The sequence below is a fragment of the Lissotriton helveticus genome, chromosome 10, assembly GCF_964261635.1.
Source record: "Lissotriton helveticus chromosome 10, aLisHel1.1, whole genome shotgun sequence".
Classification (NCBI taxonomy): Eukaryota; Metazoa; Chordata; class Amphibia; order Caudata; family Salamandridae; genus Lissotriton; species Lissotriton helveticus.
This window is the reverse complement of record NC_136071.1, coordinates 595,955,308-596,243,665: the sequence shown is the minus strand read 5'-3', so window position 1 is coordinate 596,243,665 and position 288,358 is coordinate 595,955,308. Positions and strand designations below refer to the sequence as shown.

At 46.2% G+C, this 288,358-nt stretch overlaps 1 pseudogene across 1 annotated transcript; it reads right to left on the bottom strand.

Annotated features, from left to right (window-relative positions):
- Window positions 1-92,815: 92,815 nt before the first annotated feature.
- On the bottom strand, window positions 92,816-279,988 carry LOC144784065 (uncharacterized; annotated as a pseudogene). Its single transcript, XR_013601615.1, has 4 exons — window positions 279,863-279,988; window positions 259,470-259,675; window positions 128,606-128,732; window positions 92,816-99,435 (listed from the first exon to the last, which is right to left on the bottom strand). The product of XR_013601615.1 is annotated as an uncharacterized LOC144784065 (transcript).
- Between the last annotated feature and the right edge of the window lie 8,370 nt (window positions 279,989-288,358).

Below are 288,358 nucleotides of genomic sequence, written 5' to 3'. Positions count from 1 at the left end.
AGGGTAGAGCATGGAGGGGGTTCTAACCGGACACTGGCTTGGCGTTTCCATTTCTAGTTTCTGTTTAGCTTTCTCTCTTTCTTTTATCTCTTTTTCTAGTTTCTGAGCAGCTAGGTGGGCTGCTTTTCGCAGCTCTTTTTCCAACCTACTCTCAGTTTTCTTTTTACGTTGTTCAGTTTCTTTTCGCCACATGCCGAAGCTGTCAAGCATAGTAGGTGTTGTCTTGTTTTTACCCAGGGCAGTTTCTAGCGTTTTTATTTTATCATCATCGAAGGATCCTATCAGGGGCCATTGACTTTCTTGACCCTTTTTTGTATATTTATGCCATAGTTTACTATAGGCTATAGCGGTCAATCCATGCTTCATGAACATGTCCTTATTAGGGGTGCCTTCCAGTGGGGCTGGATGGTCCATCTCTAATAGGCGGTCCGGGCTAAACAGGCTACTAATCAGTGGGGAGAAGACAGACATGACGGCTCGTAACGAGGGACTAAAAAGTCAGCACTGCCTATCTTATCACTAGGTGCAAAGACTGGACAGAATATTTCTATTCTACGTTGTTTGCAGGCAGTGAATACCTCATGGATCAAAATAACAAAAGACCAATAAATAACAATGGGGAGAATGAGTAGGTCCGCAAAGATCTGCGTTACCTACCCTTTTCACTATCTGCAAAAAGGGTGGTCTCTTCCCTGTTTGCAGACAGGGAATCTCCAGGAAACAAAAGTTTTGCGAACAACAGTTCAGTTTCAAGTGATTATTGAGTGGGGGAGAAAAAATAAGCACGGCTGCTGCCCTACCTATCCTCCACTGCTTGCAAAGAGAGAGCCCGTTGTTTCTCCGTTTGCAGACAGTGAATCTCCAAATAAATAAAAAGAGCAATACTAGTATTTTTAAACAAACAAGCAATCAAGCAATTATTTCGCGACTTGTCGTGGTTACACGACCTTACCCGGACCGCATGGACAGTTTCCTGTCTTCCGAATCCAGCGCCCGATCGTCCTCTCTTCTCCGTTATCCTCGCGGCACTCCTGATGGTTCCCAGTCAGGACCGTAGATCACTCGAGAGAGGTCTGTTCGGAACCAGTGAAGTTCGGATGATCGGCTGTCAGACGAGGGTCTATCGGACAGACGCGTTCCCGATCGTTGCAGTCGTTCACTTTGTCGTCAGGACCTCTCCCACTGGATCCATGGGTCGCTGATGGGCCCCACGCTTGGGACGCCAATTGTAGATAATAATTGGGGGGCACTACCAACCAGAATATAAGATCCTTAAGTATTTGCCCGGCGGTGTCGCCTCTTGAACCCACAAAGAAGTTAAACTATTGAAGAGGCAGGCGCTGGAGACTGGAAGGCAGGAAACAAGGATTTTATTCTCTCCGGAGGAGAACACAACGAAACGGACAGAAGGTATCGTTCTGAGGTGCTCTAACTGCATCCCTGAGGCCTGGCCTCTTATACACAAGTTTATCTTTTTATTGCATGTAACACATTCTCGTCGATACTTTGATGTACGGAAAGACATCCTCCGAATCCCCCCTTCCCAGCCCGTTCCCACGCAAGGTTACAGTGGGAGTCCCCGCCCCGTTCACAACAGGTGATGATCATCGCGCAGCTGGATATTCCGCCGATTCACGGAGTGTGTGGGGTTTGATCGGATCTCGTAGGGCGGGGGGCTTTGATCAACCCGGGGATCCCTTGCTGGGGGGAAACTTTCTATTGCACGGGGAGGGGCAAGGAACAGTATCGGCAGAGCTGGGTGTCGGCCTGGGAACGAGGAAGACAAACGGGCACACGGGGAAAAGGGGTTTGCATCAAAGGGCCGGGGATCATAAATGGGAAGAAGGGAGGTGTCGCGCTGGGAACAGGACGAGGGCCTGGCGCAGAGCAGCGCTGAAGAGGGGTTTTATGATTCGCGGCAGGTGCAGGCAGGGGGGTTGTCAGTATGCGGGGGATGCCGGCGAAGCTAGGAGTGGGAGAGAGGCGCGCTGGCTCTCGGCGGGAGCAGGGAAGCCATGGTGTTCAAAATGGCGGCCGTTTTACGCGCACAAAAAGGTTAAGGAGAGCAAGAGGGCGCCGATAATGTTGACGGTCTCAGTCCAACTTTCAACAACGGGCTCGTGATATTCCCTGTATTGTGTTTCTGACTCTACATTTTCCCTTTGGAGTACCCTGGTCCTGTCCTTGTGTGTGTGGGGTTTTTTGGTAGCCTGTGTTTGTTTGTTTTGTCTTGTTCCGTTTTGTTTATATGTTTTATGTGCAGTTCCAAATCCTTGGGCAGTATTGAGTCATTTTATCCCGGCTGGGATTTAGGAGTGGCTGGGGCTCTGGCGCTTCTATCTTTGAGATCGGTGGTCCGGCGGGATCACCCGGTGACATTTGGTGTGCTCGAGTGCTCTGACGCAGCCCCGCACTTCCGCGTCTTTTGCAGGCTCTCCGCATCGTTGTGCGGAGGCGGAGTGCCGGTTTGGGCGCTTTCGCGTTCGAAACGACGCGCAACGAAGATTGAGTTGCTCTGAGCTTCAGCCCCTGTGTTTGTTTGTTTTGGACCCTCGTTTGGCCATAAGAAAGGAAGACTCTCGTTGACTTGGCTATTGGAGGTTTTTTTAGTCGTTTTCACGACTTTTTCCTCCTCTTCCCCCCCCCTTGGCCTCCGTTGGTTTCAGTTTCCTGAAGTAATCCCCTGCTGCTTCGCCCTATCTTCCCCTGGTTCCCCCCCCCCCCATTATCTGCCTGCTGGACTCAGCATCTACTCCTGGACGGAGCACTCCACCCGGCGATCATTACAGCTTCTGTGGGTAAGGAGGAGTGTTACGGGGAGGTGTGTGTGGGGGGGATGAGAAGAGAAAGAGGGCTTGTATATTGGGGATATTGACATTGTGTTGTTTTTCTTGTGTGGCAGACGGCGATTTGGCCAGTCCCCTGTAATACAGCACGTGGAGTTACATGGTCCTGGCAGAAGGACTCTTTCCCTTGGAGAAGAAGACCTGGGATCCCTTGTTTGTCCTTCCCTTATTCCCGCCCCCTGTCCCTAACCAGTTCGTTGGTTCATGGTATTATTTACGGTGTGAGCCACGGAGTGGTGGGTTCAGGGGAACGGGGTTGTCTTCGCTCCTGCAGTGTATGGGCATAGGTGGGCAGGAGCCAACAGAATAACGAGCCCACGTAATAATTGCACTGCCTGAGCGACGATGGATGAGGATGTGGGTGCTACGGCGGGTACATCCCCCACTTTACAGGACGTCATGGGCGCTTTGACTGCACTTCAAAGCCAGATCCATGATTTACGACAGGAAAATGTGGCCATGAAGCAGGAGGTTGGGGCACTACTTAGTAGAGAAAGGGTGCAGCTTAGGACACCTCAGACCCCGGTAATACAACCAGCCACATTTCAATACACAGGTGGGCCAGGGCAGGGAGCTAGTGGGGGGGTACCAGTATCAGTTACTGTGAACACTCCTGTACCTGTACCATTGGCGCCACCAGAGAGGTTTGCAGGGGATAGCGCCAAATTTGGCACTTTTATGAACCAATGCCAACTGCACTTCATGTGCAAACCAACTGCTTTTCCCAATGATTCGGCCAAAGTGGCGTTTACAATATCATACCTGGCTGGCACAGCGGCACAGTGGGCTATACCCCTAGTGGATAGGGATGATCCGGTGTTGACTAACTATCCGGCATTTAAAGAACTGATGCGCGGGTTGTTCGCGAAACATGCCTTTATGCAGGCAAGTGACGCAGAACTTCTGAAACTAAGACAAGGACGCCAGGACCTCCTGACATATATTTCCACCTTTAATCGGTTGGTGTCGGAGACACACTGGCCCGAGGATAAGAGAACATCTTTGTTCTATTAGGGATTATCCGAAGATCTTAAGGACATAGTCTCACAGGTAGTGGACCCCCCACTTGATTGCGCAGCTTTTATCGATCTAGTGGTTAAGTTGAACCATCGCTTGGCGGAGAGACGGGGGGAGAAGAGTCGTTACCAGGTGTCTCGGGGAGGGTTTGTGAAGCCTGATCATAAGCCCCTGGGAGCTGGTGAGACAAAGGGTCTCTCTGAACCAATGGAGATAGGTGGAGTACTGTCCCAGAGAGAGGTTGAGACTGGGTGTATGCATCCTATTGCTTTTTTCTCCAAGACCCTGCTGCCTGCGGAGCGTAATTACACTGTGGCAGAAAGGGAGCTGTTGGCGGTTAAGTTGTCCTTTGAGGAATGGAGGCATTATCTGTGGGGGGCGAGGCACACCGTTACCATTTATACGGACCATAAAAATCTGGAGTTTTTCCGTTCAGCGCGAGCCTTGACACCACGCCAAATGCGGTGGGTTCTTTTTTTTAATGAGTTCGATTTCATTATTACATATCGGCCAGCAGCGCAGCAGGTTAAGTCTGATGCCTTATCTCGTATCCATGTAGACTCCAGTGAACAGGGTAAGGAGAAGGAGAGCAGGCCTATGATATCTGAAGACAGGATTGTCGGGGTGGTGGATGGAGAGGCGTTCACTGCGTCGGTAAAGAACCAGTTGCGGCGGATGGATCTTACGCCTTGGGTGTCTTTGCCCCAGGCATCGTTCCGGGATGACTTATTGTATTATGAGGATCGGTTGTTTGTACCCCCTTCATTGAGAGATCAGGTCATGGAATGGTGCCATTCATCTGCCCTGGTGGCGCATCCTGGGATCCCAAAGACGAAGGAGATGTGTGCTAGGTGGTTTTGGTGGGAATCGTTGGCTAAGGATGTTCAGGGGTATGTCACGGCTTGTCCGGTATGTGCTATCAGTAAGCCCTCACATAGTAAACCATCGGGTCTGCTGAAACCTCTGGAAGTCCCTCCTTCACCTTGGCACACCATCAGCATGGATTTTGTGACTGAGCTTCCTTCTGTTTCTGGGTTCACTGCTATTTTGGTTGTGGTAGACTTGTTTACCAAGATGGCCCATTTTATTCCTCTTCCGAAGATTCCTACCGCCAGAGAGATGGCTTTGGTTTTTATGTCTTCAATAGTGCGAATACATGGGTTGCCTTCTGCAGTGGTGACAGATAGGGGGGCTCAGTTCGTTTCCCATTTTTGGAGGGAATTGTGTTCAGTGTTGCGGGTGGACGTCAGATTGTCATTTGCATATCATCCACAGTCTGACGGCCAGACCGAGCGCACAAACCAGACTATGGAACAGTACCTTAGGTGTCTGACGTCATCACTGGCATGTGATTGGGTTATGGCTCTTCCCATCGCCGAGTTTGCATATAACAACAGTCAGCACTCGGCCTTGGGCATGACACCCTTCTTCTGTTCATTAGGTTACCACCCCAGGGCATTGGCTATTCAACCCACTGGGCATGTGCCAGCCATAGATGATGTGTGTGGTCGTTTGGGCAAGATATGGGATATTGCCCGGGAGCAGTTGTTGGCAGCTAAGGCTGCTATGAAGTTGCATGCGGACAAACATCGTGTCCCTGCGCCTGTTTATCAAGTTGGAGACCAGGTATGGTTGGCTACGAAAAATCTGAGGCTTGGGGGCTCTCGTAAATTACAACCCAGATATGCGGGACCGTTCCCAATAGTACAGATCATAAACCCTGTGGCCATGAAATTAGAACTGCCCAGTGACTATAGGGTTCATCCCGTATTTCATACGTCCCTACTAAAGCCTTATGTACCTTCCTCACAGGTCCTGCCGCCTCCTCCCCCTATTCTTGTGGATGGACAGAAGGAGTATGAGGTCCGGGCTATTCTGGATTCAGAAAGACGCAAGGGACGTCTGTTCTATCTGATAGATTGGAAAGGGTATGCCCCTGAGGACCGGACTTGGGAGCCGGCTGGGGGAGTACACTCCCCTCGTCTTGTTCGTATGTTCCATCGTCAACATCCATCTAAACCCTGCCCTGTGGGGAGGATCGTTGGGAGGGGGTACTGTTAGGAACTTGCCTTGGCCCTTCACAGTCCTCTTTCTCTTGCCATGTATAACGAAGCCCATGTGACGCTAGGTGGGGTTAAAAGGCTGATTTCCCCTGTCTCTGGTGCTCGTTATCTAGCATTGTGGTTCCTGTTCCTAGCTGAGAATTGTAGTACGTTTGGGGAATACTGATTTAAATCACGGGCTCGTGATATTCCCTGTATTGTGTTTCTGACTCTACATTTTCCCTTTGGATTTCCCTGGTCCTGTCCTTGTGTGTGTGGGGTTTTTTGGTAGCCTGTGTTTGTTTGTTTTGTCTTGTTCCGTTTTGTTTATATGTTTTATGTGCAGTTCCAAATCCTTGGGCAGTATTGAGTCATTTTATCCCGGCTGGGATTTAGGAGTGGCTGGGGCTCTGGCGCTTCTATCTTTGAGATCGGTGGTCCGGCGGGATCACCCGGTGACATTTGGTGTGCTCGAGTGCTCTGACGCAGCCCCGCACTTCCGCGTCTTTTGCAGGCTCTCCGCATCGTTGTGCGGAGGCGGAGTGCCGGTTTGGGCGCTTTCGCGTTCGAAACGACGCGCAACGAAGATTGAGTTGCTCTGAGCTTCAGCCCCTGTGTTTGTTTGTTTTGGACCCTCGTTTGGCCATAAGAAAGGAAGACTCTCGTTGACTTGGCTATTGGAGGTTTTTTTAGTCGTTTTCACGACTTTTTCCTCCTCTTCCCCCCCTTGGCCTCCGTTGGTTTCAGTTTCCTGAAGTAATCCCCTGCTGCTTCGCCCTATCTTCCCCTGGTTCCCCCCCCCCCCCCATTATCTGCCTGCTGGACTCAGCATCTACTCCTGGACGGAGCACTCCACCCGGCGATCATTACAGCTTCTGTGGGTAAGGAGGAGTGTTACGGGGAGGTGTGTGTGGGGGGCATGAGAAGAGAAAGAGGGCTTGTATATTGGGGATATTGACATTGTGTTGTTTTTCTTGTGTGGCAGACGGCGATTTGGCCAGTCCCCTGTAATACAGCACGTGGAGTTACATGGTCCTGGCAGAAGGACTCTTTCCCTTGGAGAAGAAGACCTGGGATCCCTTGTTTGTCCTTCCCTTATTCCCGCCCCCTGTCCCTAACCAGTTCGTTGGTTCATGGTATTATTTACGGTGTGAGCCACGGAGTGGTGGGTTCAGGGGAACGGGGTTGTCTTCGCTCCTGCAGTGTATGGGCATAGGTGGGCAGGAGCCAACACATAGACACTCTCTCACAGACACTCTCCCACAGATACTCTCACAGACACCCTCACAGACACTCAAAGACTCTCTCTCACAGACACTCTCACAGACTCTCTCACAGATACCTTCACAGACTCTCACAGACACTCTCTCACAGACACTCTCTCAGACTCTCTCACAGACACTCTCTCAAAAACTCTCACATACACTCTCTCACTGACTCTCTCACAGACACTCTCTCACACAGACACTCTCTCACACAGACTCTCACAGACACTCTCTCACAGACTCCCACAGACACTCTCTCACAGACACTCTCTCACAGACACTCACTCACATACTCTAACAGACACTCTCTCACAGACTCTCACAGGCACTCGTTCGTTCGTTCAAATAACTTTATTTCGGTTTCTCAGAAGAAATCATAAAAGTATACAGTTATTTAAAAATATACCAACAATAATCACAATACATTTCCAAATAATCCAGGAAAAGGCAACATCATAATACATTATTGCACATTTCTATAAAAACCTAAATAAAAATAAAATCAATAACGATTTCTCTGAAGAAAAAAGGAAGAAAAAGAAAAAATGGAACATCATAAAACATTATTACACAATTCCGATTTACACAAGATAGATCAATAACGGTTTCTGATTACAAGAGCCGATCTAATGAAACTTAATACAGCATTACAGATCTTGTCCGTTGACAATGATAACAAATATTCATAACCTTCTTTGTAGAATGGCGTTCCAAGGGATAATAATAGTGGTTTCATGAAGGAATTTCTTGGTTCTTTGTACAAAGTACAGAATAAAATTAGATGTAAGGTGTTTTGTGACACTTTATTATTACAGGGACAACAAGGTAATGTCACCTTCCAACCCCCCTGGTTCGGGAAAGCAAAAAGGAAGTGTAAGGTTTCAAGACGAAACCTAGTGAGATAGAAGCGTCCTTGCATTTTCAAAATATATGTTAGATAAAATGGGCGCACTAATTTTCCCTGTACACGTAGTACCTGTTCATTACCACTCAAGGATCCCAATTTTTGGCTATATGCTTTTTTAATGACAGTCTTAGAGTCCTTTTTCAAAGTATCAGGGTTTTTAAACATAATATCTAACCCGATCTTACAAAAGGTGTCTCTGACATATCGAAGCCAAGGGATTTCCCTGAGGTGCTCAAGTTTGAGACAATCTGTGAGAATTTCTTTCGTCAATTTCAAATCATCAGATTGCCAAACTTTAGACCATAGTACTAAGGGTGCAATATGAATAGTATCACAAACAAACTCAATTCCAGCCTCACTATGACAAAAAGAGTTTGACGTACCCGAGGGAACGCATAATAGGCGTTTTAAAAACTTGTTCTCCGCAATCTGTATTTTGTCACAGTTCTGTGACCCCCAAACACCAGCACCATATGTTATAACGGACACACATTTAGCTTGGTATAAAGATATCATTTCAGCAATGCGTCGTTGTCCTAGTTTACTGGCAAAACAAAAGAGAGCCTCATTTAGCTGTGAAACCTTTTGTACTCGGTTTAACAACAACGGTTCCCATTTCAATTTTTTGTTAAAAAGGTTGCCCAGATAATTGAAGTTATCAACTTTCTCTATGCTAAACTCCCTCACCTTGAAGTTGCGGATTTTAACATTCTTCTTTTGACCACACATCATGGCAAAGGATTTGCTAAAGTTGACCCCAAGATCTAATTTACCCATAAATGAATCAAAGGCATTCAGACAAGTCTGCATGCTATTGGGGGTAAGGGTCATTAGCACAGTATCATCAGCATATGACAACATTGGGATCTTTTTACCATTAATCTTAGGAAAGTCGGCACCAGTTTCAATCAAAAAGCTTTCTAAACCGTTCGTATATACCAGGAATAAAAAGGGAGCTAGTATACATCCCTGACGGACTCCTTCAGTGGAAAAAATATGCCTCGTTTTTTCACCTCCAGGACCATATCTAACCCTGACTGTTGTAGCAGCATGCATCCTACGGAGCAGAGTTACCAAAGGCTCCTCAAAGCCCATAGCCTCCATCATAACCCACAGTTTCTCCCTGCATACAGTGTCGAAAGCACTGGACAAGTCCATGAATGCCAGACAAATAGGACTTCTCTTGGCACCCATGTACTTGCCCATAATCAGTGCTAAATTCAGGCACTGTTCAGTAGTACCCTTCCCTCTTCTAAACCCATACTGCGACTCTACAATGATCCCCGATGATTCTGCCCAAGTTTCCAAGCGTGCCAATATCACTCTACCCATTAATTTGCAGGAGGCATCTATTAGAGATATTGGCCTATAACATCCTGGCTTCAGCTTATCTCCTTTTTTAAAAATAGGCACCACAACAGCCTCAGTCCATGAGGACGGTACCCGCCCTAACACTACCGCCCTAAAGACATTCAGAAGCAATGGGCACCAAACCTTAGGGTTATATTTAAACAAATCTAAAGGGATAGCATCCGGCCCAGGGGCTTTTAACGCCGCCCCCTTAGTAAGAGCTGACTCTAGTTCTGTAATTGTTAATGAATCACTAAGTGTTTTTGCTGATTCAGTATTGGGGTCATCATAGTCACCATCTCCTAAGGTAACGGTTTGAGCTATTTCTTTGGGGTTAAATATTTTACTGTAATGTTCTACCCAGGAGTTTTCAGGAATGTGTGTCCTGATTGTATTGTCTTCCCCTGTTTTTAAAAAAAAGGTCTATTAATTATTTCCCAGAATAGCCTGTTATCTTTTAGTACTACAGCTTTATCTAGGTCATCCCATGCCCTTGTCCTTAAATCTTTTTTCCTTTTTTTGATAGCATCAGTGTATTTCTTTCGGGCCAGTCTAACCATATCCTTGTCACGTGGGACTTGGTGAAGGGCCTTTGTTAAGTAAGTTTGGGCAGAGGAACACTCGGCATCAAACCATTTAGGGCCTTGGTGTCGGTTACTACCCCCTGTCTTAACAAGACATAAGGCAACATTTCTCAGAAGTGTCTCAAAACTTTTTATTGTGTAAGTTGGGTCAACTATAGGTGTCAGGCAAGCTTCTATGTGATCTATATTATCCTTAAAGATGTCCGTCTCTAACTGCTTTACATTTACCTTATCCCACCTTACGGTAACCCCTTATTTTGGTTATATACTATTTGCTGTTCTTGGCACGTTTTATCCACAAAAGCCAATTCAAAACTCAGAATTAGGGGATTATGGTCACTAACAGGGTTCGCCTCAATTTTAAAGTCTTTTACAAAACGGGAGAACTCCCTGGAGACCATAGCAAAGTCAATTGTAGTCATTCTACCACCTGTGCCTTGAAAGGTAGGGATACTGGCTAAACCCGAGAAATTGGACATATCCAAGATACACAGATCATTATTCAAAATAATACTATTGAGAGCTGCTCCTTGATTAGAATGTTTAAAATGGGCCATCGGTTGGTCTTCTAAGTCCAACAGGCCACACACTCTGGACCCACTAAACTTACATAACTCGCAATTGTAATCACCTAACCATATGATTGCCAAAGGAAAAACACTATTCGTCAATTTTACTATTTCCTTTTGCAAATTATCAATAACTCCAGTGTCATTGGGGTCAAAAATATTATAGTACCAATTAATTAGGAGCACATCTAATGAGAAATGGTCCTTAATCATAATTAGTTGGTACCAAGGTGATTCCAACACTCTATTCACACGCATTGATTTGTGCCTTACAGATATCGCTGTCAATAACCCACCCTTTGCTCTCCCTGATTGTGATGGTATTGCAGGGACAGTAAACGTTTGGAACCCATCCAGGCTCTGATCTTCAGTGCACCATGTCTCCTGTAGGCAGACTATGTCAAAAGAATCAACATAATTCAACCACACTGGATCATCCAGTCTACGAGAATAGCCGGCTATGTTCCAAGATATTAAACGAAAGTCTCTAAACTCCACAGGCCTCTCTACCTTTTCCTGTCCTGTTACAATTATACAATGTGCTTGCTCACCCCCCGCAAGCTCATTTTGTTGAACATCATCTCCTCCATCTATTTCCTGATCCTTATTTTGATCTTTATGTGTCTCCTTAGATATACTTGCACCCTCCACACTACCCCCATCCAGCTGAGATTTACATTTCACGTGTTCCAGGGTGATAGAGGTGGATTTGTCATCACAAACAGATATTAATGGTGGTGAAAATGGATACAGTCAATCATTGAGACTCATAGGCGTCAGTGGATGGAACATATTTGATAGAGGAATATTCCAAAATTCCTTTGGGTTTATGGGGAGATAGTTATTTGGCCCAGGGTATGCCTCTCGGTAGCCCACACGTGGAAAATAGTCAGTATTTCTATTAGGGATCGGTTGTTTCCTTAAATGTTTCAATTGGGAGGAAATATCCCACCCAGGACAAGGCCTAGCTTCTTTCTGGGGGGGTAACATATTTTGTGGATAAAAATATGTTAAATTCCGAGTTGACACTCGCCCATTGCTAGTATTCACAAACCAATCACTTATATAGGATACTACCCTGTGATCCCGGAAGTTAACTATAACCAGGTCACCTTCTATGTCCTTAGGGCGAATACCCACCCAGTGGCATCTTCTAACTGACACTATGTCACCATTCAAATGTGGCGGTAGTGGTCTATTCGTACTTAACCAGTGAATCACTTTATTTTTTAAACTGGTATTTGATTCAGTTACACCATCAGAAACAGAAGTGACACCTGTTAGGACAATAACAAAATTAAAAGAGTCTGGTGGTAGATCTACAATATTTTTATGACTAGGCTTACTTCTAATAGGGTATTTGGTTTGGATGACAGGGATCCTATTTGGGACCGTCTTTGTCAGCACTAGAGGTGCTTTTGCTTTATTTACCGTATTTGGAACTGTCCCAGTGATTGGCCCTACTGGAGCACTACGTTCTTTGTTAATTCATTCAGTGACACTTTTTTTGGGGGAATTATTCTGACTTAATCGAGTATTTTCAGGCTTCCCAACTTGGTTTAGAATTTTATTTGTGTTCTCAGTTGTTTTCAGTGGGATAGTAACATCTGGTAAAAGGCGATCCAATTTTGCATCTATCCTCTTGAGCCTTTCAACCAGGGGAAGAACAAAAGCCCTTAAGAGACTTTCAATAGCCTCCAACATTTCCTCTCTAGATGTATTTTTATTTTTGGTGTCTACATCCCCTTGTTTTAAAACTACCTCATCTATACCTTTGTCCCCAGCCTGTTGTGATAGAGTTTCTTTAGATATTGTGGCGTGTTGAGGCAACCATGGGTTTAAAGACCCATTATTGCCTTTCCCTCCCCTCCTCCTTTTTTTCCTAGCTGGTGAGGATACCACACTTTTGGGATTTTGGTTGTTACTTGGTCCGTTTTTTTTGGTGGTTAACTTAGAGGCACACAATGTAACAATCTCAGTTTGTATCTTTAAAGGTGGAGGTAAAATAGTACTAATAATATGAGAATCTAACTCCTGAGGAAGGGGTGTATTAAGATCAATGAGGTTATCGGATGTTACTGGGGACAGATCAATAATACCATCCGCAGCTTCATCCAAGACCCCTGGGGATGTCGGAGTTTCTTGAAAAATTAAGGGTATGCTATCAGTATTAAATAGCTCCGCATCCAACTCCATTTGTTCAGCAATACTAACAGATGATTTCAATACACTCGGAGGGGGAGCTTGTTTCTTTAAGGACTCAATTGAAAGACGACGTTCCGCCCTCCTTTCTGCTAAGACTAACTCTCGATCAATTTCTTTGGTAGCCTTAGCAAAAAATTTATCCAGGGGACCGAGAATTGATGTATTTACACGATCAGGAAGGGAATTAGGACCAGAGCTAGACATTGCTAAAAAGATTAAAAGGGTATCACCTAGATAGATAACAACAATTGTTAATCAAATATAAGAAATACCCAATAAATATAAAAAACAAAACTAAAACTTCACAGTTTCCCCTGAAAACAATTAGTAATATACAGGATTAACAAAGAAATGACCCATGTAATAGCTTTATCAGTTTGGTCCACTGGATGCCACACCTTATAATGAACTTGTCAGAGGGGGGGCCCAGCCCAGCCTCTGCCGGCCCCTGACGGCCACAGACGGCCCGCCCTTCTCCCGGGCTTCTCCCGGCGCTCCCGCGCGCTACCGCGCAGCGGGAGTGGCTATATCTATATATGGGTCTATACGGGAAGGGGAGGAGCAGACAGGGAGAGCGGCCCAGGTGTTCAAGATTGGGGCTGGCAGGCGCTCCTGGGAACGGTAGTCCCTACACAGCGCCTGCTCTCGCTCGCAGCCCCGCCTGTCACTCGCCTGTAGTGGTGCAGAGTTTGAGTTCCTGAAGATCCGGTAAAATGCCCCAGACGCAGCGGGACCCGCGGAGCGGGTTCCGCAAGAGGTAGGAAGGTTTTAAAAGTGATGAGGAAGGCTCTGTCCAAAGCGCTGCAGGAGTTTCCAACAATAGCGTCCCAAATGCAGGCTCAAAAGCACGAGTCTTAAACACAGGGGAAGGGGAGGAGCAGACAGGGAGAGCGGCCCAGGTGTTCAAGATTGGGGCTGGCAGGCGCTCCTGGGAACGGTAGTCCCTACACAGCGCCTGCTCTCGCTCGCAGCCCCGCCTGTCACTCGCCTGTAGTGGTGCAGAGTCTGAGTTCCTGAAGATCCGGTAAAATGCCCCAGACGCAGCGGGACCCGCGGAGCGGGTTCCGCAAGAGGTAGGAAGGTTTTAAAAGTGATGAGGAAGGCTCTGTCCAAAGCGCTGCAGGAGTTTCCAACAATAGCGTCCCAAATGCAGGCTCAAAAGCACGAGTCTTAAACACAGGGGAAGGGGAGGAGCAGACAGGGAGAGCGGCCCAGGTGTTCAAGATTGGGGCTGGCAGGCGCTCCTGGGAACGGTAGTCCCTACACAGCGCCTGCTCTCGCTCGCAGCCCCGCCTGTCACTCGCCTGTAGTGGTGCAGAGTTTGAGTTCCTGAAGATCCGGTAAAATGCCCCAGACGCAGCGGGACCTGCGGAGCGGGTTCCGCAAGAGGTAGGAAGGTTTTAAAAGTGATGAGGAAGGCTCTGTCCAAAGCACTGCAGGAGTTTCCAACAATAGCGTCCCACAGGCACTCTCTCACAGACTCTCACAGACACTCTCTAACAGACTCTCACAGACACTCTCACAGACTCTCACAGACACGTTCTCACAGACATTCTCACAGACACTCTCTCACAAACTCTCACAGACACTCTCTCACAGACTCACAGACACTCACATACTCCCACAGACATTCTCTCACAGACTCTCACAGACACTCTCTCACATACTCCCACAGACACTCTCTCACAGACTCTCACAGACACTCTCCCACAGACTCTCACAGACACTCTCTCACAGACTCTCATAGACACTCTCTCACGGACAAATTCTCTCACTCCCTCTCACAGACTCCCTCTCACAGACTTACTCTCACAGACTCACTCTCACAGACTCACTCTCACTGACTCACTCTTCCACTCTCTCTCACTGAGTGACTCACGGTCACTGACTGACTCACTCTCTCTCACTGTCTGACTCTCACTGACTGACTCTCTCTCACTGACTCACTCTCTGTCACTGACTCTGTCTCCCACAGACCCACTCTCTCTCACTGACTGACTCTCTCTCACTGACAGACTTTCTCATGGACTCTCTCACTGACTCTCTCTCACTGACTGTGCCTCTCTCACTGACTGTGCCTCTCTCACTGACTGACACTCTCTCACTGACTGACTCTCTCTCACTGGCTGACTCTCTCTCACTGACTGACACTGTCTCTCACTGACTGACACTGTCTCTCACTGACTGACACTCTCTCTCACTGACTGACTGACACTCGCTAAAACACTGACTCTTGCTAAAAGCCTGACCCTTGCTAAAAGACTGACTGTCGCTTAAAGATTGACTCTCGCTTAAAGACTGCCTCACTCTCATTGACTGGCTATCTCACTGACTCACTCTCTTTCACTCACTGACTGACTCACTCTCTCTCTCATTCACTCTCACTGACTGACTCTCAGTCTCACTGACTGATTCTCTCATTCTCTCACTGACTCTCACTCTATCACTGACTGACTAACTCACTCACTCTCACTGACTGACTGACTGACCTTCACCCTCCTGTTATTTATGCCCACCATAACAAAAAAAGTACAATAAGCAACCATTGTGACAGGCAGATACAAGTTGCCAGCATTGAAAGGACAAAAAAACTCAAGACATTATTTTTAATACTTTTTTAATGTGGTCGTTTAGTTGTACATAATGCTTTTTGGGACATATCTTAGGTAACAAAAATGCTTCTGACACTTCTTTATTATAACTTTTCAGCATGCTGCAAACTTCTGTACAGCACAGCTTAAAGACATAGGTAAAGTCAATATCTCTGGCTAAACACTTACAAGTTCCCGAAGGCGAGACCTATTGGCTATGCCAATGCTTGTTTTTTTTTGTTTTGTGGGAAGAAATTGAAGTGAGATCTTGCCTATTTAAATCTGGCACAGTGCTGCAGAATCTGTGGGATCTGGGGAGGTTTCCAGAGTGTGTCAGTTCAGTGCTGTTTGCAGATTGTGCTGGGGTCACTGGGTTTGGTGAGTGTTGAGGGGATTTTGCAATGTCTTGTGGGCAGTGGACGGTGCATTGTGTTTTGAGTAATGGGGTTGTATTGCTAATTTGTGTAGTTCTTTAAGTGACCGTAACATGATCTCAAAGGACTAACAACGGAAGGAGTTGGCAAGAGAGACTGAAAAGAGGGACTAGGAGAGAGGAAAGGAGGAGAAACTCTAAAGGGAATAAGAAAGGAGGCTTGTAGATGGAGTGATCTTTCCTCAAGACAGAAGAAACAATGCTTCATTGAGAGCTAGCCTGAGGCGTCTGACCAACAAGCAGGGAGGGAAGGAAAAGGAGCAATAATGAGGAGCAGGAGAGGGCAGGTGTATGTGTTAGGTGATCTATGTAGAGCTAAGCGCACTCTTCAAGAGGTACCAGGTCAGGTAGTGATTGCACTGAAAGCCTGAGGCTGTCTATCTGCTCAAGAGAGTCAATAGTGAGACCTCTTGTGATCCTGCCTAGGTCTTATATGTTGTTGCATGCCCACCGCTGAAGAGAGATACTTGGGGGGTGGAGAACTGGGCTGTTAGGAGGACACAGACCATCAGAGTTAGAAGAGTCAGGTTACAGGAGGCTCACAGGGAGAAGGTAAGGTTCACAGGAGGACGGTGCTTGAAAAAACTAATTCTAAGTGTAGGCCTTAGTGTACCTTCTACCGCTCAGAAGAACCACTGATCTTTCTCTGAAAATCATATTTTTCCTACTCAGCCCATTACTCCTGTTTGACACCAGTTTATGTATTTGCCATTTTTTCTGCAAGAAATGTGTTATATCACTGCATTCCCTCAAGAAGCCTTATTTCAGTATATCACAACTTAGCATACGAATCCTACTGACATATGCTTACACTGCCATCAGTGGGAACATTTGTAAACATTCCACAGACTTAATGTGTTACTCATGCACTGCTGGCATATATTTTCACAAAATGTGTTACTTTTTCATATTCTGTTCCCTGTAATGTTCATGGTTATGTTGCAGGTTTGCACAGATGGTCTTTGCTGTGACAGCATCATAGACACTTACACTTCGTGTTTGTTTTTGGCGCTTCGTGTTGGTATACAGACAACATCTTTTCAAATGCGTGTTGTATTTCAGACTATGAGAGTGCATGTGCATGTTAAAATCAAGAACATTCAGTATGAGCTGGATCTTTGGGTTATTATGCATTAAAAAGGATTGAGATAAATCATCCTATGTGCTAAAAGTGCCTGGACTTGAGGCATGATGCTGATGACCACATGGGAGCTGTCCTGCTGATTAACATCTTATCTTACAAATATTGCAATGATATTGTCTGCTGGTAAATACAATATGATCAGAACAATCGCTAAACAGTACCTTATTGTGTCAAGACTAATTCAGCATGGCCCATTTTGGTTTTGAGTATTTCATTTGACTGTGTTTAACCCAAAATTATTCATCCTGACAAATCTACTACCCTAATGTGCACTAAAATTCGACATTTAACAGTGTTGAATTGCTCTGTCCAATGGATAACTTGGACATGTTATGTTTATTTAATTTATAATGCGCATGAATCCCCCGAAGGGTTATCTCGGCACAACAACTCTCATAGACACAGGAACAAACTGATAAGGCCACAAATAAAGATGTTTTAAGACATTTTCTAAAGTTGTAATAGTCTGTGCATTGATGCATATGGAGCGGAAGCTTGTTCCAGAAAGGGGGGGGTGGGGAGGTAGGAAAAGGATCTGCCTCCTGAACATGATTTAGTGATACGAGCTTCTGTGATCAAGGCTTTGTCACTGGACTTCAAGGTTCTGCATGGACGGTAGTGGACACATTTAGAGAAAAGATAACTCAAAGCTTTGCCATGTAAGGCCTTATGAGTCTGACAGTAAACCTTAAAGACAAATCTTTTGCGAATCGTCAGCCAATGAAGCATGCGCAGAAGAGGGGCAGAGATGTGCTGCTGTGTTCTGGACGACCTGCAATTTGTTTAAGACATTCTCATTTTAGAAGCAAAAAGATCATTGTAGTAATCTAAGCAGCTGATGACCAGTGCTTGGACTAACGTTTTTTGCCCGAACTTTCCGTAGCAGCCGCAACATATGAAAACAAGTACCAATAGTGGTAGCAACCTGGTCTCTCATCGAGAGTACTTGCTCAAGGCGAATTCCTTGATTTTTACAATCGATTTGGGAGTTGGAGTTAGGCCCAGTTTAGAGGGCCACCAATCAGGTGTCGAAATCTGTTGGCCCTCGCCAAACAGCATGACCTCCGTTTTGTTGCCGTTCAACTGGAGACAGTTTTCAGTCATCCAGGACACAATACCTATTTAGAAACAAGCTTTAGCATTATTCAGATCTGGAACAAGGGTGATGATTAGCTGCATGTCATCAGTATATGACAGTTGGTGAAAGCCAAACATTTTAGCAAGGTTGGCGAGGGGGCCCACACTAATGTTAAAAAGTGTGGGGCTCAAACAGGAGCCCGGTGGCACCCCATTATCAAGTCTCAAAGTGTTTTTTTATTTTTTATTTGTTTTATTCCTCATATTGCGATTGTATGGATAAGGAGGCTAGGGAGTCTGGTGGTTCCACATTCTATGCCTTCACTGCCCCGTTGTTTGGGGAGTATCCCTTTGTAGGTTATCGCCTACCAGATTCTCTCCATGTCCTCTATCGGGGTCAATAATTTCGGTGGTCAGGGGAGGAGCTAGCCCTTCCGGGCTACTCAGCAAAAAAAATATTTCTTGCCTGAAATTATTGTCATCGCTTTAATCATTGGAAAGATCCGGTAACCCAAAAGGTATTAGGTGGGTATCTGGAAATGTTGTTCCCAGATTTCCCAGGAGTTAACTCTCCTAGTGCTTGTCCCTTTCCTATCAAGTTTGTTATGTTTTACTACAGAGTTTAACCAATTTATGTGCGTGGGTGCTGATGGTTTAACCCAATTTATACAGATCTCTCTCCTCGCCAGTAGTGTCAATACAAATAGAAGGTTTTCTTGCTTTTTGGTCAACATGCCCATCCCTGCCTCATTACTGTTATATATCCCAAAAATAATAAGAGGTGTACTTACAGTGATCTGGACTCCCAATACCTTTGTCAGAGTCTTACCGATTTCATACCAGTACGGACCAAGTACAGGGCAGTTATGGAACATGTGGATGTCATCCGCCTTCTCCTCTCCACATTTAGGGCAGGCCTTAATATTTGTTCCTTTGAATTTTGATAGTTTTTTTGGAGTCCAGTATGCCCTGTGAATAGTGAACATATGATTCCTTTTCAAGGCGGCCGGTTTTATACATGACCAACATTTTCCCGAGGATCTTTGCCATATAGTTTGTAGGTCTAGATCTGGATCAGGCATATCTTTCCTCCATGTGACTTCTGGTATTAAAAAGTCTTCCTCGCCAGCCCAGAGGAACGCCCAATACCATTTTGCTATTTCCTTCTTTATTGATGATATTTTGGTCATTTCATTTTCAAGGGTCTCATTGCCCTTTTTTCCTTCTGGTAACGATTTCGCCCAGCTGGTTAACTGATAGTATTTGAATTTTGATAGTTTGGCTTCTGTAGTTGTACATAACTGTTCCCACGTGATTATAGCGTTATCTACCATTAGTTGTTCCCATCTTTCTATTCCAGCTGTTTTTAGTGGTGTTGCCAATGAGTCTTTCAGGCATTCTGGTGTCCCTGGGGAGTCCCATATTGGGGCCTTGGAGCTGTAATAGGGTATATTTACAGTGTTTCTGATCTGAAACCAAAGCTTTACTGCATTATATAAGATCTTTAATTTTATTTTTTTGAAGTATTTTGGGTGCCCAAACTTGAAAAGAAAGTGATCTGTTCTGTCTGTCATAATCTGAAAGTATTTTGGGTAACAATGATATTTCTTTAATAATGGTCTGAAATTCTTGAATTGAAATGATCTGTAGTATTCGTAGATGTCAGGACTAGCTATTCCACCTTGCTCTTTCCTCCTCCTTAGTTTGCTCCATGCTATTCTCGTGCTTTTTGCTGCCCATATAAAGCTAGCTATTTCTCCCTGGATCTTCTTCAGAGTCTCTTTTTTGAACTCCAAAGGGATTGTGTTAAAGAAGTATGTGAACTTTGGAACGATAGTCATTTTTATTGCGTTAGATCTTCCCAAAAAGGTAAGTGGTAGGCCCGTCCATACTCTGAGCAATCTTCTCATGTCTTTAGCTACTCTGCTCAGGTTTAGTTGTGAGATTTTTTCAATTTCTTTAACCAAGATGATTCCTAGATATGTTATTTTATCTTTGTTATATGGAGTATTGGAATTCGTGTTCCAGCTCATCGCCTCTGTTTTTTCCTGGTTTGTTAGATAACCTGAAACCCTTCCAAAGCTGTTTATAGTTTCTTCTATTGCTTGGTTGGCTTTTCCAGCATTATCTGTGAAGATCATCAGATCGTCTGCATATAATGCAACTTTTTTCACCCAGTTTTGATGCTTGAAAGGCGTTATTAAGGGGTGATTTCTGATAGAGCAGGCCAGTGGTTCTATATACAGGTTGAAAAGTAGCGGCGACAACGGGCAGTCTTGCCTTGTGCCTCTATGTATTTTAATGTCGTTAGTTAGGCTCCCATTGACTATAATTTTTGCTCTTGGGGTGTTGTATATCTCCCTTACCATGTGACCGAAGCTTTCCCCTAGTTTATTTTTCTTGATGGTTTCGTTTAGAAAGGCCCAATTGACTCTATCAAAGACTTTAGCAGCATCATACGTTATTATAGTTAAGGGTGATTTTTCACATTCAGCTATGTCTGTTGCTGCAAATAGCTCATGAGTGATCTCGTGAATTTGTTGTCCTTTTATAAAGCCCTTCTGGTCCGGATTGATTAGTTTTGGCATAACCTTCGCTAGTCTTTTAGATATGACTTGCATAAATATTTTGTAGTCAGTGTTTAGTAGCGATATGGGTCTATATGATTAAGTCTCAAAGTGTTACATAAGTTAGATATTGATTTGACCTTCCAACAGCTTTCCTAATGGCGGTATGAGAGAAATGGGTCTGTAATTAGTAAGATCCATAGGTGACAAATTGTTTTTTCTTTTTAAATTGGAGTGACTACTGCTGTTTTTCAGGTAGAAGGGAATTTTCCAGAAGAAATAGACAGATTGAATAGTGCGCAAATAGCTGGGAAAAGCTGAAAGGACAAAGAGGTGACAATACAACATGGGCAGATATCTGAGGGAGACCCAGATTTAGCCATAGCAAGTGCCTTCCGAATAGAGTCAAACAAAAGGGGCTTGAATCTGATCAAGGTAGGACCATTGGTAGAAAATGAAGAGCAACGACTGAGTGTACCACTATCTTGCTCAATTTTGTTAGGAAGTTCTGGTAAATTTAATTGATCTTTCCCTCAAAGTGGTTCACCAAAGCATCACAGAGAGCTTGCAATGGTACTATATTGTGAGTGCAGGCGCAAGGGTTAAGAACAGAGTTAAGAACTTTGAAAAGCTCTTTAGAGGAATTTCCTGCCTGATTAATTTGATAGGAAATATAGGTCTTGTGGATTTTTTTTCATATTACAGTGGTACTTCCTTAAGGATTGTTTGTAGGCTTCTTAATCGTCGGGAGTGGTGGAATGATGCCATTGTCTTTCAAGCTTTTTACACAGAGCTTTTTCAGTACGCAGTTCAGGTGAGTACCAGGGTGTGTGTGTACCATGATTAAAGTTAGAGCAAGGTTTTATAGGATCAATCTTATTAAAAGCTGCATTGGCCACTGAGTGACATGGGGTCTGAAGATGTCTCCGCCCACCACCCATTCAAAATCTTAGGATCCTCCCCCCAAAGTTTGGGTTTAGATGTGCCGTTGGTCAGAGGCTCAGGTATTCTAAGTGATGGAGTGCCTGTTGAGTGCTGGACGGAGAGGACCAAGAGGTCCGTAGACAGTGACCGTTCCCTGCAGTCATTGTTGGCTCTCGCCTTGCAGAAGGGTATGCACCACAATACCAGTCCATAACCTAAGAGGGTCTTTGTTATTTATTCATGGCCAGTGGTAGGAAGTTGCTGCTTTCAGCCTACTAGACGGCTATGTAATACAGAGTGCTCATGAAATTGTGGTGTAGCAGAAAGCGAATATGGTGAAGTAACAGGTGGCATCACTTAGAAGAGGGAATAAGGGGTTGTGGATGTATAGCTATGGATTCTGGAGACAGTCTGCCTTGCAATGTGGCAAGTGATGGAGCGAGATTCAGAAATGTTTTTCATTTCAACTCGTGAAGTCACACTTCCATTAATAAAAATAATAAGTTTAACAATTGTGCTATGTGTGTATTAATTCAACCTAGTTTTAAGTTGTATCTACACAAGAACACGCGGGAAACTAACATGTGTGCTCATAATTGTGCATTATGTTGCATTTCCTTGTTTGTGAAAATAATAAATTAATCGTGTCTATTGTCATGTCAAAAATTAACTGCAGCTGTTTAGAATAAATAGCATGTGCTTATTTTGCTTCCCTGTCTATGTGGTGTCACTCTATTCTCTATAGGTGCATAAAGAACTCTGCTGGATAAAAAGAAGAATGGTAGATATAAAATGCTGCTTTATTTGTGCATTATAGCTGGGTAACTTAGACTAATGGGTTAATCATTAGAAATGGAGGGTGGCAACAGAACAAACTATATTACTCGCATTAATTATTCTTTTGTGTTTGTTTATATGATAGTTCATGAAAAAGGCTTTGGGCCTAGTGAATTTCCGTGCTTGCAAAAATCTGCTTGGAGCCAGAGTGAGTCCATGTTGGCAGCATTTTCCTCCTGTCCTGATGTAAATTTGTTGTGCTGAGCTGACAGTCTCTTGGTCGAGCAAGGCCAAGGCCAGGAACCGGCAAAAAGGTTTGAAACAACCACGTATCCGAGGAAGCCAAAAACTTTCCTTGTAGCAATTGTTGCGAACTGGAGGAAGCTGCGTTGTTCGAAAACTATAGACAATGGTCTCTAAGAAAGTGACGGAACTGTGATTCTAAAATGTGGTGACACGTCGCCTGTCACTTTTGGACCAATGGGACTCCGATTTCAGCAGAGAAAAATACATTTCTTTAGATTAGCTTAGCGTAGAAAGGTATAAAAACTCTTGCCTCGTGGAAGAGTTACGCTTCTCTTTGCGGACTTTTGATGAGGGTGTCGTGCGGATGAACTTTTCTTGGAATACGTAAGAACCCTCAAAACTTTATTCCTTAATTCTTTCTTATAGTTAGCATTAGTTAGGGACTTAGGTTTTGAAAAATGCCAAACTGATAATTTTCATTTGCAATAATATTTTTATTCATAATAAAACTGTCATAACCATTTGCAATGATTCAAATAAAAATGCTTTAATAAAATTTCTAATACATTTTCCAAATGAGTAGCTAATAAAAATCTTACTTTGGAAAACAAGCTGGTCTTGTTATTTCATGAGTTTAGGTTACTTATAGGTAGATCTTATCGCCACAGTGGCTTAATTAACTTGTAGGGTTGTAAAGTGTGATGAATTCATTTACCATGGTTGTATATAAATGTATATAATTTTGTGAATAGGTTAATTAGGTCACATGATCCAGTTGGTTATAATATGTCATGTTAGATTTATGGGCCTTATGAGTGTTTATTGATTGATGGTGTATATAGTGGAGTTGGGTAGCGTAGCTTATGACATATTTTCTATAGCCCGCTGGATCAATTTCCTGGTAGCAGAGGATGGTTACTATGGTAACCGACATGTTACATGGTAGTTGCATAGGATCGATTATTAACATATGTTGAGTTCGTTAAATTGCGTTATGTGTAGTCGAAAGGTTTTTTCCTGCAGTGTGAAAAATCCTAGTTGTACCGGTACAGAGTATTGTGGCCAGCGTGAAGTCACAAGTCACACAGTGCATTTGATCTGTTTCAGTATAGTGGTATCGTCGTGTATCACAAGTGTTGTCGTCGTGCAGCACGTGTTAGGGATATAGGTGTGTCAGATAGAATGTATGCATAGTGAGGATTGTCTATGAAATCGAAGCTTTGAGTATAGGGACAATGCACCCGTTCTAAAACTCTCTGTGGGAAAGTAATAGAATTAATTCGAGCTTAAGTGAAGGGTAAGGTAACGCCGCTTATTTTACTGACGATTCATGTTATCAGTGGTGGGTTAGAGTCCCGCCAGGGTTTCATGTGTGTGTATAGTTAGGGATACTTTCCGTTTGAATGTGCGTAAATGGTTCTGTAATTCTGTTCGAGTCAAACTTTGAATTGCTACTTTATGTGCATTCAGAGGGAAGCGCGTTCGTTATTACATGTGTGAAGGGTAGAGTAAAAGTTTACTTTATCGGCAAATGTATATTCTGTGAGAATAGCGTCGTCTATTCCACGCAAAGAATTTCTCGTGTGTTTGTAAAAAACTATCGTCTTATTTAGAGAAACAGACAAATGATTTGTTCTTTTTGTTGTTGATTAATCGAATTTCATTGAGAAAAGCGTCTTTAAAATGGCGCTGTGAAAAGTTTTTGTGAAGGAGGGGTGAGCACTAAGAGTGAGACGCGAGAAACCGCAGCGGCTGTGTACGTCACTCGGTCCGCGCAGGGATTGGGTACTATACGTCACAAGCTGTACTCTGATTGGCTCACGTGACTTTGTCGAGCTAAACGCTGATTGGCTTTTGTGAGAAGCTCTGTTTGCACTGGTCGAGCAAGGTGGTGACGTAGCTCGAACCTGATTGGCTTGTTGGTGTGTTTCACGCACGGATTGGCTGTCGTTACGGAACAACCAGGAAACATTTACGATCATTTCTGATTAAGCGGATTTGATTTAAGAATGACTTATTATTATAAACATGTTGAGAAAAAGACTTCGATACTTCAAAAATTTAAAATTTTCATTTCACCCGACAAGAAAATTCAAACGCGAGGTGGTAAATTACTTCATAAGTATAAGACACCTGCAGCGTATATGGAAGGTGAATATGGTTACCATACTGTTCTGTGGTTTGATGTTTGGAAACATTACACAAAGGACGACGGCGTATTGGCTTGGCCGGATGATGGTTCATTTAACGTAAAAGTTTTAAGAAATTTGAGAGAGAAAATGTCAGCTCTTGTACCACGGCCTAGACCAACGCAATTTGAAGCATTAGTTGAATGGGAGGATGAGATGTTTCAACTTCAGAAAGAAGCAAATGGGATAAAAAGACCTCCAAAAACACCGAGTTACAGACGAGAAACGCATGAAGATAGAATGCGTATGTGGAGACAGGGAGATATGTACGATGGTTTCTATTTAATTAGGGAAATGGTTTTAGGGTCTCCAGGTGAAAAGAGAACTGAAAAGAAAAATAATGTTGTTGTAGAAAATGAAACAGAGGATCCAGTCTTAGAAGAAATTTATACGACAAATAATAAAAATGCCCCTTTGAGACAGCCTCGTTCATGGTCCACTCCAACGGTTTCTGCCAGAACCACTCCTAGTGCACCCCCAATAAATGATTCCCCAAAATTGCACCCAAATAATTCTGAATCTTTTGGAACTCCAGAACAGTTTGAGACAAGAACTAATTCTAGTGCTTTTATTGAAAACAGAAGTTTTCCAATGGAGAGGGAAGCCCCTAGAAACTTAATGAGAACTGACAGAAATGAGGAAGTTGCAAATACTTCAGAATACTTGCGATCAAAAGAGGAATTAATTAGACAGATAACCAGAAGCATGGAAGCAGTAACAGTTCCAGTAACGATTGGTCCTGTTCAGCCTGTCTTTGATCAAAAGGAAATTAAACAGTCAGGTTTAACGATTCCATTAAATGCAGAAATTCAAAAAGTAGCTGACAAATTTTATTCAGATTTATCTGAAATTAATTGTGAAAAATCAAGGATGCCTGACTTGACTTTTAATAAAAGTTCTTTTAACCAGACACCAATGGGTGCAGAGTCAGATGCTGAGACTCCTGAGAAAAGAGAATCGAATCCAAAACTTGATGTTGCAAAAATAAAAGCAGATTTGGAAGAATTAATAATTGGCACAATTGGTCCTGACAGTTTAAAATTTTATCGAGATGATGAACTCCTGTTCATCAGTAAAAGCATTCAATGGAAGACAAAGAATAAATACGATCAATTGGAGGAACTGGCAGCAGAATTAGAAATTGATTTGAGCAGACAGAAAAATCTGGGAAAGCATTACAGATTAGACTTTACAGAGAAGGACATTGGGAACTTCAATACGGGAGGGAGAATTACACACATAAAAGAATTGATTGTTTACATCAGGAAATTGGGTGACTTGAGTAAATGGAGAGTGAAATGGACCAAAAAGAAGGAAGATGAGAGGTTGGATAGGTTGGATAATCTGTCTAAACAGTTTCCGATGAGAGAAATTGCAGGTGGAGGGTATGTACATGTTCCCTGGACAAGACAGGACATTCTGCTCTTTACTAATGATTTTCCTCGGCTGAGAGAAAAGCCCGTGGAATGGTACAGGACAGGTAGACAGGTTTATTAAGGTTTCAAAAGTTCTGTGGATTGATCTGGATGGCTTTTTCGACATTGTCGTCCCATCAGATCTCTGGACAGAATGCAAAATTGCTGTGAGTTGGCCAAAAGCTGAACCAGATCGAGTTAAAGAGACAGGTGCTCCAGCACCCGAGGTCATGGAATATTATGAAAAAGTGATTTACTGGTTAAAACAAAAAATTGCCCCAAAGGAGGTTGATTGGGTTAAAATAGACAGTACAAATCAGGAACCGAAAGAATCAGTTCATTCATTTTATGAAAGATTATTGTTGGTTTTCAAACAATACAGTGGCTATGAAAAATTAGATGAAAAAGACATGAGCCACTTTATTTACAGATTTGTTTATTGTCTTAGACCAGAAATTGGAGAAATGATCAGGAATAACATTGTCGGATGGCAATCAAACTCAGTTGATGATATTTTGAGGAAGGCAAAATACTGCAGTGATGAGTTGGAGGCTAAACAGAAAAAGTTAAAGGAAAAGGCGATGTGGGCACAGGTGAAAGTGGCTGAGCAACAGATTGCAAGCCTTGACAATCAAAATGGAAATTTTGTGCAGAATCAGAATCAGGGTCAGGGAAAGTTTAAAAATAATTTCAATTATTCTAACAAGCCAATGTTTAATCCGAAAATTGAAGAATTAAAACAAAAGATGCCTTGTTTTAATTGCGGCGAAATTGGTCATTGGAGGAATGAGTGTAAGAATTCACCCAGAAATTTTAAAAATGCATCATTAAACCCACAGATGCAGAATGATGTTGATCTGCAGCAACAGCTACAGCTACAACGTCAGTTAAACGATCTGAGTCTTCAGCGACAGCTACAACAGCAGTTGACCCAGCAGCAAAATCAGATTCCACTGCCCCCTTTCCCTAGTTGTGGGGGAAGTCAAAAATACAATCCAGATATTGGATTCAGCGGATGTGATCAGGTAATAAGAAATCAAAGACAAAATTTGCAAAGTGCATCAGGACAATTTTTGTTAACAGGAAACCAAGGAAGCGATTCTGATGACTGTTTCTGACGGTGCCCGAGAGAGGGGGAAGAGTGTGTGATTGGAGCCACTCTTGAGGTTGACCAGTCTGGTCCATTTGTAAATGGAAAGGTGAACGATGTAGAAATCACTTTTCTTGTGGACACTGGTGCTACCCGTTCTACTGTTAGATCAGTGGAAATTGAAAACCTACCTCTCTCTGGGGATACCATCCAAGTAGTCGGAGTTAGCAATCAACAAATGAAGACTGATCTTACTGAGCCTATGAATGTAGAAATAGGCAATTTCAAAGACAAACACAGATTTGTAGTTTGTAATAGCAGGTAAAAATATATGAGAGGTACCCCTTAAACTAGAATCAAGGGAAGTAGGGTTAACCAACCAGTAGACAAAAAGTATTCCCTTGAATAGAGTGTACAATAAAACAATTTAAAACTCAAAGCAAATAGCACAATACATAAAAACAAAAATCAATTTTGCAAAAAATGTTTTACAATTTATTGAATTTACACAATGTATTTAAAATAACAAGTGGACAATAGCACCACTTTACACAAATAAAACCAGTTAAAAAAGTGAGAAAAATAATCAAAGTACATGGGGTTCAAGATTGACCAGCAAAATTGAAACAAGTAGAGGGGACAGACAACAGTGAGACATCCAATTGTGCAATACTGGGTGTATATTCAAGCTCTATCTAACCCCCATGTGTTATGCACAGTCTGTTAATGTGTCAACACAGGTGTCCGAGTTGAAGAATTATACTTTGAAATGCGTCGACGCGTTTCGGTGGTACATGTGATTTTGGGCCACCTTTGTCAAGACACTACGTTCTGTCTGTCGAGTTACTGGGGTCAGTGAGATCACCCTAGGGGATGAATGTACAAGCAATTAAAATATATACAAGTATGGTGTTCAAGTTAATTCAATTATTCAAAATATTCTACATGTTATGGCGGTTGCAATACAATAACATTTGCGTTTGATCATTTATATAATTCATGACCCTTCTCTTACTTAGGCGACAAAACTTATGATATCAATGTAGTGGAAAGCAGTTATATTACTGGGAGGCATATAAACATTTTTTCTTCTCTATATTCAATCAGTTAGTAACAGTTAGAGTAACATTTGCATTTAATTAGAAAATCCTATGTAGCTCTTGCTAACTCTCTTAAACATGTAAAGGAGCTGGTACAATCAATAAAACCAAGTGCATAAGCATTGCATATCGAGCAAGATCCATGTTCTGTTTGAGAACAAATTTCCTGGTCTCTTTCGCCATGTCCTCTTTGGTAATTTACAACAGCTAGTAATCCTCTTGAACAAATGACAATCCCATCTGTTACATACTACACATGTCGTCTCTGACTGTCTAGTGGGACTGACAATCATCCTACCTTAGTTATCAGAACTTGGTATAGTTTTTTGGAAATTCGGAGTTTGAAACAATCAACATTCCATGCATATCCCTTCTTGAAAAATTCTCTATAATTGCCGGATACAAATCCCTATCATATTTCCCAAGGGCTTACTAAAACATAAGGTAGCGGGACCAAAATGTTCTAATTCGAGTTGCATGTTAATTCGCCCAATGGATCTAAATGTTTAGATTTAGCAAGATAGAGGAAGAACAGAGTGAATTTTCTTTCTCAAATAGAGCTAATTTTTATCTATTTACCTTAAAACTATCCGTTGGATATGATCAAATGAGGGTCTATTGTGACGTTGTATTTTTCTCAAATATATAAGGTTAGCTTCGTTTTTCGTTTTTCTCTCCTAATTATGAGCAGTCCGTTTCAATAGTTTGTTGGGTGTCCTGGCAAATACAGTTGTCAAAGGTGATTAGCGGTAGGACTCGACCTCTAAATGTTTTTTGCTAAATTATAAAGCATTATTTCATACCTGAAAGATAGGCGTGCTGTGTCTCAAACACTATTCCTTGTCTAATGACGTATTTTCTCTTTAAAAGCTTTTTATGGAACCAGGGGCGCTTTCGTCATGTCCTCCCGGTGGAAACAGTCGTTTCACTAGGGGCCAGAGTAAAATAAACAGTGGCTTTTAGTGATTGAAATTTTTTTAGAAAACCGGATTTCTTTAGGATACCTATAGCGAGAAGAACGCTTACCTATTTTGCCGTGGAGAACTGCCTGCTTCTCTGGTTCTGTTCTATTTACTAGTGGCTGTTCAGGGGTCAGTTTAAATAGTGTTTCCTACCTTTTAATTGGTTCAATATTGGGCCAATCAGTAGCTCGTATTTTAGGCCCCGGAATTTGCATATGCCGGCTCGAAGTGCCCTGATCTCATTGGACATTGTCTAAGACCCGTGATTGGTCTATCCCTTTATATTTATTTATTATTTATTTATTTATTGTGAAGTTTTGTATAGCGCGAACAAGACCCGTGGGTATCAGAGCGCTTTACATCAGAATAGTTAACCAACATCAGTGTTGACATTACAAGAAACAAACGGATATGAGATATATAATAAAATGCATATGAATAAAGACAATATATGTGCAAACAAAAACACCTGTGCAAATTGCATCAATATGTGGGAAGGCTAAGCTTATATCATATGCCCATATTCCCCGCCAAGGTGAGGTAGTCGATGGTACGCGTTAGGCATAGCAAAGTGTTAACTTTCTTAAGGAGACTTTTTTTTTGAAGGAGTCTATTTCTTAATAGACTTTGCCGCTGTTTTATGGCTGTTTGTTTAAACAATTTAAAGAAAGGGAGATGTTTTACTCCAACTCTATATATGTTGTGATTATTGGGCAGATCTACAGAAGATAAAAACTATTATCGTGCAAGCCACAAGTTATGTTAAAAAAGAAAAATTGTTTTCGCTTTGTTTAGGAACCGGAAATTATACCTTTGTACTTTAGACGAGGTTGGTAAATAGAAAGGATTTCTTTGGAAGCTGAAATGGGGAAATCATACAAGAAACTTTAAAAACGGAAACTATATTTATCAAAGGATAAACATTTTGGTTCTGCTTTATTGTTTTAGACTGGTGCTCGCATGAACAGATAAGTTATATTAATGCTATATGCATTGGGTCCGGTCTTCTCTGATATTCAGCATTTTTGTATTTACAGGGGAGGTTGTGTGTGGTATTGGCTTGAATCAAAAAAGATTTTTGTTAATGCTATATGCATTGGGTCCAGTCTTCTCTGGTGTTCAGGCCATTGCGTATAGTGTCTAAGAAGCAAAAATACCACTGTTCTCTGGTTTTCCTAAGTTTGTTAATGTCACCGCCCCGTCTAGTGGTCCTAATCTTTTCAATGATATACCACCGTATATCGTCACAAGTGTGGTTCTTTTCTTTAAAATGATCTGTCAGCGGTGCATTGATCTTACTTGTCCTGATAGCAGACTTGTGCTCCAGTACTCTTAATCTGAGCTCTCTGCTTGTTTCCCCCACATAACCAAGGTTACAAGGGCAAACCAACAAGTAAATAATGTTTTGACTTCTACAGTTGTTAAAAGGTTTAGAGTAGGGCGTTTTTCCTTTGTATTCGAAGCTGGAGCCTGTAATACAGTGCGGGCAAATAGAGCACGTTCCACATTTGTGGCTGCCCATTGCTCTCGATCCAGTTAAGGTAGATTGTGTTTCCGCTAGTGGTTTGTAGGTATGCACTAAGCTGTTACGAAGGGTTTTATTTCTCCGGAAGGAGAACAGAGGTTTGTCTAATTTGTTGTCATTGTCGTAATTTATTATACACCAGTTTCTATACACTATGTTTTTAATTTGATTACTCAAGTGTGAGAATTGAGTAACAAAAACTATCCTGTCTAACTTATTTCCATTTTTTGTTTTATTTTGGTCTAATAGGCTATCACGGTTATAGAACCTTGCCCTCTTAAGGGAGTTTTTAATCAATTTATGTGGGTACCCTCTCTCTTTGAGTTTTTTCTTCATATTTTCTGAATGTTTATAGAAATCTGACAAATTAGAACAATTCTGCCTTAATCTTAAGAACTCCCCAAAAGGCACATTATCTTTTTGTGCCTTTGGGTGGTTACTTGAATAATGTAGAAGAGAATTCTTATCAGTTGGTTTATTAAAGAGCTCTACTTTAAGGCTACCTTCTTCTTCCTTGATCTTAATGTCGAGGAATTCGACACTCGTGTTACTATGTGTTCCTGTAAACTTCAGGTTGGGGTCTCCAAGATTAATCCATTCCAGGAATTCAGATAGTTCCTCGCTGGCACCGCTCCAGACAAAGATGATATCGTCTATGTAGCGGTGCCAGCAGGAGACATTTTCAAAAAAAGGAGCTGCCTCTTTGAAAATATGTTTTAATTCAAAATTACCAACATACAGGCATGCCAGACTTGGGGCACAAGTGGCCCCCATACTGGTTCCCTTGATCTGTAGATAGAGGTCATCCTTAAACAGGAAAACATTCCTTTTAAGAATTAGATAGATGCAAGACATGATGAAATCGTCTTCACCTCCACGGAGGTCTTCACTTTTTAGTATAGATGATATCACTTCCAAGGTATTATTTTGGGGAATATTGGTGTAGAGAGCTTCAATATCCAGGGTGACCAGAAACTGGGTCACCCTATTGAACTCTCTACCCTCAAAGACCGATATTGCGTGGGAGGTGTCTTTAAGGTATGACCTTTGTTTTTTCACAATCGGCTGTAGAAAGAAGTCTACATACCGACTAAGGGGCTCCAGAATCGATCCTATTCCACTAATTATGGGTCTCATAGGTGGATCATAGAGGTTTTTGTGAATTTTGGGGAGACCGTACATGGCAGGGGTGATTGGATTTTGATTAAGTAGAAATTTATATTCATTTTCACATATGGCTCCCCTGTCTTTCCCTTCTCTCAAGAGGTGGGCTACTTCACTTTTTAGTTTACTTAATTCTTGGAATCTGGATTTTTCGTAATGTTCTGTAATACTCAAGAGGTCTCTCATTTTATTATCATATTTCACAGTATCAAACACCACTATGCCCCCACCCTTATCGGCGGGTTTAATTGTCAACTCCGTGTTGTTCTGCAAGTTGTTTAACGCTTCTCTCTGTGGCTTTGAAAAGTTGTTGTTGTATGTAGTTTTTTTGCAGAGTAAGTTTTTGACTTCTACTTCCACTACCTTTTCAAGTATTTCAATATTTTTGTCTACTTGCTGGATACTGGGACAGAAAGTTGACCTAGGTTTGAGTCCTGTAACACTTGGAGGTGGGTTATACTCACGATTCTCAAAGAAGCGGTTTAGTCTGATTTTCCTAAAGAATGTTTTAAGGTCACTCTCAATATGAAACATGGAGGGTGCCTGAGTGGGGGCAAAGCTGAACCCTTTTTGTAATACCGTTTGTTCTGTATCACTAAGGGTCATAGATTTTTTTTTTTTGTGTAAGACCTTTATTAACAATGATCATTTATACACAGCCGTGAGCCTACAACCCGGGGGCCGGCTCGCAAAGTATGAGCAGTTAGTACACAAATGACAACAATAACAATATCATTCTAATCAGAACAGTTGAGACCGGTCCCTGTCCAACCTCCGTAGGTCTCGCGGCTAGCACCCTGGCATGAGTCTTACATTTTGTGATTTTATAGATAGGAACAGTGAAAGAACGTAACTTAAAGACCTGACATTAAGACCATCGACATTGGAATCTGCGACCGATGTAACTGATTCGGCTCTCCCCGCAGGACGATTATACAGATGTGCTCAGTCTGCACATGAACCATTATCACCCCTTACAATACAGTTGTATAGCTACTCTTCTGTGTCATCCTCTAGTGAGTTGATATAATCTGTCAAAAAGCACCAATAATTCTTGGGCCTAGATTTTGCAGGGAGGTTTTCCTCGTATGTCATCAGCTTATCTCTACAGACGGACATGTCATGGAGCCATGTGGTTTTCTTGGGTACTTTTCGACTATGCCAGCACTGTGCAACCTGTCTTTTAGCCAGTAATAAGGATATAACACAGAACTTACGTTTTAGCGCACGAAATTGTGGGACAATACCAAGAAGGCACGTTTGTATTGTGCATTCCACCTGCTCCTCTAGCATGATAGTGAGCGTGGCAGTGACGTCCACCCAGTACTCTGATATCTTGGCGCAGTACCAAGCTAAATGTGTAAAGTCTGCACCTTCTCTGTTACATCTTTTGCATCTATCCTCATCTGGAAGTCCGAATTTAAGCAGTTTTGTAGGGGTGTAGTATGCCTGATGAATGAATTTGTAGTGTATAATTCTCAGGTTCCCATTAGGTGTGAGTATTTGTGTCAATGCACAGGTCCGTTGCCAGTCCTCGTCCGATAATGGATTCTCTAGCTCCAAGTCCCACCTCGTCTTGGCCTTCACAGTGGATTGTGCAATCTCGGACTGTGCTGCTGCGTACAGTCTCGAGACCAAGTGTGATAAGTCCTGTGTAGTAATGATTAGCTGTAGTGGCGCTAAACAATCTGGTTCCGCAGGGAATGATGGATAGTGTTCTTTTAGTGCGCGCATCAATCTATAATACGTGAAATGGAACATGGGAGTTTTGTTCTGAATATAGGTCAGGTGTTCGATGTCCAAGAACGTACTCTCCTGAAACAGATCCCCCATCTTATCTATGCCAGCTCTCCGCAGGAGAGACATGCCTACCTTTTCGCTAGTGACTGATAGCGCTTTATGGTAATGTAAGGGCATTGCTGGTGCATATAACGGGAGCTTGTGGGCCAATTGTCCGAGTTTACGCCAGGCTCTCACTGTGGTATCTATGGTGTTAATGTCTTTCGCATGCAGTGGTGGCCTATCATGTGATATGATCGCTGGCAAGGGGATAGGATCCGCGTCCCCCTCTTCTATGGCTGTGTGAGTGAGATATGGTAACTCATGATACCAATAAGCCACATACTGCGCTTGAGCACAGAGGTAATATAGGAGGAAATCCGGTACTCCAAAACCACCATATGCATAAGGGAGTGTTAATGTCTAGAGATCTACACGGGCTTGCTTGCCAGCCCAGATTAGTTTCAGTACCAGCGACTTTATACGGCGGAATATTTCCCCTGAGGGTGTGATGGGAATGTTGTTAAAGAGGTACAATAGTTTGGGTAAGATATTCATTTTCACTATTGCTATCCGATCCGCCAATGACAGCGGCAAGTGGATCCAGCGCTGTACTTTGTCCTCCAGCTTGGATATCACAACCCCATAGTTAGATCAGTCCTGAGTGACCCCCAAATCTAATGTATTCTCTGAGCAGACTGTTCAGATGAATGTCGGGATCGCGTACATATAGCAGCATATCATCTGCGTACAGAGATATGTGCAGTGGTCTGGCCGCGAACCGTAGGGCGGATTGTTTGTAATTTTGCCGCACTATGCAGGCCAGGGGTTCTAGCGCTAACGCGAAAAGTAAGGGAGAAAGAGGGCATCCTTGTCTGGTGCCACGTTCCACTTTAAAGGGTGCAGAGATGTACCCATTGATACGGACTCTGGCGCATGGTTGGGTGTAAAGCAGGGAAACCCATTGGACAAAACGTTTGGGAAAGCCCATCCTGTTTAAAATAGCAATCATATAACTCCATTCAATGGAGTCAAACGCCTTGGCGGCGTCAAGCATGACCGCCACGGCTTTAACGGAGGGCTGGAGGTAGTGGGACAGAGCAAATAAGGACCTCGTATTGTGGGAAGTTGATCTAGTGGGGATAAATCCAGTCTGATCTGGAAGGACCAGGTGTGTCATCAGAGGGGATAAGCGAACCGCAAGTAATTTCGCAAGTATTTTTGAGTCCACGTTAATGAGCGATAGGGGCCTGTAGGAGTCACACTCGTCCGGGTCCTTGGATGGTTTTAAGAGGGCAATGATTAAAGCTTCACGGAGTGTAGGCGGAAGTATGGATTTCTCGAAAGATGTGCCAAACATGTCCACCATGTAGGGCGCGAGAATGACGGCAAAGTGTTTGTAGAATTCATTAGTGTACCCGTCGGGACCCGGTGCCTTGCCGTTAGGGAGCGATTTAATTACTGCAGTCACCTCTTCCACTGTAATGGGCATCGCTAAATGTTCCCTCTGTTCGTCCGATAGCCATCCTATTGCTATATCTTGCATGTAATGGAAAATCTCATCTGTCGACGCCGTGGGTTGTGATTTGTAAAGTGTGCTGAATGAGTCCACAAAGTTATGTAGGATGTCTGCAGATTGTGTCTGTATCTGACCGTCTGGTGATTTAACTTGAAGTATGGCCGAGCGACTCCTCCCTTCGCATATCTTCCTCGCTAGCGTCCCCCCTGGTCTACCCCCTTCCCCAAAGGTCTTAGCAATGTGTTTGCGATCTAGATACTTGATTTCATCAGCCACAAAATCTTGATGTTCAGTGTGTAGGTCGCGCAGTTCTGCTAACAGTGAGACATCCTGCGTGTTTTCAAAAGCTAGTTCTATGTCCCTTATGCGTGCCTCGCAGCGCTTAATCTGACGTCTGATGTCTTTCAAAACCCCTATAGTTGTGCTGATGCATACACCCCTTGTCGTGGCCTTGAAGGCTTCCCATAATAGGCCTGGATCCTCAATGACTGGTGAATTGATTTGGAAATATTCCCTGATCGCCTTCGTTAATGTATCAGCGTAGACAGAATCGGCTAGAGCTTGTGAGTTGAACCTCCACTGAAATGGGGGTGGCGTGTAGTGTGGTAGAATGAGCTGTAGCAAGACAGGGTTGTGGTCTGATAATGTGCGTGGCAATACCTGTACCCTCTTGGCCCACAAAGCAATATCATTCGTGCCTAACCAGTAGTCCAGGCGAGACCAGCTGTTATGAATCGCTGAGATGTGAGTGGCCCCTGGCTCGTTAGCATATCGATTTCTCCAAATATCGGTTAATGACAAATCTTCCAACATATGTCCTAACATTGTCCGTGCTTGCCTATGCTGTTCCGACGAGTTGGGGGAGCGATCCAGCCCATCCAACAGGGTTATGTTCCAATCCCCTCCACATATTATATGCGTGTTTGTGAGTGATTGCAAGTGTCCCCATACCTCTCGGAAAAACTCTGGTGTATCTGTATTCGGACCATAGACATTAAGAAGTGTTACGCGTTGGCCACGTAATGTGCCCGATACTATCACATATCTGCCATTGGGGTCTTGTACAATGTGATGTGATGTGAAATTTACTCCTTTACGGACCAGTATGAGTACACCCCTAGAATAAGAGGAATAGGAGGCTCTATAAGACGATTCTGCCCACCGTGAACCCAGCTGTGGGTGCGTGTTGGGTGCGAGATGAGTTTCCTGCAGTAGTGCAATATCTATACCCCATCTGTTTAGACAAGCAAAAATCTGCCTGATTTTCTTTGGTTGGGCGAAGCCCCTAATGTTCCAAGTGAGGAAGCTTAAGTGTGTTCTACCTGTATGTCCAGTGTCCTGAGTCATCTAATAGGCCTTAGTGAGCAACCCATAAGCAAACAGCAATCAGAGGTGAGTTCTGAACCCATTGCATCATGAGCACATACATCAGAGTCGACAGTCCCCCGCCAGAGAGAATACAGCGTCATGCCCAGTTTCAATGTTCGTGGTCTTTCTGTACAACCAAAACCCCCAAACCCACCCTTCCCACCCACTCCAGCAACCCAAACATGCCGAAGCCATAGTCCCTGTGAATTCAAATCCCTCAAACCTGAATCAAACAAACCATTACTCATACTATTGAACTTGAGTTGGGTATTACCCTTGTGGAGGTCCGCTCGGAGCACAACTCTACACCCGGTGTATCGGGTGTGGGCAACACTTTCAACCTCTGTCACAAATGCAGATTTACGTGACTGTGTATCCGCCACCCCCCCTCCCGCCAGCAATAGCAGCGGCACAGAGCGACGCTCAGTTCAACAGCGGTCATCCGGACAGTCACATATACCACAGTATGTTTCAAACAGAAAATTTGTGTTGTTCTGCAGCATCAACAGAAAACAGTGCATCCCCCCCATATATCCCAGCGCACTTTCAATATAAAGTAACATACATTCACGGGTGTACAAGCGCGCATCAATTGTTCTTGCGGTAATACAGCATAGTATTGTAGCCCTCTACAGTCAAGCATCTGCGCTGTCCATAGCCCATGTCTAAGGCGCAACTAGGGTGCGCCAGTAACCAGAGTGAGTACGGGCCTCTGAGGATACCGCCAGGTCGTACTGGTCAAGGAGGAGTCTGCCGATGGTGAACAGAGTGGTGCGCCCGGCAGTAGTGATGTTGGCCTGTAGTAACAGGATAATGTGTGTCAGAACGCGTGGCATGATCTACTTTTAATCACACCAAGGCCACATATCTACAATCTCTTTGAAGGTTAAGGGGAGTGATCCGGGCCGCCGCCCTGGGCTCACAATGTTCGCCGTGGTAAGTATATCGTCACACCCACAGACCCACAAGCAACCATAGTCTAGTGTTAGCAGTGATCCCCAGAACCATACAAATCCAGTTCGCAACCAGGAAAAGTCTTACCGCCAGATCTGGTGGGTCCCACCGGTATCGTTAGTCCGAGTCCTGGTGCTGTCTCTCCTGCTCATTGGACCTGTTGTCTCGTAGAACTTTTTTAACGAATTCCTGAGCCGCCTTGGGTGAGGGTAACACAATCGCCTTATCTTTCCATGTAACGCGGAGTCTGGCTGGATACAGCATGGAGTAGCTGATGTTGAGATCCCTTAGTTTGGCCTTGACGGACGTGAATTCTTTTCTAGCCTGCTGAACCGCAACAGTATGGTCCGGATAAAATTCCAGGGAGTTACCTTGGTGAGTGATTTTTCCTTTTTCACGTGCCAGCCGGAGGATGGTGTCTCTGTCGCGATAATTGAGTATCCTCGCCACTATCGGTCTCGGCGTCGCTCCAGGTGGCGGTCGAGGCGCCAACGATCTGTGCGCCCGCTCCACAATAAATACTGGCGATAACGCTTCTGCTCCAAAGAGATCTTTGCATAGGTTTTCGACGTATAGCTCCATACGCCCGGTGTTGGTCGTCTCTGGTAAACCTGTAATGCGCACATTATTGCGCCTCGAGCGCGCTTCCAATTCCTCCTCCTTCGCCTTAATGACCTCCAGGATGCGTTCCATACCAGTACATTTGGCGGTCGAAGTGCGCACTTCGTCTTCAACGGCTGATATGCGTGTTTCGGCTTCGTCCAGGCGCTCACCGTGCTTCTCTTGTCTGGCAGCCATACCATCCATTCTACATGTTAGGTTATCTAATTTGCCGTTAATGTCTTGTAAATTCGCCTGGATGGCCAGCAATATTTTTTCCATGTTGCTGTTTGGTGTTGAATCGGTTGCGCCACCGGTGTCCGCCATGTCTTCTGAGTGTTTGTTGGTTTTCTTGTTTTCGAATGATATCTTTGGCTGTTGTTTGTCCGGCTTACCCATTGCCACTGCTTGAGGGGTAGCTGCTTTTGAAGCGGGGCCCGACGCCCTCGTCGTTCTCGCTGCTGCCGCCGTGGTGTCCTCTAGGGAGAAGATGCCACTGATGGTTTTGTGCACGCACAAATGTCAGGCGTGTCCGGTTGGTAAGGGCAGGCGTGTCCGCAATATCACGGTGTCCCTGCGTATTGCCTGGAGGAGCACTGTATATCCCAAGTTGTCCCACCAGTAAAGGAGAGGCAAGAGTCAACCCCGTGTATCTGTTGGGGGGGAGGGGGGGGGGGTGTCCGCCGCTCCAGGCAGCCAAATCTGCGCAATATTTCTAATAAAGATTGTTCTCCGTCCTCCTCACCTTCCACATAGGGCCAATGGTCACAAGCTCGACGGCTGCTAGTGGTGTTTCGCCGTTCTACGCTGCACTTTCGCGCCTCCCGCGCGTTGGTGTACTGCAGTGGCAAATTGCGCTGTGGCGGGCAGTTCAGATCAACCGCCGCGATTCAGAGCCTCCTCAGCGCAGCATTGGGGGCGGGCAGGGTGGCACGGTGCTATCTGGGTGCGTGTTTAAAATTGCTCAGCGTTCGAGCGTGCAAGCATCAGCGCTGTCTGTGTGGGCGCCGCCATTTTGCTAATTGTGCGGTCAGGATCAGTCAGCCAATTCAGATTATCTCCTGAGCTTCGGCGTGTGTGTAAAGGCCGTCCGCAGTGCCGCTGATCGCGACCCACCCACCTCTGTTCCTTATTGCAGCCTCAAGCCGTCCGTTGTTCACTCGGCCGCCGTGACTTCAAGCCGGGCAGCGAGTCGGCAGTCCACAATCTTGCCGGTCATGCCGAGCCCGTCCACAGGACACTGCAAATTACTCCCGTTTCCCCGGGGGGTAGTCAGACCAGCCTTCGTCCGCGGATGCACGGCGCCTTCCCATGTGCAAGGATCGGTGTGGTAGGCGAAACGGCGGGGTTAGAAGCGGGGGCAGTCCATTTTGTTGGTGGTCGCCCGGCGGACTGTGGATCACACAGCCATTCCGCTGTGCGCCCCCTAGCGCCTCCCTCACTAAGGGTCATAGATGACAAGTTGATTATAAGGAAACTCCCTACCTCCAATATTGGGTACTTCTTGTGGCTATGTACTTCCTGGAGCTGTTTTGAGGTTGTTGCTTCCTCCCATAATCTGGCGGTTGTATCCCCTGGAAGGTCTGTATCCTCGGGTTGGGCGCCTGTCTAAAAAAGGCTCTCTTTCATAATTGGAGCCAGCTCTATTATCCTGGGGTCTATCCTGTTCATCTTCGCCACTTAAGCCTGAGGATTCAGAGAAGGTTATTCGTTTGTTGTTGTGTCTAGAGTAAACTGATTTCTGCGGGTTAGGTTTTTCCCATCGGGGTTCATTCTTATTTGAAAAATAGTCTTTGTGGGTGTAAGGGTATACACCTTCTATGGTGTATTTTTCAACATCCTTTTTGAACTTCCTCAGCTTTTTGTTAAATAAATAATCTCTATATCCCTCTGCATCTAGATTTATTTCCTCAAGTTTCTTTTTTGCATCCTCAAGGGCAGGGGACTGTTTGAGTTCTGTCTCGAGTTTGTCTATTTCTTGTTTTTCTAGCTCTATCAGTTCCTGGGCTGTTTCAATAATTAAAATAAGCCAATCCCGACTACATCGGTTGGCTATCAGCGTCCAGGTTTCCACAAACTTGGGACAGTCAACAAGCAGTCCAGGTTCATTATGGACCTGTAACCCTATCGGTATAACCCCTTCTTTTAGATAGTTTATCAGAAATTCAGCATGGAGCTCCGTTCTAATAAGTTTCTTTTTTAAATTTAAAGTTTTAATCAATTGCTCATGGCTCATGTTATGGAGTCCTTTGGAGCCCCCAATTTTGGGGTCAAGGTTCATCAGCCTTGTATATTTGTCATCTGAGAACCCAAATGTTTTTAATTTATCCATGATTGGTCTCGTGTAAATCAAAACTTTAAGTGCCCTTTGCAAGAGGGTCACAGGAAGAGAAAGCTCCTCTCCAACCAAAGGGTTGTACAATACAGGTAAAAATATATGAGAGGTACCCCTTAAACTAGAATCAAGGGAAGTAGGGTTAACCAACCAGTAGACAAAAAGTATTCCCTTGAATAGAGTGTACTATTTAAACTGACCCCTGAACAGCCACTAGTAAATAGAACAGAACCAGAGAAGCAGGCAGTTCTCCACGGCAAAATAGGTAAGCGTTCTTCTCGCTATAGGTATCCTAAAGAAATCCGCTTTTCTAAAAAATTTTCAATCACTAAAAGCCACTGTTTATTTTCATTTCATTTCAATCTTTATTCGGTTTAAAAAAACCTTGTAAGATACAAACATACAATCATAATACATCATGTTACAATATAATACATAATGAAGCAATAGCAGCGGGTAAAATGTCAACACATTTCCTTTGCATAAAATACCTAAAATTCAGTTCATTTTTCAAGCCATCCACTTAATTGACTAGATCGTGATTGGCCCCTCTAGTATACAGAACACTAAATATTCAAATTTGATAAAAAAAATAAATTAACTGTTTTGTTAAAAAGAAGAATACACATCAGGACAGTAAGCAAACAACATTTAGCAGCTGACCAATAACGTAAAAACATGGTAAAGTAGCCTATTTCATTAGGTTTTTAGGTTTTTAGGTTTTTCATCCTCCTAATCAAGGCTACACATAGGAGAAAACGACTTAGGCTGAACACAATCGTTTGTGCAGTGTCACCCTTAAAAATTCTAAGTCCAACCTTAATTTGTCTGAAGCCTAGCCTTTTACAGATTGGCTTGAGCCATTTTTTCCTGGCTCTTCGGTAAGCTGGGCATATAAATAAAACATGGGACTCATCCTCTTTCAACCTCATCTCGCATAGCTCACATATATCAGAGCCAGCGGCCCCGGCCAACCCCTTATTACAGGTCCAGCTGGTTGTCCTTTCTTTTAGTTGTAAGATACCATACCGGAATTTTAAATATAGGCTTTTGGCCAGTGGGGGGTAAATTTCATCCATAAGGGGCTCTAAATACATAGTCATTTTAATTTCGAAAAATTTCGAAGTTAGGGTCCCTGTTCTGGGGTTTAATAACACTGAGTCTCTGATGTAATCCCAGTACCTTTGCTTCAAAATCTTTTTTGAACTATTTGTGAGGGATTCAGGATCAAACCAAAAGTCACTTAGCCCTAATTTTTCAAACCATTTCTTGACATACTCTAACCATGGCAAATGCATACTATTCCTTATGGCTAATATCTCTTTCAATGCTTCTCTATAATCTGTCAGCTCCTCAACGGACCATAAAAGGATCCAATAAAGGAGCGGACGAAGAGAAGCGTAGTCATCTGTACGTCTAAAGTTAAGGTCCCATAATACTGGTGTCAGTGGTGTTGACCCTGGTATCCCTAAAAGTTGCCTAATAAAGGAATTTTCCCTCACTCGAAAAGTATCCTTTGAGGCATAAGCCCAAAGGTCCGCACCATAAAGTGAGGATGATTGTACTTTATATTTGAATAATTCAATAGCTGGTGAGACTGCTTTAAAATGGCTATTCTTATGCCTCTTTAAAATCGGACACTGATTTTGGGTCAGCCTTAGTTTTGAGTTCTCCAATTGCGTCTTCCATGTGACGTGACTGTCTAAAATAATGCCCAGGTATTTAAAATTGGGGACTTCTTCAATAGGTTCATTATTTATCTTAAAGACCTTATTAAAACCTTTATGAGGGTTGATTGTCATAACTTTTGTTTTAGAGGAATTAATTTCTAATCCCTTGTCATGACAATACAAACTAAAAGTATTTAAAAGGTTTTGGAGTCCCCTAGGTGTCTGAGAAATTAAAATCGTGTCGTCTGCAAACAACAGTGCCGGAACGGCTTGCCCGCTCAATTTGGGAGAGTCATGCTCGCAGCCCAAAAGAGTTTCGGGAATGTCATTAACGTACAAGGAGAATAAGGTAGGTGCCATTACACACCCCTGCCTTACCCCTTTTGCTATTTTTATTTTCTCGCTAACTTCACCATTAGGTCCCTATCTGACTCGTGCATAATTATTCTCGTGAAGTCTAATTAAAATTTGAAGGATATTTGCAGGGACGCCCATCTTACTTAGTGTCTTCCATAGGGCTTCCCTTGGAACCATGTCAAAAGCTGCCTTCAAATCTACAAATGCCACGTATATATGGGAACTTCTTATAATCGTGTATTTCCAGACTAAACATAAAAATCTAAAAACCTGGTCTATAGTGCTTATCTTTGATCTAAAACCTGCCTGGTATTTTGTGTAAATAAAGTGTTCTTCAATCCAAGAGGTGAGCCGACCAAGAACTTGTCGGGCAAATTTTTTTTGCAACACGTCAATTAGGCTGATAGGCCGATAGTGTGAAGGATTTGACCTGTCCCCCTTTTTGAACAGTGTTACAATCTCCGCCCCCTTCCAGGTTTCTGGAACAGGAGCTCCACAAACAATTTCATTGGATAATAAATTGATGTAGGGAGCCCAAATATAATTTTCGTGTTTCCAAAGATCACCTGGTATTTTATCAGGGCCTGGGGCTTTCCCTGTCTTAACTGCCTTGATTGCTAAAATTGTTTCTGTCAAAGAAAAGACAAGAGGTGTGTCATGGGCTACAAAGGGAGCCTGTAAACTATCCCAGCTTTCAGTCTCACTTTGACTTTCACAAGAATAAAGCAAGGTAAAATGCTCGACCCATGTTTTCTCCTCTAGAAATTTATCTTTGCATTCCGTAGCCCCCCTGGTACCTCTAGCAATGAGGCTCCAGAAGGAAGTCTGGTCTCTGCACTTGCATGCATCCAGCAGATCTGACCAAACCCTTTCATCCCACTCTTTTTTGGCCATTTGCAAGGTTCTTTTATACTGAGCTCTCTTAGTTCTCACAATATTCGCTGAATCCCCCCTAACCGCTGTGATTAGATCTGTTTTAGCTTTCCGGCATTTCTGGTTATACCAAGTAATCCCGGCTTGTTTACTTTTCCGGGCGTTTTGTGATCTCTTTACAGCCCTGCTCAAGATCTCACCAAGTTGGTTAATTAGATGTTCATGGGATTTTACCAAAAGCGGACTTTGGATGGCAATACTGTTCCCTAAGAGGGCAGACATGTGCCTCACAAATACATTGTAGATTTGACTAATAATTTTTGTATTGTCTAATACCACTGGCCACTTCAGGGATCTACGGTTGTTTGCCACTAGAGGGTCCTGTGGCAAGGATACTGTGCTACTAACTGTTAAAAGTTAGGCTGCAAACGTCAACATTATCGGCGCCATCTTGCTCTTCTTGAACCCATTTGTGCACGTAAGCGGCAGCCATTTTGAGCACCATGGCCTCCCTGCCCCTCGCTGATAGCCAGCGCGTCTCTCTCTCTCTCTCAACCCCGCACGCTGACGACCCCCCCCGCTCTCACATGCCTTGGGTCGTAAACCCCTCTTCAGCGCAGCTCTGCCCCGGAATCCCATCCTGTTCCCAGCGCGACACCTCCCTTCATTCCTTTCATGGCCCCAGGCCCTTCGATACAAACCCCCTTTTCCTGTGTGCCCATTTGTCTTCCTCGTTCCCAGGCCGCCACCTGGCCCTGCGGATACTGTTTATTGCCCCCCCCGTACAGTAGGAAGCTTCCCCCATTAAAGGCTTCCTCGATCCCAGGCCGCCACCTGGCCCTGCGGATACTGTTTATTGCCCCCCCCCGTACAGTAGGAAGCTTCCCCCATTAAAGGACCCTCGAATTGATCAAAGCCCCCTCCCTATGAGATCCGATCAACCCCACACATCCCGTGAATCGGCGGAATGTCCAGCTGCGCGATAATCATCACCTGTTGTGACCGGGGTGGGGACTTCAACTGTAAATGTGTGTGGGAACGGGCCTGAAGGGGAGATTCCGAGGATGTCCTTTCATACTTCAAAGCATTGCAAGAATGTGTTACCTGCAATAAAGATCATAAACCTGTGTATAAGAGGCCAGGCCTCAGAGATGCGGTTAGAGCACCTCGTGACGATACTTGCTGTCCGAACTGATGTGTTCTCCTCCGGAGAGAATAAACCCTTGTTTCCTGCCTTCCAGTCTCCAGCGCCTGCCTCTTCATTGATTAATATTTTGTGGGTTAAAGAGGCGATACTGCCGGGCAATACTTAAGGGTCTTTGTTTATTGGTTGTCCCTGACCCTTTTTTACAATTGGCGTCCCATACGTGGGGCCCATCAGTGACTCGTGGATCCAGTGGGAGAGGTCCTGACGACAGAGTGAACGACTGCAACGATCGGGAAGTGCACCTGTCCGATAGACCCTCGTCTGACAGCCGATCATCCGAACTTCACTGGTTCCGAACAGACCTCTCTCGAGTGATCTACGGTCCTGACTGGGAACCATCAGGAGTGCCGCGAGGATTACGAAGAAAAGAGGACGATCGGGCGCTGGATTCGGAAGACAAGAAACTGTCCATGCGGTCCGGGTAAGGTCGTGTAAACACGACGAATTGCGAAATGATTGTTTGATTGTTTGGAAAATACTAGTATTACTCTTTTTCGATTTGTTTGGAGATTCGCTGTCTGCAAACGGAGAAACAACAGGCTCTCTCTTTGCAAGCAGTGAAGGATAGGTAACGCAGCCGTCGTGCCTATCTTTCTCCCCCACTGATTAATTATTTGAACCTGGACTACTGTTCACGGATTGTTTTCTGGAGATTCTCTGTCTGCAAACAGGAAAGAGCAGGACCCCCCCCCTTTACAGATAGTGAAAGGGTAGGTAACGCAGACCTTTGCGGGCCTACTTATTCTCCCCACTGAATTGTTTGATTGACCGAACGTTGACTATTCGATATTGGTTCATGAGGTATTCACTGCCTGCAAACAACGTAGAATAGAAATATTCTGTCTAGTCTTTGCACGCAGTGATAAGATAGGCAGTGCTGACTTTTGTCCCCGTTGTGATCCGTCATGCCTGTCTTCTCCCCACTGATTGGTAGCCTGTTTAGCCCGGACCGCTTATTAGAGATGAACCATCCGGCTCCACTGGAAGGCACCCCTAATAAGGACATGTTCATGAAGCATGGATTGATCGCTATAGCCTATAACAAGCTGTGGCATAAATACACGAAAAAGGATCGAGAAAGTCAGTGGCCACTGGTAGGATCCTTTGATGATGACAAAATAAACGCGCTAGAAACAGCCCTTGGTAAAAACAAGACAACGCCCACTATGCTTGATAGTTTCGGCATGTGGCGCAAAGAAACTGAACAACGTAAAAAGAAAACTGAGAGTAGGTTGGGAAAAGAGCTGCGAAAAGCAGCCCACCTAGCTGCTCAGAAACTAGAAGGAGAGATAAAGGAAAGAGAGAAAGCCAAACAGAAACTAGAAATGGAAACATCAAGCCAGTGTCCGGTTAGAACGTCCTCCACGCTCTACCCTGATTTACCCTCGAAACAACGAGCCAACGATGATCTGCTGTTAGGTCCTCCGATCATCTACATGCCCCCTCCATATGCCCCTTCCCAACCCTTAGCACAGCACCCACCACCCCAGGCACAAACGAGGGTAGCGCCACAGCTTCGGCCCCCATGGCCTCTGTGCCGGCCGAACTCCTTGTATTAAATACTACACAAACGACAACGTTAGGCGACCCAGAGACCCGAAGGGTTGGTTCTGCAAGAACAAGCAGACTAAGCAAAGATGAGCGAGCAGGGATCGACAATATAGCAAGGACACTGGTAGAAAGGAAGGAAGATGAAGAGTACATCACGGATATGTTTAACTCGTATACAGGGAGTCACAGACGACATTTTACCGTACGACTGTGTTACCATGTCTTGAACGCATACGAGGACCGATATCGAGACAAAGGTCCCGAGAGCCTAACGACTCTGTACCGGAAGGTCGATATCGGGGATGAGGGCGAGTGTGATGTGACGGACCTCCTTACGCGTACGCTTGAGGTTTTCCGCCACCTCACGGAACGAGAATCGGGAGCTAAACCCACGACATCCGTAGCGACCGAACCACAAACTGAGCAATCTAACACCATGATGCCGATACGAGAGGCTGCCCCTTACTGGGTTCCTCCACGAGGTGAAGGGACTAACGATGATGCAAACCACAAAGATGCAAAAGGAAGGGTAGTGTACAACTGGGTCTACCAGCCATGGGACCGGCAAGAGATTCTGACATTCCGGAAATCTCTGCCTGACCTACGAAAAAACCCCACTGCCTTCTATACTGAATTGGGTACAGCCCTAGGTTCAACGATTATGACCCTGACTGACATCGACTTGTTTTTCGGGTTATGTCTACCAGCTGATGTGTGGAAGCAAATCCGGAAAGTCGACCACCTTGAGCTGTTTGGACATACCTGGTCACAACTCGATGGCATTGATAAACAACGAGGACCTGGACAAAAGCATTTGAAACCCATTCTAGACCTTCCAGATAAAATCGTACAGAAATTAAAAACCCTGATTCCAGAAAAGAAAGTGGACTGGTCGATAGTAACGGCCTGTCGCCAGAAACCCCAGGAGGATGTATCGGACTACTTCTCCCGGTTTGAAACGATGTTCTCCGATTACAGCGGCCAGGACATGACCACTGCAACCGGACACCATCTGTTTGTCCAGAATTATGTTAAGGGTCTGTCACCGGAGGTCTCCCAGAAACTGCAGGCTAGCGAGAGTAGTTGGGCAGCCTCCAAACCTACGGCTATCCTCCAGATGGCCCAATATTATGAACATCAGAAAAATGAAAACGATAGAGCGACAGAGAAAAAGAAGAAGGACTTGAAAGAGAGGGTGATGATTGCCCAACTGCAAGGGGTGACTATAGGACGAGACCAATACCGGGGAAACTATCAGACGAACGTCCCTAAGACTGCACTTCCCAAGGACCGCACTTTGACTCCCCACATTGGACGTACAGACATTAGAGAGGACCAGTGTGCTTTCTGTAAAGGAACTGGCTATTGGAAATCCCAGTGCCCAGTTCTTCTGGAAATAATCAGAAGCAAAGACCCCAAGGACATAGCAAGTGGACCGAGAAATAAGGGACAACAGCGAGGGCCCCCAAATGACGCGACTAACGACAGATCAGGCAGACCCAATACATTTGATCGACCCAGACAGAACCAATGCCAGCAATCTGACTACGATGACGCCCACAACTTTGCATAGGACCGCCAAGGGCAAGGGAGGGATCCAGTCGAGCTCTATGTTGACCAACAAGGCCCTTACGTCACTGCTAAGGTCTTGGGTACAAAGTCTCCATTTCTGGTAGACACTGGCGCAACACGTAGTGCGTTATCTTAACGACTGATTCCAAGGGCACCCTTGTCTGGCTCACTTATAACATCGACAGGTTTCGATGGAACGCCCTCCACTAACCCTTTGTCCGCCCCGATCCTCTTCGACTTAGAAAACAACACCACTGACACCACGTTTTTGCTTTCCTCCAATAGCCCTGACGCCTTTATGGGACTTGACTTATTGAAACACTTCCGAGCGACAATCAGATGTTCTCAAGACGGAGTCCGAGTTTTCCTTTACGACAACCCCGTTCTGCTTAGACATTGCCCTCCCCGACGCATGTTTTCCATCACCGACGCTGACACATCCCTGCTTGACACTCTGCCTCCGTATCTGTGGGCCAAGACGGATTCGGACGTAGGGCGCATGTTGATTGACCCAGTGCACATTACTGTCCGACCAGACGCAACACTCCCAAAACTTCCACAATATCGGATATCGCCCGAGGGCGAGAAGGCATTGGTAAAGATTATTCAGTCGCTGATAGACGCAGGAGTGGTAGAGGAAGTGGTTAGCAACGTTTGCAACAGCCCTATCTTGCCCATCATCAAGAAACAGGGAGAGGGAGATGAGAAAGCATACCGTTTTATCATTGACCTTCGAGAGATCAACAAAGTGGTGGTACCCCAGTACCCCGTGGTCTCAGACATCACCACCATCCTGACTTTGATTCCTTCTACTGCCACCACCTTCACTGTCATTGACCTCAAAAACGCATTCTTTTCCATCCCCATCCACCCAGACAGCCGATATCTCTTCGGCTTCACCCTAAAAGCCCGCTCGTATAGGTTCTGCCGAGCACCCCAGGGCTACACAGAAAGCCCTAGCATCTACAGCCAGGCCCTCAAGAGACAACTGGATCAAGTCCAGTTACCCGATGGAGTGGTGTTAGTGCAATATGTCGATGACATCCTTTTGGCAGCCGACACCACTCCATTAGCAGTTACAGCCACCATTCAACTCCTGCACTTCCTTGCGGAAAATGGCCACAAGGTCTCCAAGAAGAAGTTGCAATTCTGCCAACCCCAGGTCACTTACCTAGGCCACCTTTTGTCCAAAGAAGGTAGGAAACTCACTCCCGACCGGATCCAAACCATTCTCGAAACTCCTGTCCCTAAGACCCAGAAACAGGTTCGCTCCCTACTAGGCCTCACCTCCTTCTGCCGACAGTGGTTACCAAACTTTAGCCTCGTTGTGAAACCGCTGCTTTCTCTGCTAGCTAAAGACGTCCCCTTCCCACTCCCTTGGACCCCTGAGTGTCAAACCTCCTTCACGGAACTACGAGATGCCCTTTGTTCGGCCCCTGTCCTAGGTACCCCCGATTACACAAAGCCCTTCTCCCTTTACACTCACGAAAGGGAGGGGTGCGCTTTATCTGTCCTGACCCAGTCCATTGGCCCAAAGCAACGACCGTGCGCTTACTTCTCTGCCACTCTTGACCCTGTAGCCAGAGCCTTGCCTGCCTGCCTTCAAGCTGTAGCTGCTGCTGCAATCTCTATCCGACAGAGTGAGGGGATCGTGCTCTCGAATTCCCTCACGGTACTGGTACCCCATGCAGTTGACACCCTCCTGAACCAAACCAAGACGCAACACCTGACGAGTGCACGACTGACTGGATATGAACTGACTTTGCTTGCACCCCATATCACCCTGAAAAGATGCACCACACTGAACCCGGCAACTCTGTTACCCTTACCAGAGAACGATCCCAATGTGCACCCTGTACATGACTGCGTGACTCTTACGGACGAACAGACTAGAAGTAGGGTTGACCTCAGAGACACGGCTTTTCCTGACCCTGACGGAGAGCTGTGGGTGGACGGTTCATGCATCAAACTCCCCGATGGCACCACTTCCGCTGCCTATGCAGTCACCACGGCTCGAACTGTAGTCGAGACAGCCCGCATCACGCAACGATCTGCCCAGGCAGCGGAACTGATTGCCCTGACACGAGCCTGCATTCTGGCAGCAGGAACCACAGCGAACATTTACACCGACAGCCAGTATGCCTTCGGGGTGGTTCACCATTTTGGGCTCCTTTGGAGGGAAAGGGGATTCCTGACCTCACACGGCACCCCCATTTTGCACGGGGATCTAGTCTCCGCCTTGATCGAAGCTGTCCTTCTCCCCAAAAAGCTTGCAGATGTCAAATGCCAGGCACACAAAAAGGTGACAGACATTATTGGGCAGGGAAATGCACTAGCCGACATCACTGCCCGAACGACAGCTGAAAATAGGACGACAACACATATGTACGTGACCAGGTCACAAGCAGAAAAATGGACTGACGCTAGGGACACTATTAGAGACATTCAAATGGCTAGCACACAGCACGAACTGACTGAATGGACACGGGTGGGATTAAAGGATGACGAAGGCTGCTGGCGGACAAGAGACACAAACAAATGGTTGCTACCTGACTCGTACCTGGTTCCCATACTGACTATGGCACACTCCCCTGCCCACATAGGATCAGCCCCCATGATTGAACTTGTCTCCAGAGTTTGGCACAATGATAAAATCACAGACTCCGCCAAACGTCTGGTCCAACAATGCTTGATATGCCTGCAACACAACCCCGGCAAAGGAACTGTAGTACCCCGGGGAGGATTTGGGTTCCCAAATCACCCGGTCGAAGTCCTGCAGATGGACTACATCCAGCTAGACAGATGCCAAGGCCTGAAATATGTACTTGTTGTGGTATGCGCATTTAGCAAATGGGTGGAAGCATACCCAACCCGTGACAACACTGCTATGGCCACTGCAAAAGTACTGTTAAAGGAGTTTTTCCCCCGTTACGGCCTTTGTCGTATTTTATGGAGCGATAATGGCCCCCACTTCATAGCCGAAGTCATCCAGCTCATCTTAAAGGGGTTGGGCATCAAGCAGAAGTTCCACGCAGTCTTCCACCCCCAGTCTGCTGGACTTGTTGAGCGACACAATGCCACACTAAAGCTGAAACTGGCCAAGATAGTGGCTACCACGGGTCTGAAATGGCCAGACGCCCTCCCACTGGCATTGCTATCGATGCGTTCCACCCCCACCAAACATCACTTAACACCTTATGAAGTTGTTTTCGGCCGACCCATGAGTGTCTGGTCTGCACCGAAACCAACTTCCATTCATGACGTCCCGGACGTCCTAATGTCTGATTATTTGTATAAATTGACTGAAACTCTGTCTGTCATTCATCAGCAGGTGCAGCAGGCCATCCCCGATGCTTCCAGGGGTCCGGGTCACGCCATCCAACCTGGAGATTTCGTGCTGATCCGAAACTTTCAGCGGTCGAAGAGTTTGGAACCCCGGTGGACGGGCCCCTGGCAAGTGTTAATCACCACCCGGACGGCTCTTCGTGTGGAGGGGAAACGGCACTGGCTGCACGCACACCACTGTAAGAAGGTCTCCTCGACCCTGGCCACGACAGAAAACATCGACAACCAAGAAGAGCTCCTGAACAAGGACCGACCGTCACTAACCTGCTATCCTGATACCGAAGCACTTGAACTTTCAAAATTCTCTGATCCCACTGTGCCATCCAGAGAAGGGTATTTCCTGCGTCGAAAGGAGGGAGCTTCGGCTAAGTAGACCACGGACTAAGTTAAATCTCAGAACGGTGACCTAAACACCACCAAGGGTCACCCGGAGAGAAGCTAAACGAAATCTGTGGTTCTGCCCGCTACCGAGCACCTTGAAGATGATGGAAGCGCCAGATAAGAAGATGATGATGGAAGCAACAGGAAATACCCACTACAGAAACCCAAGAACAGACAGACTCCACAGCTCAAAGACAATTGCACTCTTCATCACAATCCTTTTCTGCTTTCTCCTCATGACCACACTCTGGATTATGGAAGAAAATGCACCTGCTCACGAAACATTCCTGACCACTGCTCAGCCTACCACCATGAAGGAACATTATCTGATTTCGCTCTCTCCTCAACTCAGAGAGAGACGAAAGGAGTTTTGGAATAACTCTTTCGTACAGCTACTTCACCAGCACAATCTCGCCACCAATGCCACCAACTGTTGGATCTGTGGGTTGCTACCCCACGCCACTGGACACTCGATACCATTCATCCCTTCACCCTTCTCAGTTCATGCCTCCTGCCTTGCTTGGCTGATCCTCCTGCAAGAAAGCTATAAGGACAATGCCACCTCCAGCAAAACCGTAACGCATTTCTTCCACGGGGTCTGGCGAAACAAAACAAAGACACACTTCTGCCCGCAGACCTCCAACGACTCAATCCACATGGACATCCCTGCTAAAGAACGAATTGAAATGCAGGTGTTCAACAATCCAACCAGACCCACCTTCTCCTACCTGCGGAAGCGAACGGCTGCCACCCTGACTGTGGCCCTGTCAGTCATCAACATCACAGGCCACATGTGCATAGAAGGACTTGGGACACAGCTGGTGGGCCGCAGTGCTTGCCGTTTTACCAGAACTTTGGACTCCACGGATCCACCTTCCTTTGTGTCGTCCCCAAACATGTATTTCGTCTGCGGCACAAAGGCCTACACCTGGCTCCCCAAAGGCTGGGGGGGCACTTGTTTCATCTCCTTCATCCTTCCTCCGACTTATGGGGCCCCAGCGAATCATCATAGACAAAAATGAGCCAAGGACATTGAACAAGCCGACTCAACAGGAGCGCAGTTCCTCGATGCCATGAAGGGACTTGTTCCCCTCTGGGGCCCGATGGCAAACAGCCGTGCCATCCGACATCTGACTCAGGCAGTTGAGACAACAATGAACATCACAGCTGGTATCTTTGCTAACAACACCGCCGAGCTTCAAGCGGTCCGCTTGGTGGCCCTCCAGAACCGCCTTGTCCTAGATGTGGTTCTTGCGGACCGTGGTGGAGCATGCCGCATTATTGGGTCCAGCTGCTGTACATACATACCGGACAACTCACCCTCAGTGTACAAAGCTATCGAACACCTTCACAGACTCTCTTCAGAAGTCCACCAGGATCAGGAAGAATGGTCGCTTGGTGGTTGGTTCTGGAACACCGTTAAGAACTGGGGCTGGAGACTGTTCACCATTATCCTGATTCCTGTAGTTGTGATATGCGGTCTATGCTTAGGAATTCAATGTCTGCCACCTCTGTGTTCATTATGTACAAATTGTATTTGCCCTAAGACTGTGGACTTTGGGAACGAACGCATGGGAGCATTATATGATGCCGAGGTTAGGAATTTGATGAAGATTGACATTAAGTAGGCAAGTTGGCTAGATATGTTGAAAAGGGAGGACTGTTAAAAGTTAGGCTGCAAACGTCAACATTATCGGCGCCATCTTGCTCTTCTTGAACCCATTCGTGCACGTAAGCGGCAGCCATTTTGAGCACCATGGCCTCCCTGCCCCTCGCTGATAGCCAGCGCGTCTCTCTCTCTCTCTCAACCCCGCACGCTGACGACCCCCCCCGCTCTCACATGCCTTGGGTCGTAAACCCCTCTTCAGCGCAGCTCTGCCCCGGAATCCCATCCTGTTCCCAGCGCGACACCTCCCTTCATTCCTTTCATGGCCCCAGGCCCTTCGATACAAACCCCCTTTTCCTGTGTGCCCGTTTGTCTTCCTCGTTCCCAGGCCGCCACCTGGCCCTGCGGATACTGTTTATTGCCCCCCCCCGTACAGTAGGAAGCTTCCCCCATTAAAGGCTTCCTCGTTCCCAGGCCGCCACCTGGCCCTGCGGATACTGTTTATTGCCCCCCCCGTACAGTAGGAAGCTTCCCCCATTAAAGGACCCTCGAATTGATCAAAGCCCCCTCCCTATGAGATCCGATCAACCCCACACATCCCGTGAATCGGCGGAATGTCCAGCTGCGCGATAATCATCACCTGTTGTGACCGGGGTGGGGACTTCAACTGTAAATGTGTGTGGGAACGGGCCTGAAGGGGAGATTCCGAGGATGTCCTTTCATACTTCAAAGCATTGCAAGAATGTGTTACCTGCAATAAAGATCATAAACCTGTGTATAAGAGGCCAGGCCTCAGAGATGCGGTTAGAGCACCTCGTGACGATACTTGCTGTCCGAACTGATGTGTTCTCCTCCGGAGAGAATAAACCCTTGTTTCCTGCCTTCCAGTCTCCAGCGCCTGCCTCTTCATTGATTAATATTTTGTGGGTTAAAGAGGCGATACTGCCGGGCAATACTTAAGGGTCTTTGTTTATTGGTTGTCCCTGACCCTTTTTTACACTAACACTTTTATCAAGGGTTATGAAAATCTGGGTCTGGACAGATAGAATCAGGGGATAATGATCACTCTCTGTACGGTCATCCACCATTAAATCGATGGTCATAGGCCATAGATTTAAAGAAACCAACAAATAATCTAGATGGCTGTGGGTCACCCCTCTAGTAAATGTTGGTTTACTGGGGGAGTCTGATGGCAACCGCCCATTGCAGGCACGTAGGCCTGATTCTAGAGTTAAGTTCAATAGTTGTAAGGCACTCACTGTACAGGGTGCTTTGTAATTTGTATCAACTAAAGGAATATTGTTGGCACCGTCCTCATCCTTATAGATGTCTTCTAAACCTATGATAGGTTCAAAACCTCTGTTGAAGTCACCTCCTATAATTATTTTTGTATTTTGATCAAACCCTGTCACAATATTACTCAAGTGGGTTACAACTGATGATTCTGTACATGATCGATGTGGTCTACTATAGATATTGATCACGTAAATGCTGCAGCCCATAGTGTTTTTTAACTCAAGTAGTAACAGGTCGGGGTTATTTGTATCAATTTGCTTAAAGGACAGGCCTCTTGTAATTTTTACCCAAATTGTTAGGCCGCCAGAAGGTCTTCCCCCATTTGTATTTACTGCGGGGATGAAGAAGGATCTGTAGTTAACCTTAAAAAAGTTCTCAAGCCCCCAGGTTTCCTGAAACATAATTAAATCCCCACTAGCCAGGTAATCATGCCAGGCCGGATCTGAAAGATTTTTTTTCAGACCTGCAATATTCCAACAAATGATTTTTGTTAATTCCGAAACCCCTGGTTCCTTTGTTACCAGCTGCGGAGTCATTGGTCCATTTACATCTAGATGTGGTGTTCGCACCATTGTGTCTACGGAATGCATTAACTGTTGAGGGTTTTCGGCAAGTGCAATCTGTTTTGGTGCAACTACAGAGGGCAGACCAGAATGTATATGATTTGCACCACATGACTTTGTCAAAGCCCCTCCATCAAGTCAATCGCAATCGGATAAACCAGCTAGGGCGTCAAACCTATTTGAGGTACTAACTCCCCAATTGTAAGATGGAGCCCCAAAACCCCAACCATTTGTAGGTACATTCCATCTAGGTGTAGGTGTGATAGGAAACGGTGGATTCAGGTAAGTACCCGGCCATCCTCCATTAGAATTACCATTACCTATAGGTGCTGGGGTATTAGGGTGCAATAAACGCTGCTGCATACCTGGCCATCCTCCATTGTAACCAACAGTACCTAAAATCCCACAGTTATTTGGTGGTATACCAAGCCCTCGTCTACCCATTAGATTCAAATTTTGTCCTGGGGTAATATGACGAGGAATATTGTGTTGGTTGACTTGCCATGGGCCAGTCCTATCTTTGGAGACATGGTTTGTATCACACATTGTAGGTCCCCCACCCCATCCATTTTCTCTCGCTATCCAAGCTGGCTTCAGGGGCTTATGGTTATTGGCTTTTTGCGAATCATTATAAAAGAATTCCAATGTGAGGGGGATTATGGAACTACTTCTTCTTTGTGGTGGTAGTATGTTGGATAGAATATCAGGAAGAGCAGATGGAGTTGCGAAGGTTAGTATCACACAATCGCCCTTCCATTTCTTTTGTTTATTCCCTATCCATCCAACCCTCCTTGCCATTTTAATTTCGTCAGCCAGCCGTTGTTCCCCCCCCTGGGCTATCCGCAGGTTATTTGACAGCCAATATAATGCCTTGCTTGTTAGCGACGAGGCTGACTCAATTTGACCCGGTGATAGGATGGGTGTATTAGCTAACACTAACACTAGTGGTGATGCTTCAACTACAAATTGTGTAGAGTTATCTTCTATCGCCGGGGGCACTGTGTCATGTGATGGATCAACTAATTGAACGAAAGGGGCTTCTAATGGCAAGTCATGAACGATATGGCTGGTTTGTGGGCATTCTGAAAGAGTTGGCCCTGGTGGCGTAATATCTGATGTTGACCCAGATTCATTATCTTCCTTTGAGCGATCATGGCCGTTATTGACATTACTTAAAACTTTTCCTATGGCATCTGTTAATACATTTGAGTACCTCCCAATTTCTTTATCTCTGCAGAAAGTTTATCAATCTTGCTAATAAGTGGTTTGATAATTGTCTGAATTTTAATTTCTAACAGCTCCGCTATTCGTGACATTAAGTCCTCGTCCAATATTTCCCTCGAATTGTTCTCCTCATTGTTCTGGTGGGTACTTTTTGGATTTTGCAGTGGTATAGCCTTGCTTTTTCCTGAGCGTGGCCCTCCACGTTTGTTTTGTAATCTGCGACAGGCTCTGACTGCCCTTGCAGACTGCTTTGCAGGTACTTCATCCACCACTTCCTCTTGTTCATCATTGTCTACAACCTCGATGACAACCTGTGCATCTAACTCGTTGTCCGCATGTTGTTCAATATCCGTCACATTCGTTGTACTGATGTCAATATTAACATTTGTTGAGGGAGCTGTTTCAAGAACATCACTATTAAAATCTAATAGCAAGGACTCGTTTGATTGTGAGGAAGTAGGTGGGCTCAAAGAATGGAGAACAGGTGACTGGGACAAACCCAATTATTGTCTGCGCTTGCTGTTTATCTGAATAACCACTTGGACAAGATAGTTTTCCATAGTGTTCTTAGGTGTTTCAGATACCAAACGATGATTTTTTTTAGGCATTATTATGCAAGATATGTGATAGTCTTACACCCACAACCCAATAAAATAACAAGGTATTAGTTTCAATATTTTAAAACAAAAGTCTTACGTCAATGCCTTGTGCAGGTCTCCAATGGACTTGTTTCCTGGTTCGTAGAGATGTTTTATCTGCTGTCCGCTTTGCAGAAATAGCCCCTTCCTTATCCGAGCTCCAGAGTGAATCGATGTCAGCTATATGGCCGGTTTGCCGACCCCCGTCTAAATAGCTAGGATTTTGGAGCCGGTCAACAAAAAGGCTTTTACACCCCCACTGACTATGGAGTAACAGGAACTACTCCCTAGAGCACAAGGGTAGATTTTAGAGGGATGGCCTAGCCTGGCCTCCTCGTGCCGCTGAGGGCCGTAGAGGGCCCGCCCTTTGCCCGGGCTTCGCCCCGGGCGTCCCGCGACGCGGGTATCTGCTCTGCTTTATCCGCCCTTTGCGCTCTCCGTGCGCGTCACCCAACGCGCCGCCGCGAGGCCTGCCGGGTGTTGTGGTTCCCGGAGCGGCGGCGCGGTTTTACTGGCAGAATGACTCTCGGCGGTGGCGGCTTCTCCCAGGACAGGCGCGGCGTGTCAGGTAAGTATCAGCGGTCTCCCCCGCTTTGCCGGTATCTGCTCTGCTTTATCCGCCCTTCGCGCTCTCCGTGCGCGTCACCCAACGCGCCGCCGCGAGGCCTGCCGGGTGTTGTGGTTCCCGGAGCGGCGGCACGGTTTTACTGGCAGAATGACTCTCGGCGGTGGCGGCTTCTCCCAGGACAGGCGCGGCGTGTCAGGTAAGTATCAGCGGTCTCCCCCGCTTTGCCGGTATCTGCTCTGCTTTATCCGCCCTTCGCGCTCTCCGTGTGCGTCACCCAACGCGCCGCCGCGAGGCCTGCCGGGTGTTGTGGTTCCCGGAGCGGCGGCGCGGTTTTACTGGCAGAATGACTCTCGGCGGTGGCGGCTTCTCCCAGGACAGGCGCGGTGTGTCAGGTAAGTATCAGCGGTCTCCCCCGCTTTGCCGGTATCTGCTCTGCTTTATCCGCCCTTCGCGCTCTCCGTGCGCGTCACCCAACGCGCCGCCGCGAGGCCTGCCGGGTGTTGTGGTTCCCGGAGCGGCGGCGCGGTTTTACTGGCAGAATGACTCTCGGCGGTGGCGGCTTCTCCCAGGACAGGCGCGGCGTGTCAGGTAAGTATCAGCGGTCTCCCCCGCTTTGCCGGTATCTGCTCTGCTTTATCCGCCCTTCGCACTCTCCGTGCGCGTCACCCAACGCGCCGCCGCGAGGCCTGCCGGGTGTTGTGGTTCACGGAGCGGCGGAGCGGTTTTACTGGCAGAATGACTCTCGGCGGTGGCGGCTTCTCCCAGGACAGGCGCGGCGTGTCAGGTAAGTATCAGCGGTCTCCCAGCGGTATTTTACTCTGGCCCCTAGTGAAAAAACTGTTTCCACCGGGAGGACATGACGAAAGCGCCCCTGGTTCCATAAAAAGCTTTTAAAGAGAAAATACGTCATTAGACAAGGAATAGTGTTTGAGACACAGCACGCCTATCTTTCAGGTATGAAATAATGCTTTATAATTTAGCAAAAAACATTTACAGGTCGAGTCCTACCGCTAATCACCTTTGACAATTGTATTTGCCAGGACACCCAACAAATTATTGAAACGGACTGCTCATAATTAGGAGAGAAAAACGAAAAACGAAGCTAACCTTATATATTTGAGAAAAATACAACGTCACAATAGACCCTCATTTGATCATATCCAACGGATAGTTTTAAGGTAAATAGATAAAAATTAGCTCTATTTGAGAAAGAAAATTCACTCTGTTCTTCCTTTATCTTGCTAAATCTAAACATTTAGATCCATTGGGCGAATTAACATGCAACTCGAATTAGAACATTATGGTCCCGCTACCTTATGTTTTAGTAAGCCCTTGGGAAATATGATAGGGATTTGTATCCGGCAATTATAGAGAATTTTTCAAGAAGGGATATGCATGGAATGTTGATTGTTTCAAACTCCGAATTTCCAAAAAACAATACCAAGTTCTGATAACTAAGGTAGGATGATTGTCAGTCCCACTAGACAGTCAGAGACATGTGTAGTATGTAACAGATGGGATTGTCATTTGTTCAAGAGTATTACTAGCTGTTGTAAATTACCAAAGAGGACATGGCGAAAGAGACCAGGAAATTTGTTCTCAAACAGAACATGGATCTTGCTCGATATGCAATGCTTATGCACTTGGTTTTATTGATTGTACCAGCTCCTTTACATGTTTAAGAGAGTTAGCAAGAGCTACATAGGATTTTCTAATTAAATGCAAATGTTACTCTAACTGTTACTAACTGATTGAATATAGAGAAGAAAAAATGTTTATATGCCTCCCAGTAATATAACTGCTTTCCACTACATTGATATCATAAGTTTTGTCGCCTAAGTAAGAGAAGGGTCATGAATTATATAAATGATCAAACGCAAATGTTATTGTATTGCAACCGCCATAACATGTAGAATATTTTGAATAATTGAATTAACTTGAACACCATACTTGTATATATTTTAATTGCTTGTACATTCATCCCCTAGGGTGATCTCACTGACCCCAGAAACTCGACAGACAGAACGTAGTGTCTTGACAAAGGTGGCCCAAAATCACATGTACCACCGAAACGCGTCGACGCATTTCAAAGTATAATTCTTCAACTCGGACACCTGTGTTGACACATTAACAGACTGTGCATAACACCTGGGGGTTAGATAGAGCTTGAATATACACCCAGTATTGCACAATTGGATGTCTCACTGTTGTCTGTCCCCTCTACTTGTTTCAATTTTGCTGGTCAATCTTGAACCCCATGTACTTTGATTATTTTTCTCACTTTTTTAACTGGTTTTATTTGTGTAAAGTGGTGCTATTGTCCACTTGTTATTTTAAATACATTGTGTAAATTCAATAAATTGTAAAACATTTTTTGCAAAATTGATTTTTGTTTTTATGTATTGTGCTATTTGCTTTGAGTTTTAAATTGTTTTATTGTACACTCTATTCAAGGGAATACTTTTTGTCTACTGGTTTGTAATAGCAGTCCAGTGAATTTACTTGGGAGAGATATATTGTGTAAAATGAATTGCAGAATATATTGCTCACCTGGTGGAATTGAATTACAAACCATGGAGGAAGATGGGTTGTACAGATTGACTATGCTAATGATTGAGGCAGAAGAAGAAAAATTGTTTCCAACTTTTGATAAAGAAAATTTACCAGAGGAATTAAAGGAGACAGTCAAATCTGAGATTTGGGATTTGACTGGAAACGAGATGGGTCTGATGAAACATGTCGATCCAGTCAAAATCACAGTTAAGCAGGGAATAGAATTTCCAAACATTCCTCAATACAAAATGAAGGCAGAAACGATTGAGGGTGTTATTCCTGTAATTGAAAAATTCATCAAGCAAGGTGTCTTAAAAGAATTTATGAGCAGTCCTTGTAACTCACCGATTATGGGGATCAAAAAGCCAAACGGAACATATAGGATTGGTCAGGATTTGAGAAAGATTAACCAAATTGTTGTTCCTTGTTGCCCAGTTGTTCCAAACCCAGCTGTGATTCTTTACCAGATTCCGCATGATGCAGAATGGTACACTGTCATTGATCTTTGCAATACGTTCTTTACTGTTCCATTGCATCCAGAGAGCCAAGAAATCTTTGCTTTTCGGTTCCAGAGTAGGACCCTCACATGGTGCAGAATTCCTCAAGGGTATACAGAGAGTCCTTCTATCTTTAATGAGTTGTTGAAAAGATCTTTGGAGGATTTGAATCTACCTGGCAGATCGACATTAGTGCAGTACATTGACGATCTGTTGATTGCAGCAAAAACCAGAGATAATTGTGTGACAGACACAATTACACTTTTGAATCATTTGGCAAACGAGGGACATAAAGTGTCTCCTGGAAAGCTGCAGTTTTGTAAACAAGAAGTAAAATACCTTGGTCATAGAATTGCAAAAGGAATGAGACAGGTGACAATTTAGAGAATCAAAATGATTCAGGGAATGCAACCTCCAAAAACACAGAGACAGGTCAGAATGTTTCTGGGAATGGTTGGTTAATGTCGTCAATGGATTAGTGGATTTTCGGTAATTGCGAAGCCACTGCAGAGACTGACAAAGTCAGAAGTGAGAGATCCAATTGTTCTTACTGATATTGAGTTGGAAGCTTTTGAAAAACTGAAAAGAAGCTTATGTGAAGCTCCAGCTCTGGGCATGCCAGATTACGAAAAGGGTTTTGCGCTGTACTGCAGTGAAAGGGAAGGATGTGCTTTGTCTGTGTTAATTCAGAGACATGGTAACATGAGAAAGCCTATTGCTTAATTTTCAGAGGTTCTTGACCCAGTTGCGAAGGCCTTACCAGGTTGCTTAAAAGCAGTTGCAGCAACAAGTGTTAGCCTGGAGCAGAGTGAGGGAATAATAATGGGATTTCCTGTAAAAGTCTATGTTCCTCACTCAGTTGAAATTCTCCTTACAAGGAGTAAAACGCAGCACCTGACAAACAACAGGTTGACAAAATATGAAAAAATTATTCTGGGATCAGATAATGTATCAATAGCAAGGTGTGTGAATTTAAATCCTTCCACACTGTTGCCTGATACTGAGAATATTGATGAAAATGACGTGGAGCATGAGTGCTTGGATGTCTTGGAATTCTGTACCAAGCCAAGGCAGGACATTAAAGATGTACCATTGCCTGAATCAGATCAAGTCTTCTTTGTGGATGGTTCTTGTTTAAGATCAGAAGGAGATGTTTTGAGAGCAGCATACTCGGTCTGCACAGTAGCAGATGTTGAAGAAGCTTCATGTCTTGAAGGAATTCGTTCAGCACAAGTGGCTGAATTAATTGCTTTAATTCGTGCTTGTGAAATAGCAAAAGATTTGAGAGTTACCATAATTACAGATAGCCAGTATGGGTATGGAGTTGTGCATGATTATGGACAACTCTGGTCTCAGAGAGGCTATATGACGTCAGCAGGTTCACCAATCAAAAATGCAGAATTTATAAGGAGATTAATTGATGGCATACTGTTGCCAAAAGAAATTGCTGTAGTGAAATGTGCAGCACATCGAAAAGGTGAGGATTTTATCACCAGAGGCAATGCTTATGCAGATGAAATTGCTAAGTTTTGCGCAAGAAATGATTATGCACTCAATCGGGGGAAAAACAAAGAATATGGTTCAAGTTCATTGATGCTAACATCTGTTGTTGAGACATGGGAGGAAATTAGGGACTTGCAAAATGAAGCTGACGATGAAGAAAAAGACACATGGTTGAAAGCAGAATGTAGGCCACGAGATGAGGATGGAGTTTGGACTTACAAAGATGGCAGAGTAGTTTTACCAAATTGCATGATTGCTGACATGGCCAGAATGTGTCCTGGTCATATTGGAAGAGATTCTATGATTAGGCTTTTCAAAGAGACCTGGTTCAATACCAAGTTTAGAACGATTGCAGAGTCTCTTTGCCAAAGGTGTTTGACTTGCCAACAAATGAACCCAAACAGGAAATCAGTTGTGGGAACAGGAGTCATTGGTCGGGAGGGTGGTCCTTTTACCAGATTACAGATGGATTTCATTGAGATGCCTATACACAACTGGATGAAATATGTTTTGGTGATTGTATGTTTGTTTTCAAGATGGGTAGAAGCTTTTCCCACACGTCATTGTGATTCAATTACAGTGGCAAAGTTGCTTCTGCGAGAAATAATACCAAGGTACGGTTTCCCAGTCACTATTGAGAGTGATGGAGGGGGACATTTTGATAACAAACTGATTAAATTGATCTGTGAAGCATTACACATTGAGCAGAAGATACATTGTGCATACAGACCAGAGGCATCTGGAGTAGTTGAGCAGATTAATGGAACTATCAAAAATAGAATTGGAAAAATGTGTCTTGATACAGGCATAAAGTGGACAGATGCTCTTCCACTTGTTCTGATGACTTTAAGAAGTACACCAGATAAAAAGACAGGTCTGAGTCCTCACGAAATCCTTATGGGCAGAGTCATGAGACAAGCTTTTGTACCAGTAGGAAAACTGTTAAGCATTAATGAGTGCGATTTTGGAATATTGTAAACGGCTGTCTGACGTAGTGACTTCTGTGTCTAATCAGGTGGGAACTGAAGTACAATCAAAGGACAAAGTGCAGACACATGATCTGAGACCTGGGGACTGGGTCAGAACAAAAGTTCATCGAAGAAGAAACTGCTTGGTCCCGAGGTGGCAGAAACCAAGGCAGGTAATTCTTGTAACAACGAATGCAGTGAAGTGTAGAGGATTGAAAAGGTGGATACATCCAAGTCATACTATTCCAATACCTACACCTGAAAATTCTGATGAAGAAAGTGATACGACAGATGATTCAGATTCTGAGGAAGAAGTAGAAAGAAATCCAGATACTGAAGATCGACAGAGAGGTCGACATCTGGAAAAACCATCTGTGAATGGAGATTTGATTGGAAAAGACTTAAAGATAATTGAAATAGATTCTGAAGATGAAGATAATCTGCTAGACAAAGAATCAGCTGAAGAAGCAGACAAGGAAACAGGTGAAGTAAAAGAACCTGATCAAGATACAAGAAAAGAAAAAGAAATAACAGAAGAGTTTGATCAAGTTCATAAGGAAGACCAGGAGAGTATCGAAAGGCAGAAAATAAGCTCTGAAAGCAAGAACAAGAAATCCGGATCTGGGAAGTTAAAGATGATTGAAGAATTGGAGGAAGACGAATTGCCGAGTACCAGTGATGGGAGAAAGAGTGCTGTTCCTAACGGAGTGAGACTGCCGATTAGAAAAGATCCTGGGATAACAATTGAAATTTCTGACAGTGACTCTGGAGAGAGTGATGAAGAGTGTCAGAGGGAAAAAGTAAAGAAAAGATCGTGGAAAACAGAATCTAATGTGACTGAGCCAAAAAGAAAAATCCTGAGAAAAGGAGAGACCTGGCCATCTGAAAACAGAGGGTTAAGGGTTAGGTTAGTGAAGAGATCGAAGGAGCAGGTGAATGAAATAATGAGTCAGGAGGATCCTGAAAGGAAAGCGGAAAAAGGAAAGAAAATAGAAGTAATTTCTAGAAAGACAAAGAGAGTTTTGAGACCGAATCAAAAATACAAGACTCCTGAATGGGCTTATATTATAATTCCACCTGTAATTTAGATAAACAGTAGCAGTCAGGAAGAAATTGAGGACAATAGTGACAACGATTGAAGTACTACCCTGTTAGAATTTAGGATTAAGTTTAGGTCTCTGTTCTTGGCGTAAGGCTGAAGAAATTGTGTTAGGTGACACAAGGTCGAAGAAATTGTATTTAGTTGGAGAATAATTTGTGACGCAAGGCCGAAGAAAAATTGTTAGAGTTTAAAAAAAATAATAATAATTTAAAAGGGGGGTGTTAGGTTTTAGAAATTTTTAAAATTTTGTTTTCTCTTTTTTGTAAATAAGGCTTAAAAAAAAAAAAAAAGATGCCTTTTGCAATGACGCGTGGTACTTCAAAATGTTCAATTTTCAAGAAATGCTGTAAGATGACTCTGGTATGTGTGCTCATATTAATTCTGCTCTGGTTAGTTTTAGCTGTTATCTTTCCTTTCGGGATCGATAAGGAGAGGTAACAAGGTCAATATGACAAGCAAAGCTTCAGTTAGTCAAGACAAACATAGTGCAATACACAAAGCTAACAAGGTTATTGATCACAGACCAGATGTTCATCAGGACAGGTCTGTTGGTGATTTTTCAAGCAATACATTTTCAAGGCTTTTGGGAGAGTATGTTAAGGTCATGGGTGTCAAAGATTGCTACATCTGCGTAAAGTTGCCTGCTTCTGTTTCTGAGGGAGTGACATACAATATGCTTCCTCTTACTTATGGCATAACCTGCAGTGTGATAGCTAGCTTATTTTTATCAAACTGGTCGTTTGGAGTATTATTATTCCAACTATGATGAAATTTTTGCTAACCTGAAAATAGAGAATGCTTTAAATAAGCATAAAAAAGCTAAACAGATGAGGGAATTCTTTTTAGTCACTAATGAACTCACCTATGAGTACGCTTATAGAAATAACCTAACTTGCAAATTGAGAGCTGAGGAAAAGACTTTCCTGAATCTTGTTGAGGAGAGAAGGGCGATTTATAAAAGAAATGAGATGGTCAAACAGGCCAAATCGAAGTTTTGGCAGAAGGAGGATGCTAAGCTTAATGGCAAATCTTTTGACAATGTTGCAATTCACATAGACAAACCAATTAGTGGCAAGCTTTGCATTAGGAGAGACAATACTCTTTTTGATAATTATTTTGTAGGAGCTAGCAATTGTGAGGATACTTACCAAATCATGGGGGGTTGGGGATTCAAAGGTGGCAAAGATCCAATTTTTCCTGGGATCTATATTGTCTGCGGAGATAAAGCTTATTATAATCTTCCGGACCATTGGTATGGGACATGTTTTGTTGGTCTTGTTTTTCCAAAGATTTTTCATGTTGACAGAAATGCAGAAGGTTCTTTTGAAATCAGTAGTCATGCAAACAGGTTTAAAAGAGAAAGTTTCTCAGAAATTTTGGGAGTCATTTTTGAGGCAGTGATACCTTTAGTAGGTATAACCCTGAATGCAGGAAGAATCAGAAAATTGTCCACAATTGTTGACAGATTGTCCACTGACACAGCGGGTGGTTTTCAGTTAGTGGATGTGGAGGTCATTGTGGTCAGATCGAAGGTGATGCAAAATCGCCTTGCTTTAGACATACTCCTAGCAAAAGAGGGAGGAGTCTGTGGCATTTTACATGTACAGCATTGCTGTACCTACATTCCAGATGAGAGTAAGAATATTGAAATGTACATTAGAAACATCACAGAGATGCACTCAGAAATAGTCCCCTTAGAAGAGAATGATTTTTCAGAACGTCTTTCAAAAAGATTCCAAGCTATCAAAACCTGGTTTCAAGAAATTGGTGGTTCTGTTCTTGGCAAGATTCTAACACCTTTGTTTGTGATAATTTTTGTGATAGTTTTGACAAAGATCAGTTGCATGTTACACAAGAGAAAGAAGCACATGAGGGAAAAGAAAAGAATTTACAAAATCAAAAAGGAACAAGAGAGAGAAATCGAGCTTGAGGAGTTACGCAGAGCTCAATATGACAGTTGCAAGGATTTTGCTGAAACAAATCTTTAGATAATACTAACAGAGTGAAATTGAACCATTTTCGTTTAAGATAAAATTTTCCAAATTTTTGGGTGTGGTGCGGTGATTGGTTAATCACCGGATGAGGGAGTTGATGGAGCGAGATTCAGAAATGTTTTTCATTTCAACTCGTGAAGTCACACTTCCATAAATAAAAATAATAAGTTTAACAATTGTGCTATGTGTGTATTAATTCAACCTAGTTTTAAGTTGTATCTACACAAGAACACGCGGGAAACTAACATGTGTGCTCATAATTGTGCATTATGTTGCATTTCCTTGTTTGTGAAAATAATAAATTAATCGTGTCTATTGTCATGTCAAAAATTAACTGCAGCTGTTTAGAATAAATAGCATGTGCTTATTTTGCTTCCCTGTCTATGTGGTGTCACTCTATTCTCTATAGGTGCATAAAGAACTCTGCTGGATAAAATGAAGAATGGTAGATATAAAATGCTGCTTTATTTGTGCATTATAGCTAGGTAACTTAGACTAATGGGTTAATCATTAGAAATGGAGGGTGGCAACAGAACAAACTATATTACTCGCATTAATTATTCTTTTGTGTTTGTTTATATGATAGTTAATGAAAAAGGCTTTGGGCCTAGTGAATTTCCGTGCTTGCAAAAATCTGCTTGGAGCCAGAGTGAGTCCATGTTGGCAGCGTTTTCCTCCTGTCCTGATGTAAATTTGTCGTGCTGAGCTGACAGTCTCTTGGTCGAGCAAGGCCAAGGCCAGGAACCGGCAAAAAGGTTTGAAACAACCACGTATCCGAGGAAGCCAAAAACTTTCCTTGTAGCAATTGTTGCGAACTGGAGGAAGCTGCGTTGTTCGAAAACTATAGACAATGGTCTCTAAGAACGTGACGGAACTGTGATTCTAAAATGTGGTGACACGTCGCCTGTCATTTTTGGACCAATGGGACTCCAATTTCAGCAGAGAAAAATACATTTCTTTAGATTAGCTTAGCGTAGAAAGGTATAAAAACTCTTGCCTCGTGGAAGAGTTACGCTTCTCTTTGCGGACTTTTGATGAGGGTGTCGTGCGGATGAACTTTTCTTGGAATACGTAAGAACCCTCAAAACTTTATTCCTTAATTCTTTCTTATAGTTAGCATTAGTTAGGGACTTAGGTTTTGAAAAATGCCAAACTGATAATTTTCATTTGCAATAATATTTTTATTCATAATAAAACTGTCATAACCATTTGCAATGATTCAAATAAAAATGCTTTAATAACATTTCTAATACATTTTCCAAATGAGTAGCTAATAAAAATCTTACTTTGGAAAACAAGCTGGTCTTGTTATTGTATGAGTTTAGGTTACTTATAGCTAGATCTTATCGCCACAGTGGCTTAATTAACTTGTAGGGTTGTAAAGTGTGATGAATTCATTTACCATGGTTGTATATAAATGTATATAATTTTGTGAATAGGTTAATTAGGTCACATGATACAGTTGGTTATAATATGTCATGTTAGATTTATGGGCCTTATTAGTGTTTATTGATTGATGGTGTATATAGTGGAGTTGGGTAGCGTAGCTTATGACATATTTTCTATAGCCCGCTGGATCACAAGCACCTTAGGCCAAGTGGGTCCTGCAATTCAATGGCCTTTTGAGTTATTTTTGCAGTTTTGCTGAAGAGATTCCTATCAGGCCTAACTGGTATTTTCTGGAAAGAATAAAGGTACACTTGCAAGTATTTGATCAAAGTAGGAGCTCTGATTGGCAGGCAGCAGCCAGTCAGCAAGAGCCTACATAGACAGCAGTGAGGGTGCAAGGGAACTCATCACTCTGTTAAGATAAAATAGCAAAGTTGCGCTAAATCTAATCGTTTAACCTGCAGCAGCCATCTTTTATTGGGTTTCACTAACGCATTAGCTGGAAGCCCCTGCCTCAAAGTGAGAAAAGGGTTGTACATAAAACCTGAGATATGAACATTCAACATTGCTGTGCGTATAGAATCAGAATTACTTTACTTCCAAGAAATATATTCTTATAGAAATATTTACACACATTTCACGTTCATAAAAAAAGAGCAAAGATAAAAAAGACAATTTTCGTAAGCTAAAACAACAATTCTTGGTTGTATCCTTCCGCCACCACTACTTGTAGATTATACAATTTCAACTATATAAACAATTACATTTTATATGTATAGAATATGCTTAGAGTATGCCTTTCTCATGTTCTCATGCTAACCTATACCTGCCTCCAAGAATATCAAAGCTTACACCCAGGTGACTGTTCTAAAGGTTTCTTTTTTTTTTTTTTTTAAACATTTTTATTATAATCTTTTCACAGCATTTTTACCCCCCCAAATTATTACAGTCAGCTTTACAGCACAAAATGCATGTTTTTACATATCCCAGTACATTATGAAACAGATACAGATACAATTACATTCTTGCACCAGACCCTACAGGTAAAATAAGATAAAAAGAAAAGAGAAAAGAAAGGAAAAGGAAGAAAACAAAACCCAAGGATTGTCCTTTCCTACATACAGCTGTCTACCCAACCCCTTCCCTGTTTTGCCCAGATTTCCAACTCGTAATAGGTTTCCACATCTCCCCTCCCAATTTTTTTGCCCTTCCTCTCATATATTGCTTTCTCCAAATTATATGAGGCTAACAATCTTGCTATCCAAGTTTGGAATGTTGGAGGTGCCTTGTCTAGCCAGGCCCGTGCAATGCTAATTCGATATACAGCTGCCACTATAAACAGAAACTCTAGGGGGCCTTCTTCATACTCCGTCTCCACCCCCAACAATAACAATTCATTACTTAATTTAATCTTAATTTCCAGTGAATTCTCCAGAAAGTCTTCTATAGCCTTTTTCAAGGTATACAATTGTGGGCAATGTGCGAACATGTGTACTATATCAGCTTCAGTTGAATTACATCTGGGGCAAGTTATACCTTCCACCCCACCCCATTGCGCTATTCTTGCCGGCGTATAATAAAGGCAGAATAATGTTTTATAATGCTGTGACTGCAGTGTCGCCGAACATAAAACTGATCTTCCTAAGTCTAGGGACTTCTGAAATCCATCAGAGGAGGTCCCCACTTTTTCAATCCATTTTTTTGAAAATTTCTCTCTGTCATCTATTTTATATACATACAGTTCTGCATATAACTGACGTATCGTGCACTGTTTACTTTGTTCTATATAATCCAAAAGCCTGCAGTGTTTGAATCCTAACTGACCTCCCTTTTTATCCCTCAGGTAACTCCTCACCTGTAAATACTTAAAGAAGGTATTAGTGGGTATTTCAAATCTACTTTGTAATTTTTCAAATTGTATTATCCCCCCTTCGATATCAAGGTCTCCTATTTTCCTAATGCCCCTATCATTCCAAATTCTCATGGTTCTGTCCCTGAAGATATCCCCCGGGAGAGTTTCATTAACTGATAGTCTAGTGTATCTGGTAAGTCTACCAACTCCCAGCTTTTTTCCTACCCCTTTCCAAATCATATATGCAGCTTTTAGGGTCTTAAACCTTGTATGCTTAAAAAGTCTGTAATCTGTTGTATTCAGAAGCCCATCGACCGCACCCTCCCCCAGTACAGTTCTATACACATTTATGAAGTCATTCCCACCGCCTATTAATCCCCTGTTCTAAAGGTTTCTGATGTTTGAAATAAATGTGTGCACTGCTTTACCTGTTCTGCTTTTAAAAATCGAATCATGTGAAATATTGAGATGTTGCAAATGTCACTTTTTGCTAACTTTGCCCGTGTGATTTAAACATCACCCAGGCCTACTGGTGATCCTACATGCTTCTTACCCGTGGAAGAGGCATGCCAGCTTGCCACTAGGGTGAAATGTTTCTCTGTAAACAGGAGTGTGGCAGGAAAGGCAAACTCTTACTTAAATTAATATTCTGGCACTTGTCGTCCTGCATTTGACAGGCATTTTTTGTGAGTTCTATGCCTGCAAGCGAGGATTGCAACGCCTGCACTGGCGATGTTTGTACAGAGTGTGGCACACACAGTATTAGCAGTTGTGCATCATTTGGCGACCTTGAACATTTTCATTGATCCCAGTTGGGGTGTGGCCTCTGTTAGTATTTGATTGAGGAGCGCACCCTGCAGGGCAGTCTAGGATCTCCGATAAACATCTGGCACCCAGCCCCAGGCCCCATTTGGGTTGCATGTTATGAATGCGCTCTTTGTAAATCTTTGCCCAGATGCTCCTCCTGGGCTGGCTGGCTGTACTTTACTTCAAAGCCAAATGAACTTCTGATTTCTGTCAGGAGGCTCGCACAGTGGGCCTCTGTCTCGCACCACAGGCCTTGCACTTATATTTTTTTCGCGCTGTCGGAAGACAGAGCTTTATTCTGAGCGCAGCTCGTCATCTCAGCAGAGTGTCATTGTGTCTAGGCCTCCTCTGCCTGTTTGACCCGTTTCAGATTCTTGTACATATGTTATTACTCCCTATTATTTTCAGGTCAGATTTCATTACTTCCTTTTTATTTTCGGGTCAGATTCCAGGACTACCTTTTATTTTCACATCAGATTCAATTACTTCCTTTTATGTTCACATCAGATTCTATTGCTCCCTTTTATTTTCGGGTCAGATTCCAGGACTACCTTTTTTCAGGTCAGATTCCAGAACTACTTTTTATTTTCACATCAGATTTAATTACTCCCTATTATTTTCAGGTCAGATTTCATTACTCCCTTTTTTTCAGGTCAGATTCCAGAACTACTTTTTATTTTCACAACAGATTTTATTACTCCCTATTATTTTCAGGTCAGATTACATTACTCCCTTTTATTTTCAGGTCAGATTCCAGAACTGCCTTTTATTTTCACATCAGATTCAATGACTCCCTTTTATTTCAGGTTAGATTCTAGTACTCCCTTTTATTTTCAAATCAGATTCCTTTACTCCCTTTTCTTTGTATGGTAACCGTCTACCTTTTAATTCTAGAGAGGAATACAAAGCTCTCTTTTTATTCTCAGGTCAAATGCCTAGCAATTCCATAATTCGCACATCAAATATTCAGCCTCCCTTTTAATTACAGAACCTGGCTTTATTTTCAGACCACGTGCCTGGTGTAACAAAGAATCTGCCAACAAAAACAGCAATTTCCCACCCACACCCTGTTCACCATAAGTGTCAGACATGCCATTACCAGTGACTCCGCTTGCTCTGCAAAGGCCCAGAGATGTACTTGCCAGACATGTTGGTCTGGGATTGGTCTAGACATGTTAGTCCAGGGTTCGTCTAGACTTGTTGGTCTAAGGCAGGTCCAGACTTGTTGGTCTAGGATTGGTCTAGGCATGTTCATCTAGGGTTGATCAAGACTTGTTGGTCTAGGATTTGTCTAGACGTGGGGAACATCCATTACAACGCGGGTTTTACACCGCAGTGCCATTACAACGAGGGTTTTACATCGCAAGTCGTTACCACGACTTGCGCTGGAGGGCGCTCTAGACTAAGGAATAGTAGATTTACTATTCCAACACCTTCCCTACTGTACGTAGGCTGGTGTTGGAATAGTAAATCTTACTATTCCTAAGTCGAGCACCCTACAGCGCAAGTCGTGGTAACGACTTGCGTTGTAAAACCCTCGTTGTAATGGTACTGCGGTGTAAAACCCGCGTTGTACCGTCATACATCCCTAGACATTTTCATCTAGGGTTGGTCTAGACGTATTGGTCTAGGGTTGGTCTAGACATGTTGGTCTAGGGTCTGTGACACGTCAGCCTGGGGGAGCTGCACATACCTGACCAGGGGGGACGAGGGGAGTCCTTACCTGCTGCCGCCACCGCCAGGAGTCCATTCACCGCAGAAACAGCGCCGCCGCCCCGGGACTGCAACTCCCGGCTGCCTCAGCGGCGGAGCTGCATTCCCACGCATACCAAGCGCCAGGAGGCGCCTACAAACAGCGCTCTGCTTCACTTCGCGGGACGCCGGGCGAAGCCCGGGCAAAGGGTGGGCCCTCTGTGGCCCTCAGAGGCCAGAGGAGGACGGGGCGGGCCACCCCACTTGGTCCCATCATAAGAGGTACAGAGACATTATACATTATTATGTTCAATTGCCCAGTGTCGTAATCGGGCCTTTCGTAGTCCACCCACGATGTCTATTTGGGAAGAGCTTAATGCCATGTGCGGCACAAACTATGTCCCTGATATATTAACCCCCCCAGAGTGGGGAAAGACACTGATCTCATAAACTGTACCAACCAAGCTGTACCCTTATCCCCTGATTTAATTCTGTTTGAAGCTAACACACTATCCCGGGAGTCACCAAACAAAATGAACAACGAGGAGACTCCATTAAATGTCGATCTAATGTGTTGTAGCTCCTCATCCTTCTCTGCCAATCCAATTGTTTTAACGCCATATAATGCAGGGACTACATTAAACAATTCTGTTCCCCCCCTTCAATCGACCCTACTGGCCCAAATTGAACGATTGTTGAATGCAGCTATGTTACCCCTGGTCACTAAAATGAAGGAGTTGGGAGACAGGCTGACCAGTGTTGAACAAATAGTAAAAAGGATTTACCCACCGACTGTAAATTCTGCTGTTTCCCCACCCTCCACGCTCTCTACAAACCCTGTCAAGCCTACTTCCATTGAACACAGGAAAGCACGAACAATTGATTCTCCCCTGAGCATACCCTTCCCAATGGGCCGTAATAACACTCCTAAGCCTACTCGTGCCCCTTTTAGAGCCTCTAGATATCCCCAAGTAAGAAGGCATCGAATAAATTTACCCCCTGAAGCTGCCCCCTACGTGTCTGTTCTTTCCGGGGTGCCTGAACTTGGGCAGGGAAATCACGAAACAAGTGAGAATCTGCTAAATAAGACCATCTTTTGGCTTAACAACAACAGACCGCTGCCGCCCGCCTTAGATGGCGGAATTTTGAGCGTCAGGAGGGTGAGGTGGCTAGGCAGATTGCCTAAAGATATTTCGGGAGATCTGATATTAATCAGATTTAAACACAGGAACATTGTCCCCTATGTAAGACTTTCTCAACCAAAACCTGGAGATGGCCCTATTTCTACTTGGGACTTGTTTGATTTTTACCCGGGCCCCAGAGTACCGAACAATAACACTTGGTGAAAGGGGACTCTGTCTACCACGTGTGATTACTCTGCACCAGATTAGTTAGTTTTTAAACAACTGATGAGTCTTATACACAGGCATGTAAAATGGAAAAGCCCAATATGTTCTTAATAATTGTATTTAAATTATGCAAACATGTATTGCGATTTTATAGTTGATTAATTCTATTGTCTTTTTAATATCGACTATGTATACTTTTATGGTTTCTGCATGAAATCGAAATAAAGTTTTTGAAAAAAAAAAATGACACGTCAGCCTGTCTGGTAGAGCTAACTCCATGAAATACTGCCTTGGCAATTATGACTTTCATGAAAAGGTCCATCATTGTTTTGTTTGCAGTTTCATGAAAAGGTAAGCATAGTGCCATTTACGATACCATTATGTAGGCACAGGATGTGTAGTTTGCCCCATTTTTGGGGAAATCCCCACTGCCCACAATTATACCATAATACCATAATTTCTGCCAGCATTGATGGGCATTGGCACATTTTCCTCTGAAAAACTTTGAAGGTTGCTTCTCCCCAGGCAGATACAGCTACTTCGCAGCAGAACTCCATCCACTCCTTTGGACAATTCTATACACAGGGAAATCCTCAATCACCACTGTGCTGAAGGTTGTCAGTTTGGTCTGGGTCATCAGTAGATACCAAGTCTACTTTTTAGGCTCCCAGCTGCTGATTCTCAAAACTGGGCCAGAAGACAAGCCATCGTGCCTAAATCCTCCAGACCCAACGTCAGATAAGGCCTTATCGCTTAGTTTTTTTTATCCTGTTTAGGTTTGTTTATTGTACAGTTAATAAAAAGTCACAATGTGAATACTTACATTTGTAGAAAAGCCTTATTTACAATTAAAATATAGGAAAAGAGGGTGGTCACACTCTATAAGATCATAAAGGTCTCGATTTCATTTTGGTAAAGACAATAAAAATTGAGGGGACAAAGTACTCCGAGTGGGCTAGCATAGCGGTGGCTTGGCAGATGCTTTAGGTAAACCATGTGGCTGTTTCGTGATTCTTCTAGCCACTGTATCAAAGAATTTTGTTAGTCTGCAATTTAACTGAGTCTTTTTAGGATTAAAACACAGCATCACAGCCTGCCTACAACTAGTTATGCCCTTTTGGTTCCATAAGACCCGAAGTAGGGAGCGCCTTATGTCCACGAGATTTGTACAAATACAAATGATGTGTATTAGGTCCTCTTTTCCTGATCTGCAGAGTCGGCAACGATTTTCAGAGCATTCCTTTTTCCAAGGTGCCAAGTGGGGTAGTATTGGTATGATGCCGAGGCGCAGGTTTAAAAACTTGTTTTTTGTCATCTGTGTGAGGCCCATTTTTAGGTATTCTTGCGGCTTCAGAGCGTTGTAGTCTGTCAGCACTGCCCATCCGTGAGCCCTCTTGGCCAGGGTTTCTTTGTCCTCTATAGATGATATCATCTTGGTTACTTTCGTTACCACTTTTTTGAAGCTTTTGATATCAGTCCGTGACTCCCAGAGCCCCAAGGTCTCCAATGATTCTTTTAGGCACTTCCTTGCGGGTGAGTTCTCCCGGGTAGAGAGTTCAGTCCAGAGTTGGGCGTTTAGAGATCCTTGGTCAGTGTCTCTGATTTGTCGCCAGCTTTTTATATATGCGCCTCTTCTCTTCATTGTTTGTTTCTGTAGGCCGAATTCGAGGTGGATTTGAGCAGGCGAGGTGTAAGTGGGTAGATGGAAAATTGCCCTGTATGCTCGACTGATGGCGTTGTCTAGTGTTGTGGCGTCGTTTCCTTGCATGGATTCGCTGCCGTATGTGAGCATGGGCTGCAAGCGCGCTCTAATCACCTGCAGAAGGGGGTCAAGTGACCGGTCAGGGAGAGCTTTCTTCAAGGGCTTTATTGTTAGATAGAATGTCGTGCCCTTCCGATGGATGGCCTCTAGTTGATGTTTAAATGAGCATCTACTGTCTAAAAATACGCCTAGGTATTTATAAGTGGCTACCTGGTCTAACCTCTGTCCGTCCAGAAACCATACGAGTTTCTTTGTTTTGTTGTAGTTCATTGACATGACTTTTGTTTTATTTAAGTTGATCTTTAGTGCGTTGTTTATGGAAAATGTATTGGTGGTGTCCAGAAGATGTTGGTGTCCGATAGGGGACCGACTGATAAGGACCAGGTTGTCAGCGTATAAGAGGTTTGAGAGTGAGATATCGCCCAGCCACGGAGCATGAGATTTGGTTTTCTCCAGTTCTCCGGGGAGATCTGCGAGAAAGAGGTTGAACAGCATAGGGGCTAGGACGCAGCCTTGCTTCAAGCCTTTGGTGGTATTGATTTGCCTTGAGAGGTGCGTTCCAGAGCCCAGTTTGATCTTGACCCAGGTGTTGGGGTGTAGCATTATCAGCTGCTGTAGGAGTAGCCTGGGAATCCCCCATTTTTCCAGCTTCCGCCAAAGTTTGCTCCAGTCTACATGGTCGAACGCGGCGCTGTAATCTATGAAGCAAAGAAATAATGAGCTCTTGGTAGATTTTGCCGCATCTGTCAGAAGAGTTAGCGCCATGATGTTAGTCATTGTGCCCTGGCCTCTGCAGACTCCGGTTTGGTTAACTGGGATGATGTGCTTTAAGGTTGCCCAGGATGTTAGTTCCTCCAGGATAAGGCCCGTGTAGTACTTTGCCTCTGTGTCGATTAGGACTATAAGTCGATAGCTACTTGGATTGCTCCTTTCACTCTGTTTGTAAATCGGGCTTATTATAGAGCCTCTCCAAGTTATTGGACTTATTGCTGTTTCCCTAATTTCTTGGAAGACTGGCACCAGTGTGTTGCTCCAAAAGTCGGTGTCTTGCTTGTATGTTATTGGCGGGATCCCATTGGGGCCGGGGGCACCCTCGAGTTTGCCTTTTGAGATTTGTGACCTGATCCTAGTCACTATTGATGCATGTGTTTTTTCCTCTCTGTTTGCAATTGGTGTGAGTCTTGTAGTTGCTTCCTCGTCCAGATTTGCGATGTTGCGCTGGGGTAATTTTATGATGTAGTTGTTATTAGCTTCGTTTTTATGTTTGCCAGATTTGTTGGAGCTAGGATGCGGTCCAATTATCTGGGTTCCGCATCCGGGCGAGTACCCCACTGGTTTTTCGGCATTAAAGTGAGTTGATAAGTAGTGTGCCCATTCGAGTTCAGATATTTTAGAGTTGATGCCTTTGTGACCTGGCCGTTGGAGGCTGTGGATTGATTTTCAGAATCTGGAGCTGTTCTTCTGTTTCGAGTCGTATACAATTTTTACCCAGAGTTCGTCGTTCAGGTGTGTCAGGGAAGCTCTCAAGGAACCGGTGCTTAGTTTGTAAAAATTAAAGCAGGATCCAAAGGTTTTCTTAGGTGCTCACTGCTTCCAAATGCCAGGGATGCTGTGTGCCAAGGCTGTCTAGTCTTGATTCCACCTTGTGCCTTGTTCTTCCTCCCCCAAGATTTCCTTTCTCTTCATCTCAACTTTTCCTCGCCCTTGCTTCCTCCCTGTATCACTGTTTTCCCATCTTTCTGTACACGCTACTTTCTCCCTTTCCTACCTTTCTCTCTCTTGCTCTGGGTTAAAGTCGGAAGATGAAAAAAGAGTCCCAGTCCCCAGAATGGAGCACCCATGCAAACCCCCTTCAACCACCAACACAAATTAAGCACTGCATGCAACATTTATTGTGCACAGGTGTTTGTGGTGCCTGACACTGTCATTTATCAGCAAGTACTGGGCATAAGCATGGGGGCGGCATGTGCCCCTAATGTAGCGAACGCATACATGGGTGCTTTCGAAGAAAAGTATATCTATAATGAGATTGCCCCATTTTTTGAAAATGTCACTCATTACAATCGATATATTGATGACATTTTCTTTATTTGGCGAGGCCCTCAAGAACTACTGGATGAATTTATTCTGTGGATAAATCTTGTGACCCCCATCTGAAATTTAGCGCAAATACCAGCTCATCTAAGATTGAGTTTCTAGATGTTTGGATTCTAGTGAATAACAGCCACATTGAAGTGTCTCTTTATACCAAACCTTCAGCCCGGAATACGTTGCTCCTTTACGACAGTTACCACCCACGGAGCCAGAGAAACAGTATTCCATTCAGCCAATTCCTCAGGCTCTGTCGTAACTGTACTGATATGAGCAATTTTGAGTACCATGCTGGACAGATGAAAATCAAGTTTCTAGACAGGGGATACCCCAGGAGGTTGATTAGTGACTCTTATAAAAGAGCCAAATATTTTGACAGGGAAACTCTCTTGAAACCCAAAGAGAAAAAGGATGATAACAAACTCGTCATGGTCTCTACTCATTACAACTTCAATGAAAAATTGAGATTTATCATCAACTCTCAATGGCATCTCCTTAATATGGAGAAGTCTATGGATAAATTGGATAAGCCCATTTTTGCGTTTCGACGCAATAAGAATTTGAGAAACATGCTAGTGAGGGCATCCCCTGTTGACACCCCAGGTCTTGTCCAAAGGAGCATTACTGGAGCGAATCCTATTACTGGTAGCCATAGGTGTGGCGGCTGCCATGCCTGTGAACAGGTCATCTGCACCCCTGAATTGAAATGGGGTAAAAGGAACATCCAGTTGAGAGAAATGACAAACTGCAGGACAAGCAATGTGGTGTATCTCCTGACTTTCCCATGCTCTAAGGGCTACGTGGGTGAAACCGGGAGGGAATTCCGTACTCGGTTTTCCGGACATAAATCCGGCATTAGGAACTCACGTCTGGGAGCACCACTGGTTGCTCACTGGAAAGCCCTGAGACACTCGGTTGAGGATCTTAAATGGCTTATCCTTGAACGGATCCATTGTCCTAAAGATGGAAATATCGATGCCCTTAGGAGCAAAAGAGAAGTTTATTGGATTTTCTTTCTTGAGACGGCTGTTTCAGGATTAAATGAACATATTCCCTGGGAAAACGCAATTCATTGACTTTAACTCTTTGTTTCTGTATTTTTTACTTCATTCTAGTTTATGGTCATTATTATATATAGCTTGTTTCAGAGATGATTTAATTATGCTATTAAAACTTTTTTTCTTTTTTATTATTATTTATTTTCCGTTTTCTTAAATCTTCCATTAGTCCGTTTTTTATGTTTACTGTCGTTACATATTTCGAGTCTTCTATTTTTCTATTTTGAACTATCCCTTTTTCCCCCTTCCCTGGTGGAACCTGTCGTATTTTGTTGCAACCTTGGAGCCCTGTCTGATTATATACATCTACATCGAGTGCTCCGAGTATATCTCGTCGTTATGTAGTCACTTTCTAATATGGCCGCCAGTTCTCTCTTTTAGTCGGTACCGCCGTCAGCGGTCTAGTGTTGCGAGTGTCCCTTCACGTCGTCCTGATTTAATTTGCCCAGGTGCCGTTAATTGTAGAATTTACCGACGGTATTTAGGCCATCCGGTCGAACCTCGGGTTGACCTATTCCTGTTGGCGTAGGAGACTGACCCGTGTAACATGGAGATCGAGATCCTTTGAACTTTATGGGAGGTAAGCACATTTCGGCGTTGTCGACTCTGTGTCTACTTTGGAACGTAGCCTTGGCTGCTTTCTAAGTCGTGCATCCTGTTCTTACCTCGTAGGACTATGTCACCGGTTCATTTGCTTGTGACCCCGGCGGCCTTATCTATCTTTTTTTTTTTTTTTTTTTGCAAAAACGGTTTTTATTGGCAATCAGGTGGAAATGATACATTACAGGATAAAGCAATTCAGGCATCAGGGAACGATGCGATAAAGCGGCACAGCACCAACAAGACGCCTTTTAAAATGAACAATCCCCAACTGACCCCCCCCTCCCCCTCAGTTCCCCCCCCGTAGTCAGTGTGCCGTACTCTTCCCTTCCAGTCGATGATGTGTTATCAGCACTCGTCCGTAATAGGGACCACAATGGAGGGTAAGAGGCCCCCCTCAACGGAGAGTCCCGACCCCCAGAACAGCCAGCAGTAAGTGTAAGTAGTGTGTGCACCCTGGAGAGTGTGAGGAATCCCAGGTTCGGTGCCCTCACCCCGGGGTCCCCCCCTCATCCTCGCTCTGGTCGCCATCCGGCAATTGGAGCGCCACCACCAGGGCCTCCCACGCCCTGGCCACCTCCAGCGCTTTGTCATTGTCAAGACTCCTAGCCTGTCGCAGCCGCAATGTACTCTCCGCTTTCGCCCAGCGCTCTAGTGTGGTCTTCCAGCGCAGGTAGCTGGGGCCTTGAGTTGACTTCCAATGCATGGAGATTTCCCGCTTAGCCAATATTAAACCCAGGTCGCAAAACTTGCTGGTAACTCGGTTGCGAGGGGTGTGAGGGAACCACAATAAAAGGCATGTGCCCATGTCAAGAGCGATCTGCCGGTCCGTGACAGCATTCAGGCAAGACATTACCGCCTCCCAATAACCCGCTAGCTTGGCACAAGTCCAGAACATGTGGGCGAAGTCCGCATCCGCGGTTCCGCACCTGGGGCAAAGCGAGGAAGCCCCCTCGAAATATTGCGAGATCTTCGTCGGTGTTAGGTACGCTCGGTGTAGAGTGAAAAACTGGACCATTTGGAATCTGGCATTCCTTGTGCCCTTCCATGCTCTGCGCAGTAACTGTGGCCACACCGTGTCAGGAATAGAACGCCCGATGTCCCCTTCCCATTTGGCTCGTAGCCCGTCCAAGGGTCGCAAGGCCGCAGATGTCAGCCGTCGGTAAAGGCACGTGACGGCCTTATAGGTGCCAGCGGCCGTCACCACATACTGGCAGCACTCCGAAGTCGGGGGTTCAGTGAGCCCACTCCTCCAATATCGACGAATACCAGCCACCAATGCAGCATGCAGCAGGTACCCACCCCTCGGCAGACCGTAGGAGTCCTGCAGCTCCTGAAACGGGAGCAGCGAGCCGTCCCTGTAGAGGTCGCCGACCATATGCAGGCCAAGGTCCTCCCAGATTGCTAGGGCGGACCAGTCGCCACCATGAGGGAAGGCAGTGCACATCCCGAGCGGGATGTCTGGGGCGTAAGGGCGAACAGCACCGGAGCGCTTGTGCGCCCGAAGCCAGCAGCTGCGGATCGTCCGTTCCTCCAAAGTAAGCAGAGCTAGGTCCAGTTTCTGTCCCAAAACTATAAAGGAGATGATATGTCTCGGGAACAATTTGCCTGGCACTTCCTCCGGGCCACGGAACTCCAAAGCCACTGCCTGGGTCAGCCACTGCAGCTGCGCTGCCAGATAGTACCACTCGAAGTCCGGGGCTGCAAGGCCCCCGTCCGCCCTGGGGCGCATCAGCGTGGTCAGCGCAACCCGTCTCCTGCCCGAGCCCCAAATGAACCCCGTCATCAGGGAACGGAGTCTGCTGAAAACCGACACGGGTATCCAGATCGGCAGAGTGCGGAACAGATACAGCAATCGGGGAAGCGCTACCATCTTCAGCAGAGCGACTCGACCCGCAACCGAGAGCGGCAGCGTCTGCCAGAAGCCCATGCAACCCCGTAGGTTCCGAATTGCCCTGTTGATGTTACCGTCTAGGAGGGCCCAGGCGAGTGATAGACGAGCGTGCCCAGATAGGGGAGACAATGGTGCTCCCACTGCAAGGCACCCTCCAGCCGGGTGTCATCGGCCCTCGGAGTCAACGGGAAGAGGCAAGACTTCCCCCAGTTGACTCGCAACCCCGAGAGGTGACCAAAGTCCGACAGGAGCTGTTCGGCCCCGCGTAGAGAATCGCCCGCGTCTGCCAAGAACAACAGACAATCGTCCGCATAGAGAGAGATGTAGTGGGCGTCGCCTCTCAGCGGAAGCCCTGCATACGCCCGTCCCAGCCGGGCATGCGCTGCCAGCGGTTCTATGGCCAGTGCAAATAACAGGGGTGACAGAGAGCACCCCTGTCGGGTTCCCCTACCCACCACATACGAGGCAGAAATGGTGGACCCCGTTTTGACCCGGGCCGTGGCCGCAGCATAGAGCAAGGCAGTCCACTTCACAAAGCGTTCACCCAGCCCAAATGTCTCCAGGACATGGAGCAGGTATGGCCATTCGACGCTGTCGAACGCTTTCTCGATGTCAATTGAGAGGACTGCGGCATTCGGAAAGCTGGCGGCCTCACCCCCCATGATCCTGAGCAGCCGGCGCACACAGGTGGCAGTGGTGCGCTGAGGAATAAAGCCCGCCTGGTCGCTATGCACCAGGTAGCGCATGTGGGTGAGGAGCCGCGTCGCGAGAACCCGGCTCAGGATCTTATAATCCGTGGTGAGCATGGAGAGCGGGCGGTACGCCGATCGGCAGCTCGCATCACCCCCTCTCTTCAGTAAGGGTATCACCAAGGCCTCGCGAGTAGACGCCGGCAAGCGCCCCAAGTTCCAGGCCTCTTGGTAAACCGCCTGCAGCCGTGGAACCAGCACATCCGCATAGGCCGCATAAAATTCTATCGGGAGCCCATCCGTACCCGGAGTCTTTCGGCGAGCCATGTGTTTGATGGCCACCCTGATCTCACCCTCGGTAATATCTCCGCCCAGCTGTTTCACGTGCTCCGGGTCGAGCCTGGGTAACTGCGCCGACACCAGGAACTCCTCCAGCTCTGCCGGGAGACCCGGCATCCTGCTCACGTCAAGGTGTTCATAATACTGAAGGAATTGGTCGTTAATGTCCAATTGCGTGTAGACCATGCGCCCCTCCGGGGTGGCAAGCGCCACCACAGGGGAGCCACGGGCCCCAGGGCTGGCCAACCACGCCAGCAACGAACCCACTTTGTCAAGCTCAGCGTGAGCTCGGACCAGGAACTCCTTATAATCAAAGCAGCGCAGCTTTTCCAATGCTGCCGCCACCACCTCTCGAGCCTCCGAAACCGCGCCACCAGCCTCGGGGTCCGTGTGGCTGCGCCGTTCCTCCGCGCGCAATCGGTCCTCACTGCGCTCTACATCCTGTAACAGGGTTTTGCGGACACCTGCGGTGGCCGAGATGCAGACGCCCCTAACCACCGCCTTAAAGGCGTCCCACTCTACAGCTCTGCTGGAGGCTGTGTCCACATTGGTGTCAAAATACCCCTCCACCCCACTACGCACACTTGCCTTAAATGCCGGGTCCTCCAGCGTCAGTGGGTTTAACCGCCATGTTGGAATAGTTTGGCGTCGTCGCATCCACTGTACCGACACCAGGCAAGGATTGTGGTCAGACACCGTTCTAGTCAAATACTCACTATGGCGGACCAGGCTCTGGATATCCAGTGAGCACAGAATGCTGTCTAGGCGAACATGCAGATCGTGCGGGGGGGGAGTAAAAGGAGTAATCCCTTTCCGACGGGTGGTGGGTCCGCCATGCATCGATTAGGCCCCAACTACCCTGCCAATCTCTCCTACCCTGCGCCAACTTGTGAGCCGCTGCCTGCGCTAGCGGCGGGTGAGAACGATCCAGACCCACGTCCAACACAGAATTAAAATCCCCCCCAAGCAGGACCGTGCCAGCCAGGACAGTCGCCAGCTTCCCAGACAGTCGCGCAAAGAAGGCAAGCTGGTCCACGTTCGGGGCGTAGACACTGCAGAGTGTCACGTCCCTCCCATCCAGGCGGCCCTGTACAGCAACAAACCTCCCCTCAGGGTCAATTATCGTCACCAAAGGCTGAAAGGGAACCCCCGCCCGGACCCATATCAAAGCCCCCCGTGCAAATGCCGAGTAAGTGGTATAAAACATATGCCCCCGCCACCTGCGCTGCAGGGCCCGCCCCTCAGTTTGATCAATGTGAGTTTCCTGCAGGAAGGCGATCTGCACCCCCCTGCGGACAAGATGTGCATGGACCCTGTGGCGTTTCAACATGGAATTCAGACCCCTCACGTTCCAGGTCACACACTTCAGATCAAGGAGGGTCCCCATTCCTCAGAACAAGCACAACCCCAACGAAGGCAACTTTCGCACGCACACTGGCTACTCCCCATGAAATGAACCCCAACACACCCCAACAGCCCCATGTCCCACCCCTCCCCAGAATAGGTCCCCAACAGCGGAAACCCATCCAAATAAGTAGCACCCAACAGCAACAATCCCTGGTAACTACCAGAGTCCCACAATAGGTGTGGGAAAAATGAGGGGGTGGCCTGTTGCCTCTCTCACCAGACCGCCAGCAGTTCACTCCCCCGAGTCAGTGAGGCCTCCCCTACGCGCCCCATGCCCCCCGCATCCCCTCCACAAGTAAAGCTATCAGCACTACAGATGGTGGCCGCCCAACACCAGTCCCAGGTCCAACAGGCCAATGTCGCCAACCCAGGGCACGAACACAGCAGGTCATACGATACCAGTTCAGGAGAGCAGTAGCTTCACTCGTCCATCAAACCATCTGCAGTCCCAGGCGTGGCATGCGGAGGTGCGGGGTCCCCAGTCACCGAGTCCTCCGAGGTCCCCCCGTCGGTGCCACCTCGAGACCCCGACTCCACAGCCGTCGCGGAGTCCAACGCCTGGGAGATGTCGGAGACCGCCCGGAGGGCATCCCTGCGCTCCTGCTCAGTCTGTGAGACCGTGGGTGTCCGAACCTTCGGCGGACGTTTCTTGCGTCTCCTGCCCCGTCTAGGCCTCGGTGGTGCCCTCCTCTGTTCCCCAGGCGCGTGAAGTGCATCCGCGCCGGTCCTGTAGAGCTCCAGCCAGTCCCAGACATCATCGGGGTTGTCGTAGAAGGAAGATTTGCCATCGAGCATGATCCGTAGGCGGGCTGGGAACAGGAGAGAGTAGCGGACGCCCTCCTCTCGAAGCGCCTTCTTGACCGCCAAAAAAGTAGATCGCTGCCGCTGGACCTCCAAGGAGTAGTCAGGATATATGGAGACCTGGGCGTTGTCCACTTTATAGGGCCCCAGAGCTCGCGCCCTTTGCAGAATGAGGTCCCGATCTCTGTAGTGCAGCAACCGCGCCACCACCGGGCGGGGAGGCCGGCCCTCGGCCGGAGGGCGAGCCGGCACACGGTGAGCACGCTCTAGAGTGTAGAACGGCGACAGCCCCTCCGGGACAACCACATCCCGTAGCCAGGCCTCCAGATAGCCCAGCATGTCGGCCCCCTCAATTTTCTCCGGCAGGCCCACCACGCGAATGTTGTTGCGGCGGTTGCGCCCTTCTGCGTCCTCCGTCCTCTGTTCCAGCAGGTGCACCCTCTGCTGCAGCTCCCCCAGCAAGGCGCCAGCCGCTTTCGACGAAGGTTCCAGCGCTTCAATCCGGGTTTCGGTCTCTTTGACCCGATCTGCTAATTTGCCGTGGTCTGCACGTAGTAGGCCCAGGCTCGTGGACACCTGCCCGATATCACGATGCAGGGCCTCCCTGGTATCGGCGATTGCCTTCAGGATCTGCTCCAGCTGACTTTGCGGCAGACCCGCCGCCGGGACAGCGTCCGGAATGGGGCCCCCATCAACCACAGGCCCCCCAGCAGCCTCAGGGGGGGGCTTCAAGGGGCGTTTCCCCATGGGGGCAGCCGCGTCTCTCCCCCGCAGCAACAGGGTCAGCGTCTTACCCCGTGTACAGCTCGTCAGGCCGCAATCCTCGGGGCCACTTGTCGTGCGGTACTCCCTCTGGGTTCGCCGTTCCCCAAAACCAGCCACTTTCCGACGATGCCTGGGACCCTCTCGATATAATGCAGTCCGCCGGCCCCCAAGGGCCCCCCTGGCCACAGCACTCCCTCAGACCCAACTGCGACGTGCAGTTCCGCCGGCCCAAAATGGCGGCAGGGGCGGCCGTGCAGGGACCCAAGTGCGCGAGGGTCAGGGATCGGCGTGCCCGGGCCCCAAGAGATAGGGCCCCCCGGGCGTCCTCAGGTGCAGGTCACCAGTCAGTCAGTCGGTGGTGGCAGGGTCCCTCAATAGAGGATGGCCAGGGGTCGCGCACGAGCACCCCCCCCCAGGTCGGCAGCCTCAAAGTCCGGATGCGCCCCAATCCCGGGGTCCTCGGCCCGCAGCACCCCACTCCTCCGGGTCGCACTGGGCCGGTCCACACTCCAAGCCTGCGCTCCACAGGCGGTGCACAGCGGGGGCCCCAAATTCAAGCTGGGAGGGGGGCAGCGCCGGCCGCCGTGTCCCCGGCGGGCCGCGCAGGGAGAGGTCCGAGCCCAAACGCGAGCCCCACGTTCGGGCAGCAGCAGGGCCCCCCCGGGCCGGGTGCCTCACCAGGTCTTCTCGCATGCAGGCGCCCCCGACGGGTCCCCGCAGGCACCCCACAAGGAAGCGGTCCAGATTCCGCTGCTGCGGTGAACTTCGCACCCAGGTCTCCAGGTCACTCGGCAGTCGGTGGCCGGCCAGGTATCGCCGCAGGTCGGCCGCCGGAGCACCTGAGGCCGGGGATGCGGCCGATCTTCAAGGCCGCAATATGGCCGGCGCCGCCCACCAATCCGTCGGTGCGGCGCGGGCTGTGCGCAGCCGGGGGCTCGCCTCCGCCGCCTCCGGGCAGGCCCCCAGGAGTGATGGGGGAGACGCGGGTAGTCTCAGGGCGCCAGGGCCACCAGGATCAGCTACTGCAGGATTAATGGAGGAAGGCCGCTGCGGAGCTCAGCGCTCACACGTCTTCCTCCATCGGCCACCAAGCCACGCCCCGCCTTATCTATCATGGTGGACTGGAGTGTTTAGTCTCCGAAGTTAATGCAATACGCGCCTGTTGCCATATCTAAGGTAAATTATGCACGAGGTCAGCGTTGTCTATTGCGGGACTAAGGTCCCTTTTTTTGTTCCAATCCTGTTTTTACACTCCAGCATATATCTGGGCATTCCTTGACATACCGTATCGGTTGTAACGCTGAGGCGGCCCCCCCCCCCCCTGGAAATTTGTTGGTCTTTATTATTATTATCACCGTTACTATCCGTGTACCCATAATATTTTTGGTATATATCTCTAGGCAAACATATATATTTTTGTCTTCTCTATTCAGATTGTACTATGTTTACTCGACTACTTGGAGTTTTGCACATTTATCCTAACGTTACCTGGACTAGAAACTTTGGGCCCTGGCACTCTTTTTGAACACTCGTCCCTTTGAGTATTCAGGTGAGTCCCCTTTGATTTTAGGCACGTATAGTCCACGGATACGTAAGCACCCTCTGCATATTGCTCTAGTATACTGAAATCGGACATGGAGTAGTATTGTTAGTGTTATGTGCCATCCTACAAAACCTATATTCAGACGGCCCCCCTTGTCTTTTTATGTAATGATGTACAGATCTTCCTGAAACTTCTGTTCTGATTCGATATTGACCATTTAACCTCGTGAGGCTGTTCGTCCACTATTCTTTCGTTCCAGCCTCCTTGGGAGTCTAATCTCTGGTATGTTAATTTGTAAATATTCATCAGTTGCTTTTCCATCTACTAGTCAGTTGTCCTTTTTTGTTGTAAAAAAACCTTTTTTGCTGATCCTGTGATACCTAATTGTCAGATACTACTTGATTAATGGATCACTTGTGGTTCTTGATTTCGATGTTTACATTGTTGTACATACAATTCTGTATTGTATTAATTTTTTCTTTTTTTCACAGTATGTATGTTTGAGGACTGTATGGATTATAGCTTGATTATACTCTGTTTTACTCCATAACATGACCAGTGTTTTCTTCCTTTAACTAGGGTACCTTATTAGTTGTGCATTCTTTATTTATTATATTTTTTTGCCCACAGATATGCTTTCGCTTGCCCAGAACCTATGAACAGGATCTAATTTTATTGACCTGGATTTCTGGAAGACCGTGCCTTTCCTATGTATTTGGATGAATTGCGCCCTGATGAAGGAACTCCTCCCTGCGGCACAGTTCCGAAACGCGCGTCGGCGCTTTTTCTGTCTGATTGATGAGAGTAGCGAGTTGGTTGAGTCAATATGGATGCATCGGTTTGTGAGTGAGTCGGTGATTGGTAGAATGAGTGAGTGATGTATGTGCCTTTTTTTTATTGATCTTCCTGTTCTTGGGCTGATGTTACATGAATTATATGAAGTCTTCATTTAATGAATTATAGATTTTGCACTATGCATATTTTGATATATATTTTGTTATGAATACAAATGACAATAAAATAATTTAACTACATTTAGCTGTTCTCTGGGCAATTGCTATTATTGGAACTGCTCTGGTCCTCTACATTATTGGGAACTGCCCTTTCATGTTGTTATATACATGCCTGACACTGTAACATCATGTGCTGGACAGGTGATTTCATACCTGCGAACCCTCAGGTGGATAGAGTTGACCTGCCTTTAAAAAGGTTTCACATTCATCACACTCTCCAGTGTCATTCAGTTTTTAGGTCACATTCCTGTATCTCGCTTTCAGTATCACAGGAAAGCTCCAGTGTCATTCAGTTTTCAGGTCACATTCTGGTATCTAACTTTTAGTATCCCAGGAAAGCTCCAGTGTCATTCAGTTTTCAGGTCATATTCCTGTATCTCACTTTTAGAATCACAGGAAAGCTCCAGTGTCATTCAGTTTTCAGGTCACATTACTGTATTTAATGTTTAGTATCCCAGGAAAACTCCAGTACCAGTTCGTTTTCAGGTTACATTCCTGTATCTCACTTTTATTATCCCAGGAAAGCTGCTACTCTGTAATAGTTCTTGTAGTCTGAGAAGCTAGGGTTCAACATGCACTTCTCAGTGTTCACGCATGCCCCCTAGATAACAGGGCTGACTCATTTGGGTGGGGGCATGAATTAATGGTGCCCCAAGCAATAGCTGTTGCTACCTTCCAGGCAGCAGCACAGGTACCAGTATTTAAAAGGAGGACCGGTACAACTGCCAGAGTGGTGGCGGGGGATATCCCGCACCCCATACCCACTGAAGTCACCCCCGTTATACATGCCGCTCTTTTGCCATTCAAACTCTAAAGGAAGACCCTGTCTACTTCTCGATGGATAGTGCAAAATACTTTTTTGTTGCTATCTAGCTATTTCCACATTATATAAATATCCTTCAGGCTCAATAGAATCATGTATCAATGGAGGAGCAAATAATTTTGCAGGATTTACTAAATTATGCGGCGAGAAAAAGCAACTTAAACAGCGTAATGCGCCACATTAAGTGCTATTAAGATTTGACGATTTTGTCTTTTTAGCACACGTTTCACCCCAGTATCAGTTTATTATCAGTATGCAGCAATCAGCCACTAAAAGATGACCAGTTAGCTTCTGCATGATGATCCTGACACTACATCAGAACCTTTGATGGTACTTTTGTTTAGTAACTTTTCATCCGTTTGAGATATAAATAATTTTCGTGAAACCTACAAATGAGTCAGTAGATGGTTGATTGTGCGGCAAGTACAGTAAATCTATAATTGTTTCAAAAACGCTGTAGCCGCAGACTCTCATAACAGTTTCCCTAACATACACATAGAAATTCCATCTCATCAGACACTCACCCTCTCCCTTTCTCCCTATAAGCATTCATTATATTTCTTTGGCCTCTGTTCTTTATGTTCAGCTTTCTGTGACCCCCTGCCTACGCTATACATATGTCCCCACGTACATAGTATGCACTAGTTTTACAGCTCTCCACTTGTCACTGCCTGAGAAAAATGGGATATCCTGAAGTCAGAATTCCAGCTTCTTGTGGTTATCATGGTACTTTTGTTTCTCAGTCTGAAGTGGTCCTCAAATGGGCTGTATTAATGATTTGTGGGAAGGGTATGCCCAGACGTGGGTCCCGTGCTCACTACGCCACTGGAGTCAAGCTATCCTGGCTGATGACGGCTGATAGCCAGAAACCGGTCCTAGGATGCTTGATTCCGGTCCAGGGAAGACATGGCTTGGCAGTTCGGGCTGGACTGTTCCCATGAGGCACAGGGTCAAGACTGATTTGCATATGGCCATGTCTGAACTGGGGTGGCGTGGTGAGCAAAATATTGATGGATTAAACCCAGATCTGTGACTGGGGGTAAATGTTTTGCCAATGTGCAACATTCCGTTCATCATATTGTTTGTTTTAATGATTTGTTGCTCATTATGAAGATTATAAGTTAGAGCCTTTTTTCGGCTGCATTTTGAAAATGGAAAATGCCCTGAATTGACAATCAGCACATTTATAAAAATCAAAGGATGTCTCAATCTACTAAGGGAATCTGACTCAGAATTGCTAGAGGCAACTTGCAGAGGTGTACAGCGAATCCTGTTCGTAAGTCCTTCAGTAGCGACAGAGTGGACAGAGGAAGTTGGCTGCATAGATCCGGATGTCATAGCTATTCTTCCTCTGAATATTAATCTCACACCAGCCAACTACAAACAGGTTTGTAATGAGACACTTTATTCCTATTGTAATGTGACATTAGGTTTTTGGAAAAGATGATCTTCCAAGCAGGCTGGAGAGCTAATGTTCTCCAGATACCTGGATATAAATGAAGACAACTGGAGATTTATGGAAAGGCAGCTGCTGCTTTAACAGGGCTACAATGGGGATGCAACCTAAGAATCTGCATAATGTACCACCTCTTAGTCTTGTTGAGTTCACGAGTTGCAACATAGTTGCGACTTTGTGGTGATCGTGAAGTGCTCAAAGTACATAAAAAGATCACAAAAATGTAAACTCTCACTTAGATAATCAGCATGGTCTTTGAGAAATAGACTTTTAATGATTCTTTAAGGCGACAAAACAGTGTCTCTGGTTCACAGGAAATAATAAAATCATTGCAACAGTTTAGCCTCCGCATTGGTGTTAAGCACCCTTCTTCAGGACCGCAAGCACTAGTTGAATTTGTTAGGTTGTCGCCAATGCAAGTTGGGTGGAAGCAGTACAGTTTTGGCCGAAGTGCTGGGAGTCAACTAAAGACAGCCACAGATATTATATTCCATGTGACACCTGTGGCTAAGAACCTTCTGTGTACTCCGTTGAGAAAGGTGCAACGAAGGCATGACTCTGCTGACTGCGGTTGCAGGACTTCCCCCACCCCCTTTTAACTAGTTGATGGGAGCCATTCCTGTTACTGTACTACTGCGTCCCATTGGTTCTGACATATAATTTACTTATTTGCGATGTGGTATATTATTATCATTTATAGAGCACCTTCTATAGCATATTACATTCTAAACCAGGATACCTTTTTAGGGCTCGGCTATAACGCGCTGAAAGCGCGTTCTCGCCGAGAACTATTGTCGGCGTCTCAGCAGTCTGAGACGCCGAAGGGGGACAAGACCTGGCCGCGCGCAGCGTTTTTCCATAGGATAACGTTGTGCGCGCGGCCAGGTCTTGTCTCCACGGCATGCATGGCAGGCCGGATCGCGTCGCGCGCCTCTGTGGAATGCAGGGGGAGTCTGCATACCAGCGCGCGGCGCTGATCAACAGGCAGGGTCAGGTTTTTCACTAGCAGTATCTAGCCAGGTCTCCTTCCCCTGTGCTGCCTGCAAAGTGCACTTGTACAGAATTTCTATTTGATACATTTGTGGTGTTGCCCTTCAGTTGTGTGCCAAGCTGATGTACTGTGGTATTGATGGAAAATGTCGTCATTGTGTTGCCAAATGCCAAGGAAGACTGTGTCATGATGTACTGTAAATAGAAAGTAACTTGATTTTTCTTCGTTATTTTGCATGCGAGGCTGTCATGATTACATTGCCTAATGTCCGCTCAAGAATACACATTTGCACATTGCAGTGTTTGCATCTTACTGTCTGCAGTTGATCATTGTGTTTGACCAAGGTCTGTACAATTCAAAGTCTATTCCTTCATTATTGTGTTTTACAGAGTATACATTCATTTTGACTCATACAAAGGCGTTTCAAAAATTAGTTCACTGCATATTTATAGTTTGATTTTTGAAGAGCTTTTGTTATGAGAGGTTGTAGAAGTGTTCAGGATTTTGGTTATTTTACTTGTGATCGCTGCATATATTTTTAACAGTTGGATGTTTGTAAAAATGCATATTCTGCCCTTTTAGATTAATCTGTTCCTACTAGGTAAGTTTTGCACACTTTGGCCTTTGTTACATCTAGCCAGGAGTAATCCCACTTATTTATGTGAGAGTTCTGTTAATTCGGGGGGAGCGGACATAATAGGAAATACACATTTTTGAGCAACGTGTGGGAATCCTTGATGCCCCATTCCTGCATGTTTTAAACGCTGTGAGCATATGTGCGCGTGCACCACGTCCGACTCACACATAATTATTAGCATGCAGATGCTATAATGTCTGGAGTTAGATCTTTAGCTGGTAAGGAGCTAGAGAATACTTTTTTTTGCGTATCTATACTATATGTGCTGCATTTAGTTCATATGCATTAAAGTGCTTTTTTTTTTTACAGTAAAGAACGAATGACAATCCAGTCAAATAGGCACTGCTTTGTTTTTCAGTTGCCTAAGTGTGTACGCCTCATCACTTCCTTCATTACACACACGGACACGCACACACGGACACCACCACTCCCATGCACACACGGACACCACCACTGCCATGCACACACAGACACCACCACTGCCATGCACACACAGACACCACCACTGCCATGCACACACGGACACCACCACTGCCATGCACACACGGACACCACCACTGCCATGCACACACGGACACCACCACTGCCATGCACACACGGACACCACCACTGCCGTGCACGCACGGACACCACCACAGCCGTGCACACACGGACACCACCACTGCCGTGCACACACGGACACCACCACTGCCGTGCACACCCGGACACCACCACTGCCGTGCACACACGGACACCACCACTGCCATGCACACACGGACAACACCACTGCCATGCACACAAGGACACCACCACTGCCATGCACACACGGACACCACCGCTGCCATGCACACACGGACACCACCACTGCCATGCACACACGAACACCACCACTGCCATGCACACACAGACACCACCACTGCCATGCACACACGGACACCACCACTGCCATGCACACACGGACACCACCACAGCCATGCACACACGGACACCACCACAGCCATGCACACACGGACACCACCACTGCCATGCACACACGGACACCACCACTGCCGTGCACACACGGACACCAGCACTGCCGTGCACACACGGACAACAGCACTGCCGTGCACACACGGACACCACCACTGCCGTGCACACATGGACACCACCACTGCCGTGCACACACGGACACCACCACTGCCATGCACACACAGACACCACCACTGCCATGCACACACGGACACCACCACTGCCATGCACACACGGACACCACCACTGCCATACACACACGGACACCACCACTCCCATGTACACACGGACACCACCACTCCCATGCACACACGGACACCACCCGTGCTTAATTTGTAAAAAAAAAGTGCCAGGGCTTTCATTTGTAAAAAATTAAGTGAAAGGGCACTCGTCAGGAGGCTACTGTAGTTTGCCATACACATTAGGCGACTTTGAGCTATTGGCATTGTAAATGACAATGACTTTTATTTATCTTTTGGTTTTTAAAACATAAATAAAAGACCTTGTCATTTACAATGTCAAGACCTTAAACTCGCGTTCATTTACAATGCTAATAGCTCTAACTTTTGCAATGCCGAGACCGTTGCATTGTAAATGCTTTTTCATACGGTTTTGGGATTCCCATCCATCGGTTGTGTATTTGGTTGTGTATGGTTAGTAGAGATTTGTTCAGTGTCCAGCTTAGTATTTGTTCATGTGTTGTGAGACCCGTGACAAGCCTTTGGCATGTGTGGTATTTTATTCTGTAACATGATCAAAATAAACAGCTGCTCTTCTGGGATATTACAACTTCACAGAAAATATTTTTGTTGTCTAGTACATAATGACAATATATTAAAAATAGATACAAAGCATACCTTATGTAAACTTATGTTTATTTCAAATATAAACATGTATAAATAATACCAATTCACACATTTAGTTGTCAAGAAACGTGCAGGTATTTTTTTTTAATCAAAAGTCTTCAAAAGAGTGGAAAATAAGTGTGAGAAAAATCATCACCTGGCAACAGAAAAGTTTAAAATTTCAAATGTTTTCGTTGATTTACAAAGAGTAATCAGATTGTAGCAGTTTTACCTCACAATATTAGAGTTGTGCAAGGACAATGTGTTCGAGAAGTGCATAAATTAATCAGTGATCTTTTCGGCTCTATCCGGCCGCACATATATGTTATCTTGAACTGTTTCTAAATATTGCAGGTAAAGAAGAAGGCAATCTGGCCACCGGATGAAGTCCATCTTATGATGCACTGAAAAGGCAACGCAGGGGAAATTTCCTATCGGGACAGAATTTCTTTGTAAGTTCACGAGTATGCTGATGAAGGGCTTAGAAGTGCATTTGGACAATACTCCTGGTCACCATTCTAACAGGTTCAGAAGAAGGCTCTTTGGAGGTTATTTAAGGTCTTGTGAATGTTTCATTCCTATTTAGATTGTATTCATAGGCATACAATGTAAATAGGGGACATCAGTCAAGTTTTGGTGCATGTGTTGCATCTGTCAATCTCTAAATACCTCATTTATTCTAGGGCATAGCTTGGACTGACTTGGAGTTCTCCGGTGCAAGCTTATATCTGGTGTTCCCGCCCTTGTTTCCACCAGTGGATCCCTCCTGCTAAAAAAAGACAGTCTGGAGGGAGAGAAATGAGAGTCAGGCAAAAGGGGATTCTGATTACAAAATACACCTATAAAGAATCTACATTTAGTCTAGCGCCCAAAGCGGTAAATGCTAGTACTTGCTTTTTTCAGTGATATCTGAACTCTAAGTTTAAGGGCCTTATTTCTTTGGTTGTCTCATAAATGGCACACAAATGATTTTCATGTCATCTATGTATATTTATGTGCCCTAAAGGTAGCATAAATTACCTCACTTGAGGATACAGACCATGCTAATGCTACCTGGAAACACTGGTGCGTTTCTAGGGAAGACAGGCTTTGTCACTCTACAAAGTGCCGCAGAGTGAAGTGGGGAAGCTGAGGTAGACAGGATTCTGGAAAAGAACGAGGCATCAACAGGTCGTCTTCAATGAAATATGGATACTAGATTTATTAAATCCCAGTGCAATTATTCTGGAATATAGTTATTTTTTGGGGGTTAAAGAAGGAAAGCTGGTTCTAGAATGTTGTCCCTCCACCTTTTATCCTGCAACTAATTTGATGCCTAAAGAACTGATTACATTCGAAAATGTGATAATAACTGAGATTGAACAGATGTTCAGTGAGAAGAAGTTTATTAAATACAATTTCACGAAAGATGAGTTTGAAACTCTCAGAAACCTTGCTAGCAGAGATGAAATAGTAATCAAACCGGCCGATAAGGGCGGAAGCATCGTCGTACAGGATAAAGTTGATTATGATCAGGAAGTTGTTAGGCAATTGCAAAACAATCTTCATTATAAGAGTCTACAAGGAGATCCCACAGATAAAATAAGATCTAGTATTTTATGCCTGACTAAACAAGGCCTAGATGGTGGGTGGCTTAGTCAAAAAGAATTTGACTATTTAAACAAAAAAGACTATTCGATTCTAGTGTTTTATACGCTTCCAAAAGTGCATAAGGACAATAAAAAAAACCCAGGTAGACCTATCGTTGCGGGTTGCCAATCAATTCTGCAACCATTAGCAGAATATGTGGATTGTTTTATAAAATCAGCAGTGGTATTGACAAAATCCTATACCAGAGACAGCACTAGTGTAATCAATTGTTTGGAAGGCAAACAATTTAACAATCAAATCAATGTCCTTGTAACCATGGACATTGAAAGCTTACACACTAGTATTCCCCAAGAAGAGGCTTTGAATGTAATCAAAAGTGTATTAGAAAATAGACCATCTCCACACCAAGTCCCGACTAATTTCATCGCCGATTGCGCCAGAATTGCATTAAATGAGAATTATTTTATTTTTAACAACAAATACTATGGCCAAATAAAAAGCGTGGTAATTGGGGCAATTTTTGCCCCCGATATAGCGAATTTGTTTGTAGCGGCATTTGAGGATCGAGTCATTTATACCAACAATCCCTTTGAAAACTACATAAAGGAATACCTACGTTACATCGACGATGTATGTCTAATTTGGGAGGGTCTAATTGCACAACTCCAAGAATTCCATGGGTGGCTTAATGTTCAGGACCCTAACTTAAAATTCACCATGGAGTATGATATGGAGAGTATAAATTTCCTGGACTTGAAAATATGGAATGACGAGGGCAAACTCTCAATTAGTCTTTTCACGAAACCACAAGTCACCACCTGTGTAATTTACGTGACAATCTCCCTTTTGGTCAGTTCTTACATCTCAGACGCAACTGTACCAAAAGGGATGATTATTTTGAAGAAGCGAAAATATTGCAAACAAAGCTATCAATGAGAGGTTATCCCTATAGAATGGTGAAACGCTCTATGAAAAGGGCCTGGTATTATGATAGACAGGCTCTATTGGAACCAAAACTAAAACATGATATTGATGCTGATTCAGTCACATGTGTCACTACATTTGGATCTGAATCAAATGCAATTAAAAAGATAATAACAAAGAACTGGCATCTCAAAAAGCTGAACCGCAACTTCCAATACCTCGGTTCGCTTTTAAAAGGTCACGTAATTTGAGGGACCATCTTGTAAATGCATACTAAGAACCCACAGTTAGCACAATCCAAAACTTATGGGGACTGACACCCGTGGTGGGACACTTTCCATGTGGCTCATGTGTAGCAAGCCATACAACTTCAGTGGTAAAGATGTGTTGTATAAATGGAAAAAACTGGGTAATGCGACAACATACAAATTGTTTGACGGGAAATGTGATCTATTGTTTAGAATGCCCGTGTGCCCTATATTATATAGGAAAAACGACACAAGAAGGCAAAAAGAGAATTATGCAACACCAGTCCTGGATAAGATGTAAAGTGGACACCGCCCCCTTGGTAGAACATTATATCAAGAAACAGCATTCTCCTAGTGAAATGAAATGGTTTGTGTTGGAAACTGTAAAACAATCAAAAAGGAGATATGATATGGATCGCCTGCTTACTCAAAAAGAAATAGATGGATTTGGTCGGCTAACACAGTGAAGAAAGGGTTAAACTGTTTTGTGGAATGGCAAGAGCTAGCAACCCTTCGTTGATGCACTAGCTAAACGGTATATAGTTTGGATCAGGAATAATGTTTTTATAATGAACATAATTGATCTAGCTTTTTGGTAGGTGGTTGGATCTTGTGACTGTTTCATTGTGGATACACATGTATCTGATGTCATTGCCTGTATATATACAGCCACTTCCGTTATTATAATCGTTAAATGAGTAAATCTAGTGCTGCAGTGTCCATCTCAACATGGCCGACAGTGTATGATGACAGTGTATGATATAGATGCGGTCATGTGATTTGGCCGCTATATCTGTGACTCAAATATAGTGGATAAGATGTTGTACTCTAATAGAGCCTGACACATATTGAATATCTTATGGTATTATTTATATACACAGCCTTTTACCGTTTTGCAATATTGAAGTCTAGTGCTTCAGTGTTCTTTTAATATGGCTGACAATACAAGATATAAATGCGGTCACGTGATTTGGCCGTAACCATATCGGAGATTAAATACATTACAGATGTGGTAATTGACTCCGACAGAGCATATTGCCAGATTTTGTGGCTTTTGCAAAGAATATTTGGAAGTGAAGGATTTGCATGGTGAGCAACAAAGCGAGCTATAAGGACGTAGCACTGTTTCAGTGACCGTTCTAATATGGCCGCTATTTTAAACCATGGTTATGATCACGTGTTTTCTTCCAGGTCACGTGATCATACCCCGGGTAATCTGAAATAGCAGGAAGACGCCATTAATGGCTCGACGTTCCTAAACGAGAGAGGGCGGACGAGGTGAATTACTTTTTCACTCAAGTAAGGGAATTTCGTGTTGACACACTAAGGAGAGGTCGTTTTTTGACTTGGTTTGCATCGTTAATCTATAGTTTTGTCATATCTTTGTTTCAGATACTGCTAGGGCAACTTTGTGGCTTTCATAACTGCTCTACAATTGTGAGTACATACTCGTGTTTTTTGACATTGTCTTATTACCTGGATATGGCTTTGATGTAGCCGTACGCTTATAGGTTTGTTTGTCTGATTTTTTATTTAGAACATCATTAGAGGCAGAAGGTAAGACCGCTTGATGAGGCTTGGTCTTTGTCTGTTTTTGTATGTCACAAATACACGTATTAAACAGCTAATGGCAGTGGTTTGTTTTATAGGACCAGAGAATTTGTGCCAATAATTGTTGTGAGTGTTGCAATACTATGATTGTTTTAACAAGTGGGTGCATGACACAAAGGGGCATGACCACTGAGTGTATATATGTTGGCCTTATGCGCATTGGTTTATTGGAGTGTATTGTTTTTTAGCACTAGTGGTGAGGTGTTGGATTAATTGTATATATAAACAAGCACTGGCTATGGTAGTATCACCTAGTTGGGTGTGAGCAGACGATTCATGTCATGTTCTCAAGAGATTTTATGTACATAATTGATTATATCTATGTTGTTTTGTAATAGATTCATGGAGCAACGCATGTCCTGATGATGGACTCGATGAATGGCTTTATGTGAGACCGAGAAGTCGACGATACTGACGCTTTTTTGTATATATTATCATCACTGAATGGATTTCAAATATGTATATAGTTGTTAAATAATGTATATATGGTTGATTTGTAAATACTGTCTATATAGCTGAAAAAGTGTCAAAACGTGCTGGACATGTAAAAAAAACTGAGTAGCAGTACTAATTTACGTTGCCGTACATGGATGGATATATGGAACAATACCTATACAAATGAAAAAGTATATGTCTTGAAAAATTGATATAAAAAAAGAAATTATTTTTGATAAAATTGACTCTTGAGTACTGTGATTTCATGTTCACTAGTGTGACAAATTTCAAATTATAAATAGTGTAAAATTATTCCTTTAGGAACAATTGTTTGTTTGTTATTGGTTCTAGAATAAAACAAAAAGGTTTGAAGCAAATAAGATGTGTCTCTATAAGTGAGTGAATTGTATATTGTAGGTGTACAACAGAAACACATACGAATGTCACAAACATCACCATGAGGCCCAAATTCACATACCGAAGAAATGCCTGGTGTTCAGAAAATGCAGAGGCACATTTGTACACGGGGATTTGTCCAATCAGAGTTTAAAGAGTGAATTGTATGTTATAAGCAAGCAAGTAATGGAATGGAGCCAATGTGGTGTCTTGGAGACTAGAGATTCAATCAGAAGAACTGTTTACTCCTTGTGGCCCGAACTAGCTCGCCGGAGTCAACTGAATGGAAGAGAAGTCGCTACTGGGAGAGTCTTGGCCACTCAGAGAAGGAAGTGGTCTTCAGACATGATCAAAGTCACTTTGGATTTGAGTCAATGGAGGGCCAGTTTGTTCACCCGGATTGACTAAATTATGCTGTAAGAAAAAGCAAATGATGAGGCATAATGCAGTCCATTCAGTAGCATTCTCATTTGACTATTTTGTCTTTTTACCACACATTAATACTTAGTGACTGAATACAGCAATTAACAACTGAAATGTGACCAATTGACCTTTATAAGGAGTCTGCCATTAGGTGGCACCTTGTGTTGCTCTTTATTTTAGTAACTTTTGATCTGTTTGAGCTAGAAACTGTTTTTATAGAAATCTTCAAATTATGCAGCAGATGATGGATCATGTTATGTGTCAAGGGCGGTAAATAGATAATAATGGAGAAACTGCCTAGGCGTAGAAACTCATAATACCAATGACCATGCTTATGATCAGTTTGACGAAGGAGAGATGTCATAGTCCAAGAGTCCACAGGTGTGTCATTTTATACTTCAGAACAAAAATATATATCTTAATAGAAGTTGATGACCCAACAAAGTCAATCCGGATATCAAATATGGTCAAGAGGAGATGGAGAGCCGCCACCACATCATAATCAGTTAAAAAGAAGAAATGCTTGAAGTCTGTTGCTTTTAATCACCATCCCCGCTGCTTTCCGGTAGGTCTGGTATCCAGGGCCCCTTGGCCTCAGTGGGTCTCCCCATCTCCTCCAGAGTGGACACCCTTTCATATAACTCCACCAGCAGGTCGGTGTGGCCATTTAGGATCTGCGTGAGATTGGACACGCGATGGAGTATCCTTGCCGTACAAAGACCGTTGTTTGAAGGATGAAATGGTGTGGCAGTGGCTGACCTGCATGAGGCAGGTTTGCCACGACTTCTGTCCAAATCTCCGTCCTTAAGCCCGTTGTCGCCTTTCAGGCTGTTGACAGCAGTTCTGACAGGAGTTTGCGCTCCACCGGACTTAGCGACGTAAGGATCCTGCGGCCTGTTCACCTCCAGGTTTCCCACTTTGGAAACAAGTCCAGATATCGCTCCCTCAACTTGCGTGAATCTGGAGGACATGTCACTCTTCATGCTGGACATGCCTGTAGCAACCTCTGGAACAAAGAATCAGAGTGACAGGTCAGATCAGAGACCAGGAGTGGAGGGAAACTAAGAAGGGAGAAAAAAGGGGCGACACAGAAGGTATGGAAACTGGGAAAAAATATCAATACACAAAATAATGCTAATGATTGTATTAAGCTAGCACCTCAAGGTCAAAACTGAAACAGAGACAAACGGTCTCATTGGCTCCAAATGCCTAAAGTCAAAACAAAGAAGCAGAGCTACGAGGCCAAACAAATGGCAATAACATAACACAAACTAGAAATAAAAACTAGCGAAGGCATAACTTCATGGCACACAGACTCCAGCACTGCACTACGCACAGGGTCACACACAGCATAAAAAAAAATTTAAAAAAACCAGAAGGAAGTGTGAGGAGTGAATAAAGAAGCTGTGTAGATAGCAAGGTAGGCGGTTGGTCCAAACTGCAACTCTTTAAAAACATAAATTGCACTCCAAACCCTTGGAAATCCTAGTTTAGTTGATAGGATGGCTCTGTTATGTAAGCACTTGTAGCTGACCTCTGCTGTAACCCGTGGACCGTGAGTTGGAATCCCAGCATTACACATCTGTTTAATATCAGGATATACTGAAAGGTTTCCGTTACAAACTAATATAATCTAGGGGGTTGCGAAATTAATCTTTAAGGAACATCGGGAAACTCTCCGATCACAAAGATAAGAGTTGTGCCTCACTTGACCTCATTCCCTGAAGTGTTGCAGTCAGAACACAAAACTGAATACAACTGCTTCCTTTTCTGTCACTCACAGCCACCCTTGTCTCTGATTGACATCTGGGAAACACAACAGCTGCTGTTACTTCCCACTTTTTGCTACCAGAAGTCCTGCTTCAATGCTTCTGGCATCCAAGAATGGGAAATATGAGGCCTCAAGGTGCCTCCAGGGAACAATAAGTGGGGGCTGCCAAGTCGTGCGCTTCCTGCCCCGAGTGGGAACATTTCTGCTGCTGCAAAGGGGCGTCCATTTTGCCCCCTTTTCCAAAACTTCACAAACCTCGAAAAGCTCCAAAAAATATTTGGCAAGCTTGCAAAAAGCTTAGTGTTTCAACTTCTCACACACCACATTTTAAACTTCGCCCACTCTGTAAAAGAAGTACTATTTTAACCACAATGCCTATTCCGAAATTGTAAATCCTACCTATATAATCCATATGTCTTTACAGTTGTTTCTCATTGACACACAACAGTTTGCAATGATTCACCGAACTACAGCTAACTTAAAGGAGAAAACAGAGACCTGGTGATTTCTGGCACCACACCAAGGGGAAAATGACGGGAAAGCCCTCAGATGTTCTATGTAAATATCAACCATCTCCTGGCCCCGGTAATCGGTCCTTAGCTTGTGTTAGGTTTTTGTGTTATCTGTCTGTACATTATAAACCATAGGGTTGAACCCATAAAGTCTGAGGGACCTGGGTGATACTTTATATAGACAGAGGGGTCCCAGACTGCAACAATAATCAGAACAATAGAACAAATAGATAAAGAAAGAATTGAAAAGTCAAAACAATCAATTAAAGTGCAGTGTTTTTATTCACAGTGCACTGTTATAACCTTCTCATGGTTAGATAGCATATATCATACAAATTTTCAAACTGATATTTGTGCCCATAAGGAAGAGGGGGGGGAAAGAAGTGTGGGATAAGGTTGAGGTAAAAGTAAAAGTGACTCAATATTCAATTGAAACCATACATTGATAATCATGTATATTCTGTACAAGATGGTCCCCATTTGGCGGGGCCTCAAGACAACACGCAAAAGTCTAATACATTTTACATATAATCAAGCTCCTGAAGTGCTGCATAAATCACGCTGATATTCGGAGTTGACAGGGTAGATAACAGTCTACGTTTCGACCCTTGAATGTGTAGGATAGTTAGTCCTTACAATGCGGGTCTTCATTAGGACAGGTAAGGGAAGGGCAAAACCTCCTAGGGTAAAAAGAAAATAAGGACCAAGTAAGGGCTAATTTACAGGGAGAGACTCAACAATATATATCGAGCCAGCGGAAAAAACGCAGGTGGATTCGCATTAAAATACTGAGGACTATATACACAGAGGCACACTGTGCACTCTCAACACATAGATCAGGTTTACCTACCACACGGGTTGGTGCAAGGTAAGCCACTGTGGTTCGTCAACGATCTATGGAAATTAAAGGACCTAGTGAGCGATAGCCGTAATTGCATTTTTTACGAGCATCTGAGTAATTGCCTATTATTGTGATCCAAGACAATACAAAAGGCTGGATTTATAAGAGCCCCTTAATGCCATGAGATATTATTAAAGAGATTATTGGAGAAAATAAGTGGATCTTATCAGCGTGGGCTATAACTGTATCCAAATCGTGGGAGAATGACATTTAGGAAGGTTACCTGTAGTGTGCGGCAACGGCTGGAATAATTCAACAGCACGTCTGTTTGTAGAAAAAATCGGCAGCGCGATTCTGGGGGAGAGAGATGAAAAATGTAGATTAGTGGATCTACGCGCCACATTCATGATAGAATCCGCTCACATGGGCACTCTGAGGATCCGCGGTAGCGCTCACCTTAATAATCCGATGCTACAAGCACCGAGTCACTCGTTCGCTTCCCTTCACTGGAATCAGGAAGTCAGGCGGGAAGGGGGCGTGGCCTCCTTAAGGCCTACAGTGATGAAAACCGAGGACAGACTGGTCTCGCTATGCTGCTAGGCAACCATTAGCGTCCCAAAGAGGAAAAAAATCATAAACGAAGCTCCGTATTAGCAAGTTAAATTAAAGGACCGAAGAAATTCTCCCTGGGGGTTGGAACCTATATTGGTACATTAAGCCAAAAAGGGGATATGTCAATAGGTATAAATTACAATAGGTCAGTTGACACGTTTTGATGCTCGCTAGCAGTAAAAGGAAATAAAAGAGTTGTTAAACAGTCTTTACAGAGATTCTCATTCACGTGAACCTATCCACAGGATGGTTAAAACGTATTATGGATTAAATTTTGATAAGACACAGCCACGTTAATAATCTGCATGAAACAACCAAAGCGCGGTCACACGCCACATTGATTATATGCGCGAACCTGCCAACAAGGCGGTTGGGCGCATGTGATAGGTATCATAGTGACTGAAAGATGACGGAGAGTAACAGATTAGGTTTAGAGGAAAGTTCTATTATACAGGATAAATTTCAAAGATTGGCCCGTTGGGCGAAACTGCTTTCAGATTCATTGAGGCCATTGCGGACCGAGTCAAAAAAGTCAATCCATTTTAGTTCCCTTGTATTGAGGATGGGGGCTATGTTGCCACCCCTAGGGCCCAATGTGACATGTTCAAGTACGGTCCATTTTAGATTTTCTGGTAGGTGATTTTCTTTAGTGCAGTGCTCCACCAAAGGTGCTCCCAGAACCTTACAGCGGATACGACTACAATGTTGAAGAAAGCGCATTTTGGCTCGTTGTTGTGTCTGCCCCACATAGATTAGGTCACACGGACAAATAATGCAGTACACCACATTCTGGGTGTTACAATTGGTGTGCGATTTCAGAGTTACACGTAGCTGTTTGTAGGTCAATTCCTTGGTTTGTATGGTTGAAGGACATGCCTTACAGCTACCACATCTGTAATGCCCTACGATTGGTGCAAGATTCCACATGGAGGTGATGGTTTGTTCCTGGTTGTTTTCAAGAAATGAGCACACCACATGATCCCGTATGTTTTTAGCCTTCTTGAACGAGTGCAGCGGGGGATTCTTGAGGGCCAGGTCATCTGAGATCAGGTGCCAATGTTTGTTAATCACTTTTTTAATTGCATTACTGTGAGTGGAGAAAGTCGTTACACAGATCAGGCGCTTGTCATCGTTCGGTGTACGTTCACTGGGTTGTAACAAAACCTCTCTGGGATTGAACCATGCTCTTTTTCTGGCTTTCTTAAGCAGGCGTTTGGGGTAGCCGCGTTCTAACAATCGTTCCATCAAGATCCCAGACTGTGTCATGTAATCATCCTTTTTGCTACAGTTGCGATGAATCCGCAGAAATTGTCCAAAGGGCAAATTATCCCTCAGGCCTCGGGGGTGGTGGCTAGAGTATTGCAGTAGCGAATTTCTCTCTGTCGGCTTCCTGAACAGAGTTGTATGGAGTGTCCCTTCTTCTGCAATAACTGAGATATCCAAAAAATTAATGATTTTTTTGTCAAAATGGATAGTGAATTGAATATCCTGTGATCTCATGTTAAGCCAAACGAAAAAGTCTGTGATTTCTGTTTCCGTCCCTGACCAGATTAGGAGTATATCATCGATATACCTCATCCACATGAGTATGTTGGATCTGAAAGGATTGATGTCGTTTAATACAAATGTTTCTTCATACGTCGACATGAAAATTATGGCCAGATCCGGGGCAAAGGCTGCCCCCATTGCCACGCCTTTAGTCTGGACATAGAAATGTTTTTGAAACAGGAAAAAATTCCGCATCATGGCGATTTTCAATAATAGGATAATGAATGTTGTGGGGACACGAACAGGTGCTTCCCGTTTGTTCAATGCCATTGTTGTCACCACAAGTGCTTCATCTTGGGGTATGCTGGTGTATAGCGAAACAATGTCGCATGTGGCCAATAGTTCATTCCTTGGGTCAAAGGGGCGTCCATCTATCAAGTTAATCGTATGCGTGGTATCACGTAAGTAGGTAGAGGAGCCCTCGGCCAATGGTTTTAGGAAAAAATCTATGTATCTACATAAAGGTTCTAATATTGAGCCACAACCGGAGACGATCGGTCTACCCGGGGGCTTCTGTTGGTCTTTATGTATTTTGAGTAAAGTATAAATTGTAGGGATCCTAGGGTTTTTTTGGTTGAGATATTGGAATTCTTGTTCCGAGAGAAAACCTTGTTCCCGGCCCTCTTGTGTAACTCTAAGGATCTCGCCTGCAATGTCTCTCGATGGATCGCCCGGCAGCCTCTTGTAGCTCACTCCGTCTTCTAGTTGTCTCATGATCTCTTCAGTGTAGTCATCCACGTTCTGGATCACAATCGCGCCTCCCTTATCGGCAGGTTTCACTACCACTGCCTTATTGTCTTATTGTCTCTCAGTGATGTCAGCGCAAGTTTCTCTGCTATGCTGATGTTATGCTTTATGAACTTCTTTTCTTCTAGGGTCTTTTTGACATCACGTAGTACAAGGCTTTCATATGCCAGGATGGCATGGATTGACTTTTTTGACTCGGTCCGCAATGGCCTCAATGAATCTGAAAGCAGTTTCGCCCAACGGGCCAATCTTTGAAATTTATCCTGTATAATAGAACTTTCCTCTAAACCTAATCTGTTACTCTCTGTCATCTTTCAGTCACTATGATACCTATCACATGCGCCCAACCGCCTTGTTGGCAGGTTCGCGCATATAATCAATGTGGCGTGTGACCGCGCTTTGGTTGTTTCATGCAGATTATTAACGTGGCTGTGTTTTATCAAAATTTAATCCATAATACGTTTTAACCATCCTGTGGATAGGTTCACGTGAATGAGAATCTCTGTAAAGACTGTTTAACAACTCTTTTATTTCCTTTTACTGCTAGCGAGCATCAAAACGTGTCAACTGACCTATTGTGATTTATACCTATTGACATAAACCCTTTTTGGCTTAATGTACCAATATAGGTTCCAACCCCCAGGGAGAATTTCTTCGGTCCTTTAATTTAACTTGCTAATACGGAGCTTCGTTTATGATTTTTTTCCTCTTTGGGACGCTAATGGTTGCCTAGCAGCATAGCGAGACCAGTCTGTCCTCGGTTTTCATCACTGTAGGCCTTAAGGAGGCCACGCCCCCTTCCCGCCTGACTTCCTGATTCCAGTGAATGGAGGCGAACGAGTGACTCGGTGCTTGTAGCATCGGATTATTAAGGTGAGCGCTACCGCGGATCCTCAGAGTGCCCTTGTGAGCGGATTCTATCATGAATGTGGCGCGTAGATCCACTAATCTACGTTTTTCATCTCTCTCCCCCAGAATCGCGCTGCCGATTTTTTCTACAAACAGACGTGCTGTTGAATTATTCCAGCCGTTGCCGCACACTACAGGTAACCTTCCTAAATGTCATTCTCCCACGATTTGGATACAGTTATAGCCCACGCTGATAAGATCCACTTATTTTCTCCAATAATCTCTTTAATAATATCTCATGGCATTAAGGGGCTCTTATAAATCCAGCCTTTTGTATTGTCTTGGATCACAATAATAGGCAATTACTCAGATGCTCGTAAAAAATGCAATTACGGCTATCGCTCACTAGGTCCTTTAATTTCCATAGATCGTCGACGAACCACAGTGGCTTACCTTGCACCAACCCGTGTGGTAGGTAAAACTGATCTATGTGTTGAGAGTGCACAGTGTGCCTCTGTGTATATAGTCCTCAGTATTTTAATGCGAATCCACCTGCGGTTTTTCCGCTGGCTCGATATATATTGTTGAGTCTCTCCCTGTAAATTAGCCCTTACTTGGTCCTTATTTTCTTTTTACCCTAGGAGGTTTTGCCCTTCCCTTACCTGTCCTGATGAAGACCCGCATTGTAAGGACTAACTATCCTACACATTCAAGGGTCGAAACGTAGACTGTTATCTACCCTGTCAACTCCGAATATCAGCGTGATTTATGCAGCACTTCAGGAGCTTGATTATATGTAAAATGTATTAGACTTTTGCGTGTTGTCTTGAGGCCCCGCCAAATGGGGACCATCTTGTACAGAATATACATGATTATCAATGTATGGTTTCAATTGAATATTGAGTCACTTTTACTTTTACCTCAACCTTATCCCACACTTCTTTCCCCCCCCTCTTCCTTATGGGCACAAATATCAGTTTGAAAATTTGTATGATATATGCTATCTAACCATGAGAAGGTTATAACAGTGTACTGTGAATAAAAACACTGCACTTTAATTGATTGTTTTGACTTTTCAATTCTTTCTTTATCTATTTGTTCTATTGTTCTGATTATCTGTCTGTACGTCAGGGACCTCAACGGTAATGCTTAGCCTGTGCATACCACCAACCAGTGGTGCCACCTTCCCACCACACATCTCTCCTCTGATGCGAGCACCGAAACGTACATAATCCGTACACACGGTAAAATAATTTGCACATAGAGGCACATATACAGCTGGAGAATGCGGCCCACTGATATCCTTGTACACAATGACCAACCCTGTCACAGATCCCCATGCATAGATTCCAAATGTACAGCATCCCTGCACACAGACCTCAGACATACATACAAACATCTATGCACGCAAGCCATCAGATATGCCATAACCCATGCACGAATATCAATAGATATATAGATACCCATGCATACAAACCAAAGCATACAGTATCTCTCTCTCTCTCACACACGCACACACACACCCACACACCTTCTCTCTCTGTCTCTCTCTCTCTCTCTCCCATACAACATACATACACTAACGTAGCACTGAAAATGGCAACGCTCTACAGACATGGTGACAGACCACTTAATCTTTAGACCCTAGGTGGAAGAGATCAACAGGGTTATTCTTGAAGACATCTCTTTTACTTAGTGAGAGGATACTTGACTCTTCCTACCAAATATTTGCCCCTTTGGTATGAGCTCTTAAAGGTCATTAAAGAGTGGACTCTACAAGCCATCTGCACCCGTTGCCCATTAAGTATACTTTAATTATCAATGCAATTCAGTACATCACTCTGGGACTCACACACATTACATTTTGGATTGCAAGATCACCACTTCCACACCAAACAACATGTATCACAACTGATCTTTTCTTTTATACATCAATGTTGCCAAAAGAAGAAGTCCGGTTGGATGCAATGAAGAAACTACTACAACTCCCAGAATGGACTGATGCCTTCAGTGAAAACTAGAAGCATACTCTTCATCGTACCGGATGAGATTCTGAGGTATTACAATCTTTGTAGCAAACTGTAGGGTACATGCACTGACTGTGCCAAATTAATTCTTTTACACTAAATATACATTTGCCATTGTCACTGGTGAGAATTTCACTTACTTTCATTTACCTCCTTTGAAACTTGTTTTTGAGTATCAATGTTTAAGAAAATTTGAAACATACAGGGCATTTTAGTCTTTGAACAATTTTCATTTCTTTTTTTACTTGTAGTGTCTCGTGTAATAAACCACTCTAATGCATGTAGTGAGGTACAACTATTGCTTCAACCATTTCAGCGAGGGCCGAATTTAATTCCACCAATGTTTCCAATGGAAACAGCAGAAGCCATGCTAGCAAGGTGCATAGGATAACCTCCACTCCTGAAGCATGTCACTTGTGTTCCACTCCCACGCAGCCAATCACAAAACAGCCAGTTACATACAGTGTTACCGAGTGCCCCATACCCACAACTCCAGAAGGCTTCAGTGTTGCAACTCATGCACCAAACCAGATGCCCATCTATGTTGGAATCCTCAGAATGAGGTTAACAGGTCACTAAACCCCAAAGGTGACGCAAAGCCAAACTAATGGTGGAATGCATGTCACAGAATGCGTTTAAGACAATATAACATAAAAACGTAATCATTAAACAACTAATGCCTCCTTTGCTTTGCAGACATGTCTAGCCTCTTATTGCACTTTACTTTTTATTGGTCAAGGCTTAACAAAGTCCTTGACTAAACCCATACCCATGTACTCAACCTCTGTCCACTAGTCTTTGAACTCTGTTTTGAAATTACTTTCCTGCAGGCTTGTCCTAACCCACCTCACAATATGAGGACCTATGTGATGCACTCAATCCTTGTATTTGAGCGAGATTTCAAAATAAGAAACTGAACTGAATGAATAAACGTAGCTCACTCAGAAAGGGCCTCTTGGCCTTGGTGCTTGATTATTTGCCTTCAGTCAATAATTCAATTGATTTCCTTCGCTTCGTTAAGATAATATGATGCAAAATTATCAATCACTTCTTTGTCCTCTCTTATGTCTGCATTGCTGCAAGACTATAATTCCTGGCATCAGTAGTGACATTCTCTCTAAATTAACTTGAACGTTTGTCAAAGTGTTAGTTGTTGCCATTTCCACACAAACTTCCAAATTTTGAAGTCAGGATGAAACCCTGCTCCTAGAGGTCTCAAACACTCAGTGCTGTCTGATTGGTTTTAGCATCATAGCTGCACAACCAACATCTATTTACAAAGTATTAAGAAAGCCAATAGGTTGGACGTTTGTATGGCGTGGCATTTTCTTTGCAAATGCTTGTTTGCGTAGGGGGAGCACCAACAAATGTTTTTCTGTAGAATTCATAAGCCTTCTGCATGACTCGGTGACTAAAAGAGCTCCTCATGAATTCTATCTTAGGCAGAAAAAATCACCCAAACAGCCAATAGAAGTATAACGAGACTGAAAAATTCCTGTGGGTTGATTTAAGATGTTATTGACAATACCTTACGCCAATCGCTCAATGATCCAGTGCCAAGGAAGACAACAGCTGAGGGAGAAAGGGTGGTGAGCTGCAAGACCTCACAAGACAGCAAAATGTGCTGTAGCCACCAAACACAAAAGTGGCAATTCTTACCTCCTGTGCCCCTTTATAGGTCAAAGCTTACCAGACCATATACCTGTCTGGTTCGCTAAAGATATCTTGGGGAAATTCAGAAACCTGACCAAGGAATGTATTTTGCCCTTTGCTTACCATTGGCTTAGGGGTTAGTAGCTCACATGTTCTGGTTTTCTACTTGCTTGCTTTATTTCCTTTAGGCCAGTGATACTCAAAGTACGGCCCAGGGGCCACCTGCAGCCCTCAGGACCTTTGCATGCGGCCCTCTGGGCAGCAGCAGCACTGGGCTGCCTTTTACTCCACTCAGCATTAACATGAAACAAAAAGTTGAAGATACAGCAAACACTTATTTAAAGGTTAATTGCAGTTAGGGAAAGGAAATAACTAGGCCCTTAACTTTAGGAACACCTTCATTTTTAAAGACAGCCACTAGATATTCATTCTTTGCTTCCCCTACACCCGTTTTACACCCTCCGTTGGCATCAGTGCAGACCTGGGTCATACCATAGACAAAACTTTGTGGCCCCCGGAAAAATGTTTGTGAGTACCCATGCTTTGGGCTGTTCAGCTTGAGTTCCTCCCTCCCGTTGCCCAACTCTTGTTTACTGTATTCTTCCACAAACTGCCTTTCTGTAAACTGGCCTTTTAATCTTGTTCTTATCTTGTCACATTTGCTGTGCATTCATAAACAGAGTTCAAATGTCAATATCTCTCGTCCAGAGAGCTTGGGGTTTACTTTTCCTTCTCTGATTTCAGAGTGAGAGAATTCATGTGACAATCCTGCTGAGTATCCACGTAAGAGGAGAGGGTGTAGGATGATATTTTTTTCCTAGCAGACAAAAAAACTGTGCTGATGTTTTTGAATATATCAGAGTTAGTACAAATTAAGCAAAACAAATTGTAATTCTGTAGTGTGCTGGAAATAAGAATTTGAGTACCATCAACACACATCAATAAACTTGATGATAACATTTACACACATTATCATTTGTGTGCAGTAAAACCATATTTCAGTGCAAATGTAATGGTCATTTAATCTGAAAATGTGTTGTCTGCAATGCCAGTTTGCTACCACACCATGCATACAACACACTACACCACTCCAATCTATGCCCTTCAACTCTATGCATGCCATTCCATTCTAGGACACTCCACTCTAAGACACGTCATTCCACTTTATGCCCCTTCACTCTATGGCACTCTATGACATGCCACACTACTAGACTCCACGCCAATCCAATTATTGCTGCTCACACACAACACAACACACCACTCCACTCTATACCCCTCCACTCCACACCACTTACCCCACTCCACCCAACTCAAATCTACCCCACTCCACTCCAATCCATCCCACTCACTCCACTCTACTGCACCCCAATCATAATGGCTAAAACACATTGCCAAAGCCAATAGCTCTCACTTAGGCAAAACCTATTAGTTTTGCCAATGCTTGTTAATGAGGGAGTCTGTTTAGAAAGAGTATACTGGGGAGAGGGGTGAAAGTAGAAGGAATGGTTACTTAAAAGCAATCCGCAACTGGCTGTAGGGGATAGAACATTTCAAACACTTCACCACACCTAGAGGCTATGTACAAGCCCCTATCGCCACCACAACGTCACTTTTGTCGACGCTGTGGTGGCGATAGGGGCTTTGCCTTATTTACGAGGCAGCGTTAAACCACTTAACGCTGCCTTGTAAATCAGGCCCCCTTTCACGCTATGCTTAGCGTGAAAGGGGTGGGCAGTGGGTGTTGCGGTGTGCTTTCCACCTCAACACCCATGGATTTTGACACTGCCCCCTATGTACAAGGGCAGCGTACATAGGAGTCTTAAGTTGGCGAAAAAAGGGGAAATGCATTATTTCTCCTCGTTTTTGCTTTTTCCATGTGTGCAAAGAAAAACCAAAGGTGATGATGGACGGCGCTTTGACAATACAAACACTCACCCCCAGTCAACTGATCTGGGTTTAATCCATCATCGTTCTTTAGCTCACTCCGCCACCCCGGTTCAGACATGGCCATATGCAAATCAGTCTGACCCTGTGCCTCATGGGAACAGTCCAGCCCGAACTGCCAAGCCATGTCTTCCCTGGACCGGAATCAAGCTTCCCAGGACCGGTTTCTGGCATTACAGCCGTCTTCAGCCGGGCTTGCTTGACTCCAGTGGCAAAGTGAGCAAGGGACTCACGTCTGAGCATACCCTGCCAACTTAGGGCGAACAAAGAAAAACCAAAGGTGATGATGGACGGCGCTTTGACAATACAAACACTCACCCCCAGGCAACTGATCTGGGCTTAATCCATCATCGTTCTTTAGCTCACTCCGCCACCCCAGTTCAGACATGGCCATATGCAAATCAGTCTGACCCTGTGCCTCATGGGAACAGTCCAGCCCGAACTGCCAAGCCATGTCTTCCCTGGACCGGAATCAAGCTTCCCAGGACCGGTTTCTGGCATTACAGCCGTCTTCAGCCGGGCTTGCTTGACTCCAGTGGCAAAGTGAGCAAGGGACTCACGTCTGAGCATACCCTGCCAACTTAGGGCGAACAAAGAAAAACCAAAGGTGATGATGGACGGCGCTTTGGCAATACAAACACTCACCCCCAGGCAACTGATCTGGGTTTAATCCAACTGTGTTTTTTGCAATTTTCACCCCGAGTGGGCTGGGTATGCTCAGACGTGAGTCCCAGGCTCTCCACACCACTGGAGTCAAGCTATCCAGGCTGATAGCCAGAAACCGGTCCTTGGATGCTTGATTCAGATCTGGGAAAGACATGGCTTGGTAGTTCGGACTGGACTGTTCCCATGAGGCACAGGGTCAGAGCTGATTTGCATATAGCCAGTGTCTAACCCAGGGTGGTGTGGAGTGCAAAAAACCAATGGATTTAGGCCCAGATCCTTGTACTGGGGTGAATGTATGACATTGTTCTACATTCTGTCCATCAACTGTGTTTTTTGCAATTTTCACCCCGAGTGGGCTGGGTATGCTCAGACGTGAGTCCCAGGCTCTCCACACCACTGGAGTCAAGCTATCCAGGCTGATGAAGGCTGATAGCCAGAAACCGGTCCTTGGATGCTTGATTCCGGTCTGGGAAAGACATGGCTTGGTAGTTCGGACTGGACTGTTCCCATGAGGCACAGGGTCAGAGCTGATTTGCATATAGCCAGTGTCTAACCCAGGGTGGTGTGGAATGCAAAAAAACGATGGATTTAGGCCCAGATCCTTGTACTGGGGTGAATGTATGACATTGTTCTACATTCTGTCCATCAACTGTGTTTTTTGCAATTTTCCATGTGTGCAGCACACATGGAAAAAGAAAAACGCCATGGATTGTTTATGTACAGGAAGGTCCCCCTTCCTGTACATAAACAATCTTTTTAAACAATGCCATTTTGTGACTTTCATGTGAGCTGCATTAAGCATTTCAGGATTGTTTATGTGCAGGAAGGCACATCTTCCTACACATAAACAATCCTGACCCTGAATGCAGACACCCTTGCACTATGGTACAAGGGTGCCTGAATTGGTGCTACACTGCTAAGTGTAGCTCCATCGCAGGGGGAAACGGAAGGCTGCACCATTTCGTTGTAAATATGGTGCAGCCTTGTGTTTCAGAGGTGGCGGAGTGACAGCTAACGCCTCACTCCACCACTTATATTGTACATATCCCCCCATAGTATTTTATTGTATTGAAAACAAGAATAAAAGAATGTAGAAGTCTTGTTTTCGTTTTAGAATATCTGGCGACATAGAAACACATTCCCAGAGGTGAAAAGCCTGTAATCCACACTTCCAACGTTTTCAAATCGGAATATCTATACTACTATTATAAAGCAAGAACTTTGAACCTTTGAGGCGGGTAAACTCGGGAACCACAGCGCCAATCCACACACCCGATATATCATTGTAATCATCAGGGTGTGCAGATGGACATAGGCTATATAAACTATAAAAATATGCGTTATTTAAAAAATGTACCTTAAAAAAAAAAGTAGTCCCTTCGAAGTAACGCCAGCCGCGACCTGCTTGCTGACGTCAGGAGCGCGGGGAGGAGCGGCGTCCAGGAGCGGCGGACATGGCGTGGGGGAGGAGCGGTGAGGACCGGCGGACAGGTGGTGAGGCCCGGCGGACAGGCGGGAGGAGCGGTGACGAGCGCGGAGGAGCGGCGGAGCAGTGAACTGAGGAGCGCGGGGGAGGAGCGGCGGCTCAGGTAAGGCTCCGGGGGACCCACGGACAATGTCGGGGCAGGCGGGGGTCGGGGCAGGCAGGGGATGGGCCGGCGGGGGCCCAGGCTGTTGGACAATGTCGGGGCGGGCGGGGTCCCGGGCTGCTGGACAATGTCGGGGCGGGCGGGGGTCGGGGAAGCCTGATTGCTTCCGGACAAGGTCGGGACGGGCTGCTAGTTGTGTGATATTCCCGTAAGTTACATTTTGAATTTACGCACAATTAAATGTTTACTCAGCTATACTCTTTGGTGGTTGTCCTCACACAGAAATTTGTACTGGAAGGTATACGTCCAGAAAAAATGTCACGCAAGAGCCTATAGTCTCTCCTTTGTGTCGTGATGCAAAACTTAGCATTGGATCAAGATTCCCCATCATTGGCATCCAACCCTTTGTGAATATGGCGTTCAGAGACATCTTAAGGATTTTAGTGGCCCTGGGCCAAACATATTTTGGGGGCGCCTGTTCGGAACAGCTTTTATGATCCATTTTCAGCTCTTTCAATCCCACTTTGGCCAGGTCACTGACAGTGGACAGGCACACTGGTCCATATTCTTAATGTCTTTACACCTCATATTTAGGGGTAATGAGGTGTGTTTTGAGTATTGGAACACAGCAGCAGTTCACTTATATTATTGCAATGATCTCTGTGAGATATGAATATGTGAGGTCCTGTTTTGATCTGAAAGAATGAAACAAACGCAACATTTCTCTGCAAAATGCCTGTTTCAGATACCGTTTTCTTTTCATTTATTTTGAATATGAGTGATGTGTGAGAGTCTATTACAATCTGTGTAAGAATTATTCAGGGTCACCAGACCAAGACTCTCTGTAGAACCAAGCTGGTTCTATCAGGGGGTTCCTTGAAAGGCTGGGACCCTGGGACAGATCCCACTTTGGCCATTAAAATGTCTCTGATGGCGTTGCACAATTTTTACTGTTCGCTCAATGCAGTGCTTCAGAATTTCACTCAAAACTGAGCTGCCTGACTTGTAAATCCGAGCCTACCTGTCCAGACACCAGTGGATCAGGACTGAACTAACAAGCTATAACTGGACTCAGTTGTTGGAGACTGAGAGCCGGGTAGGGGAGACGCTTGTAGCAAGGGTTGGACTGGGACAGAAAGTTGGTCCAGGCATCAAAATAAAAGGGGTCCACATTAGCAGATCAGATAGCTCAAAAAGTGGCCCACATTCTGAAAATAGGGGCAGTTTTGACTTTGTAACGGAAGCTGCACAGGTGTTTTACAAGGTAAGGGAGACTGAATGCTTTTGTGCTTGTTGCAACAAATGTTTGTGATGATATCAGGGAAATCAACTGTAAAACATTTCTCTTCAGATCACAAAACAGAGCCCACAAAAAAACCAACCCACAAATAACCTGTCAGACTAGCCCTTCTGGCACTGTCAGGTTGCCCTATAGGCAAGTCCCACCCTGCTTGTAGCTAAAGAGAAAGGGCTGGGGAGATAATTGTTGGTATTCAGAATCTAAATAAAAATAAAGGGGGGGTGACGACGCCTCACCTGCTAAGCCTGGGGAGACCTCACAGGAATACACAAGTTTTAATCCTACAAATGTGTGTGTTCCTGCGAGGTCCTAATGGTGGTCTATGGGTGAAACAGGAACTGGTCGAGCTTCCCTGTTATTACAAGTCACACTGTCTATCCAAATTTACTTAGGATTGTGAATAAATGACTGTTTGTAGACGGGCCTTCCTAGTGCTTGTGAGCGGCGGAAGTCTGCAGGTGAGCATTAAAAAGGTATGTGCCTTTGCCTGTCTGTCTGGGCACAGTAGGAGCTGCCTTCCACTTCTGAGAAGTCTGTGGTGTTAGGAGACAGGCAGCCTTTACTTTAGCTGTGGTTTTGAAGATGTCTGTCTGTAAACCTCACCAGCAACAGATCCAACAGAAGCCTACATTATTATTTTTATTTTGAGTTTTATATAGTGCTAGGTAGACCCAAAGGTATCAGAGCGCTTTACATTTTATGTGACAACGTCCTTTGAAATAATATTTTGCTATAAAAAGTTGTAGTCTCACACACATGGCAGAGACGCTGACTTCTGAACTGTGGTGCAGTGCCCTGTGGCAGGAGAGTTCTAAAGTCGCCCAACTAAAATCTCTTGATAAACCAGCCCATGCATGTTGTCTCCGATACGTCTCTATGAAGGGACCAGAAAACAGATTCTATTGCAAGAACGCCCGGCCAGAGAGGCAGCGAGGGAAGAATTTTCATTGTTCCCCCAGGGCCTGCGTTTTTAAAAATCTTTTTGAAATTCCTGCAGCGAAATGTATTTATAGATTTTAAAGCAAAGCTGCCCCATTTCTTAATAACAAGGCAGCTAACATGGCTCCCAGATGCTAGATCTGCTGTATTTTCTCTGTTCCTGTCGAACATTTTTTTTAAAAAGTTCCTCATCACTTTGAAGTTCCTCTCTTCAGTTAGTTGACCGAGGCCCACAAAAAGTTTCGATATGCCTGACTGCGAGACCGGAAGCTCTGTCGCGCATACTTTTTAAGCAGAAAAATGAAGGCTGTTTCTGACTTTAAACAGTTGCAACCACAGACAGGGGTGTAGCTTGGTCAGTGACATTGGGTTGAGCTTCAGATTTTCCGACAATCAGACTGGCATATAATGTTTTCATACATTATAGGACAAGCAAGGCACATGAGAGGGGCCTAAGGGGTGATAAAAAGGGAGAGGAAATCGGATTGGTAGGATTACGAAGAGAGAAAATATATTTTGTAAAATAACCAATATTTTGAGGGCTTTCAAATCAGAGAGGGAACAAGTTTGTGTGCATTTTTGTCTGTGTTTATGTAAATATCCCTGGTGAAATTCGACTGATATCACAATACCCGACTGAAAGCACCTGTACCCAACTATTTATCAGAAAATACAATTATTAGGGGAATGCTACACCCCAAACACTCCTCCTGAAGCTACGCTCCGGATATATGACGTTACAACGCGGACTTTTACCACGCAGACCATTACCACGCATTTTTTACAACGCAGGACCCTTTACCACGCATACCATTACAACGCTGGTATTTACAACGCAGGTACTATTACAACGCATACCATTACAACGTAAGTATAGGTAAGTAAATAATATGGTAAAATAATTATTAATAATATTTTTTTTAATTAATAAATTATTATTTTAATATTTAATATTTTAATTATTTATATTAATATTTAATTATTAATTTTTAAATATATATGTTAAAAATACCCCTGTACCCCAAAACCCAAACCCAGCCCTAAAACCTAAAAATACCCCTGAACCCCAAAACCCAAACCCAGCCCTGAACCCTAAAAATACCCCTGTACCCCAAAAACTGAAAACTGACCCTGAACCCTAAAAATACCCCTGCACCCCAAAAACTGAAAACTGACCCTGAACCCTAAAAATACCCCTGTACCCCAAAAACTGAAAACTGACCCTGAACCCTAAAAATACCCCTGTACCCCAAGAACTGAAAACTGACCCTGAACCCTAAAAATACCCCTGTACCCCAAAAACTGAAAACTGACCCTGAACCCTAAAAATACCCCTGTACCCAAAAACTGAAAACTGACCCTGAACCCTAAAAATACCCCTTTACCCAAAAACTGAAAACTGACCCTGAACCCTAAAAATACCCCTTTACCCAAAAACTGAAAACTGACCCTGAACCCTAAAAATACCCATTTACCCAAAACCCAAACCTAAAATATTTTAAATAAAATTATATACTTACCAATACTTACGTTGTAATGGTATGCGTTGTAAAAGTACCTGCGTTGTAAATACCAGCGTTGTAATGGTATGCGTGGTAAAGGGTCCTGCGTTGTAAAAGTTGCGTGGTAAAGGTAGGTCGTGGTAAAAGTTGCGTGGTAAAGGTTGTATACCCACTGAACCATACTCGTTGGGTCCAGCCTCGCTCCATGCTGAAGCAGGGAAAGGGCATGTCCTGCCTTCATCCAGAAGGACCACTACCCATGCTACAACAGAGAGGGCTGGACAGTGAAACTCATGGATCCACTACTGCGTCGACCAGTATCTCTAGCTCGCAAGCACAGACTCACCCTAGCTCGGGCCTTGAAACCAAAATGTTATCCCTTACCCATTAAATAAAAATGCAAGCAAAAAAACAAGAACTTGAAACAGACTTCGAAAGACACCACATATCTTGTGTATGAAAAGCAAAGAGGAGAAGGTAAGGGAGCAGAGAAAGTGGCTTACAGAATTCACTAAGGGGTGACTGGTGGAAAGGTGGAGGCCCCTCCCTTTGGATGTGGATTATTTCTTTCATAAAAGTTATCATATTGAGTCGTTCACTCTGCTTCTTATTTGAGTGTTAAGTTGTACACTTTGCTGCTTTTTTAGTAACTTAAAATGTGTGTTTCTTCTGTGGTGAAACAGGGTTTGAGTTCTCGATAATCCTCAGGATCTTGTTATGTGTATGGGGTGTATGGCTGGGATTTCCTACTTTGGATCATGCCAATTTGACAATCACATGTGTGATTCTCTCAAATTCTAGAATTGCCTGTAGACATTCTCAAATGACTTTGATAATTCGCTCAGTAGTTGAGCGCGGGCGTCCGACACTGATCTTTCAGAGATGCCAGACACTAGTGGGATTTCAGAATGTCCTGCCACTTTCTAAGATTTGAAAAGGAATCTTCGTATGGGTCATCAAGGAATCTTGGGTACCAACAACTCGGTCTATTAGTACCTTGTCTACTTTGTCTAGATCTGCTGGTGTCTGGAGAAGCATATCGATCCAATATGGTTATCCCAGAGGTGCAAGATTTTCTAGTTCGTCTCTTCCTTGAGGGCTGGGTTTGTCACAGCCTTAAATATCAGCTATATCTACATTCCAATCTCTAACTGTGGGTAAACACTTCATAGTCAGTCGGCTATCAGGCAAAAATAGACAATTCCATAGGATGCCAGAGTCACAAATGCCTTTACTGCCCAATGTACCTAAAATATAGGTCTCTGAAACAACTCTCTGCTTAGTTGACTATGTTATTATGCCTTTTTCTTTTCACAAGGTTTCAGATATGACATTTTGCATTATGAGGAAATATAATACGAAAACCCAATTACCTCTCCTATCTTTATTCATAATCAGGAGACAACAAGTCGACTCATAGTTCTTTAACTTTATCAGGTGACAGGGTTTATCATCTTCTTTATGACATATAGAATCCGGCTTATGGTAGTCATGTTGGTGATGCATAGTTGATATAAACTTTGCCCAACTAAACTGCTCTAAGTATGGAGTTGCAACTCCAGCAATATACATACTGCCCTTTTGTAAACAAACACCACCGATTCACCTCAAGTGATCCCTGGAAAACATATACTGCATGTAGTGACCTCCCTGCTCTGGATTTTATGTCCAACTATCCAATACCGAAAAGCACAAATTCTACACCTTATGCCTCATGTAGACCTTCCGCAACAACTCTGTACCTGTAACAATATTTGGTGGAGACAGAAGGAGGTAGAAGGGCGATAGAAAGTAGGAGTATCAATATCTGTTAGAGACAGGAAGAGGAGTCTGAAGAGTATGGGGATAGGCACCTTGTACAGATGTAGAGGGGCAGAGAGTTGGAACCATAGAGCAAGGGGTAGATACATTTTAGAAGCAGAGGAAGAAAGAAAGGTGGAGCCACAAAGCTTGGGATAGGCACTGGGGAGATAAGGAGAGGGTGAGCCTTAGCCTATGAGATCGGTCCGTAGCAGAGAGATGGAGAGGGTGAGGCTTAACCTATGAGACCGGTCCGTAGCAGAGAGATGGAGAGGGTGAGGCTTAACCTATGAGACCGGTCCGTAGCAGAGAGATGGAGAGGGTGAGCTTTAGCCTATGAGACCGGTCCGCAGTAGAGAAACAGAGAGGATGAGCCTTAGCCTTTGAGACAGGTCCATATTAGAGAGACAGAGAGGGTGAGCCTTAGCCTATGAGATAGGTCCATAGTAGAGAGACGGAGAGAGTGAGCCTTAGCCTTTGAGATAGGTCCATAGTAGAGAGACGGAGAAGGTGAGCCTTAGCCCATGAGATAGGTCCATAGTAGAGAGACGGAGAGGGTGAGCCTTTGCCTATGAGATAGGTCCATAGTAGAGAGACGGAGAGGGTGAGCCTTAGCCTATGAGATAGGTCCATAGTAGAGAGACGGAGAGGGTGAGCCTTAGTTTATGAGATAGGTCAGTGGTAGAGACACAGAGAGGGTGAGCCTTAGCCTTCGAGATTGGCTCATCGTTGAAACTGAAAGGGAGCTTTATAAGGACAGCAATAGAGTACGGGGTGAGATATCTGGTAGAAACAGAAGGACACCAAGAGGGCAAGCGATAGAATATGTGGGTAGAGAATTGGTAAAAAACAAAGGAAGTCTTAGAGGACAGCAATAACATCTATGGGAACACATACATGGGAGAGCCAGAGAGAGACCATGAGAGTAAGCCACAGAGTATGGTACAGGTTTGCATGGCTCTCACAGGGCGCCATGAATGAAAACAAATTCTTCGAGATTGCACTGATGAGCGTCTCTCACTAAATGACTGTCGGAGATCGCTGGTTTTCCACTCTCAGTGTCAGAGAAAAGATTGTGGCTTTGGGGAGGGTGCTCAGAGGCGTAACACAGGCCCCTGCAGCCCCCGCGGTGCAGGGGACCCTCACCCTCCAGGGGGACCCGTCAGCACCGCACTTCTGCTGGGGAGCTCTAGATTGAGTTTGGAGGGGGCCCCTTCACTTACCCTGCAGGGGGGGGGCCCCCACAAGGTTTGTTACGCCACTGAGGGAGCTGGAGTGAATTTGCTGAGTGGGGCGTGGGAAGGTGGGAAGGTCACAAACAATGCAACACAAAAAGATGATGGACGGAATGTTGAACATTGTCAAACATTCACCCCCAGTCACAGATCTGGGTTTAATCCATTGTTATTTTGCTCACCACGTCACCCCAGTTCAGACATAGCCATATGCAAATCAGTCTTGACCCTGTGCCTCGAGGGAACAGTCCAGACCGAACTGCCAGGCCTCGTCTTCCCTGGACCAGAATTAAGCATCGTAGGACCGGTTTCGGACTTTCAGCCCTCATCAGCCAGGATAGCTTGACTCCAGTGGCGTAGTGAGCACGGGACCCACGTCTGGGCATACCCTTCCCACTTAGGGTGAAAATGCAACACCAAAAGATGATGGACGGAATGTTGAACATTGTCAAACATTCACCCCCAGTCAGAGATCTGGGTTTAATTCATCGTTATTTTGCTCACCACCCCACCCCAGTTCAGACATAGCCATATGCAAATCAGTCTTGACCCTGTACCTCATGGGAACAGTCCAGACCGAACTTGTGCATTATTCTGTTCGCCCTATGTGGGAAGTGTATGCCCAGACATGGATCCTGTACTCACTACGCCACTGGAGTCAAGCTATCCTGGATAATGACGACTGATAGCCAGAAACCGGTCCTAGGATGCTTGTTTCCGGTCCAGGGAAGACATGGCTTGGCAGTTCGGGCTGGACTGTTCCCATGAGGCACAAGGTCAAGACTGATTGGCATATGGCCATGTCTGAACTGGGGCGGCATGGTGAGCAAAATAACGATGGATTAAACCCAGATCCGTGACTGGGGGTGAATGTTTTGCCAATGTGCAACATTCCGTCGATCACCTTGTGTGTTATTCTGTACGCCCTATGTGGGAAAGGTATGCCCAGACGTGGGTCCTGTGCACACTACGCCACTGGAGTCAAGCTATCCTGGCTGATGACGGTTGATAGCCAGAAACCGGTCCTAGGATGCTTGACTCCGGTCCAGGGAAGACATGGCTTGGCAGTTCGGGCTGGACTGTTCCCATGAGGCACAGGATCAAGACTGATTTGCATATGGCCATATCTCAACTGGGGTGGCATGGTGAGCAAAATAACAATGGATTAAACCCAGATCTGCGACTGGGGGTGAATGTTTTGCCAATGTGCAACATTCCATCCATCACCTTGTGTGTTATTCTGTTCGCCTTATGTGGGAAGGGTAGGCCCAGACGTGGGTCCCATGTTCACTACACCACTGGAGTCAAGCTATCCTGGCTGATGATGGCTGATAGCCAGAAACCGGTCTTAGAATGCTTGATTCCGGTCCAGGGAAGACATAGCTCGGCAGTTCGGGCTGGACTGTTCCCATAAGGCACAGGGTCAAGACTGATTTGCATATGGCCATGTCTGAACTGGGGTGGCATGGTGAGCAAAATAACGATGGATTAAACCCAGATCTGGGGTGAATCTTTTGCCAATGTGCAACATTCTGTCCATCACCTTGTGTGTTATTCAGGACACAAACAAATCATGTTTTGGATGGGGAACGGGTGAGGGGAAAGTATTAACGACAATGGTACAATGCAGAGGAGTTGTCTTTTTGTATATTTGATCAGGGAATATATAGGTAATATTAATGGTGAAGATGGTGGGTGACTGGGCACCTCATATTTTTCTTAATATTTGGGTTGTGAAGGGTGCGTAATTTAATGAGTAAAATTAGTTGGGCCAGGAACTAGATATTTAAATATTTGAGAAGGTGAGTGTAATATAGGGATGGATAACGGGACCACGCATGCCATTACCACGCATGTCATTACTATGCAGCCTTACAATGCAATTCTTTACCATGTACTGCTTTTATCACGGAAGTCATTACCACATATATGCTTTTACCACACATACCTTTACAACAAAAATGTAAGTATACCACAAGCAAGTGAAAAACCTTTGTTATTACCTCCTAGCAGTCGCCAGTAGGTAGTTATAGTCAGGACCATATTTCTATAGAAAAAGCGTTTTTTTGATTTGACTATATCTTTGTAGCCGTTTGATTAATCTAAACAACATTTTCCCCAATTTTGTCATAGTGACTCTTGTTGTGCATGGAAAGTTTTAGGGTGGTCTTTCAAGTGGGGCCAAGAAAAAGGGGGTCAAAAAATGTGATTCTTGATCTTAACATTTTTTTTTTTACAGAGTTTTTTTAGCGCGAACTTGACCCAAAGGTATCGGGTATCAGAGCGCTTTACATGAGCACCAGTTGCGTTACATGATAACACATTCATTTTTGTTAGGCATGGGGAGATTAAGAGATTTGCCCAGAATCACAGGATGTTGCGTGTCCTGTCCCGAGACTCGAACCTGGTTCCCCAGCTCTGAATTCCCACTTTTAACACAACTACTGCCAGAACACTAGACAGAATTACATTAAATTTCACAGGACGATAGATTTTGGTGTGCAGATCCGGCTATGAGTTATCCGTTATAAATCTGCTCAGTAATTGTTCAGAAGTGTAATGGGAAGTAAATAAAGATATCTAGGCGAAGCTTAAGCTCAGATCTCATGGTGAGATCTGATTGGCTGCTAACAGTTCAATCAAGAAGTGTTGGCAGCCATAACAACATTTTAATAAAAGAAAAGGGGTCAGGATAGGAATACCCTGACCCCTTAAGTGTGGTGGTGGTGTCCCCCTGTAACCCAAACAGGGCCACAAATCACTTTAAAAAAAGCCCGGCCCCTTTGCTCAACCATTCTGCAAACGTGCCTCCTGGCACACTATTGGTTGGGGGATGAAGTCTGCTTGGCTGCTGAAGTCGTTGGGGACCAAGAACCCCTATTGGAGCAACCAGTAAGCCTCCACAGCAGGATTGCTAAGGCCTCGTCAGAGTCCCTGCCACCTTTCTCAGCTACTCAGCAAATGCGCCTCCTGTGTACTACTGGTTGGGGGATGAAGTCCCCTTCAAAGTTATGGGTAGTTAGGGGCCAAGAACCCCTATGGTTGCCACAAGTAAGTCCTCCACAGTGGGATTGCTCCGATCTCGTCTGAAGCCATGTCCCCTTTCTCAACTACTCTGCAAATGCGCCTCCTGGAGCACTACTGATTGGAAGATGAAGTCCATTTGGCAACTAAGAGTCATTGGGTGCCAATAACCCCTATTATTGCAACAAGTACTCCCCCCCACAGCGAACTATTTAGACTTTGTCGGAGGCCCCACCCTCTTTCAAAACCACTCTGAAATGTGCTTCCTGGTGTACAGTTGGTTGGGGGATTACGTCCCCTTGGCTATTGAGGGTCATTAAAGGCCAAGAAACCCTATTTTTGCCACAAGTAAGTCCCCCAAAGCGGAATTGCTTAGACCTCATTGGAGGCCCTGCCCCCTTTCTCAACCACTCTACAAACGGACCTCCTGGCACATTACTCTTGGGAGATGAAGCCAAGGAGTGAGCGCACCAGTAAACTCCTCCTCTGCCGTCGGTTGGTGGAGTTTTTCCTGAACTCAGCGTCCAAGCAGAGTTTACGACCCACCTCTTTGACAGACTCACACACCCACTTACAGCCCACTCATACTCTCTCACACCAACTTAAAAACCTACTCATGCACCTACTCATGACACTGATGCACTCACTCACACACTCAATGTCAAAGGTTAGTGGTTACAGTTAAGAAATAAAATTTGGACTGGCTAAAGCAACTCACAGCCCTTAACTGCACCCCACACGTGGTTGACTCCACTAAATCGCTTGGCATTACCTTGGACAAACTACTTAATATGCAAGCTCACATCAGTGCCACTATAAGGGGTGCCAACTTTCATCTTAACACTCTCAAGAAAATCAAACCTTTCCTTCCAACCGAAGACGTACAACGGCAGTACAATCCCTGGTGATCTCATGTCTTGAATAGGGGCTGGTGACCCTTGCAGGACTGCCTAAAGCGAGCTTGGCACCCCACAGAGTCACTCTCAAAGCATCAGCCAGGCTCATCATAGGCTCCAAAAAACATTATCACATTACACGGACCTTGTGCAGTTTAACTGGCTGTCTATTGAAGCGAGGATTCGTTTTAAAATAGCTTGCCTCACACATAAAGCCCAGCATTATAACACTCCGGCCAATCTGGCGAACAAGCTCGTTCTCTCTGGCTCGACTTGGAACTTAAGAAATACGTCCTCACTTCTCTTGAAACCTCCCAAATTTAAGAAGAAAAGTACATACAAACGTGCTTTCTCTGGCCTTGTACCTAGAATTTGGAACGCTCTTCCTACTGAGATTAGAGCCAATCCTTCCACTGCCTATTTCAAGAAACAGGCCAATTTTATTTTTCTGAATGATCATAAACTGCATCATCATTTCTCTTTTGCATGTAACCTTGTTTACAGTTCTGACATTTTTCCAAACTTAACTTTCTCAATGTATTTCATGTTTGATGGTTAATTGTTATTTTACCCAAGGGTCCTCACCCTACAGTGTTGTCAATTATTTTACTATGTTGTGTCAAGGGCACTCTTGCTTGTTTTGCTGAATGTTACAGGAAATATTTTACACCCGAGGAGAAATGGATCTAGGGTGGCCCACTACCTGGTCCCTGATCTTGATTGTATATTCCTTGTGGTGTCACTATGCTGACCTCTATTGTAGGGGGTTTATCTATGTTTGCGTCGTGTGTATAGCGCTCTGATACCCGCAAGGGTCATGTTTGCGCCTTATAAATCTTTCTAATAAATAAAAAATCCTTAAAAATACACACAAAATAATGGAGGTTACAGGGACGTTATAGATAGGAAATAGAATTTTAAAAAACGTAGAAATTTACTGAGAAAAACATAGGTTACAGGGACGTTATAGTTAGCCTCAGATTTCATTCGTATAAAATGAGTGAAATTCAGCAGTTATATTTACCTGAGCTAACTATAACTTACGGCCACGCAATGCACTGCTTATGACCTCACATATTACTTAATTCATGACATAGTCAGTGATATCACTGATGTCCTCTCAAATAACATCACTGTGGGGGACTTACTTGTGGCAATAATAGGGGTTGTTGACCCCCTAACAACCCTCAACAGCCAAGGGGACTTCATCCTCCAACCAGTAGTGCACCAGGAGGAGCATTTGCAGAGTCTTAGAGAAAGGAAAATGCTTTTTCTATAGAAACATGGTCCTAACTATAACTACCTACTGGTGACCGCCAGTAGGTAAAATATATCTATATTTATGTAGCGGTCCCACTTACCTGTGATATACTTACATTTTCACTGTAAAGGTTTGCGTGATAAAGGCATATGCGAAGTAAAGACTTGTGTGGTAAAGTCAATGTGTGGTAAAGGCATTGTGTGGTAATGACTGCATGGTAATGGTAATGCGCGGTAATGACTATGTGGTAAAAGTTGTTTCCCATAATAAAGAGAGTGGTAGGTGTGCAACAGGACACCAGATTTGTTTTCATATTTTGGGGGAGTGGAGACTGATGTGGGGACTGAAGATTTGGGTGGAGGATGCCAGGTTGTGATGGCTCCTCAGAGACAGACAGACACAGACAGACAGACAGACAGAGTCATACAGACAGACAGAGATAGACAGAGTCGGACAGACGGACAGAGACAGACATAGTCAGACAGAGTCAGACTGACATAGACAGACAGTCAGACAGAAAGAGTCAGACAGAGACAGACAGAGTCAGATAGACAGAAACAGACAAAGTCAGATAGACAGAGGCAGACAGAGTCAGACAGAGACAGACAGAGTCAGCCATAGTCAGATAGACAGAGCTAGACAGAGTCAGACAGAGTCAGATAGACAGAGACAGACAGACAGAGTCAGACAGAGTCAGATAGACAGAGACAGACAGACAGAGTCAGACAGAGTCAGATAGACATAGACAGACAGAGTCAGAGTCAGATGGACAAAAACAGACAGAGTCAGACAGAGACAGACAGAGAGACACAGACAGAGACAGACAAAGACAGACAGAGACAGAGTCAGACAGACAGAGTCAGACAGACAGATTAAGATAGACAGAGTCAGACAGAGTCACACAGAGTGACAGAGTCAGTCAGACCGAGTGACAGAGTCAGTCAGACCGAGTGACAGACAGAGTCAGTCAGACCGAGTGACAGACAGAGTCAGTCAGACCGAGTGACAGACAGAGTCAGTCAGACCGAGTGACAGACAGAGTCAGTCAGACAGAGTGACTGACAGAGTCAGTCAGACAGAGTGACAGACAGAGTCAGTCAGACATTCTGACAGACAGAGTCAGTCAGAGTGATAGACAGAGTCAGTCAGAGTGACAAAGTCAGTCAGACAGAGTCAGTCAGACAGAGTGACATACAGAGTCAGTCAGTCAGAGTGACAGACAGGCAGTCAGTCAGACAGAGTGACAGACAGGCAGTCAGTCAGACAGAGTGACAGACAGGCAGTCAGTCAGACAGAGTGACAGACAGGCAGTCAGTCAGACAGAGTGACAGACAGGCAGTCAGTCAGACAGAGTGACAGACAGAGCCAGTCAGAGTAACAGACAGAGTCATTCAGACAGAGTGGCATACAGAGTCAGTCAGTAAGAGTGACAGACCGACTCAGTCAGAGTGACAGACAGAGTCATTCAGAGTGACAGACAGAGTCAGTCAGAGTGACAGACAGAGTCAGACAGAGTGGCATACAGAGTCAGTCAGACAGAATGACAGTCAGTCAGACATTCTGACAGAGTCAGTCAGAGTGACAGACAAAGTCAGTCAGACGGATTAACAGACGTTCAGTCACAGTAAGTCAGACAGAGTCACACAGAGTCAGTCAGACAGAGTGACATAGTCAGACGGATAGAGACAGTCAGACAGAGTGACAGAGTCAGTCAGACATTCTGACAGTCAGTCAGACATTCCGACAGTCAGTCAGAGTGACAGACAAAGTCAGTCAGACCGAGTAACAGACAGTCAGTCAGAGTACGTCAGACAGAGTCACACAGAGTCAGTCAGTCAGAGTGACAGAAGGAGTCAGTCAGACAGTGACAGAGTCAGTCAGTCAGACATAGTGACATACAGAGTCAGTCAGTCAGACAGAGTGACAGACAGTCAGTCAGTCAGACAGTGACAGAGTTAGTCAGTCAGACAGAGTGACAGACAAAGTCAGACAGAGTGACAGAGTAAGTCAGACAGAGTGACAGACAGTCAGTCAGACAGAGTGACATACAGAGTCAGTCAGTCAGAGTGACAGACAGAATCAGTCAGTCAGAGTGACAGACCGACTCAGTCAGTCAGAGTGACAGACCGACTCAGTCAGTAGGAGTGACAGACAGTCAGACAGAGTGACAGACAGAGTCAGTCAGTCATACAGAGTGACAGAGTCAGTCAGTCAGACAGAGTGACAGAGTCAGTCAGTCTGACAGAGTGACAGAGTCAGTCAGACAGAGTGACAGACATAGATAGTCAGACTGAGTGACAGACAGAGTCAGTCAATCAGACAGAGTGGCAAACAGTCACAGTCCAGTTTATACAACGCATCTCTACAGTTACAATGTGTTCTGTCAAATGTTTTCTTTTGGAAATTTGCATTTATTGTCACCTTTTCGTTAGCACACATTGCTGTTTCATGACTGACGTTTGGGGTTCACGTTCGCTTATCAGCATCCACACATAACAAACACAGCCAGAGTAGCAGCAGAGAGCAGTATTTGTTACGCCAGAAGGATGTGATCATCGTAAGCTGAGTAATATAGATGATGACATGTGGTACACAAGTGGTGCCACTTTTTAAAGCAAAGATACACCCTGCAGCTGTGCATTATTTATGGATTTTAACAGTGCTGCTTGGCATATACAAAATTTTATTAATAGAAAAGAGTGGCTGCATTTCAATAGTAACCAATTATAAAGTAAATCTGGAAAATGAAATCTCGGCAGGGTAATTTCAAATCTGAGTTGTATCTAACTTGTGCAATTAAACCCTTAGCTGACGGCCATAATCATCACATGCCTAACTCAAGAATCAAGATATACAGGACAAGGGTTACTCTTTGAAATCTGCAGTATGCCTAGTTTGTCACATGAGATAGGTCCCCAACCGAGACACTTGTTTTACCATCTACGGCATATACTTTATTTGCTCCTGAAATTGATTGGTTCTTAAAACAAGAGGCAAATGAAACTAACTAAGAGGGAGGGGGAGAAGGGAGGGGGTGGTGCAAGCAGAGGAGTGCAGAGGATTAAGCTGACCAGAAGGGAGGGAGAGAAGGGAGGGGGTAGTGCGAAGACGAGATGGGAGGGGGAGAAGGGAGGGGGTGGTGCAAGCACAGGAGCGCAGAGGATGAAGCTGACCCGGAGGGACGGGGAGAAGGGAGGGGGTAGTGCAGTAGAGGAGCATTATTCTTGCGCTGTAAGGCTTAATGAGCCATTACAGAAACCCAGATGGCAGCTGTGCACGTGCACGAGCTTGTGAACGCAAGTTGAAGGCCAGCAAAAGCCTGTGGGTAGCACTTTAAAAAACCTACCAAATGTCTCGCAGAGCAGCGCATGCACTGGCTCAGGCGAGACCTAAAAAGGGTGGGAAAAGAGGGAGAGTTAAGAAGATGGAGAGGGGGCAGGATGTGTACTACTGGTGTCACCTTGGCACGCGGACAATGCACGGGTCAGCATAGCGTTCATCTTCTTCCACATGCTCTCCTTTTCCTCCTGGAGCCGCCTGAACTCCAGCCACAGCTCGATCATGCCCAGGTGCAGCCGCGGTACCATCTACAGGGTGCGATACAAACACACAGGAAATTAGAGTTTCTTTTAACCTTTCATCGGTGGAGAATTACAAATATCAAAATGTCTGCTAGTAATACTAATAAGACAGGGGAAAAGAACCTTCCCTATAAATCACAAATTATTAATCACTGTGTTTCAGTATAGTAAGGAATACTGTTTGTATGTGAAAAATGCAACACTTTTTTTATAGAGCCATGCCTTTAATGGATTTTTATGAGCTGTGCAGCTGAAATGAGGACTAATCTGTGGAAATCAGTATAACTGCACCAATTTTTACATTCAGTATCCAATTTCTTGGCCCAATATGCATTAATTGTCAACTTCCCATCTACAAATACCGGTACAGGTGATATTTAAAAATCTATATTCTAATATGATACCACAGGCTATTCTCTTTGTGCAGGCAGGCACACAACCTGCACCTGGTGTTGAGTACACTTTGAGAGCCTTTCCCAGACGTGTTAAGCACAGATCAACACCCAAAAGAGAGTGACCTTATTTAAATGTATTTTATTTATTAGAACATTGAAATGTTGGGCGCTCCATTGAAAACAATGGAGTGCTCCCGGCTTCTAATGGCTGGTAGAAGTCCGGAGCTCCAGCGTTCCAATGTTTGCTCACAGCTGTTGTTGTGAACAAAGGCCTCACGGAGCCCGAGAAAATTTCAACCCCCTCGGGCTCCGTGAGGCCTTTATTTTACAAATAAGAACATTCTGTCCTCTGGGCAGAATGTTCTAAAAGCCTTAGATCCCTCTGTAGTGGGCTCTACCGGCCATTAAAGCCCACTCCCTTGTTAAAGGATCTTGTCTTTGGCTCGGGCCTTTAACTATGGAGCGGGCCTTTAATGGCCTGTAGAGCCTTTCCGTAGCTCTTTTATCCACAGCATTGAACCCGTTGAGCGCAGAAGCCAACTGGGGAATTGGAAAGAATTCTTTCACTCAACTAACAGTAAATTAGAGTTGTTTATGCAGTTTATAAAGCTATAGTTATCTTAATTAGGTTCATGTTTTTGGTCACCAATGTATCCAGAAAGATTAAAAATTGGATACTAAATGAGGAAAATTATATTTAAGGGCATTTTAGGCATTAATACGACAAGCAAAACGAGTGAAAACAGAGCACGTGTAGGATAGAGAGCATATACAAGAAACAAGGAAGCAGAAGGAGAGTCTAAAGAGACCAACCAACATAGCTTAGGCTTTATTAAAGAAAAGCCAATTTTAAATACAAGACAAAGGTAGGATATAGGTTACCTGTTCTGTCTATATATATCCTTTTGTTTGATAAATAGTACATGGTGTGACATGATGAGGAGTGCTGTTCTGAGCTCAGTGCATCCCAACCACATGGTCTATCTGTGTTGCTTTTGTCGTTTGTGTGTAATGTCCTATCGAAACTGCTGTTGGATTGTGAGTATGTGTTGTACAGTGAGAGAATTGTACTGTTGCGGTTCTACAATATCCAACTAAATGACACGTCTATACCGTGCAAAATATGTAGGCTATGTTCGGTCTAATGTGTTTTGTTGTGATCAGCACTACCACAGAAGTTGGGTTAGTCAGCATGGTTGGAGAAACAAAGAGGTAAAAAATAAAAATAAAAATCCATGAACATGGTATCAACAAAATGGACATGTGTAAGACGGGCGGATTTGAATGCCTCACTTGGGAGGCAGCTGACACCTATTGTCACTGAGATTGGTGGTAGTAGGACTATCTAACCAGATATTTCACTAGACTAGACAGTACCTTGGTCCCTGTGGCTGGCTGGCTGCGCACACCCACACACATTTACTCTCCGCACCTTCACCACCAATATCTGGACCCCATGCCATTCTTGACTCAACAGCTTATATTACCCTGGACCAAAGGAAATGAAATCACTTCTGTATGACAGTTGGTGACCCCTCACCACTTTTCAGTTTCCCTCCCTCCCTCCCTCCCTCGCCCTTGTCAGTTTCCCTTCAGACAAACATTCCTGCAGCATATCCCGCCACGAGGCCACTAATACCCAAGGATAATTCTACCCCTGAGACGATAAAAACTCCTTCCCCAAGCAAGAATGAAGGCCGCCCTGACCCCTTTCACAAAAAAACAAATTCAGTGCAACACCAAAGAGGCCCCAGAAGACAGGCCTTTCATTCACTGCTAAAACATGGTTGGTTGGTGATTTAGCACAATGAAAGCAACTCAGTTTCTCATACTGATTACATTAGGCCCCAAGTAAAAACGTATCCAGTCAGGTAGTAGGAAATATACTTAGCAACGAAATGCGCGACTCTGGGCAAATCACTTCAACTAATAGTGATTGTAGTTGTGAATTTGTCTGACTCAAAAACCCACCTTACAGCGGCTTGGGTCGCCGTTCTATTTCGCATCTGTAGTCTTATATTTGCTAACCATATACCACACTATTAAATGCACAGCATTTGGTGTTGAGATGTGACAATGAACGTTCTCTGTAAAGTGCGCCTAGGAGCTAGGGCTGCAGCATGTGAAGTGCCCCCAAAAAAAGGGTAATTGTCTTCCATTTTTTTTGTAAACAAATGTTATTGCCTTTTACATGTCAAATCACATATCTATTTCCAGGATATCAGTGTATAAAATTCCTGTACGTGCCTCGGCGAATATATCCGTTGTTGCCCCATCTTTGTCCCCTCTGCGAGCGTTTGTTGTAAGAGTCACATCTCAAACTGATATCAGTCCGGTATACATTCAATAGCATCCCCCCTCCTCCCCATTTAACTGGCCCCCCCTTCCCAACCCTCCCCGCACTGCTGTCTCCCCTCTACTACTATTGAACCCAGTTAGTAGACTCTTTTGCGCTCAGGGTGTGGGTGTTAGGGGCGCGCCGGGGCCGTCCAGTGCTATCTCATCCTCTCTGGTGTGTGTCAGTGCCATGCAATGCACTGATCTCTCTGGCTCTGCTGGGTTGTTCTGTCCTAGTGTGGTCCCCGGGGATTCTCTACCTGTGGGAGTCTCTCTGGGGTAAAAGCCCCCGATGCCTCGCCATTTCTTGTTAAGTCCGCCAGCAGCCCCTCCCATGCCTGAGCCCGTTCCAGCTTGCCCACTCCGCTGTGCATTCCTTAGCAGGACCCTGCCCTCACATCCCGCCCATTTCACCAGCTCTCGTTTCCATCTGTGTACGCTGGGGCCCTCCGATTTCTTCCAGCTACTAGTTATTTCTTATTTCGCCAGGATAAAGGCCAGGTCCTGAAACCTAGCTGTGGTCCTGGTTTTGGCAGTGTATGGGAACAAGTGGAGCAGTACGTGTGCAGGTGACCACCCTCTCCGTCACCCTCGCTGTCACCTGCGTGACCTCCTGCCAGTATTGCGTTAAGGAGGCACAACTCAACGCCATATGAATAAAAGTCACCCTCTGCGTTTGACACCTCGGGCAGCGAGCGTCCGCGCCGTCAAAGTAGCAGTTGATATGCGCCTGCCCGAGGCCACCCGGTGGCCATCAGGAGGGCGGGCCCTTAGTCACGGAGGGCTGCCCCCGCCCTCCCCCAGCTGGTAAGTTGGCCACCCCTCCTCAGGGCATGTTGCCTAGGTGGAGGGGGGCGGTCTGGTGAAGCACGTCCGGGGGCACAGGCAGGGTGAGGGTATATCTCACCCCCGGCCATTGTGCGGCCTCTTTGGCGCTCCGGACGTTGCGGCACACATCGGGACACTCTTTCGTCGGGACATTCTTTACGGTGAGTGACCCAGGGGCTGAGGCCTTCGGGCATTACCCCCCCTCCGCCTACTCCCTCCCTTGAGGTTTCAGAGCGATGGCTAGGCGGCCCGCTTAGCGTCGGGCCGCTGTGGAGGTGGGGGTTTTCGGGCTTCTGCTTCGGCAGTATATTGCTGCCGCAGGAGGCCCACGGGCTGGCATTTCCTCCCCCTCCCTTCTCGGGCATGAGTCCGCTCCACTGAGAACGGGAGAGGTGGGGATTTTTGGGGCTCCCGTCACCGCTTGGTACCGCCGGGGTCCGAGCTGTCCGGAGCGGCGTTACCCTGGCGGCTTGCCCCAAATAGCCAGTAGGCGAAGCTGCAGTGGGCCACGGGGCGGCAGCGGTGTCGCTCGTCAGGGTTGCCCTGGTGCGAGGGAGCGCCCCGCCATTACCTTACGCCCAGGCCCAGTACACTCGCCCCTTCCCCACCCCATCCCGATGCGGCGCCCACGTGCGTGCCGCCAGAGAGGTAGCGGGTGGGGGCGTTCGTCGGGCCTAGCAGTCGTGGTTTTGCTGTGCCCGGCGGCCTTTTCATGGGCCAGGATGACTTAGGCCTCTTGACGAAGGACCATATCTCAGAGTTTAGGTCCGTGCATGCGGTGGATCTCCCCGTGTACATGCGGCTAATGGGCAAATGAACATAATGTTCGAGGTTCACGCGGTACGTACGTTTACCGGGTGCCCCCCCCACCAGGGGGCACGTTACCCCATGGTTTAATTCATTGTGTTCTCATGTATTGCATTTGTAGTACGATATTTATTTAAGGGAGGGCAGTGATGTTTTAGGCTAAATTTATGGTTGCGCGCATGCGGCGGGGCTCCACGTGCACAGGTCATGGTGTGTATATTGTGGGCATAAGTTTGTCATTGACGAGGCTCATGCTGCATGCGGTCGCATTGTTCCCCCCCCTGTGTTCGATATGTCCTAAGGGGTGGGTCAGCCTACACGTGGACAAGGAGCTTCTGTGGAGGCTGCGCTCCCGAGTTAACAATGCAGTAAATTTTCACATTCCTTTCTGCCTGCCACGACGTCACAATGCTTCCCTCGTGTTGTCGCTAGACTCGATGGGTGCGCCAGCTGCACACTGGCAAAGGTTCTATTGTGCTGTTTCATGAGCATTCCGTGCAAGCAATCGTTTTAAGGTCGAATTTTAATTACTATGTCGTTGTTTCACCCTCGTGTGCTCATACCGGCACGGGGATGAGTCCGCCTAGCACGTGCATAAAGTTTCCAAGTTATGCAGTCCTAGGGCCAATATCTTGTAGGTCTTCACGTGAGGCGCGCACAAAAAGTCCATTGTCTCGGCGCAGAGGGCCATAATAAGCGTAGGTGTGCCTCGCCACTGCACCGTGAAGTGGTGTGTTAGTGTCCTGCAGGCGGGCCTACGTCTGATGTGGGGCCGAGGTAGAGTGTGGGAAAGGTGTTTGGGGGGCCATGGTCCGACCCTCCCCCCGGTCTGGTACCACCTTCCCCCACCCGCTCCACGTGCCTACTTACGCACCACGTTCTCAATCTGCGAGTGCGTGTGCGACCCCATGATTGTGCCACCGTCGCACACCCCCATGAGTATTGTTGTCTTCCAGCAGATCGCATGTACGTTGCCATGCGGCCTATTCGCTTGGTTGTATCGTAGCCCGCTGCGGTGGTGAACGTTCTCGTGATTATGTTTTAGCTAATTCTAGCAAGGCAAGGGTCGTCTTGTCAGAGCTTTTATTCATAAGAACGTTTCCTTGCGTGTTTCAGGCCTCACCCTCCGCGCTCCTTCGGTGGGCGCCCCCATTTTCGAAACAACTGCAAGTATTGGAGGTACGTATACGCCCTGAGGGTTGCTGGGAGTGCCTCAGGGGTTCATGCAAGTGTGCTGATCTGGTCTTTGGGGTAGCTGTCTCTGCTGTTGTCATCCTAGGTGTGTCTCGCTCGGGGTTATGCCACCCACGTCGTGGAGACACAGACTCATGCAAGCCTTTGGGGGCGATTGTGGACAGACGGTTCATGCCCTTAATGTTGCCTTCCCAGCGCTCCTGTCGGGCAGTGGGGCGAGTCAGCGTGTCATTAGTCCTGTAGCCCGTGGACCACCACAGGGCCTGTCCAGTCTCACACTCTCTTTTTCCCATACAGAAACTCGCACTCGCCGCCGGCTTAGGATTTTGGAGGTCCCCTCGTTCCCGACAACACCCCCCGCCCTCTAACGCACAACAGGCGATAGGATCTATTCCGTGAGGTAAGGATACGGGGGCAAGGTCGTTGTGGGGTGGCAGGGCTTTGGGAGCAGGTCGAGCCTAAGTAGTACAAACCGTCCAATGATTTTTGGTTTGACTATTGCATCGCATGTGAGCACCGTGCCTGTCTTTCCGGCTGGGGGCAGTGTGTAGGTAGTCAGAGCTGTTGATTCCAACTTTATTTATACATGTACTTTGGCTCACAGTTACTTTTCTTAAGGGGGGGAAGAGCCAAATTTAGGCATGGAGAGTCAGGGGTCCCCTCCGCTTTTTACGCAGGTAGGAGATATCGGTGAGGTAAGCGTAAAGGGGCATGGTCATTGTTGGGAGCCGGGTCGGTGTGCAGGTCGAATCTAGTAGTTCAAACCGTCATTGGAGCAGGTGCGGACGTGGCATAATTTATGTACAACGTGCCGGTCATTCGGGCTGGGTGCGGTGTGTAGGTAGTTAGATGTTGAGCCCTAATCTTATCGTACCGTGGCTCACAGTTAATTTTTCTTACAGGGGAAGAGCCAAGTTAGGCATGGAGAGTCAAGGGTCCCCTCCGCTGTTCACGCAGACGTCACAGGCGACGATTCGGGGATAGGACCCACGCATGATGCGCAGATGAAGGCTTTATTGGACTTAATCAAGGCGAATGGGGTTGCGTGGGCTAGTGAACTGTTGACAGCCAACCCACCCAGAGTCCCCGTGGCCGGTCCCGTCCTAGAACAAGACATTGTGGAGGACCCTGGTCACACCAGGGCCAAGCGCGTGCGCAAACCAACAGTGAAAGACTTTCCAGCTGAACCTCCTCCCAAGACCAGGGCGCCAGAACTGGTTAGGAATGTGATTGTGCATGCCCCCGCCTCACCCCCGGCGGTGACCGCGGTTAGCGCCTCCCTACCCCCTTGTCCGGTGGCCCTCACAACAGACTTCGCCACCAGAGAGGACTTGGGTAAGCTTACGGTTTCGCTCTCTGCATTCATGTCCGAAGTTAGAGCGAGTTTGCGGGCCACACCCCCGCCGCCATCGCCGCCAAGATCCTCTTTGGCGAAGGAGCAACAAATCGCCCCCCCTTCACCCACGGCCCCAGGAGTCTCGCTAGTTGCCCGGGTATGGGGCGGGGTGCAAAGTGTACCCAATGGGGCGGCGCCCGAGGGTTCCCTCGTTGACATGGCGTCACTGGGCGATGCTTCACCACCTACCTCAGTTATTGCACCACCCCCTGCCTCAGTAGTTATTGCCCCGCCGCAGGTGTCGACACCTTTACCTGCGCTCCCTGCAGCACCTGCCTCGCGCTGATGCCTGTTCCCTCTGCGCCAGTGGTAAAAATGACTATGGCTCCTCTTCTATCGGGTAAATGTTCATTGGCCTGGCAGGTGCCCCAGGCAGCAAAAGAATGTATTTGGCGCAGGGAATTTGTCGATATTTTTTCCTTCCTCATGGTGGGTGCGGTTGGTTTTGACATCTGGAAGGTGGGAGGCAAAGATGAAGATAAGAAAGCGCGTTTTCGGTCCTGGCCGGAAAAAACTATTAAAAATTGGAGACAAGCTTTCTCCATCCTAGCGGCAGTGATCACAGAGCGCTTCCCAGAGCAGGCGCAGGGCCTCTTTCAATATGCTACTGTTATAACTGATGAAGCTGAGTCAGCTCCGGGCATGAGGTGGTACAAGTACGATTGCGAGTTTCGCATGAAAATGGCGGTGTGCCCTGAGTTGGAATGGGATCAGATTGAGGTGAGACTATGGATACAACATATGGGTAAGGGTAAATTAGAAGGAGGCGCTAAAGGGAGCACACAGGAAAAGAAAGCTGAAACTAGCAAAGGCCAGTACACCGAGAAGAAAGGTAATTTCAAACAGTCCTTTCGTGGGGGGCGTGGCGGTGGAGGCAATAGACAGGCAAGCAGGAAAAGTTTCACAGCCACTTGTAGGTTGTTCAATGCAGGTGATTGCTCCTGGGGTAAAGCATGCAGGTTTGCCCACTCTTGCAGTAAGTGCAGTGGGCCACACCCTGGGTCAGCATGCGACAAGCGAGATTCTGCAAGTACAACCGGCAAAGACAAGTAAAAACTTTCCCCAAGCATTGTCCTCCTGTTCACCCCTTTCCGCTCACCCCCCCCCCCCTCCTCACCCCTGGAGGGCCATGTAGCTGCAAAGATGTGCTTGGTCCCTAGAGAGGCTTCCTCCTATCATGCCAAAGGTCCGTCCCCTGTCATCATTCACAACCTACTACCCTTACTAAGATCCTATCCAAATGATAAAGACAGGACCATCCTAGCGGAAGGTTTTCTTGAAGGTTTCACCATACCGTATCAAGGGCCCAGGGTCAGTAGGGATGCAGATAACCAGAAGTCAGTCAGGGACCTCCCTGAGGTGGTAGATAAGAAAATATGCAAAGAAGTGTCCTTGGGGAGGGTGGCGGGCCCGTTCGCGTCACCTCCTCTCCCTGATTTTGTGGTGTCCCCACTGGGTGTAGTACCTAAGAAGGAGCAGGGGGCTTTCAGACTCATTCACAATCTATCTTTCCCTGAGGGTAATTCTGTGAACTCCTGGCTATCAGAGGGGGCTTGCTCCGTTTCCTACTGTTCACTGGATATGGCCATTGACATGGTTAGGAGAGCAGGAAAAGGGGCTTGGCTCGCGAAGGCGGACATTGAAGCTGCATTCAGACTTCTGCCCGTACACCCAGATAGCCAGCATCTCCTTGGATTCAAGTGGAGAGGGGAGTATTACTTTGATAGGTGCATGCCCATGGGTTGTGCAGTGTCGTGCGCCTTCTTTGAGGCCTTCAGTACCTTTTTGCAATGGTCCCTCACCTGGAAGTATGGTTTCTCTGCGGTGTCGCATTACCTCGATGACTTCCTTTTCATTGGGAGGGAGGGCACTCAGGAATGCAGGGAGGGGTTGAATGCTTTCATTGATCTGGCAGGTCACCTGGGCGTACCTTTGGCCCCCGGCAAGACTGAGGGCCCGGCACAGGTCTTAACATTTCTCGGCATAGAACTAGATACAGTTATGGGCGTGTCACGACTCCCCGCTGATAAGGTACAGGACCTCAAAAGGGAAATTCAGGACTTGCTAGGGAGAGACAAGGCTCCGCTGGGGGTCATCCAGAGTCTCCTGGGAAAACTCAATTTTGCAGCCAGAGTCATTCCTGTGGGCCGAGTTTTTGCTAGGAGATTAGCCAGAGCCACAGCTAAGGTAATCAAACGTCATCATTTTGTTAAGCTTACTGCGGGTTTGAAGAAAGACCTGATAATGTGGGCAGAATTTTTGTCGTACTTCAATGGGATTGTCATCTGGAGGTCTCCGTGGGTGGACAGCCCAGAACTTTGCTTGTTCACGGATGCATCGGGCAGAGAAGGATTTGGTGCAATCTTCGGTGAATTCTGGTGCGCACAGGAGTGGCCGAATGCTTGGCGTAAGCGGGGCATTACTTCCAACATTACAGTCCTGGAGCTCTTCCCCATTGTTGTAGCTTTGCATTTGTGGCCGGCCCCATTGTCCAACAGGAAGGTCCTTTTCTGGTCTGATAATATGGCAGTAGTTCAAGCCATTAACGGTCTAACAGCCAGCTGCCCATTGGTTCTGTGCTTACTAAGGGAGTTGGCTAGCAGGAGCCTGCGTTGCAATTTGGAGTTTAGGGCAAGGCACATTGCGGGGGTCATGAATGTCGCGGCTGACGCTCTTTCTCGTTTTCAGTGGGATCGTTTCCGGGCGGCGTGCCCTCAAGCGAGAACAGAGATGACCCCCTTCGCACCAGGACTGTGGCGCCTCTTGGAGTGGAGCAAGAACTGAGAGAGTTAGGGGAACGATCGCTAGCCCCAGGTACTAGGAGACGCTATGGTAGTCATTTGGCCACTTTCCAGAAAGCTATGGTTGAGTTGAGTTTGTCCCCCCTGCCACTAGAAGACAAGGTACAAGCTTTTGTGGTCTGGGCCAAGAAGCAAGGAAAATCCCACTCTTGGGTTGGGGGACATCTGGCGGCCATCAGCCACGATGCCAGGTTGAGACGGCTAGGAGATCCGACCAAGTCCTTCGTCATTAAAGCAGCGTTGAAGGGGTGGGCTCGGGACGAACCTAGGATCCCAGACACTAGGTCTCCCATTGAGTTCCCCACCCTGCAGGCTATGTTAGCAGTCCTGCAGTTGGTGGTGCACTCGCATTTCGAGGCCTCCCTTTTCACTGCGGCTTTCGGACTTGCGTTTTTCGGGGCTTTCAGGAGCAGCGAACTGGTTGCACGCTCCAAGTCGGATTTGTCTGGGGATGCCTTAGGGGTGGCGGACATAAGTTTTGAAGCTGGCCTGTCCATCACTCTCAGACGGTCCAAAACTGATCAGACAGGCAAAGGGACTGTTATCCGGTTGGCACCCTTGGGTGACCCCTGCTATTGCCCTGTAGAGACCCTCAAGTCCTACCTCGCTTTACGTCCTGCGGTCCCAGGTTACCTTCTCATCCATGCTGACCTGAGTCCCTTGACCAAATACCAAATGGATAAAATAATGCCTGCATGCCTTGATAGAGCTGGTTTGCTGAAGCAAGGGAAAAGGTTCTCCAGCCATTCATTCCGTATTGGGGCTGCCACCTCTGCTTTCAAGGCTGGCATGCAGCCAGAGAGTGTTCAGAAAGTGGGGCGTTGGGAGTCACCCTGCTATAAACGTTACATTCGACCATGAACAAGTTAGCCCGTCCTGGGCAGGTTATTGTATATATGTTTGCCGTGTTCTGCTTTTGTTTGGTGTGCTCCTTGCTGGTGTTGTACACTCTTGGTCAAATAAACATTTACAGCTATTGCGTTTGTTTTCTTTGACAGGGTCAAGAGTGTGGGTCTTGGGGCACTCCACGGTCGCCAGGTTGGGCCGATGGGCAGCGATCAGGCACTGGACGCAGGGCTTTGCTAACACTGACTGTTCTTGGATGGGTTTCCCTGGCATGCGTTGGAATAGTCTGGTGTACAGATTACAGGTAGCTCTAGCTACCGCGAGACCACCACCTGACCATTTGGTGATTCACCTGGGCGGTAATGACCTTACTAACTGGGGGAGGTCGCCCTTACTCCAGAGAATGAAGGTAGATATTGGGGTCATCTGCGGACTCATGCGTGAGTGTGAGATTTGGTGGTCTGAGTGTGGCGGGGCGCTAAATCATGCCAGGCTATTGATAGGTCCAGGAAGAAAATCAACAGCGCCATGAAGAAATTTACCCATCAGAGGGGTTTGGGGTTCATAAGACATGAGATGATACAGGATAAAGTCAAGGGTTACTTCGAAGAGGATGGAGTCCACCTGACGCCGGTTGGCTTGGACTTATTCCTCATCGATTTAAAAGAGGCTTTGCAGAGTAAAGGTTGCAGGTAAAAGTAGTAGCGTTGGTGGGGGACCCGTGCGACGTCGGGGACCATCACACAGGCTGTGGTGGAGTTACAGGGCAATCCGGAAACAGAGAGGTGCAATACAGTACTTCAGCGGGCACATAGGGGTGCCAGAGCCTAACCTAGAACCTCAGGGGAGGTCTAGGAATCCGAGTCGGCGCCCCAGTAGTCCTTCGGGCGGTTGTGGGCCTGTGCAACCGGGGGTTTGCCTAGATACGCCCTGCAAGGGGCGTGAGTAGTGTATTACCATAATGGTGCAGCAGCTGGCTGGTTGCCACTGTGCTGTTTGGCTCATCAGGCGGGCAGGTGGCGAGAATGCGGCCTGCCCTTGGATTGCCCGTAAGATAACCCAACGTGATTACATAGTGTTGTATGTAACAATAAACCTGCAGCAATATTTCCCAATCTCAACACTGGTGTCTGTGTGTTATTTGCGGGATATTGGCTATGTGGGGGCGGGGGGTTCCTGTGGCCCTGAAGTGACTATGCGCCTGCCCGAGGCCACCCGGTGGCCATCAGGAGGGCGGGCCCTTAGTCACGGAGGGCTGCCCCCGCCCTCCCCCAGCTGGTAAGTTGGCCACCCCTCCTCAGGGCATGTTGCCTAGGTGGAGGGGGGCGGTCTGGTGACGCACGTCCGGGGGCACGGGCAGGGTGAGGGTATATCTCACCCCCCGGCCATTGTGCGGCCTCTTTGGCGCTCCGGACGTTGCGGCACACATCGGGACACTCTTTCCCTCCCTACCTCTAACCCTGAGTGTCAAGTATGAGGGGGACTCCTGAGGGAGTTTAATGTGTTCCTTTTTTCGTTGCAGGTGGAGTTACAGGGCAATCCGGAAACAGAGAGGTGCAATACAGTACTTCAGCGGGCACATAGGGGTGCCAGAGCCTAACCTAGAACCTCAGGGGAGGTCTAGGAATCCGAGTTGGCGCCCCAGTAGTCCTTCGGGCGGTTGTGGGCCTGTGCAACCGGGGGTTTGCCTAGATACGCCCTGCAAGGGGCGTGAGTAGTGTATTACCATAATGGTGCAGCAGCTGGCTGGTTGCCACTGTGCTGTTTGGCTCATCAGGCGGGCAGGTGGCGAGAATGCGGCCTGCCCTTGGATTGCCCGTAAGATAACCCAACGTGATTACATAATGTTGTATGTAACAATAAACCTGCAGCAATATTTCCCAATCTCAACACTGGTGTCTGTGTGTTATTTGCGGGATATTGGCTATGTGGGGGCGGGGGGTTCCTGTGGCCCTGAAGTGACTATGCGCCTGCCCGAGGCCACCCGGTGGCCATCAGGAGGGCGGGCCCTTAGTCACGGAGGGCTGCCCCCGCCCTCCCCCAGCTGGTAAGTTGGCCACCCCTCCTCAGGGCATGTTGCCTAGGTGGAGGGGGGCGGTCTGGTGATGCACGTCCGGGGGCACGGGCAGGGTGAGGGTATATCTCACCCCCCGGCCATTGTGCGGCCTCTTTGGCGCTCCGGACGTTGCGGCACACATCGGGACACTCTTTCCCTCCCTACCTCTAACCCTGAGTGTCAAGTATGGGGGGGACTCCTGAGGGAGTTTAATGTGTTCCTTTTTTCGTTGCAGGTGGAGTTACAGGGAAATCCGGAAACAGAGAGGTGCAATACAGTACTTCAGCGGGCACATAGGGGTGCCAGAGCCTAACCTAGAACCTCAGGGGAGGTCTAGGAATCCGAGTCGGCGCCCCAGTAGTCCTTCGGGCGGTTGTGGGCCTGTGCAACCGGGGGTTTGCCTAGATACGCCCTGCAAGGGGCGTGAGTAGTGTATTACCATAATGGTGCAGCAGCTGGCTGGTTGCCACTGTGCTGTTTGGCTTATCAGGCGGGCAGGTGGCGAGAATGCGGCCTGCCCTTGGATTGCCCGTAAGATAACCCAACGTGATTACATAATGTTGTATGTAACAATAAACCTGCAGCAATATTTCCCATTCTCAACACTGGTGTCTGTGTGTTATTTGCGGGATATTGGCTATGTGGGGGCGGGTGGTTCCTGTGGCCCTGAAGTGACTATGTTCAGGGGTTCGATAGGCGTGGTGAAGTATTTAAAAACTTATCAGGCTAAACAGGGCATTTCGAGATACTTTGGTGGTTAGTGCTAAAATACTGTCCCAGTCCTTGTCGTCTAGTGGCCTGTCAATGCCGTCACCCCATTTGTGTCCTAGTCTGTCCAGTGGTTGTATGGAGGCTCGCACTATGGCTCTGTATAAGCACGCCACAGCCTTGATGGTCCCACCCGCCAAGCTTATGTATTCGCGGGAGGTATGTCGCAGCGGTTCCGTCGTCCCCGTTACCAATGTCGCCTCATCGCTCCTGTGACCGCCCCATACAGTAGGAAATGCTGCTGTGGTATTTCCCAGTCAGCACTGAAGTCCTCAAAGGAGAGAAGCTCCCTGTCCCGAAACAGATCCCCAACCTTCGGAGCCCCCGCTTGAACCCAATCGTCCAAACCCCACTACTGGGTAATTGTCTTCCATTTTAGCTTAGTTAGGCTTGCACGTCCCTGATAGTCCCGTTGCACTGTCTAGAAGGACAAGTTCCTCGTTGAAGGCAGTGAAATGAAGAGCTTGCTCCTTTGCAAACGAGTGCTTCTACTATTAAGAACGCATGCATGATAGAATGTACATAAGCTCCATTTTGTACTTCTTCTGTATGCACGCCAATGCTTGGCCATCTTGGAAAGGGACTCACTTGAAAACCAAAGAGAGGAGGTAAGCAGTAGCTTTCGTCTTAGCCATTCACTGCTCCACTCAGGCTCCTTTTTACACTCCTTTGAGTTTCTTGCCTTCAGTCCTACCCTTATGGCAGCAGACCAGTTGTTGAACGCCGTCATTGATAATTTACTAACTCCTGCTCTAGAATATTTGGTGAAAGTGCAACCTTCCAGGAGTCTCCTATTCACCATTTCAACTCCAATCAGTAGAGGATATTTGTGGCATGGGTTGTGCATAGTACGCTACAGTGTCATTCAGTGACTAGCGCTACATCATAAATGGTATGTGTGTGGTTCCATGCATCCTGTGTGCAGACCGTGATTGACTACCCTGTTTAACCTTAACATTTGTGTGACCCTTCACTCATGTAAAGCCAGCCTCCAGCCCCATGAAGGCCTTCTTTATTGGAGCGAAGTATGTGACATTCACCAGTATGCAGGGGCGGCTCCTCCGCTATGGCGAAGGAGCGTTGCCACACTGAAAAAAAATGATAATAACACTATTTTATATTTCTTACCATATTGTGAGCTGAGGTTAGGGCGGGGCCATGCTGGCGAGTGGTAGGCACTTTTAAGTGCGCATGTCAGTTTGGCCGGCCGTCTTAGGCCGGCCAAACAGAGAGACGCACTTAGGTCTCTCCAACCCAGCTGTGTTGTATAGCCGGGTTGGAGAAAAGCTGCAGGCTCCCTGTGCCTGATCGACCGTCAAACCAGCCTGCTCAGGCCTATCCAGGAGCTGCTCTCATGATAGGTATAGCATGAGAGCAGCGTCTGGATTGGGTGGGGAGGCTGTGCAGTGAAGCCCATCCACTTCTGGGACTAGAGGAGCAACGAGGCGGCTGGCAGCGGGAGTGGAGCAGCAGGTATTATTATTTTTTTAAAACCCAAGGCCCCCACCCCGACCTACCACTTTACTATAGCGGCAGCTGCTAATGACAGTATGGCTGACTCGACCAGCATCTCATTAGCCTAAAAATGTGCAGGGAATACTCTATCATCTCGGATAACCACACGTCAATCAGATGCTGACCCGGCACTATAAATCTGTTTAATATTCCCTGTAGTCCATGCTTTCTCCTCTGTTCTTATGCAACACAGTGACCAGACTCTAGCTCCCTTCCAGGCCGTCTGCAAGCTGCTGGAGCTGCTCTGAGTTGGGGTTCCTCTTTTGTGCCGTTTCCTCAGGTCCAGACACAAACCTACCAACAAAGCAGGATGCAATCTTGACATAGTGCTAATTTTCGCATAGCTCCTTGACTACTTTGGTATGACCACAGTCGCCCGAACCTCAACCTCACCTAATCCTCCTTCAGGGCTCGATTCATAAAAGCCTCCGCACTCGTGGTGGAGGCCCTGCAGTCATGGCGGGGGCACACGTGCCAGGACCTCCGCATTGCAATGTATCATTAAGGAGGTCCTGCCGCGAGTGCCGAGGCCCTTTGTGAATTGGGCCCTTACTCTTCATCTCATAATCAACTTCAACCTCACTCCACCCTTGGCTTCACCTAAAACTGACCTCACCTCTGGGAATTCTCAAACACGGCCATCAATTCACCTGCACCTCAAACACACCCCGCATAATCTCAAACCCACCTTAATCTCACGTCACGGCACCTAACTCAACTTCACCCCAACCATTGAGCACATAAACTTCACCTAAACCTGGCCTTGCCTCGCCCTCACCTGCCCTCTCCTTAACTGACAGTGCAGACTCATCCTTAACTTGCCCTAACCTTTCTTTAACATAAACCTAAGCTCAGCTTTTGTTTTGTCTAAAAGAAACCTCTAAACTGTCCTCCGCTATCATCATGAGTGCTATCATATGATAGCTCGGAATGCAAATGAAAAACAGATCAGATTGGAATAAAGCCCAAGTTGCAAAGAAATGTTCATGTAAACATCAATAACGCAAAAGACTAGTCTAGTTGAAGGTTAGCATTTAGATCAAAAGAGGACACACAAGTTCTTAGTGCCCCTTGTTTACAATTTGCCAATCATGCATTCTGCTGATTACATTCAGGTTTGGCTCTCAGCTTCACCTCCAGCTTTAACCTACTTGTTAAACGTAGCACAGAAATGTGGTAATAACTTGAGCATAATGTGATTAGCAAAAAAACAATTATATGAGTCAGGGGTACTTGCAAACATTTTCCTAGGGGCCAAAAAGTTTGGTCAGTGGTGTGATGGATGCCAGTAAGGGGTGGTCGGGTGGGAGGGTAGGGATAAATTTGGTGCATGCGATGCGACGCATGTATATCTACTGTCTGAATTGAATCGCATCATGTGAAACCAGGAAACCTGGCACCAATCCTGGCTTGCCCATTTGACAAAATTGTGTGATTGTAGGCAATTGTTTGATTTTACTTTGCCTCCATTATCACATATATAAGGGCCTCAAAATGCATGACCTCGGGATGTGCGCCATACAAAAACTTCTCCTGTGTTTGATTTAATAAACTTTCATCTTGTTCATGTATACTAGCAACCCTGGTCACCCAAAGGGTGCACATAAAAACTGACTTGCCTCTTAGGTCACTATTGGCACTGCTGCCAGAATGGAGGGAAAAGCATGAAAGTTTCTAAATTGATGTTTGAAAACTATCACTGTTAAAGAAAAATACTTCTCAATGCACTGATAGAACCTGATATACTAAGGTGAAATGGGTTTGCATGTTAATGAAACACACTTTAGAACTTTGAAGAGATTGCTGCAAGATGTCTTTATAAATCAAATTGTTCCTAAAGTTAAGCAGTGCAGGACACCCTAGTTACTTCCTCTCATTAACAAAAGTCAACCTTTAAATAAATGCTTCTCCATTTATTTAACATATTTTCAATGATAGTGCTATGTTGGGTAAACTGCAGCCCAGTGCTTCTGTTGACCAGGGGGGCAAACATAAAGGTCAGGAGGGCCACATGCAGCCCCCGGGCCGTACTTTGAGTATCACTGGTATAAGTTTTTCCCTACCCTTTTTTCTGCAGATAACTTTGGGAACCTTTTCAGGACTCCTGAGGCAGACAAGTTACTGGGCTGAGATGTTACCAACGTGAGCATTTTACCACTGTGCCCTGGGGCTTTACCTTACTGATGCACCCAAGAAGGAGCACCGAGTACACCGTTTTAGCACTTGGCCTAAAGGAGAGCAAAGTTGAGCAGCCAAGACTAACTCAGAAAGGATATGCAGAATAGAAACTTAGTACTACTCGGTGGGACACATAATTGTAAAATATAATGACTGTACTTAAGAGCCATTTTCCTTCTAGTAAAAATGGTCGGTACAGGGCTTTCCTAATCTGTGTGTTCCCCTGTGTATCCTTCTGACAGGAATACTGCTTAGTTCATGGCTGTGAGTAGTAGTGCCAAAGTCACACCTTCCCGCAACACCTCTCCCTTGCACTGTAAGCCCGTCTTTTAGTTCCTGGTGGCTCGGCTCACTTTTGCCAGCTGAGGGCAGGGGCTGCGCTCTCCCTAGTGTCGCCTTCCCCAAATTAATCACAGTAGCCGGGAGCAGGTTTCAACACGTCTTTATTCGTACGTGCCTGCTCGAGAACTAACTAACTTCCCTCACTTCCTCCCTTACCCACGCCCCTTCCTGCCTTGCCTGTCCTGTCGCAGACAGGGGTCAGGCAACAACGATACGACACCTCCCCCTTTTGTACAAAGTCTTACTGTCTCTCAGATCTCTTCAATGAGACGCTTGGGTCGTCTGGCCTGTCGCTTGGGGCGGCTGAGCTGGTCCGATGTCTTGGCTCGGTGACTCATGACGTCGTCCTGTCGTACTGGGCTATGATGATTACGATCACTGCTTTCAGTTCGACTACCTGAGTCAGTGGAGAGCTCACGGTGTTGGCCTTCATGGCGTTTGTGGGAGTTACATTTCTTGAAGTGTGAGACATTTCGAGTTATCCGTTTGTGATCAGCCTCTGCAGTGAGCATGGTTCCTTTCCGACTACTAACTTTCAGAGGGTGAGCGAGATAGCGGCTGTCCGCTTTCATTCTTCGGTCACGCCGGACCATCACCCAGTCTCCTTCTTGGATGTCCGTGAGTTTCGCGCGTCTGCGCCGATCAGCATAGGTCTTCATTTGTAGTTTTTTGTCATAGTCTATTTTGACTAACGTGTCGTGGTCAATATTCACAGTTTGATGTTGGAGGGCACTGTCCAGTGGGGGCAGTCGAGTGCGGGGGACTCTTCCTAGCATCAGAGTGGCTGGGCATTGGTTGGTAGTATTGTGGGGCGTGGTGCGGTAGGCCCGAAGCACTTCATTCAGAGCTTGCTGAATGTCTCGGCGTGCCAGTCCTGCTTGTTGGACTGCTTTCTTCAATGTTCCCATAACGCGTTCCACCATGCCGTTGGCTTGGGGCCATAAGGGTGTTATATTTTGGTGCTTAAAGTCAAGGTGTTTTGCGAATTCTGCAAATTCGTGGCCATTGAACGGTGGTCCATTGTCAGATTTGACTCGCAGTGGAATACCCCATGCTGCGAAGGTTTCGTCGAGAACTGGGATCACTGCGGTCGCTTTGGTGGATGATACGAGGTGTGCAAACGGAAACCGGGAGTATTCATCCATGAAGACGACGATGTATTGGCCTGATTTTAGAGGGCCGAAGAAGTCAATGGCGACCTGCTGCCATACTCCTTCAGGTAGCTCTAACATTTGTAGAGGTGCTGGTGGTTCATCCCGGCTCACCAATTGGCACGAGACACAGTCCTTGAGTGTGGCCTCCACCATCTGATCAAGTTTCGGGAACCAGACACGCTCCCGTAGAGCCTTTTTGGTAGCACATATCCCTCGGTGGCCTTCATGAGCGAGGTTGATCACTCCTTGCCGTAGTCCTTGTGGAATCACAATCCTCCCCCCTTCTAGGATCAAACCATCGTCACTGATGGACAACTCTTCATGGATGTGCTTGAACGCCATCAGTTCTTGGATACTCTGGTCAGAGTGCTGGGATGAGTCTTTCACATGTCGCCATGAGTTGCTGCGTATGCGATCTGTGACGTCTTGTATGACCGGATCCTGGGAGGACGCATCTCGGATCGCCGCTAGGGGGACCGTAGGCGGACAGGCAGTGTCGATGACGAAATGGATATACTCTTCTGCCAGAGAGCACTTTTCACCGGTAGTTGTCTGGGGGTGTCGGGACATGTAGTCTGCCGGATTTTCAGACTTCCCCGGCTTATGGACAATAGTGTATATATAGTCCTGGAGTCGCAGTCCCCATCATTCAATGCGTGGAGGCATCTTGGCATTGGGATTACCAAAGATGGTGACAAGTGCTTGGTGGTCTGTGATGATGGTAAAATGTTTGCCGTACACGAAGAGATGGAAGTGCTCGCAGGCCCACACCACCGCAAGACTCTCCTTTTCTGGTTGGGAGTACCTTTTCTCAGTGCTGGTAAGACTGCGACTGGCGTAGGCAATAATGTGACGCTGTTCTGAGTCCTCCCGATATTGTGCCAGAATGGCTCCGAGGCCCACCGGGCTGGCGTCAACAGTAATTTCAGTTCTTTTCTTGGCATCAAAGTAGGCCAGGTTGATGGCCGAGCTGACAGCGTGCTTGATTCTGTGGAAAGAGTGTTCACAGGCCTCCGTCCATGCAAAAGGTTGGCCTTGACGGGTGAGCTCTCTGAGAGGATGGCTGATAGTAGCAAAGTCCCGGATGTAGCGTGCACAATAGCTTGCCATCCCAAGAAATGAACGGAGGTCACTGACGTCTCGTGGTGTCGGAGTGTCCGCAAGGGCAGACACCTTGTCTGGGTCTGGCTTCATGCCATCTTTGGAGAAAATGTGGCCGTAGAATTTCAGGGTCGATCTGTGGAACTCACACTTCTCTGCCTTCAGAGTCAAATTGGCGTTCAGTAGTGCGTGGCATACTCTGTCTAGAGCCGTGTCATGTTCGGTCTGATCTTTCCCGAATACTAGTAGATCATCGCTGTAGTTGAAAGCATTGGGAATTCCTTGGATCACACGCCGAATGGCTTCTTGGAAAATTTCGGCGGCCGAAGAAATGCCAAAGTTCAAACGTTTGTAGCGGAAAAGTCCTTGGTGAGTTGTGAAGGTTGTGATGTAACGTGACTTGTCGTGCAACTCTAGCTGGTGGTATCCCTTATTAAGATCAATTTTCGAGAAAACCGTGGCTCCATTGAGGCGAGCGATCATATCGCTAATGTGTGGTCCTGGGTGGCGTTCTCTTTCGATAGCCATGTTGGGTGCACGCATGTCCACACACAGACGCACTTTGTTATTTTGCCCTTTCTTAGGTACTACCACCACGGGTGATACCCATGGGGTTGGTCCTGATGTGCGCTCAATGATGCCTGTCTGTAGCAGATCTTGGAGTTCATCGTGTACAGCTTGCTGTAAATGGAACGGCACCTCCCAGTGATGCTGCGCTACTGGAGTCACACGCTCATCTATATGTAGTTTTACCTTGAATTGATTTAGCTTCCCTAGCCCTTTGAAGAGGTTCGGAAATTTAGCGACAATGTCTGGGGCGTCTTCAGTCATGTAGAGGAGTTCCACAAGTTTCAGTCTTTCAGCTGTTGGCAGGCTGAGCAGGCAGTCAGCCATGTCTGGGCCCTCTACCACGTGAATATAAGCTGGGATTTGTCGGTACTTGTATGAAAGAGTTGTGCTGAAACGACCTAGGCATGGCAATGGCTTTCTGGACATCCAGGTAAGTATCCTGACAGCTGCTGGTTCTAGTTTTGGCTGTGGTTTCATACTTTGGTGTTCAAGCTCGCATATGTAATTTAGGGAGGCTCCAGAGTCCAGGGCAAACTTGGCAGGATGGTTTCCGATTCGAATGTCTAATTTTGGGTATTTCTTTAGCCGGTCCGGATCTGACACCATACAGATGTATTCGTCACTGTCTTGTGACACCGGCGTGGGTGATGATGACTCACTGGATGTTGACCTCTGTGATCGATAAGAGCTTGCAGCATGGACACTCGACCGGGATGAGCTGGAGGAGCGTTCACCTCTTCCTTTCACTGCGCGAGCATGATGTTGCGTGATGGATCTAGACGTGGACGATCTTCGCCCTGAACGTTGAGTCTGGCAGACCACTTCGAAGTGATTCTCCCTGTCACAGCGATGACAGCGCTGGCCGATAGCTGGACACTGTCCTGAGTGTGGGTAATCCTGGCCGCACCTGTAACACGCTGGCGCCGTTTTGCTGGACTTGGTGTGTCGCGACTCCTGCCGTGATGGCGTCCTCCCGGAGGTTACAAAACGTGGCGACTTGCTTGACTTCCGATGGTCCGTCCGATGTTTCTTCTCCTTGTGTGCTTGTATTCGAAATGCTTGCACCTTTTTCTCAGTCTTATTAGTCTCTATTTTCCTGGCATGATCTTCCGCTTGGTCGTTGATTCGTGCCATTTCTTCTATTTCTTCAAGAGAGTAATGCTTTTTTAACAGTCGCCGGCGCAATGATTCAGATTGGCAACCTTCAATGATGCGTAGTCGCAACGCGTCATCAGTGGTGAAAGCGTCGAACTCGCAGTGTCGAGCCAATCTCCTGATGCGCACAATGAAGTTGCACATATGTTCATCTTTGTCCTGGGTAGCTAGATTGAATGTGTAACGCTCATAGTCCAAATTGCGTTTATGGAAAAACCTCTGGTCAAGGACTCCCTTCACATCGTCGTAGGAGGCAGTAGTTACATTTGGCAATTCTTTGATAATCTGTGCAATGTCTTTTCCCACTAGATTCCGTAGGGCTATCAATTTTTGCTTTGAGTCTTGCACTTGGGACCCGGTCATGTAGTCCTCAAAGTCTTCAGCCCAGCTCTTCCACTTGGGCCCCATGCTGTTGCCGGACGTTAGCTCTAGGGGGTCTGGTGGCCGCAGGTAAGGTACCCCCATGAGCACGTGGGAAGGTGGTGCAGGCGGTGGAGGTAGCGTGGCTGGAGCCGTAGTCGTTCCTCCTCCTGAGGCGCCTGTCTGGTTGAGAACCGACATTGGGGCTTGGTTAGGTCACACAGTGGTTATAGCTCGCCACGAGTGAGTGTGGTGGCCAGTATTACTTTGTTCCAATGAACTATCAGCAGTTTCAAGTGAGAAAACAATGATGCCTGACTCCAAAATGGCCGACACCAAAATTCCAATGGGTGTCTATGGCAGCGCCTGACTCTAAGATGGCCGCCGTGCAGGACACGTGGTTTCCAATTATTCTTGGTTTCCATTTATTCTTGCAATCGCCACTCTCAAAGTCTCTTGCTCAGGTGTACTGGCACTCGGGACTCACCCTTATGTTCCTGGTCTCGGCCAGCCGTCCCTGGGTGTCCCTTCCGGCGTCCTCGCCGCTTCGCGCCAATGTTCTCTCCCTTTTTTTTTTCAGTCAGGCTGATTCTGAGCAACTCGCCAAGTCAGGAAATACTTGGAGCGACGATCCGGCAACGCGGGCAGTCTTGAGCTGATGCCGATTGTCGCAATCTGGGGCAGCATTCGAAACGTGGCGTGTGGCGCGTTTTGATTTTCGCGCTCTTCGCGCACCACGCCGACACAGGCTGCAGGCTCGCTGTTTCTGGCCGTTCACACGACGGCAGGGGTCTTAAGACGTGTGGGTGCTCCAGCAGGGATCCCACCCTCGTCGCCAGTGTCGCCTTCCCCAAAGTAATCACAGGAGCCGGGAGCAGGTTTCAACACGTCTTTATTCGTACGTGCCTGCTCGAGAACTAACTAACTTCCATCACTTCCTCCCTTACCCACGCCCCTTCCTGCCTTGCCTGTCCTGTCGCAGACAGGGGTCAGGCAACAACGATACGACACCTACAGAGGGAAATCTTGAACAGACCACCAGATTTGATCATTCTGATTCTGCCCGACCTTGCTGCTGACTCTTGCCTACTTCTCATGCGCTGCCCAGATGAGGAGGTAGGGTGGGATACACTCAAGGGAGGAGATGGCTGTACTCTGCCGGAGCTGCTCAGGGTTGGATGGTTCTTCTCTTGTGCTTTTTCCTCAGGTCCAAACACAAACCTACCACCAAAACAAAGTGAAGATTGCAGCCCGGATAGCAACAGTGAACAAGATGCAATCTTGATATAGTGCCATCTTTCTCATAGCTCCTTGATTGTATGACCGCTGAAATGCGATAATAATTTTGTAGGCATGCTCAGACACAGGCGCTTATTCTTCTTTGGAACTGAATACAATGCAGAGGGGGTGAAGCAGACATAGCAGTTCTAGAAATAAACACAGTATTGAGGTAACAATTATTTCCAGGTCCAGGAGGTGAGTTACAATACAGACCTTTTCGTACATTACAAAATACATAGAATCGTGTCACATGTCCCAGACCCCACTACGCATTTCTATATCTACGCTATGGTGACCATATTTTTTCCCATTTCTTCACACACACCCTACTTTTATATAGCCCCAGGCACTTCTGAGCATGCCTTAGGGGTTCCAGGATTTCGAGACATCACCTCATTACCTGACAGTGCAAATCCTTCCCTGCTTGCAGTGGACATTTTTTCAATCATTGTTATGTCTTGCCTACACAGCTGGTGTGCTGTGCTGCGAGACGTATTGTTTAACATTCAGTGTTATTACAACCCACCCACAGCACACCATCAGTTTTTTTGTTGTCATTCTTATTTGCTACCTTTTGATTACTTAGCTCCTTTGGCTTCCCTTCTTTTCTTGTGTAAGCTCCTCCTTGGAGCATGGCCCAGGTACATGTGTTCTTCCTGGTCTTTTTTCTTCCTTGTCTTTTTGCAACACATTGTTTTTTTATTTTATAAGCCTTACAATATTATTCTGGCCAAGCAATGTGCTTTCCTCCTTTTAACACAATCTTACAGCTTCTTATTTATGTAGCTTTCACTCTATCTGCTGTTTCTATTGACGCTTTAGTTACCTACAACTGTCCTAGTCTATGTCACTCTACACCACTCCACACTACTCCACTCTGCTCCACCCTACACCAATCCACTCCACTGCACTCTCCTGTGCGCCACTCCACTCTACTCCATTCTACACCACTCTTCTCTACGCCACTCTACTCTACACCATTCTATGCCACGCCACTCCACATAATGCCACCCTGCTGCACTCTACCCCACTTCACGCCACTCTCCTACACACCACTCTATGCCATTCTACTGTACACGCTGTGCCATTCCACTCTACGCCACTCCATGCCACTCTAAGCCACTTCATTCACTCTACTCTATGCCACTCCATTCCACACAATGGCACAGTATGCTACAGAACTCTATGTCACTCCAGTCTACTCTACTCCACTCTACTTCACCACACTCCAGTCTATCCACCCTATTTTATGACACTCTACTGTATGCCACTCCACCCTACACCACTCTAATCAATTCCACTCCACTCTCCTCTATGCCACAGCACTAACTTTTAGCCATGCAGAACAGCAGCCATTCTGCAGCACAATATAACTAAAAGATATTGCCAAAGCCAATAGCTCTCACAGAGGTGAGACCTATTGGTTTTGTCAATGCTTGTTATCAATCCTCCCACATCAACCCCTGAAGCCCACCTTAATGAGCGAGTGATAATCTTTAGAATGAATGAAAATAAATTTGTACAGAAAGGGCATAAAATGCCCACTAGTCAACAAAAACAACAAAAAAATGCCTCACTTGTTTTAAATCTTTTAAATGAAACTATGATCTGTTTTGATGCCAGATGGCCATCTGGGGCTGCAAGAATGACAGCAAATAAAATATGTAACTAGGCTGGCTTGTGTGATAAACAGCACACAGTTTGCTGTTGTTTTTTCACCCCGCAATCCTGCTGCCTTCGGCTGTTTGGCTTTTCCACCCTGTCTAAAAGCTCTGAAGCGGTCGCCACCGTCGAGGGTCAGACGGGACAGGAAATGGGCCCAGGCACCAAAAGAAAAGTGACTTTCATTAGTGAATCAGACATAAAAACCTGGGCCACACTTAACATTCGGGGCAGTTTTCACTTGTCAAGACACGCTGTATAGGGGTTTTTCAGGTAGGGTGGACTGCATGCATTTGTGCTTGCTGCTGGTAGCATTTGTGGTAATACCAGGAAAATCAACAGTAAAAACCATCCAGGCCTTAAAACAGACCCACAAACAGCAAAACTAACAGCCAACACACTGACCTATCAGAGCAGCTGTTCTGGCTCTGCCACACTGCCTGGTAGGACAATTTCACCCAGATGTCAGTGCCATGTTGGGTCTTTACAAAAGACAAGAAATGTCTGCCCGTACTCTCGACATAACTTCAAAATACCAGACCTCTGTGACACCTGGAACTCGGACACCTCGAGGCTGCTCCTCTGCATCATCAGAACCTCCTGCTCTGGGATCTTTGTGCCTACAGTGTGGCAAGTGTCGGCCAAAGGTGACAGCAAAGTGTCGCACACACAACCTCTCCTATCACAGCTCTTCTACCCTCTTGCTTTCATTTCTCTTACTTTTTTTGCACCTTCCACCTCATCACCACCTCTCCCAAAGCCCCATTTTCCTCTGGTGCCTATCGCTGTCTTTCTTTCTGTGCTCTGGCATAAACTGGGAGGATAACTCAGTGAGTTGAACGTTTGTTGCTGACAAAATGTCCCTGGTACCAGGAGCTTCAATCCCGGCAAGGCAGCCTTTAAACCGCCAGAAAATTAGTACATTGACTTGGGTAAAGAAATATAATGTTATTGAAAGGGCGAGATTTTGATCGATACCTTATATCTATTGATCCAAACCTCGATCTGGTCGACTGAACCTTTATTGCCTGTCTTGGAAGGAAACAGTACACCTATCTGCAAATTAGTTCACCCAAGAAAGGACTCTACTCTCAAAGATCACGGACAACTTCTAGGTTTCAAAAGTTTATTGTAAAGATATAATGAGCTGCAAATACAAGCATCTCAGAATGAGATTCACGAGATACACAGGTCCAATTACATACATGTGCTCTCGAAAAGCCCTCAGACGAGCAACAGAAATCACTAACACAAGTTCTAAAAATAGCAAAGCTATCAGCATAGACGCATATCTCTCCTTCATTTAGGTTGGAGGAAAACAAACACAGGTTAGGCGTCCCTACCCTGTTCTAGATGGTATCCCTACTTAACCAAATCCCAACCTAACAAAGGTGTCAGCAATGAATGACCCCCAAGGGAAGTCACCCACTCTAAGTCTCTTGGTGAAAACCTAAAGTTCTCCAGTCATGACCCCTCACTGCCTACCCATCCGCTCTCTAAAGGGTCCTCAGGTCTCTGCTCTAACTCCACCCAGGGGTGCTGTCCCTAATACAAAACAGTCAACAACATTGAGACGCCCCTTGCGAAACGCCTCTCACGTGGTGCAACTTCAGGCTTTTTCCATGATGCTTTGTATTGGGCCTCAGACGTTAGAGTTGACCTTGCTTCTCAGTCTCTTCTCCGGCCCGCTGATACCCCTTAAACATTCCAGAACCCTCCTCCATGTCTGGGCCGTCTACTGAACAGACCTCTATTCATTCACTTATAATTGGATCCCCCCTTTCCTGTTGCAGACAGATATCTGCCGCCAAGAACCCAACTCTCATAGACTTCTAAAAAGGCTTGCAACATTTCTCAGCCCAGACATGTACGTGTAAATCACTGCTAAAACATTTCAGGCCTACAATATTTCACATTATGATTATAGCATTCAAATTCTTCATTTAATTAAAGCATGTTAAACTCTTATTCTATTATTTAGAAAACATTACTCTAAATCACGGCCCATTAATGCAATGACCAAAAACGTTAAACAATCTGTGTCGTGAAAAGAAACACCTTCCCTTTTAGCTCCAACTCTGGCCCTGAGGCCTACCACGTTCTGCGTTTTACCACAGACCATCTTATATGTTAACAGCTACACGACATAGATTCAAAATAATCACGTCTAATAAAATCATATAATGTCACACATTTCTGTATTAGTTCCACTTCTACTTAAATCTCTATATTAGCTATACATTTAGAATATAATTTCAGATACTATTAGCACTCATGGCATTTCTCATCATGACTTGTGCTTACTATAGGTAAGTGTGATGTACTCATACATTTATATCAGTTTGCGCTCTCTCAGTTCCCCCCTTTGATGACCTCTCGGGGTCATCACTAACATTTAAACTGCAGTTATTGCTGGCATTCTCTGTGCTTCCAGAGCTCTCAGGCTCCTGTACTGATTATCTTGTATGGCAGCCAATCTCTGCAACTGTTCTCTTTGGGCCCTTTCTGACCTTCTTGCTCTGTACCATTTGAATACCCTCACCAATCCCCACAATATTATCCCACAGATCAATATTATGATGATAGGCTTTAGGATATACCAAATAAAGCTTTTGCCTAAGGTGGAAAACCACCCTCCAACTGTACTCATTCCGTGGCCCACCTTTTCCCAGACATTTTCTCTACTCAAGTCTTCGATCTCTTTGTGTATATTAGTTATGTTCTTAATAACTTTCTCAAGGGGTTTTGAAAGGTCTGGAATGTAAGTGCAACATTCCTGAACCTTCAAAGCCTTACAGACTCCGCCCTCTTTTGCTAATAAGACATCTAATGCAAGCCGATTTTGAAGAACCATAGCCCTTATCGATTGCATCTCTCCTTCTACCAGCATTAAGGACTGAGCAGTGCTGGCAGACAACCTGTCGACAACTGTTGCCAGTCGTCTAATTTTAACATCATTAAGGATTATTCCCAAAAGAGGGAACATAGCTCCAAAGACATCTCCAACCATTTCTGCATCGCCTAAATCTCTCCTTCCCCTCGATGATGTCTGGCCCTCAATGATCAATAAGTCTTGTGCATGATATATTTTGGGGAAGACAATTGCCAAGTAACATGATCCATACCAGTTGTCAGGTAGTCTCACGTAAGCATTTCTTCCACATACAAAATACACATTTGGAATCACTTGCATTCCCTTCAGGAAATCCTTAGTGTAGTACTCTAAATTAAAAGCATGTTCACAGTCAACTTCACCCACGTATACATTTTCATAATACGTTTTGGCTCGGTGAAGACATAACTTTCCTTTCTGCGCTTTATCTAAAGCTATTGGACCACTACTACCCTTTCTCTTATGTGACTTCTCTTCCTCGGTCCAATCTAATTTCCCTTGTCCTGATTTTTTCAAAATCTTTTGTCTCCTGTAACGATCATCCACCTGCCCTATGAACTTTTTCTCGACTTCTGACACCTTGCATGTCAGATTATTTCTACGGGCATGTGAAGTATCTAAGGTAATCCAAGGAATGAAGAACTTGGCCAATCTGTCTTCACTCTTCCAGTAATCCCATTTATTCATCTGCTTATAATTCGGGACTTCTGGCAACACAGAATCATAATTGGAGAAATAGTATTCAAAACTATCTCTCTCATAAAATATACTAAGCAATAAGCTACATGTAATGCCATATGTCAGAGGGAGGTGATGATATCGAATTCCTTCATCTACAGACGCAGGCAACTGCATGCAGACGTAGCAATCCTTAACCTCCATGGCATCCACGTATTCATACAAAAGTTTAGCATAAGCATTTGACCTAAAGTCTCCTTGGGACTCGTCTACATGTAACCTGCGGGCTTCTGCAGCCAATAACGCTTTCTCTTGAGTGTTTTCCCTTTTCTCACCTGCAACAGTGGGTGTAAGTGTTACTACAGAATTCGCATCAGTTACCTTTACCTCTTCCTCATGTCCCTTTACATAAGAAATTGTTACCACTAAAGCTATTAATATTATCACTCCTACTATTAGTGTACCTATTATACATTTAGCTCTGCGGTTCGGGGTGCCGGCCTCCATTTCGTCAGACAATCTAGCTTTTCCCTTTCTCTTTGCAAAAAAGTTCTTTTCCTCTCGTTCCTTTACAGTCTCTTTCAATCCTTTTTTGTCTTTAGAATCCACACAGCTGGAGGCTGACAGCCTTTTTCGCAAAAAGTCCTTTCACAGTTCAAAAAGACAACCCTAGCCCTTCTCCATCCACTCAAGGGGTTCCCTAAAATTCTCTGCTTCCTGGGCGCTAGGTAATCTTCTTTTCTTCTGCTTGCTTTATTTACAAAGTCCTTTAACAATCGACTATTAGATTTGTGGTTGCAGCTTCAATAGCATAGTTCAATATTTCCAAGCGAAGAGTATGCTCTTCATGTGCTGTTATCGTTGTACCAAAGTCGGGGAATTTCAATTCTGTAAGAAACATGTGTTTTAACTTGCTGAGGCGGGGAGGTCTGGGGAGCACGAATGTTAGTGACCCTTCTTGTTCGACACCGGGTACCAACAGTTGTATTTCCACGGTGATAATGGGCTCAGAACTGGACACCACCACCGCTCGGATCCTCCCTGTCTCCGGTTTCACAGACATTTGTCGCCAGATATGTCCACTCAGGTGTGGAGTATCTTCTGTTAGGCACACGCACTCTTCTTGACCTTCTTCGGTCTGGTGCTTCAGCGCCCTGAGCACCTTCTTCTGGGTCTGAGTCTTCTGATATCGGAGGAAGGGTTGCTTCTGGAGTTGACCTCAGGCTAGAACTTCTTCTTTGCGGCCAATTTGCTTCTCCACGTGCCCTTCTACTCCTTCTCCTTCTGGTCTGTTCTCGCTCTCTTTCAGACCTGTCAGGGTCAGACTCGTACTCCCAGCTGTCTTCTCCTTCTGTAGCGTCTTCTGTTTCGCTGTTGTACTGACCGTCCTCAGCTTGGTCAGACTCGTTCCCTGCTTCCACTGGCACCTCTACAGCTTGGCTAGCCCCCTCTATGGCTTCTTGGTCCTCAGCTGGACGTCCATTCGAGAGAGGAGCTGTTTCCAGAGGTGCTGGAACCCTTTTCGTATGCGACGCGTGTATCCAGTTGGGCAGGCCTCCCACCTTTACAGCTGTACTTGTGATCAGGATGACCTGGTAGGGCCCACGCCAACGAATATCCAAGCAGCTTCTTCTCACATGTTTCTTCACCAGGACCCAGTCCCCAGGATACAGGTCATGGCAAGGGCCCTGGCACGCTGGAACCTCTGCAGCCTGCACCTGAAGGGACACAGAACGCATGGCGTCAGACAGCCCCTTACAATAGTCCAGGATCATATCATCTGTGATATTTAACAGTGCAGTAGCTGGAATAGATGGCAGTCTCATTGCTCTCCCCATTAACACCTCATGTGGTGACAACCCTGTTCTTCTGTCTGGGGTACTACGAAGGCTCATGAGTACTAATGGCAGGGCGTCAGGCCAATTCAGGGTTGTTGAGGAGCAAACTTTCGCTATTCTGGACTTGATCGTGCCATTAATTTGTTCCACAATTCCTGAGGCTTCTGGTCGGTAACTGCAATGGAGCTTTTGGTCGATATTCAGTGCAACACAAATCATCTTCACAAGCTCGCTGTTAAAATGTGTTCCCCTATCTGATTCCAAAAAGGCCGGCACCCCGAACCGAGGGATAAGTTCTCTAAGCAGTAACTTAGCCACTGTGAGGGTGTCGCACCTACGTGTAGGGTATGCCTCAACCCATCTGGAGAACACACAAACAACCACCAGAACATAGCGGAGGCGGTTGCATCTTGGCATTTCAATGAAATCTATCTGCATTCTGTTGAATGGACCTCCAGACCTTCCTATGTGACTTAGTGCAACTGGTGTTCTTTTCCCTACATTCAGCTGCTGGCAGGTCACACAACGCTGGCACACTGCTTCTGCTGCTATTCTAAACTTAGGATTGTACCAAGTCTGTCTAAACACTCTCAGCATAGCATCTCTCCCTAAGTGTACGGGACCATGTATGAGTCTAGCCATTGGACTCACCATCTCATTGGGCAACACTGCTCTGCCGTCTGCTGAGACCCAAAAATGAGTCTCACCCATTACACATCCTGCCTTTACCCATGTTTCCTTTTCTGAATCCGGAGCATTTTCTTGCATGGTTGACAGTTCATCCCAAGTATCAACAGTTTCCAGTATCATGGCTAATTCAGTTCTCACATTTATTCCACCCACATCCACCTCTGTGAAAGAGTAACCTTGTTCTGCGCAATACCGCGCAACTTCATCAGCATATCTATTGCCTTTCGAAACAAAGTCCTCATTTTTGGTATGTGCGATGCACTTTACAACTGCGATACTTGCTGGACATTGCAATGCTTCTAACAACAAGCGCACAAACTCTCCATTGCGAATGGGAGAGCCTGAAGAAGTCATGAACCCTCTTTGAGACCATAACTGCCCGTAATCATGAACTACCCCAAACCCGTATTGGCTGTCGGTGTAGATGGTGACTCGAATTTGATTGCCTGCTAAGCAAGCACGTGTTAGGGCAATAATCTCGGCTACCTGAGCGGAGTGTACTCCTTCCAGGCACCCAGCTTCCACAACTCCTTCAATTGTACAAACAGCATAAGCTGCTCTCAACTGCCCAACTTCGTCTCTTACACATGAGCCATCGACAAAGAAAACTTCATCTGGGTCCGTCAGTGGCTCATCTACGATGTCGGGTCTGGGTTTGGTGCATAGTTCAGTCACATCGAGACAGTCATGGTCTGTATATTCATCATCATCATCAATATCATTTGGAAGTGGCATTAAGGTAGCAGGGTTCAAAACAGAGCATCTCTTGAGGGTCACGTTCTCTGCAGCAAGAATAACTTGCTCATAGCGCGTGAGCCTGCTATTGGTCAGATGCTGTGTTTTGGTCCTGGTCATCAACAGTTCAACAGAATGTGGCACGCACACCTCTAACGGGTGCCCCATAACAATATTTTCACATCTCTCAATGCTGACACCCGTTGCAGCAACGGATTTGAGACATCCGGGCAACGCTGCGGCTACTGGGTCTAAAGTAGCCGAGAAATAAGCAACTGGTCTACGGGCATTCCCATGGATTTGGACCAACACAGACAACGCACAACCCTCTCTCTCACAACAGTAAAGAAAGAATTGTTTATTGTAATCAGGCATTCCCAATGCCGGAGCACGACACAGGTCCTCTCGCAACTGTAGGAACGCCATCAAACAGTCTTTGTCCCATGGTACCGGATCACTCACCTCTTTGTGCGTCAGTTTTTGCAAGGGCTTTGCTTTCAGTGAAAAGTTCACGATCCACTGTCGGCAATAACCCACCATCCCTAGGAACATCCTGACCTCTCTCTGTGTCTGAGGCGCGTTCATTTTCATGATCGCCTCTATCCTGTCTGGTGACACTTTTCGTTTGCCTTTCTCAATTCTGTGTCCCAAGTACTGTACTTCTGTCAGGCAGTACTGCAATTTTCCCGGGGACACCTTGTGCCCATTGGCAGCTAGGTGATTTAACAAAGCAATGGAATCTTCCCTGCAAGCTTCTTCTGTTTCTGACGCCACAAGGAGGTCGTCTATGTACTGGACCAGAGCTGACTTCTGGGGCAGCACTAGACTTTCAAGATTTTTCTTCAGAAGCTGGTTAAAGATCGATGGACTCTCTGTATACCCCTGAGGGATACGACACCATGTTAGGACGCGATTTTCCAGCTTAAATGCGAAAAGAAAATGGCTATCTTCGTCCAAAGGGATCGAAAAGAAAGCCTGACAAAGATCTATCACAGTGAACCACTCAGCTTGGAATGGAATCTGAAACAGTATCACTGATGGATTCGGTACCACTGGACAACATGAAACGACTATGTTATTAATCTTTCGAAGGTCCTGCACTATCCGAAATTTCCCATTTGGTTTCTGCAGACCCATAATCGGGGAGTTACATGGACTACCCACGATTTCTTTCAGTATTCCCTGTTTAATCATGGACTCGATCACGGGTTTTATGCCTGCAATCGTTTCTGGAGTCAATTTATACTGGGGTGTTCTTGGGAACTCAGCATGCGGTTTCACTACAATTTTCACTGGGTCCACCCCTTTGACTAATCCAATCTCTTCCCCAGTGAAATCCCATACCTCTGATGCCACTGTCTCTCTCAAATCCCAGGGAAGCTCGTCCACTGTCAAAGTAGGGTACAGCTCCACACATATTCTTGAGTTTGCAACTTTGAAATCTGCATCATCATCATTAGTCAATACCTCCACTCCCTGGGGTGTACAATATATAGTACAATTCAATTTGCACAACAGGTCTCTTCCTAGCAGACACACAGGGCTTGAATCGCAAACCACAAATTGGTGCTCATCGCTGTACTTCCCTATTTTCACCTGTACCGGTTCTGTCAATTGGCTGGTTATTCTCCTGTTTGCGACCCCTACCACCTGTATGGTCTCTCCAGACATGGGCAGGTCTGGAACTGCAGCTGATCTGATCGTGGATCTAGTGGCTCCTGTGTCCACCAGAAATGTCGTAGGGCACCCTGCTACTTCTGCTTCCACATAGGGTCCCCTCTGATCTACCTCTAAGGCTGCCCCAAGGGTGCAGTCTTCTCTTTCCACTCTCTGTCCGGTTAATGGGTCCACATAATAGCATTCTTCACCTTCCACAAACAGGGGCATTTGTCTATAGGTCTTACCCATACTCCCTACTCGAGGAGGTTGCGGGAACTGGGCTCGGGGAGGAGCCCCCCCCCCTTTGAGCACCTTTCCTTGGTATGGCGTCGCCCCTCTCATAGGTGCGCTCTGGACCTCTTCCTCCTCTATCTCTTGCTCTCCTATCTCTACATTGTAAGGGCACTCGCGTTTCCAATGCCCCAACTCGTTGCACTGGTGGCACCTAGTCGTTTTCTTCAAGGTAGCTATGTCTACTCTGGGTCTGAAGGTAGTACTCTCCTCATTACCCTTGTTCTGACTGTACTGCTTCTTACCTCCTGTACCTGTCCCTTGCTGCTGTTGTTGCGGTCCCCCCTTTCCTGCTGCCTGCAATTGTACCACCATCAGCTTCTCTTTTAGTTTCTTAGTCTTGGAGTCTACCTCATCACAGCAGTACCTGGCATATCTCAGTATTTCATCTAGGGGTCTACTTTGCCAACAAATCGAGTGTTGCTGAATCATTAAACTAATATCCGGTCTCAGTCCCAGGACGAACTTGGACACGAATTGCCCTATGTCCTTTGGATCCATTACATCCAAGCCGCTATACTGTTTAAACGCCTTCAGCAATCTCTCGTAATATTCATGGACTGTCTCTTTGGGTTCCTGTCTCGTTCTGTCTATTCTGACCCAATCTATGTCTTGCATTGGCACTTTTTCTTTCAGCCAAGTCATCACTCTCTCGAATTTTGCCATCACGATCTCGGACGGCCCATTAGTCCTAGCATCTCTCTCTGGTTCCGTTGTGGGCCACTCAGCGCTAACCTTGCATGCTGTCCACAGATCTCCTGGTACTACAATGTCAAACAGCGTGTTCAGATCTATCCATAGGACTTTTGAGATCTTTACAAACCTCTCGACTTGCTTGTACCACTCCACGGGGCTCTCTCGTAACTTGGGGAAAGATGTGGTAAAAGCAGCTAAATCTCCCCTACTCCAAGGGACATGTACATAGCTCCCATTGGCAACTTCACGCAAAGGGTAAGCTTCTATTCCCTGCTGTCCTGGTGTTATACCAATCATGCTTCTTCTGCCGGTCCCTTTCTTGGACCACCTCTCTTCCCATTTATCTAGTGCCCTCCATGTCCTTATTCCAGTAATCAGTTCCCTTATGTGTGTTTTCAGCCCAATCGTTCTCCTCTCATCTAGATCTCGATCTGAGTAATGTAGCCTGTGGTTACCCTGTAATGCTTTGGTTCTTGACAAGTCCACCATATATTTGCCTGCTAGTTCGACTAACTTCTCATGGACTGCTCTCGCCTTTCGTGTGATGTCCTTTGCCATGTACAGTATTTCATCCTGTTCATACATTTCCATTCTTTCTAAAGGCAGGGTACCATCTACCATGTCATCCAGATCTGACCTTAAGCTGGAGACATCAAGTCTCTTGGCTTTTATCTCAGCTCGCAATATGTCTTTTGAAGGGGGCTCACTGGTCTCCCTCCCATCCCAACTTCGAGCTCTGCGTTTGGGCTCAGGAGAATTAATGGGTGGCCTCCCTTGCTCCCATCTCTCCAGGTCCCATGCTCGGCCATCCAATCTTGGAAGGTGATGGAACACGGGCCTTTTATCCCTACTCTCTCTCTGCCCACTCTCGTCTTCTTCTCTCCTCTCACCGCACATCTCTCTGTTATTTTCCCTCTGGTCGCTACACTCCCTTTGCCTCGTATCGCTCAGTATCCGATACGATCCTTCCTGGTTCCCCATATTCCCTGGGCTGCGCTCATTTCTGTCATCACAGGGACTATGGTGCGACCTCTCACAACTCCCATTCTGTTCTCTGGTGCCAGGCACACAGTGTGGACACTTAAAGCTGTTCCTGTACTCTTGCGCTCTCCTCTCCCCTTCACTGAGTATTGGGCACGCCACCCCTTCACTCCCGGGGCCCCCGTTTTCCAGGTCTGTTCTACCTCCATTCCGGGCCCAATGGGTGACTCCCCTACTCCCTCTACAGTCCCACTCCGGGCTACTCTCCCCAGCCCCGCAGTGAGTTCGTGCTCTGCTGTCCTGACTTTCCCTTTCTGCTTCTGCAGCATTGATGCACTTTTGAGCCTTCACTGCCTCATCCCACTGCTTCATGTACTCATTTAGCTCTTGAAAGGATTTTCGTCCAGATCCCCTCAGATCCATTGGCCATCTAGGGCCCCCAGGATCTCCTCCTGGGTCCCCTGCTGTGTGCATCGGGGTGCTCCACTCTCTGGGTATCGGCATCTGACTTGGGGAATTAGTGGTATCGTTCCTCCTTGCCTGCTCTGCTCTTTCTCTGTCTTTCCGTTTCCGTTCTTCCCCTTTTGCTCTCTCTTGGTCATATATCGATATTATAGGACCTATGGTAACAGGTACCTGTAGTGCATCTGGCAATGGGTAGGATGTGGCGCTTTCCGTTTCCGGCGCTCTTTGTACCACAAACCTACCGACCACCTGTTGCACCTGACTAGGCTGGAGCAACTCTTTCTTTGGCTCAGGATCCCACTCTGAACTGGGAAGCGGTCTATGCTCTCCTGCATTGCCCCCCTTTTCTCCTTCAGTATTCTCGACCTCTCCCCCTGCTCTATTATACGGGGGTGGCCTGTCTGTCAGTAATCTGTTTATCAGGCTGTCCTCTGTTTCGCTCTCGTCATCTTCTTCTATGGGGCTTTTATTTACTGGCGCCTCTAACACTGGGTACAGTTTATTTATTTCCAAATTATGCACTCTCCATCTTTTAGCATCCGCATCCCACCTGGCATCCTGCACTGCCCTTACCGAGCGTTTCACCCTTTCTTGCCGTCTGTTCATATTCCTTTCATGCGCTGCCCTAAGCCATGCTTCAAGGGCTTCAAACTGGGTTGGTCTAGGCAAGGGTCTCTTTGAGGTCATGACTGATTTCAATCGATGTAACACCTCTAATCTGAACGTCCCGTACTTCGGGAACGTCAGTTCCTCGTTTCCTTCAGTAATCTTACTCCACTCTGATATCCAAAGGATCGTATGCAACCCAACATTTACAGCCATATAACGAGCTGGCGTACCCTCCGGCGGGGCTTCTTCCCCTTCATACGATCCTCTCCTCTCTTTCTTAAACAGCGCTTTCAACCATTTAAAACACTTCATAATTATGCGCACAAAATCCAGCCTCGCTACTCTGTTTACTTCCTGATGACAATCCACCAATCCTGTCGCGGCTTTGCTAGCTTGGCCTATCACAGCGCGGTCTTTCTCCTGTTGGCCAATCACGTCGCGACCCTGTATGACGTGTTCGCTAGCTGGCCTATCACAGCGCGGTCTTTCTCCTGTCAGCCAATCGCTGCGCGACACCACCTGACGTCTCTTTTCTCCGCTTCGCAGCAGCACCCCTCCTTTCTCAACTCGTCTCCCGGTTATGCATGCGTCCCATTCATACACTGAAAAATGACTACTTCCGACCAAGCGGTCACTTCTCTCGACTGTACGTCCACAGTCTATCTGTAATTGTCAACACAACTGACGAGATGTCTATCGTCTTTCTGATAGGTTACTTACACACACAGTAACTTCCGACCAGCGTCCGTTACTCACGCACTCACTCTTACGTTCCCCCTATCTCGGTCTCTCGGGTGATCAATGGTACCTCATGACCCCCTTCACACTAGTTGACAATTACTCTGGGTGTCCGATACACCCGAACCACTTAAGCTCTCCTTGAACTTAAGATTTCCACCGGTTGCGCGCGCTCACAACCTGTTCCACAGTCACTCTACAGACATTCAACTCCGCCAAACATTACAACATAGATACAATACAAAAACACCGCAATCTAACACGCATAACCCTTTATACTCACTCTCTCTGATACTGCTGCTTTTCCTGTCTCACGTCATCCGGATCTTCATCTGCGGGCTGTTCTTCCGATCATCGATTTCTAGGGGCCTTGGGGTAAGCTAACCTGGCCTAGGTCACCGTCCTCAAGAAGGCAACCATCCTCTATAGCTACCAACTGAAAGGGCGAGATTTTGATCGATACCTTATATCTATTGATCCAAACCTCGATCTGGTCGACTGAACCTTTATTGCCTGTCTTGGAAGGAAACAGTACACCTATCTGCAAATTAGTTCACCCAAGAAAGGACTCTACTCTCAAAGATCACGGACAACTTCTAGGTTTCAAAAGTTTATTGTAAAGATATAATGAGCTGCAAATACAAGCATCTCAGAATGAGATTCACGAGATACACAGGTCCAATTACATACATGTGCTCTCGAAAAGCCCTCAGACGAGCAACAGAAATCACTAACACAAGTTCTAAAAATAGCAAAGCTATCAGCATAGACGCATATCTCTCCTTCATTTAGGTTGGAGGAAAACAAACACAGGTTAGGCGTCCCTACCCTGTTCTAGATGGTATCCCTACTTAACCAAATCCCAACCTAACAAAGGTGTCAGCAATGAATGACCCCCAAGGGAAGTCACCCACTCTAAGTCTCTTGGTGAAAACCTAAAGTTCTCCAGTCATGACCCCTCACTGCCTACCCATCCGCTCTCTAAAGGGTCCTCAGGTCTCTGCTCTAACTCCACCCAGGGGTGCTGTCCCTAATACAAAACAGTCAACAACATTGAGACGCCCCTTGCGAAACGCCTCTCACGTGGTGCAACTTCAGGCTTTTTCCATGATGCTTTGTATTGGGCCTCAGACGTTAGAGTTGACCTTGCTTCTCAGTCTCTTCTCCGGCCCGCTGATACCCCTTAAACATTCCAGAACCCTCCTCCATGTCTGGGCCGTCTACTGAACAGACCTCTATTCATTCACTTATAATTGGATCCCCCCTTTCCTGTTGCAGACAGATATCTGCCGCCAAGAACCCAACTCTCATAGACTTCTAAAAAGGCTTGCAACATTTCTCAGCCCAGACATGTACGTGTAAATCACTGCTAAAACATTTCAGGCCTACAATATTTCACATTATGATTATAGCATTCAAATTCTTCATTTAATTAAAGCATGTTAAACTCTTATTCTATTATTTAGAAAACATTACTCTAAATCACGGCCCATTAATGCAATGACCAAAAACGTTAAACAATCTGTGTCGTGAAAAGAAACACCTTCCCTTTTAGCTCCAACTCTGGCCCTGAGGCCTACCACGTTCTGCGTTTTACCACAGACCATCTTATATGTTAACAGCTACACGACATAGATTCAAAATAATCACGTCTAATAAAATCATATAATGTCACACATTTCTGTATTAGTTCCACTTCTACTTAAATCTCTATATTAGCTATACATTTAGAATATAATTTCAGATACTATTAGCACTCATGGCATTTCTCATCATGACTTGTGCTTACTATAGGTAAGTGTGATGTACTCATACATTTATATCAGTTTGCGCTCTCTCATTATCTGCAGCGCTTAGAAACTGCAGCTTTTAGGTGTGTAATGCTATTTAGAACACAACTGATTACTTTCTCTGCATCCTTCTCCAGTTCCCACCGGTGACTTTTCTCTCACCCACCAGGTCCTTTTCCCCTATCACTGTTTTTCCTCCTATCCCATCCCATCTCTTTTCATTTTCACCAGTCTTACCCCTTCAGCCATCCTCCCCCAGTCTATGATCCCTATATCCGTTTCAACTAGAAACAAACATGTTTGTTGAAATCTGCAAATTATCCACCGGCTGTTGGATTATGTGGCAAGTGCAGTAAATCCATAATTATGTGGTAAATACCAGCCACAAAATCTCATAATTCTATTGTTCCTGGTCTCAGCTGCCTCTGGTGCTTGTCTGTCTGCCACTGCTCAGTGTGAAAGGTGTTTTAACGTGTGGAATGTTAGCGTGTCACACTGTACCTGGAGAGTCAGTCACTTCAGGAGGAGAAGGACCCGATAGCTTCCTACATGCTGGCGTGGACAGCCTTTGTCTCTTGTGCACCCTACTACCTAAAGGGGAAGTCTAGTGAAGAAAGAAAAACACAGTTCTCGTTCCCAAACCCTACATCGCTAAAGGTCACTCCCAATAGGCACTCTAGAGTGTGGCTTTGTTTGATGACGTCTTCTATGACATCATTCACTCGATGGCCCCATTTATAAAGATGCTACTTACATAAACCTGGGAGTCTGCTTTCCTACACCTGTTGTATCCTCTGCTTCAAACAGTCACTACTCCTGCCTGACACAATATGCGTTGGTGTTATATCAGAGTCTCCCCCTGAGATACGATTTCACCTGCCTCCACCTCACATGTCCCCTGGCCAGTATGGTTTTTGCTCACTACCTGTCAACCTTTAAACTATGTGTAAAGTCCTCCCAGGCAGGCTTCTGTTGGAGACGTGTGAGTGGTCATGTGGTTGTGTGGGCTGTACGGTGGACTGGTGAAAGTCAAAGAGCAGGCAGGGAAATAAGACATGGGCACCGCTGACAACTGCCCGGGCCCCACCTTCCAAGGGGCCCCTGGGAAAGTGAGCCTTTTCTCTATCTCACTTCTGTCTGTTTCTCCTGCTCAACCTTTAACTTATAATTCATTATTGTGTGCACATGCCTTGAATTAGCAGAAATTCGGTAATAAAATTCAAAGCTGTTCTGGACAGGGACCCCAATTATAATAATTTTTTTGCCCTAATATGACACTGAGAGCAGGCAAAGTGGCCACAAGGGAAGCCACAGGCAAACTATTTACAGGGGTCAAAACAGGAGGTAATATCGCAATGCAGCCAAAATGGTGGGGGTGAGGGGGTCAGGAGTGGTGTAACAGGAAGATAGAAGTCACACTGTCACAGAACAACCACAGCAAAGACAGAGGGACCACGAACACGTTACAAAGAGCAGCTTCACTAGGAACCCCCAGGGCAGCCATAGACATGGGCGACAAGTTCTGTGGGAAGGAAGGCATTAGCCTAATAAAAAGAGATGAAATGATGTTTGAAAAGCAGGGGAAGACATTTCTTAGAAACCATGCTGGGTTGGAAATACGACAAATAAGAGTGATTAACTCCAGCTGGGGTAAAAAGGAAGGACTGGAAATCACAATATCCCCTAAGGAAATAAGGAACGTTGATGTAGAGGTGTTAGCTGGGAATAGATATAGAGCTCTAGCATATGCGGAACATGAGGAAGAGGGGTGCCTGAGTGAAATTGATTAGGAATTTGGGACGTCGCACAGCCTGGCTTTACTAGCTTGGAACATAAATGGATATAAAAAAAATAGTGTCCCAATAATATCTTTAAGAGCACAGACATCGTATGTTTACAGGAGACTTGGCTGTGTGACGAAACCCTAGTCACTGAGGGATTTGCCCACCACCTAAAAGCAGCAAGGGAAAACCAATTTGGTAGACCCTCAGGAGGTCAACTGATGCTGATATCCACAAAAATTGCTAGAAATATAGAATATCTTGAATTAAAATGTCAATGGGCATTAGGTAGTAGAGTGTTGTTACTGAACGTCGATACTTGTTTTGAAGGAATATGTATTTTTAATGTATATATCCAGAAGGGAAAGAAAGAAGTTTGTAAGGAGGACCTGGAAAATCTAAAAGACGACATGGGGATTATATGTGATACCTACCCAAAGGATGTGTTCCTGATGATGGGCGACTTTAATCATAGATTAGACCCCCGAAGAACTGATTTATGGTGTAGTGACTTATTAAGAGCCTATAATATAGAGACCGCAAAGTTCCCCCACGGTGACATTTCGCCCCAAGATGTGGCTCTTGGTCATTTCTGGGCTCCATGGGCTTGTTATGTGTGAATGGTAGAATGGAAGCCGACCGGCCGGCCAATCAACCGTTTATTTTAGGGCACCAATCGTGCCCGATAGACTACGTGTTTACACACTCTTGGAGCTTTGAATTAATCAAGCATTTTGAAGTAATAAATGTGGAAGGCAGCTATCAATACCCCCTTTTGACTAAACTTAAAGTAAAAAAGGGAAGCCAGAGGGAGACAGCCCTTCAAGTACATGTAGAATACCCAAAGCGGCTTACAACCCGTATTTCAGATGAGTATATTCAAAAATTGAGTGCGGTTCAGCAAAACCTCCCATTTGAAAAAATGCCATTAGAGGATGATAATACATGGTATGCAAATATAATAAGTCAACTAGTAGAATGCCTAAGGGTAAAAATTAGAGGTGGTAAACCCGGGGCAAATATTAATAAAAGATCGTACACCAAAAATAGACCATGGTTTGATGAGGAATGTCGTAAAGCAAAAGCTAATATCAGGCAAAAGGAAAGAAAACTTAAAGGAAGGTTTAATGGAGGACTGTTTACTAACCTTGAGAAATTAAGGATGAAATATAAAACAATCATCAGGAATAAGAAAAGAACTTATAAAGACAGATGCTGGGTATCCTTACTAGAGGTAATTGAAGATAAAAATGTGAAAAGCTTCTGGCGCCTGGTACAAGAAAGCATGGGTAAAGTGGCAGGGTCTCTGCAGTGCTCGGTTCCCGAGGATAAATGGGTGGACTACCTAGGGGAAATTTATGGGAAGTGGCCAACAATAGATAAAATAAGTCCAACGGCATGGCCAGGTGTGAGGGAAGAGCTAAAAGAACACTTTACCCCAAGCCATATTAGGAAGATAATTTCTAGATTAAATTTGACCCGTGCAGCTGGCCCAGACAATTTACCGGCAGTTATTATAAAAACTAAGCCAGAATGGTGGTCAAAGTTCTTTGCGAATATGATCCGGGGTATTCTGGAGACAGGAATTGTGCCAGATAGTTGGAAAGGAGCTATTGTTAGACCTATCCACAAAAAAGGCGACGTAAACGCCCCAAAAAATTATAGACTAATAAACCTACTAGACATAGGTGAAAAAGTATTCGCTAAAGTAATCCTAGGATTACTTAACCCCTTCGACGCTGATGACGAGCTGGGCTCGTCATGAGGTAGCCTCCTCGCACGCTCATGACGAGCCCAGCTCGTCACGTAAAGTGCGCTTTTAAAAAAGTCAGCGTACGAGCGGAATTCCGCCCGCACGCATGCGGTTAAAGACTGGGTGGAAGAAAAACAGATCGTGCCCCCCGAACAGGGAGGGTTTAAAGAGGGACACTTAACGGTAGACCATTGCTTCACCCTCTGGGCAATTGCGCGAAAGTCGCTCGAGCAAAGTGGCAGTCTGTTTTGCTGCTTCGTGGACTTCCGCGCAGCATTTGACCTGGTGGATAGGGAGCAGCTATGGTTGACCTTTATAGGGTACAATATCCCAGGGGATCTATTGAGCTTGGTTCGAGCCCTGCATACGGAAAATTGGGCGCAAATCATTTTAGATGTAGAGGGAAGTTTAACGCAGAAAATCCAAATTGGTAATGGGTTAAGGCAGGGGTGCGTACGGGCCCCCCTGCTCTTTTCCCTGTTTATCGCTGACTTACCCCGAATCTTAGGAAATGCAAAAGGGGCCAGCCCAAAACAAGGTGGGAAACATATTTTGTGCCTACTTTATGCGGATGACCTGGTAATCATGGACCAGACGGAAATTGGTTTACAGAGGAAATCAAACCTGTTTAAAGAATACTGCCTGGTCAAAAGATTAGTGGTTAATATGGAAAAGACCAAGATGTTATGCTTTGGTAGAAGGAAAACAGGGTTTTCTTGGTATTTGGGGACCGAAAAGTTGGAAAAAATAACAGAATATAGATACCTGGGGATGTGGTTTGAAAGAAGCCTTCAATGGCGTACCCATCTCGACGCACTAAAACTGAGGACAGCGACCTCATTGAAGGGTTTAAAAAAATGTAACAATGTGTATGGTGAAATGTCTAACCGACCGGTCCTAAAAGCCTACTCTGCAATGGTTCCACCTAAATTCTTGTATGGGGCAGAAGTCCTTTTCTTAAGCGGTAAAAATCGGTGGGACTTAGAAGAGGGAAATAGCTTGAAAAATCTATTCTCCCTGCCTAAATCGTCAATGGTACAGGCAGCGAGGCTAGAACTGGGAATTACCTCATGGGGTATAACAGCTTGCATGGCATTACTACGCTTTAGGCAACGTTTGGGTTTGGGTGAAGAACACAAAGTCTCACAATGGTGTAGGAATGAAATTGTAAATAGTGAGCTAAATTGGGCAAGAGAGACCAGAGATATTGTCAAGAAAGCATGTAATATTTTAAAGCTTAAGCTGTGCCCCCAGTCCCTTCAAATTAAGATAGATAAGAGGGAATTTAGGATCCTGGGAAAAGAAATATCTCGAGTACAGGACCAAGATTACCTCTTGAGGAAAGCTCAGTTCTTCATATGGCCACAGCGTGGCAAAAGGAATTACACTTCCCGTATATTGACAGGCTACCTAGTTGCCCATTAAGGAGAGAGGTGTTAAGGCTAAGAATTGGAGTAAATCCATGTCACGCGAACAAAGGGGTAAATAGTTCCATGATAGATAAAAAAGGAAATGGCACTTGCACCGTAGGAACAAAATGTGATACTATACGTATTTTATTAGATTGTCAGAAGTTTTTAGAAATTCGAAAAGAGTTTTTATGCCCGATTTTTAAAAAGTATGATATTAAAAATAGGATGCATGCAGTAAACCTTTTAGTGGAAATGATTAATTTAGACATAGATGTGCCATGGGAAAATATACTTAAAAAGTTAAAGAGGCCCTTAAATGCATTGAGAATTGAGATGATCAGGTGTATAGGTACGAGGGGAATTAGTCACAAAAGGGTAAAAGCCACGTGAATAGAAACACACTACCCTGAGGAGATCAAAATGAATTTGTGAACTTTAGAAATTAATTTTAAAACTGTATATATCTATTTTATTAAAGGCTTGTTAACAATTGTATACTTTTATGGTTGTAAAAAACCGAATAAAGTTTTATCGAATTGAATTGACAAGTTCTGTGGGACCGTGGGCTGGGACCACAGCGGAATTTCGTCTGAGGGGCCACATATATACATACAGAAGCAGCGCATGGGCTCAAGGGGCAGGCAGCTGAGAGGCGGAGGGCAGTTTGTTGGCCGAGGCAGTGTGTGTGGATGGAAGGACCGGGTAGAAGAGACTGCCGTGTGTGAGCAGAGGTGCAACTTGTAGCAGGGGGCGCCTCGAGCAGCAGTGGAGGAAAGTCAAAGAATAGCAAATAACATAAACGGACATTTCAGAGTAGTCACAAGTAGAGGTAAGTTGCAGAGCAGGCACCGGTGGAAGCCACATGAGCCAAACAAGACACAGAGAAGTGAGAGGCGGGAAGAGGGATGCACTGAGAAGCCAAGGAGGAAAGCTACAGAGCAGCCACAAAGGAAAGAACGGGGAAGCCACAGATGGAATAATTAGTCACTCGGCAGCTGTCAGCCTAAGTCAGTCACCGTGGGACAGAGAAGGGAGTCGCAAAGAGGCATTTGCGGGAAGACACGATTAACCATAGACAGTCAGCCTCTTTAGAGAAGTCACTCACGGAAAATGTACTCACTAAAGAACATCTGGTCTACAAAAGTTTTTTTTTCTCATCTATTTGCAGGTTTGCATAACGCGAACTCGGCCCAAGCGCATTTCAGCGCTGTGCCGGAGCATCCAATATTATAAAAGGTCAGATTCATTTTAGGCCCAGGGAGAGGAGATTTGCCCAGAATCACAGGATGTTGAACGGACACAGGGACCCGAACCTGGTTCCTCAGTTCCAAACTCAGCAGCTCTGTTCGTTAGTCCACACCTCAGTGGATAGTCAAGTCCCAGTCACAGACGGGAGCAGGCAGGGAAGCCCCAGGTACGACACGTAGGGACGTCACGCAAGAGCTACGCAGAGCAGTCGCAGAGCGCGCGCAGGGGCCTTGTCAGCGCGCGCGACATTAGGCCGGGCTTTCCTCACCTGGTTGATCTGCTCCCTCTGCCAGGGCAGGAAGCTCTTCCTGTTGAGGAGCTGCACCGCGCGCTCCATGTCCCTCTGAATGTCGTCCAGGGTGGCCTCCTGGTACTTGTGGGCCAGGCCTCCCGTGCCACAGCAGCCGCCACAGAGGAGGCCGAGAGCCAGGCACCAGAGAGCACCCCTCAGCCCTGGCAGGGGCATGGTGTGGGCACAGGACCTGGGACCGCTGCAGGAAGAGCCTGTGTGGAAGCCAGAAACAGGGTAGAGTGCGCACAGGGCCGCTTGGCGCTACATTCTGTGCTCCCAGCTCGGCCTTTGTGGACACAGAATAGCGCACCGTCCGTGAGTGGTGTGGTGGGTGTGGGGAGTGCCGGGTTGTCTGGTGCCACACACAGCGCAACTCGAGCCAGATGTGGGGACGTAGAGTTAATGTGTGTTTAGATAGCAGCCCCGGGGAGGAGCCGGGGGCTCAGGGCTGCCTGACAGTGTGTGCGAGGCAATCTGCATGCAGAGAGCACCTGGGAGGGATGGAGGCTGTGTGCACAGAACACAAGGGAGGGCTGGAGGCTGAACACCAGGAGTGAGGCCGTGTGCACAGAGGACACAGGAGGAATTGGAGGCTGGATGCGAAGAGTGAGGCTGTGTGCACAGAACACAAGGGAGGGATGGAGGCTGAACACGAAGAGTGAGGCTGTGTGCACAGTACACAAGGGAGGGATGGAGGCTGAACACGAAGAGAGAGGCTGTGTGCACAGAGGACACAGGAGGGTTGGAGGGTGAACCAGAGCAGTTCAAATATGAATGGCAAAATATCCTAGTTTGCAAATGTTTTCTATATAATTATGGCACTGTCATATTTACAGAAAAACAACAACTTTCAGAGGAGGGTCAGAGGGAAAATATTTATCGACCATTCAAGTTAATACCCCCAGTAGAACTATATAAACAACAAAGAAACTTGAAGGTCTAAACTAGCTGAGTTCAATAGGTTATCACCGGACTCGGCACAATGCGTGTGCAATACATCAGCTATCACGTGATGGAAAGGCACTCAACATAATAGTTTGAGTCCTATCAGCCCACCCACGTGGCGGAGCCTCATCATGTAGGACATCTTGAACTAGGTCTGTGTATCGAAGCCCAGATGTATTGGCTTTGTGTCACTAGGTCATAGTACAGTCAATGCAAGTGTCCTCACCACTGGTGAAGCTGATGAATGCAGTGCAAGAAGTGAAGTGAAGTGTCTTAAAATGGCGGTCAAGGCAAATAGGGAAATTTTATTAATATTCACCTGGACGTCAGGTTAAAAAACAGTGTAGGGACAGTGTGAAAAAATCACTGTCTATTTTGCTTGGTAGTAAATCAGGCCAACATGTTTCTGCCGAACATGATATGTTAGAGGATTGTTTTTAGATTTGACATGTTGAGTGCACCCGCCTTGGTCCCAGAGGTGTGGCGAACGTTAGGGGCAATCTAGAAAACTGAGGTTTCCATGAATACTTGTTTCATCAAAGCATGTATATAGACATAGGCAGTGACATTTATCATGTCCTGAAAATGTCCTTGTTTATGTGTCTAGAGCGGGGCCTCATTCTCTGAGCCGTTGCCGGGTGAGGTGAGGCAATCTTCCCACACAGAGTTGGGTAAGTTTATAACTTGGTTGTTGAACAATGCACAGATTATCTGATGGCGACTATTTTAGCGCATTATTTATGTGGCTATCATAATTATGAATGGCTGAGCTGAGTTTTTATTGATTATCACCCGCGTCGCACCTAGTGTGATCCGCAGATTACTGTACTTTATATCACAAGATAGTAGACTCTCTATGACTGTACCTTGTATTACCAAAAAGTTGTTCTCTCATTTCTGCAGGGAAGAATTCCTCCAAATTCGAACTAATCGGGAGGACATGGTAGGATGGTCCTTGTGACCACTTATGTGACTACTCACAGGCAAAGTATGGTCTGTTAAATTCTTTGTTATTATATCCTTGTTTTGTGCACCTTTAATAGTGTAAATTGCAGTAGCATACCAGTTAGCTTGGCCCTGACGAATGCCGGTGAACATCCACCTTACGGCAGAAACATGTTGGCCTGATTTACTACCAAGCAAAATAGACAGTGATTTTTTCACACTGTCCCTACACTGTTTTTTAACCTGACGTCCAGGTGAATATTAATAAAATTTCCCTATTTGCCTTGACCGCCATTTTAAGACACTTCACTTCACTTCTTGCACTGCATTCATCAGCTTCACCAGTGGTGAGGACACTTGCATTGACTGTACTATGGCCTAGTGACACAAAGCCAATACATCTGGGCTTCGATACACAGACCTAGTTCAAGATGTCCTACATGATGAGGCTCCGCCACGTGGGTGGGCTGATAGGACTCAAACTATTATGTTGAGTGCCTTTCCATCACGTGATAGCTGATGTATTGCACACGCATTGTGCCGAGTCCGGTGATAACCTATTGAACTCAGCTAGTTTAGACCTTCAAGTTTCTTTGTTGTTTATATAGTTCTACTGGGGGTATTAACTTGAATGGTCGATAAATATTTTCCCTCTGACCCTCCTCTGAAAGTTGTTGTTTTTCTATACTGAGTAGCCTCGGCTACGGGTCTTTTATTTGCACGCATCGCACAGTAAGTGTTGCGTTGCTTTCCGCTCACCCAGTTTATCTGTCTGCCCCCGGAATGTTTACTGACCATGGCAGACTTCGGTGGGCTTGCGTTCGATGATGAGGATCTGAACACTATCCTCACGAATAATCCTAGCATATTAGATGACCTACCCTCGACATCCAATACCTCGACAGAGGAGGATTGGGTCACCCTGTTGAACTTAAAGAAAAATCACTCCCGTATTTCCCTACACGGAGTGATCATGAATGAGTACCTACATGGTAAGTGTGCACCATCAGGCTTGATTGTTACCACCGCACCTCGTCTTTTCCTCACTGACAAAGAATTCATGAGAAATTGGGCGCTTATCGCGTGGCGATGCACGCGCGATTGGCTTATACTGATAATCAAAACTGCCAAGAAAACAGCCGATGCCTTACTTATTGAGATTCAAGTACTGGAGGGACAAATTAATGCAGCCATTCGCCCTGTGTTATTCAAGAAGAACTTAGAAGATGCCAACAAAGCCAACAAGGAGTATCGAGACAATATTCTGCTGAATAAAATTGACAAGTTTAAGAAAGATCTAGCACGCTTTTCAATGGAATCAGCTATCCGTACATAAGTGACTCCTACGTAGCTCCTCTGACCGACTCTAAAGGAAAGAGATATGGGTCTAATTACTCATCCTCTGGCTCGGATTCTGGTTCTAGTGACCAAGGTAATCCAAACTCAGGCTCTAACCCCGGTGGCAGAGGGAGAGGTTTCCAAAGGAGACCCAATAGAGGCCGTGGAGCACAACATCATTTCAGTCCAGGCCAATGGTGGCCTCCAGCACATTGGAACAACCACCAACCACCAATGGGACCACCACCAATGGGCCATCCGATGCCCAATTATCCACCTAATCCGCCATTCTACTTTGACCAGTCTTTTTTATGGCAGGGTCCAGGCAGGAACCGCGGCAAAAGAAGAGGTCAGCAGTCGGTGAACTGGGCACCGGAGAACACCAACAACAGAGGGGGTCCAACGAGGACAGGAGCAGCGACCTAGTGGTGAACCTCAGCACTAGGGTTATTACACCTATTGAAAATTCTGTCCTGAACAAAGGACTGGGATTTGTCCCTACCAATGAGGGAGACCCATTTAACTTGAGATGCGAACTTGAAAACTTCTACAGAAAGATACGCCTACACTTCTTTTTTAAGATGTCTCGTCCAAATTCGGACCATGATAACTTGGAGGACCAGGTGGACCGCAATACGGGTCTCAGACCCAAGTCCACGTTTATGCCACTGAACCAGCAAGTGCCTGCAAGGGTTATAGCGTTTGAGCAAGCGGTGACACACGAGATTATGGGCCTGAATCAACCCCGGAAGAAGATCTATCACAACATGACTACCGCTGAAAAACTAGCACTCTCCGGTTTATCTAATGACAATTCCCTTACCATCAAACCCGCCGACAAAGGCGGAGCCATCGTGCTACAAGACACCAATATTTACCATGATGAATGTAAGAGACAACTGAGTGACACCAGAGCCTATCGCCGACTCACCGAGGATCGCACAACGAGAATTTCCAATGAAATCAAGAGCCTAATAGAGGAAGGATCATCAGAAGGATGGATCACTCCCCAAGAGGCCAGGTATCTTATCACGGCACACCCTGTGACATCCTATTTCTACTGCCTCCCGAAAATTCATAAGGTTAAGAGACCACCTCCTGGACGACCTATTATATCGGGTATAGGCTCCCTACTCGAGCCCTTGTCTACTTTCGTAGATTTCTTTTTTAAACCAATTGTGAAAGAGACACCGACGTACCTGCAAGATACGGGTGACGTTCTCAAACTACTAGCAGGGACAGAGTTCAACGTCGAAACTGACCTCATGGTCAGTTTTGACGTTGAGTCTCTGTATACATCCATCCCTCAACAGGAGACACTAGACTGCATCAGGAGTCTTCTGGAAGCAAGGCAACTGGACACAATCACACCAGTACCATTCATTATGGAGTGTGCCAGACTTGCTATGATGGAAAATTATTTCCAATATCAAGAGGACCTGTACCTACAAGTCTCAGGGACCTCAATGGGGAGTGTCTTTGCACCCAGTCTTGCAAATCTATACATGCATCAGTTTGAGCAAGATCATGTTCTGAACCACAGCAACCCATTTCTCCACCAGGTGTTGCTGTGGAGAAGATATATTGATGACATCATATTGATCTGGAGGGGTTCATTGGTTGAAGCTTCAGATTTCCAGAACTGGCTAAACTCAAGAAACCAGTACCTGAAGTTTACGATGGAAAGCAGTAAAGAGAAACTTCCTTTCCTGGACCTTCTAATATCCCCTGGAGAAGGAGGCCTACAGAGTGAACTTTATAAAAAGCCCATGGCACGTAATTCTCTACTATCTTATCATAGTTTCCACCCTCAATCACTTCGTGATAACTTACCAGTGGGCCAATTTCTGAGGGTGAGGAGAAATTGCTCCTCCAACACTCTTTTTGAACATCATTCCAGGGAGTTGTCATCGAACCTAAAAGAACGACATTACCCCAATCATCTAGTACGCCGTGCGTGCAACAGAGCGTTTAATAACAACCGAGAGGCGCTCATAGAACACACAAAAACAAATACTCCTAATGACCGAATTACGATGGTGCATACCTTCAGTACACTATCTAATGGAGTTAAAAAGATCATTCTGAAACATTGGAAGATCCTCAATACGGTATCAGGAGAAATACCTCGGCCACTCTTTGCCTACAAGAGGGGCCCGTCCATCAGGGACAATTTGGTACATACCAGACCCAGAATTCAAAGAAAGGAAAAGACGAATACCCTTTGGAACACCAGCCCAGTACGAGGACACTATCCCTGTGGTGGCTGTGCTGCCTGTCCACAGACACAGAAAACTCTGACAATAGACATCGGTACAGCAAGACCATGGCGGTTGACTAATCATACTAACTGTAACTCAGAGAAGTTAATTTATATGATTACTTGCCCCTGTATGATGAAATACATTGGCCACAACACAAGAATGATTAAGTCACGCATCAGCGAGCATAAGAGCACGATTCGTTGTAACAAACAATCCACCTGTTTAACGAATCATTTCTTAGACATGAAACATAAAGCTGAAGACTTGAGGTGGGTGGTGCTAGAACAGCCGCACATTCCACCACACATTACCGATGTCTCACGGTTTCTGTTTGTAAAAGAACAACGTTGGATTTTTAAACTGAAGACCGACATCACGGGGCTGAACGACAATATACCTTGGGTTTCTATCTGATGATCACACTTACCATCTGGTGCTCTACTGACCTGTAGTTTGAAGAAACCTTAAATCTTATCATTGTAAACGTTATCATTGTCGGTTCTTTGGTCCTATCAAATGCTACCAGAGCCCTAGACTGTTGATACAGACGCATCTATCGTCAGGTTTTTGTCCAAAGGGTTCGGAGGAGCCTGGGTCATTCATATGAATATGGTGTCCATCTATTGATTATACTCACCATCTGGCTGCGGTAACCCTAAATTCTGCTATCTGCCTGATTTTGGGTTTATCAAATTCCACTAGACCTTCAGAGTCCTTATACAGATGTTTCTATCGCAGGTCCCTGTCCATGAGGTCTGGATGAATCTATGTTATTCATATAAATCTTGTATTGAATACTGCACACTCAGTCTAGACCGAAGTCCATTTGGAACAAGATATAATATTTCCTCCATTATTAGAGACTTTATCAGGACAAAATAGTTAAAAGAGAAAATCTCAAACATTTTTTAATTCTTGGTAGCAGGACTAAGATAAAAGAGCACCCAACTAACCTCTAATCAGTGGTCATTTGATATAGATAATATCGAATATCTGGCCAGCCTGTGTACATTTAGATACCAGCACTCTGGTTGTAGCTTTATCATTGCTCAAATGTAATATAATTATGCATTTTTCCTGATTTTGCATCTTAACAAATCAGTAATGTTCTATATCCGGTGGTCTCTTTCCTTTAGTGACTTTCTTGAAGTGTACTTGGAGCTTTATGTAGAGAGAACATTCCTCTTTATAAATCCACTTCGGGGTATTTCTTCCGATCGAGCGAGGTAGTGTTTACTTTTTGGTAGGAGTCTCGGTGCGCATGTGCTAGTGAACAGAATCTGAATCTTGCGCATGCCTAGGTAGTTAGACACACCGCCCCTCCTTCTGAGCAGTAGAGCGTGATGCGCGCATGCGCACTATGGTGCTCCTTGACACATCACGCTGTAACCAGCTGATGTCCATTTAGCGAATCAGCGACAGTATAAAAACGCTGCCCCTACTGACCGTCGGTGCCTCCCCTTCGGCTCGAGACCACGCCGCGAGGTACCGACGGACAGGTAAGAGGGTTGGTTACGCGTCTACAAAGATATTGGTATAACTTTGGGATTACGAGCGCTGTCCTAGTTTATCAGCGTAGCTCCGTTTTAAAGCGCAAATTAGTAGCTACTCGTATACAAGGTTTTCCTGTAGTCTCTGGATCATGAATGTTGTTGGAGTTAATCAGCACAGCACTATTTTGTAGCCTAAAGTAGTAGTTACTTACTAACTGCAACAGAGACCTGATTTCCCCCATTTTTGACTTATTTTACATCAGACAAGCACCTCCCACCAGTAATTTAACTGCTCGCCTTAGGGGGGGGGGTGGCTGGCAAGCAGAGACATAGTTGCTGCACTCACTTGGGTGCATCAACCTGTTATGATATGTTAGAGGATTGTTTTTAGATTTGACATGTTGAGTGCACCCGCCTTGGTCCCAGAGGTGTGGCGAACGTTAGGGGCAATCTAGAAAACTGAGGTTTCCATGAATACTTGTTTCATCAAAGCATGTATATAGACATAGGCAGTGACATTTATCATGTCCTGAAAATGTCCTTGTTTATGTGTCTAGAGCGGGGCCTCATTCTCCGAGCCGTTGCCGGGTGAGGTGAGGCAATCTTCCCACACAGAGTTGGGTAAGTTTATAACTTGGTTGTTGAACAATGCACAGATTATCTGATGGCGACTATTTTAGCGCATTATTTATGTGGCTATCATAATTATGAATGGCTGAGCTGAGTTTTTATTGATTATCACCCGCGTCGCACCTAGTGTGATCCGCAGATTACTGTACTTTATATCACAAGATAGTAGACTCTCTATGACTGTACCTTGTATTACCAAAAAGTTGTTCTCTCATTTCTGCAGGGAAGACTTCCTCCAAATTCGAACTAATCGGGAGGACATGGTAGGATGGTCCTTGTGACCACTTATGTGACTACTCACAGGCAAAGTATGGTCTGTTAAATTCTTTGTTATTATATCCTTGTTTTGTGCACCTTTAATAGTGTAAATTGCAGTAGCATACCAGTTAGCTTGGCCCTGACGAATGCCGGTGAACATCCACCTTACGGCAGAAACATGTTGGCCTGATTTACTACCAAGCAAAATAGACAGTGATTTTTTCACACTGTCCCTACACTGTTTTTTAACCTGACGTCCAGGTGAATATTAATAAAATTTCCCTATTTGCCTTGACCGCCATTTTAAGACACTTCACTTCACTTCTTGCACTGCATTCATCAGCTTCACCAGTGGTGAGGACACTTGCATTGACTGTACTATGGCCTAGTGACACAAAGCCAATACATCTGGGCTTCGATACACAGACCTAGTTCAAGATGTCCTACATGATGAGGCTCCGCCACGTGGGTGGGCTGATAAGACTCAAACTATTATGTTGAGTGCCTTTCCATCACGTGATAGCTGATGTATTGCACACGCATTGTGCCGAGTCCGGTGATAACCTATTGAACTCAGCTAGTTTAGACCTTCAACTGTCATATTTACCACATAATACATCATCCACTGCATAATCTTACAGTTTTAACTAATACATTATTTGTATCTCAAACGGATAAACCGTTACTAAAAAACGTGACTTGTGTTGCTGCAAAGTGGACGGCCCTTTTCTTCTTTTTTTTTGATTTCAAACGATTTTATTAGAAAAAGTTTTTTAGCATCTTAAGTACAGAAAGGAAGAAGGCAATACTGGTCATGTTATAACGCCGTTGGGGTTACAATTGGCGTACACTATATATGGTTAGGCGTTTACACGTTGGGTAGGCAAGACTGGTCACGTTATAACGCCGTTGGGGATTCAATTGCGTACATTATATATGGTTCGGCATTTACACGTTGGGTAGGCGTTTACGATCCATGGCGTTTGCAGCCTTGAAGGGCCTATGTATTACCCTCGTGAGAGGAAAGCAAAAGTGGGAGAGCAAAGAAAGAAAGAGAAAAGAGGACAGTGAAAGGTTGACAGATCACCTTTCTCACTGCTGCATTGTATGTTACGCTGGTAATGAGGCAAAATAGTGTCAGAAAATATATTGTATTACGCTGCAGCCTTTTTTTTTGCTGCATAATTTAGTCAACACTGTGACATAATTTTGTCCCGAATTTGCTGCATAATTCCAGTAGCCCCACAGCAGGCAGCACATGTTAAAAATGCTTGTGCATGAAGCAGAGAGACTGTGAAGTTTGCAAACTTAGTTTGATGTGAGTTCAAATCCTGATTTAATGATCCCGGGTGAGTTGCGGCTACTACTGCTGAAACAAGGCCAATGGAAGTACCAATGGGTGAAGCGGAATGGCCTCAAGGGCAGGGCTGACTTTAGCTGGTGGTGCCATGTGCAACAATGTTTGTTGGTGCCCCCCAATGACCACCTACACCACAGAACTCCCTTACTACCACCCTTTAACAGTGCCCCTCAAATCTCCATAACGGCACTCTCTCAGAAACATTTAATTTGATTTACATAATTGTGTACGGTGTCAGAGCACTTTATATCACACACATTACACAGAGACAATCAATCATACATGTGTAAATCACTGTATAGGAAATGCTACATAAGACAAAGCACTACAAGGTGTAGGAGTCACATGACAACCATACTAGTAGGCAGTATAGATTGGTCTAGAGAGAAACACAAACTCTGAATTTAAAACCTAATACCATGGTTGGGGGGTTCTCTTTAATAATTAGAATCGATTTATACCCAGATTAACTTTTTGCAACATTAGGATTATCAAAGACTGGAGGTAAAAACAACAATGCTCTAATTTATACCTTGCAGTTTCCATGGAGCTTTTTGATGACAGTTAATAGCTCACTGTTCTATGCTAGGATTTCAACTTATAAACTGCAAGTAACAAAAGGATCTCTCTGGCAAAAGCAGTAACCCACTGACCTAGTTACGTGATGAGCACTTTGTGATCTGCATGGTACATGTTCTTTGCAGAAGGCACATTAACCCTCTGTGCTACCTTTCCAGGAGTCAACCCTTCCATTAAACAAAACTCTGTTCTCACTCTAAGAAGAACTTTAATCACCCGGGGTTATCATGACATTTTTATTGTTGCTGAAAATTGCTGGAGGCCTTGAGAGAGGCAGCAAGCGTTTTTAAAACCATATTATACTTGCAAACACTACGTGCCCTCCTGGAATCAGCACCCAGTACGGTCACACTGTTTGAACCTGCTCAAGGGTCCTGTGACCTCAGTGACAGAGTCACTGTTGCTCTAGGGTGAGCTGCCTTATAGGCTTGCCTGCAAGACTGGATGTCAACTTCAGTATGGAATGTAGTGGACAGGCCTTCAAGGTTAACCCACTCTTTCCGCTGCTAAGGTCGACCTGCTTGTGTTAAGACACCTGGGTGTCCAAGGTCTGGCGGGGCCTTCTAAGGTCTAGCATGGGACTGTGCTCCCTCAGGAAAGTGGTCTGGTGGACTGGTCATGAAGGCTGAACCTGGTTCCACAGTTCCAAATTCGGCAGCTCTGACTATAGTGCCACATCCTCTCCCCCACTGAACACCACATTGCCACACTTAGAGAAACTCAAGCTGCCTTAAGCTACAACCCAATTGTGCCCCGTTATAAACACCTGGATGCGACTCAATTCAAATTACGCAAAAAGGTAATATGTTGCCTTAAAAAAAAAAAGTAACAACATACTGGAAAAAGCAAACACTCATAGGGAATGGAACATTAGGTAAAGCATGTGAAATGTAAGCAGAAACAACATGGTTACCTTAACACTTTTACACTCACTATTCAGAAATCAGTAAGTGTTTTTGTCTACAAAGTTTTGGACATGACTACAGGGCCCAGAAGGGACCCTTTTCAATGTCCATTGCTTATATCCTTACAAAATGTAAGCAGTATAGTTTAAAAAGACCACATCCATAAACACAGAGCCATTGTACACATTTTGTTTTCCAATCCACCCATTAACCAGGTATTACAGTATCCCCAGTAATGGTGCACTTCCCCACCCAGGGAAAACAATGCTGTTCAAATAAAGACGAGAAAACAAAAGTAGCGCTTTTCTGGCAAACTTTGTAAAGTGGCACTAATGTGTTTGAGTGTGAATAAAGTAAATCTGGCCACTTTGCAACCAACCACTCTGTCTTGCTTTATTTAGTAATGTATTTATTTTTCATATTTTGAACCTTTTATTTCTCTCTGTCGGAGGCTGCACTTTGGAATAGAAAAATGTCAGAAAAAGACATTTCCAGCAAAAGTGTTTTTCTTTTTTTGGATTCACTTCACAGGGGAACAACAACGAAAGAAGGAAAGAGAGGGCAAGAACCGTTTCTTCAAGTCACTGCTTTCAGTAAGTGAGGAGGAGCTAGACAGAAAGAGAGGGAATAAGAGGAAGAAGGTGGGGGTGGGGGGGGGGACAGCTGCCAGCGGCAGAGCAGAAGTGGACACTGTCCTTGAATTGTTCTTGGTTAAAGGGCTTGGGTTTCAAGTGTGACTTTTCTATCAGGAAGAAATTTAGTGCTGTGTGTGATGACCAGCTTTAAGCTCTTATTGTGTTAGGCGTTGTTGTGCCTTTGAATATAACGGAGCAGAAAACAAATGACAATTGACAGGTTTGACTATATAAAGCGCTAATGCGTGTGAAAATGCAGTGTGACCTGTCAGGAGAGTGTTTTGGCATTGCACGTGATTGGCAGGGGCTGAATGTACTGTGTTGTGCACATGCAGCTAAGCTTGTGTGGGTAGTGGAGGTAAAGAGGGTGAGAGATAGCTGCACATGGGGACCCCACTCTTGAGAGAGATTTATTCAGTTTCTAGACATGGTAGGATCAGAACCGGTTGAAATATGGTGTAACAAAAACAATTGTTCACTGTGGACTTATTTATAGGTTAATGGGTGTATGAATCATTCAAGATTTACTTAATACCACACATTAACACCAGACTAACACCTACATTTTGAATTTATACACTTGAATACGTTGGAAACTATTTACTCAATAATGGAGTGCCTATGAAAGTGATAAAACAGCGAATAATATGAGGAAGTAAAGTATATACTGGTGAACTAGTGACTCTAGACTTAGAAAGGTGCATGAAAGAACATGGTTTAGGAGTCTAAATGTATACGAGTCAACATTGTTTCGACCTCATAAATTAAAGGCCGTTATCAGTTCTGGGATTCATTTTGGAGAACTGCAATCATAGGAGCTGGCCAGCCAGTCCCAGAAGGAAAATTACTAGTATAGATATGATATGCCATGGTGGACACAAGGCCAGTAGGTTCTGCCCATGCGAGAGCTATCAGCTTTGCCAATGTCTTTTAGACATGTTGTACAGCAGAGTGAAGTGGGGGAGATTAGAGTGTAGTGGCATGATGCAGAGTGGTGGAGTAGAAAGGCGTGGCGTAGAGTGGAGTGGCATTGAGTGGAATGGCATAGAGTGGAGATGAGTAGAGTGGTTTGGGATGGCGTAGAGTGAAGTGGCATAGAATGGAGTGGAATACAGTAGAGAGAAGTGCTGTGGAGTAGAGGGACGTAGAGTGGCATGGTATAGAGTGACAGAGTGGAGTAGAGTGCATTGGTATAGAGTGGAGTGCGTAGAGTAGAGTGGTTTGGAGTGATGTACAGTGGAGTGGCGTGGTATAGAGTCGGATGGCATAGAATAGAGTGGTATAGAGTCAAATGAAGTGGGGTAGAGTAGATTGGCGCAGACTGGAGTGGCATAAAGTGGAGTGGCATTTAGTAGAGTGCAGCGAGTGGCATAGAGTGGAAGGGAGTAGATTAAATGGTGTGGTGTAGAGTGGTTTGAAGTAAAATGACGTGTAGCGGTGTAGAGTAGCACTGTGTTGAGTGGATTGGGGTAGAGTGGCATAGAGTGCCACTACGTGGAGTGCAAAAAGAACAATTGAGAAAACTGGGGTGGCATGGTGAGCAAAAGAATGATGGATTTAACCCAAATCTCTTGACTGGGGGTGAATGTTTTGATTTGTTCTGCATTCCGTCCATCAATTGTGTATCTTTTGCTTTCCCGCCCTAAGTGCGCCAGGTATGCCCAGACGTGGGTCCTGGGCTCACTGTGCCACTGGAATCAAGCTATCCTGGCTGAAGAGGGTGAAGCCCCGAAACAGGTACTAGGATGCTTGTTTCCGGTCCAGGGAGGACCTGGCTTGGCAGTTCGGGCTGGACTGTTCCCATGAGGCACAGGGTCAAGACTGATTTGCATATTGCCAGGTCGAAACTGGGGTGGCATTGTGAGCAAAAGAATGATGGATTTAACCCAGATCTCTTGACTGGGGGTGAATGTTTTGATTTGTTCTGCATTCCGTCCATCAATTGTGTATCTTTTACTATGTGGAGTGGCATAGAGTAGAGTGGTGCACAGCGGAGTAGAGTGACAGAATAGAGTGGTGCAGAGTGGCATACGATGGGGTGGAAAAGCTTAGAGTAGAATAGGGTGGACTGGCATAGAGTGCAATGGTGTACGGCAGAGTAGTGCAGAGTCGAGTGCAGTGGTGCAGACTGTAGTGGCGCAGACTGTAGTGGCATATAATGCAGTGGCATATAGTAGAGTGGCGTAGAGTAGAGAGTAGTGGCATAAAGTGGGGCAGAGTAGAGTAGACTTGTGCAAAATGCAGTGGCATAGTGTGCATTGGTGTAGAGTATAGCGGCATACAGTGCAGTGGTACAGATTAGAGAGGCATAGAGTCAGTGGCGTAGAGTACAGTGGTACAGTGTAGAGTGGTGCAGAGTAGAGTGGCTTAGAGTGCAATGCAATAGAGTAAAGTGGTACAGAGTAAAGAGGCGTGGAGTGGCATAGAGTACAGTGGCATAGAGTGAAGTGGTGCAGGTTAAGTAGAGTGCAGTGGCTTGGAGTGGTGCAGAGAAAGGTTGAGTAGCATAGAGTGGAGTGGTGCATAGAAAAGTGGTGTGGCGTAGAGTGGAGTGTGTGAGAAGTTGGCCTGATAGGTGATGTTTCCAATTCTGGAACCACCTGTTATCAGACCAAACAATCCCTTATGGTGTCTGGTTGTAAGTCAACCTTATTAGACAAGCTATCCTAGGGGTAGCATGGACTAAGCAGCCTAAAGGCTTAACTTAAGAGGTCGTGTTAAGCGAGCTGTTTTACCACATACAATCCTGTAATATCAAATGAAAGGACACCACACAAGTATATATTATAAAAATATATGTATTTATTACTAAAAACAATCCCCAGTATTCTTTATGAATAAAGGGGCACAAGCGTTAAATCAAAAGCACAGTTTAAACATACAAAGTTGCACAATTATGGATGAGGGCGGGGGGCCACTCAAACCATATACTAAACAAGTGGTATAAGAGATACCAATCGAACAGTGGTTAGGCCTAGGGCCTAGGGAATCGCTGGGAGCAGTCGGGACAAGCAATGCTGAAGTCGGGAGAGGCCCACGGGATTCGGGAGCAGTGCGGAAAGCGCACGCATGCACCAATGTTAACCAATGGTGCGTAAAAGTTGTAAAGTTAAAGTTTAAGGACACTTCCGCTGAACCTAGAGGAACAAAACTTAAGACACAGACCCTAGAGATGTGTACCAGTGTGGGAACACCGGCGGAGCAAAGTTACCTCACCCACAGGAAGCGGGTGCACAGGGTCGAAGTTGAGTCGGGTTTCGTCACGCAGGCTCTTGGTGCTTGGAGCTGAAAGGGCTGCAGGCGGGGTGAAAGAGAAGTGTCCGGTGGAGTCCAAGGGTGGACTCGAGTCGAAAAGTACCTGAAAGCAGAGGGGACAGAGTCTGGGTCACTCAGCAGTGACCAGGGTGGAACCAGGACGGAACCAGGCAATGTCGGGCGCAATCAGGTGGTCGTCGAGGAGCTTCTCTCCGCTGTCACGTGGGCTATGGGGCATCTGCGACGTCCAGGAGCGGGTCACGATCTGTCCCACGAGGGCTCTCACCGTCGGCGCAGTCGGCTTCAAGTTTGGAGCAAACAACACTTGGCAAGAGCAATCCACGCGGAACCGGGAGATTGCTTCTCACTCGAACCAGGAGGGTCAGAGTGGGGGCTCCTTTTCAGGGGAGCGGGTGCAGATCTGGAGCAACCAGATTTGCAGGTCGAATTTCAAAGTTCGTCGGCACAGGGGCCACTAGCCGGCTGGCAAGTGACCGGGCCAACGCGTTGAGCCAAAAGAAGCAGAAGGGCCCCACGCAGCACTCGTCGAGTGTGGAGGGCTGAACTTCGGTGCAAGTGTGGCTCAGGGTTGGGGCTTCTCAAACCCCGGTGTACAGCTTCGAGGGTCACTCGTGGGCTGCACGGTCAGCGTCTCGTGGTCAATTCAAGATGGCGTGCCCCACGCTTCCGGTCGCCTCCACGGGTCTCAGCTCTGCAGGGACTGTGGATCGGGCTGTTGGAAGGCAGGCAAGCTTGATCTCGTCGATCTCTGTCGCTCGAGTTCCGGCGGGAACTGCGACAAAGCAGACGTCGATGGCTGGATGGTGCCTGTTTGCACAGGGTGGTCACTCCTTGACCACAAGGGAGATTCTTCAGTCTTCTACGTTGAGTAGGATGTCGAAGGGTCCAGAGTTTCGTTTCTTATGTTTCATCAGGATAATCTGAAGTGCATTGGCACTGCTCCCAGTCTTATACTAATTTTGGGGGCTGGATTACCTGCTAGGTCCCCTCCTATGGGTGGGACCCAGGAAGTGGGTGGATACACCCCCTTCCTTTGATCCAGGCCGCCCTGGCACGAGGGCTGGAGTGCCCCAGAACCGGTTTGGCCGGATTATGCAAGGGGCAGCCTTGTGCGCCCCAAGCAGTGTCTGGTTTCTTTCAAACCTCCCTGCTACAATCCACTATCTCCTGTCTGGAGGGTGGTAACACCCCCCTGCGACAGGAAACCCTTTGTCCAGGCCCCATTTGGCCGAGTTTCGGTCAGCTTCAGGGGGTCAGACTCTTGTCTGTGGCAGAGGCATCCATTTTGTGGATCTAAGGTCCTTTTAGAAATTAACCGCATTTAAGCAAAGTAACATGTCTTACCCCTCTAGAGGGGTGGAATGCTATCCCCGTCGCCAGAACTGGCGAGGGGATAGTATTCCAAATCGTATGACACCTTACACGACATGTTTTGATAAAGCCAAACCAGAGTTGCTATATAACCGCGAGGATTATAAGGCACTTAAGAGTATATGGTATGGCCTTATCCTGAAACAGCTTAGGGAGTTGTTCCCGCCAGCTGCAGACAGGCTCAGCTCATGCTAGAGCTCCATCTCACATTAAACCACGCACTCTGCCTCCAGGATTGATGAGGCCTTCCATAGGAGTGGCTCACAGGTTAATATGTGTCCAGATATAGGTTTAGATATAGGTATACTATATCTAAGTAAGGGGTGATTACACCACCTTACCCCAGCTGAGTGATCAGACAGCTGTGTCAATTTAAGAACCAGCCAGGGGTGGCAAAAGATATGCTGCAGCCCCTGGTAGGCCTTGGTGGCTCCTATGCCCTGGGCACCTATAGTGCATTATACAGGGGCTGACAAGGAGTCCATTTCCAATTGTGGTATGTACCTAGGGTACATGGAATCCATTTTACAGAGAGAGCAGATGGCCTGGGGCCCTGATTGGCAGGGAACCAGGTCAACTAAGTCAAAAACCAGCTAAACACAAGGCAAATAATCTGGGGTAACCATAGTCAGGTAGCCACCTTCCTACACAACCCCCCCCCCAAACGAAAGGAGATAAGGCTATCCTTGCCCAGGAAAGCCTATATTGCCCGAGTGGCCATATAAGGAAGTACCTGCACTAGCATGGGTACCCCCTGTCTCATGGTCCACTAAGCAGTCCCTCAACCTAGGGGTATTAGAGGGTCTCCACCATAGGGAATCACTACCTTGGGTGTGTTTATGCAAAGTTAAAGGCTGGTTTGGATATGGAGTATTGAAGTGAGGCTCTACTAAATTAGGGCTTAGCTTCCTCCAATTATCTTCCACCATGTGTGCCTTTCTTTCTTTAACTGAGTTGCACTGTGCTCTCAGGGTCAACCTCTGGCTACCTAAAGCTGGAGGCTGGGTCCCTCTGTTTGGCTTGCTGGAGGGACAGGTCAGGTTTGGGCCCCTTGGGTCCCAAGTTTGGCTGTGCCCAACAGAATCCATCTGTGGGAGGTCCCTAACTGTTTTTAAGGGGGCTCCCTCAGGAGTTTTTAAAGTTTTCACCTCACTAGGGCTACTAGTTTTGGTGCCCCTAATCTGTTGATGGGGGTGCTTTATTTGACAGGGGGCCCTCTGGGTCTCACTGTCCTTCTTGTCCTCTGCAGCCCTGGGCTGGCTAAGGCAAGGTAGAGAGGGGCAGGTTACCTGCTCCAGACTGGGTCCCACCTGAGAAGGGTCCACCGCCATCAGAGGCTCTGTCAGGCCAGGCCTAACAACCTCTGGGGCAGTTCCTTCATCAGGGGTAAGATCAGTTCCCTGAGGAGGCTGATCCTGTCCTAAAGTCTGGTGAGGGGGAGATTTCTCTTCCTCCTCCATGCTCTCAGTTTGTGTGGAGTTATCCATCATTTCAGGCTTCACAACACACATATCAGTTTGAGTTTGGGCTGTGGCCATCACAGCCCCACCAACCTTTTCAGGAGGAGACTCAGTTTGGGTTTCTGCTGTTATCATAACAGCTTTGCTATTCTGTTCAGGAAGAGCTTTTGCTAAAGATGGGGCAGAGAGTTTCTCAGCCCTACCAACCTTTTCAGGAAGGACATCTTGGATTGGGGCTGTAGCCATCACAGCCCCACTAACCTTTCCATTGGAATTTACCATTCTAGAATGGGTTTCCTGTTCAACCTCAGCCCAGGCTGAGATTTCCAAATCATTACCAAGTAGGCAGTCTACAGGCAAGTTTGGTGACACTGCCACTCTCTTTGGGCCAATGACACCTCCCCAGCTGAGACTTACTACTGCCATGGGATGATTTGTTTTGATGCCATCAATGTTTGTTACCTGGTATGTGGCACCAGGTAAAAGTTGCTTAGAGGGGACTATACCATCAGCCACCATGGTGATGCTAGCCCCTGTGTCTTTAAAAGCTTCAACTTTCAAACCATTGATGATGGGTTCTTGTCTATATTTGCTCAAAGTATTTGGGCAATCAGAGAAGTTGGCAAACCCCATGCCAGTCTCATAAACAAGATTATTGGGGGAGGGGGACCTGGATAGGCCAGGGTCCTCCTGGGCTCCAAAAGTAAACCCACCCAGATTCCTGGGTGTGCTCCCACTTCCTGGGGGATTACTGCTGACAGTAACAGGAGGTGTTGGAGCTGGCTTTGGAGGTATATTCTCTTTATTGTTATTCTTGGGACAACAGTTGTCTGTTTTGTAATGCCCAACCTGTTTACAGGCATAACAATAAGGCTTTTTCTCAGTTGAAGAAGTGTCTTGGGACCCACCCCCATCCTTGGAGTTTTGGGGCCCTGGGGAAGTCTTTTATTTATTTTTATCCCCACCCTTATCTTGAGGCTTGGTAGACTCCTTCTTCTGGTTACTGTCCTGATTCTTAGGCCTAATCCTGGTTCTGACCCACTTGTCTGCCTTCTTTCCCAATTCTTGGGGAGAGGTCAGATCAGAGTCCACCAGGTGCTGGTGTAAGAGCTGGTTCTGACAATTACTTAGGATCTGCTCCCTCATAATCAAATTATACAATCCTGTAAAGTCATGTACTTTGCTGCCATGTAGCCAACCCTCCAGAGCCTTAGTAGCACAATCTACAAAATCAGTCCAGTCCTGTGTCTGTGTCTTCTGGGTGTCTCTGAACTTCAACCTGTACTGTTCAGTGGTTAAGCCAAACCCATCTATTAGGACACTCTTCAGGACTTTGTAATTGTTTGCATCCTCATGTCTGACAGTGAGGAGCTTATCTCTCCCTTTCTCTGAAAAGGAGTACCATAAGATTGCTGCCCACTGTTCCTCAGGAACCTGCTGTACCATGCAGGCTCTCTCAAGAGCAGTTATCCACTTGTGGATGTCATCCCCTTCCTTGTAGGGGGGCACAATCTTTGTCAGGTTTCTACTATCATAGGACCTGGGTTTCTCTTTAGGAATATTGCTGCCACCAGTGGCATCTAAGCCACACAATTTTTGCTCTCTTGCCAAGGCAAGTCTAGCTTGAGCCAAGGCTACCTCCTCCCTCTCTATTTGGAGTTTGACAGCCCTCATTCTGGCCCTATGCTCTATCTTCTGAGAGGCAGTCATACCTCTCTGAGATTCTCTTGAGGCACTAGAAATATGAGAGTCCCCTGAGGGAGATCTCACTCTTCTGTTGCCTGGGAGAATGATATGGTGGGATCTGGGGAGGGGCTGGCCCTCTCCATTTCCCAGTAGGTCTAAGTTGGCCTGGTTAAGCCTGGCAACTAGGACCTGGCTACCCCTCTGATCCTGATCTTCTGGGTCCTCTACATCTGAGTCCTCTTCCCCCTCCTCTCCTTCTTCCTCCTCTGGAGTGGTATCAGTTACAGGCGGGTTCACTCCATCTCCTGACTCTAAGGTAACTTCATTCACCTTCTCTAAGTCATCCTGTTCTAGAATGGCTATCAGGATAGGACAGGTGGGACTTCTGCCCCTTTTTAACCCTCTTGATACGCACAAGGCAATCAAGTCCTTTCGGGTTAATTTGTCATAGCTGGAAGTTGCCTTGGTAAGGTCAACTGTCACAGGAGCAGACCCTGATGAGACATGACTCTAGTGTGGTGTAAGTGATGCACCTACCTACACTAAGTGTTTCCCTACTGTACCTTGCTAGTGAGTTGTAGTCAGGGTGTGCTAATCCCTTTAATCTACAACTACTAAGTTCAGTAGAACTTAAGTATGCTAAGCTTTTGATTTTATATGTACCTAGAGGTACTTGATGTGATCTTTCAATTTGATAAAAGATTGCAATGGTAAAACAACAGCAAGCTCAAATCCGCACCGCTGCTCACCAATGTGAGAAGTTGGCCTGATAGGTGATGTTTCCAATTCTGGAACCACCTGTTATCAGACCAAACAATCCCTTATGGTGTCTGGTTGTAAGTCAACCTCATTAGACAAGCTATCCTAGGGGTAGCATGGACTAAGCAGCCTAAAGGCTTAACTTAAGAGGTCGTGTTAAGCGAGCTGTTTTACCACATACAATCCTGTAATATCAAATGAAAGGACACCACACAAGTATATATTATAAACATATATGTATTTATTACTAAAAACAATCCCCAGTATTCTTTATGAATAAAGGGGCACAAGCGTTAAATCAAAAGCACAGTTTAAACATACAAAGTTGCACAATTATGGATGAGGGCGGGGGGCCACTCAAACCATATACTAAACAAGTGGTATAAGAGATACCAATCGAACAGTGGTTAGGCCTAGGGCCTAGGGAATCGCTGGGAGCAGTCGGGACAAGCAATGCTGAAGTCGGGAGAGGCCCACGGGATTCGGGAGCAGTGCGGAAAGCGCACGCATGCACCAATGTTAACCAATGGTGCGTAAAAGTTGTAAAGTTAAAGTTTAAGGACACTTCCGCTGAACCTAGAGGAACAAAACTTAAGACACAGACCCTAGAGATGTGTACCAGTGTGGGAACACCGGCGGAGCAAAGTTACCTCACCCACAGGAAGCGGGTGCACAGGGTCGAAGTTGAGTCGGGTTTCGTCACGCAGGCTCTTGGTGCTTGAAGCTGAAAGGGCTGCAGGCGGGGTGAAAGAGAAGTGTCCGGTGGAGTCCAAGGGTGGACTCGAGTCGAAAAGTACCTGAAAGCAGAGGAGACAGAGTCTGGGTCACTCAGCAGTGACCAGGGTGGAACCAGGACGGAACCAGGCAATGTCGGGCGCAATCAGGTGGTCGTCGAGGAGCTTCTCTCCGCTGTCACGTAGGCTATGGGGCATCTGCGACGTCCAGGAGCGGGTCACGATCTGTCCCACGAGGGCTCTCACCGTCGGCGCAGTCGGCTTCAAGTTTGGAGCAAACAACACTTGGCAAGAGCAATCCACGCGGAACCGGGAGATTGCTTCTCACTCGAACCAGGAGGGTCAGAGTGGGGGCTCCTTTTCAGGGGAGCGGGTGCAGATCTGGAGCAACCAGATTTGCAGGTCGAATTTCAAAGTTCGTCGGCACAGGGGCCACTAGCCGGCTGGCAAGTGACCGGGCCAACGCGTTGAGCCAAAAGAAGCAGAAGGGCCCCACGCAGCACTCGTCGAGTGTGGAGGGCTGAACTTCGGTGCAAGTGTGGCTCAGGGTTGGGGCTTCTCAAACCCCGGTGTACAGCTTCGAGGGTCACTCGTGGGCTGCACGGTCAGCGTCTCGTGGTCAATTCAAGATGGCGTGCCCCACGCTTCCGGTCGCCTCCACGGGTCTCAGCTCTGCAGGGACTGTGGATCGGGCTGTTGGAAGGCAGGCAAGCTTGATCTCGTCGATCTCTGTCGCTCGAGTTCCGGCGGGAACTGCGACAAAGCAGACGTCGATGGCTGGATGGTGCCTGTTTGCACAGGGTGGTAACTCCTTGACCACAAGGGAGATTCTTCAGTCTTCTACGTCGAGTAGGATGTCGAAGGGTCCAGAGTTTCATTTCTTATGTTTCATCAGGATAATCTGAAGTGCATTGGCACTGCTCCCAGTCTTATACTAATTTTGGGGGCTGGATTACCTGCTAGGTAGCCTCCTATGGGTGGGATCCAGGAAGTGGGTGGATACACCCCCTTCCTTTGATCCAGGCCGCCCTGGCACGAGGGCTGGAGTGCCCCAGAACCGGTTTGGCCGGATTATGCAAGGGGCAGCCTTGTGCGCCCCAAGCAGTGTCTGGTTTCTTTCAAACCTCCCTGCTACAATCCACTATCTCCTGTCTGGAGGGTGGTAACACCCCCCTGCGACAGGAAACCCTTTGTCCAGGCCCCATTTGGCTGAGTTTTGGTCAGCTTCAGGGGGTCAGACTCTTGTCTGTGGCAGAGGCATCCATTTTGTGGATCTAAGGTCCTTTTAGAAATTAACCGCATTTAAGCAAAGTAACATGTCTTACCCCTCTAGAGGGGTGGAATGCTATCCCCGTCGCCAGAACTGGCGAGGGGATAGTATTCCAAATCGTATGACACCTTACACGACATGTTTTGATAAAGCCAAACCAGAGTTGCTATATAACCGCGAGGATTATAAGGCACTTAAGAGTATATGGTATGGCCTTATCCTGAAACAGCTTAGGGAGTTGTTCCCGCCAGCTGCAGACAGGCTCAGCTCATGCTAGAGCTCCATCTCACATTAAACCACGCACTCTGCCTCCAGGATTGATGAGGCCTTCCATAGGAGTGGCTCACAGGTTAATATGTGTCCAGATATAGGTTTAGATATAGGTATACTATATCTAAGTAAGGGGTGATTACACCACCTTACCCCAGCTGAGTGATCAGCCAGTTGTGTCAATTTAAGAACCAGCCAGGGGTGGCAAAAGATATGCTGCAGCCCCTGGTAGGCCTTGGTGGCTCCTATGCCCTGGGCACCTATAGTGCATTATACAGGGGCTGACAAGGAGTCCATTTCCAATTGTGGTATGTACCTAGGGTACATGGAATCCATTTTACAGAGAGAGCAGATGGCCTGGGGCCCTGATTGGCAGGGAACCAGGTCAACTAAGTCAAAAACCAGCTAAACACAAGGCAAAAAATCTGGGGTAACCATAGTCAGGTAGCCACCTTCCTACAGAGTGGCATAGAGTGGAGTGTGGCATAGAGTGGAATGGTGCAGTGTAGAGTGCAGAAGCATAGACTTCAGTGGTGCAGAGTAGAGAATAGTGACGTAGAGTGCAGTGGCGCAGAATGCAGTAGCGCAGACCGGCGTATGCTGCAATGGTGTGCAATGCAGTGGTGTAGTGTACAGTGGCATAGACTGGAGTGGTGTGGAGTACAGTGGTGTAAAGTAGAGTAGTGAGTACAGCAGAGTGATGTAGAGTAGAGTGGTGTAGAGTAGGGTTGCATAAAGTAAAGTGGTGACGAGTAGATTAGAGTGGCATGGCATAGAACGCAGGGGCGTAGAGTAGAATGGTGCAGAGTGGAGTGGTGCAGAGTAGAGTAGAATGGTGTTAAGTGCAGTGGCATAGAGTAGAATGGTGTAGATTAGAGTGGCGTAGAGTGGTGTAGAGTAGAGTGACAGAGTGCAGTGGTAGTCTAGAGTAGTGCAGAGTAGACTGGCGTACAGTACAGTGGCATAGAGTTCAGTGGCATAGAGTGCAGTGGCATAGAGTGCAATGGTGTAAAGTAGAGTCTCATAGGATGTAGTGGCATACAGTGCAGTGGTCTAGACGAATGCAGAAAACGGCCTATGTCAGACCCTTAGTTGAAGTTTTATGTCACCCTTAATCTCTGAAGAGAAGCCACTCTCAAGTGTATTGTCAATGTTTCACAAAGGCACCATACTGGTGATCACTGTATTTTGGACAATGTAGAAAAAAGCAGTGGAAACAATGTTTTATTCATTGAAGATTTTTTACGGGACAAGAAATAATGTTGTAGCATTCTTTATTTGGAAAGAACACAGAATCACAGTCACAATTTACTGTGCAAAGATATGTGTACTCTGTGCCACAATGACGGAACAATTAACTGTTCTACAAGAGCTAATTTGCTTACATTGTTGGGCAGGGGGGTGGGAGGGAAAATAAGTAACATGGAAGGGTTAATAGAAACTACATGGACAGGGATATGGGAGATGGCCTAAAATCAAAAGCACTCATATGGAGTGCTTGAACCCCCCTAAAAAAAGTAGTTCCAAAAATGGGATCAGTGGAAGGACAAAAGTACTTGGTCCATGCTCCTGGGGTGTGGCAAATACAAAAAAACGACATGATACAGGCATACCAAGAAAAACGGGCAGGAAGGAAATAAGAGCAATGCTAAAGCTAACAAATGTTGATCTATGGGTGGGCTGTAAGCCCTCTTTAAATAAACAAAATGTGATGTAGAGGCAGCACATGCACTGTCTAGGTGAAACCTAAATAGCTTAGTCAGTGTGTGAGGCTTTTCAGAGTAAGATTGGCCTGTAAGGCAATCAGGCAGTGCTCACAGGCTGGTCTGACAGATTAGTATGTGGGCTGTTTTATGGCATTTGTGGGCATGTTTTATGCCACAGTAGGCCGGTTTTTACTGTTGGTTTCCCTGATATTAAAACAAACACTGCCTTTCACAAGCTCAAATCCATGCAGTATTCCATACCTTGCAAAACACTCAACAGTATGTATTTACAAGGTTGAAACCCACCCCAATTTGCAAACATGGTTGATTTTTTTTGCGTTTGGATTCGACAATGGAGCCACTTTTATTTTGATCCACAGGTCAATTTTCTGTCGCAGTCTAACCCTGGGGCTTTTTACAGTTTTATAATAGATGAACGGATCAGATGGACTCCATTTATGACAGCCATGAGGACATACCACCAATCAACATGTTTGGGGAGCCCAATATTAAAATGTTGCCACCAGTCCAATGTCCAACCTAAAATTTGCAGCCACGTCCATTTAAGGAATAATGCTCAAACATATCAGCGAGCAAAGAAAATTAAATTATCTCCATCTCAAATCAATCCACAGAAAACAGGAGTGTTTTGGTGCTGTGTGTAATTGCTAGAGGCTGCAAGTACTGTCTCACTGCACATGTGCAGCTGCGCTCATATGTGTGTACTGGCAGCAAAGAGAGTCACAGATAACTGAACACATATGGTAAGATCCTTAAGAGAGATTTGTTCAATTTCAGGCCCACTGGAATTATCCGGTAGTGGAAGACAAAAAAGTATGTAGCAAGGTTGAATAAATTATGCCCAATAAAGGAGAACTATGCAGCATATTGAAGACATTCTGTGATAGTATAATTTAGGTATTTTCTATATTTCAACACACATTAACACTGTCTGAGCAGATGTTTCATCTCTTTAGTACCAGATTAACACCTGAATACTGCAATCAACAACTGAAAGGTGACCAGGTGATCTTTGCAAAGGGTCTCCCACTATGCAACAGTAATTTTAGAACTTTTGATCCATTTGAGCTAGTCGTGGGAAGTGAATATCCCCTGCATGATGTACAGTAGTGTCCTCTACCGTGTGTGCTCAAACTGTGAGAATCCGTGATTCTATTTCTGTTAATTTTTGCCTTGCAATACGCTTATCTAGTGCATGAAGGCCAAGGCCTCCAGGTTCTGGACTTGTCCTAAACCTGGAGGGGCAGGAAACAACCATTACAACGCAGTCTTTACAATGCACTACATTTACAACGCAGTCATTACAACAAAACAGCCTTTACACCGCATACCATTACAACACAGCTATTACAATGCATGTCACTACAACACAAGCCATTACAACGCATGTCACTACAATGCATTATAAGGTAAGTAATGGGGAACAGTAATTTTTAACCCTAAACTATCCAACACTTACCCTACTGTTGCACTCACTGGAGTGGGAATAGTAATTTGAACCCCTACACTGTCCAACACTTACCCTACTGTTGCACTCACTGGAGTGGGAATATTAATGTGTACCCCTACACTATCCAATGCTTACCCGACTGTTACACTCACTGGAGTGGGAATAGTAATTTTTACCCCTGCACTATCCAACACTTACCCTACTGTTGCTCTAAAAGTATTATGCGTTGTAATGGAATGAGTTGTAATGGTATGCGTTGTAATGGAATATGTTGTACATGTAGTTTCTAAAAATGCATTTTGATGGCATGCGTTGTAAAATCATGCGCTGGAATGGATGTTGCGATGTAAAAAACGCGTTGTAAAGGCATGCGTTGTAAATGTTTGCGTTGTAACGTGTCCTAATCGGAGGGGCACACAACGAGAGACCACATAGTGAAAGAAGGTCTACTGTCTCTGTCATTTAGTTTCACCTGTGTAACAGTGGTGGCTACGTACCATGTTTTGTAATGTTTACAGAAAGCATGTCTATTTAAGTAATGGGACTACAATGTGAATGCAGGTCAACTGGCCCATTGATCTGAAAGCTCCACTGCTCACAATGAATCTCGAATCCTAGCACCGAGGTCCAGAGAGCTGAGCATTTGCGTGGATTGGCTTTGGTACAGAATATGTCTGAATGAGCATGAGTGATACAGGCCTGCAGATTCCATTTTGGAAGCCCTGGCTTTGGCATGAGTACAAGATGGTGGTAATGTTGTTATACCCAGATGAAAGACGTGCATTGCTAACATTCCTGGTGTAGGAGGAGAAAACAGATCTTGAAGTGAATGGAGACAGGGCTTTCCCTTAGAAGTTGTTTAGGTCCTTTGTGATAAGGAGGGCTGTTGATTAGCCTTCCTCTAACTGACATTTGGTGGATGGCAGGGGTGATGGTTGAGGACTGCAGTATCTCTTGTCAAGGTTGAAGGATTTCTATGAAGGGGAGGAGACCTTTTTCTGTCTTCTTGATCTATGCCAAAAGTTGTCGTAAACAGACAGGATGCAGCCTGCTCGCACCACGTTTATACCTCTGTGGTGGGTCTCCACCTAGAGACTGCTCTGCTGTGAAGAGCATCACTCGAGATAGAAACAGTGTCAAGAAGGTAGCCGAGCCAGGACATGAGAAAGAGAAACTGCTCCAAATCGGTTTGATGAAGGAAGTTTTGGAGTTCACATATTCTGTCTGCAAAAACCATTCAAAAGTGGGAATTGCTAACCCACCTATTGTTCCAATTCCAACTTATCTTCAATTGATGAGGGGTATGTTGCGGATGTTGAGGAAAATCGAATTTTGCCTTGTCATGTGTCCCTACGTGTTCCCCATTATATGTTATATGTGCATGATCGATATGCATCAGTAAGTTAAAGGTTCCAGCTGCCCAGGTAGCCCCCTCCATGTATCCACCCATTTATGACACTTCTGTGACGTTTACATCACATGTCTTTGTGCACGTCCTGTGCACGCCTTCTTTGTACGCCCATATGTTCTTATCTTTCGTTTGTCACTTGTTACGCCTACTATATGCAATGCAATTATACTGTTTTACTATATATACTGTATAATGTTAATGAAATGCCGGCTGTCCCTTTTTGCGCGACTTCCCTTTCTTGTGTCTGTCCCTTCCTGAACCTTTGCAGGTGATGGAACCCGATGGTCCATTGGCTCGAGCCATCTGATTAAAGCCCATTTTGACTCAGATACCACGGATTCTGCCTCTTATTTATTGAGCTATCTGTTTCAGTTAATGCATAGAAAAATAGTACCGGTAATTAATTATTTATTTACCACATAAAATGGCGCCCGAATAGGGACTAGCCCCTTCCCCACGCGCCGGCGATGTAACGCAGGCCCCCTGACCCTTCTACAGCCGTGACGGAACCCTACGTGCACGTGCAGATATTTCTGCTTCAAGTGTCCCTCAGGCCCACGGAGGAGACGGAGACTGCGGTCCGGCATCCAGACGAGGCGGTGAGGAAGGCGGTTCGTCCCGACCAGAGCCCAAGCCGAGAGAGCAAGGTCTGAGGTATCCGGAGGCCCCCCTGTAACCGAAGCCCGAAGCCCGAGGCGCATGCGTAGTGCGTAGCAGTAACCAGACGTCGTAGCAGTCCAGTCCAGTCCGAGGCCTTCAGTTTTGCTTCCCGGTGAGTACCGTTGCTGGGGGTATCTAGACGGGTGTTCATTAATTTGTGCCCGGTCCGACGGGTTTGGGTACACAGATCCGGTCCCACGTGTTCACCTAGGTGGATACGGTATGACGTGTCTCTTTAGGAGACCGGTATGTTCTGTACTGTTTTAGCAGTGCATCCAGTAATTCTAGTAAGTCTGTTCTCGAGAAGTTCAAGTATTATGTCTTCAATGTATCAGGTAGTATCTGTTCAAACTGTTATTTATGTGTTCTTGATGTCGTGGTATGAGTGATTGTTTTGCTATTCATTACTGTGTTCATTGTGTATTGTGTTCAAGTTCAAGTACGGTTCAAATATGCCTCTGTTTTCGAAGTTACGTCAGATAAAAACGAGAAAAGGGTTACTCGAAGAATCAGTTCCTGTCCCTCCCAGGGACAGTCCTGGACATTTCATGTATCATAAGCATGGCTTAGAAGCCATACTGTATCTAGATTTATGGGTTGACTATACCAAACATCTCGAAGAGAAATATAGATGGCCTGTTTCAGGAACATGGGATGCCGAGTGCATCATGAGAGTAGAAGAAGCATTATGGAAAGAGAAAGCCAGACAGTCCCAGAAAGATGCCATAGAGTTATGGCGTAAAGAATCCCATAAAAGAACCGAGAAAGAATTCAGAAAAGCAGAAATAAGTAGGGAATCCTCAGAAAAAGCCCAAGAAAGGGAATTAATCGAAGAAGGTGAACGAGTTAGAGCAGAACAGTCAGACAGACAGAGAAATGCCCTTATTAAAGGTATGTATCCCCTTCTCGCCGAGGGTTTGCCGAAGGCGACCCCGGAAGTACTCTGTAATTTACCGCCACCATTGGTCCCGACTAAGCTGCGTCATAAACCGACTGCAGCCGAAATTTTTCTTTCTTCCTATTTAGACGACACTGTCCCAGAATATGCTAATACGAATCCTGCACCGGTTCAACTTCCACCTCCTGTTAACGTAATTCCTGTGCCTCCAGTTGTGGGTCCCGGGAATCCTGTTCTTTTGCCAGTTCCCCAGGATCAACCCACATTACGTACTCCTACTTTGCCAGTCACGTTACCAGCAGCCGCACATTCAGTATTAGTTGACGATTCCAGTTCAGGAGGAGCAGGGGGAGGTATTCCTGTCACCCCGCCTCAAACAAGGCGACGGACGCTGAGAGATGTAGCGTTACAGCGTACGCCAAAACTGACTACGTATGAAGCCCTCAGAAAGTATCTTACTGAGTGTGGACCTGATTGTAGATATGACCCAGTGCCAGGTGAAGATAGCATGTTAATATATTCCATACGTTTACGTCGAGTTGCAAGCTTCTTGGTTACCATATCGAATATGGAACAACATCTAGACAGAATATATCACTTTATCCAAACAGGGGAGAATCCAGAAAGTATTCACGAAGCTATGGCACACAGGAAAGTCGAGATTCAAGGCATGATATTGCAATTTTTAATAAATTGTTTAATAAGAGAACAGGATTATCCTGACAAAAACAAAGAAGATATGAAAGTCCTGACAAGATGGAGTGACAATATAGCAGAAGGAAAACACAGAACACAAAATTGTATAGAAACCATGTCCAAAAAGATTCGAAAAGAAATTATAAGTATGCACGAAAAAGGAAGATTGGGATGCCATCTCAGCCAGTAAACAGAAACAAGACGAAGACACTAGTGATTTTTATTCCAGATTTGAGAAATGTTTCATTATTAATAGCGGTCTGAAAACAAGTAGTGAATCGTATCCACATCTTTTTGTTACCAAACTAGTTGAGAATTCTTTACCGCAAGTTAAAAATAGAGTATTGAAAGTCGAGAGTACTTGGCAAGCTAATACCCCGTCTCAAATGCTCCAGATGTTACAGTACCACCAGAACAGAATCAGGGAAGAGCAAGAACACGAAAGGAGACGTATGAAAGACACGAAAATGAAAGTACTAGTTGCACAGTCCGTTCCACAAGATAGTCAGAAGAGGGGTCCGAATCAGACTAGTCATTCTGCAGCTCCTGTTAAAGGGACATGCAATTACTGTAAACAGCCAGGTCATTATATAAACGAATGTACTGTTCTGAAACACAACATAGCTACAGGTAAGACGAAAGAGAGACCACGTCCTCCTAGACAAGAACATGTTCCGCAGAATCCACAGTCACCGCAGAACGCACAACAGACAGTTACAGTACCGCAGCCTATAGCTGCCACACAACACGTTACACAACAGATGTACCAGTACGCACAGTCAGAGTATCCAGAATATCAGCAGTATTCATGAAACAGCCTAGAGAGGGAGGTTGGCTTGCCTCTCATCGAGGTTCCTGTAGATCAAGAAGGTCCCTATGTGCACAGTCAAGTATTAGGGAAAGACAGAAAGTTTCTGATTGATACAGGGGCAAGTAGGACTACCATTAGTCATGACGAGGTTCCAGGGGCTCCACTCTCAGGCTCAAGAAATGTTTCCCTGGGATTTTCAGGAAAGCCTATTGTTAATGAAATATCGAAACCAGTTTCCCTAGAAGTTGGTCCATTGTCCCGAACTACAGACTTGTTACTCACGAAATCCTGTCCTGAAAATTTACTAGGTATTAAAACATTGAAAGAATTAGGAGCGGTAATATGCTGCTCTCCGGAAGGAGTGAGATTGTTTTTACGTGATTTTAAAGGTCATTATGTGTTACGAGATTTTGATCCAAGATTACTGAATGTACCACAGCATTTATGGGCGCAAGGTCCAACTGATGTAGGTTGTATGCACATTACACCATATCGTGTCACTCTGAAACAAGGTGTTGTATTACCACGAATCCGACAGTACAAATTGCCACCTGAGGCTGTAGCAGCCTTATCGAAAATTATTGACGAGCTCATTGCTCAAGGAGTGGTTGTAGAAACTGACTCCAATGTATGTAATTCTCCTATCATTCCGATTCTTAAATGTACTGATCCAAATGCACCTCCAGTATATCGATTAGTGATTGATCTCCGAGAACTTAATAAATGTATCATACCCCAGTACCCTGTGGTTCCAGATATCTCTTCCCTATTGACTGCCATTGATTCTGAAGCTACGTTCTTTACTGTTATTGATCTCAAGAACGCATTCTTTAGTGTCCCCATTCATCCAGACAGCCAGTTTCTTTTCGGATTGTGTTTAAATGGAAGAAGCTATAAATTCACACGAGCTCCTCAAGGTTTCACAGAAAGTCCTAGTATTTACAGTCAAGTACTTAAAAGACAACTAGACAGTATTCACATGCCAACTGACACTGCCCTGCTCCAGTATGTCGATGATCTATTAATCACTGCCCGTACAGAACGTGACTGCGAACGTGCATCACTGACAGTATTGTATTTTCTGGCAGAGATGGGGCACAAGGTGTCCCCTTCGAAACTGCAATTCTGTGTCCAGCAAGTGGTATACCTTGGACACTTACTGTCCAAGAGGGGTAGACATTTGACACCTGACCGTATCCAGTTAATAGCACATCTTCCACAGCCCAAGACACAGAGGGAGGTACGAGCTTTTATCGGCCTCACTTCTTACTGCAGACAATGGATTCCTCAGTATGCATATCTAGCTAAACCACTGATACAGTTAACGACACAGGAGGCAGCGACATCGACTGTCCTCCCTTGGACCCAGGAACATACACTTGTTTTTAATGAGTTAAAGAAAGCTTTATGTAATGCACCTGTGTTAGCGACACCAAACTACAGTAAGCCTTTTACACTTTTTGTCACTGAACGTGATGGTACAGCATTATCTGTTCTCACGCAAGATCAAGCAGGACAACACAAGCCTTGTGCTTATTTCTCTAGCACATTAGATCCAGTAGCCCAGGCTCTGCCTGCGTGCCTCAAGTCGGTTGCAGCCACAGCTCTAGCTATCAGACAAAGTGATTCCATAGTGTTAGGACACTCCCTGACAGTACAAGTTCCACACTCTGTGGAAGTTCTTTTAAACCGAACACAGACTCAGCACTTGACAACTGCACGTTTAACAGGATATGAACTGACACTGTTTCAGCCACACATAGAAATCAGACGCTGCAACGTTTTAAATCCTGCTACACTGTTACCCTCGATTACATCGAATCCTGCCACACATGACTGTGTGGAAGTTATTAACACCATGACAAAGCCAAGACAAGACTTGACAGACATTGCATTACCTGATCCCGACCTGACACTTTATGTGGATGGTTCATGTATGAGAACAAGTACAGGAGAACTAGTAGCAGCATATGCAGTGACTACTGAAACTGAAATTATAGAAACACATCGTATTGACACCCTGTCTGCTCAAGCAGCAGAGCTCATCGCTCTGACCCAAGCCTGCATACGAGCCAAGAACCTGAAAGTAAATATATATACAGATTCACGTTATGCATTCGGAGTCGTTCACGACTTCGGAGTCCTCTGGCAAGAAAGAGGCTTTATGACCTCTCATGGAGCCAAGATTCAGCATGGCCCCCTCATTCAAGCTCTGTTAGAAGCAATACATTTACCGAAAGCCATTGCCATTATGAAGTGCAAAGCACATACGAAAGCCACTGACACCATTTCCCAAGGTAACGATCTAGCAGATCGAACAGCCAAGCTTACAGCCCAGACTCCAGACGTTCCAGTTAACACGATCAAGATAGATATTCCAGATCAGACTACTTGTATGACAGTGAAGGACCCTACACGAGATGTACTAGACATACAGACACATGCTACCCCAGACGAAATCAAGAAATGGTCTGAACAAGGAGGGGTCCAGACAGATCAGGGATGGTTGACGAAGGGAAAAGCCACATGGTTTCTCCCCGACTCTATGGTTCAAGTCATTATTAACACCGCACATAGTCCAGCACATTTAGGAGAAAAAGCCATGTTAGACAGCATCCAGAATATTTGGTTTAACAAGCATTTACGAGCAGCAGCCAAGCAGAAAGTACGTACCTGCATGATATGTTGTCAGTTCAATCCAGGTAAAGGTATTCCGGTGGAACAAGGTGGATTCCATCCTCCTGACCGCCCTTTTGAAGTCCTCCAGATGGATTATATTCAGATGGATCGATGTCGAGGTTTCAAGTATGTCCTCGTAGTTGTATGCGCTTTGTCCAGATGGACAGAAGCATATCCAGTCCCAGATTACACTGCTGCGACCACTGCCAGGCAGTTGGTTCGTGAGTTTTTCCCCCGCTATGGTTTGCCCCGGGTCGTGTATTCAGACAACGGCCAGCCATTCTCATCCGAACTCATGAAACAAGTATCTCTTCTGTTAGGGTACCAGTGGAAGTTCCACTGTGTGCGACATCCCGAGGCAGCTGGCCTCGTCGAGAGACATAATCAGACTCTGAAAATCCGCATTGCAAAGGTTTGCGCAGAAAAAGGCGTAGATTGGATGGTAGCCCTGCCAGTCGCCCTTTTTTACATGAGAATGGTCGCTCACTCCCGTTCAGGTCTGTCACCTTTCGAGGTTGTATTCGGTCGTCCCCCGAACATGTGGGGTACACCTATGCCACGTAAAATAACCGATGTTGACAGTAATATGCTGACAGATTACCTAGCTTCCTTGATGTCTGCACTACTCTCTTGTCGTTCACAGGTTGCGGCTGCCTTTCCAGACAACACCCAAGTGAAACCGCACGAGGTCATTCCTGGCGACCTAGTATTAGTGAGGAACTTTGATCGTTCAAGTCCGTTGGAGCCCCGCTGGAAAGAGCCGAAACTAGTTCTGATGACCACAAGGACCGCCGTAAAGCTAGAAGGAAGAAAAGGCTGGCTACACTCCAGCCACATCAAGCGTTTTCATGGACTCCGTCCAAAGACTTTTCTCAAGGACTGCCCCGATACTGACTCTAAACTTCCCCTGTTAGAGAAAACTCCGCAGCAGGAGTATAAACTCAAGCTCAGGTCTAGCAAGTCAGACAGTTTAATTGTTTAAGTCCCTCTCGGGTGAAGCGGTTAGACAGGTTCCTGACATGTATGAGATAGACCCCCATAGTGAGAGAGTTAGACGAAACTCCAAGAAAATACGTTATTGTAAAAATTTGCGCAGCAGATGCGTGGTTACGTTATTGTTTATGTTATTTCTGAGTCTTACGATTACATGCATAAGTTATGTTTTACATGTATATTTTCCTCCTATTGATTCACATGTACATCTTTCCTCTAATGATACAGTAGAGCACACTTTTAGTGAACTACCTCCACACGAGTTATCCTATCGACTTGCTATGCGCAACAATACTTTTATCCGAATGTTACACTATTCACACCAGACTAGCAATGCCACAAATTGTTGGGTGTGTGGTCGACTCCCCCCTTTCCAGACACCGAAGGGAGTTCTGCCACTCTTTCCCTATCCGTTCTCACACAATGGGTCGTGTGGAGCATGGTTTACGTTAACATCATCCTCAGACGATAAGTCCCTTCTGAATAGAACATGTTTCCCAGAACAGGAAGGTCTTTCCCATAGAACAGGGTTAGATCTAGAAAATGAAGTATATGATCTAGGTAATTATTCCTCGAATTTCATGGTTTTGAATGTTCAGTCCGAGACTCCTCCAGACTTGCCTGCTATTACAGTCCTACCAGTGAAAGGCGAATTATGTGTCAGAAAGAATGGTTCAGTACATCTAGGACACAGTGATTGTACTACTGTGGTCGAGTATAGTGACAGTGGGAAGTCTACTTTCAAAGCCTCACGTCATTCGTATTTTGTATGTGGTCAGACCGCATATGTACGTCTGCCCCTAGATTGGGATGGAACATGTTACATTGCCTTCCTACTGCCACCAGTTTTCCTAGCCCCATCCGATTATCACAGAAACACACATCTAGTACACGTCAGACATAGAAGGGAGATCGAGTCCCCAATTGTCGATCAAACTGAAACTGCCTTAGAACAGTATACAGACTTCAATAAAGGTTTCTTTTTCTTCATAGGACCTGTCCAGAATAGTAAGCTAATACGTAGGCTAACCAGAACCCTTGAAGCAGTAGTGAATGAGACTACTTCCGCTCTAGGTAACTTAACAGAAGAACAATCTGCTATGAGATTTGTCGTTCATCAGAACCGCCTTGTTCTTGACGTCATACTGGCCGATAGGGGCGGAGCTTGTAGAGTCATCGGATCTAGTTGTTGCATTTTCATTCCTAATAACGCACCGTCTGTTTATTCAGCTATAACCAGACTTCACAAAATAGCCCATCAGTTACACCAGAATCCAGGCACCTGGACATGGTCCGGTTGGCTCTGGAGTATAATATCTGCCTGGGGATGGAAAGTACGGTCATTCCTAGGAATAGTAGTAATGATCATATTCAGTTGCTGTCTCTGTTTACAATGTGGCCCTGCGATTTGCGGCTTGTGCGCTACCTCTTGTATTCCAAGTCCCAAGTCCCATTCCAAGAAGATTAGAGACGAGCAAATGATGCTATATGAACAGATAGATGGTATCATGAATATTGATGTTTCATGAAGGAAACGTAGGGAACAAGGAGGGAATGAGGAAAATCGAATTTTGCCTTGTCATGTGTCCCTACGTGTTCCCCATTATATGTTATATGTGCATGATCGATATGCATATGTTCCCCCTTGACCGAATAAAGACGCAATTATAGTTGTGTCCAACGTTAGTATGCCAGTTATCCAGTCCTCGTGAAAGCAACGAGTATTAGGCCTATGTTGCCAACGTTTTACATTGTGCACGTTAATTCATCGAGTTGTCCCCGTTTCTAGGCCTCATAGGGCCCGGACACCAGATTCGAGCTCCAGTCTCCTGAAACCACTCCGAGGAGCGATATAGCCCCTCCCGCATCCCTGACCCTTCACTTACTCTCTGCCAAGCAGCGCGGTGCCCGGCCTGCCTGCCTGTCTGCCAAGAATATGTTATGCCTCTAGTTATCAGTTCAGCTCCCCGGCTTCACATTCCTCAGCTAACGAACCGCATAAACATCTTCAGCTATAGTCTAGTCTTCCTGTCTCCATGCAAGAGAATTACTGAATTAGTATTCATAGAAGATTCATAGCACACGCAATACATGTAGAATATATGCATGCACCAGCCTTAGTGTCAAGTAGCCTTTGCCCTGATGACATTTAGATTCTATCAACATGTACTCCAAACACAAGATATCAGATATACTATAGGTACATGTCGTCCTGACATCCCAGACTTTAGTCTCCTCTTCTAGTGCCAGAAGTCAGAGCCCCAGCTCTCCCCAGTTACACGTCATGGCCCGTTTGCGCGCACCAGTAAGTTAAAGGTTCCAGCTGCCCAGGTAGCCCCCTCCATGTATCCACCCATTTATGACACTTCTGTGACGTTTACATCACATGTCTTTGTGCACGTCCTGTGCACGCCTTCTTTGTACGCCCATATGTTCTTATCTTTCGTTTGTCACTTGTTACGCCTACTATATGCAATGCAATTATACTGTTTTACTATATATACTGTATAATGTTAATGAAATGCCGGCTGTCCCTTTTTGCGCGACTTCCCTTTCTTGTGTCTGTCCCTTCCTGAACCTTTGCAGGTGATGGAACCCGATGGTCCATTGGCTCGAGCCATCTGATTAAAGCCCATTTTGACTCAGATACCACGGATTCTGCCTCTTATTTATTGAGCTATCTGTTTCAGTTAATGCATAGAAAAATAGTACCGGTAATTAATTATTTATTTACCACAATGTACAGCAACCACGGTGTTGCTGTACATCAGACAAGCAACCCCCAGAAGAGTGGGACCTCACCTGCAGTCGGTTCTGAAGGAGGTATAGCTGAACTTGTCCTGGCGAATCAAGGAGTTCTCCCTGTGTGAGAAAAAAGGACACAGCAACCCTGCAGGAGATGCTGACTGTGGAAGGGACTACAGTAACTGACCATAGCATAGCAGTCATTCCACCAGAAACTCGCCGTCTAGACAACCAACAAGATCGGGAGTCCCATTCTGTCTGTGTTTCGTTGATGGAGCTGTAGCACCGGTGAAGTGTGTTGGGCAGTCTCCTTGCATTATACCAGTCATTGCTGCTTAGGCACCAGGAACATGAGACTGACTGTTAGGCCCGCTTGAAGCTGGGATAAGTGCCTGGTTGTATCTGCTGTGTTTGTGCCCGACAACGTGGACAGTGTGCCCGTGGCAATTCCAATCCCAAGCGGTTCAAGAAATTAAAACTTCCCAAACATGAGGTACCCTATGGTGCCATTGATAATGCCTGGTATCAGAGGCACCGAAGACCTCAGTGCCCAATCGAGTGACTGCAGTTGTATTCCAGGCCAGCGGCTTAAAATATGTCACTGCAAATAGTTGTACGTTTCCCACAGAGCTTTAGTGGAACCGGCCCCAGGCCAGTACAGGCAAATGACCCCAGCCACCACTTCTATGGCTCAGTAGCTCCTGCCCGGCCATGGCCTTCAGAGCGGGATCTGACAGCGAGGAACACTTTTTGTTGTTGGGATCTGTGAATTATGTAGCAAATTGTGAATTACATGAAAGTCCAGTAAATCTACAGTTCTGCGGACAATCCTGCAGCCACAGAATCGCAAACATCTGGTTTCAATGGGTATGAGCCTCAGTTCTGTGGTGTGCATGGCGCATATTCTGTGTGCAGGGTAGGTGGGGCCCTACATAGTTGGTGAACAGCCAGGTCTTTACTTCCTTGAACAATTCTAGGGACAGTTGGGAGCCTCTTGTCTTGCCGCAAGAGTTCCATTGTTTTATGGCCAGTACAGAGAAGGAGGTTGCATTGATGACTTTCTTCTTTAGGGAGGGATGATCAGATGAGGTTGCAGGCTAGGTCATGGGGTTCTGTACTATAGGAATGTTTCCAGTTTTACTTGGATGAAGGATAGGACCCTGTTGTGAAGGACCTTACGTGCAATGGAGAGGGCTTTGGAAGTGGAGCAGGGCAGGCTGTGAGGAAAGGAGGTTTACTTAGCATTTGCATTGAAAGTAGTCTGTGTGCACCAGGCATATATTAGCACTAACTACATGCAATAAGAAATAAGTAAGACACAAACACGTCTGAATTTACTGTTATATACTCTTTAAACTAAAATAACTATGAAAGTTACTTATGAATCAGACACACATGAACTATTTGACTTATTCTTGAAAAATGTCACCTCAAATTCCAGTCATGTTGCACCTGCTCACATGCACTGAAAATGTATATGCCACAAATATATATGTGATAATCACAACTTCAAGCTAGCCAGTGATGATGAACAATTTGCCTAATGTATTTGGCATATTTTGGGAGTCTGTATCCCTGATTTTATTTTGAATTGTTGTAGATCTGATGAAGTCACTAAACCGACGAAACACGTGTTGGTTACATGGACATTGAAAAAGATCTACGAATAAAAGATCTCTGCTGAAACCAAAGATTTGGATGATTATATTATACTTCGGGAACATACTTTCTTCCTTTTGTTAATGTCTAATCAGGATTATTACTGAGCAGAAAAATCTACTGTATATAATATATATATAGTTTGTGCCCAAGGTTTGTTTTAATTTGTATAGGACTCCCACCTTAAGGAGTTCAGTTAGGAGTGTAGGGTAAACACTCCTTCCTTGTGTGCACCACTCTAAGGATTTCTTATTCTAAATAATGTGTCTTACTGTCAGGTGAGCGTCAACTCAAGATCCCCAATTTACCCATGCGATTCTCTTCACCAGCGATCCAAGATGGATGAGCACGAGCCCCGAGTTCATAAGATAAGCTAAAGCAGAGATCACCTGGGCTCTAGAACTGAGGGTGAGGAGCACCAGGGAGTATGAGTAATACTAAAGCTCTCATTTAGAGTTGCCTCTAGTTCCTAATTCAGCTGGCAAGGGGAGTTATAATTGAGAATTATGGGAAAGCCATGACTTCCATTTTTTTTCCACACAGATATGTCATCTGCTAAAATGATCCATAATGCGCAGCTAGAAATAGGGCTGGTATTAAGGAATAAAATATGGAAATCGGTGTGTAAATTGTAACTTCTTATGTTATTCCCCATTTCTAGAGAATAACGTAGAATAGACTGTTATTCATACATCCTGAAAGTACCTATATCCGCAGGATCTCCACTTTCAGATTCGGAAGTTGTTACTATAGTTCTTTTTAGGTCGAGCAGCGTAGTCTGCTCGAGACCTTTTGTTGGCCGTATCTGGGAATGTGGACAGCAATGTGCCACGCGCTTTTCCTTTCCAGTTTTCACCGCGGGAGCGCGCCTCTCAGCCGCGCTTGCGCAGACACGCACACACAGCCCCTGCTTTCGCTTGGCTTGCATGCTAACACGGCGCACACACAGCCAGCCCCCACCCCCTGCACACACACAGGCGCACGCGCACATACACACGCTGCCGCCCCCCTGCACGCACACATACAGACACGCACACACAGCCACGTACGCATACACACGCACGCATACACCCACCGCAGCCCCTAACCCCCCCCCCGGCCGCCGCCACCGCATACATACAAGCGCACCCCCGCCCCACTTAACGCCATTCTAAACTTCTGCAGCCTCCGCGGGGCTCTCCCTCGGGCATGGGAGCCCCGCGTCACCAGCACTGCTTCTCTCCGTGGGCGCGTGCGCGGGCTTCCGAAGACGGAAGTCCCGGCCCATGGAAGGTTTCGGTTTCGTGCACGTCGCCCTGCCGGACTAACCATGCTAGCACGGCCAGATTGCGCTAATTGTTTTCAGGTCTGCGAGTGGCTTGACTAACTGAGCTACCGACAGAGTAAGTGAGGGCATGGCGAGTAGGCTAGGGAAGCGACTGAGTAAGTGAGTGGAGGAGTGAGTGTATGGCGTGAGTGACCGAATCAGTGATTGAGTACATGAGGTTAGCGAGCGTGTAGCATGGGCTGAGTAAGGAAGTGAGTGGATAGCTCGAGCGAGGGCACAAGGAACAAATTGAAGGACTGAGTACTTGGATGCGCTGACCGTGGAAGTAAACACCGGGATGGTGAGACAGCCGACGCCGTGTGTGAGTGACAAAGATAGTGAGGACGTCGTTACTAAACGGGGGAGCGAGAGGCGCTAGTATCACTAAATATGAAAAGTGACTACCTCAGGCGCTAGCTGGTTTAACTGAACAAGAAAATAAAGCCGCAGGTTCAGGGGTGCAGGCGACAAGTAACCTCCCATGGCGTTCTAAGGAGTGACTGCCATGCGCGGGAGTTCAGAGACGAGTCCCTCTGCTCCTCGTGCCCCGTTAGCTGGGCGTGGTCCGGCCCTTTATCACTGACATAAAAATGTTTCGTCACCTTAAAGCACCCGCAGCCGCCGAGCCTCCTCGAAGCGCCTGACCTCAGAGCGGAGACACGGTGCAGGCAGATCAAGTCTGCGAGACTGCTGCAGGGAGGGGCGTCGGCCTGCTCACAAGCCCTACTCCTGCCCCTGTGCTCACTTCAAAGCCGAGGCGCCTTGATGCGCCGGATGAGATCAAGGCACCTGCGTGTTTCCAGACCGTGCGAGGCGCCAACCGTGCCGCACGTGGGATCGCAGCAAGTGTATGTGGGGGACACCAGCGCTATGCGGGAAAACTACAGCGACAAAACGACATGTGCCCCATCTGTCTGCCCATCTATCTATCCACCCATCCATTCATCCGCCCATTTACCCCTTTGTCCATCCATTCACACCTACATCCATACAAATGTTCATCCGTCAAGTGTTTCTGACCGTCTGTCATAGATGTATTAGTGTTCGTATTCATGCATTCATCCAGCATGCAGTCTCATTCCAGTGTTTGTCATTGTTCCGCCCAGTCTGCAATATCCACCCATGCAGCCAAACAAACCGTAGTCTAGTATGTCTGCTCAGCCATTCTGCAATTTATATCAATCCATCATTCAAACATCCATTCAACATGCATTACCCATTCTGCCTGACCAGCTCTTCAATCAACAATATCTATCCCTCACGCCATCAGTTCATCCATCCAACCATGCGTGCAATATGTAGGATCGATCCAATGTGGTGTCCTGTAGGCAGTATGGACAATCTACCCTATCCATCCAATCAAACATCCGTCCGTCCGTCCGTCAATCCATCCATCCATCCATCCAGCCATCAGTACATCCGTCCATCCATCCATCCGTCCGTCCGTCCGTCTTCCCGTCCGTCCATTCATCCATCCATGTATTCATCCGTCCGTCTTTCCATCCAGCCAGCCATCTATCTGTTCATCCAGTATGTAGTATTCTTCCAGACAGTTTGTCTGCTCTTTCTACAGTATCCATCTAGATGTCAATAAGCTGCACCAACAAACCCACCACATCTGGTACCCTTTGTTCAAACTACAAAAACCATCCGCATAGTTAATAAGCAATATACATCCACTCTGTCTGCTCTCTGGCCACTCCATCTATCCATCATCCCATCCATCCATTTACTCATCCTATCCATCTATCGCCCTCACTCTATCTATAGCCCTCACTCTATCTATAGCCCTCACTATCTATAGCCCTCACTCTATCTATCGCCCTCACTCTATCTATCGCCCTCACTCTATCTATCGCCCTCACTCTATCTATCGCCCTCACTCTATCTATGTATCGCCCTCACTCTATCTATGTATCGCCCTCACTCTATCTATGTATCGCCCTCACTCTATCTATGTATCGCCCTCACTCTATCTATCTATCGCCCTCACTCTATCTATCTATCGCCCTCACTCTATCTATCTATCTATCGCCCTCAATCTATCTGTCTATCGCCCTCACTCTACCTATCGCCCTCACTCTATCTATCTATCGCCCTAACTCTATCTATGTATCGCCCTCACTCTATCTATGTATCGCCCTCACTCTATCTATGTATCGCCCTCACTCTATGTATCGCCCTCACTCTATCTATCTATCGCCCTCACTCTATCTATCTATCGCCCTCACTCTATCTATCTATCGCCCTCAAACTATCTGTCTATCGCCCTCACTCTACCTATCGCCCTCACTCTATCTATCTATCGCCCTCACTCTATCTATCTATCGCCCTCACTCTATCGCCCTCACTCTATCTATCGCCCTCACTCTATCACCCTCACTCTATCTATCTATCACCCTCACTCTATCTATCTATCGCCCTTACTCTATCTATCGCCCTCACTCTATCAAATGGTTAAAATAAGTTCTTCAATGTTTCAAGCTTTATTACAAATGTCTCAAAAAAGATGTTAATATTTCACTTCTGTTCTTGTATTTGTCACAATAAAATACACTGAACATAATCACAAAAGTTGTTTACAAAAGTTTAAGCTATTGCCATTACAAATTACAATAACTTTTATTAAAGTATTAATTAAAAAAATAAAAGCCATTGTTATTTGTAATATCAATACATCCAAGTCACGTAAATACAACACATATTGCATTACAAATGCTATAGGTGTCACATTTGCAAAAGTTAAAACTATTGCCATTGTAAATGACAAAGCTATTAATTTAGCTATTTTCAAAACCAACACATAAATAAAAAAATTGTCATTCACAATACCAATAGCTCAAACTTTCCTAATGCGAGACCTATTGCATTGCAAATGCTTGTTTTATTGGCAGGTGCTGAAGGTGATCAATAGGTACTGGTACCTTGGATGCGCTTTACGAAACAGTGAAGGCGAGCTGATACCAAGGAGACTCGTGATCAAAAGTTCTATTATGTATAATGTCAAGTTTTCTAGTGTTTCGGCCTTAACTTCAAAAAGCAGAATTGCCTTCTCTAGCCAGCCTCGTCCTAGAGATGCACCTCTGTAAGCAGCAAGATGTAAAACTGCCTGCTCCTCAACAGATCTATCGAGGCAAGGGGGTACAGGAGATAACGTTTATGGCGATGTTGCATCTTTTTCAACAAAAAAGAACATTTAAAAAAAACATTAATGTGGCCATCTGTAAGGTGCAATATATAGCAGAAACATTAATGGCGCCTGGCAAGCATGTGAGAGACAGAGGAAACCTTGATAGCAAGTGGGACGTTTAGGTAGTTGGAGGAAGGTGGCTAGTCAAATTCTCTATCAATCAACCAAGTTTTAAAGTATCTTCGACAGCAAATGGTTTGTAGATGTCTCTTAGGTTTCGAGGAAGCATGTTCCACAGCACGATACCTCTAATTGCAAACCTTCTGCAGCTACAGGTGGAGAATTGTGATGGAGGCGAGTTAAGTAACCTCACGTGTAGTGACAGAAGTTACCTCTTGTTGATGGCCTTGTTATAAAGAACTTCATACCATTACCCTAGAGTGAGTGGTGATAATTGCCTCCTATCCTGAGTGTGCAACTTCAAATGAGGCATGACTTGCAGATTCAGCATTTAGCACACCAAATTCTATAGGCTTTGCCTTTGTGTCTTTTTCTCCCACTGATTTTCAGCAGGTTTGGCCTGCAGTAATCTATCGGGGGAACTGCAAATATGTGATAATTACCACACAACTTGTTCTCCTGTTTCCTGCGCACACCTCTGCCTGCACGTGGTCATACTTTACTTGTAGTCAGAGCCTAAGTAATTTCAAGCACCTGCAGCGCTTCTTGACCATATGGTACACATGAGGACAAAATAACACCACTAGACCACTTACCACACACCAGCATTTATTACATCCCAAGATGTTGTTATCGAGCCCTGTGTGTAAAAGAAGAAATGGAGGACGGCTGTTTGAGATTCTGTAAGCAGACAACGGTATGGAGCTTTATTGATCTTCATTTAAAAGATGCCAAAGAGTTCATCAGTAGGCAAGACATATATTTCCTTTCAATCAGAAACCAGACGTAGAGTGCTGAAGTGACGAGGCTAAGGATTTATGAAGTATCCTTCTCAATCTGAATCAATACAAACTGCTGCGGGACTTAACACTCGATCCCTTTATAAAAGTCCTGCGAGCGAAACTACAACCAACAGTTACTTATGGGAGTGAATCCAAGACTGGAAGAGACGCAGCAATCCTTGACTGAATAATTGCAACCTCCTATCGCGTGATTTTCCAGCTCCCCAAATATGTTTCACCTGCTCAAATAAGACTGGAATTTGGCCTTCAAAAAAAGGAAGTAGAAAGGCAGGGTGCCTTTTTAAAGAGCTGGCATAAAATCAGAGCTGCTGACACAGGGTCCCTGAACAATCCGCTCTGTCTTGAGCTGTCCCGTACTGACAAACTGCTTGCAAATGACTAGTTTCAGAAATCCTTGCAGGCTCTTGGTCTGACACAGGCCTGGAACACCCCAATGGGCCACTTGATTTTCAAAAAACTAGTAACAATATCAACAAGGCTCACATCGTCATAGAGGATAAGAATGCGGTATCCAAGCGAGCTCATGGCTGGGTCATGCTTAACAATTACGCTACGACGTTCTCAAACCTCACCCTTACTTTAAGGTCGGATCCAAGCTTGTGATCCAAGAAAAATTCCTAAGGCTACGGTTGGGAGTCGGTCCGATCAGCCCACCTTTGCCACCGTGAGTTGGAAGAGGGAGTGATCAGACCTGCCGTCTGTGTGCGAAGGATACTGAGACTCTGATCCATATCATATGCATATACAAGAAGCTAGAGGACGTTCGGAAAGCACTATTAAAACCATTATTTAACCAGCATGGAGTGAGGTCCTGCAGGAAGGCAGTGATGCTGTGCTTTAATCCTACCTTAGTGCAGCTCAACTGTCGTCTTACAAAATTCTTCGATCTAACAGCACTGAGACTGAAAAAACAAGTTGCCAACCGTTAAGACCTATAACGGAATGTCGCAGACCCTGTATTTGACCACTCGACCGGAGAATTAAGAAAGTTTATATAATTGATTTTATACAGGCCTGTAAGTCTCCGCCAGCGGTGCCAACACAGTTGAAACAATTTTATGTTTTTTAATCACAACACAAAAGCATTTTTAACCTTGTACTTTATTTTAGATTGTTTTATTAATGCAATATTTTTTAAAGTAACCTTTAATGTTCTGAATGCAACGGTTTTAATTAATCATGCATAATAAACTTACTTACAATACAAATGTGCAAAATTTTTGGTGGAGAACAATAGATGAAATGGAACAGTAGTAGGTTCACTCTAGTGAATGGCATATTTTATAGAGAGGCGCATGGAAATCTAGCTGTTAACTGAAAATTGTTGTGACAAAATTGTATTGTATAATAAAATTAACATTATAATTTAAAAAAATCTGATTGATTGCCTCACATATTGATATAGGTAAGAAAAACATATCGTAGGAACTGGGGTCACCAGTTCCCCGGGGGTAGCCTGGCACGAGCAGGTAGGCACCCGAAAGCTTAAGTGTTAAGTGACTACACAGCACACACCCACCGAGACAATAAAAGGCCCGCAATGACTGACGCCACTCCAGTGTGTTTGATTAAAAATCAAATAACTTTTATATAAGATTAAGGTTCAGGAGTGGAAAATCACAGTATCAATTACTCATTACAGCATTTCATAGGAGGGGAGAAAAGGGAGCAATTCAAGAGTCAGAATAACATATCTCAACGACCATTGCATTAGGGGAAGAAAGAGAGCATTTCATTAAAAGATTAAACATTTCATCATGTCCGGCATCAGCATGTTAATAACCAGAAGTAAAACATTTCCTTAGGTAAAGATAAACATTACATCCCGTAGGGATAAAACCTTTCATCTGGTAAGGGTCAACATTTCCTCACATAAGAATAAACATTACTGCCATCAGAACATTATTCAGCCCGAGCATAACCTTTCAGGGGGCTGGGGTAACCAATTCAAGCGTTAGGAGTCAGAGGGCTCCACACTTCCTCAGACCAGGGTAATGAGCTCCTTAGACAAGAGGAGCATTTCGTCAAGACTAACCACTTCATTAAAGAACTGTAGGCACTTCAATCCCCAGGTCAGTAGGTCAGAATCAACCAACATTTCGGTACCTACCCTAAGCAGGCATAAACATTTCTGCGCCCAAGAGTAACCCTGCTGGTAGGTAGTAGTTAAAATGCTGGGGCAGGAAGAACAGTCAGTTCAGCATAGGCAAACCATCTCATAAGCATGGGGAAAATATTTCATTAGTAAACAACCTCTGCAGTATAGCACCTTAGGCATGTGGGCATCAGCTCCCTAGATAAGGATAAACATTCCATGAAGCCCACCCCTGTAAAGAATTCATTAAAGAATCACTTGAGTACAGTTCATGTAGAGCCATCACTATTCACCTGTAGGCATTCAGGTGATGCAGCGCCAAACAGGAGCCTAAACATTTCTTTCAAGGTAGAACCTTCAATTAGCTGGAGTGAAGCGTTTCCTTAGTCAGGTTAAACCATACATAAGGCTAAGGGTAGTATTTCATTAATACCAGATAATCACTGCATCAGGCAACAAGGAGTATCGCATTAGGGCTGAACATTCCATTAGGCAGTAATAACCCTTGGTATCAGGTAAACCAACCTTTCGTTATGTTGGAACAAAACCTTTCATTACGTAGGCACCAGCAGATCACTGCAGTGGCAGGGGTAGAAACCACTTCTCGGAGCAGGGATAGACATTTCATAAAAGATAAAACCTGTTATCCACAGAAGAAAATTTTTAACAGGCAAGCATATTGCGAAAACCCTGTCAGGAAAGAAAATAGCATTTCTTTACACAGCAGTAATAAACATTTCATTAATCCAGAGCAAACCAGGCCTGAGGCTAAAAATAAACATTTACCTTTACCCCAGGCAGGGGTTAACTCGACTAGGTCCAGGCCCCCAAGCGTGTCTTTTGGGGCCTTGGCCCAGTTCCAGCACTTGCATGGGCCGATGGGGGCCAATGAGGCCCAACTACAGTTTCCCCAGGGGTGGGGGCGGTATCAGGCCTTCGGCCCGCCCCACCCGGGTTTTTACCATAGTCTTCAGCCTCCCGAGCCCTTGCGGTAGCTACTCTGGGGATGGGGGGGCTCCGACTCCCTCGGAGCCCTCCCCAACGATGCAAGGCTGTACCCGGGCCTTCTCCGAGCTACCTAGGGCCAACAGGACCCACCAGCGGTCTTCCTCAGGGAGGGGCGGTCTCGGGGCCTCGCTCCGGTTCTCCGGAGGCCCCGCGCTCACACAGCGGCCCGCCCTCCTCCCCCCGAGGGATTACCTGTCTTTTCTCCGGCTCCTCGACAAGAGCCCTTGATTGGGGGGCGGACAGGGGAGGCCCGCACTACTCCGGCGCTCCTCTCGGGGCCTCCCTTCAGCCCCGATGTTTCTTTGGCTTCTGGGGTTTCTCTCCGGCTGGGAGCCAATCCAGAGGCGGCTCCTGGTGGGTGTGGTGCCGGCTGCCAATCCCAGCGCGGCCGGCTAGGGGGGTGCGGCCAAGATGGCCAATGGAAGCGCGGCGGGGGGGGGGGGGGTCACTGATGCGCCCCCGTCACGTGATGCGGGCAAAGGCTTCGGGGCCTGTCAGGCCTAGCCCGGTCTGAGAGGAATTTCAGCGGCCCTCTTCTCACACCGGGGGCCGCCGCAATAGAACATTCCACAGGGCAGGAGGCTCCCAGACGATCGCGGCGGTGATCTTGGCTGCCCCCAGGCGCTCCGGATGTCGGCGCCACTCCCCCTCACTCCTCCGGACGTAGCGGCAGACCTCTCCTGGCACGGGGGGCCGCCTGGAGGCAAACCACAGCACTTTACAAGACGTGGCAGGTGAGCGCTTTAGGGGGATGTCAGCGCGTTGGCTAGCACCACGTGGGGCACAGAAGCAGAGCAGCACTCGACGATTTTAGCGCTTGGGCACAGCAGGAGAGCGCTTCAGAGTGATAGCGCTTTAGGGGGGCAGACAGTAATTCAGGCCCAGCGCACAGCAGGGGGACCCTTTACAGACAAGTTCTGTCAGCTGAGGTAAATTATGCAGTTCAGAGGATGCAGGACAGGCCACACGACAGTGGCAGGTTAGCGCAGGGACCCAGGTCAGGACAAAGGGGGCGCAGGTGCAGCACAGTCCAGTACCTGGTCAGCGCAGTTAGGCTTCTTCTTCTTGGCGCTTGATGGGTTTGGCGCCCTTGTAAATAGCAGTTTCTTGTTTCTTGAAGGGGGTTGAGTTGGGGGCTGCAGGCAGGATTCCTCCGCAGGTCACTGTAGATGGTCCCTGGGTTCCCCTCTTGCCGGGCCAGATCAGTGGGTTAGTTCAGGGCACCTCACTCAACTTAACCACTTGGCTGCTAAGGTACTCCCTCTTCTTCCCATTGAAATCAATGGAAAGTCCATGACGAGTTACCCTTGTCATTAGCGCTGAAGGGGTTAAGAGGCAGCACCTAAGCCCTGTCACTCTCAGTGGCATAAGTCCCTGACTAGGCCCTACCGCCTAAATCTCCTGCGTGGGTTCCCCAGGTCAGTGATGCCCCAACTGACTGGAAAGTTTTCCCTCCCTTGCTTATACAGGCCCAGGTCAGGTGACCACCCTCTAAGGCGGCAAAACTAGGCTCCACCCCTAATCTAGAAGGTGCCATGAGCTTCCCTACTCTAACTGTGGGCAAGCAAGGCAGGCTGGACTGGCAACAATGTATGGGGTCCCTGCCAGCTCCTGGCAGCTAGAATGCGCCTTAACAAGACCACGCTGCAGTAGCAGGGGCCTATGGCAGCCATGTTGAGGGTAGAGGGCACCTGCACCTAGCATGGGTTTTAAAATTACCCAGGGCATTTTAACCTCACAGGGCCTATACAACTACATTACAAAGGGGGGACTTCCAGAATTAGGGGAAGCAAAAAGCGAAACATTTCTGGAAAAAGGGCCGAGTCCAACACAACTCCCCCCCAGCCAAAAGCCAGGGTAGACCAATTATCACAGTGATGGGCTTCCCTGCTTGGGGCGGAAAAAGGTTGACGCAGGCCCGTTACTTCAATGGCATCTCCCAGCTCTTCACCATTCAAACCACCCCACTGGTGTTCCCTAGTGGGATGTGGCCAGGACTGGCCTCTAGACAGTCCAAAAGTCTCTGGCCCTAGCTCTCTCACAGAGTGGGGGGCAGTAGCCCCAGGCCCGTAGTACCATTTGACCACTCTCCATCTCCTCCTTGCAACTCCAAATGGCCACTGGTCAACCCACCTGGAGTCCGAACCCTCAGGCTGACCAGCCACCAGGGGCGAGGCTCTCCTCCCCCTACCTCTCCTTCTGGGGTTCTGCCCATTCCTTCTAAGCGGGTCACCCTCAGAACACCACTCTCTCCAAAACCTAGAGCCTAGACCCTTAGGTTGAACTGGTGACAGGGGCGAGTCCTCCCTCCCCCTGTACCACCTCCCAGAGTTCCGCACCCTCCTAACCGGAGTAGTACCCCTGAGAGTCACATCCGGGGGACTCTAGTTACAGAGGTCCCACCTTCCAGGTCCGGCAAACCCTCAACCTGGCCACCCAACCCAGGATCTGTGCCCTGTGGCTAAGCCGGTGACGGAGGAGAGTCCTTCCTCCCTCCGCACCCCCTCCCAGAGTTCGGCACCCTCCCACTGGGAGAAGTACCCCTGGAAGTCAAACTGGTAGGGACCTTGGTTACAGGTACCCCACCCTCCAGGTCAGGCAACTCCTGAACCTGAACCCCCAGTCCAAGATCTAAACCCTGCCACTGGTCAGAACCCCGAACCATTGGAGCTCAGATTACTGATGCTCTGGGTTCTCCTGACGCGAGGGGATCCCTTTTACTGGAAGGCACAACAGGACAGCCTAGGCTCCCAACCTGGGGTCCCCTTATGGAACTCTCCAGGCCCTGTGACTGCGGTTGGGGCACCTCGGGACACCTCCCCGTCTCACTCCCTCCTATGGATGGGATGTGAGGCCCTACAACCCTCACACTATCCTGAGACCTAGCTGGGCTACTCCTCACCTCTCCCGCCTCGCTGGGTCGGAAGATCCCTGCACCACTCCCTTCAGGATCACTCCCCCGAACCTCGGGTACGCTGCCACCATTAGAATTTCTTGGCACACTTAATTGTAAGGCTCTCAGCTCCATTTATTTGAGCTGAAGCTCGTGCGCCAACTTCCTTTCCTCCATAGCAAACTGCTTATCTTCCCTTTCTCTCTCCCTCTCGTGCTTTAGCTTGGCAAGTTCCAATCTCAATCGCCTCTCCTCCCTCCTGTCCTCCTACACCTTGGACGACGCACTCCTCCTAGATACACTACTGCCTGTCTTGGAACGTCTTCCCGGCAACACATTTCCACTCATCACAGTGTTCAGTAGGTCTAGTCCTTCTGGAGCACCCGCCTCCCCTTGTGTAACCTGTCCCTCCTGTTCCCCATCCCCTCTCCCCTCTGGGTGGGCCCTTACCCCTGCCCTCAAGGCGGTACAGAGTTCTCCCTTTGCGGCTCTCCGCCCAACGGCACCCCCATCCCCTGACAAAATTCCCATGGCAGTTTGGCCAGCTGGAACTCCATTTTGCCAGGTGGGGACCCAGATAAAAATCAAGGAAAGATCCTAGGACGTGGGTAACAATTCTGGGTCAAACAGGTCTCTACACACAGGCTAGACAGTGGGGGCAATTACCTATGCTTGCAGGCACAATAGGTGTCCAGTCTAATTGCGGCGCACTCCGTCTCAATGGAGGGTGCTGTATAGTCACAGGTCCTGAATCCCACCGCTCGGCACCAATGTAGGAACTGGGGTCACCAGTTCCCCGGGGGTAGCCTGGCACGAGCAGGTAGGCACCCGAAAGCTTAAGTGTTAAGTGACTACACAGCACCCACCCACCGAGACAATAAAAGGCACGCAATGACTGACGCCACTCCAGTGTGTTTGATTAAAAATCAAATAACTTTTATATAAGATTAAGGTTCAGGAGTGGAAAATCACAGTATCAATTACTCATTACAGCATTTCATAGGAGGGGAGAAAAGGGAGCAATTCAAGAGTCAGAATAACATATCTCAACGACCATTGCATTAGGGGAAGAAAGAGAGCATTTCATTAAAAGATTAAACATTTCATCATGTCCGGCATCAGCATGTTAATAACCAGAAGTAAAACATTTCCTGAGGTAAAGATAAACATTACATCCAGTAGGGATAAAACCTTTCATCTGGTAAGGGTCAACATTTCCTCACATAAGAATAAACATTACTGCCATCAGAACATTATTCAGCCCGAGCATAACCTTTCAGGGGGCTGGGGTGACCAATTCAAGCGTTAGGAGTCAGAGGGCTCCACACTTCCTCAGACCAGGGTAATGAGCTCCTTAGACAAGAGGAGCATTTCGTCAAGACTAACCACTTCATTAAAGAACTGTAGGCACTTCAATCCCCAGGTCAGTAGGTCAGAATCAACCAACATTTCGGTACCTACCCTAAGCAGGCATAAACATTTCTGCGCCCAAGAGTAACCCTGCTGGTAGGTAGTAGTTAGAATGCTGGGGCAGGAACAACAGTCAGTTCAGCATAGGCAAACCATCTCATAAGCATGGGGAAAATATTTCATTAGTAAACAACCTCTGCAGTATAGCACCTTAGGCATGTGGGCATCAGCTCCCTAGATAAGGATAAACATTCCATGAAGCCCGCCCCTGTAAATAATTCATTAAAGAATCACTTGAGTACAGTTCATGTAGAGCCATCACTATTCACCTGCAGGCATTCAGGGAATGCAGCGCCAAACAGGAGCCTAAACATTTCTTTCAAGGTAGAACCTTCAATTAGCTGGAGTGAAGCGTTTCCTTAGTCAGGTTAAACCATACATAAGGCTAAGGGTAGTATTTCATTAATACCAGATAAACACTGCATCAGGCAACAAGGAATATCGCATTAGGGCTGAACATTCCATTAGGCAGTAATAACCCTTGGTATCAGGTAAACCAACCTTTCTTTATGTTGGAACAAAACCTCTCATTACGTAGGCACCAGCAGATCACTGCAGTGGCAGGGGTAGAAACCACTTCTCGGAGCAGGGATAGACATTTCATAAAAGATAAACCCTGTTATCCACAGAAGAAAACATTTTAACAGGCAAGCATATTGCGAAAACCCTGTCAGGAAAGTAAATAGCGTTTCTTTACACAGCAGTAATGAATATTTCATTAATCCAGAGCAAACCAGGCCTGAGGCTAAAAATAAACATTTAACTTTACCCCAGGCAGGGGTTAACTCGACTAGGTCCAGGCCCCCAAGCGTGTCTTTTGGGGCCTTGGCCCAGTTCCAGCACTTTCATGGGCCGATGGGGGCCAATGAGGCCCAACTACAGTTTCCCTAGGGGTGGGGGCGGTATCAGGACTTCCGCCCGCCCCACCCGGGTTTTTACCTCAGTCTTCAGCCTCCCGAGCCCTTGCGGTAGCTACTCTGGGGATGGGGGGCTCCGACTCCCTCGGAGCCCTCCCCGACGATGCAAGGCTGTACCCGGGCATTCTCCGAGCTACCTAGGGCCAACAGGACCCACCAGCAGTCTCCCTCGGGGAGGGGCAGTCTCGGGGCCTCGCTCCGGTTCTCCGGAGGCCCCGCGCTCACACAGCGGCCCGCCCTCCTCCCCCCGAGGGATTACCTGTCTTTTCTCCGGCTCCTCAACAAGAGCCCTTGATTGGGGGCCGGACAGGGGAGGCCCGCGCTACTCCGGCGCTCCTCTCGGGGCCTCCCTTCAGCCCTGATGTTTCTTTGGCTTCTGGGGTTTCTCTCCGGCTGGGAGCCAATCCAGACGCAGCTCCCGGTGGGTGTGGTGCCGGCCGCCAATCCCAGCGTGGCCGGCTAGGGGGGTGCGGCCAAGATGGCCAATGGAAGCACGGCGGGGGCGGGGTCACTGACGCGCCCCCGTCACGTGATGCGGGCAAAGGCTTCGGGGCCTGTCAGGCCTAGCGCGGTCTGAGAGGAATTTCGGCGGCCCTGTTCTCACACCGGGGGCCGCCGCAACAGGACATTCCACAGGGCAGGAGGCTCCCAGACGATCGCGGCGGTGATCTTGGCTGCCCCCAGGCGCTCCGGATGTCGGCGCCACTCCCCCTCACTCCTCCAGACGTAGCGGCGGCCCTCTCCTGGCACCGGGGGCCGCCTGGGGGCAAACCACAGCACTTCACAAGACGTGGCAGGTGAGCGCTTTAGGGGGATGTCAGCGCGTTGGCTAGCACCAAGTGGGGCACAGAAGCAGAGCAGCACTCGGCGATTTTAGCGCTTGGGCACAGCAGGAGAGCGCTTCAGAGTGATAGCGCTTTAGGGGGGCAGACCGTAATTCAGGCCCAGCGCGGCCCAGCGCACAGCAGGGGGACCCTTTACAGACAAGTTCTGTCAGCTGAGGTAAATTATGCAGTTCAGAGGATGCAGGACAGGCCACACGGCAGTGGCAGGTTAGCGCAGGGACCCAGGTCAGGACAAAGGGGGCGCAGGTGCAGCACATCCAGTACCTGGTCAGCGCAGTTAGGCTTCTTCTTCTTGGCGCTTGATGGGTTTGGCGCCCTTGTAAATAGCTGTTTCTTGTTTCTTGAAGGGGGGTTGAGTTGGGGGCTGCAGGCAGGATTCCTCTGCAGGTCATTGTAGATGGTCCCTGGGATCCCCTCTCGCCGGGCCAGATCAGTGGGTTAGTTCAGGGCACCTCACTCAACTTAAGAGGCAGCACCTAAGCCCTGTCACTCTCAGTGGCATAAGTCCCTGACTAGGCCCTACCGCCTAAATCTCCTGCGTGGGTTCCCCAGGTCAGTGATGCCCCAACTGACTGGAAAGTTTTCCCTCCCTTGCTTATATAGGCCCAGGTCAGGTGACCACCCTCTAAGGCGGCAAAACTAGGCTCCACCCCTATTCTAGAAGGTGCCAGGAGCTTCCCTACTCTAACTGTGGGCAAGCAAGGCAGGCTGGACTGGCAACAATGTATGGGGTCCCTGCCAGCTCCTGGCAGCTAGAATGCGCCTTAACAAGACCACGCTGCAGTAGCAGGGGCCTATGGCAGCCATGTTGAGAGTAGAGGGCACCTGCACCTAGCATGGGTTTTAAAATTACCCAGGGCATTTTAACCTCACAGGGCCTATACAACTACATTACAAAGGGGGGACTTCCAGAATTAGGGGAAGCAAAAAGCGAAACATTTCCGGAAAAAGGGCCGAGTCCAACACAACTCCCCCCCAGCCAAAAGCCAGGGTAGACCAATTATCACAGTGATGGCCTTCCCTGCTTGGGGCGGAAAAAGGTGGACGCAGGCCCGTTACTTCAATGGCATCTCCCAGCTCTTCACCATTCAAACCACCCCACTGGTGTTCCCTAGTGGGATGTGGCCAGGACTGGCCTCTAGACAGTCCAAAAGTCTCTGGCCCTAGCTCTCTCACAGAGTGGGGGGCAGTAGCCCCAGGCCCGTAGTACCATTTGACCACTCTCCTTCTCCTCCTTGCAACTCCAAACGGCCACTGGTCAACCCACCTGGAGTCCGAACCCTCAGGCTGACCAGCCTTCAGGGGCGAGGCTCTCCTCCCCCTACCTCTCCTTCTGGGGTTCTGCCCATTCCTTCTAAGCGGGACACCCTCAGAACACCACTCTCTCCCCAACCTAGAGCCTAGACCCTTAGGTTGAACTGGTGACAGGGGCGAGTCCTCCCTCCCCCTGCACCTCCTCCCAGAGTTCCGCACCCTCCTAACCGGAGTAGTACCCCTGAGAGTCACATCCGGGGGGACTCTAGTTACAGAGGTCCCACCTTCCAGGTCCGGCAAACCCTCAACCTGGCCACCCAACCAAGGATCTGCGCCCTGTGGCTAAGCCGGTGACGGAGGAGAGTCCTTCCTCCCTCCGCACCCCCTCCCAGAGTTCTGCACCCTCCCACCGGGAGAAGTACCCCTGGAAGTCAAACTGGTAGGGACCTTGGTTACAGGTACCCCACCCTCCCGGTCACGCAACTCCTGAACCTGAACCCCCAGTCCAGGATCTAAACCCTGCGACTGGTCAGAACCCCGAACAATTGGAGCTCCGATTACTGATGCTCCGGGTTCTCCTGACGCGAGGGGATCCCTTTTACTGGAAGGCACAACAGGACAGCCTAGGCTCCCAACCTGGGGTCCCCTTATGGAACTCTCCAGGCCCTGTGACTGCGGTTGGGGCACCTCGGGACACCTCCCCGTCTCACTCCCTCCTATGGATGGGATGTGAGGCCCTACAACCCTCACACTATCCTGGGACCTAGCTGGGCTACTCCTCACCTCTCCCGCCTCGCTGGGTCGGAAGATCCCTGCACCACTCCCTTCAGGATCACTCCCCCGAACCTCGGGTACGCTGCCACCATTAGAATTTCTTGGCACACTTAATTGTAAGGCTCTCAGCTCCATTTCTTTGAGCTGAAGCTCGTGCGCCAACTTCCTTTCCTCCATAGCAAACTGCTTATCTTCCCTTTCTCTCTCCCTCTTGTGCTTTAGCTTGGCAAGTTCCAATCTCAATCGCCTCTCCTCCCTCCTGTCCTCCTACACCTTGGACGACGCACTCCTCCTAGATACACTACTGCCTGTCTTGGAACGTCTTCCCGGCAACACATTTCCACTCATCACAGTGTTCAGTAGGTCTAGTCCTTCTGGAGCACCCGCCTCCCCTTGTGTAACCTGTCCCTCCTGTTCCCCATCCCCTCTCCCCTCTGGGTGGGCCCTTACCCCTGCCCTCAAGGCGGTACGGAGTTCTCCCTTTGCGACTCTCCGCCCAACCGGCATCCCTATCCCCTGACAAAATTCCCATGGCAGTTTGGCCAGCTGGAACTCCATTTTGCCAGGTGGGGACCCAGATAAAAATCAAGGAAAGATCCTAGGACGTGGGTAACAATTCTGGGTCAAACAGGTCTCTACACACAGGCTAGACAGTGGGGGCAATTACCTATGCTTGCAGGCACAATAGGTGTCCAGTCTAATTGCGGCGCACTCCGTCTCAATGGAGGGTGCTGTATAGTCACAGGTCCTGAATCCCACCGCTCGGCACCAATGTAGGAACTGGGGTCACCAGTTCCCCGGGGGTAGCCTGGCACGAGCAGGTAGGCACCCGAAAGCTTAAGTGTTAAGTGACTACACAGCACCCACCCACCGAGACAATAAAAGGCACGCAATGACTGACGCCACTCCAGTGTGTTTGATTAAAAATCAAATGACTTTTATATAAGATTAAGGTTCAGGAGTGGAAAATCACAGTATCAATTACTCATTACAGCATTTCATAGGAGGGGAGAAAAGGGAGCAATTCAAGAGTCAGAATAACATATCTCAATGACCATTGCATTAGGGGAAGAAAGAGAGCATTTCATTAAAAGATTAAACATTTCATCATGTCCGGCATCAGCATGTTAATAACCAGGAGTAAAACATTTCCTGAGGTAAAGATAAACATTACATCCAGTAGGGATAAAACCTTTCATCTGGTAAGGGTCAACATTTCCTCACATAAGAATAAACATTACTGCCATCAGAACATTATTCAGCCCGAGCATAACCTTTCAGGGGGCTGGGGTAACCAATTCAAGCGTTAGGAGTCAGAGGGCTCCACACTTCCTCGGACCAGGGTAATGAGCTCCTTAGACAAGAGGAGCATTTCGTCAAGACTAACCACTTCATTAAAGAACTATAGGCACTTCAATCCCCAGGTCAGTAGGTCAGTATCAACCAACATTTCGGTACCTACCCTAAGCAGGCATAAACATTTCTGCGCCCAAGAGTAACCCTGCTGGTAGGTAGTAGTTAGAACGCTGGGGCAGGAAGAACAGTCAGCTCAGCATAGGCAAACCATCTCATAAGCATGGGGAAAATATTTCATTAGTAAACAACCTCTGCAGTATAGCACCTTAGGCATGTGGGCATCAGCTCCCTAGATAAGGATAAACATTCCATGAAGCCCGCCCCTTTAAAGAATTCATTAAAGAATCACTTGAGTACAGTTCATGTAGAGCCATCACTATTCACCTGCAGGCATTCAGGGGATGCAGCGCCAAACAGGAGCCTAAACATTTCTTTCAAGGTAGAACCTTCAATTAGCTGGAGTGAAGCGTTTCCTTAGTCAGGTTAAACCATACATAAGGCTAAGGGTAGTATTTCATTAATACCAGATAAACACTGCATCAGGTAACAAGGAGTATCGCATTAGGGCTGAACATTCCATTAGGCAGTAATAACCCTTGGTATCAGGTAAACCAACCTTTCTTTATGTTGGAACAAAACCTCTCATTACGTACGCACCAGCAGATCACTGCAGTGGCAGGGGTAGAAACCACTTCTCGGAGCAGGGATAGACATTTCATAAAAGATAAACCCTGTTATCCACAGAAGAAAACATTTAAACAGGCAAGCATATTGCGAAAACCCTATCAGGAAAGAAAATAGCGTTTCTTTACACAGCAGTAATGAACATTTCATTAATCCAGAGCAAACCAGGCCTGAGGCTAAAAATAAACATTTAACATTACCCCAGGCAGGGGTTAACTCGACTAGGTCCAGGCCCCCAAGCGTGTCTTTTGGGGCCTTGGCCCAGTTCCAGCACTTTCATGGGCCGATGGGGGCCAATGAGGCCCAACTACAGTTTCCCTAGGGGTGGGGGCGGTATCAGGCCTTCCGCCCGCCCCACCCGGGTTTTTACCTCAGTCTTCAGCCTCCCGAGCCCTTGCGGTAGCTACTCTGGGGATGGGGGGCTCCGACTCCCTCGGAGCCCTCCCCGACGATGCAAGGCTGTACCCGGGCATTCTCCGAGCTACCTAGGGCCAACAGGACCCACCAGCAGTCTCCCTCGGGGAGGGGCAGTCTCGGGGCCTCGCTCCGGTTCTCCGGAGGCCCCGCGCTCACACAGCGGCCCGCCCTCCTCCCCCCGAGGGATTACCTGTCTTTTCTCCGGCTCCTCAACAAGAGCCCTTGATTGGGGGCCGGACAGGGGAGGCCCGCGCTACTCCGGCGCTCCTCTCGGGGCCTCCCTTCAGCCCTGATGTTTCTTTGGCTTCTGGGGTTTCTCTCCGGCTGGGAGCCAATCCAGACGCAGCTCCCGGTGGGTGTGGTGCCGGCCGCCAATCCCAGCGTGGCCGGCTAGGGGGGTGCGGCCAAGATGGCCAATGGAAGCACGGCGGGGGCGGGGTCACTGACGCGCCCCCGTCACGTGATGCGGGCAAAGGCTTCGGGGCCTGTCAGGCCTAGCGCGGTCTGAGAGGAATTTCGGCGGCCCTGTTCTCACACCGGGGGCCGCCGCAACAGGACATTCCACAGGGCAGGAGGCTCCCAGACGATCGCGGCGGTGATCTTGGCTGCCCCCAGGCGCTCCGGATGTCGGCGCCACTCCCCCTCACTCCTCCAGACGTAGCGGCGGCCCTCTCCTGGCACCGGGGGCCGCCTGGGGGCAAACCACAGCACTTCACAAGACGTGGCAGGTGAGCGCTTTAGGGGGATGTCAGCGCGTTGGCTAGCACCACGTGGGGCACAGAAGCAGAGCAGCACTCGGCGATTTTAGCGCTTGGGCACAGCAGGAGAGCGCTTCAGAGTGATAGCGCTTTAGGGGGGCAGACCGTAATTCAGGCCCAGCGCGGCCCAGCGCACAGCAGGGGACCCTTTACAGACAAGTTCTGTCAGCTGAGGTAAATTATGCAGTTCAGAGGATGCAGGACAGGCCACACGACAGTGGCAGGTTAGCACAGGGACCCAGGTCAGGACAAAGGGGGCGCAGGTGCAGCACATCCAGTACCTGGTCAGCGCAGTTAGGCTTCTTCTTCTTGGCGCTTGATGGGTTTGGCGCCCTTGTAAATAGCAGTTTCTTGTTTCTTGTTTCTTGAAGGGGGGTTGAGTTGGGGGCTGCAGGCAGGATTCCTCTGCAGGTCATTGTAGATGGTCCCTGGGATCCCCTCTCGCCCGGCCAGATCAGTGGGTTAGTTCAGGGCACCTCACTCAACTTAAGAGGCAGCACCTAAGCCCTGTCACTCTCAGTGGCATAAGTCCCTGACTAGGCCCTACCGCCTAAATCTCCTGCGTGGGTTCCCCAGGTCAGTGATGCCCCAACTGACTGGAAAGTTTTCCCTGCCTTGCTTATATAGGCCCAGGTCAGGTGACCACCCTCTAAGGCGGCAAAACTAGGCTCCACCCCTATTCTAGAAGGTGCCAGGAGCTTCCCTACTCTAACTGTGGGCAAGCAAGGCAGGCTGGACTGGCAACAATGTATGGGGTCCCTGCCAGCTCCTGGCAGCTAGAATGCGCCTTAACAAGACCACGCTGCAGTAGCAGGGGCCTATGGCAGCCATGTTGAGAGTAGAGGGCACCTGCACCTAGCATGGGTTTTAAAATTACCCAGGGCATTTTAACCTCACAGGGCCTATACAACTACATTACAAAGGGGGGACTTCCAGAATTAGGGGAAGCAAAAAGCGGGAAAAGGGCCAAGTCCAACACATATCCACTAAAAGGTGTTGCTCATTACTGTGCAGTTGTACCTATTCTTGCAAGCAGTGATACGTTTTTAGGGCGAGCTGATTTGGCATTCATGCGAAGCATGAATGCATCAGCTCGCCAACTTATGCTGCCCGTATTTAGGAGAGTGGACAGCTACCAGACGCGCGCTTTGACGAGGTCGGATTTCACCTCGGGAGCGAGCGTCTGAGCCGCGCCTGCGCAGATGAACTCCCAGCCCCTGCTTTCGCGTCGCTCTGCTCGCATGCATTAATGGCACACAGACACAGCCAGCCCCCACCCCTCTGCATGCACACACATACAGGCGCGCGCACACATAGACAGACACACGCAGACAGACACACACACGCAGACAGACACACGCACACACACACGCACATACACACGCGCACCCCCTCCCCCCACACTTACCAGGGTCTTTTCGTGTGTCCCTGTGTCCCTGTCTCCCTCGGCAGCCTGCGGTTCAGTCTTCACAACAGGCGGGGCTCTCCACGACCACGGGAGCTCCGCTAGTTCACAGGCAAATCTTCCGGCTGATTACAGAAGCGCGGGGCTCCCGTCCGCTTCCTGTTTGCGGCCCCGCCCCCGTCCCAAAACAAGTTGCCTGGCTTCCGTTCTAATCCGGACTGCAGACATAAAGCCCACAGGTAGGTCCACGGGTTTCCTTTCACGGGTAATACCTTTTTTTATTTGCTGTGTGAAATCCATGTCCTGGGGCAGGGCAGCTCCCTGCAGACTCACTCACTGCTGGCGCTTTTCAAGTGTGGTTTCAGTAATGTTTGGCATGATTTCTTTGTGTTGTTTGAGCCCCCAGGAACCTGTTCCTCGCCAGGCGTTTATGTGCTGTTGCTGCCACGGTGCACCTGCCCTCCACATGTACGCAGCTCTCGGAGCCACACCTCTCTAGAGACCATACACAATTCATATGTGGCCTGTCGCTACAGACGAGACTGAACCAGCTATCACAGCTGCATTATAAAGGACTAACCAGGCAAAGTAGGGTTCCCGCCCTGCCTAGCGAACTGTTACCAGCGCATCTTCTGGTTGTAGCTTGAGTCGTGGCGCCAGACGGCAGTCTGACCGGGCAGAAAGAGACTTCTGTCAGATGCATTTGTCCATTTATAAGCAGGGTAGTACTCTCCTGCTCTAGTACAGTAGCACTGTCCTCGCCATTCTGTCCCTTCTTGCCCTACCTTTTTGACCTTATCTGCTCAACACTTGTAATTCTTCAACTGTCCCACTGACCTTGCCTTTCTGCCACATTCTTGTAATGCCCCACTGCCCCACCTATCTTTTCAACCTCTCTGCTGTCTCACTAGCTCCATCTAACTGCCCACCGGTCTGTTGTTCCACTGTCCCCCTCCTCACCTATTGATTACCCTGTTATCGACTTCACTGCCCCACAGCCTACTATCCCACCAGTAATTCTGTTTTATATGTTTTCCCTTCCACCTCGTGCTCACTGAAGGCATAAACAACTGATGCAGTGCTCATGAAGAGGGGAGAGGAGAGACCAGGTGGCTGGAGATGTGTCAGCAGCTAAGAGCATACCTAGTAAAACATTTCGTTCATAGATTATGGGGTGACGGAGGCCACAGACCTTTTTTTAGATCTTGCTTGACAGCACAGGTGTCTGCATGATATATATTGTTAACAGTTCTTTAAAATATATAAACAGTAGACTTTGGCTCCACCCCAGTCACTCTTACCTCCTGCTATTGACTGCTTGGTGTGTCATTCTGGCTCCTGTGGACTGGTTGTAATGCAATGCATGAGGACTATTTTACATATCAAGGTACATTCATTCCTCAAACATCAAATTATTTCTCTCATAAATTCATTGTGTACGTAAAATCTTTTTTTTCTCGCTTAGGCAGGCTTTTTTCCGACTTTAAAAAAAAGCACTAAAAACCATCACTAAATAGCTAGTACGTCTGTTCAGCGGATTAGTTTTTGAAGTGTTTGTCTCTCGCCTGCCTACAACTGTAGGTGTCTGTTCGAGACATCATCTTTCCAATAAAATATGGCAGACATTTAAGACATGTTTAAGCATGAACTCTGCATCAATGCGGGCAGTGCACATTCATTGTGGTACATCAGGTAAAGTACAGGGCATGGCTGATATTTTGGGATCAAAGACCAAAGAGCTAAATTAAGACATGGTCTGCCACAGCTTTGGGCTGACTGGTTTCTGAAGGCGTTGAGTAGCTGGATTCCCGTTTTGTACCATCATAGACAGTTGTTAATGGCTGCTTGTCAGAGGAACTTCGAAGACATGTACTGTTTTTGGCTGCTAATGTAGCAGCATTGGTGGACATCTCTAAAGTAAGTAAAAGATCCTAACACAATAGCGTATACAAAGGGACATAACAACACATAACAAAACAGGGCACATCACAACAAAGCAGTCCCAACAGAATGCAGAACAGCAGCCGAAGTCCAACGCAACGCACAAAAACACAGCTGGAAAAAAGCCAGCAGAACACATCAACCTCCACAATAAAATGTCACACAACAAATGTACACACACGTTTTTGTCACACACTACCACTTAAGGAATCGTGCTTTCAAAAAAATAAGATACAGTGAAACCACATTTTGGGTCATGTGAAGAATGGAAGGCCTCTGTCGGATTACTGTCACCTCATGTGCATGTTTTATGAAAGTCTTAAATCCACCAAGAAGGTTGTTTATTGCACTCTGCTGCAGTAAGTGTTGAGTCTTGGGGCATACAAAGAGACGGCTGATAGCTCCCAACAAGCCCACTTAACTTGTGGGAGTCTGGTCTCAACAGCATCACTCGAGAATATTTTATGAAAGATCTCCAGCTTAATTCCACCGTCTGCCTCCCTCTCACAATCGGAACAACAGAGTGCGCATCTGTGATTACTGGGCACATGCATCATTGCACCCGCTTGCGATTCCTAAATTGCGAAAATTAAGGAATCGCAATTTAGAAATCGCAAACGGCAATGCATGATTAATTCGCAAATATTTTTGCGATTTCCTAATTTTCCTTAATTGAGATTCACATTTTGCGAATCGCAATTAAGGAAAACCTTCCCATTGATTCCTATGGGCCAAAAGGCCCATAGGAATCAATGGGAAGGCATTAACATTTTTCGATTTTCATTTTGCGAATCGCAATTTGTTAATGCATTTCAAGGGTGCTGAGGGGGGTCCAAAGGACCCCCCCCTGCACCCTTGAAATGTTATTTGAAGTGCAAGTTTCACACACATATGTCCAAAGGACATGTGTGTGTGTAACATGACACTTTCAAAAATGCTTTTTTGAGCATTTTTGAAAGATTTCGCAAATTAACACGAGGTTCACCCTCGTGTTAATTTGCTCCCCCTATTTGCGATTTCGCATTTTTTTAAACATTCATGCATTGCATTTAAGGAATCGCAAAAATGCGATTCCTTAAATGCAATCGCATTTTTAGAAATCGCAAAAAATTGCGATTTCTAAAAAATTGTTTAATGCATCCCAAAAAGTGATTTTGGAATCGCAAATGGCCGAATTTTGCGATTCGCACCGTTTGCGACTCCAAAATCGCTTGATGCATGTGCCCCTAAGTTCAGATTATAGGAATCTGAGTGGCATGCTACCCTCGCACGAAGAGACGGCTGATAGCTCCCAACAAGCCCACTTAACTTGTGGGCAACATAATGAGCACAGCTCACCACACACACTGCGTGCCTCAATCACTGGCGTTTGACTCAACAGTGAAAATGCATTCTGGGCTTTAGATGAATACCTGTTGTGTACAATATCATTATTTGCAGGGTGTTTTGCATCAGCCCATTGCTTACAGTTTATTGGGGTTCTAGTCACTCACACACTGCCCCCTCACACACACTGCCCCCTCACACACACTGCCCCCTCACACACACTGCCCCCTCACACACTGCCCCCTCACACACACTGCCCACTCACACACACTGCCCACTCACACACACTGCCCCCTCACACACACTGCCCCCTCACACACACTGCCCCCTCACGCACTGCCCCCTTAAACACACTGCTCCCTCACACACACGGCCCCCTCACACACACTGCCCCCTAACACACACTGCCCCCTAACACACTGCCCCCTCACACACACTGCCCCCCCACACACATTTTCCCTTCTCACACACTGCCCCCTCACACACACTGCCCCCTCACACACACTGCCCCCTCACACACACTGCCCCCTCACACACTGCCCCCTCACACACTGCCCCCTCACACACACTGCCCACTCACACACACTGCCCCCTCACACACACTGCCCCCTCACACACTGCCCCCCACACACTGCCCCCTCACACACTGCCCCCTCACACACACACCCCCCCCACACACACAAACACACACACGCAACCACACACACACAACCCCCCCCACACACACCCCCCCCCACACACAACCCCACACACACACACACAACCCCACACGCACACACAACCCCACACACACACATACCCATCCACACACAACCCCACACACACAACCCCACCCACACCCCACCCACCCACACACAACCCCACCCACCCACAACCCCCCCCCACACACACACAACCACACACCAGGATAGCAAACATAGCATAGCAAAACAAAACATAGCATAACATAACATAGCATAACAAAACATAGTATAGCATAACAAAATAAAAAAACTGCATAACAAAACACAACAAAACATAGCATAGCACAACAAAACATAGCATAGCATAACAAAACAGCATAACAAAGCATAGCATAGCATAACAAAACACAACAAAACATAGCATAGCATCACAAAACATAGCATAACAGAACATGGCATAAGAAAGCATTGCATAACAAAACATAGCATAACAAAACAAAGCATAGCATAATAAAACAAAGCATAGTATAACAAAACATAGCATAGCAAAGCACAGCAAAACATAGCATAACAAAACACAGCATACCATAACAAAACAAAGCATAGTATAACAAAACATAGCAAAACATAGCATAGCATAACAAAACATAGCATAGCATAGCATAACAAAACAAAGCATAGGATAGCAAAACAAAACATAGCATAGCATACAGCATCACACAGCACCACCACAGCATCACTCAGGAGCCCCACAACATCACTATGCGCTACCACAGCATCACTTGAACGCCACAGCATCACTCGCTTGCCTCCACAACATCACTCAGCGCCACCACAGCATCAATCTGTACAACCATTCAACAACAACTGGTTCAAATATGTTCTCTCAATGTTTCAAGCTTTATTACAAATGTCACAAAAAGATGTTAAAATTTCACTTCTGTTCTTGGATTTTCGTCACAATAAAAAACACTGAACAAAATCTTCACAAATGTTATTTACAAAAGTTTAAGCTATTGCCATTATAAATTACAATAACTTTTATTTAGGTATTAATTATTTTTTTAAAATTAAGTTATTGTTATTTGTAATATCAATACATGTAAGTCACGTAAATACAACACATATTGCATTACAAATGCTATAGGTGTCACATTTGCAAAAGTTATAACTATTGGCATTGTAAATGACAAAGCTATTAATTTCGCTATTTTCAAAACCAACACATAAATAAAACATGTCATTTACAATACCAATAGCTCAAACTTTCCTAATGCGAGACCTATTGCATTGCAAATGCTTGTTAGGATTGAGTTCAGCTCCGCTGGATGTCTGTGATTGAGTGACATCAAGGTTGGGACAAGTGTTAACGAAATGCCAGGGAGGCTGCTTCACCATTGCCTACACCATCACTATAATACATATAACCTAGTCCTACACTAACACTTTCTAAACCACCTACACCACAGTCTACATCTCACAGCCTCACGCTACCGTCACACCCCCCACCTTCCACCCAGGCCAAAGGCCATTACCTTCCACCTATACCACCTGTACTGACAGCACCACCAACACCCAGGGCCACTGAAATGATGTGGCACCAGAGCACGAATTTATGCAGCAAGGCTGACTTAATTGTGTAGCACAAAAGCCAAATTATGCGGCATAATGCAGCACATTTATTTTATACTATTACTTCATTATTTTGTGATTTTTACACATCGTAATACTGTCTGGGCAAATCTTTAATCTCATTAGTAACAACAAAATACATAAAAATGGAACTGAAAGATGGCCAGTTAACCTTTCCAAAGGGCCTTTCACTGTGTTCAAACCCACATCGCCACGTTTTTGTAACTTTTGATCAATTTGAGCTAGAAACAAAAATAGTTTTTTTTTGGTTAAAATCTGCAGATTATACAGCAGATGATCAATAAGGTATCAAATGCAGCAAATCCGTAATCATGAGAATAAAAGTTGCAGCCACAGAATTACATAATTACAGCAACATGCAATATCTATATGCTAAAACTTACTTTGTGACATTACCTCACGCCACCGCCGACACCACACTTCCCACCCTGCACCAACATTCCACACACTACACCACTGCCTACACCCAATATCACCACCCACAATATTCATCACCATCTGCAGTCTAAATGGCCAGATAATCCCTTTAACCAGTCTAAACCCTGCTCCTCCACCATACTCCAGAGTTACTGATCACACTATTAAATACACCATTTACACACTACTGGCAATCTAAAAACTATGCAACGACCAAAACGGTATTATTCAATCATTAGCACTTATAGACCCTAGAGTGCCTACAAGACATGCCTGCACCTGCATCCTATATATCTTCCCATGCCTACATACACCCTGAAGATCAACTCTAGGGTGTGGCTCTGGAGGTAAGACCTTGGGAATTGTGTCTACATTGAGAGGTGTAATCTGGAGTATTAGGTCCAAAACTAGAGGTCAAAATTGCCCTACTGTGAACCGTTGTGTAGGTCACTCATTAAGTATGCGCTCAGTGCTAGAAGCCACATCTGAAGGGCTGTGCCCAGGTCTAGAGGACTCATCTGAAGTGGTGAGTACAGTTCAGATTGCAATGGCTAGTGTTAGCCAATAGTAGTGTGTTAAATTATAGATTCCTCATAAGATCTAGCATATAGTGATCCATTCAGGAGGCTATGTGCGGAGAGTTGTCTTTAGTTCTGAATGCCCTCTATGTTGTATTGTGTCCTTTTCTGGAGGCTTCTCTTGGAACATTTTGTTCATTGTAGAAGGCCACATCGTGAGTGTTGTATTCAGTCCAGGAGGCCATTCCAGTATAGTGTGTCTTCTTCTATTAACCATCTATTGCATGTTGTCGCTGGGCCTGAAGCATTCCTCATCAGTTTGAGTAAGGTTCTGGAAGCAATCTTTGGAATATTATTCTCAGCTCTGGATGACTCCTGGGACATACAGTGTACAGCTGTGTCTGGGACTTATACAGTACTGGGTCCATCTTGCAAGGCCAGATCTGTGGTGTTATGTGCTGTTATGTTGCCATATCTATATGCTGTAACCCTTTGAGAAGGCCACCCCTTGTTTACGGAGCCCATTTCTGGAGGCTACTTACGGTGCATTGTGTGCAGTTATAGTGGGGACCTCTGGCATACTGTGTCCAGTTCTGAAAGTCAGAACTAAAGTTTTGTGTGAAGAAGTTTTTTTATTTGTGAATTTGTGTATGCATATGTGTGTTGTTCTATTGCTCACCTGAAGCTAGATATATTTGTGTAGGTGGATGATTGAGTGAGTAGGCGGAGAAGTATAAATAGATAAGTGACAGTGAACCAATGGTTAAGCAGATAAATGCAAGTATGAGTGAGTGCACTAATAGGAGGATGTGTGAGTGCGTTGTTGGGTGTGTGATTTGAGGAGAAGTTGTATGCGCATAAAAGGGATTAGTTGGCAAATGAGTGGATAGATGCAAGAGTCACCCTACTGCTGTGTAAGGCAGGCCCTTCCCCCTAGTCATTTGCAGTGTCTTCCCCTCCACCCTGCCTTGGTTTGCCAGTATATTTGGGACTACATAGACAACTGCTCCATGAGGCCTCCCAAAAAAGCATGAGGAAACAAGTGTCAAAGAGCCACAGCAGTCTCTAGCAATAGCCCAGACCCACTTCCTGCCCCCACAGTAGTAGCCCTTAGGGAGGGTCCACCTCAAAGGTCCAAGCACACGTTGCTGAAACTTGCACCCTTTCTTCGGGTTAGTGAGTGCACCATCACTGGCAGCAGGGGCTTCATGCGCGCAGTAACAAAACGGAGAAAGCCACTGGTGCCTCTGTCATGGTTGCCCAGCAGCACGTGCTGCCACTGTCCCTCCTACTCCCGCCGTGCTCTTCGGAGCTCCAGGCTCATAGCTGCCTGTCTGGTTGAGCCTGGGCTCCAACAATAATCCACACTGGTGCCCGTCAATCCTCGGCTGAACTGCTGGAAGCTGATGGAGACGGTAAATGTGACCACTTCTTCAAGCTCTCTCGAGGCACTGCCTGCCGTCTGATAGAACTACACACGTTGAGGAGTGGGATGATTACCATAGCCAGAGGCTGCTGGAGAGACATTTATGATTCAGCAATTGAAACTCCTGTTCGCTCTTACTAGAGCATGAGGGGCAATCCATTACCACTTTAAACACATTTTGCCAGAAGATTTGTTTTACTCCTTCAAAGTGGTGCCTTTAAAAATAAGCCAATCAAGCATCACCTCTTCTCCCGTCAACCCTCTATTTCCGAAAACTCCTTAATGGTGGAACTCTTTAGACTGGTGCTTTGTGGACAGAACTGGTGATGGGAGAGCAATAGAGTTATACAGGTTCTGGGTGTTAACTTCTGGTTGGACTTTACGTACCATTGCCTGCTCTGCACCTTTTGTACTTCTGCTATCTACAATGCTATTTATTTGCTAGTCTTTGAACTGCGAATCGGATGATTTCCTAGTGGTTGTCCCATCCATTCGTGTGGAGTGCCAGGAGGGGCCCGCCTTCACAGGGCTGGCCTCCTGCAGCAATTCCAGGTAAAGGGGCAGTCAAATCAAATGATATCTTCAAATAATGTGGTAGTCTATAAATCTAGTGTGCGTGATACCAGCATTCCAGGTCGTGCAATTTTATCGTTGGAGAACTCCTCTGGAGGCAGTCCATTTACTTACTTTCATTGTGAATTGGCATCTGGCTGGACGGCATTTTGAAACGATAAAGCCTTCATCACATCCACACAAGCAGAGCAGGAAATGGCTTCTGAACGAGATATTGAAGTGGCGAGTGGGGGGTTACAAGCTCAAGGGTCAGGGAAGAAGGTTATCAGAGTTGGATGACAATGAAGGCCTCTGCTGGGGAGTGAGTTCCTTTTGAAGGGGGGAGTAAGGTAAGTGACTATACCTCAGTCCCTGCTTTTCTGTACTCAGAGTTTCCAAGAGCAAGAATTTATAGCATGTTTCCCAAGCCTGATGCAGAAGAGAACACCCAGACAACTAGGTGGGGGGAATGTAAATGGGAACAATATGGTGTGTGGGCGTGTGCATTTTTCCCCTAGAATTAGAGATAGCATGCCACACCCTTGCAGTATCTGAGCCAGTGAGGCTGGAGTAGGAGATTACATTAATGCTTGATTTAGGCCTGGTACACTTACAGTTGGAGGTGAATAGACCACAGGCTCTGTCTCCAGAGTGCCAGGAGGTTTGAAGACGCAGGTGACAAGTGTTCTTATAATTAAATATGCCATGGTGCCCTGTTGTGGGCAGATGTCCTTGGGACTTGACATTATGCATGCAGGACAAGAATAGCATTAAAGAGTGAGTTTACAGGTCTGCAGGCATGGGCAGGGTTCTCTTAGAGAGAGCGGTTGCATATCTATAGAACAAGGGTCCTGACCTCTAAGGGTGAGAGATTACACCCCTGTCAGATCTATCTTTATATGTCTTTAGAGGTAAATAATTCATGCCTATTGGATCTAGGGCCTGTTTCCTAAGAAGTAGAGTACATACCTGCAGGATCTGAAGGTAGTTTCCATGGAGATAAAGAGTGCATCCCTGCAGGATTTTGGAGTGGTGTTCTTAGAGGTAAAGTTTGCATACCTGCAAGATCTGGGTCTGGTGTCCATGAAGTTAGAAGTTTCATACAAGCTGATCTGCTAAAAGTTCACAATTGCATGCCTGCACAACCTGAGGCTGGTGTCCTAAAGATTAGGGTGTGCATGCCAGTAGGACCTTTGGCTGTTTTCTTAGAGCTGTAGATCGCATTTCTGCAGGGCTTGTGGCGAAGTCTCTAACATAGGAAATTGCATGTGTGTAGAGCCTTCCAGAAAATAAGGCTAGATATTGAGATAGTGTGTCTCCAGGACCCCGCCTTTTCCAGGAATGTCTTGCCTTGAAGGACCAATGTGTCAATAAACCACTTCTTGCCAGTTTGCCCAGCTTTCAGAATTATTTAAAGGCCATGGCCCTCATTAGAAGTTATCAGCTAAACTGTGGTTTGCACAAGGATCGGAATTATGAGTTGTGTCATTACCCACAATTCTATTATTAATTATGATTATTTAGTTGTAATCATATTTATAATTATCGCACCCTCGCAGTTTTCCCCTAATAAATTCATGCAGGTCAAACCTGCTGAAATTGAACGTGGATGTCAGACACCATTCAGGAGGCTACAGGGCAGACAGGCGCTCCTGGCCCACATAGTGGTGGTTGAGGTTATTTCCTGCTCCTGTGCCGGTGTCTGTCCTGCTGAGGCTCAGCAAACTGGACCAAGCACAACCCCTTCCACACTTGACTCACAGGTCAGCAAGGGCAAGCATGCAAAAACTTCTCAGGGAGGGACTATGGGGGGCAAGAGCTCAGAATTCAACAGCCAACCATTAGGCACAGTAACGTACTGTCCACCCGAGTGCTTATTTTCAGTTAAAAAGAAAGTACTTTAACCTCAGAGCAAAATTTAATAAATACACACTCTTGATAGTTCAGCTACAATTACCTCAACTATGAGTTCTAGTGAGGTGCTAAATTGTCTATTGTGCCTCTCCCGTCTTCCAGGAAAGTCCCCAATGTCTACAGTAACTTGGTTATAGATACAGGCAGTCCTTTATTTGAGCTGGTGGTTGCCACCGGCACTAATTTTTGGGGACTGGCACTTATTTTTCTGCATCAGACATTTAGTTAGATCAAGAGAGGGAAAACATGCCAATCTTAAAGATGGAGGAAGAGAAAGACGGAAAAAACGTCACAAAGAGAAAAAACCAGAACCTGCAAGAGTGAGATGAAGGGTCAAGGTCGGAGTGTCTGTTAGTAGAATAAAAGAGGTATGAGAAAGTTTAAAACTACAAGCCTTTGGTATTCTGCATGGGATTTCTAATTGCACTAGCCACGGGGCTTCGGAGCAGAACTTCGAGCACTGGCACTCTTTCTTTTACAAATTAAGCACTGGACCATACGAGTATGGCTGGAATTTCAATTATGCTGGAGTAATCTGAGCAATTTTGGTAACTCAGCGTTACTGTTTGACGCAAAATTACCAATACTACTGTGATTATGCACCATAATTAAGAGTAATTTGGGGGAAAAAATCCAACTGCAAGAACACATTTAGTGAGCGCAAGCGGATGCTTGCGCCACAGTTACATTTATTGCTATTTTCATAGCACAAAATGCATCCTTGCGTTCATTTTGAACACAAGGGTGCATTTTGCACTATGAAACTAGCGCTAAACACTGGCACTAAATTGGGGAAAAATCCTAACCCCAAGTGCACATTTAGCAAGCGTGTGCTATTCATCCTCTTTTGCATTTATTGCTGTTTCTTATTGCAAAATGTATTTCCGCGTCCATTTTGGCTGCAACAGGGCATTTTTGAATTAAGAAAATAGAACTAAATGCAGAATTACACTTCTGCAATTCTGCACAATCTTGTGGAATTTTTGGGTAATACCTCTACACAGAGTTACATAAGTTATGCCCACCCCTAGTATTGGCATTGATGAGGTACAGGTGCGGATCCCTATTGGCAGGGCACGAGTCGGAGGTGCACGCGTGTGGATGGCGTCCACTCACTATTTTCACAGGGTGAACGCCATCCACCCTGCCAAGAAGCTGGGCCCCACTAAATAATGTGCCGAACTCATCCCGGTATAATTTCCAAACACCGGGACACTTTCAGCAGCGCCTGCACGCTGTCTGCTTTCCATCTGCCACAGGCAACAACGTGCAGGCTGGGACGTAGTTTTCTTATTTTAGACTCCTGCTGGGCCCATAACAAAGGGCAAATTTGAGTGGTCATCAAGCTTCCTTTTGTTCGAGTCTCCTGGCTGGGAGAAGTCAGGAGCCTCACACCTAGAAGAAAATACAGCAGAGGGGAAACAAAGGTTATCACTTCACACATACTAAAGAGAGGCAGCTTTTCACTTTGTTCAGGCTCTGTTTACTAGATATGCATGCACTGTAAAAATGTCAGATGTGTTGGTCTCTCCCAGTAGTTACATAATACTAAATGTAATTTGTATAGCGCTTACAACCCCTGAGGAGGCGTTGAAATAATTTAAGTACCATTATTTTTTCGTGTATAGCGCTACTCATTCCAAAGCAGAGTATCATAGCGCTTTACATCACATGTACATATTAAAGTTGTGGCTTGTGATGCCACTTCCTATGATGTCAATTCCTGTGATGCCACATGTAATGTCATGCGCCATGATGTCATGCGCCATGATGTCATGTGCCATGATGTCACACGTCGTGATGTCACGTGCATACTGTCTAACTAGGTTAGTCCCCCCACTTCTTTTTGTAGGACTTGTGCCCTGTCTATTGGTAACTTAATCTGATAGTTTGTTGGTCAATTCAATAATCTTTATGGCTACAGAGTTCGTACTGGCAAAAGTTACTGATCTAACAACTGGCAAACTTTACTAATCTAACAGTAGATGTCACTCTTGCAGAAATGTGTCTGAGTCTCTCAAGATGTTCAAGCTCAGTCCTGCATCACCTGTTCAGCTGAGATAGGGATCTGCAACAGTTGCTGGTGTGGTCGCTGACCTGGCACCTTTGTTGCCAGCGTCAGCAACAGGGAGATAGCAGACAGTGGTTTGGAGGTTTGGAACAGTTCAATGGACCTGATTGACAGATGCTCGCCTACCTCAAGTATCGAAACTAGTGTGATTTGGTTCTGTTTGGCTGTCTCTCAGGCACAGTCTTCATACGAAGTGATGGATTTCACAGTAGGCAGCCAGAGGCGCAAGACAGTCCCCCGCAGCCCCAGCGTTGCGGGGGGTCCCACGCTCCAAGGGCCCCCTCACTTCATCATGAATTCATTGGTGCGCAACTGTGCGCGGCACGCCCGGCCTCTTAATAAATTACATGGTGCGCATGGCATGCACGTGCACACCTTTGCCCCGGTCGGGCCTCAGAGGCTCGCTCTTCATGCCATAATGCCTTCAGTCGCAGCTTTCTGGTTCATGTGGTGAGTAGTGATGTTCAGTTCTATTTACGTGCAGAATTGATGTCACAGCTAGAATGTAGTAAGGAAATCAGGGCATGGCCACTAGCGCGCTCCTGTCCCAGGTTGCGAGAAACTGAGTGTTCGACCGTTAATATTCCCGTACACGTGCCCTCTCTGTAAGCAGCACTTCATACTGTCCCTTTTGTGTCTACAGCCCTTCTCCCACGTTCACATTATGTTATTGTACTCAACGCAGGTTGAAAGGGCCTTGTCAGGGACCTTGCATCATCTCACTGAAAGGCAGCACATTCTTCTTCTGTATGCCTCATAAATTTGCCCCTACCTGCAGAAAATGCTCCACCCCTGCAGGGTAATAAATGTGAGTTTACCAAGTGAGTTGAACTCCTAGCCCTGGGCCTGAAGTCAAGGGATGTTGTGCGCAAGCCAGTGTCTCTGAAGGGCCAGGAAGTACATTTAGGGAAGATCAGTTGTGATCTCTGCCCAATCCTAAGGGCTTTGTAGGTGGGGCCTATCAGGGCGTTAGCTAAAACAAACCTACTGTTTCAATACACGCTTTTACTTGTACACAGTACGACGCAGTGACCAGTGGCGTAACGAAACTTGAGGGGGCCCACCTGCAAAGTACATGGAGGGACCCCCCCATGCTCTGGACCCATTCAGAAACTCTCAGGCCAGGGGCCAGTCACTCATGCACAGTGCTGAAGGGGGCCCTCTGGAGCTTGGGCCCCCCGCACCAATGGTTGCGCGGGGGCTATTGTTATGTCACTGGTGAGAAGATAGGTGAATGAGTGGGTCTGGTACTTCAGTGGACTAATGCGTCAACTGCAGGGACTTGCGTTTGACCTCATAGTCACAGATTCAAATCCCGTCAGGTCCACTCAGACTTTCATCCTTCTGGGGTCAATAAAATGAATACCATTGAGTTGGGTAACAATAAACATCTGTTATTCAATGCCAAGATAACCTTGGCATGAACGTGTGCTTTACAAATACATATGTTATGTGAGAGGATAAGTAAGTGAGAGGATAGATACATGGGTGAATGAAAGGATGACAGAGTAAAGGGAAATGTTAGAGGATGGATGGATGACAGAGTAAATGGAAATCTGAGGAAGGGTGAAAAGATGGTAGAGTAAGTGAAAATCTTAGAGGATAGATAAAATGGCCAATGCATGGAATAGTGAACAACTGAACGTTTGATAAAATAGTGAATGGATGACAGAATGTAAAGGTGAAATGATTGATAGCAGAAGGTGGATGGGAGGGTGAAAGGATGAATGAATAGATGCTGGGATGGAAGAGACAGAGGAGCACTTCTAAGGTGTTTTGGACTCACTTGCTGCACTTGCTTGGTGCCATAAGAGCTTTGGTTGGAAGTGGTAGGATATTCTAATTTTCTGGCTAATCCGTTACACACAGGCATGCCTCTCACTCTGCATTCAACCAGCCCCTCCTCTTCCCAGGCATTCAGATAGACGTGCCTCTCACCCTGCATTCACACAGTCACACACACCCCCTGATTTCACATGACACACCCTCTACTTAAGCGAGCACGCCTGTGCACTCGAGTGGGCACATCACTCACCCAGTACTCACACAGGCACACCACTCACCCTGCACACACATTTGACCACTCACCCAGTAGTCACACAGGCACACTACTCACCCTGCACACACATTTGACATCACTCACTCTCTGCTCACATAGGCACCACACTCACCCTGCACTCACATGGGTAGATCGCTACTCACTCACAGAGGCACATCCCTCCTTGTGCACTCACATGGGAACATCCTCCCCCATGCACTCACCAAGGTTTATCTCATTATGCATTTACAAAGGCCCAAATATCCCCCTGCATTCTCCTTGGCGGCCATGCATTTACAAGAGCTCAGATCTCACCACGCACTCAAATAGGCTCACCTCACCTCTCACCATGCACTGTCACACACTCACCTTTCACCATACGCTATCATAGGTACGCCTCTCACCCTTTATCCACACAGACTCCTCTCTCACATAGACATACCACTCACCCTGCAGGAACATCAGCTCACGTCTCAACCAGCACTCACATAGGCACACCCTGCATTCACAAGGTCTGAAGTGCATTCACAGAGGCCCCCCTTTCATACTGCATTCACATGGTTCAGCTGTCACTCTGCACTCACATAGGCTCAAAGTTCACTCCGCACTCGGAGAGTTACATCATGCACCGTCCGCTCAGACGGGCTCACCTTTAACACTTGAGTCACAACTTCAGCTCTTACTGTACACTCAAAGCGCCACATATCTCAATCTGCACTCCCAATCGTACCTCTCACACTGTATTCACAGTCACATCTCTCACACTGCATTCACAGCCACATCTCTCACAGCCTCCACTCATAGCCACATCACTCAACTAGCACTTTCACCTGGCACTCTCACTTAGGCGCCATGTTCGGTCACTGAAATTGAATTTCCCATCTAAGGGACCAGGCGGGTGTGCAGAGGTAATGTCTAACTAAGCATCGAAAGGGCTGTTGAGTCCTGCTGGTAGGACGACTTTAAAATACTCAGGTCCCAGCCACAGGCCTAACAAAATGTGAGAGGGCCCCCCTGCACAATGTGCTTAAGGGGCCGCTCACATCAGTAGGTGCTGAGTGGGCCCCCTCCACTATGGGTAAGCCTGGGGGCCCCCCGCACCGAAGGGGCTGCGGGGGCCTTTGTTATGCCCCTGATCTGATTTTTGGCTGCAACATAAAGAGAAAGTTGCGGTTTCCATGTTATGACTCGGGGACTCAGTCCCCATGTCATAGAAAACAAATAAATATAAACAGGGGAGCAGGAAAGCAGTACCCTGACTTGTGGGGGATGCCAAAGGGACACACCCTGGAGTCAAATTTAAAATAAACTCTTTTTTGTGGTGCTTGGTTGCTGCAGTACTACCTCAGGCTCAGCATAGCCCCCTCTGTAATTTTGGTGTAGTACTGCAGCCTCATGGGAAAACAAAGGCGGGCCTTGGGATGCTGCAAGACAGCCAGGACACGGGTCTAGGCTGCACCTAGGGGGTTGTGTTAAAAAAAACTAGAAATTCATAGAAAAAAACAAAGGTTAAAGTGGCGTTATAGTTAGGTATGGTTATGATACCTTACTTTACGATAAAAAAACACATTTACTGAGAAAACCAACCAAGATGTTTGTGAATGGCTTATAACCATATGAAGATGCCAGCCTGTGCTTGCGCATGCATACACACAAACAGCCATCTTTAAATAGGATTCCAAGATTACCCCTGCTTCTGTGCACCTAAAAGGCAGGCAAAGGTAGCCATCATTCAAAAGTTTGTAAAAGGAATTACAAAAACATCCAAAGAAAGCTGGTTGTGCACACACATGCTAGCGGGAGCAGAGGTGCTCATTATTTCTTTATTCCTTTTCAGGTCTCGCCTGACCCAGCGCTTGCGCTGGTCTGGCCAGACCTTAAGTAAAAATGGCTTAAAAAAATGCTACAGCCAGCTAAAGTTTGCAGTGCATGTGCGCGGGCGCACGCTTAGGAGCAGAGGCACCTCTCATGCTCATTAAGAACCGCAAGCACTTTCACTTTCGCCCGCGATCACTTTCACGGTGCCCCTTTGATGTTCTCGTTCAAAGAACATCAAACATCAAACATCAAAGAACATGTTGTTGTGTTAATGCTTTGCTGCTGCCCGTTTGACTTACAACGTTTGTTCTCTTTCCACAAACTCGATGTTTGTGTTCCTTTATTTTGAGATGCTTTTAGTATTACTGTCAATCACACAACCACAACCACACACACAACCACAACCACATGCACAACCACAACCACACCCAACCACACACCCAACCACACACACACACAACCACACACAACCACGAACCCAACCACACACACAACCACACCCACAAACACACACACACACAACCACACACACACAACCACACACACACAACCACACACACACAACCACACACACAACCACCCATACACACACCCCTCCACACACACACACCCACACAAACAACCACAACCACACACACAACCAGACACCCAACTAAACCACACATACAACCACACACACACAACCACGCACAACCACACACACACAACCACACACACAACCACACACACAACCACACACACAAACCACACACACAAACCACAAACCACACCCACAACCACACACAGCCACACACACAACCACACACACAATCGCAACCACACATGCAACCACACCCACAACCACACCCACAACCACAATCACACCCACAATCACAACCACACAACACACACACACAACCACACACACAACCACAACCACACACACAACCACATATCCACACCCAACCACAACACCCGCACCCATCCACAACCACACACACACAACCACACACACACAACCACACACAAAACCACACCCAACCACACACCCACAACCACACACTCACCCACAACCGCACCTACACACAACTACAACCACACACACAACCACAGAAAGCATTGGCATAGCCAATAGGTCTTGCCTTTGGGACCTTATAAGTGTTTAGCCACGCAACAGTTGATGTGGTTGCACCAAGGATATTGTGCTGCATAACTAAATACTTAGAAGGTACAAAAGCGAGACCTATTGGCTATGCCAATGCTTTTTGTAATAGAAATTTAAAAAAACTTTCAAAAGAACAAGCGATGGCCAACATCAGACTTATTGGCTTTGCCCAAACTTTATGTCATCTTCCCAAGCCACAGAGAGAGCAACCTGTCCAACAGGATCAACTGAAATACTGAGCTCAATTTATCTTGCACTAATCTTGACTTTGAAGACTGATGTAAAGACTGAGTGAGTTTTTTAAAGTTTAACTAACGGCTGCACTCACAAAAAGGACCTTTACTTTGGGTGCCAAGGGAAAATTAATCTTTCTTTGACCACCTAGTGCATCCCTCTCTTTGTTGCTACTGCTGTCACGTTGTCCTCTGCTAGAGACAGTAAAAGGCGAGGCAGCTACGTTGAGAGGTTTCATACAAAACTTGCAATGCTTGCCCATATTTCAGCTTGCATTCCTCCTCTCCTGTTCCTCTTGTGTTTTTGCAATGGTGCAAGGTGGTAGCTACATTCCAAGATGCAACGCCTTTTTTTTCTTTCTGCAGCCTTGCAGCCACCTACCTCGAACATTTAGAAATATAAAATAGGCACATTGTGAACAAAAGACACATTTTAACCAATTTCTCCAAGCAATTGCATAGTACACAGCGATTTTTTAAATGTAGCCAAGCCCGGATCAGGAACCAAAAGCAGCCCTGGCAAAAGTGTTCAAAACTAGCCCTTCTCCTTTCTTCCTCACTTTCTTTCTCCTTCACTCTATTCTCTCCTTCACTTTCTCCTTGCTTTTCTCTCTGGAACTCTCCTGCCCCTCACCCCGCCCTGACATCCTGGCCTGAGGAATCTGGAGAAAGTGAGAGAGGTGCCAGCAGTGGTCCTAAAACCGACTTACAAACGCTGCAGTCCACCATGGAAATACCCAGGGGGAAAACGGGTAGACTGGGCTTATGTGGCGAATCAGGACATCGCCTACAAATTGGCATGTTTTAATCCTATAGAATGACTGGTTCTCCTGAAGAGGGACGAATGAGACTGGTTGCAGCAACAACCGAAGAGGACGCCCACTGCCCTCGCTACACTGGAGGCAGTAAACAGAATGTCACTGCCAGGGGCGTAACACAGGCCCCCGCAGCCCCCGCGCTCCGGGGGCCCCCTCCAGAGCCCAGACATAGGCCCAGACTACCCGTTTTTAGGTCGAGCCTGGAATACACGCATCCGAAGGATGCGTCCAGGTGGAGAACTATAGCTAGCTGACTCGGGGGAATGAAGGACAAGAAAGTGCCACGCGTTCTCCGGCTGGATTTCACTGCGTGCACGCGCACCCACATTCACGCATGCACACATCACAGCCACACGCATACACAGCCAGACGCACCCCCCCCCCCTCGCCGCACCTACACACACACTAGCGCACCTACACGCACACACAGACCCCCCAACACACACACACCAGCGCACCTACACTCATGCACGCACGCACACATACAAAGACCCCCTCCCACGCCGCCGCCGCTGCCGCCGTACACATACACATACACACACACACAAGCGCACCCCCCTCCCCCCTAGAACGAAGCCACACTTACCGCCGGGACTTCTGTAGCCGGGGCTCTCCCTCGGGCATGGGAGCCCCGCTTTCAGGCACTCCGTGGGCGCGTGCGCGGGATTTCCGAAGACGGAAGTCCCGCCCGCCCAAAGGAACTCAAAGCCTCAAACGCACATGCGCAGTGACGAGACACCACGTCTATAGACCCTTGGTTCCAGACATAATTTGTGCATTATACACTGTTGTAAATACTTAATGAAATATATAAAAAATTAATGAACTCGTCGTGCAGCTCTTTTGTTTAGTCCGCAGCATTATTTTGTATTTTCGTTAGAATAAGCGGTCTTTAATTGAACACGTTTTCTGTGTAATAGCATTGATCTGCCACTATTTTAAGATGACGTCTCTCTTTACATGATGCTGCGCCAGATGTTGTCTTTCCTGTATTTCCGTCAATTCGTGGCGGTAGCATTGGCTTAATGTTTTATGCTGCTCCTGTAGCGTCCTTACTTGTTGCTTAGGTTACGGCTCTGGGACTGGAGGGTGAAATGCGCATGCGTGCTTGTTAGTTCTACGGTGCTTTACAGAAGCATTGGACTTCGCTCTACTGTTCTGATAGGTAGCTGGTCATGATGGCAGACACGGAGTGCGGACCTGTGCGGGAGTAACACAGGTTCAACCAACGCGCTCTGGAAACATATCTGGGAGACCGACTACCAGGCTTCCCGTCCGGCACGCCGCACGTCCTGACTGTTAAGCAGTACAGGTAATTATTAGGACTCCGGGGCCACTGAGCACACCTGTGTAATATTCTAGGCTGCGCCTCGCACCTGTCGGAAAGTGCACTGAATAAGCTCTTGCATTCTTTGACAACTAGACATTACACGAATTGGCATACCCTTCAACCTCAAACTGCTACAATAGGGCAAGCGTTGTATAATATTTAGATATTCCGTAGAGTTCGTGTATCCCCCGCTCTTTGGCTATCTTCTGAAAATAAACTCCTCCTTGTCTGCAGCAGATCGAGGCAGCTGAGCTAATTTTCAGGCGGGGTTACTGAATGCTCAAATTCAGTTTAGGCTACAAATTATCGGAGACGTGTCTAATGCCTCCACAGTATAAGAAGCGACAGGCAAAAAGAAAAATTACAAAACTGAAACGTTTTTGAGTGTAGCTACCATGAGGCCTTGAAACAAAGTGAAATACAAGGAATGGAGCAGGGATTTAAGTGGGGGGGAGGGGGACTGACAAATTCATATAATCGTATCCAGCAATGGATAGAAACATAGCAACATATTGTAGGCAATACACATTTAAGGTAAAAGGGCAGGACAACCCCTCAGGAATTCAAACATGACCTTGAGGCCGAATATAGATTCATGATGAAAATGCATTAATCTACTGAGGCACCACATCCTGCTTATGCAACATGCTTTCTTTAATGGAGTGTTAGTCTTAGAGAGCAAGTGTTGTAATGTAAATAGCACATGGTGACCTATACTTAACCCTTCTTGTCTGATTAACCAAAAGGAGAAATGGGTCTTGGAGGCCTATTGCTCAGAGGGTCTCGAATGAGGACAAGAGACAGCTAGAATGAGCCCACACAGGCCCTTATCAGACTGCTGTTTATTACTGAGATTAAAGAACAAATGTTTCGCTTTTAAATATGGTAAGCATACACTAAATTAAATTGACATATAAATTGTGTTCCCCTAGTAAAATGTCTTTTTTAAGTTCAACCTGATGTTTTCGACAAGTGGTGGTAAAGCATTATTTATTACATCTGACCAGCGCTCTGTGATTAACCCACCCTCCTTTGGCAACATTATCTCTTCTTGCTCGATTAGGAAACACGGGCAGAACTTCCTAAACATTTGAGTTCATGGGAAGTGGTGACCCCGTAATGTCAGTACTACCCTGCCAGCAATAACTCCCTTATAGCTGCCAATATTTCAGATTGCTGTGTGTGACACTTTCATAATTGCACTCAGAAAAGGCCTGGATGACTCGGGCCTCTATCACTTAAATACAACACATATTGCATTACAAATGCTATAGGTGTCATATTTGCAAAAGTTAAAACTATTGGCATTGTAAATGAAAAAGCTATTCATTTCGCTATTTTCAAAACCAACACATAAAGAAAAAAATTGTCATTTACAATACCAATAGCTCAAACTTTCCTAATGCGAGACCTATTGCATTGCAAATGCTTGTTCCTCCTGGGTTTTTCCCCAGTAGACTGCAGCGTTGCACACAACCAGCCTTCTTTGGATGTTTTTGTAATTCGTTTTACAAACTTTTGAATGATGGTCACCTTTGCCTGGCTTTCAGGTGCACAGAAGCGGGGGTAATCATTGAATCCTATTTAAAGATGGCTGTCTGTGTGTATGCACAAGATCAGGTTGGCATCTTCAAATGATTATAAGCCATTCACAAAGATCTTGATTGGTTTTCTCAGTAAATGTGTCTGTTTTTTTATCGTAAAGTAAGGTATTATAACCATACCTAACTATAACGCCACTTTAACCTTTGTTTTTTTCTGTGAGTTTCTAGTTTTTTTAACACAAACTCTAGGTGCAGCCAAGACCCGTGTCCTGGCTGTCTTGCAGCATCCCAAGACCTGCCTTTGTTTTTCCATGATGCTGCAGTACTACACCAAAATTACACAGGGGGCTATGCTGAGCCTGAGGTAGTACCGCAGTAACCAAGCATCACAAAAAAAGATTTTCTTTTTAATTTGACTCCAGGGTGTGTCCCTTTGTCATTCCCCACAAGGGCCACTAGTCGGGGTACTGCTTTCTTGCTCCCTTTTTTATTTGTTTTCTATGACATGGGGACTGAGTCCCCGAGTCATAAAATGGAAACCCCAACTTTCTCTTTATGTTGCAACCAACCAATCAGATCAGGGGCGTAACAAAGGCCCCCCCCAACCCCTTCAGTGGGGGGGGGGGTCAGGCTTACCCATACTGTAGGGGGCCCACTCAGCCCCTACTGATGTGAGCGTCCCCTTCAGCACATCGTGCAGGGGGTACTCTCACGTTTTGTTAGGCCACCGGCAGTGGTTGGGGCCTGAGTATTTTAAAGTCGTCCTACCAGCAGGACTTAACAGCCCTTTCGAGGCTTAGTTTAAACATTACCTCTGCACGCCCGCCTGGTCCCCTAGATGGGAAATTCAATTTCAGTGGCAGAACATGGTGCCTAAGTGTGAGTGCCAGGTGAAAGTGCTAGTTGAGTGATATGGCTGTGAGTGGAAGCTGGGAGAGATGTGGCTGTGAATGCAGTGTGAGAGATGTGACTGTGAATGCAGTGTGAGAGGTGCGATTGCGAGTGCAGATTGAGATATGTAGCGCTGTGAGTGTACGGTGAGAGCTGAAGTTTTGACTTCAGCGTGAGGGGTGAGCCCGTCTGAGCGGACGGTGCATGATGTAACTGTCCGAGCGCCGAGTGAGCTTTGAGCCTGTGTGAGTGCAGGGTGACAGCTGAGCCGTGTGAATGCAGTGTGAAAGGGGGGCCTCTGTAAATGCACTTCAGACCTTGTGAATTCAGGATGTGCCTCTGTGAGTGCCGGTTGAGACGTGAGTTGATGGTCCTGCAGGGTGAGTGGTATGTCTATGTGAGAGAGGAGTCTGTGTGGATGAAGGGTGAGAGGCGTACCTATGATAGCGTATGGTGAAAGGTGAGTGTGTGACAGTGCATGGTGAGAGGTGAGGTGAGCCTATTTGAGTGCGTGGTGTGATCTGAGCTCTTGTAAATGCATGGGCGCCAAGGAGAATGCAGGGGGATATTTGGGCCCTTGTAAATGCTTGATGAGAGAAACCTTGGTGAGTGCATGGGGGAGGATGTTCCCATGTGAGTGCACAAGGAGGGATGTGCCTCTGTGAGAGAGTAGCGATCTACCCATGTGAGCGCAGGGTGAGTGTGGTGCCTATGTGAGCAGAGAGTGAGTGATGTCAAATGTGTGTGCAGGGTGAGTAGTGTGCCTGTGTGACTACTGGGCGAGTGGTCAAATGTGTGTGCAGGGTGAGTGGTGTGCCTGTGTGAGTACTGGGTGAGTGGTGTGCTCATGTGAGTGCACAGGCGTGCTCGCTTAAGTAGAGGGTGTGTCATGTGAAATCAGGGTGTGTGTGTGACTGTTTTCTACAGGGAGGGAGTGGTCCACAGGAGAATCCAAGTCCATATCAGTTTTCACACAGTTTCTGTAATGGCAACACACTCAAAAAAACTCTGGACCTCTTGAGTTTTTGAACAATAAAGTTTTGAAGGGGGTAATGAGTGTGTTTGGTATCAATTCTAAGTATCCTTAGGCTCAATCCTTGCTTGTATAGTCAAAGTCAGAAATCCTTATTTTGTAGAAAAGTTGCTCTTTATTTGTTTAGATAAAAACATGCACAGCCGACACGTGTTTCGCCCCTATGGCGATTTGCGCCAGGGCTTTTTCAAGGCTATTTACAATATTTTTTGTTCTTTATAATTCTTCATCGTTTGTGCAAAGATTTCCAAAATAGAATCCGTTTTTTCAATTTGTAAGGGTAAAATCCCTGGGGTACTGCGTCGACAGTCTGCTCGGTAATCCTTCCGCTATCGCGATCTGTGTGACTGTGTGAATGCAGGGTGAGAGGCACGTCTATCTGAATGCATGGGAAGAGGAGGGGCTGGTTGAATGCAGAGTGAGAGGCATGCCTGTGTGTAACGGATTAGCCAGAAAATTAGAATATCCAACCTCTTCAAACCAAAGCTCTGATGGCACCAAGCAAGTGCAGCAAGTGAGCCCAAAACACCTTAGAAGTGCTCCTCTGTCTCTTCCATCCCAGCATCTATCCATTCATCATTTCACCCTCCCATCCACCTTCTGCTATCAATCCTTTCACCTTTACATTCTGTCACCCATTCACTATTTTATCAAACTTTCAGTTGTTCACTATTCCAAGCATTGGCCATTTTATCTATCCTCTAGGATTTTCACTTACTCTACCATCTTTTCACCCTTCCTCAGATTTCCATTTACTCTGTCATCCATCCATCCTTTAACATTTCCCTTTACTCTGTCATCCTTTCATCCACTCGTGTATCTATCCTCTCACTTATCCTCTCACATAACATATATATTTGTAAAGCACACGTTCATGCACAAGGGTATCTTGGCATTGAATAACAGATGGTTATTGTTACCCAACTCAATGGTAATCATTTTATCGACCCCAGAAGGATGAAAGTCTGAGTGGACCTGCCGGGATTTGAATCTGTGACCAGATGTCAAACACAAGCCCCTGCAGTTGGCGCATTAGTCCACTGAGCTACCAGACCCACTCATTCAACTATCCTCTCACCAGTAACATAACAATAGGTCCCGCACACCCATTGGTGCGGGGGGGCAAGCTCCAGAGAGCCCCCTCCAGCTCTGTGCATGAGTGGCTGGCCCCTGGCCTGAGAGTTCCTGAATGGGTCCAGAGCAGGGGGGGGGGGGCTCCATGTACTTTGCAGGGGGGCCCTTCAAGTTTCTTTACGCCACTGTAGGCAGCAATGATGTTGGCTCCAAACATTTCTATCTACACAAGGGCACAATGAAATGTGAGACTTCTGCACTCTGCGGTCATCAGCCTTCCTGAAGCAGTTACCTAGAAACCTCCTCACTTAGAGCAATAAAAACTGCAGTCCTACCCCTCACTCCTACCATCTACCAAGCGGCAGTGCTCAGGAAGAACTAATTTGCAGCATTTTGTAACAAGGACGTCATTGAATTTCTAAGAGTAGCTGTATCTCCATTCTCCCCCACGTTAGTGTGTGGGTCTCCACTCTCCAGTAACAGGAATGCAGTCAATATACTTCTATTATCTGGGGAGCTGCATCCATCCTCCATATTGTGCCTGGCTAAACCAGAGATATCCAATGTGGAACCCACGACTACTAGTACTTAGATCTCCCCATACAGAGTCCTACTACCACACAGGCACTACACATCCACTTCATACACACACACACACATGCCAGTACAAGGCTCTGGGATCCTCACAGAATTGGAACTCCGCACGAGTGAGGTCAGAAGACCACACTTTCCTGTGATATAGAAAAAAGTTCTGGTCATAAATAATGTCACAAAACATGGTACGCTGCCACCACAGAATTATGCGGCTAACCTAAGACATGGAGAGTTGTGCCATGTCCGCTATGAGGGCATGTTTAGCATGCCCCTCAAGGTCACAGAAATAGTTCTGAAGCTCACAGTATGGGCAGGCCTAGGCCTTTGCTTAATTTGAGCCGGTGATTTCTGGTGCTCAGCACTGGCACTTAATTATTAACACCAGTGCTTTTCATGAGCACCAGTTGAGGACACATTCATTTATTGTAGGCATGGGGAGATTACGTGATTTGCACGGAATCACAGGATTGTGAGCCAACACAGAGACTCAAGACTGGTTCTCCAGCTCCAAATTTGGCAGTTCTGGCCGATACACCAAAATCCTCTCCCCACTTCCATGGTTAGTAGTTGGTTCTGTTGTAGGCAATGCTAACAGGAGAAATTGGCTGGTGCAAGGTACCTCCTGACCAGAGCCCCAGCGCTTTTTTTAAACAAATTAACAAGTCCCTAGGCCTCTCTGTGTACGCTTGATCGGTGGGATTGAAAAGGCAACAAAAAGTCTGGATACCAGAATAGACATTAGGGGCAGGAAGAAATACCCTTTTACTATGCAGGGATTCCTGTCCCAACACGGGGAAAAGAGGCAAACTATGCAGAATTTGGTGAAATCAAAATCAATTTTGAATGTTTTGCCCCATTTTCATATTAAAAAATCTAAATATTAGGAGATATACTACATGTCATAAATACCTCACCCTGGGGTGATGATATCTACGGCATGTGGTACATACCCCACCCTATCCCGCGACCTTGTAAGGAGGGCCTCGGCGTAAAGTCCAAGGAGGGGAGGGGAGGGGGGGGGGGGAGTGGAGGATGTGGAGGATGAGGTGCCCAGGGGTTAGGTGAGGGTTTTTATGTTTTTATTTTATTTAATGCGATAGAGAAATACCCACTTCGTCGGTGCAGTACGGCAGCCGGACAGCTACATTTCACTGGTTCTAAAACCACAAAGTAGTGCTTTGAGCTATGCCGACATGCCCCAGCCGGCTCGTGCTGACGCCTGACTCACCTGCCCGATGACTGACACTTCCGCCGTCTCCACGCTTCCTCCCAGCGGCCGCCCCCTGCGTGCATCGGAAACAGTGATCAGCGCAGCATCTGGGCCAGCTGATGGCTTTTCCAACCGCATCGAGTCCGCGCTGCCGCACACCTGTCATCCATCGTCTTCCTCTCACTTTGAAACTTCCCTTCTCCGCCCGCCTGTTCCTCCTCATTCTACTTCCGGACAACCAGCCTCTTGTGTGGCGCCTCAGCGACCACCCAGCCAGGTTCACGCACTCTGCATTAGGGCCTAATCAGAAATGCGTTCAGTCATTATTTACACATTATGTGGGAGCCAGATCAGCGGCCTGTGCTTGAAGGAGGTACAGCAGCCTATTAGTGCGCAACTTACTGCGGGCATCGATTACTATAAGCGATTCCAAAAATGCCTTTTGTCAATGTATGGGGAGCGCTACAACTGGCTATACGTATTTTGTCTCGAACACTGAAAGTCCGCGCACCTTTCTATTACTGAATGATTCTGATAAGGCTGTGTGAAACCCCATAGGAATATCTTGGCTCATAAGGACGCCTGTTTTGCAAGGCCACAGCTAGAGCCTTGTGTCAAGTTCTGGATGATTGTGTCAAGTTCTGAAGACCACATTTGGAGTGTTGTGTTTGGTATTGTAGGTATTGTGGTTACTGTGTCGTGTTCTGAAAGCCAACTCTGCACATAAGGTATATAATGCTCTGGAGTATTGCATCCAGGTCTAGAGTTCGGAGCCGCTGGAGCAAAGAGGCTCTGAAACAAGGACGCGATTGAAGGTTTGGGGTGGGGGTATTCACAAGAATAGTGAATCTTAGAGACAGCGGGCAGTCCGGGCATCAAGATGGGTGACACGAGGATCTGGAAGCACATGGGGCAGAGAGACATTAAGAGATTGTGTTATTTGGGAAAGAAACGTGCATACAATGGAAAAGAAAATGCATACTAAGCAGCGCTTAATTTGTAAAATATTAAGTGCCAGGGTTCTGACCAGGAGGCCACTGCAGCTTGCACCCCCCACCGCCCCTGTCATTGCTAACAAAACAACTACTAACCATCTTTCTCGCATGTAAATGCAATAGTTCAGATTATTCCAGGTCCCCAAAGCTAAAGGGATGGCTGGGGAGGTAGGTATTGGTAATTGTTTAATGTATATTGTTTTCCTAAACAACTGTTATACTGCTCATCTCTAAATCACACGAGCAGTGCCACCTTGTGGCAGACTGCCCTAAGTGTGGTGTTGACAATTTGGTGCCGGTGCTGAGCATCAGAAACCAATTGAGTGTCGGTGCTCAGCCCCGGAAAGCTCCGGCTCAAATTAAACTGATACTAAGACGGTGAAATGTGCATGGGATGTGAAGCCGCGCATATTGAAAAGTGGTGGCTTGCATTGGGATAGGTGGCACATGACCCAGGAGGTGCAAGGACAGAGAGGCCGGAGACACAACAAGCATTGGCAAAGTCAAAAGGTCTCTCCTTTGCAAAAGCTATTGGCTTAGCGAATGTGTTTTAGCCATATTGAACCCCAGCATGACTGCTGTTCAGCATGGGTAAATAATTGTGACATATAGGAGAATGGCAGGGAGTGTAGTGTAGTAGAGTCGAGAGTCATAAAGCAGGGTGGCGTAGAGTGTCGTGGAGTGGTGTAGAGTGGAGTGAAGGTTTGTGGAGGGCGTAGAGTGGAGAGGAGGGTCATGCAGTGTTGTAGAGTGGCGTGTCATGGAGTAGAGTGGAGTGTTGTGGAGCAGAGCAGAGTAGTATGTACTTGTGTAGAGTGGCGAGGGGCATAGAGTGGAGGAAACATGGAGTGGAGTAGAGTGGTGTAGTGTGGAATGGCATAGAGTATTGTAGATTGGGGAGGCATAAAGAAGCTTTGAGTGGCTTATAGGGAGTTGTGTAGATTGGAGTAGACTGTTATATAGTGGAGTGACATAGAGTGGAATAGAGTGCTGTAGAGCGGAGGGGCGTGGGGTACAGTGTTGTGGCATAGAGTGGAGTGTCGTGCACTGCAGTATCCTAGATTAGAGGAGAGGGTCGTAGAGTTGAGGGTCATGGAGTGGTGTAGAGTACAGTGGCTTAGAGTGGAGGGGCGTAGAGTGTCATGAAGTGATATGGAATGGCCTAGAGTTGCTTAGAGTGGTGTAGAATAGAGTGGCATAGAGTGTAGCGGAGTGGCGTAGAGTGGTGTGGAGTGGCTTACAGTTGCATAGAGTAGAGGGGTGTGGAGTGTGGAAGGGCATAGAGTGGAGGGGCATATTGTGAAGTGGAGTAAACTGTTATAGAGTGGAGGCGCGTAGAATAGAGCGGAGTAACGTATTGTAGAGTGGAGTGGCATAGAGTGTTGTAGAATTAGAATTGAGTGTCGTAGAGTGGAGTGTCGTAGAGTGGAGTAGTGTCATAAGAGTAGAGTGGAGTAGAGTGGCCTAGAGTGAAGTGGCATGGAGTGGGGTAGAGCAGTATGGAGTGCCGTAGAATTGTGTAGACTGGTGAGGAGTAAAGTGTCATAAAGTGGAATGAAGTAGAGTGTATAGGCGTAGAGTGAAATGGCATAGCATGGAGTGCCGTAGAGTAAAGTGGTTTGGAGTGTAGTAGAGTGGAGCAGTATAGAGTGTCATATAGTGGCATACAGTTTCATAGAGTGGAGTGTCATAGAGTGGCGTAGAGTGGAGTGTTGTGCAGTTGAGTGGCGTAGAGAAGAGTAGAGTGAAGTGGTTTAGAGTGTCATAAGGTAGAGTGGCATAAGTGGAGTGGCGTAGAGTGGCATGGAGTAGAGTGGAGTGTCATAGAGTGGAGTGTCATAGAGTGGAGTGTCATAGAGTGGAGTGTCTTAGAGTGGAGTGTCTTAGAGTGGAGTGTCTTAGAGTGGAGTGTCTTAGAGTGGAGTGTCATAGAGTGGAGTGTCGTAAAGTGGAATAGATTTGTAGAGTGGAGTAGAGTTGCCTAGAGTTAAGTGGCATAGAGTGTTGTAGATTGGCATAGAGTGGAGTGTCGTAGAGTGGCATACAGTGGAGTGTCATACAGTGGCGTGTCATTGAGTGTCCTAGAGTGAAGTGGTGTAGAGTGTCATAAGGCAGAGTGGCATAGAGTGGAGTGGCGTAGAGTGTTATGGAGAAGGATATTGTTGAGTGGAGTGGCATAGAGTGCAGTTGAGTGTCAGAGTGCGTAGAGTAGAGTTAAGTAGGGTGGTGTGGTGTGGGATAGAGTTGCGTGTCATAGTGCGAGGTGTTGTATAGTGGAGTAGAGAGGCCTGATGATAACTGTTAGGAAGACACAATGAAAATTACCTCTTGGAAAAGGGGGCTTATTCTTAAAAAAAAAAACAGACTTCACAGTCACCCATGGCGTCTATATTCAGTAAGAAGATTGGCCGGAAAGAGGAACACAATGGCAGATCCTTGCCATGCTCTGGGATAATCATAATTGAGGTCTCCAGCGTAGAGTCTATTATTGATGGGTTCACATCAAAGGGGTTGTAAAGCTGTGTGAGAAGTGGGGCCAAAGTGGTGCAGAATGTCTTGTAGAAAAGGCCAGTGTCAGGGCCAGGGGCCTTTTGAAGTTTTAGTTTAGCTGAGTCATGGATAACCATTCGTGATAGATTTCGGCTCTTAATTTGGCCGCAAGGAGTTGCCAAAAATAGTACACGCAAGTAAGAATGTCTGTGGGTGGTGTCAGTCTTACATATTGCTATTCCCTTTCCATGGGACTAATTCAAGAGAATCTCGGACTCAGACAGGTCCGGTAGGCTATGCACGAAGAGCCTCATAATGAATAGTTCAAAGTTCCATGAACAAGACAGGGCTAAACTTGAATAAACTAAAGTGGTTGAGCTGGTTGTTTCCAAATTTAGGTCATACTCCTGGACTTTTTGGAAGGGAAAAATGGGTAGCAGCTACATATAAGTTCCTAGGATCCAATATGGAACATCAAATGCCTTTAAACATCATCTGGCCGCTATTTAGGCCAAAGCACATTTGTTAACTTATGAGTTTAAATTATTAAAAATGAAACTGAGCTATCCGTCACTTAGCCCTCTGCGTACAATAATGCTCGCTCAGTAAATGCCAATGGTGACCTATGGCACGGCAACTATGCAGGACGTTAAACAGTCACTCTCAATAAGATCGAAATGAAAGTGTACAAAACCGTTTTTCACATCCCAAAATCAGCCTTACCAACCCAGATACGCCCAGATTTTGGATTGAAAAACCAATTAGTTCAATGCAAGAGGGCTTACATCAAACTGTGCTGGAGACTGCTCGCTTCTGTGAGTGGCTCCATCAACAACTTATGCTGGCTGGAAATCGAGAAGCAACAATACAGCCACTTAAAAGGCTGCTAGGGATACCACCTAAACCAGGCCCGGGGCACGGAAAATCAGCATTTTTTCGAGCAACAAATGCTTCAACTCGGTTCTTGTCTCACTTAACAGATAAAAATGCTCTTGCACGAAGACAACACGCCTGGGCTGTCATCAACTCATACAACAACTTGCAACCTTATATGTATCTCTCAGTACACTCTATGCACATCCTAAAGCATCAGTTCATGTTATTTCGTTTTAGCATCATGGAGACTAAAGGTCTCATCTCAGCTCGGAAAGATCAGCCTGAAAATCATAAATGTCGACTGCTGATACAAGCAAGAGTTGCTAGTAAATTTGTTAATATGTGCCCTGTGCCCCTGGCGCAAAGGAAAAAACACTTGAAACCCACATTCATAAACTTGAAAATTCGCTCTTGCAGGGAAGTAGTAATCACTTGGTTAAGTGGCACTTCTATTCCCCTAGCCTGCAAGGGTGTAACATTTCTGAAGTCGATCTTTAAAGAAATGAAACAAGCGAAGAAACAATCTGCCTCTAGGGGGCAAATAAGGCATTAAGGTCGGTTCACATTTAAGACCATTGAACTCTACAAGGCACTCACTCTTTATTTGCGATTTGAGCTGCTCACTCACTCTGTGTCAAATTGCTAGACTCGGAGGACCTCATTTGCAAGAAACTGACGCATCAGCATCGATGTGTCAGTTTGCTTGCACCTGCGCCAAATGTCCTTGCGATGCAATGGATGCATTGCATTTACAATACAGGGCTCCATGGCACAAGGATTTCACAGATGCGTCAGAAATTCTGACACAGCTGTTGGCGCAAAAGTGACGCATTGCTGAAATTGGTCGTAAAGCTGACACAACTCCAACAATGGGTAAGAACACATAGGTGAGTCCCATTGTAAAAGCCCTGTGTCAATCCTTACGCTTGGTCTGAGCAGGTGTAAAGATTTTGACACAGTTAAGTCGTAGAGTGATGCAATGAAATGAAGTAAATTTCACTGCGCCACTTCTACGTGGCTTTTTTGTGTGGGAACGCCTACCCTGCATACATTACTCCTGGTGCAGGTTTAATGTGACGTAGGGCTCTACAAACGAACACATTGGACACAATGCCAGCGGCGTTTTCCTTATTAGGGTGTGGGGCATTTCCCCCCTGTTTGCCATGTTATAAATGTTTAAATTAATAAGTGTTGATTCAAAAAAAAATTTGTTTGTCACAGTGCATGGCATGACCTTGACAGAAAGAAGTTACATTACAAGAGAGGAAATCCTCTGCTCCGAGCCTGCTTGATGATTGGCAGGTGCCGGGTCTCCTTAGGGTGAAGTATGCATGTTGTGTTGGACGGGTGCCTTGCTCCGACCAACTCAACGTGATTGTGAGAAGTTAGCCTGGCATATGATGTCCACTATTCTAGTGGGCACCTTGCACCAGTCTAAACGACCCTTATTGATGGTGGTTGTAAAGTCAACCTTATAGACAAGCTATCCTAGTGGTAGCATGGACCAGCAGTCTTAGGCTAAAACTTCAGAGAGCATGTGAAGCCAGCTGTTTTACCATATATAATCCCTTGAATACCAAATGAAAGGACACCACACAAGGTATATGTCAAATATATATGTACTTATTACTAACACAACCCCTCTGCACTCTTTATGAGGTCAGAGTTCGAGATACGTTACAAGTTACTCATTAAGCATACTATAAGTTGCACAAATACAATTCTACCCTAGGGGCCTCACGAACCATATACTAAGTAAGTGGTATAAGAACCACTTCAGGAATGGTGAATAGGCCTAGGGCCTAGGGAATCGCTGGGGATACACTACAGAACCAAAGGTTAGGAAGTAGGAGACCCACGGGAGACACGTGCAGTGTGGGAACACAGTCGCGAGTTACCATTGACTTACAATGGAGAACGAAGAAGTCACAAAGTTACTGATTAAAGACACTTCCGGGTGGACTACAGTGAAACCCCTTTAAACCAGGACACTTGGATAGTGAATACCCACGGGAGCACCGGAGTACTCGAGTTACCTCACCCAGGGAAGCCGGGTGCATAGCTGTTTTTTCGTGTCAGGTTTCGTCGATGCTTTCAATGGAGACCTGCAAAAGAAGTGCTGCAGTCGGCCGAAGGAAGAGTGTCCAGGTGGATCGAAGAACTGAAGAACCTGAAAGCAGAGGGGACAGAGTCTGGGTCACTAGCCAGTGACCAGGAAGGAACCAGGAAGGAACCAGGTGATGTCGCGATGCAAACAGGTGAAGAGGTGAAGCTTTTCTCTGCAGCCACGAGGACCAGGAGGTGTCGACGACAACCAGGAGCTGGATTCGAGTTGTCCCACAAAGGATCTAGTTGACTGCGGTGTCGGTGTCCGGATTGGACCCAACAAGCCTTGGCAACCACAACCCATTCAGGAAGTGAAGATTGGCTTCAGGTCAGACCAGCAAGGTCTGAGGGGCTTCTCCTTTGCAGGGAAGCTGGAGCAACCAGGAAAGCAAGATGATTTCAAAGGTTCGCCTTCAGGGGGCTCACTAGCCAATGGGCTAGAAACCGGGAAGACGCGTCAAGCTGAAATGCAGGAGCGGGCCCCACGCGGCACTCATGGATTGTGGAGGGCTGAGCTTCGGTGCAAATGGCTCTCGAGTCTGGGGCTTCTCGTACACCAATGCACAACTTCGAGTTACCTCAGGAGTCGCGCAGTTAGAAATTTGCAGGGTGTCCAGGGAGTCTGGTCCCACGTCTCTCGTGTCCGCCATGGGTCTCAGCTTTGCTGTGGATGTGGGTCGGAGTCCTGAGTAGCTGAGTCTTCGGGATCCGTCGGGAGTGTCGACAAAGCAAACCGGCAAGTTACTGGTGGTGCCTGTTTGAACAGGGTGGTCACTCCTTGACCACAAGGGAGATGTCTTCCATCTTCTAGTTGATGTAGAAAGTTCATTTCAGATTTTCAGTCCAGGATAATCTAATGTCTCTAGACACAGCACCTATCTTTATACTAATCTAAGGGGCTGGATTACCTACTAGGTCCATCCTAAGGGTGGACCCTGAGAAGGGGGTGGTTACACCCCTTTCTCTTTGTCCAGTTTCGCGCCAGAGCGGGGCTGGAGTGCCCCAGCAACTGGTTTGAACTGGGCTATTGAGGTACTGGGTTTTTAAGAACCGGCACAGAACCGGTAACCCAGAGACCTCGAGTTCTTCATGATTTAGACCACAGAAACTCAGAGTCTTCTAGGTGAAGTCAAGGATCGATTTTATTGTCTGCAACCAAGGTAACAAGTGTCCTAGAAGTACAACACACGGGGAAGTATATTCTCAGGAGACTGCTCGAATTTACAAAGTCAGGCTTCTCTCTTTATACAGAATATTCAGCTTCAGGCAAACATTCTTCGAATTTGCAGTATATCATTTACATTTCTGTGTTACAAAGGAAAAGCAGAGTCATGATGACATGTACATATTTTACGTTGTGCTGCCCACAACAAATCACCCGGCAAGGCCCAACATTTCATCAGATATCGGTGGACCCCCAATAATACAGGCACCTCCCCACCATAAAGTAAGTGAAGCAAAAGAGTAGAGACAGATGTGAGCAAGATACGGCAGGTGTGCGCGCTGAAATGGTTTTATGGCTTGTTGAGCCTTGATGCTATCTTGCTCGGCCACTGGGAGGGGAACTGACCTAACGAGTTCGGCCTGGGGCAATGGTTCCAACTTGCACAGGTCATAGGAAAGTCGATTAAGGAGTATGTGTCCTTGTGGAATTGAATTCAGCTGGATTAAGGCCTATGTAAAGGGCAACACATAAATGGGAGCCAAGGGTTCAGAACGCAAATGACGATTTCGAGGTGAAATCGTCACTCGAATGTGCTGAAAATATTTGTACATGGTGTGCTCGTCATTCTCGGTCTTTTGATACCAAACTCGTCATGTTTCGACGAAGTTTAATTCTCGAGTCCAGAATAATTACACAAGTCCAGAAGTTTCAGAACCACAAACCCTCCTTTTGCCCTTACATAGGCAATTAATCTGTCCTCATGCTAATCTGAGTCCAGATCTATATTCCTAAAGTCATTGAGATGTTGCTGTAACATCATTCTAGTACTTAGTTCGTCTCTTGATACAGGTTTCCTTACACATGATGTGACACAGAGGCCACATATTTCAGGAGCACACTGCACGCATAGACAGAACAGGAAAAGAATGGCTAAGACCATTCCAATGACCATCAGGATTTTCCATCCCCAGGCGGATATCAGTTCCCAGAACCATCCCATTACCGACCAATCTCCTTTATCCACATGAATAGATTCGGAAATCTTATGTAGTTTGGAGATGGCCTGGTACACTGTTGGAGCGTTATCTGGGATGAAAACGCAGCAACTCGATTGGATCAATCTGCATACCCCACCTCGGTCTGCAAGTATGACATCTAACGCGACCCTGTTCTGAAGGGTCATAAGTCGATCCGACTGGAGCTCAGCAGTCAAGTTACTAAGGGCACCAGCAGTTTCAATCACGGTGGACTCAACTACCCTTGTTAATTGCCTTATGTTTCTGCTGTTAGCCATGGATCCCCAGAACGGCAGAAAACCCTTTGCAAAGTCCCCAAATTCTTGACCTGCAGTGTCCTCTTCACTCAAGACATCTCTAACTATCCTTGTCCTGTGGTAGTCTGCCGCTGCTGTGTAGGTGGGAGGCAACAGGAAGGAAACAAAACAGGAGCCCGAAAAGTCAGGGGGCAACCATGTATAGGCTCTATCATGGCAGATGAAATAGGTACCCTTAGCGGCTAAAAACGCAGGGGAAGTCTGAGATCCAAACACATACGTTTCAGTACAGACACTCTTCCCTAACTGAGCCCTGGGATTTGTGCCATTACCTTGCAGACACAGATGACCCTGATGGGGTACAATCCAAATCGGGGAAGATCTCTTAGCTTGCTGTTTCTCACTCAGAGTAGCTCCATATCCAGTCATGTTCCATCCTATGTATACTAGTGTCTCATCTCTCGGGATAGTCTCATAAGAAATACCTTCCTTAATCATGTCTACTATGCCCTTGACTAGAGCACTTTTCCTAGGATTGTCTGTTACAGAACGTAGGGGGTAGATTTCGTGGGCATATATGAACATTGTCCTATATGCCCATACAGAACCATTGTGACTAAATGGCAGGACCAGATAAGGGATACCTTTATCCGTTGTGTGAGGCATAAGACCACACACCCAACAGTTAGTTGTGTTCATTACGAGTTGGTGTTGGTGCAAGAGCTGAACAAAGGAGTTATTAATAAACTCCAATCTCCTATTGGATTCATGGTCAGGAAGGGGGTGGAAAGAATGAGAGGAAACAGTAGGAGGAGGTATGGGTGATGCAGTGGGTGCAAATGTTACACGAAAAGAGAATAAAACATAACTTATCAAAAATATCATTACACTGAATAGCATAAAAATACACAATATTATAAAACTTTTCTTTGTCATCACGTTACATAATTTGCGCTTAAAGTTTGTTCGTTTGGCAGGTCTCTCCACATCGGAAAACTCCATCCTCTCTAAAGTGCTGCCCGCGGTGGGAGGTTGCCTCTACTAAGGGATGCTTCTGTCAGTCTAGGGCAACTCCCTTGGACCAACCAGAACTACCGACCTAACGTCGTCAGCTGCACCCCAAAGACTTTAATCAACCGCGGCCCTAGCAGCGGAACCCGGATGGCGGTTCGAAAAACAAAAATGAGCAAGTTTCTTAGATGGGAGAGCTGCACTTTCAAAAATAGTACTTGGGAGGAAAAAAATATCTGTTTATTAGTCCATGGATCTTGGTCTCAAAATTGCAAAGGAAATCGCTTTTATTAGTTCGTTTTTCTCGGTCTCAAATTATATCGTTGTCTTCCAGGTACTGTTTGATCCTGGAACAAGAGGTCAGGCTCGGTAGTGTTCAATCGCTTGGATGGTGGCACAGCCTTGTGCGAAATGTTCTCATTTTCTAGTTCAGAGTCAGTTCTTTTTACCCGTGTATCACTGAAGGGGATCCACGAGATCCAGCGAGGGTGAAGCTAGGTGCCGAGCGGGTGCTGAGCGTTGCGGGCGGTGTGCCATTGTCGCTCCCACCCCCCTCCTGTGTTCTATGGGGCGTGGATCTATTTCTTTACAAACTCCTAGGTTCCTCGCAAAAGAGGTAAAACCCCACTACTTATGAGTTTGTTTCTTTTTCTTTTTGCACCAATTTACACATAGTGCTATTTTTAACTTTCACGACCATTGGCAGGGCGGGCCTTAGCGCGACCCTCCTGTCATTGGCACACTCGCTTACCGGTCCTGATGAAAGCCCAGTAAAGTAAAACATAAAAACGGGCAGAAACATGTTGACCTTCTTTACAGGGTAAACACCAGTATAAAGTAATTGGCTAGTTTCCCTTCACATATCTCATTTTTTAATATGTCAGGTTGACCAATGAATAAAGTTTTGTTTGGTACAACCTCTGACATTTTTAACCTCAGTATATTTTTTCACACTTCATCTTCACACAAAAACCTGCTCCGCAGTCTCCTGGCGTCGCAGCACACCGGGGAGGTATTCGATCTCTCCCGGTGGACCCGATGATGAAGCATGTCACCACTAGGGTGAGTGAGGGTTTCCTGAAAAAACAGTGTATTTTTTCTTGAAATTTGGTCTTACCATCGGACCACTTACAACTGGCCTCAGACTTCACGTGCGACACCCACCTCCTTTATATACTTTATCTTTATGGTCACTCTTCTTTTGATTACCTGCATCACTGAAGGGTATGACATGTGGCACGGCATCAGGTTCTGGGTCAGCGACACCCTTCTGGACCCACTGGTGATAAGGCAGAGGAAAAGGGATTTCCTTACAATGGATTCCGTGGACCCAGTTGGCCTTCCCCTCCACCCGAACGGCTGATCTTGTAGAAAGAAGGACGAGGTGAGGCCCGGTCCACCTGGGCTGGTCGTTCTTCGTTCTTTGAAAGTTTCTAACAAGAATCCAGGAACCAGGGTCAATGGCGTGACCCGGAGTCTCAGAGACCGGAGGCAGGGTGTCGTGGACCTGTTGATGCAAAATACGCAATTTAGCCGTCAATTCATACAGATAATCGAGCAAAACAGGGTGTTCCAGTTCACTAAATTTTGTGGGTCTAGGCACTCTCCATATGTTGGCTGGCCGGCCAAAAACGATCTCATACGGGCTAAGTTTCACTCGTGAATGCACAGTCATTCTGGTGGACAAGAGTGCCAAGGGTAGGGCGTCAGGCCATTTAAGACCTGTGCTCGCTTGGATTTTGGCCAGTTTAAGTTTTAAAGTGCCGTTGTAGCATTCTACTAATCCAGCTGATTGGTGGTGATTTGCAGCGTGGAACTTCTGCCGTATACCTAGCCCTTCACACACTCTCTTCATCACACGACCCACAAATTCACTTCCATTATCAGACCAGACCATTCTAGGCATTCCAATCCTGGGGAAGTACTCTTTCATCAGGGCTTTTGCTGTGGACAAGGCAGTATTGTCTTTTAGGGGATAGGCTTCTACCCATCTTGAGAAAGCACAAACAACAACGAGTACGTATTTTAAGTTGTTGCACCTCTCCATGTGGATGAAATCTAGCTGCAAAACCTCGAACGGATACGTAGGAAGTGCAAAATGACCAGCTGGAGTTGGGGTTCCCCTACCAGGATTGTGTTTTAAACATACCATGCAATTCTTGACGACATTCTCTGCACACTTGGGAATTCCTGAATTTTGCCATACTTGGGCCAACAACTCGCAAATGCCTTTCACGCTGATATGAGCCATTCCATGAGCCATCGTAACCACTGCAAGCACATATGCATCGGGTAACAACCATCTCTGATGCTCTGTCAATTCAATCCAACAACCATTTGCATCCATTCTACCCGTACTTTCTCTCCACGTGCTCAACTCTTTCTCTGTGGCCTCAGCTTGGATGGACTTCACACTCTCTATCGTGTCTTCACACATTCCAACATCACCAGTCCATCTTGCAGGGCCTGCAACATACATTCGGCTCATCATATTCTTTGCCGTTTCTTTCGCGATCTCATCAGCAAATGCATTTCCACGACCAACATCATCAGTCACCTTCTTGTGAGCACTACATTTCACAATCGCCATTTGCAGAGGCAAGGTTAGTGATTCAAGAAGCTCATTCACCAACTGACCATGCTGAATCTTAGCTCCATGCGAAGTCAGGAACCCACGTTCTCTCCACAATCGTCCAAAACTGTGAGTCACTCCAAATGCATACTGGCTATCAGTGTAGATAGTCACTTTCATTCCTTTAGACAACACACATGCTCTCGTGAGTGCAATTAATTCTGCTGCTTGAGCTGAACCATGTGGCACTCGTGCAGTTTCAACAATTGTGTGCAAAGTCGTGACAGCATACGCCGCAGTCGCGTTACCATTCGGGAGCTTGAAGCATGAACCATCCACCCATAATGTACCATCACATTCAGCAAGAGGAGTGTCGGATAGATCTACTCTCCCTTTCGTCTCTTCCTCTGTTCTGAGACAACAATCGTGCTGTTCTGAAGCATCTGATTCCTCTACAATTGGCAACAACGTAGCTAGGTTTAAGGTACTGCACCTTTTTATGTGCACATGACTTGCTAACAGCGTCAATTCGTAACTTGACAACCGAGCACTAGTTAAGTGCTGTGTCTTAGTTCTATTTAACAACGTGTCTACTGCATGTGGGACCATCACGACCAGTGTATTATTCATTACTAGTCCAGCAGACTGTCGAATAGAAACAGCTGCTGCTGCTGTGGCTCTTAAACAACTTGGCAATGCTTTAGCTACCAGATCCAAAGTCGACGAAAAAATAGGCACATGGACGCTGCCTACCTCCAAACAACTGAGTCAACACAGACAATGCACAGCCCTCTTTCTCGTGGACATACAATGTGAAAGGCTTACTGTAGTTGGGAGTACCTAACACAGGAGCTGAACATAATGCTGTGCGCAATTCGAGAAAACTTTTGTGACACTCTTCAGACCAAGGAATGGGATTGGGTGTATTTTTACACGTTAATGCCACCAAGGGTTTGGCCAATAACGAAAAATTTGGAATCCACTGTCTACAGTACGATGTAATGCCCAGGAAAGCACGCACTTCTCTCTGTGTTCTTGGCACACTCAATTTCGCTATTGCCTGAATTCTTTCTGGGGTCAGTTTCCTTCCCTCCTTCGATAAGAGGTGACCTAGGTAGGTCACTTCTTGTCGGCAATATTGCAGTTTGGAAAGTGACACCTTGAGATGTAAATCACACAGATGACGCAATAATGACAGCGTGGCCTTTTTACAAATTTCCTCAGTATCTGCAGCAATGAGCAAATCATCCACATACTGTACAAGAGTAGCACCTTTAGGTAAAACAATCGTATCAAGCTGTGTTTTTAGAGCTTGACTGTATATTGATGGACTTTCACAGTAGCCCTGAGGAGCGCGTTTAAAGCGGAAGCTGCGACCTCCTAAACTGAAGGAAAAAATATCCCTGCTCTCCTCAGCAATCGGGATGCTGAAGAAAGCATTCTTCAGGTCAATCACCGAAAACCAAGAGGCAGAGGCTGGAATCATAGTCAATAATGTGGTAATGTCGGGGACAACTGGGAATTGTGGCACAACTATTTTATTCACCTCTCTAAGGTCAATCACGAATCTGTACACAGGTGGCTTAGAAGGGTCAGTTCGTTTTAAAACAGGCAGAACAGGACTATTGCAAACATTGCCTCGTGTTTCTTCAATCACATCCTTTTTAATCAATTCGTAAACGATCGCTAGCAAAGCTTTTTCACCCTCACTAGATATCCTATATTGTGGAATTCGTGGCATTTGAACATTGGCTTTCAATGTTACAACATATGGTGGTATTTCTAAAAGGCCCACATCATTAGGACCAGCAGCCCAAAGATTATCTGGAAGAAACGACAATTCTGCTGGAAGTTTATCCCTCGACAAATACATGGGAGAAACCACTTTCTTACCTAAAGTAAGTTGTACTCCTGAAGGAGAACAGTACAAAGTCGCATACAATCTTTTTAACAAATCCAATCCCAGCAAGTTTTCGCCACAACCTGTTGTCAGAATAAGGGGTGCTTCTAATTCACAAGGACCAACAGAAAGGGACAAAGGGTCAGAAATCGGATTTCTAACTGGGGCGCCAGAAAAACCTACAGAAACGTTCCTTTCACCAGACAAAGGTGCGCCAGGGAGTTTGGAGTGCATAATAGAACTCTTTGTAGCACCAGTATCCAACAGAAAAGGTTCTGACACACCTGATGTATTCACCTCAACGTAAGGTCCACTCTGATCTACTGGAACTGAAACAACTCCCTCTCTTTGTCTATGGCTGTCCTAGCAATGATTACCCTCCAAATACTCATCTTCTGTATAGTAATCATCAACATAGTATTGAGCTGTCCTATCAGATGCGTTGTTCTGCTGATCGAACCTATTCATAGAATTTTGTGGTGGAAGGGGACGTGCGTTTTGGGGGACGTTTCCGCGTCCTCTACCTCTAGGCGCTTGCTGAACACCACGACCTCTTACACCAGAAGCACCATTTGCACGCTGTAACAAAATAGGACAACTATACTTGAAATGACCCTCTTCTTTGCAATATGAACACTGGTTGGGGCCTACAGGGACACGTGGCTGAGTGTACTCGACTCTTTGCAAGTTCCTCTGATACTGTTGAGGCTGCTGGAAATTATTCTGGTAGTGATTCTGGCTACCATTATTCTGATTACCACCACCACGTGGCGGATATGCTTGCTGTAGCAAAACCTTTGTTTTCAACTCCTTAGTTTTCTTTTCTGCTCTATCTTTCTCGTCCTTGTCTCTATTTTCGTAATATTGTGCAGTAGCCAATATCTGGGCTGAAGATGAGACTGCCCAAGAACTTTCTGAATCCTTTAACTTTTTACACAATTCTGGAAGCAGATTGTGCACAAATTTATCGACAAACAATCTCTGACCACCTTCTGTGATCATATCTTGACCGTTGTGGTCGACAAATGTTTCTTCGAACCTGGTGAAGAAATCTGAGACAGTTTCTTCTTTCTTCTGCTTGCATGCAGACAACTTATCCCAATTTACACGTATTGCAGGCATTATCGTTTTCATGTAATCAACTATTTTACCAGGGAGTTCTGCTATCAAAGGCTCAGGCTTAGCACCACCAACTTGTCGGGCGTCTGCAGCGGCAATATTAGCCCACGAGTCACCTAACTCCTGATCATGATCTATATGACGGATTTGACCCCATAAAGGCTGTGGAACAACATTCCCAAATAGCATATCGATATCGGCTAAATTCATTATACATGACCCAGCAGTTTGCGACAACTCTTTGTAATACCCTGCAGGATTTTTACGCGGATCAGGTAATGTCTGTTTCAGTGCTAAAACTTCAGCTCGCTTCCATGGGACATGTACCCATACACGCTGAAAGTGTGGCAGAATAGGTGGGTTAGCAGTTGTGTCACCCTCTCTCCATTGTGGGGGAACTTCTCTCATAGGGTATTGTCACGCCTTTTTCCTACTAGATGCACCAGGCTCATATTGTGACCCAGAACTGCTCCCCTTACTCCGATATGATAACAATATTTCAACCGCTTTCTCTACATCAGGACCTACAATCATGCCTTCTCCAAATTTAAACCGTACACGACACAACTCTTGCGGGTTGCATTCCAGATCATTGTCTTCCAAATCCTCACAAAGAAAAACACACATCTGTTCGAAAACATATCTCTGCGTCGGTGCTTCCCATTGATGGAAGACTTCCATGACAGACTCTACATCATATTTTACAGTGTCCATAACCCATTTCCGTGCTAAACTATTCAGTGAGTCTCTCTCTTGATAATCAGGCAGTCGACTTCGCAACTGTCTTCGTCCCATGTTAGGGGTCGTAGTAGGCGACCCGAAAAGAGGTGAAAGAAGGTTAGTAACAGTGCTGGCCATTTTCTGCCGAATGGAAGGTGAAACTGAAGGTAGAACGGGTGCAAATACGGGGTGAGATAAGGCAGGGGCAGAGATAATAGCAGAGGAGGCATCAGAGGAAATAGAAGGAGCACTAGGCAAAATCGTAGAGGGAGCATTAGGAGAAGTAAAAAGTACAGTAGGCAAAATCGTAGAAAGCGCAGGTGGAGCAGATGTGGTTGGTGGGCCTGGAGCAGGCTGCACCATAGAGACAGGAGTCAGCTGGAGAACAGCTGGTGGGTGCTGCGGAGGAACAGGAGGCGTAGGTTGCACAACTAAAGGTTGCGGGGGTGCCGTGGCATTTTGTGCATAGGGGGGTGGTGAACTTAGTGAATGCGACATTAATGGGTCTTTTTCACGCTCTTTTGCTGCCTCTTGCTGAAGAGACGGCAAAACTGGATAGCATTTGTCCATTGCCATTTTACGTTGCCTGTGCAACTGCTCACTCATCTGCTCTTCTTAATTGTCTTTAAACTGTATAGCAGCTTGCATTACTGAGAGTCCCCCTTCTCTCTTATTTTTCTTAGCTAATTTGATTTCCTTTTGTTTGGCTTCTTTACGCCATAAGCGGAAAGAGTCAAACATCGCCGGCCGGGCTTTCTTTTTAAAGAGTTTAACTTCAAGGTTGTCTAAGACTTCGGTATCAAAACTACCATATTGGGGCCATTTTAAAACACCATCTTTCCTGGTGTATTTGATCCACACTTCGTTGTATGTGATGGGGCCTACCCCATGTTTCACATATAGCTCGTAAGTCGGAGTTCCAACCGGAGGATCCGGACATGAGTCCTCCAATCGGGAGTCCCTATTATTATAACCAAGACAAAACAAATTTCCAAGTCTAAGACTAGGCATCTTCGCTCTCTAGTCTAGTTCCAAACTTCAAAGGATTATCGATTACGATATTTCTCGTGAATACACGAATCCTTCGGTTTTGGTGCTTGCAAGTACCAACAAATTATCCCAAAGGATACCCAAGACTAAGACCAACTAAGGACTGGGAGACGCTCCACTTATACTTAACTGAGATATCGACGACGTCACCAGAAGACTCGTCTTAGTGTTTCGCTCTACCAAACTTCAAGGGTCCAAATCAGGGCGATAGCCAGGGCAGCAGTCCTCTGTAGCCGTTGGGAAACGGGGAACCTCGCAGCAAAGACCTTCGGACCACGTCGACATGCAGGGGTCGATGAGGTGGTTGGCCGGCCTCCGGAATTTTCACACGAAGCTCCTCACGAACCTCTGGCTGGGCTGGTACCACTGGAATCGCCCCAAACGTTGGGCGCCAGCTGAGGTACTGGGTTTTTAAGAACCGGCACAGAACCGGTAACCCAGCGGTGTCAGGGTACACCCAGAGACCTCGAGTTCTTCCTGATTTAGACCACAGAAACTCAGAGTCTTCTAGGTGAAGTCAAGGATCGATTTTATTGGCTGCAACCAAGGTAACAAGTGTCCTAGAAGTACAACACACGGGGAAGTATATTCTCAGGAGACTGCTCGAATTTACTAAGTCAGGCTTCTCTCTTTATACAGAATATTCAGCTTCAGGCAAACATTCTTCGAATTTGCAGTATATCATTTACATTTCTGTGTTACAAAGGAAAAGCAGAGTCATGATGACATGTACATATTTTCACCCGGCAAGGCCCAACATTTCATCAGATATCGGTGGAACCCCAATAAAACAGGCACCTCCCCACCATAAAGTAAGTGAAGCAAAAGAGTAGAGACAGATGTGAGCAAGATACGGCAGGTGTGCGCGCTGAAATGGTTTTATGGCTTGTTGAGCCTTGATGCTATCTTGCTCGGCCACTGGGAGGGGAACTGACCTAACGAGTTCGGCCTGGGGCAATAATTACACGAGTCCAGAAGTTTCAGAACCACACTATGCATGGAGCACCTTGTGTGCCCCAGGCAGTGTCTAATTTTTCAGCCCTCCCTGCCCCAACACACTAAAAGGCTGTCTGGAGAGGAGCTAGCACCTCCCAAGGCAGGAAACCTATTGTCCAGGCCTCCCCTGCCGGAGTTTCGTCCAGCAACAGGAGGTCAGACTCATGTCTGTGGCAGCAGCATCCATTTTGTGATGCTGAGGCTCTGTTTAACTTTAACCGGGTAAAGCAGTAACCAACATGTCTTCTCCCTCTAGGAGGGTGGAATGCTACCCCCGCCGCCAGAATTGGTGGGGGGTAGTATTCCAAAGTGTTTGACACCTTACACGACATGTTTTGATAAAGCCAAACCAAAGTTAGCATTAACCGCGAGTATTATAATGCACTTAAGAGTATATGGTATGGCTATATCATAGACCAGCTATAAGGACATGGTTCTGAAAGCTGCAGAGGGGCTCAGCTCATGCTAGGGCACCCTCTTACATAAAACCAAGCACTCTGCCTCCAGGATTGTTAAGGCCTGCCATAGGAGTGACTCATAGGCTACTATGTGTTTATATATAAGGTAGATATAGATGTACTATATCTAAATAAGGGGTGATTACACCACCTTACCAAAGCTGAGTAATCAGCTTGTGGTTTCAGTTTGGATGGCCAGCCAGGGGTGGCATAATACATGCTGCAGCCCTAGGTAGGCTTTGGATGCACCTATGCCCTGGGTACTTATGGAACACTATACAGGGGCTCACTAAGGTGACCCAAATCCCAATTAGGTATGTACCTAAAGTACATGGAGTCCATTTTACAGGGAGAGCAGACAGCCTGGGGCCCTGAATAGCAGGATCCCAGGCCAACTAAGTAAAAAACCAGCTAAACACTAGGCAAAACGTTGGGGTAACCATATAATCAGATATCCACCTTCCTACAATGATCACTTGAACCCTCACCAGGCTCTGCAATGTAGGAGCCCAGGGTATTGCTGATGCAGCCCCCAAGGCTCCAAATGAGCGTTGGAAGCCCCGGACCCAGGCAATACTCGCGCATCTGGAGTCACCGGGCTGGACCGAGCCTGGGAGGTGAGGTCATAACTTGCTTACGGCATGCACGCACACAACTGGTGCGGTGTCTGAAGAAGAGACAAGCTCATCGTGTTTGGTGCTGACTGCTGAGGGGGCCTGGACTGTGAGTGTGTTCAAATTGTTACTTTACACAGTTAAATTAGCCTAGGAGTATTAACTGTCCAGCCAAGGTGTTTGGTACTGTGGTGCTCTTTTTATTGTGTGATATTCATCAAAACACCAGTTAAGTGGGTGTTATATTAAAAGCGGATTTCTCTGACTGAAAAAAATTCAATTTTTCATTCTGAGGAATCCGCTTTTAATAACACCTACTTAGCTGGCGGTTCAAAGAAATTCGCACAAATAGCTGGTCATTTTTGTGAACACGCTTCGCCAAACAGAAGTCGATTGATATACACACATCTTTCACTTAGCGACCTGCATTTGTTTTATTTTGCAGCATGAAACCAATGCAGCGTGCTGTGTGAAAGTGTAAAAACTGTGTATGCCAACTTCTTTTTTGTTTTGTACATTTTTTTAAGTCCTCATTTATAGTATGGGGCCAGGAAGTACTAGAACTGTTGAAGGGGAGGGGGGCGATCTGCCCTAAAGGGGGAGTTTGTAACAACCACGGGTCATGTACAACCGACCGAGTCAAGAATCTGGGCCACAAACGTAAATAGAATCGATGGAGGGGGGACTTTGGCCATGGACGGCAACCCGGCTCCCCTTCGACCAATATTGCTTTGATGTTAATCATTGGACAAATAGATTTTACAAACAAAAACAAATTGGTGATCAAAACATCCTGCCAGAGGGGCGGTGTTTATGCCAATCTTCCCAGATCTCCCAGAACTTTGTTCTTTTCGATGAAGGACTACTCCGAGAAAGTTTGCATATTCTTTGTGCTGTACTTAGACATTCCCACACCAAAGGGGGGCAGGAGAGAATCCACTTTAGACATATCTCTGTTTGTGCGAGCAAACTTAGCATGAAGATGAGTAACATTTGTGTCTTCAGAAATTTCGATTTGTCTCCCCCACCCACTAACCACATTGAAAATTATCAAAGGCAGGCTTACCTTGATCTCTTGATCCATAATTTCTGAGAGGACCGTACCCACTTTTTGCCAGAATTTCTGGATCAAGGGGCACTGCCGAAACATATGGGCATCATCAGCTTTTTCTTCACCACACTTGGGGCACATCCTTGCCGCCCAGGTTCCCAGCTTCGACGGCTTCCTTGGCGTCCAATAGGCCTTATGGACTGTAGTGAAGACAGGGCCCTGCCTGCACACATTGTTATGTTAGCATAAGCTTATTAGAAGTTTAAACGCCATTTTGCCACTTTGCATCTTTTGCACACAACACTACATGTAACTGTTGAAAGTTAAACTGCTTGGTTTCCTCGCATGAGAACGGTCTTTTTTTCACATCCCTAGGCTTACATCGCGACCTTAGTCTGTACATTGCGTGCAGCAGTCTTCAAGGTCGCCATATCACTGTATGCTGTTATTCCGGTTGATAGGCCCCCGCTCTAGACACAACATGCACACAGCTGCAACCAACTGAAATTCTAGTGCCTTTAATATTGCACTGTATGCATGAATTGGGCACATGAAGAGAAACCTTTTCCAGACACAGAGAGCTTTGCTGATCCTGAGATGTGATTCACCTCTGCTGATCTTGGAGGTATGGGGTTCCCCATTCTATTATAAAACATAGGGCCAGATGTAGGTAAATGGCATTTACCGATTCGTAAATACCGAATTTTACAGATTCGGTATTTACAAATCGGTGAATGCTATGTAGGTATTTTTACCGATTAATTTCATGAATCTGTAGAATTTGGTAATTACTGAATCGGTATTTACCGATTCGGTAATTGCCATTGATTCCCATGGGCCTTGAGTCCCATAGGAACCAATGGCAATTACCGAATCGGTAAATACCGATTCGGTAAAATTACCAAATTGACAAGTGGGACAGGGTATCACTTTGACACCCTGTTGCACCCCTGATTCAGGCTTGTGTGCCATGTGACACACATACATGCCCTTAGGGCATGTATGTGTGCCATATGGCACAGGTGTACATGCACAGATGTGCATGTACACAGGAATTCGTTATTTACCATCAATAGTATTTGATGGTAAATAACGAATTCCTAAGGCCCTGTGGCACTGTTTTCAGTGCCACCTACATGTCAAATTACTGATTCGGTAAATTTACAGAATCGGTAAATACCGATTCTGTAAATTTATCGAATCGGTAATTTTTTAGCCCCCTACATCTGAAAATCCAAATACCGGTCGGTAATGGCCGAAATCGGCCGTTACCGACCGGTATTAGGTGACCAACATCTAGCCCCTAGTTCCTAGCAGGGAAGGGTGGTACACAAGGAGCTATAAGACCGGTTTCCACTATCATTGTAACATGATTTCTCCCTTTGTGTTTTATGAAATTGTAACAATGCTGATTGTTTTATTTCATTTCTAATCATATGCCTTCTTATGTTTCCCAAAATACTGCATCTTAGAGCACTTCATTAAAAATTAACATTTTAAACTTTTCCGTGTCTCTGATTACTCACGTTGTGGACTGGTATGAGAATAAAAATGAAAGAGTGTTCTTGATTCCCACAATTCCTGAGAGCACCCTAAGTTGCATGTTCTGGGTTGTCTAATCATTGGTAGCTTTGTTGTAGGACGGAGAGCTAGTGAGACACTGATGCTAGTCGGTTAGGGGTTCTGGGTACTGAGGTGAGTTTTTTGGTACACCACAATTCACTGAGGCCCTGGTTTCCTGTGCATAGTTCTGTGCATGAGCAGAATCTCCGCAACATAGCGCACCTAATGTTTGGTTTTATATTCAAGACACTCGTGTAGTGCTTACATTTGTCCATAACACCCTCACTCCTGTTTCAGGTTGAAAGAAGTGACGGATTAACCTACCTATATGGCTAAATTATAGCTTCATTCAAGCTTGTTATTTAATAAAAGTTCGTACTTTGAATTACTACCCATTTGTGCTACAATTCATATAGATTGTTCTTTCTCTACTGTGTCCTCATGGGTGATGTTGATATCACCCCGCATAGTCGGGTGCCCCTTTGCAATCTATTGATGGCATTTGGGGTACCTGTTGACGGCATGGCAGTACATTTCGTGGTGAGTGCCGATGCTGCACACCCATTTGAGCTTTTCTACTTGTGGGTTACATTTCCTGCAGTGAATGCAGATGATGGTACGTTCCATACTTACACTCACTCGGCCATGCCTGCTGTGTTTACACCATATGGGACACAAGAGATTCGATTTCTGCTTGGCAGCATCAAGTTTGGTTTAATGGCGCCCTTCCCCACACCGTGGGTGCAGTTCATTTGGGTCCCTTGTCTATTCCTAGGCCCACTTGGCCTGTTTTGGCCGGATTTACTCCTCACCCACGTTACCTTACGGTCCCCGTTGCGGACTTGAGAGTCCTTTATGTCTCTGTTCTAGGTGTGTTTAAGGCTTTAAAGCAATAAGTTTCATGCAACATCCAGGTGGGGGCACCTGGTGCTGCGGCGCAACCAGTTGGGCCATCCGGGATTAAAATTAGTCCAGACATGGTTAATTCGATTATGGGCGAGCGCCCCCAAGATTAGGTTGATATGCCTTTTTGGCTTACCGAGAAATTTGACCAACTGGAAGCTGTATTTCCTAATACGTCTCCCGTGGAAAAGCACAGGGTTCTCACCATTAGTTTGCAGAAACACTTAGTACCAGAGGTAACAGATTGTGGGAACTGGGGTAAAGTGTTTGCGGCAGTATATGCAAAGTGCTTCGGCACACCGTCTGTGACTGTTCTGCCCTCCATGATCAAACGTGTTCAGGATCAACACGGTCCGGAGGCGGCTGAGGAGTTGGGAATGAGACTTGTCGGAGTGTTTGACGTAGTTTCTGATCTCATCCTTGCTAACGTTAAGGGAGATGCAGTAAACTTTCAGGTGTCTAATGCTTTGCGCAATGTCCCCGAAGCCGATAAACACCGGCAGTTAAAATTATTGCGGAGGCTTATAAGACCATTCGCCGCAATAGTTTGGGTGTTAAGCCTTTTGCTAAGATAGCAGCTCAACCGCAGACTCAGGTGGCTAAGTCTAATAAAGACGACTGTCCAGTTTTTTCTAAACAGAATTGGAAATCTAAGAAACAGGGGAAGCAGCAGAAGAAACAAGGGTAGAGTCCTGCATCACCAATACTTGTGTCTACTGAGCGCACATATGATTTGCGTGACCTCACGAGTATTAAGTCACCTGATAGATTTCAGGTTCCTGATCAACGTTCTCCTCGTTCTTTGCAGGAAACATCGGTCTCCAAACCAGTGGAGTCCACGGCAGAGGTAGGGGTACCCCACAAGGATCTGAGCAGCCCCACCAGACAGAAGGTAAAGGCAAGCAGGACGACTTTTAACGTCAACGCCCTCAGTTTCAGAAAAAGAAAGTCGCTGCTTTAACAGTACTTGTATGCCACGGTTGGCGAGAACACAGCTTCGGAACCAGACATGGGCGCTAACACTGCTAGACAGCGCAGTGGAGGTTACAGTAGTGTGGCAAACACTGCGTCCGTATCTGAAGGCGACAGCAACTGATACGTTCATCACCGTGGAGACAGCTGACAATAGAGTGGCTCACCCTGACAGATATGAAATAGTCATTTTAATTGAAGGTGAGATACAACGTAAAATAAAAGGGATTTTTTGGGAAAATCTGACCTCTACATATGACATTTTGTTAGCAGAGGCGGACTGGCCCCCACCTTTCGTTTTGGCCGCTCTAAGAGGGGAGGAGGTAATTCTCCCTAGTTTTGCACACACTGTGCCGAAGGAGCAGGTGCATAATTTTGCAGAAGAGTGGGCACAGGAGCTTGCACCAGCTTTGTACCATACTCAGTGTGGATGGGACAAACGTTCGCCCAGACAGGAGATTCCATTGCAATCTATGCCAGAGCCTCAACCCTAATATCCCATACGGCGTGAAGCGAAAGCTCCAGTTGCAGAAATCCTTGAACAATTGGAATATCAAGGTGTAATTGAAACATGTGTGTCACCCATGAATAATTCTCTTTTTTCTGTAGCCAAAGCTGATGGGTCGTACCGCCTAGTATTGGAGTACCGGCATTTAAACTCCCATTGTCGGACCTGCGCGGTGCAGAATACTCACAATTCAGCCCTGGTGGATATTCACATAAGAAAAAGGTTGAAGACCATGCTTGACATATCCAATGGCTTTTTTAGCCATAACCTGTCCTCTATTAGTAGTCAATGGACAGCTTTTACTTCTGGCGGCAAACAAAGACAGTTCAAAAGATTAGCCATGGGCTACAAAAATAGCCCAGGCGTCTTTGCCGCGCTTGTAGTCTCTCTGTTAGAGAGCGTCGACCTTGATGCGTACTCGTATGTTGATATTTATCTCACAGACGCCGAATTGTGGCTCCATCTGTGTCTCGTTGACCGCATCACTGCTATGTCTGCGGACTTCAGTTACAAATTTAACTATGCAAAATCTCACATTGTAGAGTACACAGTGTTGTTCCTAGGCTATGAGCTCAACAATGAAGGTCGGGGTTTAGCACCTCACTTTCTGGAGAAATAAGCACAGTTGCACGCTCCAACAACTCTGAAAAAACTACAATCTTTACTGGTTTTTTTTATTTTTGGGCGTACTTAAATTCCCAATTATGCCCAGCGTATCAAGCCGCTATATGCCTTGATACAACCTACTTTTACCAATCTTGCTGGCTGCCAGATCATTCAGCAATTCTGCATTCTTTGCAGTCTGATCTTCTTGAATCTAAATACTTACTGAAACGTGACAACCACACAAACCTGATAATAAGAATTGTGCCTGGCGCAGTGGGTTTCACATACTTGACGTTTAATGAAGGAGACACAGTCCCTATTGCTTACAAGTCACACTTGTACACTAAGGCTGAAATGCGATTTTCTAGTCCCTATTTTCTTGACTGCAGTGCAGATGGCGATTCTGAAAGAGAGGGCGCAGTTGCAGGGGAAACACATGTTGGTTTTTGCACCGTATCCTGCCCTTGAGGCAGTGACGAAAGCCAGTGTACCTAATTTAAAAGCTTTGCATCCTTGTTGGATACAATGGGCCACATCATGACGTCTCGGGATGTCATGTTTATCTTTGATTCCTCATTGCAAACTCAGGAGTACTTACAGAATGAATTTGTTCATCCTGCTCCTTTGTCCTTGCACCCGCTTGAGGATTACCATTGTATCATTTACACTGACGGTTCGGCGGAACCGGTGACGGAATCTAAGCATGCTTATTCAGCGGCCTGCGCAATAGTGGTGGGTACCATGGTGAATGGCGAATTCAAGTCCAATGTCGTGCACACGCAGACATTAGGAGACTGTACCGCCCAGTTGGCAGAGCTACATGCTCTGTTGCTTGCATTGGAGTTTGCTGATCCTCATGTGACTATACTCATTGTAAGTGACTCTTACTACTTTGTTCAGTCTTTCAATGACAATTTATTCTTTTGGACTCAGACTGAATATCGTGATCCCAAAGGTAACACAATCAAACATAAAATGCTTTGGGTTCGAGTCGCAGAACTTAAAGTGCGTCTGCCTCTCGTGAATGTGATTCATACTCTTGGTCACCAGCAAGTAGGAGTACACACTGTTGGTAACAGTCTTGCTGATGAAGCAGCAAAGACAGCAGTGGCAACTTATGTAGTAGCAGCAGGTACACGTTCCAAAAGTAAGATTGATGATGACATCTTGGTAGCCATTGCTGCAACAGAGAAGGGAGGTAATTACCCTAGGGGTTTCCCTTCTAAATACTCGACGTTGGTGACAGATTGATTCCAAACGCGGACCGCAGGCCTTCCTTGATAACAGCCGCTCACGAGGGCATGGCCTCGGCACATGTCGACGTTTCAGCGACTGTCTCTATCTTACAGCAGTGGTACTGGTGGCACGAATTTTACAAACAGAAGTGTGATTATGTCCTTACTTGTGACATTTGCCAGCAGATTAAACCTTCGACTGCTGCACGTCCACCACAAACACAGCTGTACATATCTAATAAACCACTTGGGTGTGTTTATTTAGATCTCTACAGTCCTTTTTCCTCAGATAATGCATATAAGTACATCTTAGTTGCAGTGGATTTGTGCACACACTATATATGGCTCTGGCCACAACGCAGCACTGATGCTCGAACTGTCATCAGGGATTGGCATGTCTTTGTAGGAATTTTTGCATGTGGCACCCTCCATTCAGACCAAGGCCCAGAGTTCACCTCAAAGTTGTACAAGAAAGCCATGAGGTCTTTGGGGGTGCAGGTCAAATTTTTGTCTCCATACTAGCCTGAGGGCAATGTAGTTGTGGAGCGGATGAACCGTGACTTGACAGCTAGGGTTTTAGATACTGGCAGAACCTGGCTGGCCCATCTGTATGGCATTCAACGTGCACTTAATAATCTCCCAAGAAGGTCTCTGGGTGGGTGGACCCCATACAAAATGCTCTTTGGCATTAAGATGTTTGTCCCGGACCTTGAGGGTCCAGACATGGTGGCGTCAGCCGCACCCTTTGACATAGATGATCATTCTGCTGTATTACAGAACATACAAGAGACTTGAGACCGTCTTGCAAAGGAACATTTGCAAATTTGCAGATTACAGTAGTTGGCTGGCTACCCCGAGTCGGTGACCTGGTCCGTGAGAAGGTGGAGAACAAGAAGGAGTTCGGCCCCTCTTATTGTGCACCAGTTCCAGTGCTTGGCGGGCATGGTACAAGAACAGTCACTTTACCTCCACTTCCTGGTCGCAAGGATAACAGGTACATCTCCATTGACAATGTCAAATTACAGCGAGTGGCCGATTCTTCTTAGTATGACTCCAGCGGTCTCTTGTCCAGCAATGCTGAGAAATTAGGTTTTGGCTTCGGTAAACACCATCAGTCCTGACATTGCCATTGAGATGCATACAGTTACTGATCCATTATTGAATCCACCTGCTGGTGACCCTCATGAAGATACTGAGTATACCTATCCCACAGATGTGTCGTTGCCTGGTGTGCAGACAAGTGCAGTTGACCAGTCACGTTTTCATTTGACACTAACTCTAAAACATCAAGTTCCCCATCAAAAATGTCTATTTTTGCTGTTTGGTTTAAAATAAATTTTTTGATACCCCCTTGGACGTACGTTTGGCTGGTACTTTTTTTAATTTTTTTATTCATGTAAATTGTATTTGTAGTTGTATTTTTCCGTCTGGTAAATGGACATTATGTTAAAGAAAGATCTACAATTAGGTTAATTGATGGAACTTTAGCACCCCACTCCTCGTCCCACATCATGAAGAAGGACCTGAATTTAGCCTGCATTTTAAAAGGAAATCCAGTGCCATCAATAACACCACCTGTCACGCTGCTAGCTAATGGTTGCTATTTACCTTTAAATAATGAAGATTGCTGCGGTATGCTGGCAGGGATTCCATACATTGTGACCGTTTCCCAACGTGTAGTTTGCTGTAAAAATGTGCTTTGTACGTCCCCGCATGAGAGATTCGATTTGTCTCATCTGGCCTTCCATTCCGACCTTGAAAGCAGAGTTCAACAAGATGAGTAGAATAAGGGCTCTATTGTCCCAGAAAGAAGTTGGCCTTACTTCTTCCCATGAAACATTTGTCCTTCACGTGGCTAACACCCGCACCGAGGTGCATGCGCTTTTAAATACTGATCTCCCACTTCGTTTTAGCACTTTGATTCAAACAATATTCAATGCCTCGTCAACAAATGGCTTGGCTCATTTTTTCAAAGTAGTAAGCTCTGGCCTTGTGACTTCATTCCAAACTGTATTTGGTATGATACCGGCATTTTTTCATTCTATTTTTTCCAGCATCTTCGGCAGGGTACCATTCATTCTTGCCTTGGCTGCTGGTATGCTACTGTTGATTTGCTTGCTCAGAAATGGCTGCACAATCTGCGTCACAAGACGGCCTGCTCTGTCTGCTCCAGCTATGCAACCGGATGCTTGAATACTACGGGACGCTACCCCTGGCCACCTTGAGTGTAGCATATGGATTGTCCTTCTTTATATGCGTGCAACCAGTTTTCCATTGCCTGGGTTGCTGTTTTGAATGGGCTTTGGATTTGTGTCTCTGCAATACGATGCCTCCTGACCCGGATTATGATCGACTGATGAGTCCCTTAGTAGCTCATGAGTTGGACTGTTCTGGTATCGGGATTATGGCCTGTGCAGCGGTGCATGGAGTCCTTGGGAATTGGAATATATGTGCGGCTGCGCATGACTTCCTGGCACGCATTATCACGAAGAACATGCAAGTTGTCCTTTGATGGTGCTAGAGGCTCCACCTGTCGAAGAACATGTATGTTCCTTCACTTTATTAAATTGGATGGCTAAATTATTTTCTGATGATAACAATGACTTCCTTTTGGAGGCTGTTGCAACATACTGTGCCTATATGCTAATGGATTAAAGTTGGCATTTGTCCATCTTCAACGCATACTGTACTCAAAAAATTTTTTTACAATTGTTTTTCCATCTC